This window comes from Aphis gossypii, chromosome 2 (genome assembly GCF_020184175.1).
Source record: "Aphis gossypii isolate Hap1 chromosome 2, ASM2018417v2, whole genome shotgun sequence".
Lineage (NCBI taxonomy): Eukaryota > Metazoa > Arthropoda > Insecta > Hemiptera > Aphididae > Aphis > Aphis gossypii.
In genome coordinates this window covers 50399574-50622020 of record NC_065531.1, presented here as the reverse complement: position 1 = coordinate 50622020, position 222447 = coordinate 50399574, and the positions used below count along the sequence as shown (strand labels likewise).

Below are 222447 nucleotides of genomic sequence, written 5' to 3'. Positions count from 1 at the left end.
CCATTTGCTCGACAAGAAAAAATACTCTCGCATTGAAATGGATATGGACATTTTACAATATGTTTGTAAATAAATTTAATTAATTAATATTTATATTTTCATATAAACATGTTCTTTTAGTTTTAACTCTAGCCAATAAAGAGAATTGGAAAACTATTCTCAAACGGTTGTTTTTTTCCCCATGATAACATCTTAAAGTTGGTAACCTAATTTATTTCTTAAGAAGGGGTTTAACCCTACACAATATTGGAAAAGTAGAACATTTTAAGTATAGCTTTAATTTGGAAATTTAAGTTCGACCGTCAAATTTTTACTTCATCAAAATATTTTTCGTAAAAAAAATCAACATGCCCCCATCCCGTAAAATGATCAAATAAAAAAATGTATAAAAAATCCTTGATATAAACATATGATATCACGAAAAAATACTTAGTAAATTAAATTAAAATATACTTATTTTGTTTCAATAATTTATTTATTTAGTGAGGAAAAAATATTAAAATGGACATTTATGCTTACCAGAACATATTTTTTCCAAGTAAAGGTAATAATTATTGAAATAAATTGTTGTCTCCGTCTTACAAACGCATAATATAACAGATTGTACGTACTGCGTTCTAAAAAATCCATTTAACTCTGTTATGCTTATTGCTTAATAGTTAATACTATAGTAAATTGATTTATTATAAAAATAAATAACTCGCTTTTAAATTATAATTATAAGAAAAACTTACGAGGTTCACTAAATAATAATCTTACATTTAAATTTGATAATCAATAAATTAATTATAATATTAAACATAAGTAAATTAAATGTGTTCTTCAGAACGCACAATTTGCTATATTATACGTTTGTTAAAACGAAAACAACCCATTATTATCACAAAGTAGCGTTCTCTTAATTTACTATTTATCCACAGTATAACATCTTTAAAATACGATGTGTTTTTGTTGCAATAGGTACACCATTTTATTTTTACGTTATTACATGTGTTTATTTTATTTAAAATCTTAAAATTGAGTTTGTCTTTCAAATATTATAATTTATAATAATATTTACTACTACGATGCATCTTTTAATTTGGGTAGAAATACATTACAACTGAACCATAGATTTGATTTTTTTTCTCACTCGTGTAATGACCACGGTGGTAAATGGTAATTGGTAGAACAAAATAAATGTGTCAGATTGTCATGGACACTAAAAGTATTCCCACCGATTTGGGAAAAATACACAAATATGGGCTAGTATTGAACACATTTAACACTATCTAGAATGGTTTTCTGTTACGCTTCGACCGCTGAAATTAACTTCGTAAAGCGTTAATTCTCATTTTTTTTTCTTTTAAATGTCTACAGCACACAGACGAAGATGAGCAAACGAGAAATCCTGCGAGCGAGATCAACAATGCAGTCAAAAACGCAACGACGTGCGGTGCAAACAACAAGGTATGTTGGAACATTTTGACGGTCAGATCTTCCAGCAGGCACGTGACGTAGCGCAGTGTGTATAGTAATAACGATTCAATGACGATGTGATAACGTTGATGACGTATTGCGCGGACACGAACCAAATCTGAACCTCGGCGATCGTAAAACGCGTCACGTGATTTGTATCACGGAAACGACGAATGATACACGAGAACGCGGCAGCAACAGTCGACGGCTCAGCAGCTGTCGTTTGTTCCCACCAAACACACTAACCTCCCGTCGCGTTCCAACGAAAACGAGTGGGGGCCGGTCCGCGTGACAACGCGAGAAGTAGACGCCTGACGCCGGATTCCTGACTTCGATATGATTTTTCAACTAACGGTTATGGATGTTTTGTGTAATAATTTCGTTACTAATCGCACGGTTTAGATGATAATATTTATATAAAAGGGCCGTCTGCACAGTCTTTCTGACGATTTGTCATTCATTGGTAGGTTTCAAATGGATTCATTAGATATAGAAATACGTCATAAGGAACACCAAAACGTAGACGGGGTTTAAATGGAAAACTCTTGCTTCGGGATGATAAATTATTATACACTGTTGTCGTGTCTCCGCTGTATACAGTACAATCGGTTTATTACGATTCCGTAAATACCTATAACAATATTCCGGATAAAACGATTCCTAACCGTGTATTTCGTTGGTTTTATATATCTCACGTAGGAAATTTTGGTCGGATATTACGATATCGGTTAAAACTATGTTATTTTTAAATAAAAATTGATTTTTTGTATTCACTTATAACAATAAATCAGACAATAAATTGGAGAAAATCGTATTGTCCCTGTTATAAACAAACTACTATTAAGTACAAAGTATAACTGATTTTTTTTTCAAAAAAATTGTAAATATAATTAGCTTAACATAATAATAAACAAATAATACGTCCTTTTTTTATTCATGTATAATATTATAATCTTTTTTGTATAATTATACATTTTTTAATACAATATACAAACATGTATTTGTTTAATAAGTCAATATTTTTTTTGGCTTTATTTTTACTCAACTCACACAAAGGAAAAGAAAAAAAAATATTTGTCCGCATTTTAAGTGGGTAAACTTTACCTCTTAATATATTCAATCTTAAGTACCATCATTATACACCTTGTCGGTTAATCTTTATGGGGATAATAATATTATTATGGTTATTTGGGAGTCTTTTTTATAACGACTCGATGTAGTGGTAGTTTTCAACGTAGCAGCTATTTGAGTATCGATTTAAAATTTTAAATACTTTTCATAAATATCAAAATATTCATGTATATAAAATAACATATTTTACAGTGTTTTAGTGTAGAGACGCATTAAGAATCATCAACTGCTCCTCCTTAAAAATATTTTAAATATTTAAATGTCAATTTTTGACAAGATTAATAATTATACTTGATAAATTTAAATACGCAATAACCGCAATTGCAATCAATAACATTTAGAAAGTATATTTGAATATACGTTTCAGAAGTACCTAATTAAATATAAATCTATTTAATATAATGTACACTATCTTTATTTAGTAAAATTAATTTTTATTGATTAGTGAATAAGTTATGATCAATTATAATAAAGGTTAAATAATAATTTTTTATTTACATTTGTTAATCTATAATAAATTAAAATAATTATACAAACGATTATTATGTTAATATCAAAAAGTATAGTTACTTTTAAATATACTATTTTTGGGTCTTAGCTCTAATTCAATCGTTATAATAAAGATAAACCTATAAAATAATACTTCTAATTGAAAAATATTATCTAATAAACAAAATTGTACATAATAATATACAAGTGCCACTGTAATAACGCTACAACCCTCTAATTTAATTTCATTGCAGAACAGCTGCTGCAGATGCTTATTGAAAACCTTTTTTCTGTGCAGGATTGGATTGCCACAGTGCCACCATAGTTATATATGTTTATTGTAATTTATTATGTACAATATTATACATTACGATTATTACTATCTATACCATTCATGATTCTAAATAATATTGATTCCACGTGTTCCGTTTTGTATACAGATTATATTATTATAATAATAAATAATCATACCACCATAATAACTATCATAATATGTATATAAAATAATAATATATGTACATTTAATCAAAAACTATATAACTTTAATTGTAAATATAAAATAATATACACGAAAACCATCTACGTAAATATGATATCCATAATGTAGGTAATGGCCTTGCAGCTGCGTCTGTTTTAGATAAATATTGAATAATATAATATATAGGTATGTATATTATCTACCGTTCATTAGGTTTTCGGTTTATGTTTTTAAAAAAAAAACTAGTTTCAAGACATCATACTAATATATTTACTTACTTGTATAATATTATGATGTCGTACTTTTGAACATTTTTTAAAAATATTATTTGTATATTTATATGTATTAATATTACTAATAATTATTATTTCATCACTGTTATGCAGCCACCCTCGGGAATAACTGCAACTTGCAAGTGAACATTAAGTGACTTTATCGAGATAAGCCTGTACCGCCGAGTGTTACAGAACAACACTGCAGACCTGCCTGCAGTATCTAAATAGACGACAAAAACCCTATTCGTTTGAAGTATACATATTAATTATGGATTTTAATATATAATTAGTCGACATTTTTATCCTATAGATAATCTTGGAACAGGTATTATACATAATAATATAATAAACGAATAATATGTTAGGTACCTATTGGCTATCATAAAAATATATGTGTACAACACTACAACAATCCATTACATATATTTATTTAGTTAGTCAAGTCAAGTGATGTAGAATCATTCATCGTCTGTGTTAATTGCCTATGTAAACGTGATGCAATTGTATTTTTATACACCTACGGCTTATATAGTATACAGATCATTAAAAGCAGGTACAAGTCAACTAATTTTTGAAATTAATATTTCTATTTCATGAATATTTTTATGTTATCATGTGCATTGTCATGTACTTATATTGTATTACGTGGAATTTATGAATCTATTTGGAATTTCAGTCTACAGCACCTAATACATCTAGCTGGTGCAATATATTGGAGAACAATAAGACACCGTCTTATAAAATGATAAATCTACAAAAAATTAAAAATATACATATCCAGGCAAATTTAAATTTCATTTTATATCCACAATAGCTGTATATCGAACCATGAAATATTCGTTTCAAAAATAAGTACATAAAGTTATACAAATAACAAAATTCATCTAGATTTAATATCTTACTCTTGCGATTGGTATAGACGTATAGTGGTATACTAAATAATGAGTTTAGATCACCAATAAAATAAAAATAAACACTCACCATCACTTTCACTATTCCATTAACCACCTGTCGAGCTGTCATTATCTGTTCTCATACAATGTTATTTTTAAAATTCCTGAATCCTTTCTTTATGTCTTATTCATTGGCGTAGGTAGGGATGATTGAGAGAGGGGTTGATAGTGACTTAATTTCAACTTATTTTTTAATACGCATATTTGCATGTCACTAGATACTGTTTAGAATTTATTTATTTTTCAAACTAATACCAATTAAGAAGTGAGACAAATTGTATTATTATATTAGATTTTAAACATGTAAATGTATACTTTTTGAAAAATGATTTCACATCTAGTAAAAACTAATAGGAGTATTCAGTGAGAATTTTAATTGTCTTTAGTTATTCATTTTTAAGTTATAATAAAAAAAATAAGATTTGGTTGTAAATCATAAAGTTAGCGTAAAAATTGCTGGTTTTTTAAAAAAAAAATTATCTCCCCCCCTTCACTAAATAACTAACTAGATCCAATTTAATACCAGAAATAAACCTTAAAATTGAAAATTAAAGCATTTTTATTGCTCTAAAAGGCGTCAACATCATACTATCTTATTGTTAAATCAATACATGGGTATTAGGTCATTATTAGTCTGCTCAACATTTAAAACAAAGGTGGTTTATTTATGATAAAAAAAAATAATTAGTATTGTCACAAGAAAACTCCTTTAATTGCATTAAATCTTATAAACAAAAAAAATAGATCTGGAGCTTTAATCGATCACATAATATATTTTCAATTTTTGCTTAAACCTAAAAGGCTTAAACATAATTTATATTAATATTAAAATTTTAATAATATTTAGACTAAAAAATATTATGCATTCTTAAAACATTTCTAAGCTTTAATCTACAAAGATTAGGGAACTTTTGGTTTTAATGAATAATAATAATTTTCACAAGTACTTATAACAAAACAATCATAATTACGCGCGTTATGACATTGACACCCATTCGACTCCACTGTTTAAATAATAACAATTTAAATTGTAAGTTATTACTGAGTGTCGTATTTTATGAATCGTATTTGATTGATATTAATGTATTAAAATTAAAAACAAGTTCGAAAAACAAATTCAATTATAAATCTATTACGATTGACGTACAAAGCATTAATCCGAATATCAGTGTCTGTGACATTCATAATAATATAATATTATTATAATTATAGTATTATTTAAAGTACTGATGATCACAACTCGTATAATGAGTGTATGTGTATATAAACGCGTCATTTGATAACAATGAGTTTCCGAGGGTTCATTGACTAGTGCGCGTCATGTATCAATCAATGGATTTTTCTATACGCATAGGAGACGGGAAGGGTGTGCCTGTGTGTGTGTGTTTGTGATATTGTTATTTATTATTATTATTATTATTATATTATCAATTATGTAGGAAATGACTATCGGATGAAGAATTTGGAATGATGAAAAAAATTAATGTTCTATTATGTATCTATATATAGGTATAGTGTAAAAACTATAAATGAGAGGTATTTTATCCGTAGGCTAAAAATTTGATTTTGATTTTTATCAATTTACACAGCTCGAAGACATTCATAATAAGCAATAGTTAATAGGTATATATATATATATATATATTGTAAATATTATATTTATTATTATATAGGTTAGCCTTGGCAAAAACAATAATATTAAGATATTGGTATAGGTACCTGACCTGGAAACTTGACATAATATAATATATTGTATCAATTGAGAACCGTTGTTAGAGATCAACGTTCGCCTAATATCTACTATACCTAACCTATCTACCTACTATATATTTTTATAAAGCAACAATACCAGTTACGATTTTTTTTCGAACTACGTCTTAATTTAATCGAAGAATAATAACATTACTGCGGCGCAATAGAATATCTTACATAGCTACTCGGCGTGTCCAAAATGTAGATTATAATGTACACATTGTTACCCGTAGGTATATATAATATATATAATGATTCATAGTATAGGAACATGATAGTTATATAATTTTGTTTTGACATAAAATATAAATTTTCTTTAATTGAATTATTGTCGTTACTCGTTATTAATTTATATTAATTATTATTACTCCCATACTTATGTTGAAATAATGATCGATAGGTATATGAGTAGAAAGTAAACGACCAGCAACATCGCAGAGATCATCGGTAATAGTACCTACGATGTTCTGACGCGGCACTATATAGTGTTTGATATTTGAAATTATAATTTTTATTTACGTTTTTTACATCATGCAGGGGTGGAACTGATGAGATTTTTGTGTCAACTGAAATGGTGTGTATAAATGTTTAATATTATGACATTGAACTATGCCGTGAACTTCGAATTTTACTTACCTATACTTATACAGAGGCGTATCTACCTACTTAAAAAGTTTAAAGTTAGTAAAAGTTTTTTTTTGCCGCGAAATACTTTTCACGAGCTCAAAAGTGTTAAGTTTTTGTTATAATTTTGTATAATTCTGTATTTTTCTTAAAATTCGAATTGACCAGATTACCAATTTTGTATTTAATGATTATATATAAAACATTTATCACTGTGTGAGTACCTATACGTATAACAGTATAGTACTAGTACGTTTTATTTTTTTTTATTCTATATTACTTGATAACTAGAAAAATCTCATTTGATTATTATAAATAAAATATTTGATGCATTTTTGTTTTAAAATATAAACTCGTATTCTACAAATATCTTACCTTTTGTTATAAAGGTGAGTTTTTCATAAATATTTAGCTAACGTGATCTTTTTGATCCCAAAGTGTTATTGTATAATGTTAAATAAAAGGCTTGGAATAATAAGAAATAACGAAAACCTAATATTAAATCATTATTATTTATTTAAAATTACTTTTAACATTTTAATGTTTTGTAAAATATATCAATTTTATGATGTCAATAAGTAAAAAAAAAATTATAGATTTATACAATATATTAATAATTTAACTTTATAAGATAATCGGGAAAACGTGATTTTTTACGCAAAATTATAGTTTTGAATAAATCACAATTGTTTTTTCTTTCATTGTAATTCTTATACACACTGAAGCATTTACTATGTATCATATAGTTTAAAATATTTCGGTTAAATTTGTACTGTTTATAATTTTTTGAGATTTTTTCAATTTATTTAAGATTCAATTTTTATTTGTGGATAAAAAACTTTACTTTAGGTATAAAAAACAATGTAACCCATTGTTTACGCAAGTCGTTATTTCGAAAATACATGGTTGCAACTTTTTTTTTTTTATGGGATTTCACATTCAAATTTGACAAAATTGTATATTTAAATGAAAAATGTTTTGATTATTATTTTGTTGTTATACAATCGGTTTTTTTATTTTTTGTATACAATAATTTATCATTGAATTCCAATTTAATGCATATATACTACTTATATAGTGATTACACTTGACACCAATAACTGCTATACAGCAGTGGTTACCAACTTTTTTAATTATTGAATTTTTAATTTTTCAGTCATCAAATACTAAAGAATTATTACTAAAATCTTCTAAATACATTTAACTTGGTATTTTATTTTTTATAATTGTTAGATGTTTTTGATGTTGATTGATTGTTTTATGTTTATATACCTACTTTTAATTTTTAACATAAGTCATTAAAAATTAATTAATTCTGTATCATACACATTTTTTTACGATTTAAAAGTTAGACAATTTTATGGAACACTTTATTTATTTATTGAGTTCAATAATCTCTTGATTATTTTAACAATTAATTAAATTTAATCTTGTATTAAAAATTTAAAAATAAAAACTTAGATATAATTATAACTTGGATAGGGTAATTGGTGTCTATATGGGCCTTAGAGAATAAATGGTTTTTATCGTACTTTACGATTTATCCCTTGATTCTGTTAGTGCTTCCTTGATTGGTTATTACCACAAATTTTGTATCAGTAATCTAATATATATAAGCCACTATAGCTCATCACAACATTCGACATTGTTTCGTGCCTAACAAGGATTATAGTAATATAATAATAATTTACTATTTATACCGAATGCGTGTATGGTTACTAATAAAAGATAAATTGAGCAAGTATTTACATGTTGTATACTTTTGTACCTCACTGTAACCGATGCATATCGCTAAATGCTAATTAGTAGTTTCGTAATTGGTAGCTATCGTATAATGCCATTGGTTTTGATAGTGTACACTACCACTGATATCACAACAGTCTAATTACTAGTTGATGCAGCTGTAGGATGTAGGATCCTCCCCTAGTTCTACTCCAGAAGTGATTGGTGGTCCTCATCTAGTATTAATAAATCCCCTATGTTAAAATTTGCTGTGGAGTATGACCATTTGGGCCATGGTTGAAGTAAGTTTAGGTAGTCTTGGCACCAACGTAACAAAAATCATAAGACATAAATACATAATATTATGTATTATACTCCATTCGGAATGAGATCGTACCCTGGCGTTGACCAGTTTTCGTCTACGACAACGGTCAGACGCTCAGTCTCTACCTACAGTATGTTTCACGAAACTAGCAACTCTACAGTATCGCTTCCGGTGGCGAAACTTCGTTTATCCGCGGTATCTCAAACTTGTACATAATCGCAGCAATTAGGCTATTTTTTTTAGTCCCACACTTTAGGAACCCCTTACGAAAATCTGCCACCGGAAGCGCAACTACGGAATCGCTAGTTTCGTGAAACGTACTATATAGTTAAACAACCGTTCGGAATTCCGATTGGGTATGCTAGCGCTGTGGAACGAAGCCTCGCTCATGCGCAGAAGTCAGCCGCTGGAATACGATTTCATTCCGAATAGAGTATAAATATTATCTCAGTTTTGGACATTTGGGGTGTAGTTGGTAGATTTCAACCAAGAAATGGTCTTGTATAAGTGTCTTCAGATTATCAGGATAAAGGTCAAGAAACTACTTGTCTCACTTGGATTTTTCCGTACTTGAGTCGTAAAGAGAGGTAGTAAAATATCTGAGGCTTACTATTTGCAATTTGAGTAGTAAATTACGGAGTGTGGAGCAATCCAGGCTTATTGATAATCTTAACACAAATTTATTTATTTTTCGTCAAGTATAACTACATCGTGCAAAAACAGTTTAGAGAACATACTTTGATTGGTCTACTTTCAGTTATAAACATTAAGTCGATCAAGCAAGAGCAGATCAATAGTAACAGACTCTCATAAAACACTCTACTCTAAAAACAGACTTTTAAGCAATACAGAACAATCCACAGTGGAATAGGACTATGAGTCTAATCTAAATTATGACCCCCCCTCTCTCAATATTTGAATCCCATAAGAAATATTGTGTTTGTATAAAATCAAATTTTTTTGAAATATCTGTTAGTATTAAATTTAAACTGTATTAAAACAAGAAACAAATCAATAAAGTTAATAGTCAATCAAACATAAAAGTTGTATAATCTAACAAAGTTACCATCGATGTATGTAGATGGTCCGCAGTTAATTTGACTCCTGATTCCTATGTATGTTGCTGAAATATAGGGAATGAATTTTCAGTCTATACCGTCTTGGTGTGAGTATTCCAGTACTCCCTTCTATAACGCATTGTTTTTTGCTTATGAATTTGCCAAACAATCTGTTAGCGTCTACAAAGTTGGTTCTATTGTTGGAATGGATTTGAATAAGCCTTCCTCTGCGAATCATGAATCTGAGTAATGCTGCAATGAAGGATAGAGTTCATTATAATTCACGTTTGAATGCTGTAGCCGAACTTGTTACTGTTTTATCCAATGTTATCTACGATCGAGGTAAATGATTGTAACGATTGTAATGATTAATTTTTTGTTGTTCTTGATATGTATAGTCTATTCAGAATAAAAATGCCCACTCGACTGTTTAAAACTCGTCTCGTTCGCGCACGTCTGTTGCCACAGTGAGCGTCGATGTTTGCTGTACCGGTCGCCGCCGATTTGCCGTCATCAGCTGTGTACACAGCGACGGCTATCTACCTCGACGTTTAACGATGGTTGTCGACAACTGACGACCAATCACAGTACACCTGAATTTCGATAGGAGGGTGGAGCCGTTCCGGCGGCTCAGTATACTATGGTATGCATGCGCAAAAGTGGGCGTTCTTATACTGAATAGACTATAGACTTTAAAATAATTAACCAAGGCATTCATTTTCTTCTGAAAATTCCACTCCCGAGTCCGTTTCAAAAATGTATGTATTGCGCTACAGAGATTGACAGAAGTTATGGCACCATACATGGTTTTGCTCATCGTTTGGACATTGTGCTCAAATCAGTAATCGCAATATGCGACTATTCGTTGGAGTTTTACCAATCTATTATGCAGCGTTACCAGGTTTAGGTTGATAATTACTTTTAAGGAGATTTCGACCATTAATTCGAATTTAGGAATATCTGTTTTAAGGCATAGAAACTTTGTAAGAGAACGCCAATTACTACTAGTTGTAATTTAAATATGCTGTTATCTGTTTATTTAATTCAGTACAAGTAAATAATGTTGATTCTACGAGTGCAAGGTGACGTCGGTGGCTCTATCTTTCAATGAACTGCAGCGGCGGCAATGTAGTACTGGGTAGGGAGGATTTTCTACAGATCCCGTTCACGTTCTAATGCCGTTTGCACGTGCTTTTGAACGTCTTCTGTGGCTTAGAGATGTTGGTTCGTTATGACTCCGATTAATAACAGTGTTTTTTACACTGTCTTGGTCGTCACAACTCGCAGTTTCAACATTTTATGGTTGTATATGTTCTTAGTGTTAAACGTCCATAAATACGATCACACAGTACCGGCTGGCTCATACTTCACCGAGACACAACGGGTAGAAGTCGGAGGTAATGTGTATTTTTTCTGGGTTGGCCGGTTGCAGTTTATATGCCCTTCAGCTCGCCGCATGGTGTGTTGTTTACTGAAATGGTCTTGCTGATTTTGATGTTCTTTGGATGAATTGTTGTATTATGATGTGTATTTTTTGGATCAGAATGAACGAACATTGTATGACCTTTGATTTTGTACTATTTATCTGAATTAAGAGTATTTTGTGAATGATAAACGAATGGGCGGCACCCATATTCAAGACAGTCACAGAGTGCGCGCCATCTATGTATATCTATGCGCATAATAACCGCGAGTGGTCGATGATTTTGATTAGGGAATGGTACACAGGAGAGCGCTGGTAGCATATGTATGGTTGTTGTACCGTTACAACTTCAGTATTTGACCATTGCTTTTTGTTGTCCTAGATCCTAACGGTTCCGTGCTATCATGTATTACAATTCTTTAATTTTCTTGAATTTATATGGTAGACTGAGCTGTCGTTGGTCATTATGCACTACTCTATTAACCACCAATTGCATCCATTGGCTGCTTCATTGGTGGATTTTAATCTATATAAAGTCTATGTCGGAATTGCTGTAGACAATATAAAATCGATAGTAGAAAACGTCCTTGTTCGTTCTATTCTTGAAAATAGATCCGCAGTAAATGGCAACCGTATTAAGTCAAAGTCAAATACGTCTTGAACTCTTGAACGTTTCTAAATAAATTTTATATTCTTTTCACCCCGCCCAGCTTGAAACTAGGAGATGCTACAATCAGATGTATAAGGCAATCTCTGTTTACAAATCTCCATATTACTTAACTAATGGAATTCACATCCAAAGTTCTCTAGTACACTATGGAATGTGTTAGTGTATGAAAATGATCAGTATCTATAGCCCAGAGTAACGACGAGCTTAATCTTCTCTACTAGGCTTACTTCGTAGAGGAGACAATGATAAGGCTATACTTAGGCTATATTTTTATTGGCTAAGTCGTAATTCTCTTCACTCGCAACGCCGACGTCTACCTTGTATGCCCAAAGTCGAAATATTGGCTATCCGAGTCTATAGTAACGGCTACGGCGTCACATGACAAAGTTGCCAATCAAATATTTTAATCTATTTTCCCACCAAGAAATTCCACGCAAAGTACAAGTTCAGGATGACATATAACCAATTGTAATCATCAACGCCGCAGGATGTTGTCGAACCGTTTGCGAAGCTGATGAAAGACCAATTAACAAATTATGATTGTCGAATTCTATCCAATTATACCAATTAATTAATTTACTAAGGGAAATCAACCGTGAGTTTTACTAATAAAGTTTGTATGTTATAAACAGACCCTTTTTTTTTATTGTAACAGCCAGATTTTTATAATTGTAAATAATACATTTTTACATTTTATAAGTCATTTTCAAAAAGTCAGGCAAGTGGATACCGCTTTTCTATAAATATGGTGTCGAGTAAGTCACTATTATGGGTGTTTTAAATTTGAATTCAATGATATAGCATTGTATACGATAGATTGGAAATGGTCTGTCGACTATATCACTAAGTAAATTTCGTGATATATTTTTTGATATAGGTACTATGTACATAGCTATTAAAATAATTAATTTAAGTTGAATAATTATAGTAGGTTGATAATTATTTTTTGTATTACATTATGAGTATTTAATTATTATAACAATTTATATGCATACCATATTATATAAACTTATATTATAATTCAAAATGTAATTATATACTTCTGTAAAGAACATAAAACAGTAAAAATAAATTCATAATATAAATAAATAATAATGTATTAAAAAAAATCTAAAATAGTAATATGTCATGGGATATAGCAAAATTACTAGAATTCATAATCATGTAATATATTATGTAAAAGTTTAAATCTATTGTCAATACGAATAATGTTTTTGATTTATAACAAAATAATAAAATTAAAATCGTTATTCATTGATAAAATACGTAATTTTGTTCAAATTTAAATTTCTTTAAGTCTTTAGTAAAAAAATGCTAAAAAAAGAACGATAAAAAACTTAAACAATCGAACATTTCTTATGCCAATAAGTAATTCTAAAAAAGTCAAAATATTTTGAATAGAAAATGATAATGTTAATATTTTGTGAAAAAATGTATTCAAATGTCTACAGTTATTTGATTTTAAATTATAAGTATTAAGTTATAACTAAAAAAAAATCAATTTAATTAAAAACTGGTTTAGAAAAAACTTTTCTTAATTATAAAAGTAATGTTAATTTTTAATGTTGAATTGTATGAGGATATTTAAGTACAAACTACATCCAATTTTTTAACCATAATCATACTTAAAGTTGAACATTGTATAGACTCATAGTGTAAACACAAAAAAAAACCTAAACAGCATTGTTAAATCAATATATTTATTGCTCCGTTCAGAACATAAATGAAATACAGACTAATTAATACACTTTTTAGTTCTCATTAGAATTACCTATATTATTTTTTTTGTATTTTGAAAACATTTCTCATGTTTGACGCCACTCTTCTCGCCCCACCATAAAAAAAACATTATTTTGTTTATCTGAATTAATTTTTCCAACTGGATTCACATCGTTAATTATTACATTTGATAAATGATAAATTCAACAATGTTATTATTAAAATACATATATGTAAGTGTTAAGAGTTTAGACGTTAAGTAATTTTCGTGTTAAATGTAACACATGGTACTGATGATATTATGTTTTGTACTTTTTTTTTTAACTTTCTCATTTTAGTTTCAAAACTATTGATTATTATTTTGTCAACACATATTGGATAACATATTTAGTCTTTTAAACGATGTTTTACAATATATATATAAATAAATAAATTATTAATTAGATAGGTTATGTTTTATAAAAATTGAACTTTTAGTACTAACATACAATTTTAAAATACCTAATTTACCATATTTTAGATCCTTATCGGAGTTATAAATTTATTGATTTTATAATGATATGTGTTTTTGGTTGTTATTTTTCAACTAGGAAGAATTAAAAGATTGATAAGTTTCCGAAAAGAATAACAACTTCACAAAATCCTGAATAATATCCCACTAAAATAAACTAAAAGAAAATAAAACCATTTTTTGTATTTTTATGGTAGAAATTAATATTGTTTCAATAACTTATTTACTACCAAAAGTCAATTTCACATTAAATGTTTTGTTTTTTTTAAAGAATAATATATTCTATTTTATGTATAGTATGATATATAACATTAACTTATTTCTTAGGCAGAACATATGATCAATTTAGGTCTTAGGATACCTATTGTCAATAATGAATGTTTGTATGAAATAGCTATCAGAAAAATTTCATTAATTTTAATAATACATATTCATTTTTTCTTATCTTGAAAATATTTATAAGATAGGTTTTTTTTGTTATGTCTCATATGAATTGTATTTGTTTTAACATTTGCCATAAAATTAAGTTAATTTTATAGAATTTAATATTTTAATTATTATTTTTTGTTTAGTTTTATTTTTTGAATAAGCTCTTAACTATTCTAAGCTGGCTAATAGTTGGACTTCAATAACATTCCATATAAATTTAAAAAAATAATTAGCTACATTTTAACACGCTGTAAAAGTATTCAATTTTTTACTAAAAAAAGTATTTGGTGCTAGTTGCTTACTTTAAAACTTTTTGTTATTATAATCAAAAATATTTAGGTACATAATTTTTTTATAACATTGTACACATAGAAAAAATAGTACTACATAAATAATAATAATGAAACAAATTAAAAATGGTTATTAAAAAGATTTTCTTTTTTAATTTATTGCTAGAAAATCCTAACACATAAATAATTTTATCTGTGCTTCCAACTTGTGTACAGTGGCATATTCGGTCAGTACTACCATCCAAGTCCCCATTGGGTATGTCTAAGTTGGGGCTATAGAACCTTTATTATTACATTTAAAAAACACTGAACATTTTTTTTATTATTGTTTAAATTATATTGAAGTAGAAAATAATTTAATTTAAAATACGAAAAACATTCGTGGCATCACTATTTAATAATATTTTAATGTCTGTGTTTAAGGGGGCACATTTCCTGTAGGCTATAGTTTCATTCTACACCATTGCCTGCGTGGACGGGAGTCTAAGAACGTATCTATTTGAATGGTATGTAGGTACCTATAATTTGTTGAACAAACCAGATTTCAAATTTCAATCATTACAATGTTCAATGTTTACAAATTTATGTGATTGGAACCCCCGAGTCACGAGTTTCGAGTGGTTTAAATATACATTTTTCTATTTGGCTATGAGCCCTCTACACATTCCAGGGCCCCCAGCACAATTGCCGAATATCCGAGTGGGCTAGACCGATACTACTGCTCTTATTAATTTATTCTAGATTATATTCTCGGACATTAGAATAATAGCAATGTCGTTATTTTGAACTAGGTCGTAAATCTGCGGTGGGAATTTAAATATCAGTTTGTGGCATGGTTGTTAGATTAAGCTATGGTCTATATGTCTCTGTGTCCCGTGGCTTGTTTAGATCGTCATATCTCATGAAACGTCAGTGTAAATGAACTTCTCTATCTTATGTGTAAAATATGTAGACACGGTACTGCAGTATTGTATCAATGTGTACTATATAATTTACACACGTCCATAATTTGTTTGTTAAAATCGTTACGTGGCGAGGGAAAGAAACATTTTGCTTTATTCCTATTTCGGAAACTAAATTTTCATTTATTTCAAGATAACTGAATACATAACAATATCGTTTTTCTTTTGAAAAAAAAATACTACGAATAATCGTATGTTTGGCTGTCTATCGTATAACGTTTTGTGATCAAGAGTTAACTATCGAAATTGATTGATATACTTAGTTAATAATGTTACCTTACCATAAGTCTTTGAACTTCGAAATCTAGAAATTCGTGTAATAAAATATTAATTAGTCGTCTAGTATCTATTTTTAAATCGTGACAATTAAAAATATCATAATTCTACGAAAATTATTATCACGGAGTGAACAATATCATTAAAGTAGGTTTTGTCTTGTACAATCATTTTAGTTTTGTACACTTACGCGCTCGAAAATAATAAATTGTGTTCTTTAAATATATATATGCGATATCACTTAGTTAAAAATAGTAGTCCATTTAATAATAATTAATAACTCAATAAGTATTAATAGTTATAAAACTTAAATATTAATATTTGTAAAATAACATTAAATAACAAGTGTTATTATTTTATTTTTAAAAATAATATTATTCAAATATATATTGTTTTGTGTGTACTTACGTAAATAGCCTGAGTAGATATTTGTATGGAAACTTATCTCTTCTACTAAAGTTATACCTTATAGGTACGTCAAATCATATTTAACTCAATGCCTTTTTGTTCCCAGAAAAAAGTTTCAATTACCCGTATTATTTAAGAAAAGTATTTGTCTCGTTTCAATATTCACATTTTACACAAAACATTTGTTTCAAATTTTTTGAACAAATTTTGAATAGTCGTAGCAAAGTCGGCAAAAGGCAAACATATATTATATTTTAAGAAGTGAAAAAAAGGTCAATCAACATAATCATAATTTTAAAATCACTAGTATTTAGTATTTATACGGTTTCAAATTATTTAGTTAAATTATCGTACAGAGGGTGACCTCTGTGTAATGAATATACGAGTTATAAACGCCGCTTTAGTACACCATTAGTGCTATATTTGTTAAAATTCTCTCTCGGGCAACACTGTTGAACATTCCAGTTATCATGGTTTACTTGAATATGATATTTTGTGGGTACCTATTATCTATTATCCACGAATATTAAGATATAATATAATATATATATATACATTTTAGTGTTATTATCTATATCATTTTACATAATACTTATAACAATTATATTTATATAATAGGTATGATTATATTATACATATTATTTTATGTTAATCTATGATTCATCAGCAGAATAGTTAAAATAAACACTAAATGGCCACGATAAGACAACAAATCAAACGGAACACGAGAATACACAAGAACGTCAAGAGCCTAAACTCGAAGGCTAACAGTTTGGTTCTTATTATGTAATGATTTATAGGTAGTTGTTCATATTATAATTCGCATCATTTGCCATTTGTATAAAAAACGATTCGTTGTAACCCTTACATTATGGATTTCGAAAGTGAATTTTTGAAGACTTATAGAATTTTGAAATGGGATGAGTTCACGTGAGTATTCTGTGCAACCAAAATAAGTCGTTGTGGGTCTAAGTTAGGTAATTTTTTTGTTTTGTTTAGTGTGCTGAATAATGACCGTATATCAATCAACGAGAAAATCACTAACAAGGTGATAACTAAACATGAGTTGTTACTGCAGTTTAAAGCAGAGCTGAGTTTGCTTAATGCGTGTAAACACAAAATCAAAGTAATTTTTATTCTTACAATCATAACAAAGTTTTAAATACAGTTGTTAACATTGAATTTTTATCTTAGGACGAGTTGGAACAAGGTTTAGATGTTATTGATACTCAAGTACTTGTCCTCCTAAGCAAACGTGTTATTGAATTGTTTGATCATATGCATGTTCTGTTTTCTATTGATGAGAAGCTGTTATTTTATTTTATCAACTTTTGTCAAGACAATGTAGGTGAAAACATCAATAGTATTTTTCATTTTTAAATTATTTTATTAATGTTATTTTATGTACCTATAATTGGTATATTAAACAGTAATAACTGTTAAGTGTAGCAAATTTGAGTTGAGGTATTAAGTTATTTACTTATAAATAATTGTATAAAGATATAATAATTTCGTTAAATTAGTTTATATATAATTAAAGTTTAATATCATACATTTATACTGTTAGATTAGGTGATAATTTGTCTAAAATGTTAGTATGCTTATTGCTACTTACTAATTATACTTAATATAAATTAATAATGAAGTACTATATTATTGAAAGTGATATAAGTGTACCAGTGTATGACACTGTATGCTTTACAATGCATTAAAAATAAATTGAATTACTTTTTATTTATTATTTAAATTTATTTTATGTAATTATAATTTAAATAAATATCAGTTTAAATATTGATTGATATAATAGATAATCATTAGATAGTGTTAGAACGACCGTTAAGTATTTTAATTTTCAAGTATTGTACTTGTGCTATTTTACTTAGATGTGTCTTATCAATAATATTTTAGTCTTGATAAATTTTAAACACATACTTTTTTAAACTAAATACCAAATCATTATAGTATTGTTAAAACATTATTTTTAGTCATAAAAAAAATGAATCCATTATTTATTTAACATTCAACAAGTTTCAAAAAATGTTATTATTGAATATGACTTGTATTATAATAATATTAATAGCTTCTAACTATATATTATTATTATTATTTTTGTTTTTTAGGTAAGCTACATACATGTAGACCAGCTAGATATTTTATTAGATGCTGTTTTGTGTACAGAAAATAATCAAAAGATTTGGATACGATTATTAAAGCTTTATTTGGAATTAAATAGTTTTGATAAATTGATGACTGTTTTTCAAGAAGGTGTTCGTTCATTAAAAAAAAATTCACTACCTTTATGGAAGATTATAATTCGATTTATGCAAATTAGGCGTCCTGATATGGTATGATAAATTTGTAATATAATATAATTTATATCTGATAGTAGTGGTTATTCTTCTGATATTTAATTATTTAATAGTATATATTTTTAAAATTATGTATACTTATATCAGTCAATATTTTTATAGATTGAAACATTATTTGAAGAAGGCTCAAATATATCATATGAAAATATTTCTTTTTATATCAGAGTTAAATATTTAAAATGGTGTTTACAGTACAAAGACATAGATGCAACTCGTAACCTGTTCAATGAACTAAAAAAGTTAAAGCCACCATGTTATAAATTGTATTTAATAATGATGGCTATTGAATCAGAGACATCAGATTTTGAATTACTGACTGTTAGAAAATTGTATGATGAAGCTTGCATTTTATTTGGCACAGATAACATTGGTAAGGAGTGGTCAATATATTTATTTTTTAGATTAAAATTCATCAAATACTTCCAGCTTTCTCAAAAAACAAATAATAATAATAACACACAAAACTTTATGTAATCTAATTAAAACCTTAAAAAATTTTCAAAAGACATACAAATATGTACAATAATAATTATCAAAATCACCCCTAAAAAATCAAATATAAATGGGAAAATTGTATTATTCATAATTCATTTAATAATATATTTTATACATTTTTAATAGATATTAATAGTAACTAAATGTGTTTGTAGATTTGTGTGAGTTGTGGTTGGTCACCAACAGCATTACCTCTAGGCCTTATGACCTTATTCTTTAATTAATTAAATACACATAACTTAATTAATCTCATGTCAAACTATGGGTTTTTCTCAATGCTAATAATTTATGTAATATTCCTTATGCTCATTGATTATTGCACTACTCATATTATATAGTTAGAATAATTTTATATAAAAATAAGCATAAAGTTGATACAATATATTATAGTAATGTTATATTTTTTTTTAGAAGTATGGCTTGATTATATTCGTTTTGAACAGACTGATGGCTCCCCAAAATTAATGGAAAGTATTTATACTAGAGGTTTATGGAAACTGGAACCGAATTTAAAAAATACTTTCATAGAAGAGTATAATAATATTAAACGTGAATTTATGTTAGTATTATATATAATATTTTTACTATTTTATAGTTATAGAATTTTAATATTTAATTTTTTATTTCAGGAATAGTTTAGGAAAAGAAGTTATAGTCATTGATGATTGAAATATATATTATATATTATAAACAAAAAATGGCGAATTTATTTAGAGATCTCCTTATTTATTTAATTTTTAAATTAATATTATAAGTGGGTCACTTAATAATATTAATACATTTGTATACTTTGGTTTTATTTGGTCATATAAAACAGTTTATTGTATTAGGCAAACAGTGTAGTACAGTGAAACTTCTGTTAATAGTTTACTTTGAAAGACTTCTAAATAAATAAATATGTATAATATGTATGTACAACATCACTTCTGCAAAGTTGCATTTTTTTCTGTTTTCTATAGTTGAACAGTACAAAAGTCTCACTGTACCATTTAGACGTCACAGTTAATGACACAATCTTAAATTTAACAATAGAAGGTTAATGGTATTTTTTTCTTTTATAATGTGTGTAATTGAATAATGTTTTATGTTACTTAATATTTTAAGCACTATTATATTTATAAATATATCATTTTATTTTATTTACATTGTCATAATTGTAATTTGTGCAATACCTATTAAAATAGACGGTTTGATGATAATAAATTATAATTTTTTACCTAACCTAATCTATTCATAATAATCAGTGTCCATGTAACCATCTGCAGTAGTATCTGCATCTATATTATATTCATTATCTTTTTTGATGAACGTGTCTGAACAGGCAAAACAGACTCCAACATCTTTCCAACACTGTTCGCAGTGTATGTAAACACATCCAACTGTGTTGCAACCATACTGTTTGCCTGCCTTTGTTTCTGGTTCGCCACAAATCAGACATTTTCTCCGGCCACATGCAAACCAAACCAGCCAGCCAAACAGTGCCGGAAACTTAAGTCTTAACGTCAGAAAAATGTCAAGGTCTTCCTGAAGAAATAGAAAAAGAAGAAGAAGTAATGGAAAAAAAGATAACGCGAAATATGACGTCCATATCTGTTACAAAGACGACACAATTCTATGGTTATGTTTTTTAGTTTGGTTCTCGACTCTCTTCTTTTAATTACCCCTCAGGAAAGTTCACTAAAATCATCGAAAATATTCATTACGTGATTCGGTTAAATCTTTTAATGCTCTAGAAATTATTCGTTATAAATCGCATTCCCCCCCATTCAGCATTTTGTAGCTCGTCGAACTGTGCCTTCAGTGTTTAAGATACCTACCGTCTCAGTGCAATTTTATTTTATTGTAAACCCACTGATAATTTGTTTTCACGTGCCAATTTTGCCACCTTTTGCTTCATGTATCTAAAGAACGCCGTTCGCTTTCTTAATGTTTCGTTGTACAGGTATAGCACTCGGCGTTTTTCTCTCTTTCGAAAAAATACGGCGCAGATTAGTCGTTTTAATCGGCTCGAGTACCCCGCAAATACGGTCATGAAGAACACCAGCATTAACGTGCCATATATCTTGTGCAGGTAGTACGCATCCAATTTGTGCGGATTCGGGAGACACACTGTATATAAGTAACTAGTAAGTAGACATAAATAATTTTACTCTCACGATAATTCGATGGTGATAGGTACTTACTTTAAATTAAAATAATAAAATATATTTTTTGATGACAAGAGGAGACGCCGGAACGATTTTTTAACTGTGGGAGCAAACATAATTATCATTATTTCTAGTCTTATTAGGATATTATATTCGAGTAGAGGTCAACCGAATTAAATATAATTTACGTTTATTTTATAAAAAAAACTAAGTTAATGTAAAAGTTAAGCTTAAGATTAAGATATATCGTAAAACTACATAAAAAATAAAATTATTTTTTACAAATATTGTTGCTATCGCATGACGAAGTAATGCCATATGCTTATATGCAATGAAACGTATGCTTATAAAGTATAATAGTATATTAGTATTAGAAATATTAGTACCTATATGGGTCTTATGAGTATACATCTGAAAATAAATTCGAGGATTTTATTTTATATTATATAATATTCATTGCCGTTTTTCATGTGCTTATATAGACTTCTGAATTAGGTTTGATAGGTTTTTGGTTTTTTTTCGCGGGGGCCCCCTTAAAACATGACTGTAGGGGTAATTACTTCTACAGTTCTCGTTTTCCGGCGTCTCTGACGACAGATATCATTAAAAAGTAAAAACGTCCAGGATTAAAAGAGGTTTTTTTTTCGATATGGTATGTAAACGTACCTACCATGTTTGCTGTGTTGTAAAGAATACTAATTATAAAATCAATTGTCGATTTATTAAAATAAATTTAAACATCTATAAATAAGTTGTGTAGTTGTGTATTATGAGTGGTCTATATATAAGGCGCTACATCGTGATCGTATTTTTGACCGATATTATTATAGGAATTGTATAATTTATTTTCTTAGCGCATACGCGAAAAAATATTATTTGATTTTGCATCTTATTAAATAATGTATATTTTTAGATTTAGTTGTTAAAATAATTATGTATCGCGCATTTACGGTTTCGTTGGATATTTAACACGATATTATAAATTATAATAATACAGATAATACGTTTGATATGATATATTACACACATAATATGTGGTGTAATGAATAGGTATGACATGAATGTGTCGGCCACCTTAATGACCGTGTATACTTCAAATTACGAGTTATATAGCCTTACTTCTGTACAAATATAGGGACGATCTATACTTAATATGTCTATTGAGATATAAAACTAATTGCGTGCTTAATATTTGTCATCGAATGATGTCTGATTATTAATCCGATCTCTTTACACGCGGTATAAAGTGCATAGGTACCGCGAGTTGGTCTCCATCAAATGCGAGGTCCTACAACTCTGTATGAATAACGACGATCGTTAAAAATTAACAATGACGACGAATAAAATTAGACACTAATTTATAGCTACTAAAATTAAAATCTGTAGATATAGACTACGCTATGATCATGTTTATTTGTTTATACCGTCTACGTGTAGAAATTGTTATAATCTCTAGGTATTGTTTTATACCATCATCTACTCGGCTATTTATTGGCAATCAACCCGTGGTGTGCGATTAATACTGATATATCATACATTTAAAATTAAATTATAGTTATATATTAAGAATAATTTTAAGACATTATTATTATTATTATTATTATGCTACCCCTCATGAATTTCACACACACACACACACACACACACACACACACACACACACACACACACACACACACACACACACACACACACACACACACACACACACACACACACACACACACACACACACACACACACACACACACACACACACACACACACACACACACGTCACATACACGCACAATATTGTTGTTATACTAATTGTAAAAGTCTTAACATGTATTAAATAAGTTTAAAAAAGTAGTTTGCATTGAACTATATCCTCTCAACATTTTTCTAAAATATTGTACGAATTTGACATTTGTTGATATCAAATTTTGATACAATAACGGAATAACATGATAATAATACCAAAAATAATTTAAAAAAATAATTTAGTTTGAACTAGGTACCTTGGTACTAGGTAAAATTTGTTTCTTAAAGATATACATTTTGTACACGTTTACGATCTATGTTTGATATATTAAATAAGTGACGTTCGCGCGTCATTATTCTCAAACATTGTGTAATTATAGTAGCTACTTAGTAAGCACTTTTTGCTCTGAATTTGTGGTTTATGACTGCGGCAATAATATTTTACCTAAATCTTGTGATCTGTAGAGTTTAAGGACATAGGGTATTATACTAACTTTCGTTGCTAAGGTTGACGGTGATGTTTTTCTTGAAATTGAACCTATCCACGACGGACCTGAGCAAATTAGCGATCATTCCGGTGCCTTTGACCTTGATGTACAGGTTGTGGTGGCCAGTCTGGAAGTAATCGATTTTGGCGTGTCTCTTGATTACGTCCAACGCCTCGTAAAACACGACGTCCAATAAAACCAACGACGAGGCAGCGATTATTTCAAACACCAATTTCACTAATGATTTGCACTGAAAAAAGTAATACACGAGGATTATACAGTATTATTATTAATTATAGTATTCAGTAACTACGAGAAGAGTTAGTCTTAGATAAATTTATGTTGGATCACTCAGTCCAATTGAAATTATGTCGTTTTAGTCATTAAAAAAAGTGGATAAGCATGTATATGACTGTATACTGTAGTGCCATAGAGCCCCACATAGAATTCTAGATCGTAAAGATTTAATGGGTCGTATCCCAAGACGAAGAAAGAAAACTGTCGAATACTGGAATGGTGAAGGAATCTGGTAAGTTATCGACCACACGATAGAAGAAGACTGTACCTACAGTATAAGGTGTCATGTGATCACGATAGTTAGTTTATTTTGTTATTAAGTAAATCATTGCAATGGACGAGTAAAAATTGAATTCAATGATAAATCATCGCATAAAAAAAACCCATCTTGAGCGAAGATTGTCTGCCCTTTTTCCCAAGTACCTATATATTACCTATATGGCTATATATTTTATATCACAATAATTATAATTTATTTTATTATTAGTAGGGTTCGGATTTTAAAGCATATGCTTTTTTTTATGTAGGATAGATAGAAATCTAATTTTGATATTTATAAATTCGTTTCACGTCATTCTAATTCCAAATAAACCAATTTACTTTTACTTTTATCGGTTTTTTTTAATGTAAATACTTTTTTCAGTTATTTCAGCTGTAGAATTTTTATAAGTTTATTAATTTATAATGCTACTATAGTAATAACAAAAAAATGAAACGTAAAAACCCAGAATGCGCTATAGGTATCGGATTATTATTGTTTTCGTTATCGGCTTGTTTATTAAATGTATTAAACGTATAGATTATCGATCTACATATTATAGCAAGCAGTACCTATACGGTCAGTATGCCTATAACATCGATATCGACCATTTCAAAATTTAAGATTTAGTGTGGTTATTTGAAAACTCTTGTATGAAGTATGTACCGATCAATTCAGTGGATTTCAGTGGATGTAGAAATTCGTTTTCTATGTATAAAAATATTCGGTCGGACAATATAGAATAAGTTTCACTACTGTAAATCTAGAGAAATACATGGTAATTAATTCTTTTTTTTTAATTTGATTTAATTTTTCAATTTTTTTTATTCATTTTTATAACTCCATGTTAATTTTTGATTGTAATTTTTCAAAACTATTGTGTGCTTTTTTAGTGGCTTATTATGCTTTAAAATCCGAACCCTAAATACTGTAGGTTGAATTAATTTATCCCGAATACATTACATTTATTATATTATTAGTCAAAATATTTTGAACAGTATAATAGTTCATTAAAAGAACAGTTATACGATAAAAATAATTTTAGTAATTAAATTGGTTATAATACAAATTAAAATATTATTATCTGTATCTCCTTTACTAATGTCCAATCTAGATTTTCACTTATACTATTTTCTACGGATATAATAGTGATGAAAGGCGATGATTTTATCGTATTTAGTAATGTTTTTTATCGTATAGATCGTTAAATTTTTAATAATAAGATTAAAAGATTAAACTATATAATTATATTAGAACCTATTACTCTGCCTATTACAAAATAACAATACAACTAGTATTTTTTTTATGGGTCGTTTGGCTGTAGAACCGTTTTATAGTTGGTTGCCATTTCAAAAAGGTTGAAAAACACTTGTCTCTTTAAAAGGCTTTCTGCAGAAACCGCATTTATGTTTGAATGATTTTACTTTATTAAAATAGAACTCGTAAGTGCACTAGTGTGAGTATAAAGTATTAGCTGCTATTAATATTTAATATATATAATACAAACAAATCTATTTATTTATTTAGTATATTGTATAATATTATATATTTATATAATTATTATATAACCTATTAACCTAGTTAAAATAATATTGTACTTAATTAACATTTAATGTTTTTCATAATGTACACAATTGTCATAAATCTATAATCAGTATAATATATTTATAAATATAAATTAAATTTGTAAGTAAAGTAGGATAATAGCAGTTGATTCATAGTTGTTTACATCGAAATGTGTTTAATTTAAAAATAACTAGGTCATAACTTTATTCATAACCTTGTTTGTACAATTGTTATTAATTTTAATAATTAGCTTTAATTTGGATTTAACTATTAAAATATTATTTTATATTTATATTTAATTTAATTAAACTAATTTTATGGCATGAAAACCATTTTTAAATGTCAAAATCATTTAAATTCTACTCTTTTCTTGTAAACACCATTTAAAATGAAAAGTTCCGAGAGGATAATTAAAATATTTACAAATTATTATTAGCATGATAATTTGCATCAAAATACTGTTAATCAAATAGGTAACGGGGTAGTTCAATAGAGGAGGGTAAATATTATAACCAGTCCAATTAGGTAATTAAAAAAACTTCTTGCAAGCACATTTTTTCTTAAATTTTTATAATTTAGAAATTTTTACTCTAATCTTTACAATAAAACTATGTTTATTAATTAACAAATAATTAATAAGTATAAGTAAAAGATATTTTATAAAAATAATTAAAAATCTTATAACGTTTCGGATTATATTAAATGTTATATTATAATATGAAGTCTCTTATATATAGTATTAATGTTTAGCTTGTGAATTCGTTTGATAAATTTATGCTTTTATCAACAAACAACGGATAAAATATCATTTTGTACAAAAGTCTCGAGCGGGGCTTAATATATTATTTGAGTCTTAGATAATCTGCAAGAAGTATCTTCTTTTATGAGAGCTTTCAAGTTATAACAGTCTGCGATTGTAATGTTCAATAGTACAATTTAACGATAAAATTCACTAACATTAATCGTAATTTGTGTACTATATATTTTCAATTCCTATACATGAAACCATATTATAAATATTTATTTATTCCATGAAAATTAAAAAAAAAAAAAGTTAATTACTTAATTTTTAGTTACTACATAAATTGAATTCAGTAGTTATAGTTATAGTGATACAATTATTTATATAATATAATGATATCTTCTATACTTAGATGTTTTTTTTTAACTAACCATCATCATATTATTATGGGATAACGGGAAAGATATTCACGACACCGGTGTAGCTATATTGCCTGTCCTGGACGCCATACCATCATATTCAGTATTCACGTATAATATTATTGAAATTTATTATCGAATAATAATAATAATAATGTCTTATGGTCGACAAGATAATCCGGTATCCTGTTATCTTAATTTATTTTCGGAAAAAGTGACCGTTTGAATTTGAATTTGAATCAATTACATATTATACTACTATTTATAACTTAATTACATGTACATATAATGGTATCTATACAAAAAATTGCATTATTCCTGCATGGATACATTTGATTTGTGGACTGCATTCTATAAATTTCTTGTGATTTGATAAAGGTTTTTGCCATCGTTTTATCGCCTGTTTGCTTTTCTAAGCACACCCCCACCTTTTTTTTTTAATATTATCTCTTACTTATTCGAATCTGACAAGATGTGCCACGGGAATTCGTATACGACGCCGGATAAAAAAGTTTGGAAAATATTTCAAGATGAAAGTAATTTTGTTTTTATAATTTATTGTTATTTCACCTGGTGTGATTGACACGTATAGACGCATATAATTAAATAACACCTATATCATATTATAAATAAGCAGAATGGAACGAACACGAGTCAAATTTCTATATAATATGCAAAAGCTTAGATAGGCACATAAATTATTCTCAGCTTAGATTTGTATTAACGTCGTACGGATGTCATTACTCATTACATTTCGGGTTTTGTTAATTAAACTGGATTGGGTTTGTAACGATGTCACAATAATAACATCATATACTCACGTGTTAGTGCGAGCGTATATAATATTATCCATCACACAAACCCCACCAGAGTTGTATATAACACATATGATTATAGTATTACATAAACGAAGACTCGCAGGATATTATATTTTGGAATAGGTCTAATCCACGGTGAACACCGCGGTAAAATGTCAAACTACGTGTTACTGCATCATCGTCTATGAAAATTGGACTGACTTTTGCAGTGGTAGTTTGGTCTTATGTTATATTAAATGCTATTAGGTTTTTTTTTTTTGAAAAAATAATTACGAAATTAAGTTTAAAGTTGTGTTGTATAATAAGTTTTAGAAAACGGAAAACATTATTTTAAATTTGTTTTGATTGTATGATGGATGTGCATTGAGTAACGTCATATGAAAAAGGCCTGTAAAAATGATTGCAATCGTGCTATCACCGATAAACTTGTACCTAAGATATGTTATAATAGTGTTCTGTTTGTTAATAAAATATCTTGTAATTACAATTAATTAACATATGTCATAAAGAACTGTAGGGGGATGTAAAAAAATAGTTAAAATACATTTTGCATTACCATAAGATTTTGTAGCGAAATCTCTATAGAGATTAATGATAAAGTGATGATGTACCTATCACTTCATTTTATCTTTTTAAACATAAATTTCTATATAGCATATCTCCGTTTGTCTATTCGTTAATTTTCAGTACATCGTTACGATAGACGACATTAAGATATTTATTTTAACCTATTTGTCTGTAGGTTGAATTAAAATTTCTTAATTTTAGTTTTAATATTAATATTTTCAAATTTAAAAAATAAATAAATAGGAATACATTTAACTAAATCAGTTTTTATTTGCCATTTCATCATTACACTTGAAGTTATCGAGATGGCTTTAGTATTATAAAGAATAATAATTACAGATTTTATAATAATTGAAGTTTTAAATTAACATTTTAAGCATATATTAACCATTAAAGAAACGTGAAAACTCCTAAAATGTTATACTTCATATTTAATGATACAAATCTTTTTATGTTTCGACTATAAATTTGATAATTATTTTATCCATAAAAATATTCTGTTTTAGTCTAAACCACATTTTATAAGTAATGTATTTACTTTTATATGAATAAATATTCATATTTCATCAGATTATAATTTACATAAAAAAAAAATTGTTATTTTCATCATTGTTTTTATAAAATTCATTAAAAAAGCGCTTATGAAATTTATTAGCATTTAAATCAGTTAAATATTAATTAATGTGAAAAACTATTATTTATACTATTTTATTGGGTAGGTATTATGATGGTTAATTATGTGGTTTTCGTATATTTTTGTATCCAATTATTTAGTATCTTGATTGGGACTCTTTAGATGAGAAGTATAATAATAAAATCCGATGTAGTCATTCGTTGTTTTTGTCAGCATATCAATTTTAATAATATTATAAAAAAAAAAATCTTGACAACAAAATGATAAAAGATTTTAAAAGAAATCGTAATAAAATATCATACGTATTGCTACGACGGAAAGGACAATATATAGATTGTATGCCAATCAATTTGTTTATGATAAATAGTGAACGCTATCTGATGAATTTACAGTATTTATATCGTATATGAAACTTACAGCTATAAACAATTTCGCGTCGTTCAAATTACACCGCGTTCGAGGCGAAAACTTAGGTCGGTCGGCCGACATTTTACAGACACTACGGTCTGAAAACCACGGCAAGACACAAAAACGGAAATTGGATTTAGGTATACCCACCAGGTGATCACACTCGCGGTTAACCAGCTTGTAGCTCCTCAAGTCGACCGTTTTGCTCTTTTCGATCTTCTTGAGCGGCAGCAACGTGTGCTTGCCAGTCTTTTTCCGCCGGGCGTCGATCTTCCGGTAATACCGCGTCACGTACGCGTTGTCGTGTTCGATGTCCGTTAGGTATTTGTGCATGTAACTCTGACTGCTGCGAACAATAAACGACGACGAATATACAATGATCGCGGACGATCGCGATATCGCAGGCTAGACGGAACTGCAGAGACCACTCACTCTAAGAGTATTTTGAGGAACGAAAAGGCCAGCAGACGTCGTATACACACGAACACAAACTCGGCCGCCCGCCTTTTCTCCCGGAAATCCATCATCATGTCGCGGGTCATGTCGTAAGCGTCCCGATATTGTTCTGGCTGCGTATCGAGAGCGACGGACAAAAAAAAAAATGATTTCGGGTGAGTATAGTAGTTAATCTTCGTGTAAAACGAATAATATTATATATTACTACCGCTCTTATCCCGCATTAAGCCCCGTATTTCTAGTCGCGCATAATACGATAATAACGTCATCACGTTAAACACTATACAGCACGTTCGATACACGCATGTCGCATTAGTATACTATTTTAATAATAATAATAATAATATTTCGGCCGTTAATCACGGGTGTGACACGGCGATCTTAAGACGTCAAACGGTTTTCGAATGACGACGGGTGTGTGTGTGTGTGTGTGCAGGGATTTGCGACAGTTGAGTCGCGGAACGATATTTAGTGCGAAAACACAGGCAGCCGTACTACTCCTAAGCCCCCCCGTTGATGCTGCAGGAGACGCTGTATAAATCTATACGGGCTAATAATTGTTGTCGGTTAGCTGTTTATCACACAGGTCGATAATACGTACGCGCATATCATTATTTCATAGCTACTACGTCATTGAGCATACACGTTTTTAGTAATGTTTTTCGTATAATATGTACAGTAGAAACACATGCGGTTCGCGCATAGCATAGGTATAATCGTTTATTTGCTGTAGCCGCAATGAACTTAACCCGGATAATATAACTCTGTGTGTAAATCGCAGTCGTTTCGTTTATCGGCGAATTGTGCCCGAGAAGATAAGCGACCGGAAAACCACGATGACCTCCGACCGTCGATTGCGATATTCGAAAGCAAAAGCAACTATAATATAGCTCGTCTAACCTACAATAGAATTCGCTTTTTATGTTGTTCAGGAAAATCACTATCTTAAAATATAATAAATTATAAAAACGAAAAAAACGTACAGGTATATTGCGTAGCGCTGTATGCGTATTAAATTACTATTGTATAATTTATTATGGGCAACTCGGCAGTAGGTAGATCCATCTTTTTGAATTACATTTTTTTTTGTCGAATGCTTTTCAACCATAGAAGTCAAATCAATAAGACATATATTACGAAATAGATTTTGTACAACATTATGATGTATAATAAGTACACCGAAATTATTTAACATTTTATTGAAGTGACGAAGAGATGAAATATTATTGGTGTATTTATTCAAATGTATGAGTGTTTATTATATGTGTTCGGCAATATTAACGCGCAATGAGCATTGCAAAAATCTATAGCCTACAAAAATCAGCTAACAATAATCTGATTAATTTTAGCTTTTACATTTTTTAGGCTGTAATAAAAGTTGGTTTTTATTTATTGAGAGTATGATTCTTCTTTCTTAGATATTTGGTGATTATAGAAATTAAAACAAAATGTAATTCATATTATTGTGGCACATTTTTTCATCATTCACTCGTTTTTATGAATAAAATATCCTAACGCGGAAATATCCGTAGTACAAAATAGTTTCCATAACGAAAAAAAAATGGGTTTTTAATCACCAGATGATTTTGACGTTTAGAGGCTCAAAGACGTCAGCTGTCCTTAATTTCATTAAAATTAATTTTGTAATCTCGTATTCTCGTGGCGGACGTATCGACCACAGCAATTTCATCGGTTACTATCTAAATCGGAGATGTAAATTATGCTGTGACAGAAACGGTTCTTTTGGGTTATTGGCGTTTCCAGAATAAGAGCAGATAGACATTTTGAATAAATAATCGCGGTTTTCGAAGTTCGAAAGTTTTCTGTTCAATTCCACTTGCCATTTATTATTTATATACAGGTACATATAAAACAATACTATACGCGTTGCTATATTATGTACCTTACGTACGTACAAGTTGCACCTTATACGTTGTAGTCAATTCGTCTGGCAAATTACGAACGACACAAATGTTTTTCTTTGTCCGACTGTGTATGTCACTATGTGCGACTATATTATACGAGTCAGTGTCCCTGACTGTCTTTCCTACCTACCTAATTCAACAAATTGCACACACATATCGAACTATAAGCGTTGTTATTTATTCGGATTTGGTTTAGACAAAATGTTGACGTCCCTATACGGCTACACGTATATTATATGCGGATAATCCGAAAATGTTGTTTTGTAACAATATTAAGATTGTGTAAAAGAAATATTTTTAAAAAATTTAGAGTTTTTTGAAATCATAAGCATTTTATTTTAAATGGATCATCCTGTATAACCGAGCTCACAACACGACCAATCGTTCGGACGGCTAGCTTAAAATAATCTATTATTTATTATTACTCCCGACTAATGGCGGTTGATCATTTGGGTGAATATAATTATTATTTTTTTTAAATTTATCTAAAAACCTGTTGACTGTTCCGGCGTAAATGGAGTAAACCAAGAACGTTTTAAAAACAATAGTTAATTTGTTAAAATGGGAAGAAAGATTTTGTCCCACAAAACGCACACAATATTATATATCATTATTAATGTCAATTGACCCGGTACACCTGACATTTCGTTCAGACAGTATGTGGAAAGTACACATTTGATGAAATTGTCGGTCTTCCTTGAGGTTTACACAAATATGTAACAAAATTCCCACTCAACACCAGTCCTATACACACTTATATAATTTTATTTAGTCATGTATTACTTTAAAATAAATAAATATATGTATATTATAATAACTAAGGAACGGATTTATATGTAAATGCATATTTTTATTAGAACAAGCAAATATTTAAAATTTGATGAGAAATGTATTTAAATCATTCTTATTAAAATGACCTCTATTTAATTTAAATGATTTACATATTTCACTAATACTTTGTAAATATTTTTAAACATATTTTATCATTTCATCATTTATTTGTTTTCAAGCCATGTTGCAGTGAACGAAAACAGCCACCTATCGGTATATTGTCGTGATTTATATTTAAGAAATTATTTCTGAAACTGAAATTAGATTCTATGGTTATTGGAAATGTTCAGAATATGCAAAATTAAACATTGAACATTAATTTAATTTTCATCTAAATGAATTTTAGTTTTATTGCACTACTGTTACTGTTACAGAAAAAAATCCAGGTTATATTGATTTTAAAACAATCAATGAAGTAATGATTGGTAGACACCCTTTTAAAAATATTAGAATAAAATTATCGCCTTCAAATATACTTCAGTTACAATCCGTTGATGTGGAACGTTCGTTTAGCTATTTCAAAAATATTTTTAAACCGAATAGGCAACATTTAACATTTGATAATTTAAAAGAAATTATAATTATTCAATGAAACATATCATTTTGATATTTTTATAATTATATTGAATGTATTTTTTTTTCATAAATAGGTAAATTGTACTTATACTAAAATAACAATTTTTTCCCCACATATTTTGATGTTTTAGCACATATTTTATAAATTATACTCCTATATTTATGTACGTATATTTTTTTGCATGTTATATTATATAATATAAATCCGTTTCCTTTGTTTAAAAAACGAGTAATCTAGGTACATATATTGGCTATTTGTAGTGATTGTGGTGTACAAGAAGCGTATATTATATGAGGGCAGAAAGTGATTAAAAATGTAATTTATCTAAATCTAAAAAGAACTATAACATATCTCAACGCGCCTCATCTTGACGACGACGTCGCGTATATATAACAGCCGCACCGCGTAAGTCACCTGCGCTATAATATATAGAATTATGGCTTAATCGAATGCGCGAACATTACCATTATTTTCACTTTGTTCAGCTTGTAATTGACTTTTACGTGTAGGAATTCTCGTTTTAATTCGTCCTTGGACTTTGTCAGGTAAACGTATCCTTTACCGAAACCGGAATTTACCGATTTTCCGGAATTGCACACGTCTCCACCGCCAAACACTGCATCGAAATAGTAATACATTAATATGGCGTGGTGTAGGTAGGTATAAAGTAGGTATTTGTTAGATCGTATAATTCGGATCCCCTTTGAATTGTCATCGTTAAGAATTAATGTTAATATTTTTACCTTTAAATATGGTAATAATAGGACAATTCACTCTAGCATTAAAAATGTATTATTATTCTAAATATAAAATATTATGTTTTATTATGCGTTAGTATAACGAAAACAACACAAGTGAGTAAAATATCCGTTTAACACATTTTTAATATAATTAAAATTGTAATACTATATGCTAGGTACTAGCATATATTATTATCTGACGCTTGTGTTATGTAATAGATACTTTTAAAAATTATTATTTATATAATGAAGTAGGTAAGTGTGTACTTAATTATTAAAAAAAGAAACATTATTTTTATACTACACAAATATTCTATCCAGGCGTATTATATTAGTAGGTATTTATTACATTTATTCATGACAACATAAAATACTTTTTTTAGTATAATTTATTAGGTCTTAACTCTTACGTATGTACCTATATGAAGTAAACAATAGTCATACTTGTACTTGAAGATGACAAAAAACAAAATAAAGTAGTTATTGAGTATTTGACTTACTCATTTTAAAAACTTTCTGGATAGTAACCCATAGTAATGTCATTATTATGGTAGGGATTTATCATTTCCATCAAAACATCTTGGTTTTGAAAAAAAGGTATAATATATTGAATCCAATAGTTATTGACTTTACCGGCTAATGTTCATATATTATCATTAATTTTATTCCACCGAGTCTTAAATTCATATAATCCAGCCATAAATTATGGATGTATTAAAACTTTACTGAATTGTTTATTACAATAATTAGTTTATAACTCGAGTCACAATATTAAATTTATTAATGTATACTACATATTATGTTTTAATTTATAATTTATATTAATATAGTAATAATATATAATGTATAATTTATTTATAAAACTACTATCATAATTTATTTGTATAAAAATATTAGTGTACCTAGTTTATTAATTTAATTAAAATATATATAATATATACATTGATATCCTTGATGTTTTTAGGTTAACATGTTATGAATAGTTCCAAATCTAAATGTTTGTAGGTACAATAGTCAATAATACAATCGTTACCATCTGCATCGTGTTGTTTTGGACTCAAAAATGTAATAACATTTTTAAAGTATAGGTACCTATTATAGCTATCCCCGTACACTTTATTGTCCGTACAAAATTCATTAGTGTTAAATTTGATTGCCAAATGCTAACATTAAGTGTAACGCTTATGGATAAATAATATTTATGATTTTCGAATTTGGTGTATAAATAATTAACAACTTGGTTTTTCATTAATTTATAGAATCAGAAATTAGGTTTAAAGCCTGCTCTTGATATTGTAATTATGACTCGGTTTTGTGTTTTTAAATCGCGATGTACGATTTTAACGGGATAACCTATAAGGATAGAAAAAAGGACGAAGATTTTCCAAAGTGTTACTCACGTGGTGCGAGATTGCAAACGAAAGTGATTTGCATTGGCCAGCACAGGGCCCAGTTTACGGACCAGTGTACAGAGTTCGTGCAACTGTCGTAACTGTTCTGAAACGCTGCCTTGCACTTCTCATCCGCCCGGTTGATGATGCCTGTAAACGATATTAAATAATACTCGTAATAATAACAATCACAATTACGATTAGAGGACGTAAATCGATAATTAGTTAACGTTCATTGAACCTTTTGTTAATCAACATAGCTAGCTTGACTCGCACTTTTCTAAAGAAAACGATTCCAATCGATAAACAAAATGTATATATAAAAGTATTAGATACGATAAACATCGAATTACGGCTATACAGATGTTTTCTAGCCACCTGCACTGACCAGGTCGATAGCCAACGAAGAAGAATCACTCGGACGTCAGCGGGGAAAAATTCGAAAAACAATTTAATAGTCACGTGTCACGCTAACAAAAAATGTGTATCTGCACAGTTTGTTCCAGTGGAAATATTGTAACGATGTACAGTTAGCATGCAATTTTCGAAAATTAATAATTGGTTTTTTTTTTTTTTTTTAAATATTAGGTTACGAATGCGTTGAAAACTATCGACGAGTGACGACCAATAGCTTGACTTTTGATGTTATCCGTTAGGGCATGCCGTCGTGTGGATATAATTCGATGTGTACATTTAAAAGTTTGCTTTTTCTTTCCTATACCATTTTCAACTATACTCTAAATTGTTATTTTGCGGATAGATCGTATATTTTGCTAAAATATATTATATAAATAATTTCTATTTGCTTTTTTTACACACTCGTAGATACCAGTATTGTATACTATCGTGTTTGTTCGTTTCTAAGAAAATTTAATTTAAAGTAATGTTTCAAACTTTAAAATTCGAATACTTTACTCGCGCTTTTATGTTATAGTACACGACAATTTTTTTTATCGACTCGGCGCAATGATATATTTATTGTTTATTGTTTTCAGTTTAACGTCTTAAAACTCTTACTATTGTTAGTTTTTTATATTGCTACTTTTAAACTGCTGTTAGGACGACAATTTATTATATAGTTTGCAACCCTCATTTTATATCGAATAAAAAAGTAATCAAAGTACATTAAGATATCGAATTTTTATTCCTCGACTATTTCGTATAAATCATAATATTGGACCTATTTTCGTTTAACACGTGAAATATACCTACATGGATTTGTGTGTTCCGCGATTCTAGTATAAACGTCATATCACCGCAAAATTAATCTGTATAATATGTTTACTAACCTTTGCACTTTCTGCGTAATTTATTTCTGTATTTAATTTCCACTTCGCTCGGTTCCGGTATCTTGTACATATTTTTGGTACGCTCGGACGATTTTGCACTGTACATTTTTGATGGTCTCTAAAACAACAATGCAACAATGAGCTACTACCGAGCTTGAGTCAAACGCAATGTAACATTTAATTAAGTTTCGTTTGAAAGCAGTTAGATCGCAACTCAATCTGTTTGTGATATATTGTATCAAATCAGGAAATGAGCACATACGTTCAAAGCATAAGTTGTATGCTTTAAATTTACGTACATAGACTGTAGATTGGATACGAACCTAAGGTTAGAAGAGTAAATAGATATAGAGCTTGTAATATAAAAAATATTATTATGAATGTTAGTTTTTTAAATTGAAGATAAATACAATAATATTATACAAAAATATAATAATAATTTGTTGGATATACCCGTGAAACAAAAAAAAAAAATAATAGGTTAAAATATAATAATATTTTACATCCAATTTTTTACCACACATTACTGTGGGTCACGATGTCTTTATTTTTGATCTCTATACAGCAAGGTACACACTAGACAGAGATTTGAGTCTAAGAGGAGAGATTGGTTCGAAATGCGAGTTAACTAAAACAATATCGAAAATTCCAAAAAAAAAAGTCTAGGGTATACTCGTATATGATAATATATCGTATGAATTAAGTCCAAATTCAAATTGTTTAGATTTAGATTTTTTATCAATAATGCTGTATACAATCTGAATTAAGAATTTATTTCAAACTTAAATATCATTAAAAAAAAATAATGGATTCAAGTAAAAAGTTTCATGTTTTAAAACAAAAATATCTTAGCACTATCCTTAATAATAATAATGTTATTTAATATACGTAATATTTAAATGGGTACCTAATTTAATGTTTTTATAAAGAACAATTATTATATTATAATACTCGTATATGTATATATTGTACACCTATAGTATATCTATAGATTTATTTAATACCAAAGTTATTTTAATAGCTACTTAACAGTTGATGTATTCGTATATTTTTAAATGAAATAAAAAAAAAATATAATTATATGGAAATTTCAGTTTTTGCTTCTCCTGAAAAATTAAAATACGGAGTTGCCTTTCAGGTACAGAATACTTACAGATATAGTAATAATGTTGTATTCATAGCAGGTTAAATGTGGAATGTTGACGTGAGATCAGTGACAAAATGTTGCTGGCGTTTGTGTCAGTTAGATTTTGAGTAATGGAATTTCGTTTTATAGTATTAATAATACGCCGTAATGTTTTTATTTAATCAAATAAAATACGCCAACGCGAAACTATAAATATTTTTAATTTTAATTTTTAATAGTGTAGAAAAACGCGAGGATTTTTGTTTGAAATTCGTAACTCGTTGTAAATAAAATATTTAATTAAAAATAAAAAGTACCTCTACACGTCATTGTCGTAAGTTTATACTTTAATAATGGTATATGCATTTACGATATTTTGAAATTATATTCACAAACATAATGTAAACATATGATTCGTAGACCTGGATAACTCGCTAAAGTTATGTACCTATAAACAACTTTATTATATCTGTATGCGTATATATACATAATATACATTACACATATTGTATAATCGTTAATCAATAAATTATTCTGATGCCGAATCTCACTTTTTGATTTAAAATTATAAAATCTGTTATAATATTAATACGTTAAAACTAAAAACACAACAGCTGCTCAAGTTTGCTGCTGAAAATTGCCTGAAATTCGCGAACGGTTCAAATGTGATTTTCATTAATGTTTATTGTACACAACACACATAAAGCCAAAATAAAATATTATATTGTATCACACTCGATTACTTTTTTTTTTAAACGTTTATCGCTTTAATGGATGGTGTACAAGAGCTTTTAAAAACCGGAGGTTACGAATAAAAGACGTGTTTAAACCAACCCGAAATTATAGCGTCATAACATTACTTAATATTATATTGTTATGTTTATTTTGTTACTAACCATTTGCAGATCGTCTAAGTAGTCATTTCTTTCGTGTAGTTCGATATTGTCGTTGTCTGATTCGAATTCTTGTCGAATCGGATCAATCACGTCGTTGATGGAATTTATGGTTTCTTTTATCTCGTTCGTTTCAGCCTGAAATTATTAACAAGATGTGATGACATGTTGGCATTAATTCATAACAATATAATCTTATAACAACATAGCCATGATATACGTGTAAAATATTTCGTGACGATGATTAAAAAATAGTTTTGAGTTATGACTTTTATTTTTTAACGGATCCGAATAACGATGATTTAGTATTTTTGATAACTATAGAATGTTGGTAAATAATATTATAAAAAATAAATAGGTACTAAATATATAAAATATTTTACGTGAATGTTAATTATTATAAAAAGTATTCTAATTTACAATAACCTTTCAGGTTTAGGTTTATTTTTATCTTATTTTAATTATTTTACAGCATTGTTGTTTTGATCATAAAAAAAAAAAAAAAAAATAATTCACATATTATGTTAAAGTTTATATAATTTTACAATTTATCTAACACTTAATTAGTTCTGACAATTTTTTAGTGAGAATAATATAAAAGTCAATACTTTAGCTGTAGAACGATAGAACTGGAAATAATATACTCAAATATTTAACTAGATAAATTATAAAGCATATACATAACTAAGAAATTATGTTTTTCAGTTAACAAATATTAAACTATTTCACAAACAAAATCAATTAATTCGTAAACGTAATTAGTTGGTTTTATTCTACTTATCAATAAAAGAACATAATAATATTAAAACTCGATCAAATTATCTTTTTTTTGTGAGAAATAGTTTGTGGATTTTAATAATGGTATATTATATATTTTTTTTTACTCGAAATGATTTATAGAATAAAATGTTATAGTTAGAAGAAAATTAATTTATAATATTTTACAGCATATATATTATATAATATCAATATATGTTTGAATTATTTATACTTTGTATTCCGTGGTGGATGCAAAATAAAAATTTGAATCGCATTCGACAAACAATTACGTTTTTGTGGGATTATTATTTCACCTTTAATATTAGGTATTTCTTTGTACACTTACTTTATCATATCTTGTATGATGCGTATATGATGCGTGAATTTCGTAAAAATCAATTATATAATTTTATATTTTACATTATTTTTAGAATTTAAGCGGAGCGACAAAGTAACCGGGTAACTGGTTATAGTGGAATAGTACTTTTATTGCAGTATATTTCAGAACAATGCTAGAGTAAAATATTATATTTATTTATTTCATTATTTGAAGATTACCTATAACTATTAAATTATTAACAGACAATACAACCATATTGTTTATGGATATGTATAAATCTATATCATATATACCTGTAAATAAGACATAAATAAAATTGTACTATTATATAGAAATACAATAAGAGTTAAGTTATAATATTTACTCAAATAAGATTTAAACGAATAAAAATGTCAAAGCATTTTAATATAAAACAGTCTCTCAAGTAAATAAAATAGATTTTGTACATGGAAAGCGAATTTTTGATTTTAAATTATGCTTCGTTGTACATATCGTGTAACTGTGTAACTATCAAGACACAATTAACATATTTTTACTTTTATTTGACAATATTAGTTCAACCATAGTCGAATTAATTTCAAAATTGTAATTTTATTTGTACAAGATCATGTAAAAACAAATCTAAATGTATTGTTTAGAGTAATAATTGAAATGAAAATAACGACAGAGTACGTCGGATGCTGGTTTTCCTGATCGTGTATTTTGCTCTATCTTAGCATTATCTTAGATATAATATCAAAGTATTTTTAAGTAAATTACAATAATTGTTTTGCTTCCCTACAAAATGCGTATAAACGTTTTTACACAGAATGTATATACGAGTTTTAATGAACTGTACGTTTAAAATTACGTTAAATTCATATCATTAACAATATAGTACGATATAATTTGTTACAAACACAGTGGTATTAATTTTATCAATGATATAATGTAAAATAATTACCAATGGATGACTTGGGATTAAGAATTTCAATGAATTTAAAAATATATACTGAAAGATTTATTTGTATATTATATTACTTATTAGTTATTAGGCTTATAATAATTTTTTTTTTTGCTTGGTCATATTTCTGTTTATTTTTTAAAATGGACATTTTTACCAAAAAGGGTTAAAAGCAGTTTAGTAGTTTAAGTAGTTTCTACTACTTACAAGATTATATTTATTTTAACATTTTACTGATATCTTTTTCGAAGATTAAAGTAGTGAAAAACTGATTTCATAAGTAACTTACTATAATAACCCTGACTTATTTTTTTACTTTTTTTTGTTGATAACTTTAATTTTCTATAACATATTTAATGTTTAAATCTAAATTATAATAAAAAAACAATATTCACATTTGTATGGGCAATTTAAATGTTGATCGACCATATAATTGCGGAATTGAGTAATTTAATTAAAAATATATTTTAATGGTTCCAAATCCTATTACTCTGTATAGAAGTATATTGTATTAAAAACTATGTACCTATTAATGTTAGTAACTTTTAATTTTTTTTTTTCATGTAGATATTATACTAATGTAACACCGACTAAAGTTAACAAAATAAACAACAGTTGACAAAAAGATGGAAAAAAAACACGCGTTTACACATTGCAAATTAAAGGAACGGGTTGTTTAATTATTAACTGACAGTCGCAGAAAGTGGTTTGTATGAATAAGAAGAATTTTTTTATGCACCGAGATAACTTTTCGTTTATATTATACTTTAATTTGGATTTACAAAATGTGCTTTGTTTCTACGTACATGATTTTTATCCAATGGCTGGCATCTCTGTTGACAATAATACATTTTTCAATAATGAATATAATAATATTATGTCATATACGATAATATTATATGTACGTCTCATGCACACATTTCATACTGGAGATTAGAAATGACCAGAGGCTGTGTATTTTTACAAAATCTTTGAGACGCGATTGTTGCGAACGCTTCCTCTAAATATTATAACGTATATCAAACGGAATAATAATGTATATTGTGTAGTACAGTGGTAATCGTATACCAAAGGGATAAAAACCCATTATTCACCAAGGAAATGCATCCGGGCTGAGAGCCAACCCGGAATATTTAACGTCCGTTGTACTTGGTTGTACTTTTTGTTGTATTTTTTGTATTTTATTAAGTTCTCGGAGAAACTGGGATATTGGAATCGTAGTCGTAAACATAAACGTGAATCGTATAGCATGGAAATTTATGTAGGATTGCATTGCTTACTGTGTCTATGAAGTTTTCACTTATATTATTATTATGCTGTTATAATAATATATCCGATAGACATAAACTTGTATAGGTTACAACTTTTTCAAAATTAAACATACAAAAGCTATTAGACTGTAAGTTATATTACGTAAAATTATACGCACGCTGCGTAAAGAAATTTATATTTGAACTCAAAGATTCTGTTATTTTACAGTATAACATGAAGGTATATAACATACGTAATACGCGTCCTTAAAGAGATTTAAGTACTTCTGAGAAAAAGAACATTAACCAAAAATGAACAATATAGTAATTTTAAAAATACGCACAATCATTGAAGAAAATCGTTTTACTAAGAATAAAATGTATGTATTCTGATACCGAATATAATATTATGAAAGTATAATAGTGTTCACATATTACTTATTAACTCATAGTGTTTTAATAATTTTGTAAAAAAATAAAAGATAATTTCATATTGTATGTGATCTAGAAACATAAAGAATATTTTTATTGATTTAATTATAAAGGTCACTCACCTTTTTATTTTGAAAATGTATTATTGTATAACAAATAGAGCGACTTTTATTATTATTTACTTCTGCGTTCACAAAAATACAGACAGTATTAAAGCACACGTGAGATAATAGTATTATCTATTTTATTGTATCGATAATATATCGACGTATATGTATATATAACATTCATATATAACATATCGTTATTAACTAGTAGCTGATTGTATGTTGTACAAGTAAGTTGTTTATTTACAAGTAAATAGTGTTTACTGTTTATGCCGTTTAGGGTAAAACTGATTTCTTAATAATAACTAAGAAGTAATAAATTAACGTGAAATAATTGAATTTTTGTATAAATTCGCACAGAGCTTTTACGAAAAAACATGACCCAGACAGAAGATCAATCAAAGTCTCGTACACACGAGACAGCCAATGACGGCAGACACGATTCGAATTTTACACTTTGAACGAGCAGGTGGATTAAATTATTTTCTGTGAGTTTAGTTTGGTCGATTTGATAAGCGAATTATATAAGTTGTGTTGTACATTCCCCGAAGAATTTTAGCCATTACGGTAATGATTAACGTATTTTTTTTTTATATAGTGTACGAATAATAATCTGGTATGAACTACCTAGCATAATATCGCTTGCACTATAGAAATATTAAATTTACTGACAAACGTTTATTAATTTATTAAAAAGCCTTTCCGCCCATATACTTAAGTCTTAACTTAACTCGTTAATTGACCTCTCTTGGCGTTTCAACAAGTATGAGAATATCAATATTTAGATTCATCGATTTAATTATGATATTAAAATAAACAATTTATTATACTTCCTTATTATTTTTATTATGAAAGAATTGTTAATTATTTTATTTTTATATTTCATAATATAAATTGTTTTAAAATATTAATGGGTAGGTATTTGTGTTGTTTATATAGTAGTTGTATATATTTTTAAAATAATCCACTAACAAGCCCTCCGTCACTCAGACCTTTGTTCCGGAATCTAGAGGATCCGGCTTTTGCAGGTATTTAAATCAATTATTAGGTGTGTAAAATTCGATCAAAAAATTCGGAAAAGTATTAAAATAATTCGTTTAAACGTAATTTAGGTAAATTCTGTCTGTATACTATTATTTATTATAAACTAAATTACTAATTTTTATGACCAATAAATTATTAAAATAATATACAACAATTTATATACCTTGAGGTTGAACAGTGCTTCCTGGAACGGTTTGAACATGAGTTCATATCGGGTCTTGGTCAAATTATACACCAGTGCACTGGAACAGGTAAACACTCTAATCACTTCAGATCCATTTCTCATTATGTTGTTTAAAGGGCCGGCCATAACGTACGCAAATACCATGGTCACCAATACTCGTTGGCCGGATTTATCACAGAACGTGGGCATCGCTAAAAGTCCCAAACACCGTACCTGAGAAACGGGTTAAAATATTTATAATTTAACAAGGTTTTAACAGACATTTGCGTAACATCGCATTTTTTTATTACATACATTTGAATAAACACAACGTTATTTATTTTTGGGTTAAAATTATTTCTAAAACACAATGATTTCAATGGAATTTTTTTTTGTAACTATTTATAGAAACCAACAGATTATTGCAAACAGCAGTCGCTGTTATTTTTCACATTGTTAGTTTTTTGAATAGTGATATATAATTAATGTAAAAGCTATGAATGAATATTTACTTTATTGTGAAAAAATAAGAAAATAAAAATGAAAAAAAAATATTTATAAATATATCAGTTATTGAAAGTGCTCAGTTTCTCTAAATCCAAAATAAGTCCCACACTTACAATATGTTTGTAATCAATAATACTTGAAATCAAACATTTATAAGTGTTAAAATATACAGTACAATTATAATTGTTAAAATAAATACAGATATTTTCACTTCTACAATTCCGAATTTAGGTATCACAAAATAATGAATGCAAAATGTAAAAAATGTACTTCGATAGTACAACAAAATATAACAATACAATTATAGAAAATGTTAAAGCTTTAAAGTATTGCTAGGTCAAATATTTGTGTTGAAACATTTGAAACTTAGAAATGAGAATAATTTATGACTTTTAAATTAACATAATTGTACCTACCTATTATAATAGTAAAAAGATTCAATACTTATGAATCTGTTTTTATGGCTAAAATTAGTTATGTTATTATAAACATAATAAAAATTTAACATAGTAAAAGAGCTATTATGTTTTAATAACGATTTTTTAATCACGTTTAAAAAAAATAAGTTAAAATTAATAAGAATAATTATTAAAACAAAGTTGTTTTAATTTTTTTTTAATTTTATTTTATAATTATTTAAAAAGTTAATACAAAATATTTTTTTAATTTTTAGCGCATTTAAATGTAAAGTGATTTTTGTTTTATGGAATATGAGGTATAGCTATATTTAGTACGGTACCTACTTTATGAAATATTTGTTTTGAGAACAAATTAAATTTAATTTAGAACAAAAAGTTAGTTTTTAATATTATTATAAAAAGAGATACAAAAATATTAATAAATTTATTCAAATGTTTGATTTTATATTATATATATATATATATATATTATTATTAAAACTTGAGAAAGCATTATTTAATTTAAATAAAATGTTGAATAAAAACAAATAATAATTATATAATTTTTTGTTTTATCTCAAATCAACGTAGTTAGTGTATTGGCAATAAAAAAAAATATTGTTATAGTTTTTAGTATGCAAGAAAAATAGATCAATACTCTTTCTTAAATTAAAAAACTCATCTAAGGATGTAACCTAAACTTAACATTTTCTAAATAATTTGTATGTGATTTTCGATTTATTAGAATTTTTAAGCATAAATTGGTAATTTGCAAGTTTAACCATTTTTCACTTATCCACTAAAGTTTATACCATGTCAAATACATGATTAAACTGGATTTGGATTATTTTTGTTTTAGTTTTGGTCGTGCTTGGATATTATACGGGACCTTGTATAGTACAGCACGAATTACAAGGATTTGTGAACACAAGTTCAACATTTTTTAGTCATTTTTTTCTTCATTACTCTTAATAATGAAGTTAATTTTACTTCATTAATTCTTCCAGTATCTTAGAGATACCAAAATAAATAATTACTTTTCATACACAATTATGATATATTTTCCAACAAAAAATGAGTATTACAATAAAATGGATAAATGGATTGCAAACGAACGCCCTTGTATCTTATATATGATATTAATTAAACCATTGGTAGTATTTTAAGTATTTTTAACTAATATATATATTTTTAAATTTAAATGATTTGTTTAAAACAGAATAAAAATACATTTTTAATGCGTTTTAATTAAAAAATATATACATAACTATACAAATAACAATGTATTTAAAGTATTATAATAAGTACAATATATTTACGATTATATTGCGCGCTAAAATTATAAAATGTATTACTGATATATGATAATTTACATTTGACAGGGGCTTGAAGAATATTTTCTTTGGTTTTGTGTTACAAGTGGACCGTCTTCTTACGACTGTTATTGAGTATATACGTTGATTATTAAAATTCGTGACAAAATGTCGTTATATTTGTATAGAAAAATAAATTGTATTTCTCAACAATTTTCATATTTTGATATGATAAAGTGTATATTTTTTTGAATATCTTTACTTGTATGGCTAAATTCATTTTGGATTATTTATTTATACGACACGTGTCACATTATTAAATAAATATACAGACTATTGATCAGTAGAATGTAATATTTCAAGTACAACATTATATATTATTTAGTTTGTAGATACAAATGAACTAAGTTAGATATACCGAAAACCGTATATCTATTATATAGAAGATAGAAATTTTGGTGGCACTCATCCGGAACGTTACAAGACTCAAATATTCTCTATATTCTTCGGGTCCGATTTATTCAAAGTCAGAGATTTTTACATTTTAAATGGAAAATGCACGGTGTTAAAAAATATGCTGTTTTATTTTATATCGTCCTCGTTAAGTATGAATCTGTTCTAAACAACTTTCAAAAGCTAATAATCCTTTGATACCTGCTATAGCGGTACACTCGTATATTTTATCAACTTGCAGAAATCAAAATATCATAGTATACTATTGCTTTTAAATACTATCAAAATATATATTTATGTAGATTTATCTACATAAATCTGAATAAAATAGTTTTTAATAAATTTAGTCATGAATATAATATAGACTACCAACAACTAATAAACTGTTAGATTTAGGTAGTTTACTCGTATTCAAAACTAAATATTTTTTGAATATTAATAGAAAGTGATTTTTTCTACGTGAGATTACTCCTCATTTTTATGTAGATTTTGTGCTTTTAAAAAAAAAAAAGAAATTTTCGTACGTATTATATATCGATATAATTTGTTTACCGTCACTCTTCTACTTTTTTTATCAAGTACTCAATGCATTTGATATTCATCATCATTCATCATTTAAATTATGTAGCGAATATTATATCAAATATTAAAGTACGTAATAGGTTGATTTTTATAATTATTAAAAAAAGTAGACGAGAGTAGTAGCTTATTAACATTTTATGTTTTGCTTATATTCACTATAGGTATTCACCTTTTATCTTTAAATTGTATTTTACTATAAGTAATTAAATATTAGTTGAACATTTCTTATTAACATTTTTATTTTTATTTTAAATACGAAAATAAATATACGATTATATAGGTCGCTAATTTTTTGTACTTATGAAAATATAAAAATTGCTAAATATCATTAAGTATTAAATTTTTTTTCCTTTTTTTTTTTTGTTACAATTTAGTGCGCACATAATATTAATATAATTATTAAACACAAAAAAAAAATGTATTCAAATGCTATTCATATTGTATTATCTAAGTACTTACTATTCAGTGAACGTTGTTATTCTATAAAAGCCTCGTCAAAATTTTATAATAATATTATAATTGATAAAATTTATCATTACTCTAGAAAGTTAAGTATATTTTAATAATGAAAATATTATGTAAAATATTTTTGTAACTCTCGTAACTTTTGAGTAATGCACTTACGATACTGTCAACGTTAAATGTAAAAGGTATATCTAATATTATTATTATTAATTATATTGAGAATATCTACACTTATTATAAATATTAATTTATTAAATGTTGTAAGTTTACGCGTTATCCGCAAATGGTCGATTATAAACAATTATCTGAATTTGAAGTGTATCGATTTACCTGTTGTGAAATTGCGTGGCCGATGCTCAAAAATAGACTGATAACGATGCCCATTAGATTAGTGGTCTCTTCAGTAAATTCTAAATCGACAATTACAAAATGGTAGAGAACTGAAAATATAGTAAAAAGACACGTTTAATGGGAAAATAAAAAGTAAGCTTTACTTACTCAGACTTAGGAAAAATCCATAGAAGAAACCCAGAATCAACTTGGACTTTCTGAATTTTTTACTGCGGCGGTCAGCTGTTTAGAAAATGACAGTAGATTCAATGCTTATTTATAATAATAATAATACATAATAATAGTTATATTTAAAGTAATTTCTCGTTGAAAGAATTAAAAAAAGAGTTTAATCCTGTTTTAAAATACTGTGCATATTTTTCTGTACTACTGATTATTAGAACACATTGAATGGTGTTCAACTGGATGGTTATCGTGAGAATAATTTTAAATTAAAAATATTAAATTTTGGTAAGACAATAAAAACATATTTTTTTTTTTATTATAATTATGATTTTAAAATATTGTGATAATAATATAATTTAATCGTGTGATTTTCACTGCAGTGAAATCATTAAACAAAGAATGAATTTTTTTACAATTTTGATGTAAAATGTTTAAAATTACCAATAATGATTTGAGATTTTTCTCACAGATTCAGTTTCTAGTTCCTAGTTTTTTTTTAATGACATTAGCAATGAAGTAAATACGCATATCATATAGCTATACAATATTGTTATTGTGGAATCATACTTTTTTAAATTAAAAAGTGACATTATTATAGTATTATATTATGATAATATTATCTATCTTAAATTTAGAAACTTTTGAAATGTCGTTGATTTTTAGTATGAGAAATTTGTATGAATAGACAATTATTAGATCATATATTGAAAATAGTTTTTTTCTATTATTATTCATAATTTCATAATCAAATATTGTTTCCGAAAAAATAATTTTAAAAAATCGTGATTCTTAGGGACTCACGAATTCCTAAAATGTACAATCGAAAATTAGCAATTAATTTTCCACAAAGTTTACATTCTGATGTATAATAAATTATAATATCTTTGTAACCCATGTATTAAATATATTATAAACTATTAAATGAAGTTCTTTGTGACAGAGATACCAAAAACTTTTACAGAAGTCCGAGAATTTTTTTTATCCAACTAAATCTTCATTTCATTCATAGTTAATAGGCGGAGAGAGTTTCTAATTATAGTCTTTTCGTGAACAAGGCATCATCCGTACGGATATTCAACATACAGAGAGTCTGGAGTTTGGGTTTGAAGTTTGAAAAAGAAAATTGAAAAATGTCTTATCACAATGGTGCAAAAACACCACAGTATATAAATAATCCTAGTCACACAATATTTGATTAATAATTATTACCTATTCAAATATGAATACGAAACATATTTTATGAGTTAATCATATCGTTTATTATGCGATTGAAAATTTGACATATTCTTTTTCAATAAATTAAATACATGTACCTATTATAGATACTTAGCTATTACTTACAATATTGTGACGTTAAATTATATTATTATTATTTTATTTTTGACACGAGGTGGGGCAATAGGAATTCCTTGTGACGTACGTTCACTATATGACGTATTATATAGGCTTAATTTACAATGCGCATACAATCTGTGCGAATAATAATTTGTATTCCACGTTCTCAATTGTAAAACAATGTGCCTGTCTATTCGTGTAAGTTATGAACCTAAATATCAGGGAACTATTCATTGCTTGTTTTAGAATGGATATTTGATTGGTAAAACATTAAGGATACAAAAATGCTGCAATTTTTTAGACATAAACAAATTGTACGATATCGAACTTTCTCAAATACTAATGAATAGCTACATAATGTCATAATATTTTATGGTTGTGTCATTATTTAACTACGATCAATTATATGATATGTAAATTATTATCTTTATCTGCACCTACCTTTATCTAAAGTATCAACGATGCAAATAAGAATAATTAAAAGAAGCAGTTGCTTCCTTGCTTCCTAATATTATATGCTTGGAAGTGTAAAACCGTTGAGCACATTTACGAATAAATAAGAACTTGTATTGAAAAAAATATTTGGGCGATAAATTATAATAATATTATAAGAAAAATAATAGGTAGGTACATAAATTAAGAATAATACCTACCAAAAAAGACGAAAGTGTGAATGAAAATGAAGAAAATTATTAAATTGAACGCATTGAATTCTATAAAAAAATGAACAAGGTTTTTTGGTTAAAAAATAAATGGAAAATATCTTATATTTTAACAGCTTTTAAGTATAATAATTAATATTATCTCTATACTCATAAAAGTACAAACATATTTTTGGAATATTACTGATACTATTATTTCCATGATTGGGAGGGTGGTAGGAGCTACAGCAGATACATACTTTTTAAAATTATTAGTTGAAAATAGTGGAAATTAATTTTGAATTTTGCAACCATGTCATCGACAAATTATGTATTTTGTACGACGATATGTTATTATAAGTATGTACCTAATATGATAAGTTAAAACTATTTTATGTGCTATAAAGCTCTAAATCTAGATACAGGTTCATATAAAAATATCGTCTAATAACATCGTCAACAGGAAACGCGAGAAAAACACAATCGTCATCGCACTCGTATACTTTTGTCGACACTATGATGTATATATTTTTATATTATCATAATATATACACTGTAGCGCGTTATGTATTCGGAGTGACGGAGTGAGAAGATGTGCATATTGTGTGCGTGTGTGGTAGAGAGAGAAACATACTGTTGTAATTACATTTACAGCAAGACGCAAGTAATTTGAAATGGTTACCTTAAGAATGCACGACGCGCGCCATCAGTTGAAATTAATATTTATAATAATATCTCGTTTTAAAATATAATACGTGTATGTTGTTTGAAAAAGTTTGTCGTACATCATATCCGTCGGAACAAAAACAGCAGAAACTATGGCATTGCTCACAAAAGGAAATTACAATAATGTATTATGATTACTATTATTATTCGAGCCGTGGTCCGTGGGTCGCGAATACGCGTCATATCGGTCGGCGCTATTTTCTTCTCTCAAGCCTCTGGTTCGTCGAATATCATTAAAATATTATAATACAGTCACTTACCGCCGTGGTTATCTATTATACGTTTGTGATGTACTAACCAAATCCCAAGTACACGTGGGATATCGTTACATTATGTTGTAGACTGTTCCTCTACACAGGTTAAAGGGCACCATATTAAAGTAATAACACTAATAAGTAATATTGTATTGTTAGTATTTAATATACGATATTAGGTCGTTAATCAAAATTCGGGTCGTCCGAAATCGTTTTCTGGCCATTGCTGTGACGTAGTCGTAGACGCACATTGTGGAAGAGCAGGCGTCACGAAAACGTGGTGCGAAGAATTATTACGTTACAATAAATCGTCGTCATGAATCGAAGATGTATGCGTAATAATAACATTACGAATGGTAGGTAATGATAATATCATTACTAACAATTCAACCATACAACAAAGGAATAAACACAACATTTATATAGATACCACAAGATACAGCAATATTGCAGGGAATACCAAGAAGCCAAAAGAGCATTAGAACTAACCAATGTAATATTACTCATTAGTCATTCAGATTAAAACTCATATGGACATAAAAAAAAATCAAGATATTATCAAAATAAAACGGAAAATAAACAATAATAAACTGGCATTAAAATAAATCAAAGTCAAAGGAAATCAAAAGCAAAAAACACAATTGGCAAAATCTAGAGTTTAAAATAAAATAAAAAGCAGTATAGAATAATTATTATTTTACATTATTTGTGTTTCCTATATGGTTTTCTTATGACGAAAGAAGATCCGCCTAGGTATATGTGAAATCTGCTGAGTAACCCTAACCGTGGAACACTTTATATTGATGGAATGTCACTGCAAGTACTAAAAAGAACCTGATGTATTCGTACTCAAGATTCACCTTAGATTCAGCTAAGACTCGTTTAACAACAGAAACTAATTATTATTCTTAAGAAAAATTAAACTTTACATCGTATTATGAAACTAAAAAAAAAAAAAATGACTAGTTTAAGTAAAACACTGTACACGGTTCACGCAATAACATAAAATATATAACATATGCTTATCTAAAGTTTATTTTGGACGAATAAAAAAATGAAATTAAAAAAAAAAACCGACGGGAGATGAATTCACGGTGGATTTATAGTAATGCAGTGTACTCTCGGTAACTCAAAGTTCACGGAGGGGAAAAAAAATTGACTTACTAAACATATCGAGTTATCAACAATTTTTTTTAAAATTAATTTAGTTCACATTAAAGAAATAAAATAATATATATACCTGAATATTATTTTTAAAGAATAGATCCAAAGGTTATTGTTTATTTTTATTTAAAACATTGATTTCTATTATATTTTCTAAATAATAAAGTGGCTTAAATAAATCTTCCATACCTTTATTGGTATCCATATATTTACGTAGTTTTTTTAAAGCAAGTGTTTCTTTTTTTACTAAGGTTCTGTTTGCAGGTCTTCGACTTCTTCTTTATCATTGTCCAATATTTTGGAGACGATATTATTTTATTATACATAGTATAACACAGTTACTATATGTATTTAGTTCTAAATTGAGATAAGAAAATTCGAGGAATTGAAATCTTGTTTAATTAGTTTTCGAGTTGATAATATTATTTGAAGGGGAATTTTATTTATTCGAGAAATCGAGAATTTTGAGTTAACAAGGTTTGAGTTACCGAGATTCGACTGTATATTACAACAACGTCGAATTAGTCAGAGTATTATACACTTTTAGTACACAAGTATAATATTATCATCGATTGCGGGTAAGAAAAATGTGATCCAATGACAGACGTGTGCTACAATTTTATCTTCGGGTAATAATATTACCCCGATAGCACGGTGAACCGAGTTCATACCAACGGCTAACCGGGTATAAGGTACACGAGCTTATAGAGTCCGCGCGAATCTCGGTAGTGGTATATACCTAAGTCGCATGGCGTTGATCGTAACGTCGTGTAGTAGGTGCGCGTGCACCGCAAGTACTTGCCTAGTAAGTCTTTGACGAACTCGCGGAAAAATCCACCGGACATCCGTCGTTTGGCGGTGAGTTTTTTGTACTTCATGATGGAGATTCTTCGAACCGGAAGGCGTAGGCCCGTGCGGAAAGGACCAGTGGTACGGAAAAGACGTGTCTCTCGTTCCCTCGCACTACATCACGACAGCATAATATCGCCGTGTTATAAGGTAAGTACATCACACAATATTGTACGTTTCGGGTCGGATATCGAAGAAAAAAGCGACCGGACGTGTCGTGGCAACCGATCCGTCGATCGCATTTATTTATTATAAAACGCATTAAAAATATATTACCCATATAATAATAATACAATACGCGCGTAAAATTATAATATATATATATATAGGTAAGTAGGTAGGTAGGTATTATATACACAAACTGTTGAGCCATTATAGTTACAATAATAATTTATCGTCCCACGCCGCGGTGCCGGTGGTTCGACAATTCGCCGCGCGCCGCACTGGCAGCACTGCCGCCGCCGCCCGGCGTAATGAAGACCCATAAGCACGTCGTTCCCACAGCAACCGTCGGCAGAACGCTACTTAAAGTTCAGCTCTCCGGTGCGTGGTGTCCGCCGAGACCGTACCCAACTGCTGTGCCGTGCCAACACGTTTTTCTAAGTTCACGTTCGAGACGCGGCGGCCGTTACTATACATCAGGTAACTGATAATGTTTTCCAATATTGTATAATATTTATTATAATATTATGTTTCGTCTTGCATCGGTATAACGTAGTTCGTCATCGTGCGTTGTCGAGTTTACGATATTTTTTAATCGCTTTTGTGCCCGATTTTTCTCATTAGGTATATCTCTCATCAGTGATCTCTGCTATTGCAGTCTGTGTCTATAACATGAACTAGCCGTGTAGGAAACCGTAGTGAAATCATAGTATTATGTACGCACTAGACCCGAACTATACATAATTACATAGGTAGTTTGATCGTTTCCCGTGCACGTATGGTAGTAAAAAAAAAAAAAAAATTCACGAAACAATATTTTATTGTACACATACTTACGTCATAAAACCATGATAAATAACCCCCCTCCAACCGTACGCCACGCAGTTGATTTTGCGTCGGGGGACCTTTGAGTAACACGGTTAACGTGTTTCGACTATGGTATTATATAATAAATTGTGTCATCGAAACGCTGCCGAAGCTCGAGAAGAATATTGTGTACGTGTTTTTCGGCTTGTGTACATAATAATCATGTATAGGTAAAATAATATATGGTCTGTTTTATTTAATTTATTCGACTGAGAAGAACGCTCTCGTTATTATTTTTATCCGACCAATTGTACTACGTAATGTGATGTTTATTTGGAGTTTGAACGATAAAACCTCGAATATATATTATGTGTGTGTTATAGTAGGAATATTACCGAAATTTACTTGCTTTTCATTTTTCACGATAATTTTTGAGCGTATTTAGTTAGGTACCTATCTATAATGTTAATTTACAAACAAACGTTTTAAAATGACTGAACCGAGTTTAGGGGACGGCTAGCATCGTTTTCTAGGTCGGGCTTTCCACACTATTATTTCAATTATCGTGGACTGTAGGCAAAACATAATTTGAATTAATTTTTCTCGTAAAAATATTTAATTTGTAAATGTCAAAGTTGTCTATGAATTATTCAAAAAACAATTTTCTACGCATTGCCGAATATAACTCATATTATCTACAGAAAAAGCTATATTATTATTATTATTATTATTATTATTAGTTTTTACTATTATTTAAATTTAAAATCTTGTTAAATTATTTGAAAACAAACATGGTTTTCAAATATTAAGCTTTAAGTATATTATCAAGTTAAGTTATAATTATATTAAATACCTATATTAAATTGTCATAGTTATATTTATTATTTATCAAAAATCAAGATCTTTTTAAACATATTTATGTAATGTTTGAGGAAACGAAAACTCGTTGAAACGAATAAATTGTTTTTCAAATATTATGTATTTATCGTTTATTGGACTTTGATTCAATTTAAAGAGTAACACGCGGATAATAATAATATAAAAATAATAACATATGGAATTGAATAAATATTTATAATTTTATTTTCCTAACGTTTGATATTTTCCTGACACTATGTAATATATATAAACATCTGGAAAACCTTTTACTCAATACATTTGATCAGGTTCTGGATATTTAATAAAAATAATGAAATTCTAGTTCCATTTTTTTTCAACAGTTCCTAGTTCATCGAAATTTAACTTATATGACATTTAAATAATTGTTATATACAATTTATTTTACTGATTAACTAAGTATATACCTATAAAATTATAATACTAAAATAGGAATATTATATTTATACTGATTTTATAAATACATATTTTTCTAGAACAATTTTAAACTGTGAGCCTTAACTATTTATAACAATTAATATTAATTTGTATTAGTAGCTGATGTTATGCGTGTTTTATCTAAAACACCATCAGGTATTTCATCCCCAAATAGTTAATATGCGTTGTAAATATATTTTTGAACTAAATCAACAATGTAGAATTTAGGTTACTCAATGTTGAATAATTATATGTATAAAGTCAAGTCGAAATTTAAATTATTCGGGTTACAAAGCCATTCATTTATTCGTTTTAAACTAACACTTAATTCACGTGGTTATAGGTACCATGAACATTGTATATTATAAACGATATTACCTAAAAAAAAACTCCTAATACACTAGTCCGATGTTTCAATACGTATAATATGAAAATATTGTTGATTTGAAATTTTTTTTTATCCTTATTCATTTTTATTAATATATTTTAGAATACAAAATATTATTAACAATATTTTTATACTAAGATTATACATATTAATTTACATTTTATTATTGATTGTAATTAACGAAAAATTTTGAATTTCAAACAGTGAAATTAAAGCTTAAATATATACAATAGTTTATATTAATGCAAACATTATATAAACATTTTTCTAAATCAAAAGTTGATAGAAAATTATAGAACAAATAATTTACACTAGTTATAGGTCTTACAATAACTCAGTGAAAAAAATATATTTAAAAATAAATTAAATTATTTATCGATATAAAGTATTAAATTTTCATAATATTCATCTCGATTATTTTCAAGTACTAGAACTTGAATGCTCATTTACTGATGTATTCAAGTAAGTTTTGCACTAACCTTTTTTTGAAGTATTCAATTTTATGTTATATTAATACATAGGTTAGTTCTAAAAAAGATTTAATGTTATAATTAGTACCTTTAGCAATGCATAATATAGTATAACATAATATAATACGTAAGTTAATTTTATATATATTGTTATTTATAATGTTCAGCGTTATTTTTTTAACAAAATCAAGAAATTATATACATTTTTAAACAGAGTAATTTTATTTTTATAACTGTCTGCAATAATTATTGTTTAAAAACTAGAATCGTTCTTTACCGCCAAATATCGATGTGAACTATTTCGTTGTTTTGAATTTTTTTCTAAAGGGTCTGACTGAAAAATACACAAGAAAGACATACAGATATTGTCTGTAGCCGATTCGGATACCATTGGATTTCCGATATGGATATATTATAAGTTATAACTATTTGTTTACCTCCCGACGACGCACTCGTCAGAGAAATATTGGTGAAAAGGGTTTGTTTTTTCTGTACTCATGGACGTCATTAGAAACGTACCAGTGTGTCTAATGTCAACATTTATCACCAAATAGACTCTCCAATATTACAGTGTGAACGAAACTGCACGTTTGCAATATATATAACGCATTTGCCACGGTAATAGGAATAAAAGTGTCTGTGAAATAAAAAAAAAACATCATCGCATAAAATATGGCCACTCGTTTGAATGAAAAATAACTTTTGGATAATGGGATTTTTGTCAGGGTCTTGAAGGTTTGTATCATTTATTTTTTTTTATTTTATATATAATATATATTATTGCGACGCAAAACGTTCTTCAATTAGGAAAATAGTTTTTTTCTTTTTTTTTAAGTATTAGACATTTCCAGAATTTCCAGTAAGGAATAAATTAAGCTTAATTTTTATGCCCATAAAACTTGCTTTTGTATTTTGACAATTTTAAATACATTTCTTGCGATATTAAGTAAATCAAATGAAAAGTAGTAAATCAAGGAAGAATCGGATATAGGAAAAATATCTAAAGGATCAATTTATGTTCCTAACGTACTAAGTTTTTATTTAAGTATACACATTTATTTTATTATTTTTCTAATAACATACAAAATATTAGATTTATGGACAAAAGTAAACTATTTATTTTAACACCGATAAAACTATTAAAAAACAATTATTTAATAAATTTTAAATTTACCAATATGTTTCCTGATAGTAACGTATTATTACCATTAATATTTTCAACTAAGCTGATATTCTTAATTCATTTTTTCTTATGATATTAAAATTAATTCTTATGTAAAATTTAAATTACATTTTCACTAATAACGATTGAACTTTTAAAATGTGTTCTATCTACATTCTTAAGAAATTTAATTTAAGTCACAAAATAGACTTAATGTACTCATTCATAATACACAGTACATAAATAAATTTACAGTAAGTACTATTTTTGCATTCATAGAGTGTAAATATACGATTATTTGAAAACATTATGAATACTATGCTTATTACATTTTATCAAATGTGAATATTGAATAGTAATTTATTTTTAAATACTACCTATATTATTATACCACAGATGTATAACAGTAAAACTACAGATTTCAGTTAATATTTACATTTATGTTTCACCTACAGTCTGCAAACTGTTAAAAATACACCTTAATAGAACGGTATAAAATAAATATTTAACAAATCAAAAAAAAAATTAATTATTTGAACTTATTATAATATTTTAAATTACAGTTTAAAAAATTATATAGATTTAGCTAAAAATATAATTCATCTGGGCAAACATTTGGGACGATTATACTTTTATTTTCTTTGTTTACAATTAAAACTTTTTAATACATATATATTTTTTATATTAGTTTTAGTAAAATATTTTCAAAGTATTCTGTATAATTTAAAAAATGGTATTGCTATTTATTCATTATTTTACAATTTATAAAAAAAATATATAAATGTTAATAAAATTTAAATGTAATGATTAATATTTACATTTTGTTTTTAAATATTATTCAAAGTAATAATTTAGTATAGTACCTATATAGTATATAGTATTTTTTTTTAAGTATGTACTTGTATACATAAAGAGTATTTATTGCATTCTTATACGTGCAGTATTTAATATATTTTGTAAACACAACATGATATTCATTATTTTTTTAAAGATATTTTTACATATTATACTTCTATTTACGTATTCATCAGTTAAATATTATATTTTATTAGTATTTTACACATAGATAATTACCATTAAAGCTCGATCACGTTCACTTGTGATTTGACAACTATGGGATTAATTATTATTTATTATACCTTGAAATTTATCACTCTTATTAGGTCCTCAAAATCTATAAACGTATTAAAAAAACATTTTTTCATTTAATTTTTAGTCGAAATAAAAAAACATTTTTTTTTTTAAACTATATATTTAATATTTGCTATTGGTCTCTATCCATAACTGCTATTTTTAATTTTTTGTAATTAGTTTTTCCAATATCTTCTATAATTTGTTTCATAAATGGTGTTCTTGGTCTACCTCTTCCGGCTTTTCCATCTATCTTTCTTTCTATTATTGTTGTTATCCACTTATTGTTTTTTATAATATGTCCAATCTATTTTTTTCTCCTTTCCCTGATTGTTTTCCATATTACTTTTCGTTCGTTCATTTTTTGGAATACTTCTTCATTTTTATCTCTATCTGTCCAGGGAATTTTCAGTGTTCTTCTCCAGCATCATGTTTCCAACGCTTCAATTTTTCTTCTTTCTACTTTGAGTATTGTCCATGTTTTTGCTCCATATAGTGCTATACTCCATACAAAACTTTTAATCAGAGTTTTTCTTGTCTTAAGGCTGACAGTGTTTGCTGTGAAAAGGTGCTTTTTTTTGTAAAACGCTTGTTTTGCTTGTGCTATTCTGCACTTTATATCCTTCAAATACTTATAATTCATAAATTACTTCTCAGAATTTCGATTTTTATGAACCAAAATATACCGAAAAAATATTCAGCTTCAGAATATAAAATCAAAAATGTATGTTATTCAAAAAAATAAAAAAATTATAACGAGGAAGTATTAAAAATTTTATTATTTTTTTTAAAAATGTTGTTTTATATTGACTAGCAATTATGTGAAAAAAAATATTTTCAAAAAAATTAATAGTTTATGAAATAATGAGTGTTGTTTGATAAAAATAAGTTACTCTGTATTATATTATAAAAGGAAAATAAATTTATTTTTTCAAATAATTTAGATCCATTTTTAATGCAATGCTGAACAAATTCCAAACAATACTATACTTATTTATCAAAGTTATGATGGATTGTTCTTACCTGACGGTAAATGAAATGTACTTAGATATAAAAAAATATATAGTTTCTCTAACAAATTAAACTAAACACAGTAGACTTAAAACGACAGCTGTAATTGTTTGGTTGCATGTAGTGTTCCGTGTTCTATATAACTTTGTCTGCACATCTTTGTCATTTTTACCTGCGTATACATATATTTTTTAGATCCTGAGTAGAGTGAATGTATCGATTTTACAATCATATGTATTTTTATGTTTGTGTTATCTTTCAGGGAGGTTAAAATGTTTCAATTTTAAGTTTTGGGAATGGTTTATGGTAAAAAATTGGATCTAGTTTTGAATTTTGAGTCAAAAGTAAAAATCTATAGTATTTTTTATAATGCTCGGGGAAGGAAAAACAATTTAAAAAACGAAAATGTTTACGTCTAATCAGTGTTAGATGAAAATTATTTTTATTCAAAAATCACAAACTGTCAATAAAATTGAATATTTTATAGAAGTATTTTTATTCATAAGTTGTCAATAATAAAAATTAAAAAAAAAAGTTGACCATAAATTTATATATATTATATATTATATATAAAAAAAAAAAATACGAGCGTTTGAAGTTAAATTTTTAATGAATTTCGTTATAATTGGAAAATAAAAAATTATTTTGTAGTTAAAAATTAATAACATTAATTTATAACATTTGAAAGTTTTATACAAGATTCTGGTTTTTAAACCTGTATTATAAAAAAAAGATCGGAAAATCAATTATATTTTTTATGGGAATTTTAAGTTTAAATTTTTACGACATTTGATATTTACTCATATTATAACTATTTCTGTTCAAACAATGTTAGTTATTATGTTACAATTCAAAAACATTTTCATAAACATATTTTTGTATATTATAAATTTTTATAAATCATAATGATATTTTCAAAATGTGTAGATTTATTTTAAGATTTTATCATAAATCGTTTCATACTGTTTTGCAGTAAGGTGGTAATGATCCAAAAGTTAATAATAATATATAAATATTAATAATATAATACATGTAATTTTTTCACAAAAATACAATCCACCTACCGTTATACTAATAGTAAAATACATTATGAAATATACTAAGTTATACTGCAGGCTGATAGACCGTTTTCACTCAGAATCGGTTTTTTGTATAAAATGATATATCATTAAAGCATTTAATTTTAACACATCCATTTCTGTGATTCACTAGACATCTATTGTAAAGAGGAGTATTATACACTTTATTTTACCTATATTATTATTATTAAAGTCCTTCATAGAATAATAATAATTGAATGTTGATACAATGATAAAGGTTTGGACTGTGATATAAATAAATCAAGACTGTAGTATTTGCTGTAGGCAAATGTAACCTCAAAATGATAAGTAAAAGATGCAATTTTAACATTGTTGTATTACAATATACGAGTATATTATATTCAAACCTATTTTATGTAATAGTATTTAAAAATGTTTAAATTTTTTTAATAATTAGAAATGGTTTGACATTAAAATTTGATTATAATTACTCGTAATTACTAAATTGTATTTTATTGTGTTTGCATATTTTGAGAACAGTAAATGTATTAATCGCTCAATACCTTAATCAAAGTTTTCAGTCCCCGACACAAACATATTATTCTAGAGGCTCTGCCCGTTGACATTTCAGCATTAATAGAAAGCAACGTGTAGCTTTGTTATCCCTTGTTGAAACTTAGTCAGAAACTTTTTAATTTCATTAAATAGTATTTTAATTATAGCATGTATAGGTGGTTTAATACAAATACGTTGTCAACAACTAGATTTTGTTATTTGTTGTCAATTTTAGAGTCGTGCTTAAGGTGAACTTTTTCGTGCTAGAATATGTAACGTACTATCCGATTATCAATATGATTCCGTTAAGATTGAAAAATGTTCGCAAACGGGGAACCACGACAATTTCCGTGTTAGTCAATGCGAGGAAAAGGTGGTCATCGCCATTCGAAAACCATTTTTCACAGAAAAGTATTATGCAGTGCTACTATATCCTGGAAAAACAAATCTGTAAAATTCTATAATATGTACATTTGTGAGTCTCTTCACTTCCATCCTGCGTCACCTGTTCCCCGAGGATTTGTCAGGGCGGCGCCGTTGCGTCAAGGTTAGACGCATATCAGTCACCTATATGGCTATATGTACATTATTCACAAGTTCTTCGTACTAGGTCGCCTCTACAATTGTAATTTATAATTTATTCTAGTTTTGTTTAATAACATCATGAGTTTATATAAGGTTTTAAAATTTCAATTATAACATATATAAGTATATTATGTGATATTATGTGAAGTCATTTTAAACGACAAAAAACATATTATAAACTAATTTAATTGTCAATATTTAGGGCTCGGATCTTAAAGCATATGCTTCTCTTTTATATATAACATAGAAATCTAATTTGTATACATAATTTCGTTTCACGTCATTCTTATTCCAAATAAACCAATTTATTTTTGCTTTTTTTATGTAAATGCTTTTTATTTCATTTATTTCAGCTATGGATTTTTAAATGTTTATTATGTTATTGTAATAAAAAAAAATTAATAAGAAATGTAAAAACCCAGAATGAGGATATTGAATTATTATTGTTTTCGTTATCAGCTTGTTTATTAAATATATTAAAATATAGATTATTGATCTATATAATATGCAGTACCAATATACGGTCAGTATGCCTATAACATCGATATTAATCATTTAAAAAATTAAGATTTAGTGTTTAAATTTGAAACCTCTTGTATGAGGTATGCACCGATAACTTCAGTGGATGTAGAGAGTTCGTTTTCTATGTATAAAAACATTCTAGCTGTCGGACAATAGAGTCAGTTTCACTACTGCAAATCTAAAGAAATACACGGTAGTTAATTCTTTTTTTAATTAAAATTTTTTTTATTCATTTTTATAACTAGTTCATGCAAATTTTTGGTCATGCTTTTTTTTGCTTTTTTAGTCACTTATTATGCTTTAAAATCCGAGCCCTACTAATATTCGAAAAATATAATCTATTAATTTTACACACATGTAATATGGTTCTCATTCATGATCCTCAAGTTGACTAGAATTTTACAAAAATTTTGACAGTACAATATATTTTAATATACGTAACTGTATAATTATATTAATTACTGATTATATTTTAGTATTATTTTCCATGTTCAAATACAAAATGTGATAATGGGACCATGTTCGCATTACTTTCTCGAAAATTTAGCATACTATATAATACAAAGACAATCTAGATAATGACTTATGTGGACCACTTTAAAGAATTTTGACCATGAAAATTGAAGTAATTGATCCATATGAGATTTTCTAATGCTCTGATTTTTGTTAAAATTCATTATTAAAACAAACTTTTTTTAACGTTTTACATGTCCTTCAGTTTTCCGTACAATTGTTATTATGTTCTTAAATCCTAATGGAGTGTACTTACGTTGAATGCAATTTCTGTTAGTTTTTATTTTATTACCTAACTGACCTTTGTTTGATCGTAAGTTAGGAGATAAGAGAAAATGCTAAAATGAGGTACCTAAAAAAAGTCAAGGTCGTAAGAGAGTTTTTACACATTGAATTTAATGAGTAATACGAGAAAAATAAAGTGTTACGTTTTCTGTTTGAAGAATGCATTTTCAAATGTAATAATAATTTATAAACGGCAGTAAATAATTACGAAGATTGATCTAAAGCGTTAGTTATAGAATGTACAAGGTATACAGTTTATAGATAAGAATAAAAATAATAATAATAAATTATAAAGAAATAAATCAATCAAATTTTGTTTATCAAAAAAAGTATAAAAAGTCCTTAAATCCGCAGTAATTATTATTATATTTTTATAGTATAGGCAGTAATTGTAAAAATTGCTTAAGTTTATTATTTATAACAATTAAGTAAATAAATAAATACATAGTTCAATATTTCATGTTTTAATAAAAACGAAATGGTTTTTTTTTCTTAGTAAATTTAATTGGATAATTTTAAATTATATTAAATTGTATTGAAAACTGAACTATTTACTGGAACAGTTTTTTTTTTTTTTTTATTTAGACAATCTTAGATATTTACATTATATAAAGACATGATTAAATCTTTTAAGTCTGAATAATATTTTTTCTTTCAAAAATAAATATGTTTATTTTATGAAATGTTAAATAATAAAAAATATACGTGTATAAAAGCCGATTTATTTTTGTTCGACCTATATTTTTATAGCATTTTAAAGATAGATATTTTCTAAATTTAGGAACATCTTGACATTGAACTCAATATAAAATGCGCTCGAAATATAAGGCGGGTAAAATATATGATAACTTTATAATACTGGTTGCAAAAAAAAAAAAAAACGAATTTTTGATCAAACGGACGATTTTTTACGTTATAATGTGATGCAACGGTGTCTTGTTATAATTATTATAAGTTATAACAGAAGTTACATTATTCGTATGCACACTGCAATAAACTTTACCGCACACGTCGTCCGTGTAATAACGACACATTCACATATGGTCGGTACACAGTAACAGAGTAACGTCATTCTGTATAATATTATATATTATATATACACACGGGTCATGTGCACAATTTCCATGCTGAGCCGTGTTGTAATAATTTTCCGAAAATTTCCCCGTGGGACGTTTTGTAGTAAACGTGACGCACACATGAATTATTGTTTGGACAACGTTATGGAAAAAATATTCCCCTTGACGAGAGTGGTCATTTTGTAATTTTGTAACATATTATGCTAAAACTTCCGGAGGAAAAAACAAATTCACAACGTTTTGTTCTGTTCTTTTCTTAAAATCCACCACGGTGACACCAAGAGCCAAATAAATTGGACACATCCGTTACGGCTCCCATCGATCACTACCACGTGTAAGATATATTTTATATACTATCTATGTAATGTATGTGGATATGTGCCCGAGTATTATTCCGAGTTGGTGCAGAGTTTCACTCTCATTAGTCACCTGTACTACACACATTACCGTATATTATAATATATATACACACACTATTAATGCTACGTTTTTGGGATCGGGTCAACTATAATAGTCGTCGTGTACCGGTCAAGATCGCGTGCACATCATCGGCGGGATGTAGGTCACACGTGTGGCTACCCCCCTCCACTATTATAAAAAAAAACAGATCCATCACTGGGGCTTGTTCGGTCCATATAAAACCCACCGTGGTGCCCTCATGAAAGAGGGATGATGGACTGTACCTAGTTTTGACTGATGCATATGCGCCGTACACTCGTTTTATCGCATACAGATCACGTCAGTCTACTACGTTAAGATAGGGCTATTTTTATATTTTATCTTCCATACGACATGTCAAATGGTCAATGTCACGGATCGGAACCCTTCTAAACCCCCAGATCGACCCGATGTATTTTCGCGAGATCACGTGACTGTGTATTGCGTTTATATAATAATATATTATATTATTAAAACGTCGAGACAAGATGACGAGAGCCGTGTACCGCTCTTTTTATTTTTCGACTACTTTTACTCTCGGTTCGACAGTTTTCAGGATCAGAATATTCGAATCGATATTAAACGCGGGGTCCGGATGTATATTATATATTCCGCGTATATATGTTATGGATGTCGTCAAATACCTACTGCTATAATGTATTATTCTATCGATCTATCGTGTTCCTTGACAAATCGTTGCGTTGTTGCTGCTACTCGACGCAGAAGTACGTTAAATCAACGGATTTATACCGAACGACAACAAATGATGATATATATTTTATAGCATTTCAGCGCTTTCCTTGGTATTTTATTAATTTTTCATTTATACACGTCGTTTTGGATGAGAGTGCGATAAGACAGGTATGCGTTCGAGTAATTTACAAACAACAGGAACAATACTCTATTTTTTAAAATCCCCGTTCGACAACTATAATAGGATGGCAAGCACGCGTTAAAACAGTTGTTTTGAGGATGTACATAAGATTTACGAGCTCTGCAATTTGTTTCCAGTGTAGACGTGTAATACAAGTGTGTGCGATAATGAATGATTATGGGTGGTAGATGGGAGTAGTGTAGGAGTTTCGATGTCAGTTCAAAATATGCGATGACTACTGCCGCCACTTAACCTTTTTACTATCATGAATTTCATTATAAACTTTTGTCTAGAAGCACTTAGCATGTCCGTTAACTTTGTTGACCGTAAATCAGTACCATGTATGAAAAAAATTATCACCCAAAAGTTCTGCACCGAACAGCGTTTGTTATTTAATTCACTATGATATATACCTATTTAGAGTGATTTAACTTTTTTTTTAGTAATGATTCATCTAGAATATATTTTTTCTATAATAAATTAACTATTGGGATATATCAGAAGGCAGAGAATTTGTGTTAATAAATGCAAGTGGCATTTTCAAACAAATAGAAATCTACTTTGAAATAATAAACGATCGATATTAGTTCATTGAAATGTACTGTTTGTCAGCCTTTAAATTAAGTATAAAATGTATATAAAATAAATGACCAACGACATATATATATATATATGTATATTAATGCTTGTTATACATTTATGTGTTAATTAAATAAAACAATTTTGAAATACATTTATCCAAAATTATCAATTAAATATTTGCCATAATTATTAACGGGACAAACGGAATGTTAATAATCATTTTAACATAACCCCTTAATTTCATTAGGAAATTGTTTCTCTAGCTTGACTTTAATTAAACCAGTGAAGAGAATTTTCTGATTTACCTCCATTAATTTAAATTGTATTTTCAGAGAAAGGTAAATGTTTTGGTTCGTGCTGTGTAAAAGCACTTCGTATATATTATAGTACTGTAAAAACTAATTCATTGCACCAAGGCAAACAGTCTCAACTCACAAAATAGACATTTTAATAAATCAATATAATATTATTTCAGAATTTAAGAACTAATTAAGATAAGAATCTAAATTTACTTTACAAATTAAAATATCTGCTGTAGAGTATACTACCGTATAATGCCTCACGAGTAATGACCGATCAACGACAATTAGTGCACAATTGTGCGGTAAAGACGAGAATATGTTTTTATACTATAGTTCGTAATTACCTATAATAATATAATATGTTCCTTTTTTTATGCACACATTCATTTTTTTATTTTTCGATTGTCATATTCGAATCATCGTTTACGGTTTTAGCTGCAGTTTCACGGACTAACTATTAACATTCTCTGATAAGCGTTTTTCATGCTATTATTCATTATATTAGTCTTTAGATATTACACCAGCTGGAATGAAATGTACTGGAAAATAAAACAAGGGTTATTTTACGAAGTTATGAAAGCACATTCTACACAAACCGTTTAATTTTATTCATCGTATCGAATTGAATGAAACGAGAAAAGTTACGGAACGGACAATGGTATTTTCTATAATCTCGCGTTTTGAATGCGAATCATCTCACAACAATGACCCTCTTCATTTAATAATTGATTTCATTACTGTTTCATCACATATTTTTACGACAAGCGATGTGAACTACAGTTGACGTGTACCTATACCTATATTATTAAAAGTTTAATACGCGTAGAAACACAGATATGATTATTATATACTTTGAATGTGTAGTGATCGGCTGTCGTGTTACTTTGATACGTATAAGCGATTATCGGATACCTAGTCGTATATATTTTTACTTTCAAAGCGACACGTGAATAATCGGCGACGAAAGAGAGACAATTGTTGAATCGATCACCTCCTCTTGGGTGACCGTTCGGCAGCGCGGAAGTGGGTCGTGATAAAACGCGTTCGTTTTCAATACGTCCCCAAGATTTAACGATCGGTTGTCAGTTTCGACTTTCGCAATAGTGTGAGAAGATGTTCAAACACATCACAGACATAATACATTAATATTATAATATATAAATGCGTAACGTCACGAAGGTAAATACGAATGGTTGTATGATAATTTAATTTTTACAGTCTCGCCGCAATGTCTAATAAGATTAAAAGGTTTTTTTCTTCAAAACAGAGTGACGTGTACCTTAACATAGTTACGGTGGTAATACCACCAAATGGTTTAAAGTTAACATAGACGTTATTATAATGTGTGATCGAGTCCGCGAAATCGCACAAAAAAAAATAAAACTAATGGAAAATCGCTCAAACGATCGTGATCCAAGAGAAATGGTTTTTCTAAAAACCAATCATGTTTTCCTGGCTATGGCAACGATCGTCTCGGATATCCGTTCTCTATACCTCCGAAAGTTATGTTTGGTCTACTCTAGGGTTTAATAATGTACAACAGTTCAATAATATCGATCGTTGTGTATATTATAATATCGTAATGGATTTGTGGAACTTTTTTTCTTCTTTCGTTTCGTCGGAAAATTTGCCTAAGTGATTAATAATAACAGGTCGCGGTTAAATAAAAACAAAGTACCTTATTGCACGCGGTTTCCAACGCCATCACCATTATGCAACTGACACGAAAAAATGCAACTCTCACGGCATTCTTATTATTAGAATCGTATTTTTTCGGGTAAGTTATAATTTTATATCGAAATTAATTTGTGAATGCAGGTTGATGCCAAATATCTACTTAGCAGTTGACTTTAAAACGAATAGATTGTTTTAAATGATACTTAATCATTAACATTATGAAAAATTATATTTGTCCAGTATTTTGATCTTCTCTATTCATTTGATTTCCCATCCAATCGATTATTTGGACCTCGGTTGGTACGGCTCATCTTATATTAAATATTGAATGAGTATACTGTCATATTCTATTATATAACTTCAATGAGTGAGGAACGATAAATTAGGCCACTTGCAAGTTTATAAATAAATGTAACGTCAGCACTTTCACGGTGGACTATGGGATATTTTGGCTGGAGATAAGCTTTTAAATCATCGATTTTTACACCTTCGTGGACTCGAAAGGTTCTTCGAGTTACTTTTGTGTGTCTAATATAATACATCTCGTAGGATGGACTATTGTTTTCGTTTCGACCTTTGAATGTATTCGATTGTGAGGTAAGAAGTACTGGATACCAGTGAAATGTATTTATTACAAAATTTGGTAGGTGAACCCACGCACATTTTATTTATACAATACCTTGATATATTGTGTATAATATAAATAGCATGAAATGAACATGACTCGAAAATTCTATATTTTGAGATCATAGTTCAGTTACATGGTATCTTCATTCTTCGTAGCAAGTTTTATTATGACATCAAGATTCTCAGAGAGATCCGAACGAGTTGCTGTGGTTTTGATGAGAAATAATTTGATTCGGATTCGTATATATTTATACAGATATAATATACTATCATTATTACTGTCGGTAATTTTCTGTCTGTCCGTAAATATTCGACTCTGTATAATAGTACATAGTTGCAAATCGATACTTCGGGACATTCGGTGGTGGTGCATATTTCACTCGCATTCCACGCTCGTGTTGTGAAAACGAAAATTCCGGTAATATGCACTGATTTAGAACTGAGAACAGATGATGGGTGGGATTGTTCGAGAAAAGTCACGCGATCATTTGCGGTAGTGGAAATTAGTTTTTCAAAAATGATTTCAAACTAGACATTCACTACTTGAAAAACAGACAAAACAGTAACATCTCATCAAAATTAAATTAAACACACAGCAGCGAACAATATTTAATTTATCATTGGTTATACATATATATTTTTTTTGACGCTGTGAGTACATTTAGAGTGGCGATTGTTATAAATAATGGAAAACTTCACCATGAATTTTTAGTTCTTACTATTTTCTCAGTTAACCTTATTATGTCCTATTAGTATATTTTTTCTGTATATAAGATTTCTAGTTTTTAATTTTTTCAATTTACGGTAATATATACTATAGATATACCATATTATTGTTGTTTATAATATATGCTGTTTAATATGAGTATACATATCTTATTTTATAAATCCAAAGTTAATCTAACCTAATATTTATAGTTTTTAATATGCTATATTATTGTTTCATGTAATATTATTCACTTAAGGAATTATAAAGAAAAGACTTAGACTTTTTAAATTATATTTAAATTTAATTTTTCGAAATTTTCTTATTATCATATTTATACCAAAGAAATGTGAAGTTTTTGATAATAATAATCTCATAAAAGTAATCAAGAAAGTATTTTTTAGTTGCATAATGTTATATAAGAATTACATTGATTCTAATATATGCTAAAATATTATATATGTTTAAACTTAAAAAAAAACGGCTACTGAGATGCGCTTCTTTATAATGACTTTAATTTGATTTAATTTTAAAAATATTGTATCTACTAGCATGTGTGTTTTAAGTAAAATTGATAATTTAACATGATTCTTATATTATGATATATTGATCCTCGTATTTAATGCGTATTTTAAACAATGACAGCTGTTTAGTTCTGCAATTCATTTAAACTTTGGAAACAACGTTCTGCCTGCCAAGAAATATGTTGTTTCAATGTGTAACCATCTATGACGAGAGAATTATATTTTAAATTTTTATTATTTTATTATAATATAAAAAGCTGTACGGCGAGATATTTTTCAAGGTCATTTTCAATAAATTATACTTAATTTTTTAAACCATTTTCTTATTACAATATCAATTTGGTAATTGAAAATTAAATTTTTAAACAATTATTTTGCAAAAAAAAAACTATGAAGTAACTTCGTTCGATTTGGAAAATTCTTTGCAAATTTTAAACTTAATATCATAGTAAAATATATTGAAAACCACAGTATATTTATAAATTAAATGTTATTGAAAAAATATATATTATTCTAGTACTCGATACATTCTGATATTATATTAGGATAAGTAAGGTTATATTGATTTCGTTCTTCCGAATATTTTCCGAAAAAAGCAATAAAAAGAGAAATTATTTTCAAGCTATTTTTATTGAAAAGAATATTAAGCTGAAAGATAAAAATATAAATTGATAGTCGAAACATATTATATTGTATTTAATAACATTTAAAAAATGTGAACTATGCACACTATATAGTTTTGAATCTTTATAATTTTGTTTCATAATAATAAATGGTACTTTCGGTTATCCCGACTACCGGCCGATGCCGCGACTATCGTCTTCAGTCAATCGCGACTACCTAATCAAATAACTATTATTTAATAATTATTACCAACCGTTGTTAGTAAAATTTTGAGCATCGTTTTTTAACCCTGTTATTATAAATTATAATATTTATTGATAAAATAATTATCCTCGCAACGTTTAGGTAATATATTTTTGATACCACTAATAATTAAAATTTTTGAATTAAGTATTTTATTTTATATTAGAGTATAATATGATAATACTTATGATATTATATTAGACATAAAAAAGTCCTTTTAATTCAAAATACGATAGGAAAATATCAATTAATTATCTAAATTACAAAATCTATTCTATCAAAATGTATTCTATTTAGTCAAAATTAATAATGATTTATGAATAAAATATAATTCCCTTAAAAATATGACTGTAAGTTAGTTAAATAAAAAATGTATTCTACCTAGTAGTTTTTTTTGCTTTAATTAATTGTTCCGTTTCGTTAAATTATTCAACCAATCTCTTAAATCATACAATTATGAATATTCCTTGTTTTATCAACACGACAAGTCCTAAAAGTTGTTTTTTTTGTTACTCATTTTTTTTATACTCCTTGACAAATAATACTAATAATTAATAAACTAATATTTATTTTAGTACAATAATCAAATACTTTTTCTTCTTCAATAGTATTGGTGATTTACTGTAACGTGAATATATTAATTGAAATGTTATCGTCATATTCACTCGTAATTGATAATCAATGAATAAAAGTTAATTATAATTAAGTAATTGTTCGCTGTTATTAGAAAAACTTTTATTTTAAAGAAATCTGTAGATTATATTTTCAGTTTTAGTCACAAGTAAGAGACTTACAGTGGGTAACAAATTTTAGAAAAGTGAATTGAATAGGTTGATAATAAAAGTATATAAAAAGTGTCATACTGATATGCGACATTATTTTTTTAATAGAAGATATTTATTTTTGTTTTCCATTATTTTCACCTATGAAATTATCCTTCACATAAGTTAATATGAATAACTCAGTGTAGCTCAGTAGGTACCGAAGTGTATGGGATATTATATTATTATACTTTTGGGATTTTTAATTGATTTAACGAACAATAGTATTTACGCTATTAATTTGCTTCATATTAATTCATAGATAATTAAAGGCAAGACAAAAAAAGTAGTCAAGTATATAATCTTCCAGAAGGCGTTGAGAGTACATCATTATTTATTAATACGTCTTTGCAATGGATGTGTGAAATTTGAATTGAATGATATATCATTGTATACGAAAAATGATACTGAGAGGTGACGGTCTGTCAGACTGTAGTTTTAACTTCTAAGTAGGTATATTTTTGTATTATAATACGTAGGGTTAATGCTATATTATTATAATATACACGATAGGCGTTGTGTAATATAAATAGACAATGGCTTAATATTAATCTAAATATTTTGAGAATGCCATTGCAGCTTATAATAAATTTAAAAATGTCAACTCCTCACGAATATTGTTGAATGACAGCTAAAATCAATATTTTTTATTTTAATTTAAAATTTCTATTTAAAAAATTGTAACGATATATTTTTTAAAATTTCATCTGCATAGATTTCAACGCCCATTAATTAAATAGGTATAAGAATAAAATATTTCAATTGTTACTTAAAACATTTATTTTTCTACAAAATATCGTAATAATTCGATAAATCACCAAACCACGTTCATAATAATAAACAAACACTGCTTCTAGAATTTATAAAATCCTTTTGTAAAATATTTTCGTTACTATAATGTATTTAGATTAACGTTTATCGGTAATAAGTTATTATATTATTAAGCTAAAAAAATAAAATAAAATAGTTTCACTCGATAAGGAAATAAAAAAATAGTAATTTTATATTTTTCACTTGAAATATGTAAATCTTATCTTCAAAATTTCTATTATTCTTTTCTAAATTTTTATTTTAATAAATAGTATTGTTGTAAATTGCAATGGAATCAATCGGGTAGGGTAGGTAACAAATTTACCCAGATTCATTATTTGTTAGAAACGTAAACTTTGACTTACGAGCACTTTGACATACGAACATATAGTACATGTATAATTAAAAACTTTTCTACTTAAATATTTTTAATCCAATTCAATTTCTTCGTGATTGGATATTTGAAAGACTTAACTTACAACTTCTTGTTTAAATTAATTTCTTAAGTATTGCTCGAAATTAGAAAACATTAATCAGAATAATTAAAAAAATAAAAATGGCAGTTTTTACACTTTTCATGTACCATTCACGTGTAGTATATAGTTCAGTCACGTATTATTTTTATTTATTATTATATAATAATTTCAATATAAATGCTATTTTAATGTAAGCCTAAATTCAGGTATTTTAAATTTTTTTTTTTTACTTAATCATTTTAATAAAAAACCTATATATGAGACTTCTTCTATACCCGTGTAATGATGATAGACTATATTATGTTGTGTATTTTTAATATTCTTTTCAAATTTTAATTGAATAATACATTACAATAAAACGTAAGTATTTCAGTATTTATTTATATATATTCATGTGCTCCATTGAAAATCTCTGTATACTAAAATATATATTATGTGTATCAGAGTTTGAGAATAACTACTGTTTAATAGTACCTATAGGCTATAACAAACCATATTCCGACTTTAGTCTATATTAGGTACCTACGTACTTTATAAAAATGTATTATTTTATGATACATTCTAAGTTTTATTTTAAACAATCGTATCAGTATTTTGTTCAACCGAATATCGAAATACACAATTCCACCATGTGGGCGATAACAATTACTATTCCAGTTTTTGTTGGTGTAAAAACTAAAAATTTTCATGTAACGTTCTCGCGTTTCCTGTATAGTACCTGTGTAATATATTACCGGCGAATATTCGTCCCACTATGAATAAGGTTAGGATTACGTTGAGTGATTTTTCTACAGTTTCATAAGCAATGTCAATGACGATGTTTTTCACATCATGGGATTTTTGTCGATCAATGATAAATCACGCAGTTTTTAGTCGTTATTTTAATGACTGAACCGAACGTTGTAAATATAATATACATTTTAAAATGGCATTTCTATTGGACTATATCGGGGCGAAGTCACAGTGAATATATTATACAGCGATATTTTAAAATTCTATGTTGATAGTTATATGCACCTGGCATTCGGTCGACGTAAAACAAAAAAAAATAACTAATTAAAACTATAAATGTTGTAGAGTTTGTGGCCCGTTTGGTTCCCCATGTAATGTGTTAAAGGCGTATAATCGATATTGGCAGAACTTGGAAACAGATTAAAATTAAATTAATATAATATTGATCTGATGTCTTATTATATACAGGGTGATTCATCAATCACCAATTGGCTCAACCCTTTCTTTTTCCTTTAATAATGCATTATTACCTATACACTTAAAGGCAAGGCTATATCTCAAAAAACTTTTGTTATTGATTTTATTACCATTTAATGAGAATCATGTGGCGAATGAAACTCCTATTTACCAAATGAGAACTACCATTTTTTAAAATAAATTGTTGATCAGATTTGTTTTTTATGTTATTACGTTTAAATTAAAATTTTGACAAGTAGTTTCTGAGATATTACGCTTATCTTACTTATGTGATAATATTCCATAATAGGTTTAAGTTGCTTAAAACAATAGTGAATTGATTAATGATAATACTTACATTTTTTTTTATTATTAAACGATTCAATATATAAAATTATTACAAATCTATAAAAATAAACTATTAATTCTAAAAATCGACTCCTTAAAATCTTTATTTTCCATATCGTTCAAACGTTACTGTAAGTTCCATACGTTGTTAGTACGAAAACGTGTAACATATTTGTTGCTCTTTGAAAAAAAATATATTGATATTCAAATTAAATACCTTCACCACACCATGTTTATTTTCAAATGCGATTTAGTCTCCAAAATATAATATCAATAGAAATTTATCGATCACCAAAAATAACCACGTCGCATTTACGATATTATTATGTTATTTCATGAACTATACAAGTTTGTAACCGTGCAGACGAGAACCTTGTACTTACACATGGCAGTTTCTCACAGGCAGTCTATTTATTTATTGTGTGTTGGGATAATCCTTTGTCCGACTTAGTTAAAATTAGATAAATCGAAAATTCTGTGGACTTGAGCGCTTTTGAGTTTTGATGTCGTTTAATCAACCCGAATCACGTATAATGACGATAAAAGAAAATATTTTAAACTAATCAATAGTAAATAACTGTACACGATCATATAAAAGACCGAATAGAAGTTATAACATATTTTATAATAATGGATCTTGTCGACATTTCATAGGGATCGTAAAACACTTTATAAAAAAAAAAAAAATGAAATTTTTGTGAACTGACTGTTTTATTTTTGATAAAAAAAAAACTAAAATTTACAGTTTCTAATAAGTTGTTCTTACTCAGATTAAAAAAAATATTTTTACAAGCGTATTTTTTCGTATAACATTTTTTCAAAATCATAAAAGGTCGCAAATCATTTTGTAGTTAAAAATGAAAACATTTTTAATAAAATATCTATGGATTTGAAATTTGAAACAAAGTTCATCATGAGTATATTATTCAGAGTAAAAAAAGTAGAATATTTTATTTTTTTATAAGGAACTGAAGTTCAAATATGCCATTAATATTAATTTATATTAAACCTATAATAACGATTTTTGTTACTATGCTTTAAAATTCTCAAATTTCTACAAAATTTGATAATTAAATATAAAATAACAATTTTTGTTATTTCGTTTTAATTCTTAAAACTCTGTTTTGGGATTAATTTTTAGCTATTTATACCTTAAAAATTGTGTACACAATTTTACGGTATGTCGGAGTGTACATGGATGTAATTTTGGGAGGGAGCTTGGGTGTGCTTAGCACACTCAAATTGTTTCATTTTATTTTATATTTTAATAGTAGGTAACATGTATCCAAAATTATAAAAAAGAGAGGCTTCAGTACCCCCAAAATTTTCATTGGAGTTGAGTCCCTGCAGGATATGTACTAGTATTGACTTTTAAGTTAATAATAGCTAGTTAAATAATATATTAATATAATAATTACTAAATATAAATTTGAGTTTAACAAACATTATTTTTACCAAATTATAGAAATTTACCCTATGACTACTAATATAACAATAAACCTTTAATAAACAATATTAAGATATCATTATTAGATCCTTAATTATATCTTTGGCTGACAGACTGTTTCATTGTTGTTAAAATATAGGCAATGATTTATCATTGAGTTTAAATTTAACACATCTTAATGGACTTGAATGTAATCATTCACCACCTAATCAATAATGAGGTACCTACACTAGACATCTTCGTAGTACCTACACAGCAGAGCGATTTTCCCTAGAACTTTTTTTGGTGTTTGTTCGGAATTTAAACAAAATAAATAATTATTATTTAATCATTTTTACTTAGAAGTTATTTTTGAAATGGTTAAAATGGTCAAAAATTATCAAAATTTTACGGACAAAATTTTTATAGACTTTCGATAAATGCATTTTATTTTTAAGAGGTTTGTAAATATAACTATAATACGGTCATATAAAACATTTCAGAAATAACGTCTAGTAAAAGTTTGGTCATTAAAATTATAAATGAAAAGACGAAAATTAAGTTAAAATACTATACATATTACATATATTTCCAAATGAAAATAATTTTGCATTGTTTTGACAATTGCCAGGTATAATATAGTGTAATATGGTATAATACTTTAATGTAATATGATTGGAGTTTTGGGAGTTTTATTTCTTAAATGTAATGAATATCAATTACATTTTTTAAGCATGGTTTTAAATGCCATATTTTATTATTATTATTTTTTTTTATAGATATTTACATATTTTAAAACTTATCGACAGTTACTAATTATAATTATATTACATTTTATCATGTATTCATCTAATATAAATAAATTCGAAAAACAAAGGGTTTATTATATTGAAAATAGTCATCAATCTTATTTGTTGTGTTGTATATTATAAGAAAACTTGAAAACAGGACAGGTATTAAACTCTTGAACTTTTAAATTAATGAAGAAATAGTAGAGGAGTCTATTTTACGAGACAATAATTCATTCAAAAATTGTATACTTAAAACATGTCTGTCAAGAAATACAGTCCAAGCTTCTTAATTAAAATAGTATAATCATGTAGTGGAGTATTTAGTATTTATTAAGGATTCAGTAAATCATAAAAATGTTCTAATTTAATGGAATTACTTCTTATATAGAGTATATCCCATAACACAGATCCATTTTAGGATAATATGCACTAATGCACATTATAGTACCTTCGTAATTTTTTTATTGCTTAAAATTGTTTAACCGATTTCATTTTTTTGCCATAAAAGTTCTACAACTTACCATTTCAACGTTATGTTTAAACTCATAGCACAGACTATGTTTAAGTTTAAGACCAAGGTCAATTATACATTCATCCCAGCGAAACATATTATTAAAAACAGATATATTTATAAATTAAAGCCAACCGTATTCTAAACTATGACATAATCTTACAATTATCCAAATTTTACGATAGGTTTATCATATTAAATCATTTCATAAAGCTATTCAAATCATTTTTCAATTTCAGACAGTCATTAAAATTATTGAATACCATAATATAATATATCAATTTTGTATCATCGATTATACAAGAGTCGGCTGTGTTAAGAATACATTTTACACCGTTAATAAACAGTGCAAACAAAATAGGAGATACATTTCCACCTTAAGAGAATCTGGAGAAAGCCAATAATATCTTGGATTTAATATTAAGCACTTTGCTTTAATTATGAATATGATTGATGTCTATTATTATTAAGATAAGATTTGAACCAAGTAATGAGAGGCTTACAGAAATTTTGCAATTCAAGTACAATTATAAAATAATGGTGGTAAACCTTATTAAAAGCCTTCTTAAAATCCATATAGATAACATTAATCTGTGAGTGTTTTTGAAAAGCTTTGAAAATCACATTGCGGAGAATTAAATGATTCAATTACACGTTACAGCGGAGCGGTCCTGTTGAAAACTATGTTTCTCGTCAATAAGAGCTCTATTCATAAATGATTGAATGCTATTTAGAACTGACTGCGCAAATAGTTGGATAATATTTGACTGAATTGGTCTATAGTTCGATATTTCTGAAGAATTATATTTGATTCATGTGTTGGTATAACTGAGCTAAATTTTAAAATTTACGGGGAAATTTCTGGATTAAGTGAAACGCTTAAAATAATCTAAAGTGGATAGGAAATAACTGATCGCAGCTGAAAAATAATATTGACAGATGCCTGTCAACAAAAATAGAAAATACATCACATAAAGTAGATTTATTCTGATAAATATAACCAACGCTTAAATCTAATTTATTCAGTAGGCAATTAGTTGTAATGTCAATATTGCAAGTAATAAAAGGATCAATCATCAGTGCCATTTAAATAAATTGACGCGAAATAAGAGGAAAAAATATCAGAAACTCTCTTTTTGCACGGTGCAACTACTCCATTAAATGATAGGTACTTAGGAATGACATTTTTTAAGACTCACAAACTCCCAAAAGTCTTGATGAGGGTTGTTCAATAAGGACATTTCGGTTTTTTCAACTTATGAATGGTAAAGCTTTTTATATTCACATTTGAATCGTGCTCGCAGGAGATAAAAGTTTTTACAATCTAATGATTGATTACTAATGTAATAAATTTTAATTTTAATTTATATATTTTCTTTAAGAACTGATTTTTCTTAAGTTTTTAGAAAACTGCGGAAAGATAAGTAAAATCCCAAAACTTATACTGAAGAACACAATATAGGATTGAGAGATGAAAGGCATTCTTATAAAAAACATTAATTGATTAATCAGTGTCTATACACTTAAATATAGAAGGCAAGTAATTAAAGAAAGAATGAGGACGATTAAATTTTGGTACACATTATTAATTTTAAAAAAAAGAAGGATTATTATAGTTTACTGAGATTGCTGTGCCTGCAGGATTACTGTCTCCTCGATCCTATTTAATACATTTTTGTTCTCGTATAGACACAAACATATTGTAGCGTATTGTATCGTCGAGTTTTGTGCACGCGCATCAATCAATCAAACGCAAAAACCGTATTTATCGCTTGCCTGCGATATAAGATGTATACCGAGTGCTCCGTCTATGAAAGCCACCTGCACTGGAAAACAGCTATAATATATACAATATATACATAAAAAATGTATATGTATATAAATCATTATATTATATAGGTGAACAACGGACGATGGCTGTCACTCTGTCGTGACGGATAAAAAGTTTTGGTCGTTAGAGAAATAAAGGAAAAAAAAACGATCAACGCCGAGAAGGTTTTTCTTTCGCACAGATATATCGACGACAGTGGCGAAGAGACGGTCGAATAGTCGAATAGCGGCTCCTCGGTCGGTATTATTATTATTGTTATATCGCATTTGACCCTTTTCGCCGCCTCCGCCGTCGTCGCCACTGCCGCACATACACCCGTAATTTTCTACACACATTCACACATGATCGCGTGTACACTGCGAGGATAGGTGACAACCCAATAGTTATGCACATTAACAGACGGACGGAAAATATATAAGTCCGATGTTTGCACACTCACACGTACTCGTTCCATGTATGTGTTTGTTTTTCAAGGGCGCCCGAACCATTTGCGAACACTTTTGTGCTTGCATGTGTACACACACTATATGGAGTGGCACACCCTTAACCGCACGCCTCGGACGTGTGTTGTTCACGTGGATTTGGTGTGCGGATATACGACATTACAATTTATAGTGGTCTGTATTATTCGAGTGCCTATACAAAACGTATAGTATACAATATACATGTTATTATAGCGTGCCGAATAAGTGGAATTTCGCGGTGGTAGATTAAAAACGAATTTATTATGGACAATCGAGTACACTGTATTAGTGCAGCGGTTTTCAAACTTCGCAGTGCGCCTCCCGAAAGGTTGCAGGTGTTGCGATCATTAAGCAAGAGATGGGTGAAACGCATATTTAAGTACATTCGTCTTTAGATAGTTTTTGCGTCAAGGTTTATATAATTTTAACTTGTACTTTTAAATTTTGTTCTCCGAGACGACGATCTTCGATTATCGATCGATTCAATAACAAATATTTAGATCATATTTTATACTACTTTGTTACTGATATTATATAAGATTTAAAAGTTACTGCTTCTTTTATCGTGAATACTCAGGTATAACAATTTAATATGTCATTAAATTTTAAATAACTGTCAGACTATTTTATTTTACAATACCGTGAAGGAGGGTGAAACGAGAACTATTTTTTTTTTTATTTAAAAGAGACTTGAATAAAAAAAAAAATATTAGAATCGTAACACAAGACGTGTATTAATTATAATAATTGAAATAATTGAATACATGTTATATTTACAACTGGCGTGTAGCCAGTTGTAGGTACATGGGTGGTTATAATTATGTCATAATAACATATTTTCGATAATATGATTATGTACGGTAATGAATGACGACACTACATAATATAAGTCACCACTAATTTCAATAAAATATGTCCAACGGACAGAATCACTATATTATATTAAATTATATACACGGTCGAGTGAATATTAAATAATAATGAACTATTTTGTGTCGTCGTTCGTATAAACCATATTGTGTATCAAGTAAATATTACTATCACGATAACAGAGCGTGAGCTATTTTTCTAGAATTTTCTATAAAAACAAAGCGGTAAATATTAATGAACGTATGATAAAAATTCACGGCGTATAATCACGAATCGACGAGACTCGTCTTCCTCTTTTCATTTTTATTTTTCATACGTAATTACTAATCACCTACGTTTAGTATTGCATAATTCGTAATTATTGCACAGCATATGATAATATGCAGATTCACCGGATTGTATAATTTAAAATGGACTATAAAAAATTATTATGTATGCGTAATGTTATTGTCACAGTTGGCTACATATTGCACGAGATATTGGCTTACCAGACGAATTTATCGATTTAGTTGTGCGCTACGAGTCACGATAATATGCACGAGTAAAGCCGTGTGTCGTTGAATACTATCGGAAAACCATTTTGGAATTTAGCCGATCGATATTGCAGCGATCTGCAGTATACGACGACACGTCATCACAGTTGAATAAATTATGTGTGCACTATATTTTTATCGTCTTTATCGCATTACTATTTTTACGAATCAAAAAAAAGCAGTGCACTTCGGTCCGAATCCAAATTTTCATATCATCGAAATTATTATCGTTTGATTCGAATCGAGTTTTTCGTATTTATTTCACGTATCCTAGCTGCTTTGTATAATATATAATGATAATATATTACTGCAATGTATGCCGTATAGTGTTTCAGACGATAACTAACGGCGCCGTCGGCGTTGTTGCTCGTTACACGGAAGTCGTGTTCTCCTGTAGAAGTCCACAATAACATGCGGTCGAAGACGTAAATATCATAATATATTATCTATTTGTATTGCATCTTGGTTATTTGTTCGATAGTTGTCGCCATTTGAATAGGCGTATTATACATTCACCGTATTCGATGATATCGTTTCAAAAATTAAATTTGAAAAATAATCTAATCACTTCTTACATTGCAGTATATAGTTATTAACATAATATAGAGGTTTCGTCATTCTTCGTACCTGCTAATACCTATATTTCGATACTTCTTATTGGAAGAAAACCACGCGATGTATCATAATTATTATGATATCACACGAAAACTTTTCAAAGAAACCATATGATATATTTTTTGAAATTGTAATACTCATTTTGAGAAAACTAAGATATAATATAAAACCCCTTTTTTGAGATGAAAAAAATTCTGGAAATTTTATTTTTGGATCTCTTCACTGCGAGAACGTACGTATATCCCGTCGTATGATGGTATTCGTTGCAAAAATACTTGTACGTAATATAGATCAATGACGTCAATAAAGACGGCAAACGCTAATAGTGCGCGTTTTACGAGAAATATTTTTATTGGACCAATGCCCGGTTGTATAATATACACTAATAAATAATAAATAATATTATACTCGAACTGCGCAAGTTACGCGCGCATCTCCAATATTCGTCGAAATTATAAAAATATTATTGTCCATATTCACCGCATCGTATTTAATACGGATTCGTAGGTATTCAAAATGTCATGAAATTTATATCATTGAAAATATATTCCATGTAAAACCTATCAAGTCACCTAGGGGACTTTCATCAATTCTACCACACGAAGCGCCGTGTAGTTAACGAACCTATTCATTCCGTAAATTCGAAGTCGTAGGTATGCGCTTAGGTCACTCGAAATTGGGCTATTGTTTTTTATACCTAAACAAATTTACAACTGTAGGTGGGCTAAAAAATTAGCGTGGGTAAGTATATAAGTCGGTTAATGGTATTTAAAGTTGATATAGATAAATATACCGTGGAGTTACCGCCACCCGTAAAACGTCGGTCCGCTACCTCGTGTATAAAATGTAAATATCTATAACTAGAACTCGGATTTTAAAACACAATATGCTTCTTAGGATATAAAAATATAATTTTTATACATTCATTTGTTTTGCGTCAATCTGATTCCAAATAAACCTATTTATTTTTGTTTTTTTTTTTTTTTTATGTAAATGCTTTTTATGCTTTTTTCCAATTATTTTAGCTGTGAATTTTTATATTTTTATTATGCTATTGTAATAAAAAAAAATAATAATTAATAAATAATAAATGTAAAAACCCAAAATGCGGATATTGGATTATTATTGTTTTCGTTATCGGCTTGATTATTAAATATATTAAGCAAATAAATGATTGATCTACATTTATCCTGCATATAACATCTCGTATAACATCGATATCGAACATTTCAAAATTTAAGATTTACTTCAGTGGATGAAGATAGTTTGTTTTCTATGTAGAAAAATATTCTGTCGGACAATAGTCAGTTTCACTTCTACAAATCTAGGGAAATACACGGTAGTTAATTAATTTTTCAATTTTTTTAATTCATTTTTATTACTATTTCAAGTTAATTTTCATGCTTTTTTTAAAAATAAATATGTTTCCTTTTTGATTTTTAAAACAATCGTTTTTTTTTTTTTTAATTGCTTATTATGATTCAAAATCCGAGCCCTACTTATAAATAACTAACTATAATAGTTATTGTATTACGTCAATGGTATTAAAATTTATTCGTCGTTGACTAGACACTTCCGTGGAACTGTTGCAGGCTCGATTACGGTCGTCGCGGCTAAGCGTACGTCAGCGTGCCAGCCATCTTACTATTAAAAAGGCATTGCTGATAAATTATTCTCTCGAATACCCGCCCCCGTTTAAGGGTCAAATAATTTCGGCGAACGTTATTCATCGCAAAAATCTTGTACGTCGTTAAACCGTTACAGACTACACTACAAAAAAAAAATAATAATAATAAACGATCAATTCTTCTATACAAGACCTTTTAGATAGTTTACGAAAACGCCGTGTTCGTATAACGGTTATGATACACTTACTATTACTATTAGTATATATTATTATATCCGTTCACATTCGGATTTATAATAATAATAATATATCGATAGAGTATATTCATATTATAATATTATTTCGAGGGAAAAAATTCAGACACTACCGGGACAATATACATGTCATATTATATTATTATCGTTGTGTGTAATACTCGATCCACACGTAGACACAGGGTTTTATGGTGATCGCCGATCGGTTTTATACGTATAGATTGTCTACGTCAGATAAAAATGTATACGCCCTTATAAGCTTTGCTATTGGATTTGAATATTATATATGGACACCTTATACGTCGTTATAATAATATTATCTTTGCCGCATAAATGACCTACAGCGGTGTTGAATATCGAAATTGCGAGTATTAAGATGGTTTTTTTATGGCCCATGTGTGCATATCCTTATATACGAAACAACGCTGTATAATATACTTATATGATATTTGTTATGTTAGATTTTACGATTTTATTGTCTTATGGCGATATACCGTAGTCCTATAAAGAACGGATCCTTTTTTTTTTAATTAGATTGATCGGCAACAATATAGTTATCGATAACGCATTAATAACTTGTCGGTCTCGTGAAAAATATAAAATATAAAAATAAAAACAAAACGAAATGTATCTATTTATCTAGTAAAACCGTGTTTATATTTATCATAGAATAAAACCGAGGAATTCGTTTCTGGTGTATAATACAGTTTTTAATCGAAACTTTCGAGTGTACCTATACATCATAACAACGAGTTAATCACTGTAATGGATGTATTGCATTTTAGAACTATGATAAATCATTGTACGATAAATGTTATTGATCAAAGAAAACTGTTAAATTAATATTCTTCTTTTAATTATTATTATCATGTATTATAATATATTATTTTATAATTAGTATTTTTATTTTCTTATCCGAAAGATTGAAGTAATTTTTGTCCAAAACATTAATCTCTGCGATTAATATTTTTTAAATTATTATGCTGAAAAGTCGTTTTAGAGGTATTTTTTAATATATGGAATATGTAAACAGAATTAAATGCAAAACAATTTTGCTGTCAGATTATTCTGAGTACAATATAATAACATATTGAAATAAATATTAAGCGCATTATTATATTCAAAGTATCATATTAAAACTATACGGTATACACTGTATAATATTGTACTGTATCTATATTGATTATAAATCTAATAAAATAAAATAAAAGTTAATAATAATACACAATCAATATATACGATATTTATTCAAAATTATGTCTTATTAGGATCAAGTTTTATAAAAAAAACTGAAGTATAAATATTTTTGCCAAATACATGTGTCATAAATTCCATCTTCTGACGAAATTTGGCGTACTATTTTAGGAAACTATTTTAAATATGATATACTACATTGGGCTGTATTTCCAAAACAATTTGTTTTATATAAAAGTCAGTTAAAAAATGTATAATATGTAGTACACGAAATAATTCGAAAAGATTTCCTAAACATTCTTCTTCTATAGTCTTATCATTTATTTATATTTTGATGCACTACTTGTTTTGATACTGCACCTTTTTTGCTTTTACGAAATTTCACAGGATTTCTATAAGATTCAACCTTTATGGTACAGAAAAAATAACAAATAATTCAAATATAAATCGAAAAAAAAACTTTGAATAAAATGTCAAATATCCATAATATTTATTATAATAAACTCAAAAGACCTAAAATACACGGGAAGTCATGTTTATCTATATTTTTATTTTTGTCGGTTATTTTGAAAATTTCAATTTTATATACTAGGAACAACCCTTATTATTGAAGATAAAATCATTTTTTCCGATATCAAAAATTAGTCTTCAGACAGCAAAAATGCTTAAAATTAAAATAAAATAATAATGATAAAAATACCACACATTGTATGAAACCAATACATTTATCGCTCTTCGATTAAACTATGTAACTAAAATAAAGTTTTTTATTTTTAACAAACAATTTTTAACAATTAATTTTTTTCTTTTAGATTCAGATAATGCTCTTTTAAAAATTGTTATAGTTGAATCATTAATTTTGATTTACTAAACTTTAAAGTTTAGTAAATTCATTAATAGTTTTAATTAAAGCATTAATAGAAAAAAATTTAATTTAGTAGAAAACCTAAATATCTATATATATTTAATTAACTAATTATACCTTTTTCTGAGCTTTAATCAAAAATCTAATGATCCTTGTAAAAGAAAAATCATTTCGTTTATTTTTGGAATAGATGCTTATTCAAAAGAGTTCGCAAATATGGTCTACATTATTTTTATTTTAATAAGATTAGTACTTGTTGTGTAATCATAATTAATTGAATAATTACATTTTCCACCAAATTATCTTTGCTTACTTATTACCTAAATCAAATATATTCAATAGTTTAAATACTTCCTTAATTAGGTTAAGTTTGAGATTAGAACAGTATTTTTTTTGTTTACTTCATTAATAATATTATAAAAGCGTAATAATTTAGCAATACGAATAATTATGAATTACCTCTATTATCAATTGAAAATAAAACTAATTTTTATATTGGTACATCAGCGTGCTTATAAATATTTTAAAATAAAATTGCAATATACTAAAATTGACCGTTAAAAATAAAGGAATATATAAATTTTTTAAATTTTATATCATCGATTCATTATTATTTATCATAGTATAGTTATTAATTATTTATTATAAAACCATACATAAAACGTCATAAAATACAGCCTGTATTGTGTATAGATATACATTATATATTTTATTAACATTACGATATCGTTAATCATTATTAAAGTATTTTGCAGTCAAGAACAGTACGTCGTTGGTGATTAAATTAAATTATTAGAAAAACGTCGTCGCCACCATTTGAATAATGCGACTTATAAGAGGTGTATAAGTAAGTATAATACAGCAGTAAAAGAAAAATTCTATATACACAAGCACAAACACTATTCGAGAAACGAAACTTTATTATATATATATTTTTAAATGAATTCCGTTTTGAGTTCCACGGCCATTAGAGCGGAATATTACGGCACATTACAGCGTATAATAATGCTAAAAAATTTCCTTATTCATGGGGTTAAAAAAAAAAAATTTTAATTCACTCTAGCGAGAGTCTGTGGAACGCGTATGCTGAGAAAAGGGCGTGATAGAAAATTCATATTATACAGCGTTTGAGTTTTTCATGCACACCATAATGTCTTGTCGGCGCAAGAACGTCACGCTTTGTTTTTTTAGATACAATTCACGTAATGGTACAAAAATATTTCTAGATTTTAATGAGAACAAAATGTCTGTCTTTGTGCAAATTGCACTGCAGTTTATTTAAACAACAACAATCAAGGAAAAAAAAATAACAAATAAAATAATAATTAATGCGTCTAGACGGTCAGTATTTAGCTGTTTATAAATAAATCGATCGTTTCTTGGCACGATTTAAAATATGAACTTACTGGTTATTATCAGTTGTGGTATATTATCCTTATCAAAACCGGACACAATGAAAGATCTTAAAAGTTTCGTTATGTTTAGTACTATTTATATATATTTCTTTTTAATTTATAAGGCGAGTACCATAAATTGATTATAAGCTGACATCAACCGACCGTGTTCTACTAAACGTGTTGATAAGTATTATAGTAGTGTGTATTTATTTTGTTTTTGATGTTTGGTTTTATTATGTTTTTATTGAGATCGCACTACAACTTAAGTATATTATATTATATATTTATAACGTCTGTCGCAGTATTAAAACATTTATACGAATTCGTTTCGTGCGTACGAAATAAAATCGCTTTTCGAACTAATCGGACGAGCGAATCGGCCGATTTGAAAATTCCAATCGGCGTACTTGGGCATAAATAACGCCATCGGCGATCAAATGCAATACCTACACCCCAAACTTTGGCTTTAGTTATTATATCAAATTATAATATATTGTAATATTATAAACTCGGTAAACACTCGGCGCTCGGCGTGATAGATCGTATCGTACGGGACAGGAAATTGTTGACCTGAACTAGCGCCAGAGTTACGTGCCCCGGGAAAGTTTTTCAAGTTTAACATAATTGCGATAGTTTACGAGCGCGATTTTGCGGGAGTCGTCTGTGCATCACACAAACTATATATTATATATATATTATTATAATATGTTTACACAGGAGTCTGTGTCAATACACGCTGTGCATGGACTACTGTTATAAATTTAACGATATTTTATTTACAATATAATATTTCGGCGATGTAGGTCAATAGGTAAAACCGTTCGCTCGCGATAATATTAATACACGCGCGCGTCAAATCGAACTTCCAGCACGTTGTTAACTCTGAACAACTACACCTATACACGAGTAATAACCGCAATAACAAAATAGTCAAACAGTTTTCCTCCCCTATAATTCGTATTCATCGTCGTATCATAATATCGCGTAATCGTATAGCGGGGAAACGGAAAACGGAGTTTCCGTACCGGTAATTTATGGCGTTGTTACCGATGTCGGTTTGTCATCGCCATTATATTCGTGCCGTATAAAGTTCCGCGATTGAATATGAAACGGGTCATGTATCGGTCGTTTGTAAGATTTTTACCGAGTCAACCCTGCCGCGGTCTGACCTATTTTCTATTGATTTGAATATAGTTTAAGTGTCAATATCCAATTTAATGTTGCGTTTAGTCCACCGCCGTTGATATAATATAATGTACCTATATCTACAACCATTAATCCTGTCCGTTGTTAGCCTCATTCGAGCTTTAACTGGATTAAAATATAATAAAGCTTCCATCGTGAAAATTCTATTTTAATATACTGATACATTTATCGGGTCCATAACGCAGAAAAGGCATTTATAATAATAATAAAAAAAAATTAAATAATGATTTTATATTTATTTTCTAACCGTTCGTATTATAGATGTACTTATAATACCTGTGTTATATGTATAGACGCAAGCGAAGTATATCCACTTTAAATTCCATTCGTATTACTCGAAGATATTTTAGGAAATATATTTAAGTTTCTTTATTATTTTGGAGATAATTATCAACCGACCATTTTATTTTCAGAAAGTATTCTTATCAAGCAAAAAACTTGTATACATATAATATATTAAAATCATGAAATAATTTATTTTAAGCTTATTATTAATGAATATATTTAAATATAAAAACTTTAATTAAAAAAAAAAAAAAAACAAAAATGAATAAACCGTCTAAAGATAATATCACCGTCTGAATAAATTAAACGTTATCGAAATTTAATTCTGTGGCATCTATTTTAAGTTCTACAAAGCACAATATAATAATTATGAAGTAATAATCTATTGTAATTATTACCCGGAAACTTCATTGGATCTGACGAAATATAATTCATCGTTAACCCTCATATATTAATAATGCTTAAGTTAATATTAACGTTGTTTATGATTATTTAACCCGTTACCACATAAACTTTCGTGTAGAGAAAATTAAGTTCACGGATGTGGATTATTATGTACTCGATAGAAAATTTGGTATAGTAATAAATTTAGGTTGTGGGCAGTATTTTTTTTTTATACGAATATTTGTGGATCATTTTTAAGGTATGAAAGGAAAAAAATGGTGTTTACACAAATTTGCATATATAGTGGATTTATAGATTTCGGTTTCCCTTGTAAAATATATTATCAAAATATAATATTTTGTTGTCGTATAAACGCGTGACATCTAAACTACACCGAAAACAATGTGAAATATCATGGTGTGAAAAAACATATATTTTTTTGTTTAGCATAGGTTTTATATTTTATTTTATACGAAACGTATGAACTCACTGTAAAGTATAATAAATATAAGGACAACATTGAAATTACGTTACAAGGGCATGAAAAAGCAACGTCGCTGCAGGAATACGCACGTAAGGGAGTTTACAAAAATATGTGCTCAGTCCTTTGAAAATTTGTTCGTTTGTGTTCGCATGCGGGTTCAAGAGATCGAATCGGAAAAATCACGTCACGTAATATAATAATAAAATCAAAAATACAAATCAATAATGATAATATCGTTTTTCCGCCGTCACGAGATAACAAACGACATTCCGATTAATTTTAACGTCGGTATGATATTTTTATTCTCATCACTGTGTCGGCGGTGGCGGTGGGCACGCGAAAATCTAAAAACGAAATTTCGGAAATTAACACGACAAGTCGCGCGCAGCGTTTTCGGAAACATCCGGTACGTCGGTGTATATAACGATGTCGAATTCAAAAATTGCAATGCGTTCACGCCAGACGGCGTAAACCAGACCGGAACAGAAAGACGATTTCTAGGATATACTAAACGGACGTCGTCTTATTATATTTTTGACTGCCTCGTGGTCTCCCGCCGCCGTGAATATTACCATCGAAAAAATACCCGACACGAAAATACGCGGCGCGCTTAACGCATATATACATATAATATTATTATAATATTATTTTATAATTCTCGGCGATAACCGCGCGCTACCGACGGGCAGGGAAGGTCCTGGCGTGTGACGTCCGGGGCGGGCTGTGGGGTGTATATGCGTAGGACGGAAAATTCACTTATATATATAATATTATTACACGACGACGACGACGTTTTGGATCGTCTTTCGGCGGCAACCTTGGGATAAAAACCTTCCGCGGATCGTCATTCCCGACACGTCGGCCGCGTCACCACTCTGCCACGACCCGTAGTCGTCCACCGTATCTATACCTCCTTTGCCCGGCCAATTCCATCGCGCCTCGCGCATACAATGCCAACGCATTTAGAACAGCAATCCGATTAAAATTTGGGTAACAATAAGAAATCGGCGGCGTGCACACAGTCACTACAGCAGCAGCAGCTGTTGTTATTATTGCTGTTACTGTTCGCCGCCGCTCCGACCTCGGGTGTACTCGAAATTGTCACACTACCGTAGTCGTCGTCGTGTCGGCGGTGTGGTGTTATTTAGCGAATAACAATCGTACGATTCGAGGAGAAAAAAATAAATAATAAAATGCCTCATATATAAACTGCAGGCGTACAAATAAAATTACGACCGTAGACTATTATTCCCTTCGTATAAGACGTTTAGGACATGCCAGCATACGCACACATCACTCGTACAGCCCACGCCGTGTAAAGTGTACCAATAAGTAAAAGTAATAAACTTAACGGTTATTACCATTATTATTGGAAAAACAATGTAAATGTAAAATATTGCCTTTGAGTTAATGATTTTGCTGTACTCGTTTGTATAATAGTTTTGAATTTAATCGTTATGTGCACTCGTGACTCAATAATAATTTATTGTGCATTTGCGCACACCCCATAGGTACCGATCAAGTCTCAGTTTACCATAATATTATGTCTTGTAAGTATGGTATTGTATTCATTATTTTTGGTTTAACAATTTTTTTTTGTTGGAGGAGGACGCCCAACGCTCACCTACAAGATAGTTGTGGAAAACAACAACTGTTCACATTCAATAATCGGTTGGCATTTATTTACAAATCCACATACTAATTGGTTCCATGACGGTTCTAAAATAAATGTGACGTATAATAATTGATTGTTAAAACATTTTACTAGTATAGTAAATAGATATAGACAAACGTATTTGAACGTATTTGAACATAAAAGTGTTTACAAAACCCAATAGGTATTCATATTTTTTGTTGCGTTTGGTTACAATAATTTTAAACCACAACAGATTATTTAAAAAATGCTATATACACGACAATAATATATTTAACCGGTACCGTTTTGGATATTACACAAGAAATAATTCGGGAACCAATTTGGAAACGATACCGACCTAACATCGTTAAACGCGACGGGTGTTCGAACGATAGTTAACGTTGACGGGTATTTGGGTCTTTGAAGTGCGACGATTGTTTTTTTTTTCAACTATATTTTCTATTAAATTAACATCTCCCTTGTGCGAACCCACATAATAGTATAAACAAAGGACATGTTGCAAAAAAAAAAAAACAACCATATTTTATGTTATTTTATGCATTTGTACACTGTAGACCCGTCCGACGTTGCATACCACATGACGTAGGTACAATAACAGTTACAGCGTTAAAAATGCATCACCCTGTATATTTACCATGTCCCACTCAAGTGCCTATATATAATTTTAAATGCTTTACGTGTGCACCACCTCCGACCGCACCACCGTGTCCACCGTGGTAAAAAATATGGACTTTCGTTTATCCATAAAACAATAACAACGCCCCGCGCACCAACGAATTACCGTAAATGTAAGCCGGAGTAAACGTCGAAAGTTAAAAATAGAAAAAAAATTATCATATTTTACATGCGTGTCCTTGATGTTAAATCCTAGTGTGTTGTTTTTTTTTTTTTAGTGTACACCATGTCGCTTTTTCCGTACGTTTTTGTATAGTTTTAACTATAATGCGAGTGGATGTATGCACAAACAACGTTTTCATCGTATTAAAATATGGAAATCGTAACGGGAAAAAAAACAACGATAGGTGTTAAACTGAGTTTATTAAAATATATAAACGTCGTTTAATGTTACCTTATAAATTAAAAAATTAAAACAATATTATAATCGACAAATTCACCGAAGAAATGCGTCACGTGCGGATATACTCGAATAAATAAAACTTCGTCATCTCAAATACCTCAACACAATTATAGTCAATCAATAAACACATTTATAGTATTATTATCAATCGGCTTTATTCGTCTGTCGAACACAGCGACACATCCATTTATAGGTATATCGCGCGTAAACCGATAATAAAGCACCATGACATCGTAACTTATTAAGACTGTTTCCGATGTTACCCTCAAAGTTCAAATAATAAAAAAAGACCTGTCTCTCCCGTGATATACCGTTGTTTTTTAACGTGAAATCTTTTCGTTAAATTCTCGCCGTGATAAAATCTCAAAAACATCATCTTTCAAACGTTAAAAAGTTTCTCGAAATGTTTTAAAAAACGTATACATCGGAGACAATAAGAAAAATCATACTCGAAAGATGTGCAGTGTTGTGTCGAATCGGCAGTATATCGGACCGTGTCGATAAATCATAAAGGCTTATGAACGGCATAAATTTTGATTTCTATCCTCAGAAGCCTACGGATAACGACGCAAACAGCTTATGTAAATATGTCAACAAAGTCTGTATATAGCGTATAAAATGCGAATTTGGAGTTGGAGAAATCTCGCCAACTTTTTTCATCGATTTTCGTACAAAATCAGTTATATATTGTATTATATTATAATGAGAACATTTTTTATATTCGAAACTTTCTTTTTTTTAATCCTTCTTTTTACTATTACGAGCAAGTTTTTACCTAACTTTTTCAGTGTAGGCATTCATTTTTATTTTTAGAAGCTTTTTGTCCCACGCAACTCTAATTTAAATTTTAATTGGGGTAACTATCGTAAGAAAATTCATGAGAAAATAATTATTTATCTTGTAGGTTTATATTATGTACAGTATTAAAAATAGGTACGTGCCGTCAAATATAGAACAACGATATGTTAATTTGTTACGATGCGTTGTTTACTTGTCTTTATTATAATATATGTGTATTGTGTATGTTTTTATAATAATTAAACACTACCATGAATAATATTAGAGTGGTGTTTTATTTATTTTACCTTTGGATACTGTCAGTTATTTGTAAAATTATGTTGGCTTAATTGTAGCAATATTATGTTGAGTTCAATGCTGTAACTATAATTTATATTTTTAGATAATATTAATATTGTTGAGGGTATAATAAAATATCAACACGTCATACAAGTGTATTTATATAATATCGATTTAGTTTATGTTATTACAAAAATAAGAAAACATAATTTTTTTTTCCAGTGTCGTATGCGATCCGCTGCTGGTTGTTGAATGTTCGTAAGACTTAAGCTATTATGAATATAAAACAATAAGAAATCAATAAAATATAAGTTAGAAAGCATTCAAAACGTTAAATTAAAAGCATATGATATTATACTTTTCTTTGAAACGAAAATATAATGTTTTAAGTATAATTACTTACTTGACAGTTTGAAGTATATGGCGCTGCCATTCAACTTTGACCAGAATGTATTTGTCGTCGGTGCAATTCGTAACGTATAAAAAACTTAAATCGAATTCAAACTCGATATTTTAATATTCTTAATTAATACACGTGAATCATTATTATGTAAAGTGAATAGCATCTATAATGACTTACTAATAAGCTATTAGATCGAACATTGAGTTACATAGCTCTATTTTTAACGAGTCAATCACGTGTGATTTTTAATCGGTCGATACGAAATTTTATCTTAGAATAAATAATAACGATCGAAGCATTATAAGCTTTGAGCGTCTCAGTCATGAGTTCAATTTAATATACTCTCAAGTCGTATTGTATAATCTTTTGGAAGTGATTCTTATATTCGTAGCGATGTGATCTCTGCAGTGTCCATCAATATTTACATTTATTTTAATCATTTTTTCTAGATAATAATGGGCCCTACTCGACGTATAAATGTTTTTCATTTTAACAGAATAATATTACAATAGGTAATATCTTTAACTGTCATCTGGATCAATGAACGGTGTATCATGAAGGTTTAAAATGTTATACATACAATGTAACTTTGACAGTTGACAGCAGCGAACAGTCATGAGATTTTTTCTTTAAATAAAACATGTATATCGTATGTATTGCGTTTACAGTGATGCACAGAGACACTATTTTCTAAATTCGATTTCCTAAAATACAAAATACTTACTTAGTTTTGATAAATCCTTTGACATGTAATTTTTATTTTTTTTTTTTCGGATAGTCGACATAAAAAATCAAAGTAAACAATAAAACGGTATCTGATATTGTTGTTATTATTATTATATAACTATTGAGCGTTATATATGTAACGTTTATAGTCTACAGCATACGCGTAACTTAAGTCTCAAAGAAACATTTAAAACCCAACAATACTCTTGGTCGCTGTAAATTATTGTTATACATGACGTTTTGTCTATTTCGTGAGTACGAATTCGGTACAATCGCAAAGATACAAAGTAGGTAGTAGGTACATCAGTGTGTTTCATTATGTTACGCGCACATTTTATTTAAGTTTGGAGTCTTTAATATTTATTAAGCAGTTTTAGTCTGAGGTCAAATGGTTTGTGTAGTACAAAATGTACAGCTTACATTGCAAGGGTTAAGCGTCTAAAAATACACCCTCGATTGGGCGCTCGGTGCAGTATGATAATAATAATACGTCATCCGCATAATTACGATACCGTAAGGGAGAAAACCGTTTTAATCCACCACGGTTTACAGACATTATAAATAGTTAAATTAGTTAAACGCGGACTATATATAAGTTGTCCAACTTATTAAACTGTATATAACGTATAGAGTTTCGGAAATATTATATTTTATTTTGAATTCTTATATATAATATAAATGCTAAGACTTATCAAGAAAAAGATTTGTGAACGCCCAGGGTATAATAGTATTATAATATAAAATTCAATTTTTTTTTAACATAACTTTTTGTTCAGGCCGTCTACGTATTATAGAAGCTGAACATTAAGCTCAATAGATAAAACATTTTATAATAACATGAAAATAATAGAGCAAAGAGTTCAGTTCGTATCATAATTATGTTACATAAATAAATATGAAAAACCCTATTGTATACAGTATTAAAATATTAAATTGAATATTATAATCTATACTAATAGATATAATATAAATATAATACAAAAAATAAGAACGACTATAAAAAAAAAAAATAACAGAAAACTGTTATCGCACAGAGAAAATAGTATAATTTAATCGAATCTATATTCATAGAAAAAACCATTTATACTTTCTTAAAATATCGGTAAAGGTATGTATTGCACCAAATCGCTGATAGAATATGCGTAAACTCTAAAGGTCAGGAGGACTTAAACATAAAAATAAATAATAAAAATAATAATAATAATAATAAAATCGAAAACAGGACGCACTCCTTTATAGATCTGACGTGAAGCCGCTCCAGCGGTGACTACTACGAATACAAATCGTTTTTTATTGTGTTTTCAGTCGTAAAAATCAATCGCTGCGTGTTACACCTATAGGCAATGTATATGTATTAAACCGGACGGGTGATTTGTTTTCCTCGTGAATTTATCGCCTTTTCGAACATCTCTGCATGCACGCAACCGATGATTGCTGCTGCAACGGTGGTTATCCGAAATGTATCACGTCTAAGGCCGTCTACAGATGATCACCCTTTCCCGGGACGGACGCTCGGAAAATCGACGCGTGTCTAGTGAATTCGACGTCTCGGCGGAGTTTTTCGAATTTTCCGCATTTCGTTTTTCGTCGTTCTATACACGCGTACGCAGTGCGAGTAAAACAAATTATTCGATTATCCACTGCGGGGACTACGCAAGATTTCTCGATGGGATATTTCCGCGGTGGCGGATGGCGGGTGGTGCGTCAAAAGTACAATAATAATATTTCGTTTGAACAGTTTTCAGAAGCTACACTACATCACGTCACAATATGGTTATTGTAATATGTATATATGTTGTTTACTACTCGCGTGTTATTATATGATAATATTATGTCATCGCGTTATTCCGTAGGTAATTTTTATTTTTTTTATTTATTCCGTTGCCAAAGAAACGGAGGAAAATATGTCATTGGTCGTAATAAAATATACGTAGGTACGTATATTATTATTATTATTATATAGGTGGTCGAGTATATTCCTATAAATTCATTATGCTGCTCTATTTCGCGATACATGTACTACGAGATAATATTATAACGTACACCGCGCGCGATATCATAACGAGATTATGTTGCGAGTTTATTCCGTTGTTATTTTATTCATTGAAAAATAAAATACTTTTCTAGATTTCAATTTCACGACGGTATAAATCGGATTTGTTTTCGAGTCGTGTCGTATAGCAAACCGACGATTAAATGTGTACGAATATACGGCAGACAATAGGGTTAAGTCGTCGTATTCTATCGGTATGCCGGGGAAACTCTCTGGTTCGGGCAAATAATTTCGTTTTTGAAAAGAAATTTAATAATCTACTTAATCCCGTTCACAAATATATATCTATACCATCTATAATACGTGATGTACACATCGCAATTGGTACTATTTCTACTCCAGTCGCCATTTTGTTTACTTTTATTGTGTCAGTCTTTTCACGATTCCCTTCACCTTGAACCTATTAAACTTCCGTTTGTTACATTTTCGTTTGTCTGCAACTATAATTCGAGTATTTTCAATGTTGAAATCTAACGAATTATAATATAATTATTGCGATAATGTCTATACTTACATAAATATTGTTTAAACATTAAAGTTTGTATTTTAACCGTGTATGAAAATGAAAAAAAAAATTGATTTGGTCTAACCGCCTTCAATCGATTCTTTTATTTAATTAATTTCTATATTAATCAGTTCAAAGTTAATATAATAAATATTATAATTTATTATTGGTGACTGTTTTTTCGTGCTATAGATTATATAGATACATTATTCTCCTAACACTGAGCTTTTACTACGATAATAAAAATTGTTCGATTTGCGAATTTTTTTTTGTTCCCATAACTATAATTACTTTTTAATATAGAAATATAATTAGATGGATGAATGATCAAGATTGAACGAAAACATTTACCTAACCAATAGGAATTAATACTAACATACAGTATATTATAATATCAAGTATTTTACATTTTCGTACTTGATTTAATTTAATTTAATGTACCTAATATAACTTTCTTAAAACTTTTGATTAAATACGAGCATATTAATATTACACTTGATGTGTGTAGTTTAATAAATTATACTTACAAAATGAAAAATGTAATGTAATATTACGTGTATATTTCAACTATAAATAAATTTAATTTTCAGTATGGTTTAGCATTGAAGTGTTGTGTGTGTGTTAAAATGAAATAACTAGATTCGATGTTACAGCACATTTTATTTTCTTATTTCAAATTATAAGACTTAATGAAATTGTGTTAGGAAAATATTAAGTTCCTGATAAATATTCTAATATTATTTACTATTTAATTTGACTATCAAATGCTTTGGCGTAGAATATTTTGTTTAATATAGAATATGAAAATAAAAATTCTAATATAAAATTAACATTTTAGTATTTTTAGATATTTTATAAAAATAAACAAACCATTCGCTATTTACGAGTTACAATCGTCGTTATAACGATTAATGATTCGTTAAACAATCGGTAATAGCTGACTAAAGTTTAATGGCGATTTTAAAACGATAATTGACATAGAACCAGTTACCCGGTTACTGCTAAAAATCTGTGAAGGTCGCAAAACATTATACTTATATTATATATATATATATATATATATATGAGTTTAATGTTCATTATAATCTAATAACGTTTTACAAATAATTTAGTAACAATCGTTTAACCTAACCCAGATGATTTTAATACTCTGTACATAATGATAAATATGGATTTTGGCCATTAAAATTTCGCCACTTATCTCGAATGGACCAATTAAATATTGTAAGTTTATAACAATTATTATAGGAATAACATTTAAAAGTGTATAATTTAATGTGGTCAATATTATATTGATCACGAGTTAGTGGAAAATAGCGAATCCAAATTAGGTCAATGGCTATTGGTCAATTATTCATCTAGGACAATAACTATTTACTTGTAAGACTGGGCATATACGCTATGTATAAGTATAGTACATATAAATAAATAATGTACATTCAACTTAAATTACTTCATTCGACAACTCGATTTTATCACCAATTTTATTAGGCATTATACACCCAATATCAATATCGAACCCAATTCTTTGCCATGACCGAGAGGTGATATATTGTAAGTACCTATTATACATATATATATTTATTTTATGTATTGAATTCTTCGAAATATCTCTATGAAATATTAGATATATGTTTGTCAACTGTATACTTCATAGGAAGTTAAAAGAAAACGATAGTATTGCCTTTAAAATTAACAGTATTCATAGCGTACACTGTTCTCATAATATTATTGATTTATTTTGTGTTGTCAACTGTCGTGTTCAACTTGTGATTACGAAGACTTCTGAAAGATCTTAAGAGAATTTGTATTCTGTTTACTTTTGAATCACAATATTCTACTAAAAAAAAAAAAAATCGTTTTCTTCAAATTGTATATTATTATAATATAATAGGTATAGGCAAATACTATTGCATATTATCGTATATTCGTTTTAGTAATATTTGAATCACAGACAGTTTCACGTCGACGATATTCTTAAATGATTTTATTTTTATTACAAATGTAAAATATATTTTCAATTTCTATAACACTAGTACACTAGTGAATTTCAATAAAAATAAAATAAATTTACAAAAAATAATTTGTTTGAGTGTCATATGAGTACTTTTGAATACTGAGATTGTGCACTGTGTAGGTTACGCCTTAACTAAAATGTAAAAAAAAAACAACCTGAACTGTTGTATTACCTTCACAATACACTTGGCCTAGATAATTATACATCATAATATTCAGAATATTATGATGGATGAACCGTAATGTCGTAATGATACTTGAATATTGATCGTCAAAAGAAAACTGTCTTGTTCAACGCCACGTGTAATTGTTACATGCTGTAATTTAAAAAAAATCAAAATCAAAACTAATGTATTGCGCAGTATTGTCAATACTTATTAAAACTTACTAATTTTCGTGATGGATAAAATACACAGGATTGTATTTTAGTTTCATCTGTTTGTATGGATAATCTTATAGTTTAAAGCATGACTTTGTTTTGGATTTCCTTTTTGAAATCATATTATTATTAAATTTTTCATTTACAAATATCGTCGGAGTACTTCTTGGAAAAATATATTGTAATTCTATATCATAATATTATCGTTTGGTATATTCTTTCTCAGACACAAAAATAACAAATGGAAAAACAATTTCCTAATGTATTGTTTTCAAGTATTCAGATTTAGATATTGATTCTCAAGAGATACAGTATTTGTAATCATGATTTTTGAGGTTTTAGTAAGACTACGGTAATAAGCGAGTAAATAATATACTCTTGCTGGCAATTGCTTATATTATTACCGTGGTGGCGTGAACAAATAAATTTCAATGTAAATAATACGCAATAAACGACTTCATGAGCAGTTATATAACAAATTATAATGCAATAATAACAAAGTTGTGATGAAAAGCTTTTAGAGACAAACCATTTCATTTATATTGTCAATTTAAATTTTATATTTTTGAAATGTATATCTATCTTATAAAATATAATTGTTTTTCATAAACGTTCGTTTGGGTTTCTATACAGCCGTAGTTTTATTTCTTATTAAATATCAAGTTAATTCTATTTGGAAAGGCATTTGTTTGCCTTCATCACGAAAAAAAAAACAACAAAAACTATATATAAAAATAATAAAAAAACAAATGAAAAATTAACGATTGCTCCATTACACTAAAGGTTAGTTTAAGTTTATACTTACAGCTGGTATAAAAAAAATGTCATTCGTGATAGAACTGATAATTTTTTTTATTTTCCACACATTAAACAATGTTATAGTATTATAATTTGTGATACTCGTGTATAGACGATTTGCGAAAAATACTGTATCTTCCGTTACTTTTTTTTCAATGGTTTTTGAAAAACCGGTCGTCGACAACAACACAGTTTTTCGGTTTCGTTCATTTTTATCATAATAATGATATTCATGGCCGCCGGACCCGACCCGGTGTACACAGTACATGTTAACATACAGGTGGCTAAAGTTTGTCCTACGTGAGTAGTAAAATATTGTAGTAGTCAGGTATAACGGTAATAATATGATAATACATAAAATTTCCAACAAGATGTTATCAACACGAAAACGGAACCTAAGACATAATGATTTTTATTTTTCCTGTTATAAAATCAATGTTAAAATACCCCGAGGAAACCGAATGTACTACGTATATTACAATCGTTTACAACATTTATACCGCATATCTCCCCAAAACAAGTCTCACATCTCTAGCGACTTATGCAGATGAAACTACTAAACTTGCATCAAACAAAGATTTCCTTCCTGCTAAAGCGGCGTAATATACAATGCCGCTGAATTTCTAATGCGCCTAATAATATAAATTCAAGATAAACGACAGAAATCGGGTTCAAATTAAATTTAAACCTCGGCAGATACGAAAGCCCTCATCTCTCGTTTAACAATATACCTTAATTAATTCAAAATGTAATTATTCATTGATATGCGTTCTCTTAGACAGAAATCTTACTTAGTAACAAAAGAAACCTGTTTAAAGTATTACTAAATTTCATCCGCTCACTATTGTTCAATTTAATAGTTTAATAATCGCTCTTAAGTGGTATGTTATTTAAATTTGGGGACAAAGTCAAACTCTCCAATATAAAAAATATATACACACTTTTTAGACTATTTATCTTAGACAAATAACTGGATCGTCGAGGCGTCTGAGGAGTATGACTAATAGACGATAATTTACTATACAAGGACATACAAATAACAATAGTTAACTTTTTTCGAACTCGTTACTCCAAATAATTCCATTACAAGACAAACACTCCAATTAAAATCCCTTAACCTCTTATATGTCAACTCTTATAATCCACCAGGGAGACTTGAAGCAAAAAAAAAAAAGTGACTACAAAATGTCTAATAATGATGCAAAAGAAAACACATTAAAATAAATAATAGTAAGCGCTATGAGTGGACAGTTTCTCCACTCGTTACTATATCAAACCATCTTTATTATCACATTTACTAATCATGATTCTAGAAGATGGATATATCTGTAATAAATAAAGTTTTATGGAAAAGAAAAAAATGTAATTAGAAAGATAAAATAGAACTCTGTGGTAAAGGCTCAGTGAGGAGTGTTATTGGTAGAGCGAGATTATAACTATTTTCTACATCGCCGTCAAAACGCGCACGCTCGCACACATGCACACTGCACAGCCCATTCGTTTTCATCGACGAGTTTCCGGGATTTATGGCCGGCAAACTGATAGAGTTCATCGAACTTCCAGGCGAAATCCCTCCCCTCTCATACCCGCCTCGAGCCCGTGCTTCGCTAGATGTATATTCAATTTATATAATATATTATAGTTCCGACTCTGAACGACGATATATGTCGTCGTCGGAGTCTCGGTGAGTTACTGAGACGGTGGTGGGCGGCTAGAAAGTTTGATCCCATGACTAGGAATTCGTCGAGTACCACAGTTATACAATAATAATAATAATAGTAAAAGTCACGGTTCGGTGGGTAGGTCGCGCCGGTAGTGGTGCTCGTTCCTCTGGGCCTGCCACGTAATCGAACACAATCTATCGATCGGTATATGGACTGACGTCACCATCGATGGCCATCGCGGATGATATATTATACGGAATCTGCAGTGGTAGATCTCATTTTAATAATAATCAGTTCATAGTAAAACATTTTTCCATATCTATTTAGTCGGTACGATGCGACGCGTGACAGTTCCCGAAAAAATAATTATTTTTTGAATTTTAATAATATAATATATTATATTTTATATATCACACTCCGAAGCGGAATGTGTTACTAAAATTAATATACTACATACAAATAAAATGTTGAACGAGTGTACGTATAGTTAACTACAGCTGTATAGCCGTATTAAATTGTATATGAGTGATGTGCACTGTACATGTTGTGAACAAACATTTTTTAAGAGCACATCTGTACCACTCCAATCCACTCGTATATTATACTTACGACTTACATGCTTGTATTAGCCTAAATGTTTTAAGTGTAGGTTGTTCAAGAAAACAGTCAGTTATAAAGTAGGGTCAAGGTTCGTCTAATTATAATGGATTACTTTGGGCTGTAGATCTCATGTACCTGCAGTAATTAATCTTTTTTTAAATGTTTCCGAACCCATTGTTCCGTACGTGGAACAAATCTGTTGAAATGACTTTGTCACGTCTACCGCAAATAATATTTAAAATTTTATTTAAACAGGAAATCCAAAATATTAGTGTGTCATTAAAATTTTCTAAAGCATCAATATATTATGTCATTAAATTAAAATATTAAAATATTCACGTCGTACCGAAAAAACGTAGGTACAATTATAATTATTCGTATCGTAAATTAAAATTATATCCCTCACTAAGTGTGATTGTAAAACATTAAAAAATCTCCGTTGAATAATTAGTAGGTATACGTTGTCATATTGGTATCGTATACGTTCACACAAACAAAATTAATAGTATATTATGTAAAAAAAATATAAGACCAATTCAAATGAATAAAAAAATCAAAACTAGAAATGATTTTTTATCTAGATATATTTATCTACATAGAAATGCAGTTTATCTTAGATGAGATAGAGATTCTGTTATTTTATCTGGATAAATGTACCTAGATATTATTGCTAAATACTTCTTAAAAGTTACTAAAATTATATTATTTAATTTGTTTTGAAATTTAATTTAATTTATTATTTCATTAAACACATGTTAATATTTATTAAAATACTAATACACGATGTTATTATATTAATATAATATTATGAAATATGAATATTATAATTTGGTTAACAATTTAAAAATAAATCCTTTACCCAAGTAATAACTTAAAAGTTTGAAAGTGCTTCGATACAATTTCAATTTTATTATAAATTAATATTAATAATAATGTTATCATATTGAATATATTATTTTATATCATATTTTCACAATAGTTTCAACAATTAAATAAAAAAAATTGTGTTATTCAGTTATAAATTTCTACTATTTACAATATAAATATTGATCATATATAACGTTATAGAATATCACTCCTATTCATACTTCTATTGAAGACTATTTCTTATAATACTAAAGATTTATCTAAAAACTTGAGCCATTATCTACCTATATACTCTTTTATTGAATAAGATTGATGTTGACTAAAATTCTCAGACCTAATCCTTTGTCCCACCTATACAGTTTCCGTTGTATCATGGCCATTATTCTCTGTTTATCTTTTTTCTCTCAAAAGACCCGCAAATTTCACTCATATTTCTTGTTATAATTTATTACTTTTCTCATCGATGATTGATTTCTAAATCGATCGTTTACTTTACACTCTTTACCTGTGTACGATTAAACACTTTTATGTCTAACAATAAAAATGTACTTTGTAAGTAATTCGCATCGTTCGAGCAAGCGCTCGAGATGTTTGGACAATTTTAATCGATCCAAAGTCCGCAGTGTTCATGAATAAAGAATCAACAATACGTGTTATCAATAAACACACGCCAGCCACGATAATTGCTAGTAAAACTGCAGTATGAAACATATATATTTTAATGGCGCACTTCTGTTCTATTCACAACTATCGAATAATATCATGTATTGACCGCCTTTTGATGACATTACGACTCGTCGTCGCGATTCGGATTACGATACTTGGCCGTTATATTCTTATCGGTCGTCACCGCGATCAGAAATAGATTTAAAACTCCTCGCTGTACAAAGTGTACGTACAAAAGACAAACAATATAATGTTTTCCTCCGCCGAAAAAACAAATTGTAAACCGATCGCGCAAAAGTTTTTCGGGCACACATATAATATAACGTTACACAATAATAATATACATATTGTATATCGACCGACGTGAGTTTCGTACACGTGTGTTGCGGAGTATTAATAGTACTACGGCAAGAACGTAAGAAGAGCTCGTTTCGGAGTGGATATTGTAAAACACATTATGCGAGTTAAATTGAATTCGCGATTACCGTCGCCGCCGTCATTTGCGTTAAAGGTCGCGCGTGTCAGCGTGTCACTACGGTGGCGGACGAGTCGAGTGATAGGTTTTTTTCTCTCGGGATTTCGGCAGAAAGGCTTTAAAAGCCACGCGGCGATCAAAGGGAAGAAGGCCCCGAGTAGAATATAGGCGGTGGATGTTTCAGCACGACATTACACAATAATACGTACGGGAAACACGGGTATGATACGAGCATTGAATAACAATTATTATTGTTATTATTATTGCTGGTATTGTTTCGTCGTCACCGTGTGACGTTAGCATGCAGTCGCGTGTCCGCACGGCACAACGGAAGCCGACCTGAAAAACGGGGTAAAGATTTCAACGGAAATGCTGACGGGAGGGAGGTGGTTCCGGTAAAGTATAAATGGATTCTCTCTAGCCGACGACCTTCTTTACCTCCCCACCCACCCAGTTTACCGCAAACAGTCTGCGCGACAACCTTTTTGCGCCACATACATATTATTATCCATACCGTATTCGCTTACGTTATACTACCCATTATTGCTATTATTATTATTATTATTATTTTTTTTTTTTACTATAATTTTTACACGTGTGTCATGTGGAACTGTTCAAACGACCGGATATAATTTCACTTATATTAAGAGTTTATAATTTTTATTTTGTGTTATTTCCGTATATAACACTCGAACGTTATACTTTCGATCGTAACCGCACTACATATACAATCACACGCATAATAATATTTTGTTATTACACGGCACGATGACAAGTGAACACAGATAAACGGCAAATCGAGATGATATTATGTTTTGTTGTTGGGTACGGCTTATTAAAAACCAAAATAATAGATACTCCGAGCGCGTTTCCCGAGAAACCATCTGCACAGTAATATACTTATTGTATTAGATTTTATTATTATTATTATTATTCTGGCACGATGTTGTAAAATTCAATGCAACTATACGAATCAGCATTTTTTTTTCTATCATGACGCACTGCAGCCGATTAAGTCTAAATATTATGGTTTTCGAATGTTTACACTTTTAGATTCCGAATGGAATATATTGGTTTTGTAGTGATGCGTTTTGTTTAATGTATTCGTAACCTTTGGAATTAATAAAAATGCTTTAATTTTAAACTTTGTGGGTTCCCTTTTTGTAAAAAACGAGTCTAGTCGGTTTTTGGCGCAAAAGGAGAGGAGTCAAAATAAAAAATCCTAATACTTTTTAAATAAATCTGAAAAAAATTACGTAAAAATACTATTTTAAACGAATTTGTTTTATTTCAATTTTCAATACTAAAAAAATAAAAAAATAAAAATGGAAACTTAAAATATTCAACAAATGCCTTACTGATGAAGGGCATGATAATTTGATTAACAAAATATTTTTTTTAATTTTTATAGACGTATGCAATGTTCTACTTTTCTATAGTTTCTTATCAATTTATGTTGATAAAATAGTTTTTTATCAATCTAAAAGCTTGAAATTTTAAGAAAACGCTATTTTTATTCATCAAATTAAAAAATACAGACATATATATTTTTTTATGTATAATTATTTAAAATGAAAATTCGAACAAAATGCATAAATATTACGAATATTTTGCGAATTATTTTATAGTTAAAAATGCATACAGTATTAAATCTTGAAATTATCATATAATATATATAATAAATCATAAATATACTTTAGTAGAATGAAAACAAAGTTTAGCGTGAATTCACATTAATTTTTGATGTGTAATTAAAAGTTAAATTTATATGAAATTGGATATTCAAATGTAATATAATTATTTCTTGTTATACTTTTTGTTATTTTACTGTTGTAATTAAAAAACATATATTAATCATTAAAACATAATATTCTATTATTATTAAATTATTTTTTTTATACACATTATAATTTTTAAGCCAGTTTTGAATTATAAGTATGATAATAACAATAATTTATATAATATAATATTGTAATTAGTTTTTTTTTATGAAATATGCGACGTTTTTATCATATATTATTTCAATCTACAGAAGTCAGTAGAAATTACTTACTATAATATAAATAAATTATAAAATATCTTTAGAAATAAAACAGACACACCGTCAGAATCCTGGACAGAATTTTGAATTAAAATTAACATATACATTACTACGTCACTACGGCCAATACTATGTATAGCTTATTGATAATGGATACACTTACAACCTACTTTATAGCTGAGTGAAGTTTTCTATTAAATATGTATATTATACATATTTATTGAAATAATTTTATATTTGGTTGTAATAGTCACTTATATAATTATTTTATATATTATACATAGAGTATAATAGTATATTAATTCGACAATAAAGGTTCATGAAATATATTATTAAAAATCACGATTGAAATCAAATTTATTATTTTAAAAGCTCTGAAAAAAAGTAAAATAATAGTTGATATACATATCTAAGTAGATCATTAATCGTCTTGTTTATATATGTAGACTTTGGCCCTTAGTGGTTACTAACCTGATGTTGTTCTAGTATGATTTTTCAATAATATTATAAATCTGTTTAGGATTCATTCAAAGCTGTCAATATTTTTAACATCTCCTTTTTGGCTTTTATGGCGAAGAATAAGTAGTATATAAAGTATAAGCTATATAAACATCAAACGCCTTTTAAACTTTAAAGTTTATTACGTATTTATACATAATATATAGTATATATAACTACACGCAAATATACTGAGATCAATAATATCTATATTATATTAACTTACAATAAAAACTAATACCTACCTAGTATTTCAGTAAACATTTTGATATGACTGCATATAAATTCTGAATGGTATATTAAATCTATAGAAACGAATTTAAATTTTCAATACATCAATAGAACAGGAAATGTAAATGAGTGCATTTTAAATACCTCAGAACCAATACATATGTAATACTTATATGTAGTATAGGTAATACAGTCGGAAGTAGATGGTCAAACGATTACATTTATATGTTATTCATGTAATTGACACTACAGTATTAAAATTACATGTTTAAAGTGTTCGTTTTTTTATGGATCCAATAATAAAATAAATAGCATAAGTGTTTATTTTTTTTTAATGATGAGCTAATTTTATTAATGTTTGTTTTTGTCGTATATTAAATCTATAACTAATTATTTCATTATTTTAAGTATATAAAATTACACATAGTAGCAATATACGCTATATCGAAAGGTATTAACCTTTTTTCACTATGAACTGATTTAAGATATAAAGCACACCCCTTAAAAAAAGAAAATATTTTATGAAATTGAATACTCACAAGCATCGATAAAACGCTCTGTAATCCCTTGGACTACCAAGTAACCACCTACTGACTCCTTTGGGGTCTATAAATCATCGGTAAATAACTCCTACGTTATTTTTTACTAATTAATTTATCTTCATTAATTCAATAATTTGCTCACTTACATCGTATTTTGATATGTTTAATTTTTTACCGACCATAATTTATAATACGTCACAGTCAAATGCATATTATTCTTGTAAACATTCATAACTTATAAAATAAGATCATCAACCCTGTTTGTACGTCTGTTTTTACAATATTTTAATATTCAATTGATTTATAATTATTTTAAAAACTGTTTATAGGAAAAATATAGACAGTAATGTAGTGAAATTGCCTATTCACGATGCCGTGTTATAATTGTATTTATATAAAAAAAATATGAAACCGTGTTCTGCTGTTCTGTTCATGAATTTTATTATAATATTGAAAACGTAATAATAGTAATAAAATCGACCGAATTTAATATAAGAAGCTTAATTATTTTTTTGCTCTAATTAGTCGCTTTTTTTTAATTGTTCGAAACTTATTTTAAGGATTTTCATTTGAAATATACACGATAGTCATTGTATGCATTATAATACATAATACATAATACGATTATCAGATATATCATACATATTGATTTTTTTCCGGTAGAATTATTTAAATAATTATAATAAAAACATATTATTAATATCATTGTAAGTCGTATAGGTATATCTGTTAATAATTTAAATAGTCTTAAAAGATTATTATAAGGGAGCCATTGACCCTTCCGCCTTTTATTCGAGTTATACAATTAAATAAAATCAAGTTTTAAATAGGTACTTGTGAAACCTAATAGTATATCTGATACCTTTCATAATGTTATCACGCAAACACTTGAATTTAATATCTCACTATAATATTTTTTTTTCGCAGAAATTTGTACGCCAAAATTTAATCGCAGTTGTGTTTCTATCTGCTGTGGTGTCGTGCACGCTGATGCATGCGGAAGAATGAAGAGGCCGACGTCGCAGCGTTGAACGGCGACGAAATGACGCAAATCACGTTATCAGTGGTCGAGGAATGGCTCGACAGTCACCCGGACCACTGTCAGGACTATTTCCTCCGGAAAATCGAACTGGACCTGATCAACAAATGGCTTGTATCGCACGGATTCCTAAACATCAACGATTACATCTCGTCGGCTACTTCTACGTCGTCGTCGGGCAACGTGAGTCCTGCTAACGGGCTGGCGGTGCAGCAGGTTTCGCCTGCCACTTCGCCGAACGCGCCCAGCATCCTGGTCAACGGCACTAATAACTCGCTGTCCGTGTCCCAAGTGTATCGGTCCAACTCGAAGAGATGCCGACGACACGACTTTGCCCGGGCCAAGACCCGGAGCGTATTACGCACACAGGAGATCGGCAAGGACGTGCCGATTTGCTCTAGCAGGAGATCGTCGCTGAAGGATATGAGAAAGTAAGTGTTATCCTTAACTATCGTATACGTAGCTTAGGTCACCGCGCTTTCCCTTAACTCCGACATGGGCAGCATAAACCATTAGTGGTTTATTTTGTGCTTATTGTTATAATGCCAAGTATTTTTGCACGTGCGTTTTTTATCATTACGAGTATTTGAGTAATTAAAACGTTCATCATAACATTCTTAAAAAAAAAAATTATAACAAATACAATATTTATCTTTTTTACATGTTTCACTTTTTATGGAGACATTTTTATTGAGTTATTAACATAATTTGTAACTTAATTTAAATAATATATTTTGTTATTATTCGTGTTATTAACGACATTATTACTTGACTATAAAATAACACTATTCTTATTATTCTTTGAGATTTAAGTATTTAACATAATGTTATTATATTGTCTCAACATTCTAATTATTTTTAACCATAAGAACAATACAATATAATATATAACGCTATTTAAAGAGAGCAATATTAACAATGAATACATGATAAGTCTTTTAATGTAAAGAATAAAGAAATAATAAACATTTTTTTTTAATTATAACTATAGTGATTATTATGAGTTTAGATGTATGCTTAATAATATCTACTAAATAAGTGAATCTCTGTAATTAACATTTCAATAATAATTATAACTTGTCAGTCAATAAATTCACTATGGTTTTATATCCGCATTAAATTTTAGAAATAAAAACTTAAGAATGTTTTCCAAATTATACAATAAGTATTTCAAAGAATCCCATTCTTAAAAATGTATTGTAGCTACTAGCTAGTACGTAAACAAAAAAATTGATTTCGTCAAAAAAATGGTTTCCGTAAAAATTCTCGTTGTTCTTTAATTCCTGGTATTTTTAAAAGAATTGAGAATTTCTTATTTTTGACAAAGTTCCAATAGGAAAATAAATTAGACATAATAAAAGAAATGTTTTATTATAAAATATCAAGGCTGACAAACAGGCTCCGTTATGTAATGAATTAAAATTTAATTTATCCATTAACTACTCAATGACAAGATACGCTTGAAAACTTTACTATTATACAACAAAGCAAGTACCCCGTTTATCTTAAGTTTTATTTATTTTTTTTTGAAACTTAAAATTTTACAGTTTAATGACGTTCAAAAGACATTTTTCTATAAAAATGTAAACACAGATAATATTACGAGTCAACTTTTCATATTACGTTGTTAACAACAAATAATCATGTAGATAAATTTGGTCGCAAATGTAAAAACTATTTTTATAAATGTTTACAAAATAATAATTATTATTTCAAGAAATTTTACTGCAATAAAATTCGTTGCAAGTGAAACTACATTTCGACCAAATTTGTATTTTTAATACTCAGTTAAAACAGTTACAGTAAAACATTTACCATAATAAAATATTGGAATATTTGTGTTCTTGTCTTCTACCATATTATTATTATAGTTGCCCTTTAATGGAATTAGATTTATTTCAAAACATCATTTATTTTGATATTATAAAAAAATGTTATGGATACCCGTAAATATTTTTCTAGTAATTAAAATTTAAAAGGTGTGTAAGTAATAGACACGTTTTTATAAATTTAGTAATTTGCCGTCAACCGTAATTACACTGAAAAAAATAATAGGTAATTAAATATCGTATTTATATAATGTATGTTATATTAATGATGTTTAATAATATTTTTAATTTAAACAAGCTAACGATTATAATTATAACACAAACGAACTCTGCTCTGAAAATTAGTCGTAATCAAAGATTAATATTATAATGATAGTAAACCCGTAATATTAATAGATTGAATTTCGGACAATCGGAGAATTGGTTTTCGGTTTTTAGTTGTACATATTTTAAACCTCGAAATCGAAAATCCGTTCTTCAGTTCTCATATTATTATAATATAAGCGATAGATAAACGCATATTATTCGATTTGTATTCGTTTCCGGTTCTTCGTGTCAGCATAATAATGATACATAATATATAGTTAGTGAAATATGTCATAGTCGCTACAGGTATGTATCGTTATAACGATGACAGTTGTTATGCGAACACTGCGAATCGAAAACACCACAATAAACCGTGTTTAGCGTACTGTGTATTGTTGAATTAATTTTACTCTCGACCTTGCGCGACATCGTCCCAATGACCTTGGACCACGACGAGATCACGATGACATTATACCGAGCTCGCATCTGTAATATTATAAACGTTTTACATACGCGCGTACAGCATTTTTAGTGCGTGTTAAATTCACATTTTCCACGGCTTTTAACCTATATGAAGACGATAAAAAAAAAAAAAATACAAGTGCGCACTTGAATTTCATTTAAGGACTGTCAGTCGTAGTCCGCATATGCAAATAATATATACACTGTACACGCAGCAGCTTTACATTCGCTGTACAGAGTTTAGAATAATATACTCGGCACGAGTGTACAATGTGTATACATATTATACACGTGAGTTGATGTGCCTATATACGATCGAGAGTATATATACTCACCGTCGAAAGTTAAACAAAATGCAAAGTATCGCACGGAGAGCTTTACGATTTTTTTATTCTTGATTATAATCGAAAAGACATTTGAGCACGATACGGGGTCATATTATTATGCGTTTTTTACGAAGTCGTTTGTGCGACGACGGTGATTGTTCGAGACGATTTCGTGTTTTATTTCTCGAACTGGTTGGTTAACGGCAATTTATTGGACTAAAACATTTTACACGACCACTTGTGTGATGAATTTAAATTGATTTTCTTTTTCAAATTTGTTCCGCGTCCTTTGAATTATTTAATTGAAAAAATATCGACGAATAAATTATTTTTAAACGGAACGCGTTGATATTCAATCTGCTATCGGACCTTATTAACAATTTTAAATGTTCGCTAATAAAACGGGTATGGTGTAGATAAACATTATTTATTTGTTTTTAGATTATTATTTTCTGTTCCACCACATTAATATAATGTAGTTTTATGGATGTAGAACATTTTATTTTTTAGTTATTAAAAACGAATTTAATGACGACAACAATTGATTTAATGACTCAAAAGCTCATACGTAAAAATGCTATATTTTTTATGAAAAGTTAAAAACGTACAATAAGCGTACCATTTATTTATACAAATGGATATATTATTTGCTATAATTTTGTACAAATAAGTTTTTATTTATAAACTATATAAAACTCGGATAAAATTAATAAAAAAAAAACTCCTCTTAAAGACTGCCATTAAAATTGATAGAATACTTAATTTAATCATTTTTCTCTAATACATTTTTAATGTATTTATAATACGATAATCAAACTTTTTAATAAAATCATATCCCCGAGTTAAAAATCTTTTCATTTTGATATTTTGCTTATTACATTTATAACTAGAGTGACTACAACAACCTTTTATACGCATAATTCATTTTAGGGATATTACGACAACAGTAAAACCTTCTCTGTGCCACGGTATTATGTATATTTTTTTATTATATACGTATATATTATCATTGTAGTGTTGTGTGCAGTGTGCACAATAATCTCATTTATTTTTTATACTTCGTGTAATGGGAATAAATAAAATTCCACTCATATTATGAAATTAAGTTTACGTTGTTACAAATCAGCTGTCAACAGTATTGTACTTTATGATTTCAACGTGTTAAAAAAATAAATAAAATGAATATTAAAGTATGACGAAATGAAACGAACAACATTTTACACGTGACGGATCTCAAACTAGTGTTTGGTAGATTGCTATCAATACGATTATATTATGCCGGTGTTCTGCAGATATCGCTACATGGTTAAGAAAATTAATTTTTCGTGAATCTAACGGGACGAGAAAAAAAACAATTTGGTCCTTTTTCCCGAAATTGTCCAATACTAGGGATGCGTGTAGTTATTGTTATATTTCTGACTTTCTGAGGATTCCGGGTTTTGATTAAATTCAGTCGTTCAGTGTTTCCGATCACGTATATATTATAGTTGGTGCTACGTATACTTCCAGCCTGCAACGGTTTATATATTTGACAGAAATTCCGAGTTGTCTGCACAACACACGCACGCGTCCAACAATTGGACGGATAGTTCACAATAAACTTCGCGGGGGTTGTTTTTTTTTTATCCCACTTCCCTCCGAGGGGATTTGAAAAACCTAAAAATATGTTTTAAAAACGATTTGTGCTCTATAAAAAGTTTCTTTACTCGTCCGAGTCGTGTATCGCAAACGATCCACGATATTGACGTTTGTAGCATTTTATAGTAGCCGGCAGCTAAGTCGCCCACCCGCATCAGTTTTTTAAACGCGTGACAAAGCAAATATTTGCTTATATTATTATATACTTCCACACACGATTTCCCGCCGCGGACACGGTGCACAGTGGCGACGGGTCCGAAACGACTTCGCGGAAATTTAATTTCGTTCTCGAGTGAGTGAGAGTGTGCGGTGGTCAAACAGCGACGAACACGGTTTTTATAGTGTCCGATTACGTTATTTTCGAGGCGTATAATAATAATAATAATAATAACGACGACGACGACGACCGTTGGAAAAGCGAATTTTGTTAATTACTATTTTCATTTTGCGTTCACGTGTTCAACGTCGGTTAGCTTTTCGATTAATTCACTTATAATTGACTCCCAACAAATACATACAAACTCTATGGATACGCGTCTATTGGTTGGTACAGCTATCACCTCCAGAGACGTGGTCTGTCATATACGTTTTTCATCCTCCGTCAATATAATAATAATCATGTGTGATATTAACGTGCGATCAACTCGCGTGTCGTACCTAAGAGCCTTTCATCGCGATCACGTGTCTTGTTAATGATATTATATAATTAATGTGTTATCTAACTTCGAGAGAGTGTACGTCTAAGTATTTGTTTAGTATATATTTATGAAAATGTGAACTGTATTTTTCATTTTATATTCAAAGTAAAACATCCATCTATGTATATATTATAACATTAGACTTAGCTAGATACCTATTTTGATTCGAGTCATGCGCCTATTCCATTCATTAGTATGCCTATAAACTTAGTGTTTTATTTAAAAGAATACAATGATACTTATTTTCTTGAAATAGTGATGAAATCATAGAATAAAAATTTAATAATTTTAATATTTAGTTTTACTAAACTAGAGCAATAAGTATTTTTTAAAAGTATATTTATTGTAATATGAATTAAAGATAACTATTAATATATAATATAGATATTTCTTTATTCTTCTTTATTAAATCATTTTATGACTCGAATTTAATTCATAACATATAAAATTGCAAATTCAAAAGTACAACTCAAAACATTTTAAAACTTTTTTTTTATGTTTTAAATTTATTGTCTAGTATTCATTACTACTTTATATTGTTTGATCGTTATTTCCAATTAAAATATATTTATGCAATTAAAGCTAGTGTCGTAGTGAGAGGAGGGCACTGTGGCATGTGGCATATCCCAAAATATTTTTATTTTTTTTGTTTGCTCAAGTGTTTGAAATTTTTAATAAATTAATATATTTAACTATATATTTATAGAACAACAGTAATGTTTGTCATTAATCATGATGTGAAAATAAATTATCGATTTCGATTTCATTGTTATAATCAAAACTTATTTATAATATTATGTGGTGTCCTCCACACACACTGTACCTAATTATAGTACTACGTACATATAGATAATAGCTATTACCACAATTTCTAAAACATAATGTTATAATTTAAAATAATGGAACTTGGAGGTTACTGTTTATTTTTATTTGTTGTACATTTGGTATGTACGTCGTACGAATACCAAGATCTCGTGCCGTCGCACAGTTAATTGTTTATCGCAACTTCGTGTACAAACTGTGACTTGTGTTATGTTTATAACCGTTGAAAATTGTTTAGTAGCTTCATAATAATCTCCTTATTTTTAGCTATTCCATTTGTTAAAGGTCAGCTATGGCTTGTTTAAAAGAGTTTGCGAAATTTGTTAGTATCTGTAAGCGCAAGTTTAAAATATGTAAGTCATCCCTTCATTAATACGAATATAATTTTGAGACGATCAAAGTTTAAAATATTTTATAAAAATCGAATAACTTTTTTTAGGGTTAATTTATTAGGAAAAGCCTTGGTAATTTTTAATTTGTGTTGACATGTACTTAAAAATTGTGAATCCCTTTCTGAAAAATACTAAAAATAATAAAATAGAAAATTTACAAAGAAGTTATAACTTTGGTGGATGAGTAAACTTACAGATTACAAAATTATACTTAAAATTATGATTTTAAACAACTCGATTTTAAAATTTTAAATTAAAGGCGCTTATTGTTTTGTGCGCATGTATGAGTATATTATTGTTAGTTTGGTATTGCGGTTTTGTACAACGAAAAGTATAGCTTGTGGAACAGAGTTAAAAACCACAAATATTTATATTATCGAATGTTAATATAGTAAGAGGAGAGCTCTCATTAATTATAGCATACTTTTAAACTAGGTCCGAGAAGAATAATGCATGCATTTATCACTGTAATTACAACTGTCACTCCTCAAAGTTTCGGAAAAGTTGCAATGGTGTGCGCGTGATTTTTAAACCAGATAAATTAGGTCAGTAGTAAGCATTTCGATGCATAGAAAATATGTATTTGTAGCTATGGATGAACAAAATTTGCATACTTGTTACGTGTTACGTTTTATCAAATAATATCTCATATTTTTTCCTATTGATAACTGCAGGCATTATTGTACAAGTGACGTATTATAATTAATTAATCAATTTGGTATAACAATAATTGTGTATCGACGAATACACGACAGTTGCATTGTTTTTCTCAATTCTATATTTTGTATTGTTATTGTTATTATTATTATTATTTTATTGGTTGAAATATTAAAGCATTTTATGTTAGACTGATTTTGAATCTAAATTTTTCTTTCCATTCTCAAAAAATATATAATAATTTTTTTTTTAATGAATAAAATTTTATAAACATTTGTTATTAATGATTTTTTCATTTAATATTATTATACAATTATTTAAAATGATACTATGTAGTATATAATATACAATACTTATATTACATTATTTATATTTATATTAATACCATGAAATTCATATGTGTAAAAATATGGGAAAGTCGGTATCACGCTGCTATACAGTAGGTGTCAAGTGGGTCATTGCAATGGACGTGTTAAATTTTAATTAAATTATCATTGTACATACAACACGATTCTAAGCGGAGTTGGCCTGTCAGCCTAAATCATTAGTAATATCCATGTTTATTGATATTGCTGTTAAAATAATTTATATAAAACTGACTACCGACATTTGTAAAAATGCTAGGAATTATTTTCCCTTCTCTCCCAAAAAAATATCAACTAGATCCAATTTACTTTAAAAAAATACCCTACCTAAAAGTTGATAATCAAAATATTGTTATTGCTTCAAAAGGTTATGACAGATAAAAAAAATAAATACACGTCATTGTAAAATCAATAAATTCATTACTCCTCTTGAAATCTAAAACGAGTAAAAGAATATATTTAAAAACAGAAATTAAAATATTAGAGATAGTATAAGTATTGTAGTATGCGTAGTGTTTTTTTAATTAAAGAAATGTTAATAAAAAATATTATATTTCATTAGACCAAAAAGAAAAAAAAAATAATAATAATTATAATGATAGTAAAATGTCAAGCCCGTCCATTTTTAATTTTTTAAATCATTATGCTATTTAAAATGTAGATCAACTTTAATTAGTGTGACATAGTTAGAAGTATGAGTTATAGTATATTATAAGTAGCATTAGAGAGAAGAATATATATACATATATTATTTCTAATTGGGTCAAATAAAAAAATAGCTGGAAAATTAATTATTACCTGTTTAAAGTCACACACCGTGCCACTGCAGCTGAAGAGTGTATAACATCGTCTATATTTGAGCCCCATTTTCAACAAGTGATTAGGTAGCAAATTATGTCTAGTACACAGCCCGTAATATTATTATGAATTATATTACTGTATACATTTTAAATATAATAATTCAAGAGATTAAGATACAAAATATATAGTAACTTTTTTATGATATTATTTCATTAACTCTACGGTTCACGGCCATTTGCATGGCCAAAAACGAAAAAAGACTAAATTGTATTAATTTTAAATTTCATAAATTCCTAAAATAAATATTACAAGCTCCCGGCTGATACACTTATTTTAATCAGACATTAAACATGTCTAGTGTAATTTCTGATCAATTTTATATCATATAAATAATGACCGAGTCCTTGTTATATCCTTGTTATACTTGTATATATGAATACGACGGTAATAGAGTTTTGTAATTTTTACTCTCTCGGAAAATCAGATTTTCGTAAAATCTTGCGTTTGTTTAAAAAAATAGTATTCAGCGAAATATGTAATTTAATATGATTGATATTTATACCGAAAATTTTGAAAATGCAGTTCTGTTGTTACATGTCAAGGATGAAAAGGTATTTGACATCTCGTACATGTTTTAGTATCTTAATGGACAGTTTGCAGTGTAGTTTCGAGCTTCATTAATAAATTTAATTTTTAAATATTTAGTTAAATAAACTAACTTCAAGTAAATAGATCCGAGAATAGTTTATTTTAAAAATTCATAATATAGAATGTCTTGAATATAGTTATAATAAAGAAGTTTTAATCAATTTTAACTCAGTCATGTGTCGGTTAATAAATTTTAAAACCTACTGATGATTAATTATTTATTTTGTACTTCCATACTTCGGCTACAACGGAAAAACAAAAGCATACAATCAATTTTATTGAAATTTATTTTTTTATTAGCATTTTACGAAATATGTTTTAGAAAAAATTAAATTAAAAATGAATATGATAATAATATAATAATGTTGTAGTGTCACGTTATTTATGTAACACGGCGTTCCGAATAGACAATTGTGGTGCATCGGTTTAGAGTACAGGTATCCAGAGCGCTCAAATTAATTATTATCGTAATGACAAAAACAATTTGCCATTTTCTATCTCTCACGCTCAGTCGGTTCTTCAATTATAAGACGTTCTAGTAACTACCGACTACGTGTTCGGAATAAGTGTAAAAAAAAGTTTGACGTAAATAAGTAACTTTCTTAAACACTTTAAAACCCGAATTCGATTAGGTTACACACGCCATTCTTATTGGTAATTATTATAAATTATATTTAAACACTACAAATACTATAATAATGTGTTTATTATTAATATAATATATATATATTGTTATATAATTAAAATATAAAAAACAGCATTATTTCACATTATGTTTAGGTATGTGGTTAATTATTATATTATAGAAATCATTAAGTTTTCTTTCAAAAATAATATTTTAGGTATTAAAACTACAAATAAAAAATAAAAATACAATTTTGTCTGATATTAAAAATCTTCGAATTAGCCTTCAATTTAAAATTTAATGTTATTTTTATTAAATTTCTTTAATTAACATTTTTTACTTTTATAGACAAACAAATAAATTTTAAAATATAATTTAATTTCTGTTTAATATATTGTTTTGTGTACGAAAAATTAAAACTTGAAACATCTAATATTGTGGTAAAATATTTCTAAACCATGACAATTTAAATTTGAAATTATTGGATAAAATATATTTATTTGATATTTAGTTTAGTTCAATGGGTTGAACATTTTAAACGCAGCTATAGTAATACAATTATAGCAAACTTACATATTATTTAAAATTGCATTTAAATGTATATAAATTTAATTTAATTTTTTTTGGTTTATTTTCTGATTTAGTATGTTTTTTCTTCAAGTATATTATATCCATATTATTAAGTATACTTATCGATTTTTGGAATATGCTGGTTATAACATTTATAAAATTTTATTTTATTTTTATTTTTACTGACTGCAAGAAATGGACAAGTTTATTGATTTTGATTTTAACGATGTCTAATAAATACTTAAATTTTTTATTTATTTTTGTTTACAACCGTGAATACATTAAACCTTATTCGACCATAATAATAAGAACGATTTAAAATTCGAATGATGAAGCAGAATGGTAATTAAAATTGGTTGAAGAAGACACAATAAATTATGGTGTTTAAAAAAATACACGATGTACTTTAATTATTTTTTCAGATATTCTAAATTGTATTAATAAAAACTGAACTTGATGCTAAGATGCTAATGGTTTTTAATCATTCTGACATAGTATCTAGACATAATTCAATTTGCCGTCTATAAAATATAAAAACACTGTATTATACTACTAGTATATTATAACTTACCACTAATTCTCAAATAGAATCGCATTAATCCTGTAGCGGATAATTGTTTTTACATGAATTAATATATATTTTAATGTTTTTCAATTCACTACACACGATTCAAGAAAATTGACTAAACGGCTTTTATAATTTTTTTTTTTTTTTTTGTAATCTTATCCCATGTAATGTTTCATAATATCGTTTTATTTGAAATTTCAACTAAGTATGGGAAATATAAAAGTTAATAACCACGGCCAAATTAATACCAAGCGGTCATCATAATGCGGTGTGCATTAAAGTGGGTTTTCAATTTTATTTATTCGTTTAAATTTTCAACATTGACATGACGCGTAGAAATCGAACTATTTGCTTTTGGTTATGGATGAAATTTGTTGAGTCATCGTACAAGGTTTTACGATTCTTAACGGCTGGAAATTAATCGTGAATTTAAATAATCTAAAAATACCTTTAAAAATATAATGTTTTATAAATGTTACAAAACTTTGTACATTTCACGTAAAAATGTATTTATATTTAAATTTAATTGATTTTCCCATCCAAGGACACGAAATATACAAACGTCATACACAGTAAAACTCGATAATACTGCAGCTATACGTTTACACTCACAGGTTAATAATTTACAATTAATGATCATTTAATACAGGTAGTTAATATCTTATATTATATTTCCTTAATTTTAGATTGTGTTTTCTTAGTACTGTTTTTATATTGATAAATAATACAATTGAGACATGTTGTTCTGGTCAATTCTTGAATTATGATTGGACTGTTTTATTTTGAACTTAGTTCTTATAGTAATATCGTCGGTAATAGATCTTTGTAAAATCACGTGTATACTCACTGCGTTCATGCATTTCGTGTCCATATATTAATTATAGGTGTCGTCTTGTCGATCATACCGATAACGCGGTAACGCGTGTCGGTTTCTAGCGCAGTTCGTCAAATGTGATTGTCCGTTGTCGCCTGTTATCGGTCCTGTGCACGGTCAGTCGTGGTCACACTCTACGATGTAGCTATGCTGATATTGAAATTGAGTGCCGATGTTGTACTTTTGTGGTTTACTTCTCGATTCTGCTGGTGCTTCATTGATTGGTTATGATATTCATAAACTTATAAACACCGTATTTATTCACGAATATCGGTTTGTTAGAATACCAACAGACTTGGTCCGGACAGCTCGTGTATAATATTATATGCAGCGAATAATGACCGAAGTCCGTAAAATAACACGTATCATATAATATTATTATATTACTGTAAAGAATTTCATAATAACGAAAAATAACACTGAGCGCTTTATACATAAAAATATGCTTTGAGTTTCTCGAACACATATTTTGTTGAAAGAGGTGACTTTTTATAAAGATAATAATATGATGGCATTGTAATATTAAGTAATATCGTATATACATTTAAAGATTAAGTTAAGCTAAATAAAATGGAAGAAAAAATAATGTAGAAATGCATTAGTGTTACCTTTCATTGTGCTGCAAACGTTATTAGTGGATGCGTGCTGTTTAACTTGTAAAATTTATGAAAAAATATTTAATAAAAAAGAGGAAAATTCCATACATTCTCTATAACATGTATGTACGTACTGAAAAATGTTTAACGAAGTAAAATAAAAATTATACTTAAAGGTTCTTTGATGTGTTAAACGAGTTTTTGATTTGAAAAAAAAATAGTTTAGAGCATTCTGTACAAATTTTTATATATTTTAAATCCACTTAATAAATTTAATATTTATTACATGCGTTTTATCTTTGGAGATAGTTATGTAAAATATTTATTATTTTCTAGACAATGTTAACAGCTTTCTAAATATTTCCCCCAAACAATTATTCACTGAACAATCGGTATATACATTTACGTTCTGACGTGAACATTCATAATTATAATATATTTTTTTAGTATTTAATATTTTCATTTAAAAAACGTTTTTGATACCTGCTTTGAATTCTGAATTTATGTATAATCACTAGCTTTATGCAATTACAATTTTTCAGAGCTTTTTTCTCTTTTTCTCCTTTTCAACTCGATTGATTTTGTTTTCAAATAAATTTAATTATGACGAGAAAAAGAAATTAATACAACTAACGCATCTGTGAGTTGTATCGTTCAGACAATCGAATATTTTTACAATGAGGAATATGCTTATACCAATTATACCAACTACTTTGTCTCTTTTTTCTGGAGCCAACAACAAGTTCCAAGTTTTTTTATTTCTGTATTTGTAAGATTTAATTTATATCTATGGGGCACAATCAGCAGTGTTATTTGAGTAGGTTCTGTCATTTATTACATTTTATGACACCTAAAATATGAATAAATATAATGATTTTAGTGAAGTTTATACAATTCTCTTTCGAAAAAAAAGCAATTTTCGAACAATTCTGTAATCAATAGAAAGGTTGTTTTAAATTTCAATAGCATTAATGAGCTACGTAATTCAAAAAAAAAAAAAATAACTTTTATCAAACTTCCAATTTACTATTTATAAGTATATATTATGTTTATCATATATAATCTTAATAATGTCTGTAGTTTAACACAATAAAAAAGTATCTTCGTAAATGAAAATGTAAAAAAAAAAAAAATGATTATTGAGGATATCTTTAAAATAATATTTTCGTGTACAGTCCTACATGAGTCGAATAAACGCTGAATGTAATCTTTTTAAGCAACGTGTAAACACAAATCTGGCTTTATGTTACAGGAAATAGGAATTAGCTAGTGGTAATATTATGTGTTATATTATACGCTCACTCGTACATATATTATAATGTGGCTAGACGCATAAAAAGACAAAGCGACCTGCAGATAGTATTATAGCGGCTATATATTCATGCATATCATTACATTCTCTATTACATGACATAGAACTTTAAAACCAGCTTGCTGTTTAATCGAAATAAAATGACGACGAGATAAGGTAATGTGTTGATGACTCTTTAAATTATAATATGATACAGGAGAAAAATGAAAATTCGATTATCGGAGCATTGCACCTATTCTATTACGTTCGTTATGGCTTTTTCTCGATTAGTTTATTTTACATTTTTATAAGATAAAATATAAGTGTAATATGGCTGTATATTAATTTATACAATTTAAACTAATGATCTTTAAAATCTATTGAAAGTACACCGAGTTATTCTTCCCTTAAATGAAGGGAAAAAGCAGTTTGATTGTCGGTGTCACGCACTAATGTACTTATTTTATAATAAAATCATTCGTTAGTACATTTTACAGCTATCAATAATTTGTTAACAATTGATAATAAATATTCGAATAAATGTAAGTAATAAAATAGTTGCTTCGTGTTATTATATTGTTGTGACGGCACAACGTTAAAATTCATTCTTTTGTTTAATAAACTTCCTTACTAATAATGTCATACTTTATGTATACATCAATATGATGATGTTTCTGGTAGTAATCTCAATTTATATTAGTCGGGGAATTACTTATTTTGACCTAGAAAAACTACAATATGTATTTTACATTTCATTGAATATAAACGTCGCATGGCTTTTTGATACATAAAATAAATAAAAATATAGTATATAGTACTATACAATACCAGTTATGAGATAAGTTTATTTCTAACCAAAAAATTATTATAAATTGAATAGGTAATTAAGAAAACTAAGACCGAGACCATATTAATATAATGCAAAATTATACTAAATATAGCTATTTAAAACCTTTTTTTAGTTTAATCAATGGAGTATCACGTAAAAATAAATAAATAGATAGCAGAATAACACTATGTAAAAAGTATTTTAAGGTTGTTCTATAATAATGAATAACAAGATATAACGTTTTTATAAGAGCTCGTATGTTTGATATACTTGGAGAAATTAACAATATTATTTATTTATTTTTTTTTTTTTTAACTTAAGTGACTTGGTTTGTTGATTTATGTCGTTGATTAGAGATGCATCTATGTTTGTAAAGGTTTTTACCTACCTACTATAGAGCAACGGGTCAAGTAAATAAATCCAATGTATACTTAAATATTATAGTAGCCTTTTCGGTCGGTATAATACTTAGTAATCTCGCAAACTTATAAGTACTAATTTATCAACAATTATTAACTATGGATGTAAAATAAACATTTTACATTTAATTTCACTAAATTTATAATCATATCAGTTTATAATTATATTACTACTTAACAAAACAGGGTCTCAAGAGGAGTCAAAGATCTAGAAGCTATATTCGTAGGATTTTCTTGTTTGCGAAAACATTTTTTAGTGTAGTTAAAGTATGTTAAACAAATAACAAGATACATTTTAGTGAGTTATCTCAAGTTTTTAAAATGAAATAGTTATCGTATTATGCGGTTTGTACAAATTATTATATTCAAGAAAAAAAAAATCAATAGGTATATTAACATAGCGATTTTATAGAGAATATCTCATGTTTTGCGTGCTGTAGTTAGGACTCGCAAATTGCGCGACGGATATTTTGAAATCATTTCAAGTGTGTCGGTTATCGTTTTATAGAAGAATTTATTTTATTCCGCGAACTGTCTAAACACCGAAATTAGATAATGTTATGGTAGGATTGAGGGTTTACGTACGAGTCGATAGGACTTTTCGAGTTTATCACGCGTTAAATGTATAAAAATAAAAAATAAAAACAATAATAAAACCGAAATTGCCGGGTATATAGCTTATACATATACATATTATATTATATTATGTACAGTCAGTTTTCGTGGCTGCGTCATCAGGTTCCCTCGTCCAGAGCAGTTATTGCGAGGGATGTCATCGTCGTCGTAATAATAAAAGTGCTCGTGGAATTACATTCAGAGACCGTCCGAACGTATTTTTTTTTTCATTCTTTCTTTCGTTTGCGATTTTATGCAAGTTGGGTTGTAAAATCAGCCACTTCTCGTCTCGTGCCCGTCCCATTCACGCGCATATTTTTTGACCGTAAAAATACGTATTATTACTACTTCTACTATTATTATTATTATTTTATTATATTATTATTGTCGCTCTTTCTGCGACACGCTGTTTCCGTTTTTCTTTTTGAGAAAAATTTTCGACTTTTTAGTACGCCAGTCGTCTCAACCGTTTCGTGCTCGACGAATAAGAAACGAAGTAAAATATCCATCTAAATATACATATTAGCCGAAAATAGCCTCTAAAAATTATTTTTTATAAAATCAGTCCATAAGTTAATGTCTCAGTGTAAATTATAAATGAAATTAGGGTATTTATATCAAAAAATATAATACGCACCTTGTTTGTTTAATGGGTATAATATTATATCCTTTTTTCAGTAATGGAAACTTTATCAATAGGTTTTAAACTTATACGATTGTTTTGTTTTGTTTTCTGACTATGTACATTGGTGACAATATAAAATGTTATATCGTTCAATAGAACAGGAAATAAACAATGTTCGATAAGAACACTTGACTAGGTACTGGAACAAATATCTGATTTACCAAGATCGGGTCTTAGGATATTTTTCAACATTTCATAAACGCGCTTTTTGAACGTACGAGTAAACAAGTAAACAAATCTGCAATGTTTGTTTTTCGACTAATGGTATATTTCTTAAAGTAATATTATGTTTACAACCAAAGGGATTTACTTTGTCCCCTTGACTTCTTAGAAACTACAATACGATGTAATCCATAGTGCGTCGTGGTCTCAAATATGCCGCATAACATAACAAAAGCTCTAAAATAATTTGTTAAAAATTATTTACGTAAAATATACGATAATTTTAATAAAATACCCACTTCTACTAGATCAATTACCATTTTCGTTATAGGTATATTTGAGAATAACATAAATCTTGGATAAACGCATTGATTTTGCTAATGCATACAACTGTATAAAATAATATAAGTGGTGAAAAATATGACCAAGAATGAGAATAATGAAATCATAATAAAATATTTTTAAAAGTATTACCGTTTTGGCCACGGTAGGATGTGTATTTCGGGTTTAGTATATTAAAAAAAAAAAAACAGATGATTTAAAATTGACTCACTTAAGCGCAATTAAATAGAAGCCTCTGCCTACATATTATGCGAGTAGTAGACATCTAACATTTATGATATTTGAATATTCGTTTAATTTTAAGTTTATAATTGCATAAATATATATTTAATTTTATTGTAGTTAATATATTCATGAATATGTATATTGTATATAAATAAGTGTACAGAACCCAGTCATAATAATATAAACGATCACTGTCAAAATTACAGTTTTACTTTTAATTCACTAACTATAAATTTATTTACATATCGTATTATAAGAGACGAAAAAAGTAAAAATAAAAATATTAATAAAATATTATGTTTATATACATTATACATACACTACATACACAACTGTTAACAAATAGCATATTCTATTTTTATTTTTATATATTTTACAATTTATAAATAAAAATATATATCTCAAAAGTAAGAAATATAATATATATTATATAGCTTAAACCCTGTATTATGAATAGTTTTACAATATTGGTGAATTGATGAGTCCTTAAATTATGGTTTTGAAAAATAGTTTTCGGAAATCAGTTCGATCCATGTGTATTTTATATTGCATATCACATCAACTTTTCGTAGACGAAAAACCATTTCTAAGAGTATAAATAAAATGTTTATCGATGTATCTTAATAAATATTAAATAGTTACAAGTAAAAAAAATGTTTTAAGGGAAAAACCCAAAATAACTTAGCCATTAAAATTCTACGGCTTTAAAATAATAATATATGTATAAGAAATGGGTTAGGTATATACATTTATATATCAATACAAAAAAATAAAATATCGCATAATAAAATACACTTACAACATACAATATACATAAACTATACATATTATATCTACTTTAATATTATATACCTTTGACTTAATTTTTCCGGTTTCGTAAAGTATGAAAATAAAATATTAAATTACGTATAATATTGGTTTGTTTGTTTTTTAGAATTTAATCAGAGCAATGAACTTATAGTTTTACAACAATATGTTTTATTTTTGGGTTTGCCATCACCTTTTTGAGCGATAAAAATGCTTCTATTTTCTGCAATATATGTTAAATGTTTGTATTTATATTGTTTATCCAAGTGGAATCCTGAACAGAGATAATAATTTAATTCATTTTTACTGTATTCCTAAATAAACATTATGATTGTATTGCCGTATTGGCTTAATATTATATGTATACCATATTATCATTGTGTAGGTTATTATTTTTATTTCAAGATTTTACTCAATTATCCTAAGTCAAAATTGTTAATTCAACATTTTTATAACAATATGTATACTTATAAGATAAATAAAAATAATTTTGCAATAATAAACAATATTAACTCAATGACTAAGTTAACAATGCATTATTGTTAGTTTATCTATGTATATTTATTTTATTGTCTGCAGGTATTAATATAAAATTACTATACTGTGTTTTTTTTCCCAATAGATTAATTTAATCGTAACGTAGTTTCTAATATATCAATTTAAATTCTCAACCCCTGGGAATCTGGTAAGAGGATTTTTTAAATATTTATTAATTTGGTCTATCCGCTGTGTAGTTTTTGTACCAAAGTCGTAACGGGGAGCTCAGTTTGTTAAGTTATGTTGTCAAGTACATGTCGTATTTGTCTTTGGATCTAAATTCTAAAGAAACAAAAATAATATGTTTATTGTTCTATCTATTAGACGGCTTTTGGGAAATCGCATTGTTTCGATACATATTGTCAGACCAAACGATTCACGGTACGTGTATAATATTACAATAAATGTCTTAATAAAAATAAAAAAAAAACTGAGGAAATACACTTTTTGGTAGCGTTTATTTTCGTGATATAAATATGATTTTCTCAGACTTCCGGCTTCAACATACCTTGTGCAAATCACATACAGTTGTATTATTATCTTTCATGTCGCATTCACGACAACGCCTTACCTTGTGTTCAGTATTTTCAGGAAAATTTTAAAACAAGGTCATGTGTAATACAAATCCTGAAAATTACTTTAAATCTAAAGGATGTATTTCAGCAGTAAACACTCCGTTGACCTGGAAATGCTCTATACGAAATCAGGGCTTCAACTGTCAACAACTAGTGTTTATTTTCTGGGTGTAGACAATATTATAGCACAGTGGAACATAACACAATACAAATATATAAACAAAATTACTTAATTCTTACAGCAAGACTGAACCGTTTAAACGCCGTCAATTCGGATTTAAAACGTGTATGCGAACAAAATTAATTATTAAAAGTGATTATTTTTTATGGCTATTCGTTTTTTTATTTTTTTTTATATTCGTCTGGTCGATTTTAGTTCGTTGGTCAGAAACCAAACATTGATTTAAAACTTTACGTCTATTTATTTTTCAACCAAAATATTGAATTTTTATTTTTATTTTATAACATGTGCGCATGCATTTTTAATTGGGGAATTGCCAAAATATACACCACTTACTACCCTACAATTTTGTGTTGCGAAAAATTGCTCAGGAAATTTCAAGAAACTTTTTCTTTGGAACTTTGCCGCATTTTTTCAGTTACAGTTAAAATGCTTTTACTTGTTAAAATTCAATAGTAAAGTATAGACTTATAGAAAGACATTTTTTATGGTTATAATAAAAAAAAAAAGATAATTTTTAACGAGAATTGACCAATTAAACCTGCTGTATTACCGTGCATATTTAATAAAATTATTAATATAGAATTATTTGAAAATTTTCATGATATAGATAAAAAAAATTGATTTACAAATGCTATTGCAATTTTTTTCAATAAATACTGATTATGCGTAAAAATTACTGTTTTCCCTTTTTTTAGTTGTGTTTTTTTCAAAAATTATATGTAAACTATTGAGTATTTTTTACTTTTTATCTCTCAAATCGGCGATTCTATCCAATTTTCTAACAGACACCACTTCCAAATTTAAAAATCAAAGCATTTTTACTGCTCTAAAAACTCGTAAGAAATATTGTTACATTATAAAAACATTTATCTTTCAGCGCAGGATTTAAAATTATTGTTGAAATATTATTTGTAGTAATTGCATTTGTTTCTGTAAATATTATATTATATTATACTATAGTTATATAGTTGTTCAGTAATTTTATCGTTGTTGAATAGATAGGATGTTGTAGGTAACGATAATAATAATAATTAAACATGTTGAATTTAAGTATTTTATAAAATATTTGTTTTGATAATTTTATTTATAGATTTTGAATAATACATTTATACTACAAAATAGAGCTAGTCTATTGAATAGTTTTACGGCAACTAATTTTGCACCACTCGATATTATTATAATTATATAAATTTTGCGAGTTTTAGAATATTATTTTAATAAACGTAATGTATACATTTAAACTATAGAAGTTATCAGATGAATATACAGAGTACTTTACATTATAATATATACATCATATTACTTTTACATTATTATGATTGTTGATTGCCGCTCGGGCAGATGCGTGTTTTTATGACGTAAATTATTCCGATGAAGGTAAATAAAACCTCGATAACTATTTTACCAATATGACTATTTTACTGTACGCCATCTGCGGTTATTAATATTGAATTAATATACTCGATTACGGCACGCGTACACACGTATATCGTGCAATGACGACCGGAATCGTCGGAAAACGTTAACAAATGGTCAATAATATAATAAATTATTGTCGTTTTTTTTTTTTTTTATGTATATATTATCACGTTATAATAATATTTTATCATACAGTCGACATTCAGTACACTATACATACCATTATATACGTACACACAATATATAATAACACTTTTGTTGTTCTCGCCCCGACGCACTCAGCACCGTGTTCCCATTTATATTTCTCTGCGTTATTATAATAATATATAATATGCATACACATGCACGTAAATAATATATTACGTATAATGTACATTATACCATTACAATATCGTAAACGTCTCGGGGGGGAAAAGAAGAATGTCTGCGAAATTCCGGGACGCCCGAAGAATATCAAATAAACCGTAGTCGTTTTCTCGAGCTTCGAACCCAGTAGCAGCTATCCGAATTATCGTTTTTAATATGCGAGCGGTTAATCTGCCAAATGATAATTTAATACGCGTACACGACCACAACGCTATTGACGTCGTATTTGCGCGTTTGGTCTGTCGATCCCCGTACACGATATAATTATAGGTGTACGCCGAGACGTGTCGTTACAATATGTTACTGTGTTATTATGCTGTAGACATCACCTAATGAAATAACAATATAATTAATAATAATCCGCTGACAAACATTTTAGTATGTAACTTATGATATTATTCTTCAGGAGCAAAACAGAAAACAAAACCAGCTGGTATCGCATTCAAATCTTACGACGGATAATTATTCAAACGTGAATAGCCGAACGGTGCCGGATAAAGAATTTCCTGGCCATATTTTTATTCATAATAAAATATTCGTATCTACCCCTCCCCCTCTCCGGGATAAAAATATCCTAGGTTTATAAGACCATAATATGAGAGAGTATGATTTTTCAATATTTCTGCAAAGAATTTCCTCCGTAGAGAAAGGTATAGTTATGTTAACCGGAACATTTTTTACGAAGGTCAGATTATCCTAAAAAATCATAACCCACTTAGGGGAATTTAAATATCAAATTCCTAAGATAATCTTCACTCCATCGTAAATTAAGAATAATAATATGTCGAGTTAAAGTTTGTTACAATCCCAAAACATTCTCAATTTATTGATCCTCAATACCAGTTATCAAGAATTTAGTACTCGCTATAAAACACGCGATTTATTTTTATACATAAGTCAACTGAAACTTTTAATTTTCACAAATGTTTAATTTTTATAATTATTATTCTACCTTGATTTTATCTAAGCCTTCTTTTAATAATTTCTAATTATTAAACTGTAAATAACTCAAAGCTATAATTAATAATAAAAAAAAGACTTTACGTCGTGTTGTGCTATATAGGTTCCGAGTCACAGTGAAAATGGCGAAAATAGTGAAAACGGATTCATTAATCAGTCTTACGGAAAAGCCAGTCTCGCTGGTTGTTAAGCCCGTGAATAACTGACGAGTCTTGACGACGGCGGCGTAAACGTATAATAACCGTATAACATTTTTCATCGTCAAGTTCACCTATTTCGCGTGAAAAGCTCCGAAAAGATTGGATATACGTCGGACAAACCTACATGGTTTTTGTGTGACATGTACAATGTATGTACATGTATTAGCACTCTTGGTCATCATTGATTTCGATTATTTTTCCGTTCGTATTGTGGTTTGGTTTTTATTGTATTATTTAGATTTTCGAGTGTCACGTCATTATCACAAATTCAAGTCCTATAATAACGCGTGAGACAATAGGTATATAGAATGTCGTTGTAATAATATCGCGACGAGAGTAAATAATAATAACGCGACAAGACGCATTGCTGTCACGGTGTAGTATAAATCGTATATAAATATATTCCGAGTAAACAGAGATATACGTAGAGAAGAGGAAGAGAGAGTTGATTTGCAAACGTTTTTCGTATGCGTGTTAGTAAGAGTATACTTTTATTGGAGAGGCTTTGTCTCGATTGTTTTGTTAAACGTAAAACAATAATAAAACAGAGGACGATATGTACTTAAAGGTATGAGCGTTTTTTTTCATATAGCTGACTATAACGAGTTAAAAAGTCTATAAATAAATAAATTTTTATTTTCATTGCAAATTTTACTTAAGAGGCCGTCACACTAGGAAAAAATCGACCGTAAAACATGGTTTTTTGATTCCAATAGTACTCAAGTCTCATTAGTCGTAGAAACATGATTTTTGTATCAAATTAAACGTGAGAAGTTGTACTAAAAACTGTTGGAACAAATTTTTGAAATTTGTTTTCAAACCGATTTTATTTATATTTGAAATTTGTTAAAATTTTGAAATTTTTAAAAAATTATATAAAATCAGCAAATTGAGATATCAAAATTCTGTTCCAACAGTTTTTAGTACAACTTCTCACGTTTAATTTGGTACCAAAATCATGTTTCTACGACTAATGAGACTTGAGTACTATTGGAATCAAAAAACCATGTTGTTGTAAAAAAATTATGATTTTACGGCCGTCGTGTGCTGCTATCGAAACAACTGCGGCACTGTTCTAAAACTGTACTCATTCCCCCACACTTCGCGCATATGCAGCGGTACCTCACCTAGATCGAAACCGGTTATCTAGCCGCGCGCGTTTTATAAATACCCAGAGTATCGATAAGGAAAATAATAATATGGCCCATGAATATTATTTGAATTATTTCGATATAATAATTCAAATTCATATTCTAATAAACTAAACACATGTTGAAACCACAAAGTATCATAAAGTTGCCAAAACTCAGCTGAAAAATGTACGATCTCGACAATTTTTTTTTTCAAACTGTAGGAAATTTTTCAATATAATTAGTGGTTAGGTTTAAAATATGAAAATGTTTTAATTTAACTGAGTATAAGTGTATACAAAAGAAATATGTCGTTTACTCCTGAAAAAAATCATTGTTGATAACTTTTGCAGGGCTTTTTTAAAAGAATGCCGTGGAATTAAAATATAAATATTTTAAATTTTTATAAAATATTTTTATATTAAATACAGATTTTTGTAAACTAAACATAAATGCATACAGCAATTTAATGATTTTATTGAAATAGTTGAATCAAAAACTAATTGCTAGCATGTAGTACATAGTACCTACATAGTATATAATACCCTAAATAATATAAACTGTGTATAAACGTATTGAGATTACTATGTAAGTATTTATTGATATCCACATGATTACACTAATCATCAGTAGAAAATATGTGGTCAAAGTATTTTTCATATAAAACTAGAATTAATCTACTATAGTCTATGGGTGTTGTAGTATAAAATTTTTATACCTATTTAATATATGTAAACATTCGGTTATTATCAAGTAAAAAGGCGACAGTATGACATATATTGGTAGAAACTTTTGTTTGCTCTTACTAAATCTAAATAAATGTATATATGTATAATACGTCAATAATTAAAATTCTCAACACTAATGAGTAATGACCATAATTTGTTCAAGATAGTTTTAATATCTAATATATTATATTATAAATATTATATCTACTATCATTTCTCCATTAGATATAGTATAAAAGTAAGTACCTATTTGTGATAATTAAATTATTATTATTTTATTACTCGCATTATTCATTAGTATAACTAGTATAAGGTAATTATATAATTAAATATTATGATCAACGATAATAGTGCATATCAAAATGGGAAGACATCAAAATTATTGTCATTCTGTAAAACTGTCCACACCAGTAACAACTTACATTCTAATTGAATTTTTATTGTGGTTTAATTTTTTTTTATTTAACGTTAAAATGGATCAACTTAAAAAACGTACTCGTCAACCATCGAAAAAGTTATCAACTAAAAAGAAATTGAGTAATCGAGTGATGAATTTTCTAGGAATTCAAAACAAAACCAAGTAAGTAAAATATTAAATGATTAAAATATAAAATATGTATAAATAATAACGTAATATCAGTTATAACAATACATTGTTTTTAATTAAGTCCCAATCCAGAGGTCGTAGAATCTGTTGTGAAACCTTTTTTCTTGGGTGATGACAATCAACTACCATGCACATCAAGGGAAACAATTAGGTAAACTTTTGCTAAATTATATAGCTATTAAATTTGGTAAACTATAATAACTTAATATTTAAATAATATACGGAAAATGTATTACATAATCGCATGCAGCAGTATAAATATTTATATAATACAATATTTTTATATATTTTTTAAAGTCAAAATCCAGAGCTCGTAAAATCTGTTGAGGCACCTTTTTTCTTAGGTGCTGACAATCAACTACCATGCACATCAAGGGAAACAATTAGGTAAATTAAAAATGTTTAATAATTTAAATTAAAACTCTGATTATATAAATTTGAATGTATATGAGAACTCCAACGATTTTTGTATATATTATATCAATTTGTAATATCATAAATTGGAACATTTATTATAATTAACATTAATTGTAATTGCATTATCATACCTCAATTATCATGATACATTAACATTAAACAAGTCTAATCTAAAAATTAGAAAAAAATTAGCCTATATTATAGATATTTAAAAAAGCGATACAGTGTTCAGTCACAGTCTCGAGATCAGTTTCAGTTACAGTGTGTAAGTGTTTCCAGTCACCATCATTGCGAGACTCCAGACAAATTTTTATTTTCTAAATACAGTTTTTTTTAAAGTCAGTGTTCTTTTAAATTATATATAGTTTTGTATTTATACATATACATTATACATATCATCAACTCTCAGAACAAACGCTACATCATTTGTAAGTACCCATTTATAACTACTTAAAAATATACTTTTTTTAATTTTAAATTTTAGTTCATTGATAAATCTTGTATACGATGAAAAATGATTCTGAACGGAGATAATTAGGTACCTATTAACTTTCGATTATTATATTTGGACGAGTCTTACAAACGGAATGATATTACGAAATTTCGACCAAATTTAAAAAATAATGATTCTCTTTTCGACCAAAACAAACATTTTTGTAAAATTATGGCAATTACCTATATAGATACTTTTAATACTTTTGCAAAATTATTAAAAGTATAAGTTGCATAAAATATTGTAAAATAAAATATAGAAAATTATTTAAAATTTAAGACTATCTATATCAACATTATTTTTATATTAATATGTCACAATATGTATAATATTATTTAAAATAATAAAATAATAATAATATGTAATTTTGTCAAAAGATACAAGATACTATTATTGTAAATATTTGTAATGAATAGTACCAAGATATTTGAATTTAAGTTGCAGAACCTTTAAAACTTAAATATTATATGAAACAAATAGTGATAATTTTTATTGTGTGTGTATAATTAATATCGTTTTGTAAATAATTTCGTAAAGAATTGTATTTTTACGAATAATAATTCTATCCAGGTGCAATTGTAAGATAAATTAAAAACCCTAAAATTAAATTGTATACTATTTTTTAAATTTTTTATATAATATTGTATATATATATTGTGGCATATTAACATAAAAATAATGTTAATATTTTACTATTCTTATATATTAAAAATGTTCTATATTTATTTTACAACATTTTATGCAACTTATAAAAAATTATTTAGCAGCAATTATTTTATTTTTTTACATATATTATATACATTTTTGATTTTGGTCAAAAACGGGTATGCCCCATTTTATGAGAAACCTTATTTTAAATTTTCAAATTTTAGGTATTAATTCTCAAATGAAAATACTAATGTAAACATCTGATACAAGTTTCAAGTTTTTACAATGAATTATTTTTGAATAAACATAAAAATCGTATATGCGTCGTACCTACCTACTTGTATTTTTATTATTTATTATTTACTATATTTTTTTTTACCGATCAGATTAAGGTTAGGTTAGATCAAATTAAAACCTAATAGAATAAGAATTTATGCAGTAAAACAAATTTTTTCAATGATAAAAATAGTTTTAATTGCTGTTATGAGTGCGTTAAATCGTATTTTTATACAAATTTTTCTTGTTTTTTAGAGCATTTAAATCCGTTCTCTTATTTTTTAAAGCACAATATTTAAATTAAGTGTTTAATTTAAATTGTACCTATATATAATATTTATATTTTATTTCATAATAGGTATTACAACCAGTCAACACTCAACATGAATATCAAAAAAGTTCTATTTGTTATTATTACAACCATACATTTCACTTTTGGATTCATTGCTTACGATTGCGGAGGTCCTAACCTAAATATAACTTCCTTTGACAGTCTAGAAGTAGACAACTGTGATCTTCCAATACCTTCGAAAACAGAACGGGTAACAAGAATACAACTATTGCAAAGGGTTGAAACATATCCAGTTAATTTCAAATCATGCCTGATCACTGTTGATTATTTAATAACAAGGTGTTCGGCGTTTGAAGACGCACAAGTTGTAGAGGGAGGGTATTTTTCCGACATAATAGAGTTAGGTAGTGCTAGATGTTCAGAGACTCACCAGAAACAATCTTTCACTTTTCAAACGGGAGGAGTAGTGACAGATTTAAAAATAAACGAAACGATATTTGTAACAAATATCATTGCCGGAACATTAGACAAGTATGGTAATTGTAAAGGCACAACTTTTAAATCAAGCAGAGGAGAGTGGGAAGATGTGGTCGTACAAGCTAAATTTAAAATATTGCTTTCAGAAGGTACGGCTATAGCAAATAGTAAAGATAATATCCTCATACTTCCAACAGGAACCAAAATGAAATTATCTGAAAATTATGGTTTTGATTCTTTTAAAGGAGAGACTATATGGACAAACAACCATTTCACTTGTGAAGTACAAGATTTCAATGTTTTATATGATGGTCCTGCATCGTTAATAATTTCAAATGCCATTAATGATTTTTCAAATAATATATATACCTATATTGTGGAAACGGATAAAATAGTATTTTCCCTAAAACAAATTAAAAAAAGTTTTGCATGCGGGATGCCAGTGATTCAAACTGAACACATACAGTTAGTCATACTTGTAGATACCGCATTTTTCAATCGATTTACGACAACAACAATTTCTCCGCAAAACACTGATTTGTTAGCCTACGTTAATACAAAATTTGTTTATGTTGAAAACTTCTTTAAATCTACGATAACATCATTGTATAATGACATAATTAAAAAACAGTGTGATCTCGAACGAAAAATATTACAACAAAAGCTTACACTAGCCTCTTCGAGCATTTCCGACTTTTCGTATCTTATGGGCGAAGGACCAGGTTTTACTGCAGTGAAAACAGGCGAAATAATATATTTAATAAAATGTAAAAAGGTAAATGTTGAAATATCGAGAAAAAATGTATGTTTTAATGAACTACCAGTTTTATATAACAACAAAACGTTTTTCATGGCCCCCAAAACGCACATATTGCAACAATTTGGAACTCAAATTGATTGTAATATACTACTTCCACCTGGCTTCAATTTGGACGGAGACTGGTTTGGTATTGTACCCAATATACAAGAAATAAAAAAACCACAAAAGCTCAAACCGGCTACAACCTGGACGTGGTCGTACAAAAGTCCAGAATCGCTTATGAATGCTGGTATATACACACAAGACACAATGAAAGCTTTTCAGCAACATATATTGTTTCCACAAGAAGTGAGTGCTGCTACAAATAATTTAATAAGACAATCTATGGGATATGATACGACTAACCAAGGTCTGCAATATAAATATCTTATTGACGAACAGACAATAAGCAACATGGTCGAAAATAAATTACATCAACTTTGGGGATGGTTTACAACTATTGGTACTTTTGTTTCGGGACTGATGGGGATATTTTTTATTGTAAAATTAATATTAACACTAGTGGATACGGGGATTAATATTACTATTTTATACAAAACCTTTGGGTGGAGTGCAAAACTGTTGGCAGGAATTTTTTCTAGTATTACCCATTATTTAATGTTAAAGACACACAAAAAAAATCAAAATTTTGATCAAGACTCGCTAGACACAAAACATGTTCGCTATTCAATTAAAAATAGCAAAAAAGTGTACCCGAGCTTGAGTCAAGATTCTGTTTAAACACTTTAAAGCCATACAGAAATAATGTATTTAATTTAATTTATTATTTATTTAGTATTAAAAGTATTGTTTTAAATTTGTATATTTTATTTAATTATTTAATGATAAAAAATTTTAATTTCATATTAAATGTACATGAAAAATGCAATTATTACCTTTATGTTATATGTTTATAAATATAATACATTTGAAAAAAGGTTAAAGAAATATTTGTTTTTTACTATTTTGTATGGTAATTAAATATTAGATTATAAAATGATTAAATTATGTATTTTTAAGTGTGTTTAAGTAGGTACAGGTTATTATGCTCAATATTCTATTTTTCTTTGAATTACCAAAAAAATTTGTAAGTTGTAGCATGTTCACGAATAATGTATAATGTAAAATATACGCAATACATTTAAATATTACAAAACTAATATTTAGATATTTAGGTAATATTAATTTAGGTTATTGCTATAAATTAGTTATTATTTACTTTATTATAAATATTTCATGAAGTAAATATCTAATAATGTATTATAAATACAAATCACATCGGTACCCGCGGGTATTAAAAATATTACAGCTGCATTTACCCATTTACGTGTATATTTACGCGCGATCCGTCTTAGACGAAGGTTCAAATAATAATAAACACCGCTCCCGAATAGGCATAATCCTCGGCTGGCCGCCGACTACCAGTAGTGGGCGTGGTTAAAACGTCGCGTGCTTGCGGATCACGAAAACACCTAACAGCGCGTTCTCTCGGACGTTGTATGCGTTTCACTTTTAGTGTGACGGCCTCTTAATATGTTATACTAGCATAAAATTGGTTTATAGTATGTTCATAGACATAAAATTATTTTTCTACAAAAAGTAGAGTGGTTCTATCACCGATAAAAGCTTACACTTTGATGATACGATTATCAATTTACTATTATATTGCAGAACAAATTATTAGTACACAGAAAAATTATTTATCGCTAGTATATAATTTTGCATAGTCTGTAAGGCTAACCGCAACAATAGTTAGTGAATACTAACACCAATATCAATAGTTGATTAAAATATGTACATATTTTTTTTATTTTTTATCGAAGTAATTAATTATTAGATTTATATTGATTTTAAATGTAGTAAGAATACATACACAATCAGTGGCGTGTCATGCATAAGCAGCGGTGCTTACACTACTGACGACTCCATTCCACGCCACTGTGTATATAACTAGTATACCTGCGTATTGGACATAGAATAACACTAATTAATTAATACTATTAATTCAAATAGTTTTATGAATTCATTAGCTAATGAACTATAATTCAATTATGTTGAAAAAAAATGGTAGGAAAAAGTATTCTGATGTAAATATTAATTATTTATTTAAAATAATATAATAATACAAATTCTTTTTTTTTAAATTTACCTAATGTATGTATCGAATCCTACAAACATCCAAGTTTTTATTTTTCATAAATATTTATAATAACTTAAGGATAAGCCGGTTTTTTGTTTGTTTGTTTTAGTATGTTTGGTAGTATGTAGTTAAGAAGTTATTTAAATGTACCTAACGCACAAAAGATGTACCAGTACGTATATTTTAATAAGATTGATCGTGCTTAAGGTTCGAAAATATACATTTTTTTTTATCATATCTCATATTATTATGATGGTTAAAGGGCCCAAATGTTAATTTTCCTCACACCCCGAAAAACCTAGGAACGGCCCTGGCAGTGTCACTGAAGGTCAGTTACGCGTAGTTCACGCGTTTCGTGTGCAGATCGACCGATTTGTCAAAATTTAAATACCAAACAACGCTCGAGTTCGGTTCGTTTTTTGGTTGCTCGTTCGCCGCATTTGGTGTTCAGCTCACTGTGTCACCGTCAATCAAAAAATCACACTGTCTGCAAACTTGAATTGTCTGGTGATATTCCTTCTGGTTATTATTTCTGCGTTTATATTGTGTTTCCCATTTTAGAGCGGTCGGCGTTACCAGCGATTTGTTTGTCGGTCGACGTGTGTTTTTGATGTTTAGCTACAATAGTCGTGTCATTACGGTACAGCGTCTCCGACGAGAATCAGTGAATTATTCGACAGCGGCTGTGACCGAGTGGTTTTGCACGTACACGGGGTACTTGGTTCGTTCGTATAATTTATCGTGTGATAATTACCGAACTCGGTATATGGTCACTTGGGGATAAAATCTGCCACTCAACACGGTCACACGTGAGTTGTATTGGTCCACCGCCGTTTGTTCTCGTGTTAATTACGGCTGACAGACCATTGTTGTATTATATTTTATTGGTTAGTTTATCGTACTGAAACATTTTTTAAAGTTTTATATTAGTTTATTTGATTTATTGTGTATATATTATTACACAATACCTACTGTACAATCATTAAATATGTTGATCGTTCAATTATCTGCGGGTTAACAGCTAGCAATTTCATGTCTGTTTCACTATCCATTATCAAATTACTATAAACGGTTAAAAGGTTCAAAATGTAAATAATATGTTTTTATAAAAACATGATATCTTTGTATAATGTACAACTAACATATTGTAAGGAATCGAATCAAATGGGTCTTCAAAAAAAAAAAAATAAATAAATAATATAGAAAAGATATCACGAAAAAATTCTAATTAAGAATATGAAAATATTATAAATTTATAATCAAACAATTTATATTCATGAATTATTGTATATAGTATATATAGTTGATCAATTATAAATTCACGAATCATAGAGCCCATTAAAAAGTTTCAGGTTTTAACATAATTTCATAATGGCTCTGGGAAAAGTTTATAATTTATTGTAATATTTTTTTATAAATACAAAGCAATTTTAATTAAAATTGTATTTGATTTAAATATCGAATTCAAAATTTAATTATTGATTAAAGTTTTATTCAAAAATATATATAACGTGTAAAATATAATGACACTTGATAATAAAAATTAATTAATTCATAATTTACCAGTTATAATAAAATAAAAATTATTTTCATCATTATTGAAATATCCTAATCTCTAATCGTTACAACTTATAAGCGTATCAAAATATTTAATCTCAGAACAGTCAGAACTATTTAAAGAACTTTATACAAACACGTATCGTTTAAAAATATAAGATTATAATTTTGTTAATATAATAATTATTACTATTATTTATTGTAATCGTTATATTATATTTAATATATTTTGTAAAATTGTTGGTATATATATATATATATATTATGTATGTATATATGTATAGGTAATCTAAGGATTAATACGTTTATTTCTTAAAGTTACAGTTATCTTATAGCAGTTTTTTTCAATTACAGTGACTAGACGTTATTAATATGATATCAAGTCGAGATTTCGTATAAATAGTTTGAGATAGTTCACACATATAATTTATGGTTGTTGATCTTTAAAAGTAGGTAAGCTATCGGTAAGCAATTAGATTCGAATATTGTAATTTACCACAAAGTATTAAAGTACTTAATACTTGCACGGAAAACAAATTGAAAATCATGTTAACAACTGTACCATACCGAATAAATCAAAATTAAATAGATTAAAAATTTATTTTCAAAGACAGATTGGTATAAATGATATAGTGCAAATAGAAAAATGTCTTGAGGTACAGTTGTTGACAATTCTGCACTCAGTCTAACAAGTTGATAATAACCAGTAGGCATATTGTATAAGTATATTGTAATGTAATCCAATCGAATGAAAATTAAATAATTATTTTAAATCGCACTTAAATTTTCGTCTCGTATACAGCTATCAGCTACATATACAGCTGTAGAAAGGGTAAAAGTAATTTTTAACTAATTGAACGAAACTCGTTGTGGTTAAATGCACCATGTCGAAGTTTTACATCAAACATAATATCATATTAATTATAATACAGTACAACGTACATGATAATCGAATTAAGATTTTAAGGCGTTTTCGTCGTTATTTTCGCTAACTGATGTATAAATCCCTTCCCACTGTACCTCCCTCGTCCTGTCTAATATTATGATCTAAAGGCATCCCTGCAGCACGTAATCTCGGTAGTCCAAAGTCGTAATTTGGACGATCGCTAAAAATAACAATATTACGACCCTGATCGCGATGAATTTCAACTGTATATAATTATTTTCTGCTCCCCCTCATTTAGGTTCACGTCGTTGCCGCCGAGTCCGATCAGCATGCTGTCGCTGCTCATCGACTCCAAGGTGCGGCTTCCCAGGTGGCCGGTGTCCGCGCACAACGTGGACACCAAGCGTGACCTGCGGCACGCGCAGGGCGAACGGGACTTCTTCCTGACGGTGGTCCGGGACATCGCCACCGACCTGGACCTCAAGTCTCTGTCGCAGAAGATCGTCGACGACCTGACAGTGTTGCTGGACTGCGACGCAGGTTCGCTGTTCCTGGTGGACGGGCCTCCGCGAGGATCCCGTCGCCGGTGTCTCGTCTCTAAGGTGTTCGACGTGCACAGTGGCGCCCGTGGCCAGTTCCTGTTGCCGGACGGCGTGCAGTGCGATGCTGCCGGAGGCCCGACCACGGGCACCGACAACGAGGTGCGCATTCCGTGGGGCGTGGGCATACTGGGCCACGTCGCGTCCACTGGCGAGACCGTCAACCTGGACGTCGCCTGCGAGGTAAGTCGGCGGCAACCACCGCGTCAGATGAATTAATCGTCTAAGTTTTTTTTTTCACAAACGAGTAATTGCCCAACAAATGTATATATAATTATATGATTATAACATATTAATATATCGTCGAAAATATTTTTCGAGTATGGAATAATATTCTAGAACTGCACATAGTTGCTATTTGTAATTAATAATTATTAAAACGTGTAGTTGGGGAGTAGGGGATGTGACTTTTTTAATACGTATAATATAAAATATAATAAACGATAATATCAATAATACCACTATTAGTTCATAGTTAGTAATATTGCGTTTTAACGTTATGTATTTTTACTAATTCGACATAGGTAAATTAATGGAATTTATAATATTTAAAAAATCAAAAGCTGAAAGTTCGGTATCTTTGAATTAAAATATATTCCATTTCAATAGGAGTAATTAATAATTATTACATATATTGTAATTAATAAATATGCGTGTTAATTGCCTAAAATGATTTTTCTATTTTTAACGAATAAAATAAAACAGACGAATGAATAGTAATTATAGAGCAAATAAACATACAATTATTCCTGACATTACCTTTGAATTCTATTGTGTGGATAAATTGGAAATTAAATAAATGTTACGCTATTCGAAATAACTGACATAAAATCTTTGCATTTTAAATTGTTAAACTAAAATTTGTTTTTTCCTGCGAACCGTAGCTACGCGTAGCTTTAAAAAGAGCTGTGACTAGTACAGGTTTTGACAACGATAGCTTCACGTGAATTAAATAATGAAGTATACTTTTGACAAATTCGTCAAATGAATATTGAACGTTTATACATTTTATATGAAATAAGTTCTGAGTTTTATAAATATTTAAAAAAATATGTATATTATACATTTATACAACGTGTATACTGTATAGTTAACGAGCAACTGTACAAAGATATTTATGTTATTTATACTTATGTAAGTTATTGTAAGATATATGTGTATTGACTATTGACTATTGGTGAATGCTTAAATAGGTACTTCATTCAAAGGTTAAAAGTTGTTAATTTTAAAAAAAATTAGATATTATGTTTAATACTACTTATGCACAATTATTACAAAGTCTATGATTAAGGATCAGTAGTTTACATTTAAAGTTTATTTAAATTCACTCAATTTTGAGGTGACGTTGTTTAATTCAATATTGATTTAAATGACATGTAGAGTATGCAATTATTAAAAAAATTGGTGTTATATTTTTGTTCATATACATTAAATCAAAAATCTTAGGATTCTACTATAATTGAATGTCAAGAAAAAATATATGTTATTCTTAGCTTTGAGTATGATGTATTTGGGGTACATTTAACTTTGCCTACATTTTTTTATCGTAAATTGTATTGTTTTCTTTTCTCAAGGTTTTTTTTTTTTTAAAAAAAAGTAAATATGTATAGGTTAAGTTAGGTTTGTACTTGAAAATTCAATTTATTTTTCAGCCGCTTTTATATCTATAATATTTCTGAATAGCAAAAGATAAAGAAAATGAAAATAAATTAATATATTTCCAAAGAAGCTTTTAAGAAATATTAAAATGGTATATGTGTTTTCAATTTAGCCAAACAATACAATTAATAAAAGAAGAATTTTTTTTTGTAGAACTTAATATTACCATAAATGTGTACAATAAATACCCGGAACTATAGGCGATGATTTAAATAAGTGCAACTCGGAATAGACTAATTTAATTTGTTTTTAATTGTAATTAAATTGCAAAAGACAATATTGTATATAATGCAGAACTGTAAAACGTAAAAGGATTTTTACAACAGTCGAGAGAAACATATTATGATAATAATATACAGTTTTATTCGTTTTATTTTTTATTATAGTATCCATTAAACGTTATTCTAAAACAAATAACAATCAATCTTTGGAAAATGAAAAACTAATTTATGCAAAAGGACGTTTTTAAATGAATACGTTTTTATAATTTATACTCAACAGTGTTATCTCGAAAATAAGTTAGATTGAACATAATGTACTGCATTATAATTATATTATTTAAAAAATATTTTAGCCGTTAAAAAAAAAATATGTATAATCATCATTGCTAAGTGAAAAACATCATCGACCCGAACGGTTATTTTTTAATAAAATTCAACTGGACTTTAATCATTCGTGTGTACTGTAACAATGAAATTGATTTACCGGTAGTGCTCGTCAATAACGACGAAAAGGTTTTACAGTAACACTTTTACGTTTGTATATATCGTAAAAATGACTTGGTACGCTCACGACCTCTGAGAGATAACGTGTCGTATTTAATACTGCGTAACAACTAAGCGAACAACTGTGTCCACGTTCAACAACGATGTTGTCTATACTCAATGTATGATTTTTTTTTTCTGCGGCGCATCTGCGTTCAAAATTTTCCCGTAAAACTGCATCTAGTGTTTCATCACCAGGTCTGTCTGCAATGCATATACATACTACCGTCTATTTAATTTTTCGTTTTTAATTTAATTTATGTAAACGTTTCAAAAGTTTGACTTTACTTTATGTCCATTCGGTATTCAAATAGTTTATGATATGTTGGTTCGTTTTAAAGTTCGGAAAGGAAAGGGTTGGTTCTGTGCACGAGGACAAACACCGGAATTCACACGATGCACACACGAATATATATAGCTTTTCGGACTAGTGCCCAACGTATCGTAAAGCGTCCAGATATTGTTTATACAGCATCGCGTAATAAAAATCGGTCGGGTGCACAGCGTGTATACTATTATATTGGTGGTTTACATTAATATACGATATACCGATGAGAGCTCGGAGAGATTTTTGGCCTTTTTACGTATACGTTATCATTCGTACGACGTTATATTATTATCGACGTTACTTATTGTTTATTATTTATTTTTACAGTATCCCTGTCGAACGTTTGTAGAAATTTACTACACACAGCCATAATATATACTGCTGGAGGCCGTACAATCGACGTTTATTGATACGTTTCGTATTTTGTGCGTTTGAAAAATAAAACTGGGTCATACACGCCACCCCCCACAGCCACAGCTAAATTTATATATGTATATAATATTGTATGTATATACGACCTAACATGGTCGACGTGGGCTAATGAAATTCCAGTCGTATATATCTATACGGCGCGGTGGATCATCTTGGACAACCTACCACATCTCAACCGACCCCGTCCCCCGATTATTGTGTCATCTGTGCGAGTGCATAAATATAAATGTGTGTGTATATATATATATAACGAGTACGGTGGAAGGAGTCCGCGTAACGGCTATACACGCGAACCCACTCGCCCGTTTGGGGAATACGAATATTTCTGTGGATATACAAAGGTATATTATAATACGTCCCAGTCGTCCCACCGTCGTGACTGCGCTATACAGTGGCTTTACTACTTTTCATAAGTTTCTGAGTGAAAATGCGCGTAGGTAGACAGTAATTGGTATAGTACTAGAATTTTATAATTAACAATATCGATTGAAAAAATTATAAATTTTTTTAGTTTTGTAAACTTTCGAACCGTTTGCGCAGCGCAAAAGGAGTCACGCGTATTAAATACGTAATACCGTTTAATTAATACTGTAGCTAGACAATTTTTCGGTTAATACGTTGTATAATATTATTATATTGATAACAGAATTTTTTTTTTTTTTGCTGTTTTATTGTTTTTGGCGTTACGATTATTCATAATTTCACTAGCAGTAAGTACGTGCAATACTAAAGTATTATAATCGGTTTTATCCTGAAAAATATATATAAATTAATATTAAATTGTGATCCGGCTATTTGTTTTTTAAAGTACGTTCAATAAATTAATGGTAGGAATTAGTGATATTTTAATATCATTATTAAAAATTATGTTTACAATAATGTTTCGGGTATCGTAAAAATATTTATGATATAAGTCATAATATCGTAAAAATCAATATAATTTCGCACTTTTTTTTATTAATCGATTGGAAATCAATCGTTCTCAGTATAATGTATTTATCGCAATATATAAATCAGTATAATATTATGCAAACGCGTTTCTTTAAACTAGAAGATAACTTTGAAGTGGAACGACCCGTAAAATATGTAAATTTTATTCATTTAAGACAAATAAGACTTTTAAAGATGTTTGTCTAAAAATAAAATTAATAATTTATTAACTTTTTTGCTTAAAAGAAATAGTAATAATATGTACGTGCGATTAATTTTAATTGCAATTCATTTTTTTTTTGTCATCACACTGGACTCTTATTTCTGTTATTTCTTTGTACTTGTAAGTTATTCATTTGCTTATACAAATGTATATACATAGACTAAATTCGTTTGTACAGCGAAAATTGGAATAGTGAAAAATGAAAATATTCACTACGATATACGGCAATATATTTGTAATTATAAAATTATAATAATATGTTACATTGGGAAACTCGTAAAATTCGATTTTTTTTTCTCCCAAACTCATAATGTGTACACTGTACATATTTTATAACATACAACAATGTCGTCCTAAAATATGAAATTTTAGGATCCGAGATTTGACGACGAGGTAGACCGCATAATGGGATACTACACTTCGTCGTTATTGTGCATGCCGGTGAAAAATTCGTACGAAGAGATAATTGCGGTGGCGCAGGTTAACAACAAGAACCCGGACAAGGACGACGGGCATTTCACCAGCATGGATGAAAAGGTAAATATTTTTGAATCGGCTTGGAAACTTCTACGAGTGGTTTCGACTCTGAGTTACTTTTAGAGACATATTATGTACTGTTGTAAACACAATGCAGCAGTAGTGCAGCAGTCAGGTCTTTCTCGTAAATACACACAAACAATACTTATAACAGATACCTATACACAACCAAATATAAGTAATTACAAACTTTTCCGGCCAATTTTTCTGTTGCTGCTCTGTTATAAATTTAATATAAATCTATAAATCATAACGTAAACTTATAATGCGTGTGTGTCATGTTGTCGAATTAATTACGTCGCCACTGCCGGTTTGTGATCGGAAAACGTTATAACATTATATGCTAACGTGATTTTTGCTGTCGATATATCACTCCGATAAAGACTTGACCTACGACGATGTATTGGCCAATGATACAAAATATACGATTCCGTACTACGTGATTGTCGTGTTATTGAATTGTTGATTTTTGTTAACTACGCGTAGTTCCTTGAAATAGACATGGCTTAATCGCAAGACGTGTTTTTTAATGCTAATACATATTATATAAATGTCATCAGTTGTGCGGACTTAGCTAATAATATATTTTAATAACAATATTGAGACATATATGTATATTTCAAATTATTTATTGTTTTATCATAACCTAAACATTCCTGCATTATAATAATGTCATTGACTATGAATAATTCAAACACGATTTTATTTTTATACGACAATGTCAACATTATTTTACGGAATACTATACAGTTTTTTCATTATAATAATTAATAATATGTTTGTTATACATATTTAATGGTGATTTGATTTTGCTTCCAAACGGTCGTAAATTATAATCATAGTAATACTAACGAAGTTTAATCGATTAAATTAATTTAAACGATTCCATATACTTTCATGTCAAGAACTTGATTTTGAATAGAATATATTTTCTATAATATTAATAAGAAAGTTATATTTTGAGCTGGTCATTATAATATGTCTTAATAATTAATCATTCGTTAACTATTGATTGTGAACACAAGGTGTTTAAAGAACTCAAAAACTCAAAATTTGATTGGATAAACCATATACATTTTCAAGGAACAATTTAATAACGATATGATTATTGTTTTAAAATTTAATGATTTTTACATTCATTTTAGACACCCGGATGTTAAAAATTAGTTTGTATAGTTATTGATTAGCTTCAATAGTACGCAGTACGTACCATCAAAAAACGCAAACAGAGGTATGATATTTGACGAAATAGGACTTATTGTAATCTAGGATCGAAATAATCCAATTGTCTTACTCTAAACGTTTAGTTAACTAAATAAACAGGTCTAATCTATACATTACAGTCGTGTAAGGTTCTAAAACGATAATATTATTTAATCACAATTTCTGGTATTACAGCTTTTCGAGACGTATTTACAGTTTGTCGGTATAGCCATTACAAACGCGCAAATCGTCGAGGATTCCCGAGCCGAATATGATCGAAACAGGGTAAGTTATTGATGAGTTACAGGAAGTGTTGATTTTATCGAGATGTTTAAAAACATTCTAACGGACGTCGTTGCAGAATTTGTTGGAAGTGGTACACGATCTGTTTGAAGAACAAACTTCTATCGACAAAGTTATAATGAAGATAATGCAGAGAGCTCAAAGGCTTTTGAAATGCGAAAGGGCGGCCGTGTTGCTCGTAGATGAGTCATGTGACAGTACCAGCTTCTCGAAGCTGTTCGACTTGAATTCGCCTAAGCACAACATAAAAAATAACGTTAAAAAGTATGATTGAACTATGTACAACTAATACATAATATATATAAATAATAGTTACAACACAGTCTTAAACGTTTTAAGCCCAATATCACTATTACTCATTAGAAGTTCTGTAATACTCGATTTATACTTAAATACAGGTTTTCCAATCTTTTAGATAATTACGATAAAAAAAAAATGTTTTTGCAATTTAATTTTTGAAATTTTGGAGATATTTAAAAATATATACATATAAATTTAAATTGAATAAAAATTAACTAAATTAATTAGAACTAGTTATATTTTTGGCATTTGTTAAAATAAAAGCAAGTATATTATTATAAAGTTATTTAAATTGGAAAAAAATAATAAGATTGAATTTAATTTTAATCAATTTTGATTTTAATATGTATTTTTTATGATAATTTGTATAAAACTATTATGTATAATATATACAATTAAGTATTATAATCCTAAAAAAAAATTAATTCATTCTAATTCTACGATATTTTGCTTAATTTCAAAACAAATATGTTTCGAATTATTAAAAATTATAAGATACATATTTCAAATGTTTGAAAAAAAATTACACAAAATATTATGTTTTATTTTATAAGTATTGAGTAAAAAATGAGGAAGTCGCTTTTCTATAATATTTTTTAATTGTCTAAAATAGGTCACTGTAAAATATGTTTTAAATTTGAATTCGATGATAAATCATGTCATATACAAAACATGATTCTGAACGGAGTCTGGTTAACCTATATTTCTAAGGATATTTTATTTTATATTTCTATTGGCATGAATAATTAATTTTTGTGTTAGAAATACGGAAGGTTGAACTAATTTTCAAACACTTATAAAAAAATCTTACTTAATTACTTTTATTTTTAATATTTTTTTGATTAGGATACGAAAACTTACAACTGTTATCAAAACTTTTTATAAAATTTTAAGCTTTTTTACTCAAGTATAAACATTTTATCATATAATAAAAATTGGAAAAAACTTAAAAAAAAGTAGATTATTTTAAATAAATTTAAATACACAATTCAAAGAAGCATTTTTTTTTTTTTTTTTTTAATTATATCATGTCTTAAATGATAATAGAAATACTTGGTGAAAGTATTTTAAGTGTCTATAATTATTAATTTTTTAATTAGGAACATAATATTGTTGTTGGTGAAAACCGTTTATAAGCAAAAATAATCCATATACCTATATTATATACAACATATATCTTGATTAGTTGTTTTAAACTGAAATAAAATGTTCATAACTTAGGTAATTATTACATATTATTTTGATACATCTTATAATATAAAGTATTTTAACCCTTAGTTAATATAAAAATATATAAATAATTATACACCGTCACAAACAGTTACCAATTCAATATCGCTTTTATAAAATAGTTCTAGGCAAAAGGTGGAAGGCGAGAACGTGTCACGGTACCTGGAAAGCCTTGCCGAGAGGGTGGCTTGCTCAGGGGAGGTTCTGAACATTAACGAGCATGAGTGCAGCGAGGGAATCGTAGATTCAGGCATCAACTCATTGTTGGCAATGCCTATCAGGAACAAAAACGACCAAATAATTGGTAAGTACAGTTTATATTACATCGTAAATAACACACTCCCTTTTTTTGATCACATATACCCAGGTATGTATAATCGTGTTACCAAACAATTGATATGGTGAAATGGATTATTACTCATCGCTATGAAGAGTATAAATTCATACGTTTTGCTTAAAAAAATATGGCCAGAGTTATGCAGTTGTGGTTCTCAAACAGTTTTTTTTCATACTTTAACTTATTTGAAATAGTACACAAATCTTGTAATAATAATAACTATAACATCATATCAAATAGATTAAATAGTAAAAAATGTACAATCACTTTTAGAACTATCTATTTTGTATAATGAAAATTGATTTTACAACTAATATAATTGAATACTCCATCAACTATTTTTTCTCAATAATTCTAAAAAGCCATTGTGTAACGTATATTAGTTAATTGGTGAAACATAAGTTTTATAGTCATAATGTTTTTGAAGCATTGATTTGATCCAACCTGATCTGAAAACAATTATTACCAAACTATTTTTACGCGTATTTTTATCCAAGAGAAATTTGAATTAAGTTTTTAAGTTAAATTATTTTTTCATATCGAGAGAAAATAAAATGTATGGTGAATGATTTAGTGTTCATATCACCCCCCAGAGACTCTACTACGGTACTCGAGCGGTAAATAACGTAGAGTGTAGACGCATATTATACCACAGTACCCCGAGGTCCTGCAATAGAACAATACCCTGTGAGAATCCTTCGTGTTGTTAATCACTTCTCCTTGTCAGTTACAATCATAAAATATAAATTCGGTGGTTGTGCTCAGTATTCAATAACTTCTATGATATTATTGTACCTACGATAATTGAATGTGTAACGATATCACGTCCGATTGCGAGCGGTCGCCGTACGTCTGCAAATAGCGTGAGTTCGACGTTCGGATATCGTGTGCTGGTGTGTTATAGTGAATTATTATCACATTATCATTGTCTGGTCGTAGTTATTATCGCGTTGCATTCGATTTCCGAAAGTATATAAGGCAATACTAAATTGCGATCGATTTTCCGGGTGTTCAGACGTAAGCACACGTGGTGTCTGTGGATAATACACAGATATCCAGTCGTAGAGCGACTTTGACTCGGAACGAGCTCCTCCGAATAATAATCATATTATCATCTTTTTATTACTTGTTCTGCACTCGTTATTCAATTACTGCATCGTATATTTCGTTTAACTAACGCTGACAATACATTTTAGGTGTCGCCAGTATAATCAACAAATTGAATTCGTCGCCATTCGACGATTACGACGAACAGTTGTTCGAGGTAAGATATTTTCTGTAATTATTTATAAAAAAAAATATTTAACATCACGGATGCGCAGTGTGTAATTTACTTATGGCTATAATTATAAAACACGTTTCATAGGCTTTTACAATATTCTGTGGACTGGGAATACACAACACACTCATGTATAGTGAAGTGGAAAAGGCGATGGCCAGACAAAAAGTCTCTATTGAAGTAAGATCATCGCGTGGGCGTGCGAAAACAAATATATTATGTGCCATCAGAAAGTTCTGTAAACCGTATTTTTGTATTCATTTATTTCAGGTCCTATCTTATCACGCGACGGCTTCTAATAAAGAGGTGGAACGCATCCTGGTAAGCGCTCAATAATCTTGTAAATTTATTTTTTAATATTCTTATGCTTTTAAAACTTTTCTGGCTTCGATTTCAAACACTATCATTCCCGGATATAGATTCTATGCATTCGTGCACTGTGAAAATAATGAAAAAACTTTTACTGCCCAGTCATTGAACTCTAGACCGTTTTTCCATAGTTTAATGCCCCCGTATATTTAAACGGATTGAAAAGTGTATTTTGTTATTATCCTACAGCTTTGTCTCGTCGAGTGTGGTAAGAACGTACCTACACTGACGCTGACAACTATAGAAATATGGAAAAATATATTTTTATACTATTCCGCGAAAAATCTAAGTGTTAAATCCTCCGTTTTCAAATAAAAAACCATTAGCGATCATAAAATGAAAATAAATCACGTTATCAGAATCGAATGGAAATAATAACGAAAAACTGCTACCATATTATAAGATTTAATAAAGTATATTTTTTTAGGGCATGCCGGTACCTGCTGCTGATTCGTTGAATTTATATTCTCTAACGTTCGATGATTTTTCACTTAACGACGACGAAATGCTGATGGCGGCAGTGAGCATGTTTTTGGAACTAGGACTCGTTAAGACGTTTAACATTGAAAAAGAAGTGAGTGCAAAATGAGTGAAATATAATATATGTTTAAAAAAAATGCTTGTAGATTATGTACGCGAGTTAATGATTGCTTGAAGTATAAAAAATATTTGACATTTGATATAGATCAATATGTATTCTCTGAAATAGTGGACATTTTGAAATTTTTATTTTTCTGTTCGATTTGTCAAGTTATTATGACGTCATAAACAAAATATTGTATGCATAGGTATGTTGTAAACGATTCAATACAATTAGGAGAAAAGTTTTCTATTGGAATGTTTCCAAATCACTTACGATATTATAAATCATGTTAGCTATACGGATATTAGTGATATAACTAACACTATACTGTTAAAATTACTAATTAAATAAAGTATTTTAAATGAAAAAAAACAATCTTAATTTAATAATAACGTGTTTACCAATAAACTATTTTGGTCGTGAATTCATTGTTCGTATATTCATTTTTTAAACTATATAATATTTTAAAACCTCAAAATAATAACATAGGAATATGTTAAAAACACAAAGAAATATAAATTTTTTTGAATGACTTCAAAGCAGAGAATAGTAGACTTTAAATTTTTTATAGTAGGAATTAATATTATACTAAGTATTTCATGGGCTTTGAAATATTTTCATGCACAAATAACGGCCCTTGGCAATAGACAGGAAGTGAATAGCAAGAAATATAAGTATAGCGGAAATGAAAAAGGTTTTATACTGTGAATAATGTGGATTGTCAAAATTTGTCAGAAAAAGTACTTTAAGATAACATACTTGAAATGGAATGATAACTTAAATATATTGTTTCATTTAATTTATTATTTACATTTAATGGTCCGAATTTAGGTAACATTTTTTTTAATTGAATTGTAACAATACTTAATTAAAATTAAACTGATAAAAATAAACAGAACAATAAAACGTTGCTAAACTGAATGTACATTCAACACTCATATTTATCCATAAAACTTATAATTATTTATTTATAATATGTTTGAAACGGCATTCGTCATATTATACCATGCAACTCAATAGTATTAGGTACAATTACTTAATAATGATCTGAAAAAAAAATATCTGATTTATTACAGTGGAAAATAATTTTATATTGTTCATAATATTATGATATTATTACACAGTATATCTAAACATTTTAAATTATAATTATAAACGCATATATGTAGGAGTACAGAAGTACTTACTGTGTAAAATAATTCATTAAATATACGACTCTTGATTTATGTATCTATCTCAGTTCAGAACTGTTTTATTTCATTATCGTTGTCGACTATAATGGAGTGTTTATTGTAATTATTACAAAAAACATTATATTATGATATTATGTTAATATTAAACAATTATGCCATATAAAAATGCATTAAATTTAATATAGTAAAAAAATAATATATCTCAATTCTATGAACCATTTTTGAAGATTTAATGTCATAGTAATAGTTTAAAAATCACATAACTTATCAGAGTTAATTTTTCATTCTTAAATTATCAAATAACTAATTCATACTTATATTAAAAATGAAATGAATTGTTTTCGGATAATTATCGTTTTTATCATAACGCAATAATGTCAATATGTTGTTTATATTTCAGACGCTATATCGGTTCCTTATCACGGTGAAACGCAACTACAGAGACGTACCTTACCACAACTGGAGACATGCTTTCAATGTGGCTCAAGTCATGTTTGCTATTATGATGGTAAATAAATTACAAAAAGATTATTTAACCAGAGCGTATAATGAATATTAAATGTGTTTGAAGGGATGTGATATGAAGAATACATTCTCTGATCTCGAAGTGTTGGGAATGTTTGTCGGATGCCTGTGTCACGATCTCGATCATAGGGGCACAAACAATTCATTCCAAGAGAAGTATGTCTTACCATAATGGTTAATTTTAATAATAATAATTAAAAAAAAAAAAAACAATAATAACCGTACTATTTGAAACTATTCAAATTTTTAATTGTAAGCTGAGAAATTAATGTAGGTATACTGATTTTATAACCACCATATGTATTTTTTGAGATCATTATAAGTAGAAAATATTACAAAATATAATAAAAGATCTACAGTTTTAATTTATACAATGTTTTTTTAACGTGGTCATTGTTTTTTAAACACTTTGAATAATAAGTATTATGTTTGTTTATTTTTGAAATTTTAATTAAAATTATAGTTATGAAATAACAATAAATGACTTAAAAATGTCAATACAAGAGATCAACCGAAAATTATTTCTAATGATTTATGATTGTGTTTTAGAGCCAGATCGGCATTGGTTTTATTGTATGGTACTACCAATACAATGGAACATCATCATTTCAATCATGCAGTGATGATACTAAGTAGCGAAGTAAGTCGAATAAATTAGTACATCAAGTAAATTATTCGAGCGCAATATTTTATACATTTGTCTATTTTCTAGAATCTCAATATATTCTCGAGTCTATCCGCGGAAAGTTTTTCAACTGTGATGAAAGTGTTAAAACATAGTATACTGGCCACTGATCTGTCCATGTATTTCCAGTGAGTAAACATGCGCGTTTTAAGTATTAACATAATGAATTCAAATTATTGTGTAAAAAAAAATTGCATAAAATGTTGATGTATTCACATTAAAATATATAGTGTTAAATTCGAGCCAAATATTTACAGCGATATTATAAACTTTGAAGTTTCTATTAGTTTAGTGTTTTAAAGTTGTTTACATTGTTTATATTTTTCGATAATAATATGTTATATCATTGTATTTTATGTTTTTTTTTATCACATCCATTTGAATACAAATGTTTATTGATACATCGATTGAAGTCAACTCTATCAGTATTGTTTAGAAAAAAATTAATATCTCATAAAACGGGTTTTCATGTATTGAATATAGTTTTTTGGGGAAAAAATAATAGCCAAGTCTTATGTAAACACATTCAATGTTATATTGTTGTCTTTATTATAAAATCATGTTCTATGTGATAATATTACTATTAATTAAACACTTATTCTTCTTTTTATGATATGTTATAAATTATAATTATTGGAATAATCGTTCAATGCGCTTTTTTGATGTTGTGTACATATATTTTTTTAACTATATTTTTTTCAATAATTCTATTTTAGAGTATTGCGGTTTACATTATATTTGTTTTGATTTTTTTAGATTGAGAAACAAGTTCTTCCGATTAATCGAGTCTAAAGAATACAGTTGGGACGAAGAATCGCAGCGATACTTGTTGATGGCGATGTTGATGACGTCTTCTGACTTGGCTGCGTCCACAAAGCAATGGCACGTGCAAAAGCGAGCCGCCAGACTGGTGACAGACGAATTCATCGAGCAAGGCGACAAAGAAAGATTTGAATTGAAAATCCAGCCTCAAGCTCTGATGGACCGAGAGAGGCAACACGAACTTCCACAGTTACAGATCAGATGGATCGCAGATATATGTCTGCCACTGTACCAGGTTGGTTGCGTTTTTTAGACGAGAAAACAAAGCGTGTCTTATCGTTCGATTTATTTTTTATTTTAAAGGCATTGGGTCAAATGAATCCAAAACTAAACGTCATGAAGGAAGGAGCGTTGAATAACATGCACCAATGGAGCAAGTTGGTCGACGAAAACTACAAGAATCTGAACGGGGAGCAAAATAACTGAATTGATTGGCGAAAGACACAGAAGAAAACATGAGATGAGATTCAGTATTTTTTTTCCTCAAAAAACTTTAAGTAGACTGATCGACAACTAGAACCGTATTATATATTATTATGAAGCTATTAAAAACGGATGGGAATTTATTGTGATGAACGATTAAAATGACATATTCTATTATGTTTGATTTATTATTCGTTATTATTATAATACTATAATATAATATTTATATTTATTATTTTTTTTTTTTTACCTTTTACACACCAATAGTATATACAATTATATAAAAGTTTATAGTTATGCACATGGCAAATAAAAAATTAAAATATTATTACGTAGTTGTACATACATATATGTAAGATGTTATTTTTGTTTCGTAGAATTATACTGTGTACCGCACAAGTAATGAATATTATTTTTTATTATATTATTACACGTTATCAGAGCTAGAAAAATATATTATATATTATTAAATTAAAAACACTGTTATTGGCACATTATGTTTATATTATGTTAGAAGCTTGCAGCAGTTCACTACTATAGACCGGCCAGAAAACTAGTGAGCTGTTCGCAACGATCGGCTGTCTCGTTCCTTTTGTCCAACTTCAACTGATGTAATTCCACTTTGCCATCCACAAACGCTAATCCCTGCAAACAATATAGTAATCAAAAAATTAACGTTATAATTTTATTGATACTAATAATATTATTATAGTACATTTGATACTTCTGAGTTCATGGTGTATAAATAAATTATACAGTTAGGAAATTTTTTTTTTTTTTTTGGCAAACATTTTAGAATTTGTACATTTAACACCAGTCGAATACATAACAACAGCTGAACAAGTTTTAAAAATATTCACAATTTATTTGAATTGTAATTATATTTCGACATTTTTGAAAAACGAGCGCGAATTATAATGTTTGTACAATTTATTATAATATAATTCTTATATATTCTTATAATTATTATTGAATTACCTGGTATGTATTTGAAAAACATGGATTCGAGTAAAATCAGAATTATTAGTATAGTATTCAAGTATAATTTTATAAGTGTTTTAATGGAGTATAACTAGTCAAATATATAGTTTTCAATTTTATTTTAAGTTTTTCGACTCAAAAAAAGATATTTTCAGAAAATATTTCAATAAATTAGAGCTACTACTTCTCGGAATATTCTCAACAATGTAATCTAATCTCGATATTTTTTTTTTCATTTACCATCTTTGAACGACGGTTTAAATAAGTGGTTCACTTGTATTATTGACAGGTACTAAAGTACTTAGGTATAACAAATAAGCAATATGTTTAAAACAAATTACTATTGAAATTGGAATTAAAAAACATCAAAGATTTTATTAGATATAGAGTATGAGTCACTTTTTTTGGCAAATAATATGTTTTTCAGTAGTAATAAGTAAACGTACTGTATAAGTATAGATACAAAAATAAATAATGTAAACATCGTTGAACTTTTAGTGTTTTTGTTTATAACTAATAATAATCTACATAAAAAAAATACATTTGAACTCATAGATTACGTTTAAAGATTATTAAACGGAATAAAATTAAAATAAATTTAAAAAATCAGGAGAAACCACTGTATAGTTAATTTACCCCGTTATATTGAACAAATAATTTTATTAGTGTGTAAAATTTGAGAGCAGCGATAAATCACATTGCAAGCAAAAAATGATTTCTTGCGAAGATAGTTAATTAGTCTTTAGTTTTAAGAATATTTTATAAATAATTGTTTTTAATATTACTATAAGAAATTAATTTGTTTAATAGAAGTGTGGTGTGTTTAATTTTTTGAAATTTTCACTATTTTTAAGATAATAATAATCTTTGCGATGACCAAAAGTTACTAGTCCTTATTATTGAAATGTTTTTTTTTTTTTTTTTTAATTACAACATAATAATTAAAATTAAAATATTTTTCTTTAAGTATCCAAAGTTATAATTTAAAATGATTCTAATATATTTTCGATATTTTTAGAATGTTTTATGGCCAACTTAGTAAGAACTTTTTAGTACATTTCCATGATTTTATACTCAGAAAAATGAATCATTAATAAATCAGAAAAGACGTATTAAAAAATTAAAAATTTCAAATCTGCACCTAAAAAAAAGTCGATCAATTTTAAAAATTATAATTTTTAGAAAATTTAAATTTAAATGTTTTGTGAAAATCTCAAATATTTACGGTTATTATCTTTTAAATTAAAAAAAGAAAAGAAAAATCGATTTTGTCTAATATTCATTTGGTGTAAATATTTCAGTTTTTTTTTAATTTTTTTTTCCTAAATTTTTTGTTAAGACCATATACTTGTTTTTCTTTTGATGAACTAATATATTAAGTGTAAGCAACATTCAACCAGAAACTATGCTCAAATTTAAAATGTAAACAAATTAAAGTTCTAAAGGTGATGAAAGTTACAAAAAAAAAACATACTTCATACTTCATAGTATTAAAACCAACACGTCCTCCGTTGACAATATAAAAAAGGGTAATAAAATTATGAAACTGTGACGTCAGCTGTGCGCTAATTTTATTTGAATAGGTAGCACATTTTAGTAAACTTTCAATTACAACGCCCACCATTTATCCTGGGAGCTAATTAGCATATTCTGACCGTCGGAATTAAGTATACAGCAAAATATTAAATTCATTATGAGGATCATGAAGAAAAGTAATTAATCTGAATGCTAATAGATAATATTATGTTGGGAAACCTTTTAAATGAATGGTGATTTGTTTACTTCGTTTTGGATTTCAATATTATAAAGGTATAACAATATTAGAACTATGGTATTATAACGTGTTAAAACTAACCAAAAAGGTATTTAGATTTGTTGGCGTTGACGTCAATGAAATGGCCGTCACAGTCTTCCCTTGGAACGGGATTGATATTTTTGGTGTGGTGATGTTGTCGCAAAGGTCCCACATATTTATGCTATAAACGTCATACAAAAATAAAAACAGATGATACAAGTGAATCAACGGTTTTAGATTACCTAGATAATGAATCCAACCCGAAAACGATTCCAGAATATTCGACACACCATCGAGCTTGTACGATACTCGTTAGGGCACCCGATCCATCTCCTGGTGAAGCAAATAACCGTCTCAGAGCTTCTCGACGGCTGGAACGATACAAAATAACTTCGTTGTTCGAACATGCGGCCTGAAAACGTATTCTTCATTTGTATTGTAGGTACATTGAAATGCTTAAATAGTTTATAACCATATAAGTGAATAAATGGTAAAAACAAGTAGATTATGTAATATGCATAATATTTAAATATATAGGTATCATTTTAGCTACTAAATTATTAGAATACTAGAAAAACATAAATTTAAACTTTGATGTCTTCTAATACTCAAATATATTGTATTCTGTATGTATTGTATTTTTAAAAGAATTTATCAACATAAATACACGATAAGAGTAGTTTTTTCACACAGAGCCTCATATGATATCAGTTAAATAGAGAAAAAATACACATATAGTAAGAAACGCTGTTACCCGAGAAAGAATATTAAAAAGTAAAATAAACCTAATAAATAATAATACACATAATATTCAATTTTGTATGATTAATTGATAACTTTATAATGATGACTTTTCAAGAAACCACTGTTTAATAACAAAATCAATGATTTAAAAATAATAGTTAAGAGATAGAATGTATTTTAAACATAAAATAGTTGCTTATGGTATAGAATATTACTATTTTTTTTTAATTAACTTTTATTTATTTGTTTTTTGAATATAAAACACCTTATTCTAGTGAATATGTAATACAAGTTTTTAAATTCTCGCAACAATCTTTCCTTCTCATACTCAAAATTACACACAGATATCAGAAATATGTCTTTTTTATTATGAATTATAAATTTAGACGTGTATGTTTTTTTATGAATATAACAAGAATTCTAATATAACTTTAGACACATATAATAAATCGATTTCAAACTCTAACGTTAAATTATAAATTATATAAAGTATATTGTGAAAATAAGTGATGAAGTTACAAATTACAAAATAAAATAAATAAGTCTTTTAAATAAAAATATTTTCAATATTTGATTTAAATTCTGGAAGTAAATATTAGTATCTATGAAATATTTATTTTATATAAAATAATGTATGCGTTAAACATACATTTTTTTTTTATTATTATTCGAATTTAAATAAAAATCAATATAGAACTGTATACCTCGACCAACTAATAACGTTTTGCTCTAGATATTAATATTATGAACTACTAAATAATAATCATTATATAAAAAGTTTGAATTCTTTTGGCAAGATTAATTTTTAGACTATAATGAAAGTCGATATTGACTATGTTATTTGTGTTATTATTTAATATCGTTTGTTATACTACGGGGCACTCCTTTTGATTAGTGTATATTTTTCGCAAAGCATACTCTTTCTGAATTGTCATCCCCACTAATAATCATTACTTTAAATCAACAATTATTTCAAATGTTTAATGACATTTGGTAGATCTTATATCAATATATAAGCCTATATATCTAAGCCAATTAATTGTCTGTTATTTATAAAGCTATTCACTACTTAGCGTAATTTAAAAAAATATATTTCTTAATTATGTTATGTACTCTAAACAATTGTCATTCGAGTGTACACATAATTATTATTTAACATTATATTATTATGTTTTATATAATTAGTTTTGTCATATTGACAAGAAGAAATCGTTAATTTATAATTCGTATAACTATTTTAGTCATTGCGTTAAACGATTTTCACTTTCTATATGACATGTGGACAGTTCTAAAAATATGACTAATAGTATTAAATTAAATTAAATAAAGTAACAATAAACCACAGGAACGTAAAACAAAATACATTAATATATTCGAATTATATTGAAAATATTTTCATGTTTACATTGTTTAATTTGTATAGCTGAAAAATATAAGTTTTTATTAAAATTATAATTAATGAGTAAGTTCTATTTTATTTTGGATCAAATCTTTTTACTTTTTTAGCAATATTGCATAATTATTATTTACAGATTGGACACTGTGAAACAGAAAATCTACATAATAATCGTTCAAAAGTAATTAATTTTTATTTTATATCATTTAATTGTGGTTTAATATTTAACTGCTATCAATTTGTACAATTCTATATGACGATTTAATTTTGTCGCATTATTTGATAATATTTAAGTATTTTCTTTTAAAAATACAGGTCAGTTGATACACTAAAAAAATGTAACACACCCGTTGTTGCTTATCTCCTTACAAGCAATTAATCATACGGTTCTACGCTTAATTATATGCAACTCCATTAATTATATTTATAAAGGTAGTTAGTAAAAAACTCGGTTTATTTTCCCTTAATTAATTCCTAACAATTAAAATATTATATAGATTTGTACTTACTGTAATGTATGATTGTCTCAGACCTTCGAATTTTTTAATTTGATAAGTTTAAGTCAAATTTACATAATTAAGTTGTAGAACACGTTTTTGGTAGTTAAACAAAATTAAAGCGGTACTATAACCTAAATATATATATATACATATTACGCGGAAACGATATAATTATAATATAGTGACATTGTCTCTTGTTTACAAATAGTCTTTAAATGTGCAATCTACTGTCCTTTTGTTTGCGATTGGTGCTATTATCTTACTACCTATAATTAGGTCAACATACAGAAGCAGGTATAATATACTGCAAGTGTGTTGTCCGTTCTCGTTCCGATATGCCATTAGTTAATTAAACACAAGTATGGTCAACTGACCACACTTTGCACATTGGAAAAATTTTTACGACCCACGTGAATTAAAACGCCGTTTTGGATAAGCTACTTTTAGCGGGCGTGTGTGTGTCATGAGGTCAAATTTATGTAAAATACTAACGAAAAAATCCAAAGACGATTTCGAACAATGAAATACAGAAAAAAATTGCGATAACTGTTATAACGTTATATCCGATAAAAAATACAGACAATTTATTAACATATTCTAATATAAACCATTAAACCACCAGACCTTGTTTTAACTTTTAAATATGTCTACATGCGATCGTAAGTATAATATTTTTTAATTACTTTATCGACATTAATAAACAAAATTATTTAACCACGAATAAAGTCGTTCTCGTGATCTTTACATAAACAAAATAATTATTATTTACTACCATATACCGTATCCCCTACATGACAGCTAGTAAAACACAAGTTTTGATGCAAGAATTATCACATTTTCTTCAGCTAATTTTAACCACTGTCATTTTATTTCAATGAACATTTTTTAAGAGAGGTTCAATTTACCTACTTAAGTGATTAGAAGAATAAAATGTTGTTTTTCAAATATATCAAATATGGAAGTTTTGAGTATATGGTACGAGAAAAAAATCTCCAATTAAAATTTTGGAATACTTTATAATTATTCTACAGAGTAAATAAAAAGCTTAAAATTGTAAAAACCCAAGCAATACTAATGTGAACTACAATATTATTTTATGATGATTAGTGTACAAATATAATGTAAATAAGTTGTAAAGTAACTATGTAAAAATAAATAACATATTATTATGTTGAAGTTTTAATGTCAAACGAATGAATTATTTAAGTTCGTGGTCGTGTATAATAATATATCCGTCATAAAGTAAATTAAACATAATGTTTGTACCATATTATTATATACTTCATTCTATAGAATATCTATATTATATTTTAATTACGGTTAACGTGGTCGTTGAGAACTATAACATGTTCATTTAAACAGTTTAAACCCTTATCGAACTGGAATTTATATTCGGGTCAGCATTCTAGTGAATTATTAATAAGGAATCGAGTTTCTGAGTGTGCACGATAAATACAATTTAAATGGACATGTTGGTATATTCGATAACCTGACCGCATATGTCCCATAACAAGTTATGAGACATTAATCAAAACCGACAAAAGTTTAATAATTTTGTAGCATTAAGAATTTTAAAAATGTTCTGTTTTTTTTTTTATGTTAGTAATCGTTTAAAAAAATTGTATTGTACATTTTACTTTTGTAATAAGCTTTTGGGTAATATGTAAAAATGATACATTATATAAAATATATAAAAATTGTAAAATTGTATTACGTATATACACGTATAAAATGTATTACATTATTTGTATTATTATTATTTAGTTAAACATACTTAATATGAAAAATTCGTTTCCATGAAATATTTAACTTTTCAATTTATTTAAGTTCAATTATTATTTATCACAATATATTAGTATTTATTTAAAATTTTGAAAAAAGAACAGCACTAGATGTAATATGATCTATTTATATGATTGTACGGAGGCCTTTCGGCAAGTTATTATGATTTTACATGTGGGTTGACAGTCCTCATGTAACTTAGTTTTTAGACCAACATCTTATGATATTTATTACTGTTATATAATTTACAGTTAATACCACTTTGGAATAGTTACTATAAACTGTCCAAAACCATTTATATCCTCAAGTTTCTTAATTAGCACAACATACAATAAGAGACATATAAATTAATAAAGTGTCATTTATGCTACCCCTTTCATATTACGTAACTTTGACTATTATTTAAGAATTTATCATAATTACGATCAGATTAAATGTATCAACTTATAAGTTAGGTAGTTGATAGAAATAGTATGTTAAAATTATTTTAATTAAGAAAAAAATAATTTTTAAAACAAAATTCATAATTACAAAGACTTGAAATTATTAATAACTGTATATAATATTATGATAAAAAAATATTAAATACATATTTTAAATTAAATTATTTATAATTGTAACTAAAAATATTAAAAAAAAGTTATCTTATGTAATTTATACAATAATCCTACCTATTATATCCGTCATCGTTAGTAGGATATTTCAATAATATTTTTTATCTTAACTTACAGTGTTACACGGCGAGTCATATAGGCAATATAGGTACTTCATTTTGAGAATTTTGAATGGACATAGAAAAATAATTCATTAATGACTTTTGGTTCTGAATTCTAATTCACATAATATATTATGTATTACTTATATGTATAAGCCAATAATATTTTCTTCCTGATATAAATTCACTGATAAGGTTAATTACCAAATCGACTTTTTAACAGTAATTTATTTAAAATGTGTAGGAATTTAACTCTCAATTATTAATTTATAAATACCATATACGCATTGTACAAATAATTGAATAGTATGTTTATATATTTTCTTTATGGTATTATTAGAAATCATTTATAAATTGTATAATATAAATATTTATTTAAGTCTGAAAAAAAAATGTTTTTAGTTATAGGTATATTAACTATATTAGTTTTAATATAAAAGTAATTTAGCACTGTTTTCAACTAAAATTTAACTATTTATCAAAACATTTAAAGGATTATGTAAAAATAAAATTTAATTAAATAAATAATAGATACAAAAAATACTTACCAAAAAAAAATTGAAGTCGAATGGGCAAATATCCAATGAGTTGACTGAAAAATGTTCAGCTACAACAATTATAAATTGTTGTTTTAGTTATAGATTTTTTTTTATTTCACCGTATATAATATATTATACATTTATACATATAAAAACATTTAACTTAATGGTTACACTATGCAACTATACACACACAATTTAGGAAAACTTTAATTCAAAGAATATACATTATATATATATATATATATGTATATATGTTTTTTTCGATAAAAATAGATGATGGAATAGTTTCAATTTGGATTCTAAGAAAATCAGTTTCATAATTTAAATAAATAAAAATGATGGAAAAAATAATTAAAGGTTCCATAATATGAAGAAGTTTTAGAAAAATAAGATGAACCTTAGTATTACGATTAACCTTGAAGCAAAAATTAATAACGAATAACTATTTGATCTGTTGACTATAGAACACCTCCTTGTTCAAAACATGAAAAACGAATAGTAAATTAATTTATCAATTATCAATAAATCATCAACAATTTATACTGGTATTAAACAATAATAAAAATGGACTTTTTCGTTAGTGAAAATAAATTAATATAAAGTATATAGTATTATATAAAGTTACGTGGTTGATATATTTAAATATATACATACATAATTTAAAAGTTCAATTCAATATGAATCATTACTGAATAATTGATAATACACAAGACCGAATTTTAAGTTATTGAAATATAAGTATTGCAATTACAGTGAGAAAAAATAATATCGTAATATTATTGTTTCAATAGTTAACCATTTCAAATAGTTTTTTAAGGTAATTTTATAGTTACCTGTATTTTCGTAGGTAAAGTACGATGGCCATACTTTGTGCCCCCCTATATTGTACCGGAAAACCAGTCCACAATTAGTGCCAATAAAAGCGTCCTGCTTGTTATTCAAGCATAAACAGGTAGCCGTAACACCGTCAGACAAGTATCTGAAATTGTTGATGAATTTACTTAATACATATTGTTTGACAAATTCACAATTCGCATATAATAATATAAAAACAGTTTTTCCTTACCTAGGAACATTTTTATTAGCATTGAAAGTTTGCATTTTTACTAATCTCACAGAACTCCATGGCGCAGTACCTACGCTCCTGTGGTCAGAAACTTCAGAAGCGTCTGCCCAACTATCCATTACTGTCCATACAATTAACACAAAATCTTCATCCAAACTACAAAGCTGTAAACGCGAATCGTTAACTATATTTGAATATTCAAATTCGACAATTCAAATATATATGAGAAACATATTATTATTAACGTTAATTTAAACCGTAAAAAAGTCACTGGTCTGTTTCGAGTTTAAAATAAATAGACATTAAAAATAAAGTACTTAGACAAAATCAAAATTTTACATTATGAAAATCGGGTATTAAGCGGAAATGGTAAATAATGATTTAGAAACACTCACCTCGTCTGGCAATTTTTCGTTCGTTACATTTTTGTATGTTACCGTGCTTAAGCCAACGATTTTAGACATATGACCATGGTCAATCGATAGCGCTAAAATAATTCAAACGGCGTTAAACAATATGGTATGGTAGTTTTGCTTTAGATTTATAAATTGTATTGTACCAGAATTGTAGGATGGTGAACGTAATGGACAGGGGAGACCGTTGATTTGCTGATGATGTAATTGGCTTCTCTTAAATCCCACACACATATACTCCTACAAGTACCAAAAACCATTTGTTTTGATTGCACATTCTGCTGTGTAGTTAATTAGTTTGACATGATAAAAATAAATTAAATGTTTCATATAATAGGAATGCAATATATTGTGTTTTAACTTTTAGTAAACAGTTGTGTCGCAGTTTACAAAAATAGGTAATATGAGTTCAATCATTATTAATAGGTAGTTACGTGTAATTACTCATTTTAATTACTGGCATATTTATACATTTTAAAATTTATCTTAAGCAATTTTGTCAAAGATGAATAATGTAAATCAAACTATTGACTATTTAAATTATACAATTAAAAAAAAACTGTTGAATTAAAAAATATATAAATAGTTTATTTTTATTAGTACAAATGTTTAACGTTAGTAATTGTTTCGGGTGGCTATGAGCTTATGAGAATGTGGTACAACTCAGTACAAGTGAAGTTTTGCATTAATAATGGTTATTTTTAAATTATATAACGACTACAGTTGTATCCAAAATACAATTATTAATGTCTTATTTGATACATTGTTTGTTATTTTTCACAAATCATTAGTTGTCTAATAAACACAAAAATTCCAATAACTGTTATATATATATATACAAGCTGTAATCCATGAGCTCCACCCCCGTAGATATTTTTTTGAATATTGTGAGGTTGTTTTTTGTCTTATACCTAGTTATTTTAATTATATAATGCTATAAAATGTACATAACTTATACCTACGCAAAATAACAATAATTTAAGGTGTTTATAAATTCTCATAATTAATATACTTATAGATAATAAAAACAATTTTTTTTTCACATTAGTATCATATTATTCTTTCAGTCGGAAAATATATTAAATAAATTATAAAGTCATTAAATGAATATCAACAATAATGATTAAAAAAACAACACAATTTTGTGGGTTTTCGCATCATACAGCCAATCAGCGAGCTACTGATTTACTATACTGCTTTTCTATTGGTTATTAATGTTATTAGATGCGTTTTAATCTATTCTTACTACTCGAGTCTTAAAAATAAGTTCGTCAGTCGTAGTTAAAATGCAGGACCGTTCAAAGCACCGAGCCGTTGTCACATCTCGTACACGTCGATAATAATAATTTATTTATCTATTTATCGTCGATTCTATATACACATTCTGAGGTGGATCATGGGCTATTGCTAACTGTAGGTATGTTTTAAATAATGATTTTGATATATTATAATATATAATACATAGATATACGTCGAAATTCAAATTGAATGCATTTGAAATGTGTAGTTTTGTCAGTTAAAACCTAGATTGCGCCACATAGTTCTTAGTACATATTTTATTTGCTGATAATATTATATTATTATATTGATGTTATTAATATTTTGTGAATTTAATGTTTAACGAATTTCTAATAGCCAATTGAAAATTAATAACCTTTAAAATTACATTCAAATACAATTAAAAAATAAATATATCGTAAATTTACCAATTTAAAGTATAACTTTTCAACGATTTCATTATTAAACAATTTCTGAAGTATTTGTCTTTTCTATACACTATTACTTAATATTTTATTTTAAGTAGTATTTTAAAGTGTTATTTGTTAACTATTATTTTAAAAATTCAAAAATACCAAATCATAGGTTTCAATTATATTATGTACTCAGTAAGCTAAGCATATATGTATTTTACCCATCCACGTGTGCAGCTGTAACAAATCCTATGGTTGACTTAAAAATAGTGCACAATGATGTAACACGATTAGGACACTTGAGAATATACTCGGGATGTTCTGTTATTGATATACTCCAGATACAGATAACATATTGATTAAACGAATCCATCACCTGGACAAAAAAAATAACGCTGTACAACTATTAACTGATATCTGAAACATGATTATTTAAATTTAAATTAACATATTCCAATTATAATTAAAATAATATTTAAATATAATTCTAATAATCTAAAATCAAATTTCTACAATAATAATATAATAATACATTAAACACGGAAAGCGTCTTAGGTTTGGATACACGTTATTACAACTTTATCTTAAAAAATAATAATTACCTATCGTAATATTTCTTTATATAATTAACTAAAATATCAATAGTGGTATTTTTGCTTTTGAGTTTAACACCAGTATTATTCAATATACAATTATTTTAATACTTTTGATTTTTGGTATTTACATTTTTCATTATTTCAGTTTTTTGATTGATTTGATTTTTCTTTTATTTATTTATTTATTATTTTTTTTTTTTTACGAAAATAAAAGTTTTAAAAATTTAATTAAATCAACTTTAGAAAATTATTTACCAATCAAAAAGCTATAGTTATAAGTTATTTGAACTAAAATCTAATATATTGTATACTATATTATGTACTTCATGCGTTGTAACTAGTGATTCGACAATTGACGTAATTCTCAAAAATTCTATGGATGTGACTGGACGTTTTTCTAGAAATTTCAAGGAGGAAACTACTGGGCTTAGATGGCCGTTGCTGAAGCCCATGTCAAAGTCATTAGCCACTAGTCTATGTTCAGCTCGATCCATTGACTGCTGTTCCAGCATTGATAACATCATTCGGGCGATCACGACTACTCTGTCGGAATCTACCATGGTCATGCGTCTTTGGTGATGATCATCAGGTAATTCATTACCGCCGACACCCAGTTTTGCCTATCAAAAAAAAATCGGATAAAAAACTTCAAAATGTTGTACTATTAAACAAATGTATGTATACTATCTAAAGTTTTCCATAACGTACGTACTAAATCATTAATTGGCATGAACAAATACGAGGGAAATAAAACAAAGTTGAATAAAAATTAAATTCTACAAAATATCCATTTTCTAATTTGAATTATACTTCTACATCATGTTTCTTGTAGCTCATAAAAATAAACTTTGTAGTGATTAAATAAAAAATTAAAATACATTAACTATTACAGATAATAAAATAAAAAGTGAAAAATAATATTAAGGAAAACAATTAAATTAAATTAAAAAACCAAAAATACCAATGTATATTATAATAAGTATAATATTAATGTAATTTTTTTAATACTAACGATGGATTGGTTGATTTATTTTTAAATAATTTCAATTAAATGAATAAAATGGTTAAATAACAAATACAAGTATATACATTAATATAAAGAGAGTTTTGAATTTCTCTAATGCAAATAAATGTGATTTTATTACAATTTTGAAATCGGTTATTCAACCACGTTATAATAATATACATTAACAGTTAACGATATAAATAACGTAAAACGTTATACATAATATATTACTTATTAAAATAATCCGTCTCAAAATATTTTTGATAAATATACCATAGTCACGAACTAAATGTATTTCAATTTGTTACCAAAGTCTTCCCATAAAAATAAAATCTAAAACCACAATACTGATACAAAAATCCATTAAGTAATACATACATAATATTATATTGTACAATTATTGTACATACTCGTATACTATATGTAAATATGATTTGAAATATACCAGTATATTGATACGTAACAATATAATATAATGCATATATCTTACGTTATTTGATAAATTTATATTTCTAAAAATATAACAGACGATATTGATCAAATATAATATATAAACAACTATTAACATGGCGATTTATCTAAAATGCTCATCCTCATTTTTTTCTTTAATTATGCAGTTATTCAAAATCAAATTTTTAGAATTCTTGAGATTTTTTGTATTATTTAAGGAGTGTCTTGTAGTGATACTCGAGTCTGTTTTTTATATGACAACTCTCCTCCCAATGGGTAAAATTAATTATATAAGAGAAAATTTTTCTGAAACTATTATCGTATCATAATCAAAATCGGAATAAGTAAATAAATTTAATTTTTAATCGCTGTGAACTGAAGAAGTCTATGATGATAATGAGTATGGAAGATATGGGGGTTTTGATTATTTGAAAATTGTAGTAATTATTTCATCGATATTAATAATTCATAAAAAAAAATGGTCTAAGTATAATAAATACTAGATCCGAAAGAACATATATTTTCTGTTTTATTTTTTTAAACAATTGTTTGAGGACTAGTATTCTTAGTATAAAACTTTAAAAAACGGAAAAACCACTCATTCGAATTTCAAATTACATTCATAGGTACATTTTTTTTTAAATATATCCATTTTACAGAAAATAAAAAGAACATAAGTTTATTTAAATATGCAGGACTGAGGACAATAATAAATTTATTATTTATAATAGTTACAAAATTACTTTTAAAAAATAGGCTTAGCTGAATATGGTGTTGAAAATAGGCATTGCAATAAAAAAAACTGCGCATTCGCAGACTGAAATGATAAAAATTTTAGAAAGAATCTATAATGTTTATTTATATATCACCAGTTTGTAAAAAAAAAATCGATATATTCCTGCAATATAATCCAGTCAAGAAATTCAGTGTTCCCTAAATTTGTGAGCACACTGTATATTATATAACACTATTTGTTAGATTTTTTTATTTATATTATATTATATAAAATCGTAAAAACCTATTAGGTATAATAAATAAAATGACTCGACTTCGAGAAAAAACTTATATGCTGGGTTAAAAGATTCTCAACAATGAGATAATAAATTACTAGAAAAATGGTCCCATTATTTTTATATATTCTGTTCTTTTTTGTAGAAATTGAATTTTAAATTTTTAGTATCGGTGTAAAATATATGTTTTTTTTTTTTAAATTTTTACCATTTTGATTTTAATGTTAATAATTAATTGTTTATTTTAATTAACTAATTTAAATTATATTTAAATATATTTTCATTACAAAAAGAACAGTCCAACATGGGTAAAATCTGGAAAATAAACTAGTTTTATTCTTTATTTAGTTAGTATGTTAATAATTATATGGTATCAAACATAACACTGTGATTGACTACAAATTCAATAAAAAAATTACTTTTTAATTGTTTATTTATAAATTATGCATATTATAGGTAGAGTTAATATTATTTACTCTTAAATATTCAATCGATGAACAGTCTAATTCATTTGTCAATGCAATAGGATGTTGAGTCCATTTTTCGACCACATCACTTTCATTAGTTTGTACTTCTTTCTCTGCATTTTCATCGTGAGTTTGTGTTTGAACCTAAAAAATATTAAATAAATTGAATTGTAATCTTTAAAAACGTTAATATTTTTGTTAGTGTAAAAACTTTTTTCGAAAATATATTTTATTATCATTTTTAGGATGATTTTCAAGGAATAAAGAAAAAATTATCTTGTTCTTTATAATTTTAATTTTACCTGCGTCATATTTGAACGTCCATACATTTTTATATACTGTTCATAAGGTATTGCTGGCAATTCTAACAGAGAAAAGCTAACAGTGTCTAGCTTAATCATCTCCATCAAAATATTTCCCCTAGTTTGGATTTTATCCTTTACCTATATTGAAATATTTAAATTTAAAGTAATTTTAATCGTTTTGTATAGATAAGTATACTTCTTGTTCTCGCTTTCTTTTTCCGGCAGTTTTAAAGTTGTTTAAGCCCATTTCAATGGTCTGTTCTAACGAGTTGACTTCAAACTTCTCATCCAAGAATGGTTCTAATTTTTCTTCTACACACATGGGCAATGCAAACTTAACATTTACAGTGTCATTTGATATAGGTTGGCTTAGCACGGTCGGTTTCAACGGCGATCCAACTACCAATGCATCAACTGAAGTATCAGATTCAAAGTCGGATTCATAATCCTTAAAAAACCGTTGAATAATTTAAAAATTAATATATAATATATTTATACATACATATTTTATTTATATATATTTTTTTTTTACTTCAAAGTCATCTTCGTATTCTTGGTTATCTGATACGTCTGATGAACTACTTTGAACTGTAGCACTATTGTCAACTTTGACAACAATCGCTTTTTCTTCTTTATGTATTTTATTTTCATTTTGGTTGATATTAACTTTAACGTGTTTATTGTTGACATCAGCTGAGAGTTTTTTCGTAGAAATATTTCGTTGCGGTTTTTCCACTTTCGTAAATGGGAGGGTTTTATGTTGATCTTCTACATATTTCAAATAAAACATACTTCATAATATATTCTTCTTGTGATATTTTTGAATATTTTAAACATTATAGTATATGTCTAAAATTTTAAAAACCATAATAATAATATGAATATATTATAATCTATATTATAGAGTATTATAATACCCACAGTTTTTATTTTGAATTTTAAAAGTTTATTCTAATTTAGTGTTAAGAATTTGTTGGATAATAAAACGAGATTAATTATTCTTATTAAATATTATAAAAATTATTATTTATTATTATAATAAATATAATTATTTTTGAATGGTAAGTTATTTAAAGTAATTACAACAGTCTAATAAATAATTTACTAAATAATGTATTATGTATAAATAATAAATATAATAAATCGGAAAGTATAAAAAAAATGTATTACATTTAATGACAATAAAATATGTCGTTTTTATTATTGCTCCAGAGCAATTTTTATCCTTCTTTATGCTTTACCTCTTGACATACAGTTTCGAAAAATAATAATATATAAAGTTTATTATTTAAGTTACATATGTTTAGTCAACAAAAGTGAAAATGGTCATTAAGCAACAATAAAAGCCAATACAGAGTGGTTTCTTGTGTTTGTTCAGACGATCCGCTACAAGAATTATGGCTCTGTTCACAATTATTAAGTTACAAGAAAAATAAATAAAATAAGATAAGATACGGTTTTATAAAAACTCGAACCAAAGACTAAAAATCATTATTCAATTATTGTATAAACTATAAATATGTATATACAAATAAAAGCAATCGTAATTTGAGAGAAAAGTAAACCTTGTTCAAAAAAAAAAAAAAAAACCAATTGCGAAAATTCAAAAGCTTGCAATAGATCTAGTTCAGATTACTTGTACTGATCATAACGTTTTACCTTCAACTAAGATACTTATTGTTTTTAATTTAATGATGTGAATAACTGCGTTCATAACTTTGAAATATTATAACGAATTTATTAGAGATGGATTCTGATCACACAAAGTAGTTTTTATATTTTATAATACCACCTTTTATACAATTTCTATGTGATAGTTGGTAACATAAAACCGTGTTTCACAAAAACTGTCCACTAATGATTAATACAAACATTGGGTGACCTATTTTTAATTTATTGATAATTTTACAAGCCATAAATAAATGTATTATTTTACGGTCTGGCACAGTATGTTTAGAATTCTGGAGCGTATTTTGTCAAACTTAATTTACATTTTTTTTCGTGTCCAATTTATTGGAATACAATAATCAATGTTAGATTTATCCATTATTTCAAGAAAAAATATATATCGTCCAAAACTAGCAGGGGGTACAATATATATATATATACAATACACTTGCTGTGTGTATGTTATTCATTGGCAAATTAAATGATAAATTTATTAGTTGTGATACAGCACTGAATAGTGAATGGAAGCATTGTACAAATATATGAATAACAATCGTAGAACTTAATTATGTAGTTAATTAATTAAGGTTTTAAAGGCCTTATCGAGATAGGTAATGAAATACTTTTTAATAAAATATATAATAATATGCTAATAGAAAAAATATGTCTTAAAAAGACAGATTGTTATAATAATATATTAAAATATTAAAGTGTATACAATAAAAAAAAAAAAATGCTATTCAAACATGGAAATAATTGGTCGTACGAAAATTAGGACGGATATAGGGTAACATATTAACATATATTGTATAACAACAACAACAACAACAGATTTAAACCGTGAATTTATACCTAACTACGTGCATCATTAAGCGAGGATCATCGTATCCGGAAGACACGATGCAATTTTTAGTACTATTTGATTAAAAAATAATTTGCCTATGCAATATATTGTCGATCTGTTTATTTATTATATATTAATAGTTAAAATACCTATCATATTTCATTATCGAATAATAGGTACTTGGTATATTATACCTTTTAAGTACACAAATACGTGATCATCTCATTTAGAATTCCAACTTAATTTTATGAGGGTAATAAAATATTGTACCTATAAAAAAAATTATATAATATATTAAGTTTTTAATGTTTATAATTTATAAAACACTAACCATTCTAAATATGGTTGGTTTTTCTTTATTATTTATAATATAAAATATATTTAAATGAATTGGTAGCCCGAATTAATCCGAAAAGTTGTTTGAATATATTCATTGTCCAAAGCTTAAAATTATTTTTTACGTTTTTGTAATTTGTCTTTGTTTTTCTTTTCAATCCTTTATTTACCAACCTTTCTTTATTTATTTTAATTTTAATTTATATTTTGTAAAAGTCGTAACTTTATATCACGCGTATTATTAACAAAGAAAGCATAAACACTGGAATTATTTTAATGTAATTTGACGCTAAAACTATTTATTTTTATTTTTTATAATTTATTAAAAGGTACAATAGTAGGTACATTATTAATTATAAAACTCTTAAAAAAAAATTCGAATCTAAGTATAATTTTTATTTCAAGCATTTTTTTCTTGCTTTTTATAATGTAAATAAAAATTATGATAATAATAAGATATAATCAATACTAAAGGATCGTTTATATTCATAAACACAATTAAACACGTTTTTTTTTTTGTTTTTGTAACTGCACAGGAGCAGTTTTACAAGAGATTTTTTTACGAACATGGATTTAATACAAATATTGTGATCTCCAACGAATGATTCAAACCACTTATATAGTATATGTACCACAATATAAGGTACGTGAAAATAATTTTGGTGATAAAGTGGATCACGAAAATGTATTGTGCCACGATACAGCATTTATGACTACCCAACCCGCCGTAGACAGCCACCAATCGTTATAAAATAATAATAACGTCGATGATTGGGACGTGCGATAAATATTATAATAATTATAAAATTATTTATAATGTTTTATATTTTCAGATTTGGATCAATATTGACAATGGCGTGGCGAAGTGATGATCGATAGTCGACGTGTTTTTTATGTGGTGGATGGATAATGACCAATGAATAATTAATATTAATTATTATTTTAGTATTTACTTCGATAAATAATTAAACGAAATTATAATATGACAGTAAATGCCTTTGTATTTGATTTCGGGGTAGGTTGGTGTATTTATGGAATTTTTATTAGTGTATGGACAATTTCGAGTTCGCCACGCCACTGGTACCAACCGTCTCGTTGGCAATACTGACTGTTTCTGGTCGGTGGCGCGAGCGACGTCACGCCGGCATTTTTCACTGCAGCAGAGGCCGCTGACACGTTCTTTTTGCCGGTTACCGTTGCGCGGGTCTGGCTCGGCTGGGCGCAGATGGTTTTGCGGTGGATTTCTTTGTCGGCGGACGAGCCTGAAACAGAAAATACGTCGTTTGAAACGAATTTCAAAGAAAAACGAAGGTGTAACACACGATATTCGCGGATCTCACCGTTGCCGCCGCCACGAATCCGTTGAAATTCTCGACGGTCCTCCGAGCCATTTCGGGCGAAATTGACCAGCGCCTTGTAACCTAACGATATTTTACAAACAATATGGTAACGTGGTGGAAAAAAAAATACGTTGTGTTTGACCTAGACCAGCAGCTGTCCTCGGGTGCTCGCAATCCCACCAATATACGTCATTATACCGTGGTATGTGTACATGGCAACCGTTTGTTGTGCGTCCGGTGGTGACGGCGATACCTGGTTGTGGCGGTGGCGGCGTAAAGAGGTTATAATAATATGTTTTATACGTATAGACAGGTATTGAATGTGTAGGTACCCAATTTGTTGTGAGTATAAAATGTTATGCTACATATCCGTCAATATATTTATGACACATTTCCATAATGCTATTTTGGACCGTAGCACATCAATATGCGCAGTTAATACACCGATTTAAGATTAGACTACTTTAATCGATCGTATGTGTGTTGATGTTATGATTATTAGTAAAAATAAAAGATACGATTTATGATGTCGAAGAGTACGTAGACATTTTATTAAATGTATTGATGTATTATAACAGTCAAAAATAAATAAATAAATAATTTCAAAAATCGAACGATATTGCAGGAAATTTACAATGAGTCACTGCAAATATTGCATACTCGAGTACTACAGTACGTATGTAGGTACATAAACTCTATAGTCTATTGTATCAATAATAGCTACGAATGGACATTTATTTTCTAGAAAATGGCCAACTTCTATAAAACAGTATGACGAACATGAATCAACACAACATTATTTTTTTAATTACACATAATTAACAATTTACATTACATAACATTCAGTTTTGGCAGTTTTTCTAAGAATAAACAAAAAAAAACAAGATTATAATGAACAGTCGGAATAATGTTTTACTTCTCTGTCTACTCTACACAAAAAGTTTCAACTGATATATTTTAAGTAAAGCATTATAATTATGAATTATGATAATTAGATGTAATAATACTATCACTATCTTAGTTTTATAATAGTGTCCAATTTTTTTTCTATTGGAATGATTGCTCCAAAAGTTTTAAGTATTACATCATACGAAATATCGAATCATTTCTTTTATATTTGGTATGAGAAGTTATTTTTACACATTTTCATTCTATAAACGTAAGAAAAAATTTGAAAATCACTATAGAAATTATACAATTTATAGCATTCTAGTTTGTAAGTTTTCTTATAATTCAATTAATAATCTCTAATATATACAGACGATAAATATATTTAAAAACGAATACAATTTGTTTAAGGTCATAATGTTATATTTCTTTATTATGTAGAGTATAATATTGATTATAGTTATTTTTAAAATTTTATTCAGAATCTTAAACTTCAAATAGTTACTCAACATTCACTTTTTCTTAAATAAACACTGAGTTAAGAAATTTAAAATTTAAATTAAATTTTTTCATAAATAATATTCAACTGGTATTATTTTTAGTTTTATTATTATATTAAAGTTTTGACATTTTAATAAATGGTAATGACACAAACATTTTTTTATCATTAATAAAAATATTTTTTAGAAATTTCTATAAAGTGTAGTGATGTTAGAATAAAGCAAAAGCAGTAAATCGCCTATACATGTATAAATAGGTATAGTTTGAATTGTATTACAATTGATGTTATTTATAGGAATGTATTCAAATTCATTTTTTTCTGATTATCTCAATTCTCAAAGTTTGACATTTTAATTTAAGGTATTTCTAATATCCTATTTTGAACATAATAAATGTTAGTAAACGTAGTTAAATGTTTATTTTTTATTGATAATCATTAATCACTTTTTAAAAAGTTCTATTATAAACAGGATATAGTAGATCGTTTCAGAATCGATTTTTCTTACGAATTTGATTATTTTATTATATAATACAGTATGTTAAGTTTGCAAACGAATCTATAACGAAAATATGCAATGTATAAGAGAAACAACTTATGATGGTCTATACGCAAAGTGTTATACTCGACGACGGACACCTCGGGCACCGTTTTACGATGGATATCCCTTGGATGATGTCCTCGAATAGGTTTCACCGTCACGCGTTGTTGTAATATCGTATATCGACGAAAATAAAGTCGGCTGCCGGGAGAACACAATAAAACAGGGTTACGGAAATCGGTTCGACAGGATGTGTACACGACTCGCACGCAGATACGTTAGACCGATAAAAATAAAAAAAAAACACTATGCTGCCGTCGCACAGGTACAGAATAATATATATATATACTTATATATAATAAAATAATATAATATAATGTACGTGCACCGTTGGCATTGACCGGCCACCACCGTCGGAGATCACTCAGGTGTGAATCCTGCCGTATGTAAATACACACGTATATATTATGTGTAATACCTGCGCGGCCGGGAATTACATATTGTTTTATTTTTTCGATCTGCGGGTGTACCTATATACATATTTATGTATAATATGTGTAGTATATACAAGTTAATTCCATTGTGCCACGTATTATAATAAAACATGTCGGTAAGTACTCTCTCTGTGTGTGCGTTCAAGTGCTCGGACACATACGAGACATGATTATAATGTATATTTATATTTCATTGTAGAATAGGGTGCAAATTTATCCGGTTAATCTCCTCCGTCCATCGGTTTCAGATCGGTGAACGATCGTTTCGGCTGGACTGTCACTACTGCAGCACCATGCCGCCGCCGCCGTCAGGAACTATTCGACTTAAACATTATATAATTACGATCGTCATCACTAACCATTGACGTCGGGTGTGCCAACCCGGAAGTAATAATAATAATAAAAATAACTTTTTTTGTTTTAAAAAAAAAAAACCCAAACGGAATTAGTAAAAAAAGTAATAAACTGACTAACACACCAACGTAATACACCCCCCTGCTACCAATCATAGACGGAAACAATGTTTGAATGAGTTCATCACATCATATTATATAATTTTGTTTTAGAGTACAGCAACAATTATAATATTATAATTTATCGGAAATTTGAGGCCAATGAATTGCAAACGATAAATGTATAATCATTATATTTTTATAAAAACCACGACAGCTTTAGTTATATTATGATTGTTACATTTAATTACATAGTTTTAGTCACTGTAAGGAAACCTTACACTTGTATTACACTTTCAATTATTTTTTACTTACAATTAAACATTTTATCATTCATAAATAAAACAAAAATAAATTAAGAATATTATTTGGTGAAAGTGCAGGTTTTTACTACAAATAAACAAAAATCAATTAGAATCTAAGTACCTAATAAATTAAAAACGAGTTCAACAAAACGTTCGATTATAGAACACTTCAAAGATCTAAACAATTTGTATGTCGTTCACAAAATTATAATATTATGTAAATTAATAAATTGAACTTTCTGCGTATGCCTGTTCGAATTCATAACCGAATAATTTTCTCTTAATTACACGGTATTGAAAAACTAAACTAAACTATTACACATTTTATCCCATAAGTACAAAACACGTTTTCATACTTTCGTTATAATATTTGCTAGTTTGTCGTTGTAGATGTTGTCGTGCTATAACAGTATAATACTAGGTACGAATTTTTCTATAGCTTACATCTTATCATTTTATCATTAAAACAGACAGTGTTTTGTTCATTCAAATTGAACACACACACACATACACACACAATGATCGTGTTCTTATCACTCTGATTTTTGAATGAAAACATCATCATAGTTGTCATCTTTGATAACTTATGTGTAATAACTGTTTGCAATGTTAGAGTCTCGAATATTATTACGTGCGCCACAGTATTAAATGTAGCCGAGCAACAAAATTAATTTTATGTACAAACAGTAGGTAGTAGTGGCACACAACAATTCTCTTGTCTAGCATGCATTGTTTGAAAGCACACAATCGGACGGGAAATTTACCGTATAAATAGTTACAGCATATAAGTGTATACCTGTATGCGTCTTATCCGGAACGTTATCGGGACATTTACATTTTCCGCTGTCGTGTAGCTATGGCGTATAATATATCATATTATCGGGTTTGCGCGTGCTAAGGGTCCGTCGTGTATTTTTACGATATGTGGCGTATGTTATGTGCGGTGTACGAAAAAATCGATTTTAACCATTACGTGGACGAGAAGCACCCGAGAAAATATAACGTTTAGGTACCGTAAAATAACCGTTAAATCCTTATGGTTTGAAAACGACCGGACACGCCATAATAATATGCACTATCCCCCGGCCCAAGCAACGAATACATACACACACACGTGACACGCTAGTGTGTTATATGCATACATCGTTAATAATATCACTATGAGAACCAAAAATAAGATGACATTATATTTTATCGAGAAGAACTAACATACACAAATACCAATATTGTACACAATCGTTGGATTTCCGAGAAAACATACCAAAATCGTAGTATACCAATACGCTAGATATCTCTTCTGTATGAGGTCCCCAGCGAATAAACGCCTGGAGCCAGTGGCGTAACTATGAGGGGTGATATAGGTGATATATAATAATAGACCTTTTTTTCTAATATAATGAGTAGGTACCTATATAATTTGTGAGACACCTATAAATGTTTTTTTTTTTTACAAATGAAAATTATCTATACCACCCCCCATAGAGTAATCCTAGATACGCCACTTCCTAGATCAACAATTCGATTTTGCATACTAGTGCTTGGGTTTCAAATCGTAATATTATAACACAATATACGAAATAGGCACGACAAACGTAATTTTACATACCGATTATAACATAATAATACAAAGCTTGTAACGGAGTACGGATCCACGAAAACGGCCCTTTTCAGGGCCAACACATAACAAAGAACAACATTCAAGCATTACGTGTAGATAGGCAACAGGCATCACAACACCGCGTCGACCAATCAGAAACATGCATCACTTTAAAAGGCGATTACCGGGTACCTAGTTAAACAATGAACAAATTAAAGGAATTTATGGATAGAAGAGATCATCCCGGTCACAAAGATATCAATTCGACCTGTGTAGGACGAATACCGGCTGAACAACAGAAGATACCGTATACACAGCAAATCGGCCGCCCGGACAGGATGTTTACGCTTCGGTACGGATGTTTACTAGTCGGTACGGTAGACAGTATATATACGGGTGCATTCGGACAGACATACTCACTCTTCATCCATTCTCCGACCTGACTTCAACATAAAATCGACAATCGAGAATTGAAGAATCGAAGACTCGAGACCAGCGAACACTCGTGAATACGAAGCGGCAAGCTGGTAGCTGATCAGAGAACGGTATCATAACGGTACTGACGGTGGGCAAACGTATTCAAGAACCTAGCAGCGAAGTCGAGACCCAAACGTTCCGAGCGGATCATTCCAACGGCGGTCAGCGTACTCAAGAACATCGTGGTGCAGCTAAGATCCTCGACTGGAGACTACGATCGACAATAACATTGTAATCAATAAAATACAACAATTGCCGTTGACGCACTCCGAAACCCGTCGTACCTCTGGCATAATATTGATTACCAGCGGCTCTACACGCGGTTTCAATATCTTAGCCCGTCGGTCACGCAGTGTTCTTCGTGGTAGCGGTAGCGACTCCATTCCCTCAATCGAACTACCATTGCGATTGACCACAGAAAAAGTCCTTTTTAGGACTGTTAACGTAAGCTCTCCCAGCGCACCTATTCAGGCGTTCGCTCTGAGCCGCTCCACCGAATCGCGACTTATACAAGACCGCGAAAAGGTGTTGCTGTTTAATCCCAGTTTACTGTAAATAATTGTATATTATAATAAGTGTCCCTATCAAATTGTACTTTAGTCGCACCTCTATAGGTCCGACACCGCCCGTCACGGCTTGCTTATTCGAGCCGGTCGTACGGCCCGGATAAATTTAAAATCTCCATATTGATGTATATTAATTTAAAATGTTTGAAAATAAAAGATACGTGATACCATAAACTGGCATTATAAATTATACTTAATTTAGATCGCCGAATTCGGCGGACTGTATCAACTGGCGCCCAACCCGTGACTCAACACGACCAACCAGAAGAGATTAGAAACACTCAAACACATACACACATCAATTGTTAAAATAACTACTCAATAGTTTATTAGTCGGTACGGCAAAAGAATATACTCGTCGAGTTTACTAGTCGGTACGGCAGAAGCATATACTCGTCGAGTTTACTAGTCGGTACGTCAGAAACGTATACCCGATAATAACCAGTACGGATATTCTTTGCAAACAAATTGCCTAGCTGGCACGGCTGACAAACGGATCTACTAGTCGGTACGGCAAAAGAATATACTCGTTGAGTTTACTAGTCGGTACGTCAGAAACGTATACCCGATAATAACCAGTACGGATATTCTTTGCAAACAAATTGCCTAGCTGGCACGGCTGACAAACGGATCTACTAGTCGGTACGGCAGAAGCATATACTAATCGAATTTACTAGTCGGTACGTTAGAAACGTATATCTGATATAACCAGTACGATTATTCATTGCAAACAAGTTGCCTAGCTGGCACGGCTGAAAGACAAAGATATAATCAACAAACGGATTTACTAGTTGGTACGGCAGAATCATATACCCGGCAATTTTACTAGTCGGTACGGTAGAATCATATATCTGTCGATTTTACTAGTCGGTTCGGAGAATTATATACTTGTTATTAATTATTAAAACGACAACATGACTAGACGGAACCAGGCGACGCCTGGGGAGGACCAGACGGAAAAAACACGACAGTTAGAGGGAAAGGTAGCAGCATTAGAAAAGACCACACAACAGCTACATAAGAAACTAGAGATGATGGAAAATCAATATGAAGCGTTACGACAACTCATTAATGATACAGATACCAAACTACTAGTGACGACAGCACGGCAAGAAAAAGATATCCAGACATTACAGACCAATGTTACTTCATTACAGAATACAAAAAACGATGGTAATGTTATTAACACTATCACCAGATCAACAGTGGATATTACAGCCCCAACATTTAGTGGAGAGAGCAAGACAGAACATCCAAAACAATTCCTTAAGGATATGCATAATTACCTGGATCACAAACAAATTACTGCCAGAAGAGAAAAAATGATAGTAATAGAAAACAATCTTCGTGGAAAAGCATCAAAATGGTACACAATGATCAAAGATGCAGCTCTAGACGAAGTAACATTCAGTGAATTGTTCCTCAAGCATTTTTTCTCTGAAAATCATCAATGGGAGATTTTCATTAAATGCACAGAAGCCGGAAAAAAACCTATTAAAAAGGATTTTCAGGAACATTTTCATCATTGGATGGCGGAATTAAAACACTTAGACTCACCTAAGATGAATGAAGAACAAGCAATCAACTTAATTACAAAACATTTCCCGATAGCTATCCAAGCATATATACAAACAACAAAAGAAAAGAAGTTTTTACCTATATGGGAAAAATTAGGTGAATTGGAAAACAATAAAAATCACGAAGAGGAACCTATCAAACAAAATGAAAACACAACAAAACAAACAAATTTTAGGCAAAATAATACATATAATAGAATGCCATACCAAACAAACAATCAAAATTATAACAATACACCGGATACGCACAAACCATATGCACAAAGACCAGCACAGACTTATGGAAACAATCATAAATCAAACATCAGACAATTAACCATGGACCAGCCAGATTCCAATGAGGACACTATAAACAGTGGCAGAGAAGATCTAGAGGAAGACCATGATGGGACAAAAAACTGGGATCAGGGGACTGCGGAAACAGATCGGTCACAGTCATAAATACCCTTGATCTAAAACACATTACAAGATTAACAAAAAAGAAAAAACGTCCACCAGACAAACTGAATCTTTTAAAAGCGGAAGATTTAATAAAAGACGAAGATTTTGACATCACAAAAAACAAAACCCTACAAATGGGATGCCCGTATACCAAAATGCTTATAAACAACAAAGAATACGAAATGTTAGTAGATTCAGGAGCAGAGATATGTGCAATATCTGAAGAATACTATAACAAAATAGTAAAAGATAATCCAAAGATACCAATAATACCGTTAACGGGACTTAGTATACATAACGCAACAGGTAACAAACCTACAAAAGTAACTAAGCAAATCTTACTACCAATAGAAATAGGAAAAGAACAAATACAGACACCATTTATTGTAATAAACAATTTAAATGAAAAAGGTATAATAGGAAGTGACTTTCTGGAAGTAAGCAATTCAACAATCGACTACGAAAAAAGACAGTTAACAGTAAAGATAGACAATGAAATATATAAAATACCATTCTCGAAAAAAAATTCATTACAACCAATCCACTTACGAGCAATATCCACACAATCCATCACAGAACCATTGGATCAAATACAATACAATACATTACCTGATCATATTCAAAGAAACATAGATAAGCTAATACATCAATACCCAGAAGTATTTCGAGATACACCCGGTGAGATAAAAGGGTATGAATGGGTAATCAGATTAAAAAATGATAAACCAGTTAACCAAAGGCCATATCCTATTCCGATCACGAAACGTGAGGCAGTGGAAAAAGAAGTGAAGCGTATGTTGGATATGGACATTATTAAACAGTCAAGATCACCATACTCAGTACCAATTGTACCAGTCTTCAAAAAGAATGGTGACGTACGATTGTGCCTGGACGCAAGAAAAATCAACGAACATATTATTCCAGACCGAGAATGTCCAATGACTATAGAATCAATTTTTTCAAAATTCGAAAAAATAAAATGCATTAGCACATTGGATCTCGAAGTGGGTATGGGCAAGTAAAACTGCGGCAGAAAGAGTATGGATCTATGTTCATTCCTTATAAATGGCAGAAACTACTCATTCAAACGCATGCCGTTTGGTCTTAATATAAGTGGCTCAGAGTTTCAAAAGAGTATGGACATAGTATTAGGACCATTATTACAATCTTTTGTAACAATATATGTAGATGACATACTAATTACATCAGAAGACGAAAATAGTCATTACGAACACATAAAGATGGTTTTAGAAAAATTTAAAACTTATAATGTCACTGTCAACATCGACAAATGTCAATTTTTCAGAAAACAAGTGTCATTTTTAGGTCATATAATTTCAACGGAAGGAATAAAAATGGACAATGACAAAATAAAAACTATTCAAGACTTCAAAACACCGAGCAAAAAGAAAGAAATACAAAGTTATTTAGGTTTTTTGAATTTTTACGAAAATATGTAAAAAACTTTGCACATATAATTGAACCATTAATAGAATTAACACGAAATGGTGTAAATTGGAAATGGGAAGAAAAACATCAACGAGCGTTTGAAGAATCGAAACAGGCATTTTTGAATGATGTAATAATACATTTCCTGATTTTTCAAAACCATTATACATAAATACAGATGCATCAAATGTAGCTATAGGTGGAGAATTATACCAAATATTAGACAACAATGAGAGAGCTACACTAGGTTATGCAAGCAGAACATTAAAATCACCTGAAACAAGATACACCACTACAGAAATTGAGGCATTAGCGTTAGTATACTGTTGCAACAAATTTCGACAGTATATATTAGGTCACAGAACAATTATACAAACAGATCATCATGCGTTAACGTTCATGAAGAGTTGCAGATTAACCAACGGAAGACTTACTAGATGGACTTTGGCTTTGCAAGAGTATGATCTGGAAGTACAATATATCTCGGGGAAGATAATATAGTGGCGGACACACTCACTCGTTATCCAAGGTCAATGAAGAACGAGAAGAAGTGAGAATATCAATTAAAAAATCAAAAAATCAGAATACAGCACAGAATTAAAAAAATTAATTGGGAATTTAGCCAATTTACAACCGCTCGGACATAAAGTTAAAGAGAATAATTAACACAAAAAACGAACATGTAACGATAAAAGACAAGATAGTGTTTGTAAAAGGTAAAACAGAAAATAATTGGCGAGTAGTTATACCAGGTCAAATAGCAAACATGATAACACAAGAAACACACGAGATCATGGGACACCCAGGTCGGTACAAAACGTATCATGCATTAAAAAGAATATGCATATTTAAAAATATGCATAAAATTGCAGCATCAGTTGTAAGAAATTGCGACAGCTGTCAAAAAAGTAAACCCATTAATTATCAATCAAGTGGACCAACAAAATCTCACAAACCAAAAACACCATTTGAAACAGTATCAATTGATTTAATGGGACCACATCCAACTGGCCGGGGAGGAACACATTATATTCTAGCAATATTAGATACATTTTCAAAATATATAAGACTGTATGCACTAAAAAAGGCGTCGGCAAAAGCGATAATAAATAGACTTGAGCAGGATTATATACCCAACACGGGTAAACCACAGTCAATACTCACAGACAATGGTACTCAATTTACGGGAAAATTGTGGAAAACAAAACTCCATGAGTTAAATATTATAATAAAACATTCTACTAAGTATCACCCACAATCAAACCCGGTCGAAAGATATAACCGAGAAATAGGCAGGTTGCTAAGAACCTATTGTACGATCAACATACCAAATGGCCGAATTACTTAGAAAATATAGAAGATTGGATGAATAAAGTACGATCAGAAGTAACAGAAATGACCCCGTGGGAAATAATTAAGGGAGAAATACCAAAACAACCATTGGAAGATATAATCAAATTTCCTGAACAGATGCAGAAGGAAGTAAAAAAAGAAGAAATAGTACAAATGGTAGCGTCTAGAATTAAAAAAAAGGCAGAAAAACTGGAATCAAAACAAAAAAATAAAAAGAATATCGAATACAGGTAGGACAATATGTTCTAATACGAAATCATGACTTATCAAACGCACACAATAAAGAAATAAAAAAATTATTTCACATATTCAATGGACCATTCATTATAACCAGAATAGTCGGAAAAAATACATTGGCAATAAAAGATACAAGCACACAACGCGAAGAACTCATTAATGTATCGGAAGTTCGTCCATACTACGGTATGGACAAACAAGACACGGCTTAAATATAAAATACCAAATATAATGAGCCAATGAGGTGTAAGATAGCGTTGACGAATCAGCATTAAGCATTTAGTACACAAAACGTATATAAGAACAGTCAACAAAATTTTACTCATCAGTCAAAAAATGGCACCATTAAATAAAGCACGTGAACTAGCTAAACGAGAAGCAGCAGAGAAAAGAAAACAATGTTTTAAAGAGGACAAAGAAAACATTAATGGATTATCGTCAGTAACAGCGGTTAAAATACATACACCGAGGATAGACGTAAAGAATAAGGAAGCGGACAAACAAAAGACAAACTTTATCATTAATTGGGTAATGACCGTAAATAAGGAGAGATGTATTGGGGAACAAGAGCAGTGGAAGCAACCTTATGATTGGAGATTTGTAACAGGAAATACACTGTACAAATATGTTCCATTTGAAAAGAATATAAGTATTTCACAAGCAATGGATTATATTACGAACAAACTCAATATACACGGACCACCAACAAAACAAAATATTAAGACGATAGATGATGATACTCCAATTTGGTACATGTCAAGAAATGCAATCCGACGTACTTTATACAAGGCATCAATAAGAAGACGTGTTTTTCATGAATCGATAAATTTGTCTTCAGCTCATGATATTCGCCCGGTGACAAATCTGGAGGGGGAGTTGTAACGGAGTACGGATCCACGAAAACGGCCCTTTTCAGGGCCAACACATAACAAAGAACAACATTCAAGCATTACGTGTAGATAGGCAACAGGCATCACAACACCGCGTCGACCAATCAGAAACATGCATCACTTTAAAAGGCGATTACCGGGTACCTAGTTAAACAATGAACAAATTAAAGGAATTTATGGATAGAAGAGATCATCCCGGTCACAAAGATATCAATTCGACCTGTGTAGGACGAATACCGGCTGAACAACAGAAGATACCGTATACACAGCAAATCGGCCGCCCGGACAGGATGTACGCTTCGGTACGGATGTTTACTAGTCGGTACGGTAGACAGTATATATACGGGTGCATTCGGACAGACATACTCACTTCATCCATTCTCCGACCTGACTTCAACATAAAATCGACAATCGAGAATTGAAGAATCGAAGACTCGAGACCAGCGAACACTCGTGAATACGAAGCGGCAAGCTGGTAGCTGATCAGAGAACGGTATCATAACGGTACTGACGGTGGGCAAACGTATTCAAGAACCTAGCAGCGAAGTCGAGACCCAACGTTCCGAGCGGATCATTCCAACGGCGGTCAGCGTACTCAAGAACATCGTGGTGCAGCTAAGATCCTCGACTGGAGACTACGATCGACAATAACATTGTAATCAATAAAATACAACAATTGCCGTTGACGCACTCCGAAACCCGTCGTACCTCTGGCATAATATGATTACCAGCGGCTCTACACGCGGTTTCAATATCTTAGCCCGTCGGTCACGCAGTGTTCTTCGTGGTAGCGGTAGCGACTCCATTCCCTCAATCGAACTACCATTGCGATTGACCACAGAAAAAGTCCTTTTTAGGACTGTTAACGTAAGCTCTCCCAGCGCACCTATTCAGGCGTTCGCTCTGAGCCGCTCCACCGAATCGCGACTTATACAAGACCGCGAAAAGGTGTTGCTGTTTAATCCCAGTTTACTGTAAATAATTGTATATTATATAAGTGTCCCTATCAAATTGTACTTTAGTCGCACCTCTATAGGTCCGACACCGCCCGTCACGGCTTGCTTATTCGAGCCGGTCGTACGGCCCGGATAAATTTAAAATCTCCATATTGATGTATATTAATTTAAAATGTTTGAAAATAAAAGATACGTGATACCATAAACTGGCATTATAAATTATACTTAATTTAGATCGCCGAATTCGGCGGACTGTATCAAGCTGTATTTTATATTTTTGTTAGAATCTATGAGTTATTTTTATTATTGCCGATACATTTTGCTTTCGAGCCAAAATCGAATGTTTCTATACAGCGATTTAAACGACAATTAATTTAAAATTTAATGTTGCGCACATTTTTTTCATAATCTACCACAACCGATAAATACATTTAACGTGTAATATATGTTATGTATCTCCATTTAGCATTAAATATATTTATTATTAAGCGTACGACAGTGAACATTGCAGCGTACAATAAAAGATAAATTGTTTGTGCCTCAATCGTTGGCGTGACAAAAGGAAACTCCCGTTCCCATTACGGATAAGTTATTTACAAGCTTATTCTGCGTAGCTATGAAAAAATAATAAAAATTCGAATAAAAAAATAATACCCCCCGCAGTCATTTCGTAAGATGTTTTTTTTTCATTTGCTTAGATTGGAGTCACTCAAGAAGCACTGTAAACTGCAATAGAGGTAAGTCTGTATATGGGAACACCGAGCCAGCCGAAAGCTTATAACTCCAAAATATCTTTACTTCATAATTTAATATGTATTATTAAACATGTAGACCTTAAAGGTTTTCATTTTACGTCAAACCGAAAACCGCCCTATTTCCCGTTTTCCTTTTCGAAATTTCATCGTCTGCTTGTAACATTATCCTCGTCAGTGTTCTCGTCCGATCAGTATTTAGAGTGCGCGCGTTCGCATTACAAATGCTTCCCTCCGTGAATTAAACACATAATATTTTTACCACAATACACATGGGCACGAGACATTACTCAGTTTTAAGGTTTTTAGAGACACCATGGACGAGGGGAAGAATCATCAACTTCCGTGACCAATGTATCGCTCGATTGCAACACATTACGTTATACGCCTAGTACGGACTGTTACAGTATTATGTACGTCGTACGATAATAATACGTATACGCATATGCACACGTAATACGGTGTTTGATAATAATTCGTTTTCGACTTGCAGTGGCGGTCACTCTGATTATACCCAAACAACGCATTTTCAATTCACGTCCTGGCAATTGTAACAGCGGGTGTGTGCCCTACCCCGAAGCCTCGATTAACAGACCGGAACTACGGTCGAGCCCGAATAATTCTCCATCCGCCGTGTGCTTGTTTATATAGACTAGGTTTGTGTTGCTCGGAATCATAAATGATTATATTTTTATTGGACAACTGCGTTATACACGTGGTGAACTATTTTCGAATTCACAAAAAAAAAAAAATCGATTGCGAGTTGGATATTATAATACATCCTATTAAAAAAATATATTTTACATACAAACCGAGACCTACGTTTTCGACATTTTTGTTGACGACTGAAAAGTTGAACGTTATAATTTTGCCTAGCTTTGGGAATATTTTTTTACGCACAATTATTTTATGTATATTCATATTGTCAGCTATGGTAAATAATATTTGCATGGGATACATAATTAATAAAAACAAGCGTTGCTTTTTTCCATGTATGTACGTAAATCGAAAAACACAGGAATAAAATATACAGTATTTAATTAATTAATTAGTAACTTTAGTTTTAAGTAAAGTAAAGTTTTAAGGACACCACTAATCTTTATTTAATTTGCGCACTTTTGCTAGTTTCATTTCCATTAGAAGTAAAACCCACTGATTTATTGTTAAAATATATAAAAATATATTATGTTATTTGTTCACTGCGTGCAACTTAGTGTCACAAGCAGCTTCTATGGATGTGCAGAAATTTTATAAATGTTGGTTCTGCAATCAGTCGTCATTACTCATTGTTCATACTAACACAGAGAACATTTTAATGATTCATGATTTGACATTTTATTTTATTATTATGAACAAAACATGTTTAATGCTAATTATATCGTAGTAGGTATATGAATCAGCAAGTTACTTTCTAGTATTTTAGATTAAAATTTACAGTATCATATTTACCTATTAATTATATACGCGCGCATGTATGTATTATATTGTAATATTAACCGAGCTATATTAAAAAAAAATCTCAACTTAAGTTACTCCCTTATGGGAAAAACATAAGATCATTAAAATATCTCATGTCAGGCCATAAAATATATTATTGATTTTATGTGCAATCTTGAAATTTATTTATCTATATCAACAATTAATTGTAAACAATGGTTTATGATAGGAAAGTTACGTTATTATTTTAAGTATTTGTAAGTAATATTAACGTGAAAATATTCAAATGAATATTTGGGAACATGTCAATCCTTTAATTTTCACTTCATAAAATAAAACAATATTAGAGAAACCAAAAAAGCGCCACATTTTTTTAGTTAATAAAATTATTTATGACCCACAAGAAATAATATATTAATGTAAAAAAAAAAAATCAAAAGCAATTTGCATCTGTAAATTAAGGTTTTAGATTTCTGCTGACACTATAGTAATAGTTATAATATTTTAAACGCATTTAGACTGTTCAAATTATCATAAAGTTAACTGATGTTAAGAATCACTCTGAAATCATAAACTGATAATTTAATACTTAAGTATGTACATATTATACTATGCTATACGCACTATTCCATAAAGTGTGAGTAAATTTACTTAACAGTAAATTATAAACGTAATTATTACCTGCACAGAATTATCAATAGTGTTTTGAACAATTTAAGGTCGAGGCCTTAGTGATTGTTTACAATTTTATCACGATACCTATCATAGTTGTTTATTATGCAAATCTTGATTATTCGATGTCACGATAATTCAAACTATATAATATAATATAGATCTTGTCTTTGAATAAATTCAATAAGAAAACGTCGACGTCACGCGATGTAAATGACGTACTGCTCTCGTTATTAATTATTCCTGATATTAAATATGATATTATACACTATAATAATATGGACTATGGACCAAAAGTTTTCGGTTTTCCCTTTGGAATCTATACTTGGCATAAGGAAATTAGAAATCAACGAAGCCCACCCTGGACTCGATATACTCGTATATATTTGACAAAAATGTAATTTGTGTTATTTATAAACTGCCATATTATCGTAGTGGCAAATAATCTACACGTGTCATGTACTCGTGACGATAGAAATTGTAGTCATGTACATTGGCGTACAATTGACGGTCGAAAAGAAGTCAGTAAAAAATTACATATAGACAAAAAACGATTGGTGTTTCGTGCACCAACTAATCAATAAATACTAAATAGATAAATAGCTATTATAATACTATAATAAAAGCATATTACGTGCACACAAATACAAACATGCAATCATACTTAAATATTATTACAGTGAGTTCAACGAAATATATCAGTTACTATCGATATAATTAATATATTATTATTATGCTAAGCACGTTAGTCGAAATAATAGTTATTAAATGTTGTTACTATAATACCACGTAAAAACGTGGATTAATAATTGTTTTTTTGAAAATATATATTTTTTAAATTACGGGTTTTAAGAAAATGTACTGTTGTAATTTTAATTTCGAACCCTTAAGCCTTCTTCTTATGGTTATAATGTATAATGTTTACATTGTATTTTGATATTGACTTGTATATTTTATTCAATTAAACCGTCACCTTAATGGCCGAAAACATAAAAATAAATATTTTAGTAATAACTTTGTAATATGCTGTTTGTATTATGCTTTCATTTATATAAACGAAACTGGGTTATCGATTGTAGGCCGATTTTAAAAGCAGATTCAATCAATAGTATACTTATACTTATTATTTATTGATAGGTACTTACTTGTATTGTTTTTATTCCAAGAGAAAATTATTTAACTGATTATTCGTTTTCGTGCATTAAATAATAAAAAAAAAGTACCCAACAACTACCATGAATTGGTGAGCTATAAAAAAACATGGATACGCCGTACCATAGCTATAGCACGGGAATTGTTATTCATATAGCAATAATAAAAGTTCTTTAAATATTCAACTGGAGATGACTAGGTAAGATACGGCTCTAGATAAAAACTTGAATATTTATGGCTTAAGCGGATAACTAGACAATAATATTATTATACACTATTCATACTGAGATACAAAATAAGTGTAACGGACTACAATATTATAATTTAAAGTTATTTATATAGGTAATATTTATGTGAATTATTTCAAGCAGACATCAATAAAATAAAATATATTTTACACCCTGAAAAACGAAACATATACATTATTATTTTATATTGTTATGACTTATAACAAATCATAAAAGTTTACTAATTGGGAAATCTCGGAAATATGTGCTCTTACAATTAAAATATTATTAAAACATCATATAAAAAAAATCAATTATTATTTTATCATATTATATAATTTATTTGTATATATTTAAAATATACTATTATAATATTATGTGTATTGTGTATAATCTATACCAAACTAAACATTTATAATATCATTGTAAATTATCCTTCACTAACATTATCATTATCTAAAGGTAAAATTTCTTGGACGTAGTTAAACCATGCGTAAAAAAACATTTAAGGTGAAGTTTAATTATATTTTATTTTCACATCCACGAACATCAGCTGTTGTGTTAATGTTCAAGTATATAAAACATATGGTTTTTTGCTATGATGTATATTGTATACGCTCAGCTGTTTTTTGTTTCAAACTAGTTATTATTTTTTTTTCGCTTCAAAAAATATCAAATAATATCTTCTTCTCTAACACAGATGATACATTTTTTTTTTGCATTATCGTGATTAATTTATAAAACACTTAATTTTTATTACATCACTAATATATTATTAATATTGTATCAATACTTATATTCACATGGTAATGTTTGAAAAATAAAAAAAACGATAAGTAATTATTTTCAAAAACAAAACCAATCATTATTATTTTATTATTATTAGTAGTATTTATTATTTCATTTAAAATCAGTAAGAAAATTATAAGTAAATAGAATTATATATTATGTATTTGTTTGTGTGTAGTTTAATAAATATAAAAATATTAACACTTAGGTACACATTGGATTTGGTGATTGATAAAAGTTATATTTTACCTATGTTTTTCTATGTATTATGAGTATAATGTGTTACCACTTTTGCTCAGAAAACTTAATATTTCCACATGGTTTTTAATCTGATTAATATTAAAAAACGTAATTGCTTAAGAATGTCTAAACACTTCAAAAAACAAAATAAGTCAATAACAATTTTTTTTCGTTATTTTCTAAATTTAATATTTTTCGAGTGATTTATCACTAGGTCAAAATTCATAAAATGATATGGCTCATGTTGATGGAATAATAGCAATTCAAAAATAATATAATGCTTTATAATATATATTTACGTAAACATAAAATTGACAAATATATAAATTCTTGTCCAAAATTTACAGCAAAATGTTTTTCAGTTTTATATAGAAATGTAATAAAACTAATTATATTTAAAAAAAAATACATTTTTTATTTATTTTTAAATCTTTTAATAAAAGTAAATTAAATACCTATTACATAATATTTGGATGGAATTCAATGTATATTATTCATATTAAGTATTGTACTTTTATACTTCGGAAAATATTATTTAAAATATTATTATTCAATCAAAAAACTTTTAAAAAAAAATGTCTAGGTGTATATTGAATTATGTAAAGAAATTTGAAGTTAAGTTAAAAATTTTAAAAAATATCGAGGATATACATTTAAATATATACCAAGTATATAATACACATAAATTTAATTTAAAAAGGTGGATAAGTGAATATCACTTTGCTGTATATTAGTTGTAGAGTGAGGCACTTTAATGAATGTGTTAAATTTGAATTCAATTATACATCGTTCGTTGTTACGAAAAACGATTCTGGCTGGAGACAATGCAATAAATTTTATGATATGTTTTTTGATATTTCTAATAAATATCGAAAAAAAGAGTCAAAATGTTTAGAAAATTATACTATTTAGGAAATACAAACATGAACATTTGGTGAAAATTTGTTATTGAAAATGAATCAAAACGTTATACTGGAGAAATTTTACTATATTTAAGAAACGTTAACACAAACACTTTGTGAAATGTCAAGTGTCTAAGATTATTTTTTTTTAGTTGCATATAAAAAAACTAGATCGATTCTACCAAAGACCGATTTTATGTAAAAATTCCCATTTTTCTCGATAATCTTGAAAAATATCGGGAAATCTTAACTTTGATCTTGTCAATCACCAAATAAATCCAATTCCCTACAAGAAATCTTAACTGCTATGATCGAAGATTAGAAGTATTTCTATTCCCCCAAAAGGTGATGATAAACACTAAAAGAAAAAATACCGCCGTCCGTCATTGTAAAAGCATTACATCAATTATTTTTACGCTCAGAATCTTGAACGTGTTTAGAAATATAGCACTATTACTCACACCACGTCCTTGTAAAATATTATAATTTTTATTGTAATAATAATACACGCGGTATGTAAACAAACCACGTATATTGAGTAACAGCTAACCGGCTATTAAAACCGATATGTGACTACTATACACCCGTGGAGTGGTACCTACGTATGTAAACGTCGATTTTTTTTTTTTACAATCAATAAATTATTAAACAACTCTCGTCGTACACAGTAATATACAAATTAACACTTTTTATTGTAAAACGATACGCTGTATAGACGATGTCCGATGCCGATTTTAATATACACATCATACATAAAACATAATACGTGTAGTTACGTATTATTATATATTATACAGTGTTACCGCAAAACAGCTGTGTATGTAAAAAACGTTGAGCGCCCGTAATTGTTATAATGTAATATGTCTAAATTAAATGTAACCATATGTTTTTTATTATTATATTCAAGAAGAATCATCATACGATTTCTCCCGTCGTTCCAGCAAAGCGCCGCTATGGACTTCTTTATATTATTATTATTATGTTCAGCCAGAGAATTTTTCTGCCAGACCGTGACGGTTAAAACAAAATAACACTTATCGCGTGTCGGGATCACAATAGAGGTTATTCGAGAAGACTTGGACAAGACGAGACTTTTTTTTTTCGTTTTTTATTTTTAATTTTTTTTTTTTTTTAAGGGGGAAAAAACGGGGAAAAGGCACGTTTCGCTTACATACCTCCAACGCATATATAGGTACTTTTACATAACGCCCGAGCTCTTGTTCTCGAAAATATTCCGAATTATCTCAAAAGCTTACTAACATTAATCTTATTATTTTAGTACCTTTGTTAAATTCATTTGTGTTAATATATATATATATACTAAAAAGTATATAAAACTAATTTATAAGTATAATATATAAAAAAAAAAATACAAATTAAAAATGCATTTATATGCCTATTTTTTACAACAGAAGAATTTCGAAAAATATCGATGATGTAATCGAAAACTTACACAAAAAAACCTTATTAATTTTTTTTGTTTTACTGGTACAAACGTGCACTATTTAATAGTGTTATAGTATTGCAGTAATTTCAAATACTTACGTAAGGAAACGCATTAGGTATACCGCGAACGACAGTAATATTTATCACAATAAATCCAACAAAGTGATGATACATACTGCTACTTTTGTTTACCGAGATGAGAGTGAATGTAGGTTTTCTCGATTTATGAATCATCAATATGATTAAGTATTTAAGTCTACAAGTGTTTGATCATAGAAAACTTGATTATAGTTGTTTATGTTTGCGTTTAATCCTATTATCTGTTACTGTTATCACAAAATTAAATTATTATTGATTTATTTTTGTTCGCGTTTGCGTAGAAACTATATTTTATTCAACCCATCTGTAAATGGGTATTTCACTTAAAACGTTTAATAAATAATAATACGGTATAATCAAACGCAAGTTGATTTTGTGAAATCGAAATTAAAGATTTATAATACATGGTCGAAAAATTGTTTTGAAATAATCAAAGGAGAATTTCGTCAAAATAATATGGTTGAATGTAATATTGAATAGCTATCGTTAATTTGAGGATGATTCAATGTGCATTGTACGAACGTTTTCAGATATTTGTGTCCAAAAGGGGATGTAGTTATGTAGTCTCTCTATATAATATTTTTGTTCAATGGTGTACGTTAAAAAGAAATTGGTTATTACATCATCAAAACGCAGAGGGGTTGTTTTGAAATATCTTTTGAATTGAATATGACGAAATTCGAGTATTTTTAATACCTATAATGTATAGGTAGATGCTGTAACCTTATATTATGCGACACACACTATGCGTACCCACTGGTACTTCTCTTTTATACCTGTCAATAAAAAACAAATATAAAACTTGTTGCGTAAATATATTTGAATTACATATATAATTATATTTATAATATGTATACGATTTCATATTATACAAAATACAAATCATAATCATTGTCTTTATCAAGAACGGATTGTAATTTGATATAATGTTTTAATACGCGCAAGCGATTAGCAATAAACGTTTAAAATTATAAAATAGATAATCTAAAAACAAGGTTTAAAATATAAATTTAGATCATGTTTAAAAATAAAAAAAATGTATAAAATAATACATTTTTATAAAATATATTGTTAAGCATTAATCGTCATATTATTATGACGTACAATAGTAAGCGATAAACTCGAATAAAGTGAAATTTAGGAAACAATAACGTTACATTTAGTAATAATCTTCTATTGTATCTATTTTAGCTACGAGTCGTAAATATCACATTGTTTGACTGTAGTTTTAAAATGGTTTTTTTTATTTTTTAATAAAATAAGGTAATAGTAGATGTGTTATGTAAGAATGAATAAAAAAACACATCGTATCAAACCATTATAAATAAACCTATTTTATCAACCACCCTCCCATCAAAAAAAAAAAATATATATATATATTTATATATATAAATAAAACTATAAATGATCTATTTGATTAAAGGAAACCCGCACAACCATTTTACCCACGGGGTTGATGCATTATATTATTTTTGTTGTTGTTGTTTAATATCCCGGGAAATCGTTCCCCCGAATATAAAAAACCAACGCGTTGTGTGTTTTAATGATACCTCCGAAAGACGTGAACATGGATACATTTCACTAAATAATATAATATTCGAGTGCGTGTACAGGTGCAATTTTCTACCCCGAAAAAAACACAATAATATAGTATCGTATATTAAAATATTGTCATACACCTACCCCACATAGGATTTTGCATTGTAATCGGGCCGTAACCGTATATAATACGCGATAGTGTTTTAACTTTTCGTCTGACTGTCGACGATGATTAGTCGTGTTATAATATTATAATAACAATAATATACATTATATATATATATGTATATATATTGTGGCCCGGTAGGTACCGGGTCCGGTATATTGTGTGAAAATCAATTACACACAATAATACAATTAAATTCGTCCGAGTGGCATAAACAAACGTCCCCACTACTGTGAGTACGTACAGACCTCTAGGGGATTAGTCACGAAAACGAGAACTTCACATGCAGATCTAACAACCCCTATCCTATTGTTGACGTATTGGCATTCTATATGTATACAGGTACGGTATAATAGGTAACCATGGGTTTTTGTTGGATTCGTGCATTTCGTATTGTTCGCTGGGTATCGTGCAGGCAACTATTATGGGGGGATGAAGAAAAAAAAGTAATAACCCGTTAGATTTTGCGTCATTGGGTGGCGGTGTATTATAATGTTATGTACATGGTATATAAGTCATAAAGACGTACATAACACATTTTGTTTTAGAAATTGTCGTGGCGTGCCGGTGGTGATTATATACGTTTACACGACAGAAAGAAGCGATTGGACACGAGACGGCGATAAATCCAAATCGCAGACAATGGTTGTAAGTAAGTTGCGTGCAACGGGTATCGATGACTTCCGTGACTTCGGCAATCTCCTCCGATCCGAGTACTCTTTGTACGCGTAATAACATAATACAAGTCGATACCTGATAAATCGCTTTTGTACACCATACTTGTCGTATATAATATATTAATTTTATAAAACTCGTATTGCTCTAAGCCCATCACGGCTATATGTGTTTGTATACAGCTGTAATGTCGAAAAAAAAAAAAAATAAAAATAATTGCTGTTTTTAATTTTTGAACAAACGTCTTTAAAAACGAAATAATACCTTTTCAACAAAATTATCTGCTACGTTTATTAAGTACCACAGCAAACGGTTGTAACTTTTATAATATTGATTACAAAACAAAGTAGGTTATGTGTCAATATTGTGTCACATGTGTTTGCAAATCAATCGCTTGCCATTAGGCATTTAATTTAAGTGTACAAAGTTTCATAAAATAATTAATTTGCTAATTGTTGAAATATTTTTTCAATTAAAATTATTTTTGCCCGTTAACTAGTAGAAATATTCCAAATATTTAAATAAATTTAAATAAAAAAAACATTTAAATGCTTAATTTTATTTTGTACGGGTTTGATTATAAAATACGTTTAGTTGATTTGAAAAAATAATACTAATTCTATAATAGAATCACTTCAAATTATAAATATTGAATAATAAATACTAGAATACTTAATATTACTTTTAGTGATTTTTAGCTTCACGCGACTATTAAGACATTACGAGAGAGTCTAACTACAATAAATTATAAATACTTTCACGATAATGTAGTGAAAATAAAATTCATAAAAATACGAATCTTTCCATTTTCCCTTGAAAGTAAAAGTTTATTTAACAGTAAGCATAATAATAATAATAAGTTATAAATTTATGATAATTACTCAACATTTATTTTTCCAGTATTAAATTAAAAACTTATATTTAGAATATTATGATTGTAAATCTGCAAACGACGTTGACAGTTTTGAAAATTATTACTTAAACATTACATTGTGTAAATACATTATTCCGTATAAATATAGTACAAAAAGGTTAGTAACTGTAGGATGGTTTATAATACGATTTTCGACTATATTTCATAACGTAATAGTAAATAAATTTGATGTTGGAGGATAACATTTACTTAATTACAATAAACTTGGAATCTAATACATATACAAAATGCATTTGTTTTTATTTTTATTAATACTTATTTTATTTATTTTTCTAAACTTGTTTAACTAATATAACTAGCCTTTAAAATGAATAATAAATGTTATTTTAAGTATAATAAGACCTGCGTTATAAAATTAAAATTTATTTTTTTTAAAAATACTTTAAAAACCATCATTGAAAATAACAGCTTGTATTGTTGATTAAAATAATATGTTGGTAATTGAAGGTGCCATTAGAGGAAGTATGAGCCTAAACAATAAACTTATTTTATTGGCTGATAGGTACTATACACATTATACGAAACGTGTATTAAAATTAAGTACTATTTTTTGAAAAAGTATTTATATCATGGGTTTCTTTTTTGCTCATCTATTATATTGATTTTTTACACGCGTACCTCCTATTGCATAATGACGGCTGGATAGAATATATTATTAAACTGAAACCTGTCTGACAAAATGATAACAAGAAAATCTGGATTTATTATAATAATGATTCATACCCTATACGAAACCTAAAAGAACTCCTAAAACACGTGCAAAGATCAATCTTTTACTATGGGTTTCACAATATCGTCTATGACTTGCAAATTCATTATTACGCCAGTGTTACTTCAAAGAAGTAACTAGGGTCCTAAGTTAACTATAAAGTATGTGGTTTTTTTTTTTATTCAATTTTATATTGGTATTAAATATTTTAAATTAAGCTATCTATTAAAATGTAGTAATAATAACTTTATCGATAAATCGATTTTCAAAGTATGATGTTTAATGCTCCTACATCGGACTCAAAGGTTTTTATTTAATATAATTATATAATAATTATTTAAAAATAACACACTTAATTGGCAGAATTTAAATTGTTCGTTATTTAATCGTGTATTGTTAGCCGCAGTCCAACTCGACTCTACTATATATGGTTAATTATGAAATTCAAGGGCAAAACTCTTATAAATTATTACTGCGAGCACCTATATTATAATGCACACAATTTCAAAAGTTATACTGCATTACTGTTTGCAGCAGTATTACAATCATTATTTCGAAGGCTCGAGTGCAAACATTAAAAGCATTAGAACTTATAGAAGCCCTTGCCCCGTGGACATAATAATATAGGCGAGAATAGAGTGTAGTTTAACTCGCGATAAATGAAAATTAGCCTCTCGAGTATTGGTCGACAGTAAGGTTTTATTTCCATTATATTTTACACTTATTATAATATTATCATAAATATAATCACGTGTATAAAGATTAATGTAATAAGTAATAACGTACGAAATCAAAACAGATAATAAGAGCGCGGCACGACGGCGGAACACCGAAACCGGAACCACGAAGGAAAAATCAATATATTAAGCTAACGGCCAAGCATCGTTAGGCGAATCACTTATTGTAAGACGTCCCATATTTTTATTTTATGTTATACTAAGACTTATACGTATATTTATCATATTACTGTGCATAGATTTGTCGTGCTAACAAGACGCCTTTACGACCTTTGCCAATGTAATAGTTGCGTAAGTAGTAGTAGCATAGGTACGATGTGAAGCGTGTAAAGAGGAAAATAGATCTTGGGGGGCGGTTTTTTATAATACAATTCATAAATTTTTCTGTTTTGTACAACAAAATTGTGATATTATCTAGTTGGAAAACTAACGAATAATAATGTAACAACAAACGGAAAATCACGTGCCGGTGAAGAACGATATTCCGCAAATTTTCTCGAAATCGTGTTGATTTTAATAGCCTAGGATATACATATCCGCATCCGCAAATTCCCTATATATATATATATGTACACGATTCCGCACAATTTTAAATGCAACGTTGCCATTCCAAAAACAAAATATGTATTATTGTAAGGGCCGAGCCACAGTAGAGTGATTTTGGCGCGTGGTAAGCAAACGACGGTGGCACCCGGTAACGCGCGGTACTCGGACGTTACACGCGCGTTTCCATCGAGCGTCAAAATCGCTCTACACATAGTGTACAACTAAATAACGATATAACGAACGATATTGTCGTAATAATTATAAATAACGATATAACGAATAATACTGTCGTTGTTATATAAAAACGATATAACGAATAATATTGTCGTTATTATATTTTTATAATAACAAATATTTTAAATAATTGTATAATTATAATAGCTGATCGTTTTTTTTTTTTTTGTGAATTGTATAACTGCTTATTTTTTAATTTAATTGTTTAAAATATTTAATATATCGTTATAAATATCATGACATTAAACTTTATGTCGAGCAATTGATTAAGTAGCATCTAGATGAAAATAGGTACTTGCACGTTTTACTAACCAACCAAGAAAAAATTAAATTTTTCAAAAATTACAATTTATAATAACAAGATTAATTTATAGTATGTCAACGTTACATTTAAAATTAAGCAGAATCGTGTATGCAAATCAGTGGTTATTAAAATCAAGACGATTTCGAAAATGTTTGGACTCAATCGCCAAAGGTGTTATGACATGTGTTCGTATTTTTTGAAACTAAAATTGTAACAAATGCTGAATTACATGAAAAAATAACAAACATAATAAAATGAACCAATAGAGAGCTAAAAGTTCTTTAAAACTGATTTAGTGTCCTATGGTTGATGTATCGTGTTTATAATTACGTCTTTAACAGTGTATCAAGCTAAATACATTTAATCATATGCATTTTTAGGTAAACAATTTTAAAATTATATCAAATATTTTTTAGGTATTATTATTAACTAAGTGACCACACAAAATACATATACGATATATTGTAAGTGATATGAAATACGTAAACTGTTAAACAAACTTCATAATTTTCATTTTAGCCTGAAGTACTTAAGCTATGCGTAACTTAGAGTGCATTCAGATGGCTGCAACAGCATCGTTTGAAATCGAAATTTAATATTTAGTATAGTTAAAAATTAAACCAAGATTTGTATGCCACACGGCGTCTACATTTTATTTTTATTTTATGATATTTTCAATTTTGTAATAATAATAGATTCAGCATCTCAATTCGACATTAACGCATCGTTCAAAATAATTGGTTTTCACCTATAAACGCGAACGAACCGTATATATTGTAGCCTTAAGTCAATGCATGGTCTTATTAAAAATGTCTTCTATATGTTTTCTTAACAATTAATAGTTTCAATTTTAACCAGTATCTTGAAAATATTTGCATTACAAAAATTTCATACACATTGTCAAATAAAACAATATAATAATTAGTTAAATTTTATTTTTATTTCTAAATAAATGTAAAAAACTAAGCTTAATTAATTGAATATTAATATTTATTGTTTTTAAGTAAAATTTAAACATACTACAAAATATATATTTTATTATTTAAGTCGGTGATCTGTCCGTCCGGCGGCGGCGTCCACAAAAATAAGTTTTCGTGGTAACCAAGTCAACTGTTGCCTTTTTTAAAATAAATATAACATCATTTCCTTCTAAAACTTAGTCCTTGTGTTTACCTTGTTGAACCGTTGGGCTCTACATATTTAGCATATTATATTATAGTGAAATATTAAAATGTTTAAAAGGCTTAAGTTATTTACGTTGAAACTATTATTTTTTTTTTTAATTATAATTTTTTAATTTCATTATAATTTCCTTTTAAGATACTTCATCAATTTATTTAATACGATTAAAATCTTTGAGAATCTAAAACGCTCGAGAGTTTGCTCAGTTTTTGTCTTTGTATTTATTTATAATATGCATACTTTAATGATGAAACTACATAAATTTAATTTAACGCGAAATTTATGATCATGACATTTTAAAATTGTACATGGTCAATTTATAGTTACATAATACACGATACTATATGTATTTTTACTAGTTATTCATTAGTATAAATCATATGCGCTATGCATATCGAAGAGAGTATTGGTACTATAGTTTAGTGCGTACTCATTTCTATACAACATTAATAAAGAAAGTAAACTTTGAACTTTATTATTCTTAAACTAGATTCTTATTACAGATTGATCTTAATGATAAATATTTATTTAATTTTTTCTTTGTAAAGTAAAACACAATTGATTTGTGCTCCACAACAGTATTCAAAAATATAATATATAGCACACAGTTTTTTTAAGGAATATTATAAATTATAATAAATGTACAACATATTATTGTTGTTTTCTAAGTTTTTTAAGTACATTGTACATAATATATATATATTTGTCAATCATGTTTATTTGTGGCGTACTTGTCTATATTTGTCTCTTATTTGAAAAGTAAAATTCTGTTTATTGTTTATATCTGTAAAAATAATCTCCAGAGTACTGTATAACAAAAGAAAACAGGAAAATATAACCTTTATGTATCCTAAAAACAGAATCCTAAAATAAAAAATAAACTTTGTGGACAAATCTGTAATATTATTATATAATGTGTAAACAAAACGTTCGATATTATTGAGAAGTGATATAATTTCAAATATTCCGAATATTTAAACAATAATTATTTTAATAATAAATGTTTAAATAACCGCAAACCTATATTTTAAAATTTAAAATTGGAAGCTTAATGAATAAACAAACGAATTGACCTGAATCGATACCCTCGTAAACCAAAACCCTGTCATATATTTTAATTAATTTAGATACAATCAGATTCAGTCCATGGCTTATAGAAAAAAATAGCTTAAACCTTTTTTAGGGTGGGTATAGTTAAAATTGTATTAAAACACTACGGTATTTTTTATTGTTGAATTTGGTACACTTTACGTTCAATATTATTTTTATTTATGGTTTGTGAATAACAAGGCGACGAGTTGTTTTGTATTAATTGTATTGAAGTACATTTTTTTGCTCACTATTTTTCATTTCACTCTTCGGTAATTTACAGTATAAATTAGTATTGTTTTGCACTAGAACGTCAACGATATTTGTTACTCGAACCATATACATAATATTTGAAGTTGCTAACGGTATTCCACCATGGCTAAGTCATTAAACGACAACACGGACCTTGGTCGGGGGCCGGTGCAAAATCTTCGAGCCGATCGACCGTAAATCGAGTAAAATAAAACAACGACACGGTGATGCTGTATAATAATAAACACGGAAAAGTACGACTAAAATTAATGCAAACGTGAAATCATTCGTTTGAAGTTGAAAATATATTGGAAAATAATTCAAATACACTGCTAAAATCAGTTATCCGGTCTCGTTTAAACGTAGTTGTATTCTTACGCGTTGTCAACAACAACAACAACAACAACAACAATAACGACAACAACAGAAGTCTGTAGTTGAAGTGTATTTTCTTGTATGGAAAATAATAATATTGTAAGACTAAAAACATTTTACCACCATTGATTAACCTTAATTTTCGATTATAACGTTTTGGCCGTAGTAAATCGATGAATACTATCTATACGCCTATATGCCCTATATACACTCGTACCATAACGCGTATTTCTGACAGCGGCTCAAAAACGTTTCAAAATCGGGTTCGTCCTTAATGAAACGACGCTCTCGTAAATATTTAATGTCCATCATAACGGCATAATATAAGGGCGAGGAAAATCATTAAATTATATGTGTTTAATAATACGTGTAATATATTATAATTACTATATTGTGTCTATACGATTGTTGTAATAATACTAATGTGACAAATAATAATAATTGTTATTGTTCTTTTACGATTTAATAAGTCATCATCACTCCATATTATATAGGGGTGACTGCTGCGCGATAGTGTATAAAATTTTGGAAATTACTAATAAAATTAATATTTTGGATATTGTATCACGTACAATTGGTCATACGCACTTAACTGCTCGGACTTTATGAGCAGAAAAATCAAAATGAAGTATGCCCAACGAATTGTCATTTATATACATTATTATTACAATGCATTATAGCATTATGACATTACGTCTATGGATAAAAAATCCACCATCACATGGCCTTTTAAATAGGCACTAATTCTTAAAAAACGCATGAGTTTATGTGTTTTAATATCGTACCATTGATGTTGATTTTTCTTACATAACGTGCCCTTCGCGGGACAATGACAGCGTACATAGATGGTAAATGTTTCTAACGATAGATTATAGGTAAACGTAATGTGAAATAAAATTATTAAAACGACCACCCGCGGTCGTGTCGCGCGCGCGCTAAAATTTAATGCATCGATGTTTCAACAATTTGTTTTCCCGATCAAAACTGCAAACGAGGTGTGTGACTCGATAAAAATCCGCCGTCGTATACGCGCACGTTATAGGTTTTCTAAAATATTATTGCACTGTTAGCACAAGTCATCATTAAACATAGACGTCTTATTTTGTGTTGGCAAACGGCGTACAAAATATTGTTTGAACGCCCGATATTCTAATTTTTAAATTTTGGCACGTTTTGTACACAAAACGTTCGATTTATTGTCAATACAATAAATTAACCACGAAAAAGAATCGAGAAACAAATCGTAGTCACAAGAATTCATACAATCTTTTATTGCTCTAAGAAAATCATTTCGAGATGACTTTTGTATTTTTCAATAAATCTATAATGGCATCGGCTGTCCCAGTAACCTTATATTATTGCTGACTAGAGAACCAAACGAGTGATAGATATACATATTAACATATTGCTACATTGGTTATACATATTATATGATATAGCTAATGTCATTAATTATAGAATGCGTGCTACAGTCCTTTTATTATATCCCACCCGTACTTGACTCCTTTTCAACGTTGTGAACCAGATTTATCCACTGCACTACAATAATAATAGTTTTGTTATAGGTGTATTGTGATCGACAAAAATACACAGGTGTCCTGATTCCTGAGAACTTTAACGAGAAAAACGAGACTGTCGTTGGAAAAAATCATACTATAAACAGTGCATAGTATATCATTACTTATATGTGCGACATCCTAAGGTTAAACATTATTTCAAACAACAAATTCAAAGATTCACTATGTCTTTACACCTCTGAATATTATAGTTCAGAAACCGTAAACCAAAAAATGTAATGTTTCTCCTTGGTGACTATTCATTTCACTCTATATATATATATATATATACATTTTAAACGTGAAAAAAAGACCCTTAGTTGATAATTATTATGAAGTAAATAAAGCGCCATGTATACTATAATTGTACTGTGTAATATGAGTATTTAGCTGTAATCTGCATAATTGCATAATATTCTCATACAATGTTGATTGTCATACAGATGAACTTAGATACTATACTTAAATAAAATAAATCCATTAAGAAATGTGTATAACTTTTGTAATAATATTATAATACACAATTATAGCTACAATTTGAATTCTGCATTTTTGTACATATTTGTTTATCCGCAAAGAAAATGGGTTTCTGCAGATTTCTTCCTATCACAACTTTTTTTATTGTATTTTCATTTCAGAAATTGTTTTTTCTCGAAAACCATATACATTACGTATAGTGCTTAATTTTTTTAATCAAACCCTAAACGACGTCGTCACCGTAATGATTTATATCGCATTTCACGACGAAAAAATTATTGTGATAGAGTATCCAAATTTACTAGCGATTTTGCATGCCCGAAAAACACGATGCTAACATTGCATTATATATAATATATAATTTAACCCTATACAACATTTTTGAATTTTTCATAATAGTAATGGCAACCTATGTCGGAGTTGAGTGCGCATGATAAGTGAACGGTATTCATTATATATTGGGTCGAATGACCCAAAATCACATATTATTTTATCGAATTTACAGATCATTTGAAAGATATTTTTGTGAACACCTATAAATATAGGTATGTCTAATACATCTTATACATTATTTAGGGGAGATTATATTATATATATATGTGTGTATTTTGGAGTTTTAGTCAAAAGGTATAGGATTACCAGCTAACACGTCTAATACATTTTTTTTTCAATTTTAAAATTACATTAGTTTGAAATTACAATTATTTAAGATCAGCTAAACTGCTGAACATAATATTATTGCCATTACCATATTTTTTTTCTTAATTTACAATATAAAATAATAATTGTTCATCATTGAAATAAATACTAATTTTTTTTTTAAATATCATAAAGCTATCTTTATGCTAATTATATAATATAGTATTAGTCAAAGTAGGAAAACTACGTTTTCTAACTCTATACCTAAATATAATATTTCAATACTGTTTAATAGACGATACTCGTACACCAGAATTCGGGTATTGCGAGTAAATTTAATTGTTTAAACGTGTAATTTTATCTCGATTTTAAGTTTAAGTGCCTACAGATTCGTTTTATACTACGCAATACTTCTTATTTCATTCAATGTTAGAAACTTTAGATACTTAAAAATATATGCGATAATGTTATAGACAGATTCGTCCAAACGATCGATTGATTTCTCGTCCAAATGATGTATGCTCTATTGCTCTACAGTCTACTCGGATAAGTTTTGGGCCATCCGCTCAAATAAATGACATCCGCGTAGATATACCGTCGGCAGAGGCTTATGTGTACGCTGAATAAAATATGCGTGATACACTACACTTTTGCAATCACACTTGCCGCACGATAAAATAATAATATATATATTATTAGACCCACCCTTGAAATGTGGCGTAAACGCGTTAATAATCAAGTTACCTACGCGCACAGTAAACTAATGAAAACGATTCCGTATATTCTATTACCGGACGTGCAGTATACGCATAAAGTATAATAATAGAATAACAGAGCCGTTTTCAGCTTCAGAGTTTACAAAATATCAAATATTATTATAATTTAATATCACTACCGTGCGGGTTGCGGTGCCTTAGCGAGCGTATGCGACAGTAACGCAACCAGGGGGTGGACTCCGAGTCCGCACCCCCCTGCTGGTTCGTATAATAGTAAATTAATAAATAAAACGCCGCTTAGATTTTTCTTTGAAAAATGTCTATATTAAGACTTATTTAATATTTGTAATAATAATACTAATCAAAAAATATATTGTTTATAAAAACTAAGATGGTTTATTTTATTGGACCCTCTCATGAAAAATTCCTAAATCGCGTACTATGCTATAGATGCAAATATCGACGGCCGTAGCAAGACGATCTTTTTTTGAATGAATACAATAATAATTATCATTATAGTAAATAGTATCTAATATAAAGTGTATTATATAAGTCGGTGACGAAATGTTATCAATAAAAATTATTATGGGTATAGAAATGTCATTGTTTGGTCGATCGATATATTATATCGTTTTCTCGCGTAAATATCATTAGTCAAAATATTCATATATTTGTATTCTTGAATTTAAAATCCAGAAACGTAATATATTTATGCCAGAGACGATGCAATTGAATAGTGGCTTAATAAGAATATTCACCTACCTATATTATAGAGCTGGGCACATATTATATGTTATACGAATGTGATATTTAATCATGTATATGCCCTCGAGAGCGCACACTGTGGCTAACACTGTAAAATTGCATGTTTCCATATCATTGCAGTAATAATATTATTATGCAAAACGTATGATACATACATATATACACGTAAACATTGTAATTTTACGGTTATAAATGACTCATTTTGAATAAAAGTTATTATATGTGTATATGTATTATAATATTATAATATGTATAATTATATAGGTTAATTTTACTTAGTTGAAATAACTTTAGTGTTATATATATAGTATAAAATAGTATTAATAAATTTCACAAAAACAAGTATTTAATTTTTACATTATTTTGCATGAGTCATATACGCATACCACGATAATTAAAGTGTTTTGCTTTTACTTTTGTATATCATATTTTATAACTATTTTCTATTATATATATATAAAAAAAATGCAATTATATAGTATTAGGATTAATATGTAACTATTAACTTTTGTGCAATGTGTGTAGGTAGTATTATTGTAATGAAAAAAAAAACCATTGTTGGCGACGATGTTTTTTCAACAACACGATTTATGGATAAGATACATAACATAATATATTTTGTGTCAGCGTTTTGTGCCAATTTATTTAAACGGACCAGACAGTTGAAACAAAACTAACTACCAAATCCATTATCTATTACGTTGCTTAAAAGAGGACTGCAATTTAATAAGCAGATAATTCATGACGTGTTGGTTACAATTCTATCAGAGTGATTCAATCACTATACGATAACGCGTTGGATTTACAATAATTAATGCATCGTATGAAAGTTATCAACTGCAGATGCGATCGCGACGGCACAAGTCGTATAATACGTGTATTAAACAAATTAAAAACGAGAATAATATTATTATATTTTCTACTTCTTCGGGTAATCAGAGCACGAGAACCCAACATATTTGATTCGTCTAAATGAAAACACTATATTATTATTACACGAGATGAATTGTACACTTAAACGTTTTTGTGGAGATTCGTCCTAGACTGAAAAAAAAACGTCGTCGAGAGGTGGTAAGGACGTCTTGTGTTATTGTTTTGAAAAATAGCGTTAAAGTTTCGAGGCTCGACGACAGAGAGACTGCGTTCGCTCGTAATCGATACTATACGGTGGCAATACGCGGGGATTCGCGAAAACTGCGTGCTCACGTCGCAAGGTATTAGCGCACGCAGGTGAAAAAATAATAATAATATTATTATGGCGGCGGCGGCGGTCACGGTGATGGGTTCTGAAGTTGTGCAATATTATAAAATATAATGGTGGTGTGTACCTATGTATTAAGCCGTACGGTCCGAGAGTTACACGTGCGGGCCGAGCTCTATTTTACACGTACCCTATAGCCGGTGTTATACATAATATTGGTCATTGGCTATCGTTCACGCACCGTTTGGCTCATAGATGTGAAATGTGTGTGTGAGAGCTCGAATAAAATTCACAATATCAGCTCTAACAGCGTATATTGCATCGAATATAGGCGTTCGATTATAATACTAGATGTATATATATATTGTGTAATAATAGGTATGTATATGTATGAATAATATATAATATCATGTCGTCCGGTCAGGCGATCGTTTGACTATAATGATATATATTTTTTACAATAATAATATTTTTATTATTATTAGTAGTAGTAGTAGTAGTATAATAGCTAGTAGTATACTTACCTTGCGTGCGTGCGCAAGTGTGCAAACTAGGAAAACGCATATTTATTATGACCCAATTCTATATGTGCGGTGGTCGTAATAACAGTGGTTGAGTACGCGTGGTCCCATGAGTACCACCTTCCTATTTGCGACGTTTGCGCGCATCCTTGACCGTCCGAAATGGTTTCTATATACAATGCCGATGGTTTATTATGTAATGAATAATATATTATGTACCTACAATACATAAAAATAATAAACGCTGGCGTACGTATACAGATAGTAAAAAAAACGTACGATATTTATAATTAATGATGTGCGTATTACGTATTAATAGAGAGACAGAGTGGCTCCTTCCGCGAGGGGTTACGAGGACTGTATTATGGACCAGATGGGGTTTTCGCTCGCATAGAACTAATCGAATAGATTTAGCTTCGACGAAAAAAAGAAATTTAGAATTCGTACCTTATATCCTGCGAGTGTATAAGATATATGGTAATAATAATATAAAATGTAGGTTAACTACTTGACTAGTTTTTGAAATTAAAATTAAAATCAAATCAAAATTATTATAGTAATAGCTAATATAATTTAAAAGTTATTATTCATTTATGTCCATGAAAACTTTAATGCGCTCAATGTTTGGGTTTGGCGTGATTGATTCGCAGTTTAAGTTATGTACTTAAAATGAGTTATATGTACCCATAAGTCATAACATTTAATTTAGGAACATCAAACATAATATAAAATATAATACGAATATATCAATTACTATTATTTAAAACTGCCAATATTTTGAAAATTTGGAATCCTGAAAAGTGAGTTTTTTGTACCTGTGGTATCAAAAATTAATGTCAAAAAGACAAAAACCACCATTGCAGTTTATTATTTTTAATACCTTAATATGTATGTTTGTCATTTATTCCGCTAGCTGTAATTTATAAGATTAATGTAATAACGTTACGTTATACGTTTTTATATTTTTCAATATTATTGTATTATCGTTATTCCAGAAAAGCGAAAAGGAGTAAACAGACTTGGAAATGTCAACGGTTGCGTCGCACAGAAATAATATTATAGTTTTGAATTATTATTATTTTTTAATATACAAGACTGTAATACTTCAAACTGTATTAAATATTAATTATGCAATATTCGAGATTATAATTTATAACTTTGTATTTGGTAATATTTGTTTAGTCCTTCAAACTGGAAAGTAGAAAATTCGTGTTATCCGTTATTATTATAATAAAATATTAATGCATTTTTTTTCTTTTAAACGTATGTTTGTTCAATAGTTTATAATATATGTAATATGTACAATATATTGTGTCGATGAGTCGAACTTTAGTCTGCTACAAATTGGACACCTGTCAAGAACACATTTGAGCTAAATATTTACTCTTCAATAATTCTCCACTGCAATACTTTCGTTTTTATAAGTTTTCAAAATTACTTTAATCGATTGCAAAAATAAACTGGATTAGAAAAAAATGTAAAGTGCATAAAAATTAAAAATATTTAGTAACTGATTTTATTATTTTAAAATTCCTAATTTTTTTTTTTAAATATAGATAAAAAATAATATAAAATATAGATGAATAAAATTAGTAATGAACACATTTTTTTTTTACCAAAATGTTATGTTTTGTATCAATTATATTTTATGAAAACTTTTATCTTTTAATGAAAAAAAGAAACTAGGTATATGAATTCGGAATCTCACATTTAACATTATTTAAGTTTTGTACATTTCAGAAAACATTACCGTAATCTATATATATATATATATATACACTGTTATAATTTTTAATGGATAAAACGTGTCTTGGATATTTTTTGTTTTCATTTTATAATTAATGAATCTGATCATAATTATTGTGTTTATAATCAAACCTATAATAAAATATTTAAATACTTATAATTAACATAATATATATCTTGGCTCTATTTAATAATGAAAATAATTTAAAAATAGATTTAATTTTTATGTATAAAAATCAAATTATAAAAACGTTCGTACATTATACGCATAATATCATTATATTATCAACAATCGGCATAAGGGCATGTGTAACTAATCGTACACTCCAAAATCTATTACCGATATTAGCATCAACCAGAGATAAAAAACAATTAATATAGGTATTGATGTTTAAATATTTTTATTAAAAAATTGTTTCCAAATATTTAAATTTTGATTTTATACTTAATCATTGGTTAGATATTTATTGTGTTGTTTAAAATAGGTTTTTTTTTTTTTAAGTTTTATAAGTAAAACAAAAATAAAGTTACCTGTATTATGACTGTACCCTGTATTAAGTGCCTAAAGAATATTCACATTTACCCAAAAGTTCTAAGTGGGTTTTAAACAATGCAGAGTACCTAAGCCCATAGTATTATCAGCATTATTCATTTTAATATATTCATATATTTTAAAGAGTAATTTATTTTTACACCAAAACATGATAGATACGATATTAAAAAAAAATAAAATAAAATAACCGTACCTATAAATCGTTCTCATAGTTTGTTACAGATTTTAGTAACTTGTCAATAATTAGATCATCGTAATAGATGTGTTAAATTTGAACTAATTGCGATTAATAGTTTAATACAAAATTACAAAAATGTTTCTGAACGAAGACTGATGAGTCAGATTTTAATTCTAATGATATTTTATGTATTTTTTAAATTAATCTTATAAGTTATATATATATATTATTAATTTAAACTGGAAGTTATAGCTGAACACTTAACAGTCACATAAGTTATAAGTAGGTAAGTAATAGGTACTATTCCTAATAGTAATAATATTAGAACTTAGGTTTACACTACCATGTTATGTTTAATATGTTACTGTATGAATATTTAATTATAAAATGATTCGAAAAATGTCGTTATTTTGAAAAATGTCATCCATCATATAATTATCTATAACTATTCAAGTTCTTTAAAAAACAATCGTGAGTTTGTATTTTCATTATTTTAAATAATTATTGTAAGAAAAAAAATACAAGGAAGGTTGTACCACATTTTAAAACTGTTGAACTTACAAACAAAATTGTTAATAACATAAATCGAAAAAATGCATTGTTATGACTTACGAATGGCACAGTAATAATTACGCAAATAACAATAGCCATCAAATAATTATTATTGGATGGCTATCGTTGTTTGCGAATTACCATTTTTATAAGTTATAACTACGTTGTAAACACATAATATTATGTATTTATTTAAATTCGAGTTTTCAATGTGGCAACACATTTTGCCACATCAACTCAAGGTTGTGAGTGATTTTAATTTTGTTATTATTTTATCCATAGACCATAATATTCACAACAGATTAGTTGAGAACGGCTACCTCGATACGCGCGTGTAACATATTATAATATACGTTCAATGTACATGTTATGTTTACTAATATTATAAAATAATAATATACTCGTAATATTATGACGTACGTATCAAAAGTGTAAAAAAAAGCGATGACCGTCTATGAGATGAAGAATCTGGCGTTTTCCTTATAAGGAAGATTAATATCATTTTATTAATTATCATGTTTGAACGAGAAAGACGTATCGATGATTATATAAATTAGGTATAAAAATCTGTATAATTTATGTTATACATAATCCCAGTATGTATAACATGTTTTTTTATTCGGAGGTGATAATAACGATTTGGAGAAATTACGATCGTGGTCAGATTAAAAACATTATTGACATCCCTATATTTTCAAAATAGCAATCTTTATTCAACTTAAGATCAATATGTTTGTAATGTTTCATATCTATCAATAAAATTTTACCTAATTCGTGAATATTGTTTTAGATATAAACAATAAGACTATGGGATACTTAATAGTATATTCGTGATGGGAAACTCATTTATCTGTGACCATATAGTTGAGCCTGAGTCAGCTACAACACGGAGAAAACGAACGTAATACTACCGATTGTGCTAATCGAGGGGAGAGCATCTGGCCGAGTCCTATATAAAACGGAGTCATCGTTACTACGACTTCGTTGAAGCCATTCGCAGTACGTCGGCGAAAAAACCGCTCCAGCACAAAACCAACACGAATAAGGCGATGCGGAGTAACTACGGATGTCGATTTCCGATCGTATCCTCTGGGGTTTTTTTTTTTTTTTTTGCAATAAGATTAAAATTAAAAAGAAATGTACATCTCGATCAATAATTCTCATAAAAATGTTCATTTATGTACATATAGAAACGTAGTCGCATGGTGTGTAATATTATATTTAAAACCAGTAGGTAGTTAAACAAAATATATGATGTATCTTATCAGCCAAATGTTATTTGATGATTGATAAATCAACAACGGCAATATAAAGATATATCTTTGAATTTTTACACTTCATCTATACATATTTATTATTTATATGAACTTTAAGCACCCTTTGTTGCTTATATTAACAGTGACTATTCTTATACCGATGTCATAATTATTTAAAGAATAACGCAAGCGAAACGGAAACTGTCAGTTTTTTTTATTATTAAGACTTAGCTGAGACGTTCCACAATATCGATACAAAATACAAACGTATGATCGATATTATCGCATAGACGTTTTATGAACATATTATTACATATGACAGTATATATTAATATTAATCTCGAAACTGCGCATTTATTTAGTCTGTGAAATAATCGTTTTTTTTTCTATTTAAAAAAAACAAAAAAACAATGAAAAACAGCTATAATAATTCATTATTTGATTTTCATTGTTTCCGCTGAGCTTTATTGTAAACGTAATTAATATTATTTTGTATGTTGAGCGCAGGTACCTATGTAAACTACATTTTACATAATTATGGACATACCTAATTTTCCCTCAATCAGTATATAAAATTACTGGCGTTAGCTGGTATAATCCATGATAAAATCCTTGTAAAATAACATTATATAAAGTGTACACAGTTGTAGTAGTTTGACATAAAAAAAAAATCGTATGCTCAATAGTATAATATGTATAATGTTTAAATAATGTATCATATTATATAATATATATAGGACATGGGTAATGGAATATTTATAATTTCATAAATTGATTAAAAAAACTTCTGTTATCGTTGTTACCTACGCTATTAATCATTGATATTCCTGTGTTTGGTGGATGGAATTAATCATACTTTTATTTTATCACGACTCACGAGTAAATAGCTATACTCAGCAGTTTGTTATTTAGTGGATTTTTAATATAATATTATCATGTGTGTTTTTCATATAAAAATTTTACAAGTAATCTTAATTTAACAAAAATCATTTAAAATCAAAATAATAAGTCTGTAATCCTTATTAAGGTTTCGTGTGAACTATTTCGCATTAAAACCAAAATTACATTTTGAATTTAAAGTATATAAAGAATGAATTACCACTCAATAAAAAATATTTGTTTTACCTATATAATATATTTATAGTCATATTTTTTAATCAAAATTTCAGCTCTAAACATTTTTTAAAAACAAAAACAACACTATAATGTTTCAAAATATAAATCTAAACACTTTATCTTATCATTGTGCATTTGTGCAGGTACGTAATATTTATTCGTTTAAACAGTTTTAAAATATTTTGTGTGTACATTTTATAATAGTTATTTAGAATTATTGAAAAAAAAATTACAATTTATGACTTATCATTTTATTCTAATTTACTTATACTATAAAAATGCATTATTGGTAGGTATAATTATGTTATTTTCATTTGAATATAATGTATTTTTAGGCTTAACGATTATAAAAATGATTGTATAATGTCTTAATATTTAATAACAAAATACTCAACGTAAAACATTATAATTGACAAAACGAGTAATAATATAATATTATATCAATTAATATAAAAACAAAAATATGTATTTACTAACAACTAAATAAACCTTTCTGTAATAATTAATAAGTAATAACAGAATATTACTTTCATCCGTGAAAAATTTGGACTTTTTGTTCTTATAAAAGCTCACTCGTAAGTTCTGCGTATAATATATTTGTTTTTACATAACATCAATTATGTTTGTACCCGACATAAATTATCGAGAATTTGTACATTATTATTTTAAGACAGGAAAAGGTATGATATTTTTGTGCAGAGACCATTTTGCGTGTCAAAGACAGTTTAGATGTTCTATTAAAATAATTGTTTGACTTCAATATAATTTACGGCCAGCTACCGTGCGGCGGCACACGGAACGGTACGTGTGTGAAATACAAATTGGGTTTTACATTTTCTATTAGTTGTATAAAATAAAAAAATTATATTTATCTCACGACCGCGCAGCGTAGGTGCATTTGAATAGGTCTCTGTTGATTTACTCGGATACAGCGTTTTAGTCAACAATCAATCAGATAAATCAATAGCACACGATGTTTCTGAATATTTCCCGAGAATTACCAAATACTGCGACATATATAGGTATATAGTACTAAATTGTCGTGTTAACCTACAGAGTATCAATGTATATAAACTTGAATTGTATTATATGACCTACAATACCGTTCATCGTAATGCAAATTCAATTCGAACGCGAGTTCGATCTGTCGATCAACGCGAGCTGCTATATTATTATATTATGTCCAATCGACGGTGGAGGGGAAATAAATCCTTTCACATTTATTGTTTTACAGGATAATTAATTTCGAGTTATCGATTTTATAGTTTTGGGTTTTAGTCCTACACACACATACCATTATTCGATTGCACACGGATTTGACACATGTATATTTTATATTTACATATTATACGCATGTTGGTACATACACTATTATAATTTAATTAAAAAATATTGTTTTACGCGCTCCCTAGATATAATTTTCCTTTATTACGAAATTTCAGGAATGAAACGTTAATTTTTAAACAAAGCTCGCTTGTAAAATAATTATTTAAGGCAATATAAGAATGCGTTTACAACGACTACGCTAAATTATATAATACCTACGTGCGCTTGCACTCACGCACGCACGCACGCGTATAATATAATATATAGGATAACTCTTTTAGTAGGTAACTATAATGCCAGTTATAATAAATACTTGTTATTATTATACACACGCCGTCCCGGGTGAATTTTGTTCGAAATTTAAACACAAATCAATAGACTACGCGCTTCCCATATTCGTTCTCTGCGGTATAGATAGTTTATTATAAAATATCGTGTTAATATTATTAAAAGCTACCGAGTTCTAGAAGAGTGCGGTATTATATTATTGCATTGTGTTTTTATTGCACTCGATGTCGTTCAAACAAATATTATATAATATTATCGTAAATCGTAATGTTATTAAATTACATTCGGTAGGTACCTATGTAATAATAATATATTCTATATTATTATATTATAGTATCGGTTTTGTTTAAGGCGATGCGGGCTATGTGCTGTTCGGATAACCTAATCGTATACAGCTGAAAAGTTCGTAAGTTTAGAAGTTCTTGAAAAGATCATTATAATAATACTGCAGTTTATAACTACATAAAGGAATTATTATTTTACAAACATGTTCAATTGAAAAAAAAATCGAAATCACTTTTTTGTTATTATATGACTCCCATCATTAAAATAATTGTCGGTGCAATGTTAATTCGTTTTATATTTTTATACACGATAAAATTAAATTTATGGTTTGGAAATATTTCAATAACCGTTATAACGATTAATATAATAATAAAAATGAAAATTTATTTATTTTTTTATGTTTACGAAAACAACAGTTTTTCATTAGTGCAATTAACTCAAATTATGTACATTAATCATTTTATTAGTGATTATTTATTATTTATATATAAAGATCGTAGACGCGGCGCTTTGTGAATGCTGAGAGAAACCATTTATTTTAAGTGACAAAATAATACAAACCCAATAATGTTAATAATTTTAATGAAACCGTACAAAACGAAAACACCAAAGTTTTTAGTTTGAATAACTATATAATTATGTTATAAAAAAAAATAAGTATAATAAAAAATGATCGATTCTCGAGTCACGTTGTTAACTGCAATTTGATTTATGGAGGAAATAATTAACGAATAACATATATATATATATCTATAATATACCTCTATTATATATATATAAGTGCACATCCGTGAGATAGCAATCGCGTTTAATTACACTAATAGTTGGAAAAAAAAGGTTGAATGAATTGAATCGCTCAGAAAACGAACGCGGCCAAGTAAAATGATTATTATTATCTCACTGTACAAATACGCGATAAAACGTTAACGAGTGTGCCGCGTACGCGTGAATTACTGACTTCATTATTGCGATTTCGATACGTTGGCGTTATACATTATATAATATATTATATTGTATATACCTAAATCTTGTAATATGTATATAATATATTGGTGTGATTTTCTGTCGTGTGTCTACGTGACGTTTAGATTTCACCACTATGTGTACCACGTGCCGCAGCACTATAATTACTAACTGTTATATTAATATTAGATACGCGTCACAATGTCTTATCAAGTGCCTAAAATACACGTGTCAGTGTACCTATTATAAGATCAACGGAAAACGATCGAGGGACATATATTACTATTATTGTGATCAAAATTTAAAATGTATTGTCTTAAACAGCTCCCCTAAAATAATAACATATATTATGTCATCCGCATCCAAAAATCAAAAAAATCAAAATAATTATAATAAAATGTAACATTAAAAGTGAATTGCTGATATGTATGGGAGAAACGTTTGTCTTGAGATCGTTTATCGCCTCCGGTTTCGAATTCAACGCTGTGGGTGATTAGGGGCGATCTTATAAACGAATTCGTGGTGAAGGGACTAAAAAAGTGTAATTATATTAAGTGTCGAACAAATTTCCGAGTGTCGACTATTGTCTATGAAAGTCAAAATATTGTTCCCAAATAAGGAGGTTTCACTCACTCACATTTGAAATAATATCATACTCACATCTATATCTTGAACGCATTTCCGGTTCATTGAACATTGTTGGTACGACAGTAGGTTTCGGGAGCATGTTGTTCTGCTATATAGACGTTCTCAGACCTTATTGTATTCAGTTCTTCCAACGGCTGTCTCGATGCGCATCAGCTCCATGAGACAAACGTGTTTATTCTTATGTTTTTCCATTACTAGACTATTATTCATTTTTTGTTGTACGGTATTATTATTTTTTAATACATAAAAAACGGATAATAATATGACAAAAATGCACTGAAATGTTAATACCACTTGATAGTATTGCTCCAAATAATTATTAATTCTTATCATGATTCGTTGGGGAGGAGAAAAAACCAATTTGCTACAACACTTCGACAACTTTTACGATATCCACACCGGTAAAAATTATCAGAACGGTTAAACGATAAAAACAACTTCCAAATAGACCGACATAAAGTTAGATAGATTCGGTCGACGATTTTGCGAAAACAGCAACGGTATATATTTTAATTTCGTTGTTTGTCGACTAAATAATTTTCATAGCGCGATAACTGTGGTTAGTAGATATAACAATACATAGTTAATTTTGTTTTGTGTTTTTTATGCAACATCTAATTATGTATGGTTGAATTTATAAAATAATTAAAATAATTTTTCAATTTATTTAACTAACACTATTTCCTATAGCAGTTAATATTCGTTCCGTCGGTTTTATTAATAACATAAATGTTAAATAACATTAAATCTGAAAAAACGTATAGTTGAAACCCTGCAATGAATTTTAACACCTACCGTGATTCAGGTCCTAAAAACCCTGGTACGGGTTTATTTCAATAGCGTATAGACGTGCACTTCACTCATCTTCGTCATCAGCAAATTAATTCAATGACGGAATGGTCGACACCTGTCTATCTGCGAACTTATACTATTAATATTTTATAGAATATGGTTGGTGTGACGTGTCCCTGATATATATTATGTTGGTTTCTATGTTTCGGCAATATGCCGATATGACAACTGCAGTAATATATGTAGTAATATATTATCTATTGTCCGTCGAGGAGAGATGACTCTCGTTTGGTACCAATAATTATAATATTTGGACCAGACCGCCTCCATGCAGTAATCATATTATACGCTATGTACACCAGAATATACTTATATTATGATCAATATCCGGAAAACACAGTTGTTTAGGTGCCATAGGTAATAGGAAATAGGAAATGGTAAATAGATAATATGAATAGTAGTCGCCCGGTTATGTGTGCAGCGGACGTCATCATCAATCACTCGATCGACGCCGGCGGCCATGAAAATATTTAATAATATATAATAATATACGATTATACTTGCCGCGTTTTGTAACTCGTCAGGCTGATGGGATTTGTTAACTTATAACTCACAAAAATTCACATCCTTATCACCGTCCATCATAATGTGATAGGGCCGTATACATAGTGTTTCCATGTAAAAAAGAAATTCTCTTCTAATTCTCTATTGAGGTATCATTAAAAGAAAAATTAATTACAAACAACTATTAATCAACACTATTTGGGTGAAATCGAAGTTGAATATTCGTGTTGCAAATAAAATCGCATACACTCACTCTTTTGTTTAAAACATAAATTGATACTATAAGCTAGGGTATATTGTTTACTGTATACTTCATATATGATACATATATTTATAATTAACACTACTATTGTCGTTATAATATTTTACAATATACATGGTGCAAACTATGTTTATTATACGGATCAACGTGATGTTATTTTAATCGTTGTTAAATATTAAATTAAAAATTAAACACGTGATACACTATAAACATAACGGTTTAAAATTTTTCAAATGCAAACCAATACTTTTGTTATTTTAAAATTATCATTAACAAGCATTATTCAAATAATATAGGTAATACATTATTATTAAATTGTTTGTCGAGATTTATATCATATAATATTATAATATAATGCTTATTGTTTATAATATATTATACTATATATTGGAAGTCATAAAATGCACAGTATAGTACATTGTGTTCAAAGTGTTCAAACTATCCCATAGAAAAGTTCTATAAATGGTGTCCTAGCTATTTTAAATCGGAAAAAATGGATTTAACATAATAATTATGGTTGGCGATTTAAAAGTCGTAATATGTATTGTGATTTTCGAATGAAATTTCACATACACTGTAAGATACATCAATGTATAATTAAACCTTTAAAATATTCTTATTCAAATTTAGGAAGTCACAGTCCACCACTATTTTAATATATACTAAGAGATACGATATTTTAACATGGTTGTGAGCTTAATGGGAACTATTAACCATTGTTTATAGGTAAATATGTATTTCTACACAATATTACAAAGAAAAATTAACACAGCCTACAGCTGAAGTACAATTAAGTGGTATGGTACGAATATTGTGATGTCATTCACATAATATATATATAACCATAATAATAATAATTTGATCAACCAAAAATATATAATTTTTTTGTTAGTTTTCTGACGTTAAATCATTATTGTAAGTATAACGATTCATTTCAGATAATATTATATTATTATATACGTTATTAAGACATTGTTGACATTAAACTTCAGACATCGTCAAAAATGTATACACGATACGCGTTAGAGGAGTCAAATTTATAGATAATTACAACTTTAGGTCACTATATCATTTACGATACTACAGAATCAATCTGTTTAACTGTCAAAAGTCTAAAATATTGATTTCTGATATTCATTTAAATAAATACATAAATATATATAATATACATAGGTATATATGTGAGCGTGTGCGTGTATTATGTGTACACTGGGGAAGAATGGACTATAACCATTAATGATTTTTTTTTGTTCTGATTTTTTGAAAAAAACTAAATAATTAGTTCTGGTTCATCAAAATTCAAAATTTCTATTTTGGTTAACATTAATTTTAACAATTTTCAGTATAGTTTGTGTTCATGACTCAATATCGAGAAGTAAATTATAACAATCAACCATTTATGCGGGAAAACATCTTATGTATAGTACTATCAAAATTATATTGTATTAAATTATGTATTGGTTCCGGTTACAAACAAAAAAATAATTTAAATAAGTGTTTTGGTTTTAATTTTTTCATAGGTTTTCAGTACTAGCTGCAGGTTACCATTTTACATTTTTACT

General features: G+C 28.3%; 7 protein-coding genes across 8 annotated transcripts; 5 read left to right on the top strand and 2 right to left on the bottom strand.

Annotated features, from left to right (window-relative positions):
- Positions 1-17505: 17505 nt before the first annotated feature.
- LOC114125601 (uncharacterized) lies at positions 17506-21038 on the top strand. 2 transcript variants are annotated; one of them, XM_050200589.1, is made up of 7 exons: positions 17506-17883; positions 17953-18079; positions 18148-18297; positions 19074-19298; positions 19515-19692; positions 20229-20376; positions 20447-21038. In XM_050200589.1, the coding sequence occupies exons 1-7, from the start codon at positions 17825-17827 to the stop codon at positions 20484-20486; spliced, it is 927 nt and encodes a 308-aa protein (XP_050056546.1). In that variant the 5' UTR covers positions 17506-17824; the 3' UTR covers positions 20487-21038. The 2 variants fall into 2 exon arrangements, with proteins under 2 accessions (XP_050056546.1, XP_050056545.1); XM_050200588.1 differs by having other exon boundaries at positions 17508-17883; positions 19425-19692.
- Positions 21039-21044: 6 nt separating this feature from the next.
- Positions 21045-53524, bottom strand: LOC114125589 (protein sneaky). Its single transcript, XM_050200202.1, has 13 exons — positions 53328-53524; positions 48388-48462; positions 48220-48299; positions 44172-44405; positions 39137-39271; positions 37115-37232; positions 35835-35975; positions 34159-34310; positions 30338-30474; positions 30056-30251; positions 24202-24445; positions 21670-21926; positions 21045-21341 (listed from the first exon to the last, which is right to left on the bottom strand). The coding sequence occupies exons 1-13, from the start codon at positions 53401-53403 to the stop codon at positions 21045-21047; spliced, it is 2142 nt and encodes a 713-aa protein (XP_050056159.1). The 5' UTR covers positions 53404-53524.
- Positions 53525-53856: 332 nt separating this feature from the next.
- Positions 53857-155886, top strand: LOC114125552 (dual 3',5'-cyclic-AMP and -GMP phosphodiesterase 11A-like). The gene is made up of 17 exons (XM_027989252.2): positions 53857-54016; positions 108576-109118; positions 141229-141712; positions 146238-146402; positions 147801-147890; positions 147967-148172; positions 149561-149742; positions 150972-151039; positions 151142-151234; positions 151325-151375; positions 151851-151997; positions 153600-153707; positions 153771-153880; positions 154274-154364; positions 154437-154537; positions 155166-155466; positions 155535-155886. The coding sequence occupies exons 2-17, from the start codon at positions 108643-108645 to the stop codon at positions 155655-155657; spliced, it is 2796 nt and encodes a 931-aa protein (XP_027845053.2). The 5' UTR covers positions 53857-54016; positions 108576-108642; the 3' UTR covers positions 155658-155886.
- LOC126549972 (uncharacterized) lies at positions 132459-137912 on the top strand. The gene is made up of 4 exons (XM_050200590.1): positions 132459-132918; positions 133007-133096; positions 133243-133332; positions 137742-137912. The coding sequence occupies exons 1-4, from the start codon at positions 132701-132703 to the stop codon at positions 137773-137775; spliced, it is 432 nt and encodes a 143-aa protein (XP_050056547.1). The 5' UTR covers positions 132459-132700; the 3' UTR covers positions 137776-137912.
- On the top strand, positions 133551-137125 carry LOC126549971 (uncharacterized). Its single transcript, XM_050200587.1, has 2 exons — positions 133551-133790; positions 135138-137125. The coding sequence occupies exon 2, from the start codon at positions 135163-135165 to the stop codon at positions 137086-137088; it is 1926 nt and encodes a 641-aa protein (XP_050056544.1). The 5' UTR covers positions 133551-133790; positions 135138-135162; the 3' UTR covers positions 137089-137125.
- A 255-nt stretch (positions 155887-156141) lies between the features above and the next one.
- Positions 156142-175555, bottom strand: LOC114125553 (cytoplasmic dynein 2 intermediate chain 1-like). The gene is given in 18 exon segments (XM_027989253.2): positions 156142-156299; positions 158491-158611; positions 158673-158842; positions 164116-164174; positions 164943-165088; positions 165176-165339; positions 165571-165662; positions 165735-165800; positions 165803-165828; positions 167501-167655; positions 168199-168495; positions 170818-170952; positions 171111-171251; positions 171310-171561; positions 171646-171881; positions 175071-175160; positions 175163-175223; positions 175302-175555. Coding segments are annotated over 18 exon segments (2373 nt in total). The 5' UTR covers positions 175353-175555; the 3' UTR covers positions 156142-156188.
- A 4557-nt stretch (positions 175556-180112) lies between these two features.
- LOC126549820 (uncharacterized) lies at positions 180113-182856 on the top strand (the record flags this gene model as incomplete). The annotated part of the gene is made up of 1 exon (XM_050200201.1): positions 180113-182856. A coding segment is annotated over exon 1 (822 nt), but the record flags the coding sequence as incomplete, so codon positions are not given.
- Positions 182857-222447: the final 39591 nt, after the last annotated feature.

What these genes read in the sequence shown, in the direction of transcription:
- LOC114125601 (XM_050200588.1), top strand. Translation starts at nt 17,825, where the DNA reads ATGGATTTCGAAAGTGAATTTTTGAAGACTTATAGAATTTTGAAATGG. An exon ending in CGTGTAAACACAAAATCAAA is followed by an intron (nt 18,080 to 18,147) that starts GTAATTTTTATT and finishes TTTTTATCTTAG; the next exon opens with GACGAGTTGGAACAAGGTTT. An exon ending in AATATTAAACGTGAATTTAT is followed by an intron (nt 20,377 to 20,446) that starts GTTAGTATTATA and finishes TTTTTATTTCAG; the next exon opens with GAATAGTTTAGGAAAAGAAG.
- LOC114125589 (XM_050200202.1), bottom strand. Translation starts at nt 53,403, where the DNA reads ATGAAGTACAAAAAACTCACCGCCAAACGACGGATGTCCGGTGGATTT. An exon ending in ATTACGCAGAAAGTGCAAAG is followed by an intron (nt 35,976 to 37,114) that starts GTTAGTAAACAT and finishes TATCGTTTACAG; the next exon opens with GCATCATCAACCGGGCGGAT. An exon ending in CGTCAACCTTAGCAACGAAA is followed by an intron (nt 21,927 to 24,201) that starts GTTAGTATAATA and finishes ACTTATATACAG; the next exon opens with TGTGTCTCCCGAATCCGCAC.
- LOC114125552 (XM_027989252.2), top strand. Translation starts at nt 108,643, where the DNA reads ATGCGGAAGAATGAAGAGGCCGACGTCGCAGCGTTGAACGGCGACGAA. An exon ending in TCGCTGAAGGATATGAGAAA is followed by an intron (nt 109,119 to 141,228) that starts GTAAGTGTTATC and finishes CCCCTCATTTAG; the next exon opens with GTTCACGTCGTTGCCGCCGA. An exon ending in TATGTCTGCCACTGTACCAG is followed by an intron (nt 155,467 to 155,534) that starts GTTGGTTGCGTT and finishes TTTATTTTAAAG; the next exon opens with GCATTGGGTCAAATGAATCC.
- LOC126549972 (XM_050200590.1), top strand. Translation starts at nt 132,701, where the DNA reads ATGGGAAGACATCAAAATTATTGTCATTCTGTAAAACTGTCCACACCA. An exon ending in GGAATTCAAAACAAAACCAA is followed by an intron (nt 132,919 to 133,006) that starts GTAAGTAAAATA and finishes TTTTTAATTAAG; the next exon opens with TCCCAATCCAGAGGTCGTAG. An exon ending in ACATCAAGGGAAACAATTAG is followed by an intron (nt 133,333 to 137,741) that starts GTAAATTAAAAA and finishes GCTCCCGAATAG; the next exon opens with GCATAATCCTCGGCTGGCCG.
- LOC126549971 (XM_050200587.1), top strand. Translation starts at nt 135,163, where the DNA reads ATGAATATCAAAAAAGTTCTATTTGTTATTATTACAACCATACATTTC.